This window comes from Sturnira hondurensis, unplaced genomic scaffold (genome assembly GCF_014824575.4).
Source record: "Sturnira hondurensis isolate 20B ecotype Veracruz unplaced genomic scaffold, ASM1482457v3 Scaffold0008480, whole genome shotgun sequence".
Lineage (NCBI taxonomy): Eukaryota > Metazoa > Chordata > Mammalia > Chiroptera > Phyllostomidae > Sturnira > Sturnira hondurensis.
In genome coordinates this window covers 1,171,283-1,388,095 of record NW_028081111.1, presented here as the reverse complement: position 1 = coordinate 1,388,095, position 216,813 = coordinate 1,171,283, and the positions used below count along the sequence as shown (strand labels likewise).

Here is a 216,813-nt window from a genome sequence, read left to right as displayed (position 1 = left end):
GGAAATCAAACCTGCAACCCATTTGTTTGCCGGCCAGTGCTCAGTCCACTGGGCTGCACCAGCTAGGGCTATATTTGTCTTAAATAAGACCAAAAAGACCTTCAAATGTGAATTGGATTAATTTCTCCAAAATTGAATCTTCTACCCCATTTGTGTAAATGATCATTAGTTGTCTTCTGTTATGTGCATTTCATTATTTAACAAACTGTTCATAGAATAACATTCACTATTACCAGTAACTTAGAAGAAATTTTTATTTCAATATCTGTTTCTTTTAAAATGCTACAGAATTCCTTTTAATAATGTTTAAAATAAAATAACTTTTAAGGAATCTATTAATTTCATAATATCACTTTTTCATGAGTAATGAGATGTTTGAAGACAATGAAGTTAAAGTTTAATGAACACCAACTGCACTACATAAGGGTATTGAATTTAAAAGGAATGCTTGGAACCTAGTATGGAACTTATTTTTGCTGAATGAACACACAAACTCAGAGTTTAATTGTTCAAATCTCAGCTCTACTGTTACAGAATGGACTCTTGCCGGGGGAAGAGTTACTATTACTGAAAAGACCCTTCCTTCTCCCAGGGTCCTCCTATATTATGTTCCCCTTGCCAGCCACCAGGGAATTGTGGCTCTCAATGCCAGAAATGGTGAAAAGGAAAGGAACTATTTATTTGAAAGTTATGCAAATTTAGAGTAATTACATAATGTCTTCATTAAACTCTCAAAGTCTCTTAAAATACCCACAAACATACACAGTCCTTCCTTCCCCACTTTGCCGAGTCTGGGGTACTGTATCTCAGGAAAAGAAATAGAAATCTGTGGCTCAGGTAGCTCCCGGTTCTTCCCAGCAATCTGTGCTCAACTGGCAGGCCTCCCTCAATTCCCAGCACCACCAGCTGTGTCACTGCTGTGATCTCCAATTCTTAATCCAAAACCACAAGGCACATTCTCATGGCCCACCAGCAAGAGTTCTTTTCCCCCTTTCCTTCCCTGCAAGGTCTCTTGTGCTTCCTAAGCCATATGACAAAGAGGGCACCCAAAGCTACATAGTTCCCCCAGCTTGGCTGCTGAGCCTGGGTTTAAATCCCAGTGCCAGTCTTCCTCTGTATCCCCATTTCCAACTCCTCCCACAAGTAGCTATACCTGCCAGCATTCCCATATTTTTCCAGCTTTTCTGGGCTGCCATAGTAAGCCTGGGCAGGCATGGCCCCATGGCATGCAGCATGCCACAAGGCATGGCCAGAGCTATTTAACATATCCATGAAACCAGTTAAAAGTTATAGATATGTTAAATGACCATTTCTGAGGTTATTTGCAAAACTGTTGCTATGCAAAACAACTTTCAATGGCCCTGTGCCATGTGTTTTATCCCCCAGTTCAGACTTGTGGGGGTGAGGACATACTATATTTAATATTTCCTGGACACCCTGAGTTCTGGACCCTATTACAAATTCCTCTTTAGGGGGCCCCCTGGCTGCACCCTGTTTCACTACCATTTGTTATGTGACTTAAACAAAGTCCCTTAACCTCTATGAAACCAATTCTATTATCAGGAAACTGGAGTTACATCTTGCAATTCATAGGGCTCTTCTTTGATCAAATAGGGAAGAGACAGCCAATTACAAGCTACATCAACAGTTCTTCCTCAAATGGACACATTTTTCATTTTAGTACTTGCACACCTTTACTTCTTTCCATACTTTTTCTATGAGCCTGACACACAATTTGTGAGTAGATTTGTAAAAAAACCAAAATTCTGTTAAAACCCCAACCCCTTATATAATGTGGAAAAATTTCAGTCTAACTACATCTATGAAATTCTGACTAAATGGCTCATAAAATAATCAGTTATAGAAACATTGATTCTATATTGAATGACCACCATTTATCTGGCACTGCATTTGATTCTTTTAGTAAATCAACCTTCATATCAATTCAGCAAATTAGATTACTCCTATTTTTTAGATGAGATTAAATAATTGTTCAATATAAATAAAACAAAATAAAACCCAGTGATTGTGCTGGGACTCAAAATCTGTTCTAACCAGTAAAAACTACTAAATACTTTGTATTATAAACTTTGACCAGTTTTCTCAAAAGACTGTCTTCATAAAGAAAATAGTTAAAACATAATAAAGCAGTAAAGTGTGTTCTGCTTTGCTAGGTCATAAAAGAAGTAACATTCTTAGATGAAAACTTAAGGTTAAACATTTATTAACTTGGATTTAGCAAAGAATTCTTTTCTTTTTTATTGAATGTATTGGGGTGACTTTGGTTAATAGAGTTATATAGGTTTCAGGTATACAATTCCATAATACATTATTTGTATGTTGCATTTTATGTTCACCACACCAAGTCAAGTCTCTTTCCATCATCATTTATAGCCCCTTTAACTATTCTACCTTCCTCCAACCCCCATTCCTCTGGTGATCATCACACTGTTGTCCATATTTATGAGTTGTTGTTGTTGAGTTTTGCTTAATCCCTCAACTTTTCCTACCAGTTCCCCAAACTTCCTCCCCACTGACATCAGTCAGTCTGTTCTTTGTATCTATTAGTCTGTTTTTATTTTGTTTGCTAGTTTATTTCATCCATTAGATTCCATGTATAAATGTAATCATATGATACATGTCTTCCTCTGCCTGGGTTATTTCACTTAGCAAAATACTTTTCAGGTCTATCCATGCTGTCGCCAAGGGTAAGATTTCCTTCTGTTTTATGGCTGTGGAGTATTATTCAATGGTATAAATTGTACCACAGCCTTTTTTTAAATCCACTCATCAACTGATGGATACTTAGGCTGCTTTCAAATCTTGGTTTTTATAAATAATGCTGCAGTGAACATAAGGTGCATATATCCTCTCAAATAAGTATTTCAGATTACTTTGGATATATTCCCAGAAGTGGAATCACTGGGGTATAAAGCAGTTCAATTTTTAATTGCTTGAAGCAACTTCATAATGCTTTCTTAAGTGCTGCACCAATCTGTATTCCCAACAGTGCACAAAGGATCTCTTTTTTCCATGTCCTTGACAACATTTGCTGTTTGTTGATTTCTTGATGATAACTGTTCTGACAGGTGATATCTCACTGTGGTTTTAATTTGCATTTCTCTTATGATTAGTGATGTCAAGCATCTTTTCATATGTCTATTGGCCATCTGTATGTCCTTTTTGGAAAAGTGTCTATTCAGGTCTTTTACCATTTTTTAATTGTATTGTTTGATTTTTTTGGTGTTGAATTTTATAAGTCCTTTATAAATTATGTATATTAATGCCTTATCAGATGTATCATTGGTGAATATGTCCTCCCATTCAGTGGGTTGTCTTTTTATTTTGTTGATGGTTTCCTTTGCTGTGCAAAACATTTTTTGGGTTTGGTATAGTTTTATTTTTTATTTTTATTTTTTTTATTTTATTTTTTATTTTTATTTTATTTTTTTTTAATATAATTTTTATTTAATTCTTGTTCAAGTACAGGTTTCTGTCTTATATTCCCAACCCTGCCCGCCCCCCACCCCATGCTCCCCGCCTCCCTCCCCTTTCCACCCCCCACCCTTAGTTATTGTCCATGTGTCTTTTATACTTGTTCATGTGAGTCCATTCCCTTTTCCCCTATGATTCTCTCCCCTCTCCCCTCTGGGCCCTGACAGCCTGTTCCATATTTGAGTGTCATTGGTTGTATTTTGCTTGCTTGTTTGGTTTGTTTAGATTCCTGTTAATGGTGAGATCATATGATATTTGTCTTTCACCGCCTGGCTTATTTCGCTCAGCATAATGCTTTCCAGTTCCATCCATGATGTTGCAAAGGGTAGTAGTTCCTTCTTCCTTTCTGCAGCATAGAATTCCATTGTGTAAATGTACCATAGTTTTTTGATCCAGTCATTTACCGATGGGCATCTAGGCTGCTTCCAACTCTTGGCTATCGTAAATTGTGCTGCTATGAACATCGGGGTGCATAGGTTCTTTTGGATTGGTGTTTCAGGGTTCTTAGGATATACTCCCAAGAGTGGAATTGCTGGGTCAAAAGGTACGTTCATTTTTAGTTTTCTTAGAAAATTCCATACTGTTTTCCATAGTGGTTGTACCAGTCTGCAATCCCACCAACAGTGAACTAGAGTCCCCTTTTCCCCACAACCTCTCCAGCACTTGTTGTTTGTTTCTTTGTTTATGATAGCCAATCTGACTGGTGTTAAGTGGTATCTCATTGCGGTTTTAATTTGCATCTCTCTGATAGCTAGTGATATCGAGCATCTTTTCATGTGTCTCTGGATTCTCTGTATGTCCTCCTTGGAGAAATGTCTGTTCAAGTCCTCTGCCCATTTTTTGATTGGGTTGCTTGTCTTCTTTGAGTGGAGCCGAATGAGTTCTTTGTATATTTTGGAGATTAAACCCTTATCTGAGGTATCATTGGCAAATATGTTTTCCCAAGCTGTTGCTTCTCTTTGTATCTTGATACTGTTTTCCTTAGCCATGCAGAAGCTTTTAATTTTGATGAGATCCCATTTGTTTATTCTTTCCTTTATGTTCCTTGCTCTAGGGGACGTATCAGTAAAAATATTGCTGCGTGGAATATCTGAGATTTTCTTGCCAAGGCTCTCCTCTAGGGTTTTAATGGTTTCACGGCTTATATTTAAGTCTTTTATCCACCTTGAATTTATTTTGGTGTATGGTGTAAGTTGGTGCTCAAGTTTCATTTTTTTGCATGTAGCTGTCCAGTTCTCCCAACACCATTTGTTGAAAAGGCTGTCTTTACTCCATTTTATGTTATTGCCCCCTTTGTCGAATATTAATTGACTGTAGAGAGTTGGGTTTATTTCTGGGCTCTCTGTTCTATTCCATTGGTCTATGTGCCTGTTTTTGTGCCAGTACCAGGCTGTTTTGATTACAGTGGCCTTGTAATACAGTTTGATATCAGGTATTGTGATCCCTCCTACTTTGTTCTTCTTTCTCAAAATTGCAGCAGCTATTCGGGGTCTTTTCTGGTTCCATATAAATTTTTGAAGTGTTTGTTCTATGTCTGTGAAATACGCCATTGGTACTTTAATAGGTATTGCATTGAATCTGTAAATTGCTTTGGGTAGTATGGACATTTTGATGATGTTAATTCTTCCAATCCATGAACACGGTATATGTTTCCATTTATTTGTGTCTTCCTTGATTTCTTTCTTCAGTGTTGTGTAGTTTTCTGCATACAGGTCTTTTACCTCCTTGGTTAGGTTTATTCCCAGATATTTTATTTTTCTTTTTGCTATATCGAATGGGATTTTTTTCCTGATTTCTGCTTCTGCTGCTTCATTGTTGGTATACAAAAATGCCTTTGATTTCTGGATATTAACCTTGTATCCCGCTGTTATGCCAAATTCATTTATTAGTTCCAGCAGTTTTTTGGTAGAGGCTATAGGGTTTTCCATGTACACTATCATGTCATCTGCAAACAATGCCAGTTTTGTTTCCTCCTTTCCGATTTGGATGCCTTTTATTTCCTTTTCTTGTCTGATCGCTGCAGCTAGAACTTCTAATACTATATTGAATAGAAGTGGTGAAAGTGGGCAACCTTGTCTTGTACCTGATCTTAGTGGAAAAGCTTTTAGTTTTTGCCCATTGAGTATGATGTTGGCTGTAGGTCTTTCATATATGGCCTTTATTATATTGAGGAATGTTCCCTCTATTCCCACCTTGCTGAGTACCTTTATCATAAATGGGTGTTGTACCTTATCAAAAGCTTTTTCCGCATCTATTGATATGACCATGTGGTTTTTGTCTTTGCTTTTGTTTATTTCGTGTATTACATTTATTGATTTGCGTATATTGAACCATCCTTGCATCCCCGGGATGAATCCCACTTGGTCGTGGTGTATGATCTTTTTGATATATTGTTGGATGCGATTTGCCAATATTTTGTTGAGGATTTTAGCATCTATGTTCATCAGTGATATTGGTCTGTAATTTTCTTTCTTTGTTGTGTCTCTATCTGGCTTTGGGATTAGGGTGATGCTGGCTTCATAGAAAGAGTTGGGGAGTTTTCCCTCCTTTTGGATTTTTTGGAATAGTCTGTGAAGAATAGGGGTTAGCTCTTCCTTAAAAGCTTTGTAGAATTCTCCTGTGAAACCATCTGGCCCAGGGCTTTTGTGTGATGGGAGTTTTTTGATTACTTCTTCAATTTCATTTGCTGTTATTGGCCTGTTCAGGTTTTCTGCTTCTTTTTCATTGAGTTTTGGAAGATTATATTTTTCTAGAAATTTGTCCATTTCACCCAGGTTTTCAAATTTCTTGGCATACAGTTCCGCATAGTAATTTCTTACAATCCTTTCTATTTCTGTGGTATCAGTTGTAATCTCTCCTCTTTCATTTCTGATTGTGTTTATTTGTGTCCTCTCTCTTCTTTTCTTAATGAGCCTACTTAAAGGTTTGTCTATTTTGTTTATCTTTTCAAAAAACCAACTCCTGGATTCATTGATCTTTAGAATTGTGCTTTTAGTCTCTATGTCATTTAATTCTGCTTTGATCTTGGTTATTTCCTTCCTTCTACTTGCTCTGGGCTGTCTTTGTTGTTGTTCCTCGAGTTCTTGCAGGCGTTGGGTTAGGTTGTTTGTTTGAAATGTTTCTATCCTCTTTAGGTGAGCCTGTATCGCTATGAACTTCCCTCTCAGGACTGCCTTCACTGTGTCCCATAAATTTTGGGTTGTGGTGAGTTCATTTTCATTTGTTTCAAGGAGTTTTTTGATTTCCTCCCTAATTTCAATCTTGACCCATTCATTGTTCAATAGCCTACCATTCAGTCTCCATGATTTTGGGTGTTTTGGGTTTTTTCCTGTGGGGTTGGTTTCCAATTTCAGTCCCTTGTGATCAGAGAAGATGCTTGGTATGATTTCTATTTTCCTGAAGTTGTTGAGACTGGTTTTGTGTCCTATCATGTGATCTATCTTTGAAAATGTTCCATGTGCGTTTGAAAAGAAAGTGTATTTAGTTTCTTTGGGATGGATGGCTCTATATATATCAATTAGGTCCATTTCTTCTAGAGTGTCGTTTAATGCTGCTATATCTTTGTTGATATTTTGTTTGGAAGATCTGTCCATTTTTGACAGTGGGGTGTTAAAATCCCCTACTATAATTGTGTTGCTGTCAATATCTTTCTTGAGGTCCTCTAGGATTTTCTTTATATATTTGGGTGCTCCTGTGTTGGGTGCATATATATTTATGATGTTAATGTCTTCTTGGTGGATTCTTCCCTTGAGTATTATGAAGTGACCTTCTGGGTCTCTCTTTATAGCCTTTTTTTTGAAGTCTATTTTGTCTGATATGAGGATTGCTACCCCGGCTTTTTTTTCATGTCCATTTGCTTGGAAAATTTGTTTCCATCCTTTCACTTTCAGTCTGTGGTGGTCTTTTGTCCTCAGGTGAGTCTCTTGTAGGCAGCATATGTGTGGGTCATGCTTTCTTATCCATTCAGCTATTCTATGTCTCTTAATTGGTGCATTTAATCCATTTACGTTTAAAGTTATTATCGAAAGGTACTTATTCATTGCCATTTATGTACCTGTGTTCCTCTCTGTCTCTCTCTTTTCCTTCCTTTCCTTAAAGCAGCCCTTTTAGTAATTCTTGTAGAGCAGGTTTTGTGGAGGCGTATTCTTTTAGACTTCTTTTGTCTTGGAAGCTCTTTATTTGGCCTTCTATCTTGATTGAGAGCCTTGCTGGATAAAGCAGTCTCGGTTGTAGGCCTCTGTTTCTCATTACTTGGAATATTTCCTGCCATTCTTTTCTTGCTTGGAATGTTTCCGTTGAGAAGTCATTAGCCAACCTTATTGGGACCCCCTTGTATGTTACTTCCTTTTTCTCCCTTGCTGCCTTTAGGATTCTCTCTTTGTCCTGGAGTTTTGCCATTTTAATGATGATGTGTCTTGCAGTAGGCCTCTTTGGGTTCCACCTGCCTGGGACTCTCTGCGATTCCTGGATTCGTGTGACTTTCTCTCCCCTCATCTTAGGAAAATTTTCTGTTATTACTCTTTCAAGTAGGTTTTCTATCCCTTGTTCTTCTTCTTCCCCTTCTGGTATTCCTATTATTCGGATATTATTACGTTTCATATTGTCTTGTATTTCTCTTAGACTCTCCTCATTTTTTCTGATTCTCTTTTCCATTACCTCGTCTGTCTGGGAGATTCTTTCCACCTTGTCTTCGAGCTCGCTTATGCGGTCCTCCGCCTCATCAATCCTACTCTTCATACCTTCTACTGTGTTCTTCAATTCAGAAATTGTATTTTTCATTTCCTCTTGGCCTTTGCTGATGGCTTCTATTTCCTTTTTCATGCTGGTATAATTTGTGGAGAGTTCATTGTAGCTCCCCTGTAGTTTCTGGTAGTTCGTTGTAAGCTCTTTGAATTTCCTGATAACCAGTGCTTTGAATTCCACATCTGATAGTTGACTGGCCTCTATTTCATCTAACATTCTTTCTGTGGCTTCCTCCTTTTCTTTCATTTGGGGATTGTTTCTTTGTCTCCCCATTGTTTGTGCTGCTCTTCTCGTTGGCCTCAGCTTCTTAGATTGATCTGTTCTGGTACCCTGAGTTTATGGCGTGAACTCCTGTGGTAGGATACCTGTGGAATTCAGTGGTGCAGTCTCCTGTAGGTATCTTGGTCTTCTCTGCTCTCTCTACTCCTCCGGTTGGTGTCCAGCGAGTCAACCCGTTTGGTCTCACTAACTGCAGCAGCCTGAGGGGCTGTTATTGTGGCTCTTCTCGCGCCTTGGTACACTCAACTCGTCTTGCCAGTACCCCCCAAGATCCAGACTGGCGCCTCTCACCCGCACCCTACTGAGAGCAGATTTTCTCCCAGGCTTCCCAGCCCTGGTCTGACATGAGGGTGCACGCTCCCAGCCTGGCTTTCTTGTTCTCGTAGGCTTGGGTGTGGACCTTTCCCTGTGTTGTGGCTGAATACACAGGGCAACTCACAATTCTCCCAAACCCAACAGCAACAGCCCGACTCCCTGTGTTTCCCTGTCTGCGCCGACTGAGTAGGGGTGAAGCTGGTGACTGGCTCTCTTCCAGGGGCCCAGCCAGCAGCCAGAGACTCCCCGAATTTATTCGCCAGCCAGTGCAGGTCCTGTGCCACAGGGATCACCTGGGCGACTCTCAATTCCCCAAGCCGAGGGTCGGCGCAGACCCCGCCCCACCGGAAAAGCACGGGCGACTGGCAGTTCCCCGAGGCCCCTCGGGACCGGGGAGGTGCGCGCTACCCGCGGTCCAGGAAACCAGGGGCCCGGGGGGCGCGCGCGGCTGTAGGAGTCCGCCAGCGATGGCTCGGGCCACTTGGGAACGGGGGAGGCGTGAGCGACTTGCAGCTGGTCAAGCTGAAGATCAATGTTTGACTCACAGTGTCTCCTAGTCTGCGCCAGCTGAGCAAGGATGCAGACGGTCTGTGCAGCCTCGCCACCGACGAGCAGGGATGGAGCTGATCTGTGCCGGCTGAGTAGGGATGGAGCTCGAAACTGACCCACTTCTGGAGGCCCTGACAGCAGTCCGAGATTCCCCGGGACTGCTCGCAGGCAGGCACGGGCCCCTTGAAGCAGGGAGTGCTCTGGCAACTCTCAGTTCTCCCAAGCCAGCAACCTGACTCCACGGGTTATCGGAGCTTGCTTCCGAATGCTCACTCCTCTCTCTGCCACTACTGGAAGACCGATCTCTTATGGTGTTTTCCAATCTGCGCCCTGCCAGACATGGGTGGTGCCGGTGACCAGTTCTCTCCCAGAGACGGTGTTGCCCACCCTCGGCTCTCAGAGACGGGGCGGCCAGCCCGGGCCCTGGCTTGGCCTGGCAGGGGGCCCTGCCACCGCCTCTGTGTTGCTCCCTCGTACCTTGTTGATTTGTGGTCGTCTCCTCTCCTCAACTTCTGGTCGTTCAGTGTCCGCTACAGTCTCTGGAGTCCTGCTTTCTTATATGCTGAGTCCCAGTTTAGCATCTGCTGTGTTCTTCCGCAGATCAGCCAGGTCCTTCTCCGGCGCGTGGAGAGAAGCGAAATCCTTTGTCCTACTCCGCCGACATCTTGATTCATCAATCTGGGTTTGGTATAGTTTTATTTGTTTATTTTTTCTTGTTTTACTTGCCCTGAGAATATATATCAGAAAAAACATTGTTATGAGAAATGTCCAAGATTTTACTGCCTATGTTTCTTCTAGGATTACTATGGTTTGGAGTCTAACACTTAAGTCTTTAATCCATTTTGAGTTTATTCTTCAATAAAGTATGAAAAGGTGGTCTACTTTCATATTTTTTATCATGTATCTGTCCAATTTCCCAACACTATGTAGTCAGTCTTTACCCCATTGTATGTTCTTGCCTCCTTTGTCAAATATAATTGACTATAATTGCGTGGGTTGTTTCTGGGTTCTCTATTCTGTTCCATTGATCTATATGTCTGTTTTAATGTCAGTACTATGCTGTTTTGATTACTATGGCGTTGTAGTATAGTTTGATATCAGGTGCATGATTCCTCCAACTTTTGTGGTTTCATGTAAATTTCTGTAATATTTATTCCAGTTCTATGTAATACACATTAATATCTTGATAAGAGTTGCATTGAATCTATAGATTGCTTTGGGTAGTGTGGACATTTGAATGATGTTAATTCTTCCTATCCATGAACATGGTATATGCTTCCACTTATTTGTATCTTCTTCAATTTCTTTCTTCAGTGTCTTAAAATTTTCTGAGTATAGGTCTTTTACAACCTTGGTTAAATTTACTCCTAGATATTTTTTTATTGTTGTTGCAACTGTGCATGGGTTTGATTTATATTTTCCCTTTCTAATATTTCTGGTGTATAAAAATACAAATGATTTCTGAATATTTATTTTGCATCCTGCTAATTTACTGAATTCATTTATCACTTCTAGTAGTTTTTTTTGGTGGAATCTTTAGGGCTCTTTATATACAATATCATGTCATCTTGAAATAATGACAGTTTTACTTCTTTCTTTCCAATTTGGATGTCTTTTATTTCTTCTTGTCTGATTGCTGTGATTAGAACTTCCAGTTCTATGTTGAATAAACAGTATGTGATGAAAGTGGACATCCTTTCTCATTCCCCATATTAAGAAAAACATTTGTAGTTTTTGCCCACTGAATATGATTTTGGCTGTGGGTTTGTCATATAGGACCTTTATTACCGTGAGGTATGTTCCCTCTGTTGTCACTTTGCTGAGAGTTGTTTTTTTTTTTAAATCACAACTGGGTGCCAGATTTAATCAAGTGCTTTTTCTGTATCTATTGATATGATCATGTAGTTTTTATTCTTCATTAAGTTCATGTGGTGTATCACATTTATTGATTTGCAGATATTGTACCAACCCTGCATTCCCAGGATAAATTCCACTTGACCATGGTGTACAATCTTTTTAATGTATTGCTAGATCTATTTTGCTAATATTTTGTTAATAGGTTAGCACCTATGTTTATCATGGATATTGGCCTATAATTTTCCTTTTTCATAGAGCCTTTGTCTGGTTTTGGAATTAGGTTAATCCTGGCCTCAGAAATGAATTTGGGAGTATTCCTTCCTCCTAATTGTTTTGGGATAGTCTGAGAAAGAGATGTGTTATTTCTTTTTTGAATGTTAAAGTTGATCTGTGAAGCCATCTGGTCCAGGGCTACTGTCTGTTTGTAATTTTTTGATTACCACTTCAATTTCATTAGTTGTAGTATGTCTATTCAGATTCTCTAATTCTTCCTGATTCAGTATTAGAAGATTGTATGTTTATAGGAATTTATCCACTTGATCCAAATTGTCCAATTAGTTGTCATATGGTTGTTCATAATACTTTTACAATCTTTTGTAGTTCTTTGGATTCAGTTGTTACTTCTCCTCTTTCATTTCTGATTTTATTTATTTGGGTCCTCTCTCTTTTTTTCTTGATCAGTCTGGTTAGAGATGTGTCAGTCTTGTTTATCTTTTCAAAGAACATCTCTTGGTTTCATTGATCTTTTGTTTTCCTTTTTTTAAAGACTCTATTTCATTTATTTCTGCTCTGACATTTATTATTTCCCCACTTCTCCTCACTTTGGGTTTTGTTTGTTGTTCTTTTTTTAGTTCCTTTAAGTGTAAAGTGAGATTGTTTATATGAGATTTTTCTTGTTTCTTGAGGTAGCTTGTAATGCTATGAATTTTCCTTTTAGGACTGCTTTTCCTCTGTCCCACAGATTTTGGGTTGTTGTGTTCTCATTTGTTGTTGTTGTTGTTGCAAAGTACCTTTTGATTTCTTCCTTTATCTCAGGGTTAGCCTATTCATTGTTTAGTAACATGCTATCTAGCCTCTAAGTCTTTGTATGTTTTCAGTTTTTTGTTTGTTTTCTGTGATTCACTTCTAGTTTCAAACCATTATGGTCAGAGAAGTTGACTGATATGATTTCAATCTTCTTAAAATTACTCATACTCGTTTTGTGTCCTAACATGAGGTCACTTGAAAAAAATGTTTATTCAGAGCTTTTTGCCCCAAATGCTGCTTTGGGGCAAAAAGCTCTGAAGATATTAATTAAAATCATCTAATGTCATGTGTCACTTATGTCTGCTATTTCTTCATTGATTTTCTGTTTGGAAGATCTATCTATTGATGTCAACTGGGTTTTTAAATCCCCTACTATGACTGTATTACTGTCAATCTCTCCTTTTATGTCAATCAAGATTTCCTTTACCTATTTAGGTGCTCCTCTTTTGGGTGCATAAATGTTTACGAAGATTATATCCTGTTGTTGAAGTGTTCTCTTTATCATTATGTAGTATCCTTGTCAACTTGATAACCTTTGTTTTAAAGTCTATTTTGGCCAATAAAAGTATAGGTACTCCAGGTTTTTTTCCTTTCCATATTTATGAAATACATTTTTCCATCCCTTTACTTTTAGTCTGTATGTATCTTTTGTTTTGAGGTGGGTTTCTTGCAGACAGCATGTATATATGGCCCTTGTTTCTTATCCATTCATCTACCCTATGTGTTTGGAGCAATTAAGTCACTTACATTTAAAGTGATTATTGATAGGTACATATGTGTTGCCATTTTATTCTTTTAACTATGTTCCCCTTTTTTTTGTATTCTGCTTTTTAAACTAGGCCCTTTAATATTTCTTGTAATACTGGTTTGGTGGTGGCCAACTCCTTAAGCTTTTTCTTGTTTGGAAAGCTCTTTATTTATCCTTCAATTTTAAATGATAGCTTTGCTGGGTAAAATAGTCTTGCTTGTAGGTCCTTGCTTTTCATCACTTTGAATATTTCTTGTCAATCCCTTCTGGCCTGAAGTGTTTCTGTTGAAAAGTCTCCTGATAGTCTTATGGGTGCTCCATTGTTGCTAGCTGTCTTTTTCCTGTTGCTTTAAAAAAAATATTTGTTGATTTGAGAGAAAGGGGGAGAGTGGGAGAGGAACATTGATTTGTTGTTTCATTTATTTATGTATTTATTGATTTATTCCTGTATTCCTGTATGTGACCTGACTGGAGATCAAACCCACCATGTTAGCATATCAAGACAATGCTCTAACCAACTGAACTAACTGACCAGGGCCTCTTGCTGCTTTTAAGATTCCCAATTTGTTGTTAAACTTTGGCATTTTAATTATCATATGTCTTGATGTGGGCTTCTTTGGTTTCATCTTGTTTGGGATTCTCTGCACTTCCTGGACTTGTGTATCATTTTCTTTACCAAGTTAGGGAAGTTTTTGGTCATTATTTTTTCAAATAGGTTCCTGATCCCTTGCTCTCTCTCTTCTTCTTATGATGTAGCCCTATGATGCAGATGCTTATTGTTAATCTTCATGTTGTCCCAATGTCCCTTAAACTATCTTAATTTTTTAAGTTCTTTTTTCTTTCTGCTTCTCTGATTGGGTGTTTTTTTTTCCTACCTTGTCTTTCAAATCACCAATTCAATCATCTGCTTCATCCAACATGTTTATTTTTCCCAGTGTATTTTTCATTTTGGGTATTGCATTCTTCATTTCTGATAGGCTTTATTATTTTTTTTACAGTTTCTGTGTCCTTTTTCATGCTGTTGGGTGTGGTTATAATCACTACTTTGAACTCTGTATCTGATAAATTGCTTGCCTCCATTTCCTTTTGCTCTTTTTTCTGCAGATTTCCCTTGTTCTTTTACTTGGCACATATTTCTTCGCCTCCTCATTTTAGCTCCCTCTTTGTATTACCAGTAGATAGATATTTGTGATTCTATGTATTAGATAGATCTGCTATAAATTCAAGTGTCTGTGGGGTGGCCTCATGTTGTAGGTGTTCTGGGGGGAGGGGTCCAGTGATGCAGTATCCTTGATCAGAGGAGCTGGGTGCTTCAGGAGTGTCCCTTTTGTGATATGTTGTTATTCCTGTTGTAACTGAGTCTTGATTGCTATTGTCCCATTCATCTTCGGGATTGACCCTCAGACTAGCTGTCTGTGAGTCTCGACCCCAAACATGGCATGCATTCTGCTGCATGGGTGCTGACTACAGCAGGATTTGGTTCCTGCTGAGATCTTCCTCTGGATATGGTACTTGTGAAGCTTATTGGATCTTGCTCTGATGTTGTGTGAAGCTGGCCACTGGTTGGTTTGTTTTGGGGTCTTCATGGAGGAATTCTGGTGTAGGTCAATTTCAGAAGCTGCTTTTGACTGTCCTGGGCAACCTGTTTAGAGCTACAAGTGATCCACAGTTTGTGGCTGCCTTTTCTGGGCATGTGTGTGTACAGGAAGAACCAAGCTGCACACCAAGGTTGGCTTTTACCACCACTGGGCTTGGGGGAGGGTCAGCAAAAGTTCCAAGGCACCCTGAGATCTGCCTCTGCCTTCTTCCATCTCCCAGCTGCCTATCAGGCTCAGACACTGAAAGAGTCTCTGGTGGTACTCTCATTGCATTAGGTAGGTCCACAGTGAGTCACCAGGTAGGGGCTTGTTGCTTTCCCATGATGGGGAGGTACTTGTCAGTCTTTAGAGAAGGTGGGGAGTGTGCCCTAAAGCTTCTCAAGTCAGTCTATCCCATATTTTGCCCTGGCCTTGGCATGGTGGAGCCAGTAGCAGTTGAGTGTGTGGGGCTTTCCCAGCCCAGAGAGTAGGGTTGGTGAAACCCTGAGGGTGATTCTAGAAGATCTTCTGTGAGAAGGAAGCATCAGTGAGATTCAATGAAAAATGGGGGATATGGCCCCCACCCTGAAGGCACTCAACTCAGTCACTGATACACCCTGAGTCTGCCAAGACCTCTATATTCTAATCAAGGCAGCTAACTTCTCCACAGGGCATAAGTCCATTGGTTGGGACAAAATGGAGTCCATAGGGTGGGGCTATTGCTTTGCCACAGGCTAATACCACATGGAGGGGAGTTCTCAATCCAATAAAGATGGCATCTGCAGTATGGGAGAAGGACTCAACGCAGGTATCCTGGCAGCTGTCCCTTTAGGTCTCTCCCCAGAACCACCAACTCCAGACTCTACCCATAAAACTATAGCCACTCCATTCTCTCTCCACTGGAGCACAGGGTGAGTGACTGTGAAATTTTGTGCATTGGCTATTTAAGAGAATGCCCATATCTCTAGCATACTCCCGTGTCTCCCTGGCAGGCAGAATTCTCACTGCCTTTTATAACCATATGTTATGTGGGCACTTATTTTTGGCTCTGATGTTCTTGGCTGGGGAGCCACATATTTAAGGGTAACCTCTGCTAGAATCAAAAAATTAGATAATATACGTCAACAAAAATGTGGAGAAATTAGAATCCTCATACAGTACTAGTGGGTATCAAATGGTACATCTACTTTGGAAAGCTTAGGAGCTTCTCAATTAAATATAAACTTACCATTTGACCCAGCTATTCCATTTCTCAATATACAGTCCCAGGTCTATACTGAAGAGAAATTAAAAACCTGCACACAAATGTTTATGGCACTATTTTTCATAATAGGAAAAAATCTAGAAACTACTCAAATGTCTATCAACTGATGAATGGATTAAGAAAATATAATAAAGCCATTTAATAAAATATTATTCTACCATTAAAAAGAATGAAGTATTGACACATGCTACAATATAGATGAACCTTGAGAACATTATGCTCAGTTAAAAAAGCTAAGTCACAACAGACCACATGTTGTATTATTTCATTCACATGGAAAGTCTGTATGTCCATAAATAGAAAATCTACAAAAATAAAAAGTAGATTAGTGGTCACCTAGGACTATGTGGGCAAAGAAGATAGTTAAGGAGTAGGAGGTTTCTTTTTTGGAGTAATAAAGATGTTGTAGTGGCCAAGATGGCTGCATAGGAGGAGGCTGAACTTGCCCCCTTCCACAAACACAGGAGAGAGGAACATGGGTACAAGAGGAACATACACCTACATTTAGAGCAATTTCTCCTGAGACACACATGAAGGCCATTTGAGCAACTTCTGCATGACAAATGACAGGCAGAGACTCCATAGAGAAGGTTGAGGCCTCAAGAGCTTTCCAGTATTGGAGAGTACTTGGCAAAATTGGAGGTATTGGTGAGTACCACTGCTTATGTTCCTTCTCCACTTAAATAGCATGGGTAAGAGCTTTGTGCAGGTGCTCTGGCCAAAGTGCAAGGCCTCTACAGTGTATGCCCAGCCACCTACCCAAGAGCTTACTTTAGCAGAACCAACAAGGCACTGTGGCACACACACTGGGTGGTCCAACCCTGTTAATAATCAGCCCACAGACAGATGAGGCAACAGAACATTGCCAAGCATGTGCAATCATGGCCACACCACCTGAAGCTTGCTTTTGCAGGATGACAGGGCACAGCAGTGTGAAAACACCAGGCTATCCCACTCTCAGCCACGTTACCCTGAACCCATTCTTCTGGCCAGTTACACACAAGGATTTGCATGCAATCCACCCCCAAACCAAATAGCCAATCAAAATCACTGAGCATGGCTCAGAAGACTAAGGAGACTGCACCACTGAATTTCACAGATCTTCTACATTAGAAGTTCACACCATAAACCCAGGGAGTCAGAAGAGATCAATTTAAGATGCAAAGCTAACAAGAAGAGTCTCACAAACAATGGGAAGACAAAGAAACAATCTCCAAATGAAAGGAAAGCAGGAAGCCTCAGAAAGAATCCTAAACAAAATAGAGGCAACTCAACTATCAGATATTGAGTTCAAAGCAATTGTTACCAGGAAGCTCAATGAGCTCACAGAGAATTACCAGAAACTACAGGGAAACTACAGTGAACTCGCTCCAAACTATATCAACATGAAAAAGGAAATAGAAACTATCAACAAGGGCCAAGAGGCCTTTCAATTCTTCATTGAAATGAAGAATTCAATTTCTGAACTAAAGAACACAGTAGAAGGGATCAAAAGCAGGCTTGATGAAGCAGAGGATTGGATCAGCGAGCTGGAGGACAAAGTAGAGAAAAACACCCAGAAAGAGCAAGAAAAGGAAAAGGGACTCAGAAAGAATGAAGAGGGATTAAGGGAAATTCAGGACAACATGAAACGTAATAATATCCATATAATAGGGATACTAGAAGGAGGAGGAGGAGAAGAGCAAGGGATAGAAAACCTATTTGAAAAAGTAATGATGGAAAACTTCCCTAATTCGATGAGAGCAAAAGTCACACAAATCCAGAAAAAAACAGAGTCCCAATCAAGAGGAACCCAAAGAGGCCCACTTCAAGACACATCATCATTAAAATGGCAAAATTCCAAGATAAAGAGAGAATCTTAAAGGCAGCAAGGGAGAAAAAGGAAATAACATACAAGGGAGCCCCAATAAGGTTAGCAGCTGACCTCTCAATGGAAACACTCCAAGCCAGAAGAGAATGGCAAGAAATATTCCTAATAATGAGAACCAGGGGCCTACAACCAAGGCTAATTTACCCAGCAAGGCTCTCAATCAAGATAGAAGGCCAAATAAGGAGCTTCCCAGACAAAATAAGTCTAAAAGAATACACCTCCACCAAACCAACTCTGTAAGACATGCTAAAGGGAGTGCTTTAAGGAAAGAAAGGAAAAGAGAGAGAGGGAGAGGGAGAGGGAGAGGGAGAGAGAGAGAGAGAGAGGAACACAAAAGAGAAGAACACAAGAGAGGTACAAAAATGGCAATGAATAAGGACCTATCAATAATAACCTTAAAAGTAAATGGATTAAATGCTCCAATTAAAAGACATACAATAGCTGGATAAGAAAGCATGACCCACACATATACTGCCTACAAGAGACCCACCTCAGAACAAAAGACCTACACAGACTGAAAGTAAAGGGCTGGAAACAAATTCTCCAAGCAAAAGGACAGGAAAAAAAAAAGCCAGGGTAGCACTACTCATATCAGACAAAATAGACTTCAAAAAAAAAAAGACCTAGAAGGTCACTTCATAATACTCAAGGAAAGAATCTACCAAGAAGACATAAACATTGTAAATATATATGCACCCATCACAGGAGCACCCAAAATGCATAAAGAAAGTCTTGGAGGACTTCAAGAAAGATATTGATAGCAACACAATTATAGTAGGGGATGTTAACACCCCACTGTCAAAAATAGACAGATCTTCCAAACAAAGTATTGACAAAGATATTGTGGCACTGGACAATGCCCTAGATGAAATGGACTTAACTGATATATATAGAGCCTTTCATCGCAAAGAAGCTAAATACACATTCTTTTCAAATGCATGTGGAACATCTTCAAAGATAGATCACATAATAAGACACAAAACAAGCCTCAACAAATTCAAGAAAATTGAAATCATACCAAGCATTTTCTCCAACCACAAGGGACTGAAACTAGAAACCAACCCCAAGGAAAACACCCCAAAACACTCAATGCCATGGAGATTGAATAGCATGCTATTAAACAATGAGTGGGTCAAGAATGAGATTAGGGAAGAAATCAAAAAGTTTCTAAAAACAAACAAAAATGAACTCATGACAACCCAAAACTTGTGGGACACAACAAAAGCAGTCCTGAGAGGGAAGTTCATAGCAATACAGTCCTACCTAAAAGAGATAGAATCATTTCAAACAAACAACCTCACTCTATGCCTATAAGAACTTGAGGAACAACAACAAAGACAGCCCAGAGCAAGTAGAAGGAAGGAAATAACCAAGATCAGAGCGGAATTAAATGACATAGAGACTAAAAGCACCATTCTAAGGATCCATGAATCCAGAAGCTGGTTCTTTTTGTTTTTAAGCATTTTATTTATTTATTTATCTTTAGAGGGGAAGGAGAGGGAGAGAAACATCAATGTATGGTTGCCTTTCATGTGTCCCCTGCTGGGAGTTGGCCTGCAGGGAACTGGCCTGCAACCCAGGCATGTGCCCTGACTGGGAATCAAACCATGATCCCAGAAGCTGGTTCTTTGAAAAGGTAAACAAAATCGACAAGCCTTTAAACAGGCTCATCAAGAAAAGAAGAGAGAGGACCCAAGTAAACACAATCAGAAATGAAAGAGGAGAGATTACAACTGACACCACAGAAATACAAAGGATTATTACTATGAAGAACTGTATGCCAAAAAAATCAAAAACCAAGGTGAAATGGACAACTTTCTAAAAAAATATAATCTTCCAAAACTCAGTGAAGAAGAAGCAGAAAACCTGAACAGGCCAATAACAGCAGACGAAATTGAAGCAGTAATCAAAAAACTCCCATCACACAAAAGCTCTGGACCAGATAGTTTCATAGGAGAATTCTACAAAGCATTTAAGGAAAAGCTAACCCCTATCCTTCACAGAAGGATAACCCCTATCCTATTCCAAAAAATCCAAAATGATGGAAGACTCCCAAACTCTTTTTATGAACCCAGCATCATCCTAATTCCCAAACCAGATAAAGATACAACAAAGAGAGGAAACTTCAGGTCAATATTGCTGATGAACATAGATGCTAAGATCCTCAACAAAATATTGGCAAACTGCATCCAGTAATATATTAAAGAGATTGTACACCATAACCAAGTGCAATTCATCCCAGGTATGCAAGGACGGTACAATATTCACAAATCAATACAGTGATCTGTCACCTGTCATGAGAATTACATTCCAAAGATCCCTGTGATAGATGAAAATCCACGAAGTAGTGGTGTTATATTTATTTTATTATTCATATATATTTAAGGCTTTATAAACCCTTCCCACACTCCTATAAACCTTTCCCACTCTCTTACTAATCTTTCTCACACTCTTATAAACACTTCATATGCTCTGCAAACACTTTCTACACTCTTAAACATATGTAATTTTAACAACATATAAAATTCTATATGGGTACTCACCAGTGAAGTATACTACAACTTGAATGATGAAGATCATGAATTATGTAGCTGTGCAGTACTGATGGTGAGGAAGGTGATGACAATGAGATGAATGTACTGCACAGCCAAGAAGAGCATTAAAGCTCTTCTGAAGGCACCACTACTTCAGGTGGTTCATCAGGTAGTGCAGTATCTTTGCCCTGGGCCATAACTTCTATTTCTGCTAAAGGTGTAGGCATAACTGATCTCTTTGTTCAAGCGATGAACATAGTTATGGGGAGTTGCTGGCACTGCTCTTTATCCACAGCTGCAGAAACACTCTTGAGTTCAAAGTGTCTCTGAAATTTGTCAAACCAGCCCTTGCTGTCACTGAATGGGGTTGGTCTGGTGGGAGAAGCACTCGATGGTCCTACTTCTCTGGTGTCATCCTCATCTTCATCCTTGTCACTGTTGTGAACATCCGTGCTTTCTGCAAAACTATCATAAAGTTTCTTGGCCTTCATCTGGATGGTATTGGTATCCAGTGAGATATTCTTTTTACTGTAGTCATTTATCCACAGAGTCAATGCGACTCCATCCTCACAATGACCTTATTGTGGGAAGTGACCACCCTCTCTGTAGTCTTGTTAAAAGTCATTGTTGCTGTAGACCTAATATTCTTCTCATCTTTCTTTATGTAGTGAACAGTAGATTCGTTGATCCCATAATGGTAGCCTACAGCTATGTAGCTTTTGCCTTCCTTTAATATGTTGAGAAGTTCTACCTTTTCTTTGATGGTAAGCATATTCCTCTTGTGCTTGGGTTCACTGCCAGAAGCCTTAAAAGGTGCAGAACATTTGGGTGGCATCATAGGGCTTAAAATAAATTCAAACTTTAATGGAAATTTCACAAAAACGCAACACCACGGAGCAACACTATGTACACTGATCAGATGTTGATGTGAAGTGGACAAGGAGATGCTGAACATATGGGCACAGTGCAGGAAAGCAAAAAGACTGATGCTACAGTCAGTGAGCCAGTCAGAGCCCAGGATACAGAACACAGTGCTGTGGTTGGTTGCCTTCCATCCATCAGCCAATAGTGTGCTGTATACAATCTCATGTTGGCGAACTTGTGCAAGCAGTAGTGGCATACTGCATTTTCATTGTGTACATTATGGTATTCATCTACTGATGAAATATATACTTTATTTTATTTTGATTTAATATTCTTTTAATATGTTAGACTTAACATTCTTTATATTTTTAAAACATTTTACGCAAAAAAATTAAAACTACACATATTATATAAATATCTATATACTGCAAAATCCTGCAATATAGAAAAAAACTCTGCAATACAGAATTAGATAAATTTTTTTTAAAAAACCCAAGATACAGTGAAGATGCAATAAATGAACCATGATATAGTGAGGGACAACTGTAAATGTAACACATTACATAAACAAAAACAAAGACAAAAATCACATGATCATATCCATAGATGCAGAAAAAGCATTTCATAAGGTATAACACCCATTTATTTTTTTTAATTTAAAAAAATTTTAAAAAATATTTTATTTATTTATCTTTAGAAGGGAAGGGAAAGAGAGAAGGAGAGAAATATCAATGTACGGTTGCCTCTCGTGAGTTCCCTGCTGGGAACTGCACTGCAACCCAGGCGTGTGCCCTGACTAGGAATCGAACTGCGATCGTGTGGTTCGCAGGCTTGTGCTCAACCACTGAGCTACACCAGCCAGGGCTATAACACCCATTTATGATAAAAACACTCAGCAAAGTGGGAATAGAGGGAGCATCCCTCAACACAATAAAGGCCATATATGAGAGACCTACAGCCAACATCATACTCAATGGGCAAAAACTAAAATCGTTCCCACTAAGATCAGGAAAAAGACAAAGTTATCCACTTTCACCACTTCTATTCAGCGTAGTATCAAAATTTTTAGCCACAGCAATTAGACAAGAAAGGGAAATAAAATGCATCCAAATTAGAAAGGAGGAAACAAAACTGTTGCTTGTAGATGACACGGTAGTGTATACAGAAAATTCTATAGACTCTGTCAAAAAAGTCCTAGACCTAATAAGTGAATTTGGCAAAACAGGAGGATACAAAGTCAATATCCAGAAATTGAAGGCATTTTTGTATACCAACAATGAAATACCAGAAACAGAAATCAGGGGAAAAAAATCCCATTTGATATAGCAATAAGAAAAATAAAATACCTAGGAATAAGCCTAACCAAGGAGGTAAGAGACCTGTATGCAGAAAACTACACAACACTGAAGAAAGAACTCAAGGAAGACACAAACAAATGGAAACATATACTGTGTTTATGGATTGGAAGAATTAACATCATCAAAATGTCCATACTACCCAAAGCAATTCACAGATTCAATGCAATACCTATTAAAGTACCAATGGCATATTTCACAGATATAGAACAAACACTTCAAAAATTTATGTGGAAACATAAACAAACCTGAATAGCAGCTGCAATTTTGAGAAAGAAGGACAAAGTAGGAGGGATCACAATACCTGATACCAAATTGTATTACAAGGCCACCGTAATCAAAACAGCCTGGTACTGGCATAAAAACAGGCACATAGACCAATTGAACAGAATAGAGAGCCCAGAAATAAACCCAAGTCTCTATGGTCCATTAATATTTGACAAAGAGGACAGCAACATAAAATGGACTAAAAATAGCCCCCAAAGAAAGGAATATATATATATTTTAAGAGAAGTTAAAAGGTAGTTGGTCCTAACATGTTTGTTATTTCTGAATAAGTACAAAGAGGCCAACTAAGAAAAACAAAGGCAGTTGTAGAAAGTTAATTGAAAAAAATATTAAGAAAGAAATTTTATATATATACAAATGCCAGAACCTAATTATGGGAATGTGCTTACACCCTAACCCAAAAAATACTACTAGCTATATTATTCATATAGAAGCTGAAATGGCTATAAAAACATGACCCTCTATAACTGCTGCTGAGGCACCAGAAATTTACTTATGAAACTCATACTGTCCTCCTGGCCTCTGGAATTTTCAATGGTAATTGTAAAATTACCATTGAAACAGCATTATGTTCTTCAAGTCTTGGCCTCAATTAAAACTTCAAGTTACAACTTCCAATAGTACAGCCAGCAGGAACCAGAATAACAACAGCACCTGAGTGCTTCCAATGGGAAGTAGATGGGCCATAGTGAATAGGTCCCGTCTCGTGGTCAGATTATGAAAACTGAAGAGTTGTATGGTGCACCCTCAAACTACAGATAAATATTACATTGGATGCAAGATGTAGAAAAGTGAGAAAGGGAACAAAACTTGAACCATAGTAGCCTAAAGATTACAAATAATCCAGAGAGATGCAGATTAAAACCACAATGAGACACCACTTCACACTGGTCAGATGGCCATCATAAACAAAGCAACAAGGAACAAATGATGGAGAGGTTGTGGAGAAAAGGGAACTCTGTGCACTGTTGGGATTGCAGAGTGGTACAACCACTATGGAAAACAGTATGGAATTTTCTCAGACAACTAAAAATGGATCTGCCTTTTGACCCAGCAATTTCACTGCTAGAATTATACCCTAAGAGCCCTGAAATACCAGTCAGAAGAACCTATGCACCCCAATGTTCATAGGAGCACAATTTATAATAGCCACGTGCTGGAAGCAACCTAGGTGTCCATCAGTAAATGAATGGATCCAAAAACTATGGTACACCTACACAATGGAATTCTATGCAGCAGAGAGAAAGAAGGAGCCCCTACCCTTTGCAACAGCATGGATGGAAGTGGAGAGCATTATGCTAAGTGAAATAAGCCAAGTAGTGAAAGTAAAATATCATGTGATCTCATCTTTAACAGGAACCTAATCAACAAAACAAACAAGCAAGCAAAGTATAGCCAAAGACACTGAAATTGAGAACAGGCTGACAGTGATCAGAGGGAGAGGGGAGGGGAAAAGGGGGAAAAGGGTGAAGGATTTACAGGTACAATGTCAAAGGACATGTGGAGAACAACAAGGTGGGGTGGAAATAAGGGAGGGAGGTGGGGAAGGCTGGGGTGGTGGAGAGGGTTGGGAGGAAAAGGCAGAAAACTCTACTTGAACAATAATAATAATAAAAAACACTCAGCACACAGTCTACACAGAGGTCACTTGTAAATGAGGCCACTCTGTCAAAATCAGGAGAGACACCTACCTTGTCTAGTTGTTAGTAACAAACACAGAAGGTCAAATAAAATGAGAAAGAAATACAAGGTCTGTCCAGAAAGTATCATAGCCACGTAATATGAAAAATGGAGACATTTATTGAAGAAGATACAAGAAACATTGCACATAGGACAATGATGCCTCAGTCTCCTTCAAAGTAGGCACCTTGGGAATTCACACAATTCTCCCAGTGTCTCTTCCACTATTCAAAACACTCTGCAAAATCTTTTGTTGGAATCATCGTCAGCTGCCACATTGTATTTTCCTGAATCTCACTGATGGTCTGAAATCTCTTTCTTTTCTTTATTTTATTTTAGATAATATCTTATTAATTATGCCATACAGTTGTCCTTTTTTTCTCCCCTTTATCCCCCTCTGCCCAGTAAACCCCTTCCCTCCAGAATTCTGACCCTTCACCCAATTAGTTCATGTCCATGGGTCATACATATAAGTTCTTTGGCTTCTCCATTTCCTACTATTCTAAACCTCCCCCAGTGTATTTTGTACCTACTAATTATGTTTCTTATTCCTGTCATTTCCCCCCATTCTTCCTCCTCCTTCTTCCCACTGCTAGCCCTACATGTGGTCTCCATTTCTGTGACTCTGTTCGGGTTCTAGTTCCTTGCTTAGATTGTTTTTGTCTTTCTTTCTTTTTTTAGGTTCAGTTGTTGGTAGTTGTGAGTTTGTTGTCATTTTATTGTTCATAGTTTTGTTCTTCCTCTTTTTCTTAAGTAAGTCCCTTTGACATTTTATATAATAAGGGCTTGGTGATGATGAACTTAACTTGATTCTATCTGGGAAGCACTTTATCTGCCCTTCCATTCTAAATATAGCTTTGCTGGATAGAGTAATCTTGGATGTAGGTCCTTGCCTTTCATGACTTTGAATACTTCTTTTCAGCCCCTTCATGCCTGTAAGGTTTCTTTTGAGAAATCAGCTGCTAGTCTTATGGGCACTCCTTTGTAGGTAACTGTCTCCTTTTCTCTTGCTGCTTTTAAGATTCTCTTCTAATGTTTAATCTTGACTGATGTAATTATGATGTGCCTTGGTATGTTTCTCCTTGGGTCCAACTTCTTTGGGACTCTCTGAGCTTCCTGGACTTCCTGGAAGTCTATTAGCTTTGCCAGATTGGGGAAGTTCCCCTTCATTATTTGTTCAAATAAGTTTTCAATTTCTTGCTCTTCCTCTTCTCCTTTTGGCACTCTATGATTTGGATGTTGGAATGTTTAAAGATGTCCTGGTGCAACCAAGTGGGGGGGCCCAAATGGGGACTTGTAATGGGGTCCAGAACTCACTGTGCCCAGGAACTATTAGAAAAAAATTATCTATATAGGATGTCCTCACCCCCACAAATCTGAACTGGGGGATGGTACACATGGAGCAGGGCCATTGAGAGCTGTTTGTATAGCAACAGGTTTTCAGATAACCTCTAGAAAAGTCATTTAACATATCTATAACCTTTAACTTTCATAGATCTGTTAAATAGCTGTGGCCATGCTTTGAGCCAGGAGGATAGGAGTGACTTCAACCCATGATGTAACTGGGAGGCAACTCCCCCTGGTTACAGAGCCTGCATAAAAGCTTGGAGATGATTGGCTCCACACCACAGGGCCATACCTGCCCAAACTTACTATGGCAGCCCAATAATGCTGGAAAAATATGAGAATGTTGGCAGCTGTGGCCATATGTGGGAGGAGCTGGAAATGGTGCAGCAGAGGATGGTTGGCGCTGGGATTTTAACACAGGTGTGGCAGCCATGTGTCATCTTTTTGGTACCATGCAACTTGGGCAGAGAAGAACCATGGACCTCTATTTTTTTTTTCTGAGATGTGGTACCTCTGACTGGGCAGAAGGGTAAGGAAGGATTGTGGATTTGTGGGTATTCTAAAGGAATTTGGGATCTCAATAAAGACATTATATCATTATTCTTAAGCTTGTATAATTCCTTAAATAAATAATCCCTTTCCTTTTCACCAATCTATGGCACTGAGAGGTGTCATTCCCTGGTGGTGAGAAAGGCAAACCTAACAGAGGGTAGGGAACCCCTGGAGCACAAGGGTGGGTCCATTTGGCAATAGTATATCATTCCACCTGCCCCTTCCCCCATCTGTTCTGTAACACTCGAGGTTCCTACACCTCTCCTCATTTTTTCAAATTCTTGTTTTTTCATCTTGTTCAGTTTGAATGATTCTTTCTTTCTTCTGCTCCAAACCATTGATTTGAGTCTTGATTTCCTTTCCATCACTGTTGGTTCCCTGTACATTTTCCTTTATTTCACTTTTCATAGCCTTCATTTTTCCTCTAATTGTGTGTGACCATAGTCAACCAATTCTGTGAGCATCCTGATTACCAGTGGTTTGAACTGTGCATCTGATAGGTGGCTATCTCTTTGTCACTTAGTTGTATTTTTTCTGGAGCTTTAATTTATTCTTTCATTCCGGCCATTTTTTTTTGTCTTGGCATGCCTGTTATGTAGTAAGGGGTGGAGCCTTAGGTTTTCACCAGTGTGGGGCAACCCACATAGCTACATTGTGATCCTGGGAGGGGTCCGGGAGGGAACAATGCTACTTGTTCTGCTCTCTGCCAGTTTTCAGTCACTTCCCCCACTACCCACAATCATATTAGGCCCTTCTGGTGGTGATTCCTGGGTAGGTAGGTTTGTGTACATTGTAGGACCTCATGGGTCTCTCCCACAAACTCTCCTATGTGGCTGGTAGTTTCTCCCACTGCTGCCTTAACCTCCACAGGTGTTTTCAGTCAGAGGCTTTGAGACTTTATTTTCTCCATGCTAGAGCCCTGGGTTGGGTGGTCTGTCTTCCTCCCCAGTTCCTCTCAGTTTATCTGCACGCGAACGTGGGACCACCCAGTCCACAAGGCGCTGCCTGGCCTTCTCTGGTACTCTTGCCACTGCCTTGCCACAAGTTCTCTCCACCCAACTGCCTGTCTCTGCTTCTACTACCTGTCTGGATGAATATTTCTTCTTTAACTCCCTGGTTGTCAGACTTCCATACAGTTCAATTTTCTGTCAGTTCCAGTTGTCTTTTGTTTTTAAATTTCTTGTTGTCTTTCTTTTGGTTGTGTGAGGAGTCACAGTGTGTCTACCTACATCTCCATCTTAGCTGGAAGTCCTGGTGACAGGCTTGTTTCTACTAAATAAAATCTTAGTAAATCATTGTCATCATCATCATCATCAACATCATCAAGAGCATATCTTTCAATTGAAGGAAGTAGAGCAAGCAAAGGAGAAATAAGTCATAAGAGCAGAAATAGAGACACCAAAAGGTGAGTGGGAGCCATTGTGTTAAGGAATAAAAAAGGTTACAGCCTCTCCTTTTCTGTAATAAAATCAGAATGTTTATTATGTTTGTAAGTCCCCCTCCTTAAAACACATATTGGAGGCTCTGGCTGGCGTATCTCAGTGGATTGAGCACAGGCCTGCAAACCAGAGGATCGAGGTTCAATTCCCAGTCAGGGCATATGCCTGGGTTGCAGGCCAGTTCCCTGCAGGCCAACTCCCAGCAGGGGACACACAAAAGGCAGCCATACATTGATGTTTCTCTCCTTCCCCTCTAAAGATAAATAAATAAATAAAATCTTAAAAAAATAAAAAAAACACATATTGACATTTTACTTTTAAATTTGGAGTCATTTTAACCCATACAAATGACTGTGCCTCTTACTTGCATGTATTTGACCACCAAATAAAGTTTCATTGAATGCCTACAATGACAAAGGTACTATGGGAAAGAGAAAAATGAGGAAGATGTATTCCCCACTTTCAAGAATCTCAGTCTATTAGGAGAGATAATCTGTGAACATAATTACAATCCACTTTCTATATATAAGCACCATAAGAAAGCTAGAAACAAAATGCTAGGAAAATTTAAAACAGAAAGGGATGACTTTTAACCAGGGTATCAGGTAAACTTTTATGGAGGAATTGGCATTTGAGCTAGACAATGTAGATAGTGAGAGATTTCAAAGGTCAAAGAAAAGAGCAGAGAATTATATTCAGAGAATCAGCTGAGTCAGTGATGAAGGGACCTCTGACAGCAGTGGTTCTGTTTGATTGGCACAGGGTTAAAGGAGGAACAGCAGATAAAGTGCCAGGGTTGAAGGACTTGCCTCTTTGCTCTCTCATCCATTTCTTACTACTCCTTTGTTTTTTGTTCCGTATCATGCTCTTCATGCTGGCTGTATTTCCCAGCTCCTGAGCCAGCTGGCCTTCAGCTAGGTTTGCCCAGAGGCACTGGGAGACTAGAGAAGCCAGGTGGGTTGACATCTCTTTCTCTGCTTCAGTTTCAGCTTAGCAGGAGCTGTTTCCTCCACGGCTCCAGCTCTCACTGGACAGGCTCATGTTGCCTGTAGCATCTGCTGGTGACCCTGGATTCAGGGCTACACTGCTCCTATCTTTGTCCCTTTAGACAAGAGACAGTCTTAGTACAGACTGCAACAACAAAGTACCATGGGCTGGGTAGCTTATAAACAGAAGAAATTTATTTCTCACAGTTCTGGAGACTGAAAGTTCGAGATTAGGGTATCTGCACAGTTGGGTTCCAGTAAGGGCCTTCTTCCGGGTTGCGGACTTTATCTTCTGGCAGCCTCATCACAAGGCAGAAAGAGAGAACTCTGATATCTTCAGTCCCTTACAAGGACACTAATCCCATTGACAAGGGCGTCTTCTTCACGACTTGATTACCTACCAAAGTCCTCACCTCCTAATACTATCACATTTGGGATTTAGGATTCCATGCAAGTTTTAGGGGGGAAACATTCAGTCCATTGTGTAAGGGGCTAGTGATTTTTTTGCCCTTAACAATAACTAGGGTACTTCACCATCCTCACCCTCACCAGCAAAAGAGTCTCTGTATTATATTCTTTGGTATTCTGTGAGTTTAAAATATTTTGAGTAGTTTTTGTTTTCCTGGTTGGACCCTGATTGAATGAAATAATTATTTAGTTGGAAAAAATATCCTCTGTGGTTTTTAAGAACAGGAGGATTGCAGTGGAACCTGCTTTTGAGAATGTCCATCAGTATAGACTTAATGCCAAATCTGAAACCTATTCTGACCCTTCTTGTCTGACTTCTGCATAGCATCTGATATTGCTGATCATAGTTTCCATCCCATTACTCACTCCTTTTGATTTCTGCAATTCCATTCTCTGCTTTTTCTACTTATTCCTTAAAGGTCCTGTCTTTAATCTTCCTTTATTCTTCTCACTCTGGTTTTTTGTGTCCCTAGGCAAATTAATGTATCCATGGCTGTGACATCATTAAATTCAGCTGAATACCAAACCTGTTTCCAGCTCTAATTGTTCTTTTAAGGTTCAGATTTAAATATTTTATCATCTACTGGACATCTCCGGCTGGGTGTGTGTCTCAAACTCAATGTGTCCAAAATCAAACTTGTTCCCTCTTCCCAATCAGCTTTTCCTTCTTTTCCAACCAGTCTTGGTGTCAGTCTATGAGTAGCAAACTCAGTATCTCTATGTTGGAAATATCTTCATTTCCCCACCTCTCTGAATGATAGGTTAACTAAGCATAGATTCAGGGCTGATCATTATATTTCCCTTAGTATTTTGCATTGTCTCATTACCTTTTGGCTTTTTTTTTTAGTTAAGAAGTTTACTATTGTTATTTTTTGAAATTCACCTGTCTTTTCTCTTTGGTAATTTTTAGAAGTTTCTCTTTGGACTTGATGTTTACATTTCTCTAATAGAAGTTTCTTCATATGAATTTTTTTTTGTTTTTGGTTACATATGTGGACCCATTCTTTTTTTCCACTTGAAAAATTACGAGACATGATTTCTTCAAGTACTACTTCTACCCATTCCTCTCTAATCCCTTTTTTCTGGGAGACCTGAAAAACACTGCTAGAACTATAGTTTGAGTTTGAAAAATATATCTGTTGCAAATTTATGTCAGACTGGATATATCATTTCTTATTTTTACTTTTGACAGCATGAGAAATATATAAAGCATCTTGACATTAATTGTGATTTAAACGTGACTTGTTATTGAAATGCCTTTACCATAGTTTTGCATGTAAGTAGTTTATTGCCTTCTAATTTTAGGATGCATTCATTAAAGAACATTATTAAGTCTACAGCAGAAGTTAATTTTCAAAGCTATTCAATGCTTGATAATAAGAGATTAAGTGTAGTCCTTTTGTTCAGAAATTCAGTGTTGGCTCTGAGACAAAAACAAAATTGCAATAAAATTTTAACACTGCCAAGCCATTAAACTGCTGTGTGCACTATTAGTTCAATAGCATGATATATTTTAGTATCTTCCATCAGATACCCTCTAATGAATAACACAATAAGTAACCATAGGCTTTAAACACCTTGCATTTTCACCAGCTTTGTAAATTTGTTTAACAAAGCTGTTTTTCTTCTCTATACACATTTATACCACCATCATATATAATACATCCTAGCATATTCCACTTCAATTTGTAGTGAATTAGTACTTTCTCAACCTCTTTGGACATATTGTCACCCACAGTTCTTCCATACAGACTGTCTTTAGAAGTTAATTCTTTAGGTACTTCAAATTCACTATTTACTTTCTAAAACAACAATAACTGCTGAGCAGTATCAGTAACATTCATTGATTCAACAAGAGTAAAGGAAAACCACATGAAATCATTTAGTTCTATTTTTAATGACTATTGATATTGATCCCAAAGTCTTCAACTCTGTGAGGAACTCTTTCTCACCAAAAGGCTAATTGTTTTAAATACATTTAATTTCTCTGAACACATTTCTTTGGTTGCTGTAATAAAATATGATTTAATTAACTTACCTTGGTAAATAGTTGTCCTTGCTTAGCTAAAAAATAAGCCATTAGGAAACCTACTTTCTAGCCTTATTTTCATTTTTGTGCAAGAATTCTGCTTGATGAGACATTCTATTTTGTGTTCTAATTTTTTCTGACTGTTGTTTTCCTGTGAATTGGAAATATTTCTGTGAGTGCTTAGTCTGGTAATGTCAGCCTGTGTAGAATTCATTTAGCACAGCCAGTGTTATTGCATGATAAACATATTGCTTTGCCATCTAATCTGGTAAAATAATACATACTCTGCTGTGCCTTAAAGGCAGACATTCAAAATAATTTCCTTTTCTTTTCTTATTCTGACATGCTAAGTATGCAGTAGTAATACATAATCTTGTAATCTATCAATGTCTATGGGTTGTGACTGTGTCATTCTGGTTCATAGTATGCTGAACAGGTGCAAAATTATGAGAGTGTCATGTATGGTCTGTGTTGCAACTACTCAACCCTGCCCTTATAAAGTAAAAGTAATGAAATAAATGATGTTTATGTTGCAATAGAACTTGATAGCATGGGTGTGTGAGTTTCATATAATTTTCACATCACAAATTATTTCTATTCTAATTTTGATTCTTTAAAAACAGTTTAAAATATAAAACTAGCCCTGACTGGTGTGGCTCAGTTGTTTGGGTGTTGTCTCATAAAGCAAGAGGCTGCAGGTTTGATTCCCAGGCAGGGCACTTGCCTGGGTTGCAGGTTCAGTTTCCGAATGGGGCAAATACTGTCAGGATGGGTGGGGTAGGACAAAATGGGGGCTGAACTACAACCCGGAAAAGACGGCTGACATCAAACCAGAGAGCCGAAAGGGTGGGCTTTGCCAAAATGGATATCTGCATAGCAACCTGAGCCCATGGAGAACCACCAATGATATATTGCCACTTTGTTCAAAGGGGACCAATCCCCAGCTCCCAAGAAGAGAGCCAACCAAAATAAAACCCTGCCATATTCCCTGCTTGGGCATGACTTCCCTGGCCTCACTCTGCAGACCAGAGAACGTGGCCCGGTACGCAAACCCCAATAAAGCTCTATACTGCCTAACTTTGTGGTTGATTGGCATTTCTTCCTTAGTGGAGCCTAAGAAAACCTTTCAAATACGAGAGACAACTGATTGGTTTGTCTCTCACATGGATGTTTCTCTCCCTCTCTTTCTTCCTCCTTTCCATTCCCTCTCAAAATGAATAAATAAAATCTTAAAAAATAAAATAAATTGTAAAACCATTCTTGATTTGTAGGCCACACTAAAGCAGGTCAGTGGGCTGTAGCTTGTTGATCCTGTACGGTAATTCTAGAACTCTTTTGGATCATGATTCCCTTTAGGGGAAATTGTCTGGTATAAGAGAAAATTAGCCCTGGCAGCTGTGATTCAGTTGGACCATCTTCTTTAAACTGGAAGGTTGCGAGTTTGATTCCTGGTCAGGGCAAATGCCAAGGTTGCTGGACATGCTAGGCCCCTAGCTGGGGTGTGTATGAGAGGCAACCAATTGATGTTTCTATCGCACATTGATGTTTCTCTTCCCCTCTCTCCTTCCCTTCTCTTCTCTGTAAAAGCAATAAGCATGTCCTCAGGTGAAGACAAAAAAGAGAGAATTAGAATGTGTGTGTGTGTGTGTGTGACACATAGAGAGACAGTTAGTTATTGAGCTCCCAGCTCTTGACCTGAGACCTCAGTTACTGTTGTTCTTCCTGTTAATCATGTGAATTAGTTCAGTATCCTTCGTTTGGGAGGTAGAATATGTTGATTTTTGTCTTTTGCAACTGTAAATGTCCCAACAGCACAGCTGAGTTTATCAATTGCCAACATCTTTAGATTGGGTGAAAACATTTCTGTCTCAAATGCTAAGAATGACTATATTTAGTAACCTCACACCTGAGGGCTCCATTATACTAATCTGGTGGCAAAAACTGATTAAAAGATGAAATGAATTAGTGTGTTGTTTCTCTTGGGGACTGACTTTCTTGTTGCACAGACTATGAACTCACAATACGTATTTTTGCAGCATCTGCTGTTTGTGACAATCCTTATAAAGTGATGTAACATTTTAAAACAGGTACTTCTTTTTTCTTCACTAGTGAAAGCAATAGTGAGCATGCCTTAATATGACATTATCTGCATAATATTTCTGTCTCTGAAAATGCAAAAAGCAGGGAGAAAATTATTAGAAAAACTCAAAGAAGCAGTTGCATTTTTAATTTCTGGAGTAAACTCAATAGTGTTTTAAACAGTGGCTGCACCAGGTCACTGTTCCAGGTCACCAGGTATGCATTCCCACCAATAGTGCACTAAAGTTACCTTTACTTCACATCCTCACCAGCACTTGTTGTTTATTGGTGGTAACCATTTTGGCAGGTGTGAGGTGGTGTCTCATTGTCATTTTAACTTGCATCTCTCTGATGATTAGTGATGTTGAACATTTTTTCATGTGTCTATTGGCCATCTGTATATCCTCTTTGGAGAATTAGATTTATTGTCTCCCTGGTGTTGAGCTGTATAAGTTCTTTATATATTTTGGAAATTAAGCCCTAATCAGATGTATCGTTGGCAAATATGTTCTCCCATATAGTGATCCCACTTTTGAGAATATATCCTAAGAATTCCTAAACACTAAAAAATTCAAAAGAATACATGTACCCCTATATTCACAGCAGTGTTATTTACAGTGTTATTTACTGCCAAGATCTGGAAACAGCCCAAGTGCCCATCAGTAGATAAGTAGCTAAAAGAGCTGTGGTACATTTACACAGTGGAATACTATGTGGCAGAGAAAAGAAAGAACCCTTACCTTTCACTACAGCATGGATGGACATGGACAGTATTATGCTAAGTGAAATAAGCCAATCAGTGAAAGACAAATACCATATGATCTCACTTATATGTAGAATCTAATGAACAAAATAAACAAACAAAATAGAAACAGAGGCATGGATACATGGAATAAACTGAAAGCTGTGAGAGGCAAGGTCGGGGACTAGAAGAAAGAAGGTGAGGGATTAGCTAAAGAACATATATGCATGACCCATGGACACCAACAAATGTGTGGTGATGGCCTGAAGGAGAGGAGGAGCGGAGCCTGGGTAGAGATGGGAAAGGGGGAAAAGTGGGGACAACTGTAATAGCATAAACAATAAAAGTAAAGAATAAAAAATTCAAAGAATTAACAAATCCACATGTGAAGGATTTTATTGAAATCAATAATGCTAATTGCTAGTTATCAATGCTCTAAATCCAGCTTTCATCTCAAAGTTTTGAAAAATCACACTTTTTTGCAGTGCATATTTATTGTGGTAGGAATCAGTTATTCTGGGCTATAATTCCAGTAAAGATAACACTAATGACATTAATAAAAACTAGCAAGTATTGAATGTCCATTCTGTGACTGGCACTGTACTGTTTTACATATATGATCACTAATCCTCACAGCACCCATGAAAGACATGTATTATTTGAACCCATTTTATATATCTACACTCAAGGAGGCTAAGCCATATGTCCAGAGTCCCTCAGTTGTGGACTAGAATTGGAATCTGGAATTTTTTGGCTTCAAATACTAAACATTGTGGCCACTCCTCCTTATTTATAGTGTGGCTGCTAGCTGTTCTTTGTAGGGGAATGCAGAGGTCTCTGTGATATGAAATATTAGTCTAAATTACTAAAGAAAGCTTAATGTGTTTTCTTATTTTAACATGCATAAACACATCTCTATTCTGAGAAGAGAAAGACACAAGAGTACGGGGATCAGATAAATCCTTGAATGATACAGGCTGTCACCATTGTTCATGACATTCTATTTTGAGCAATGTGCATAAGTCACAGTAATATGTCCTATCTCTCTTCTTTTGCGAAGAAAGAATGTTGTAGTAAGGATGAAGGAAGGGCCTGATGCTGAACTTCTCATAAAAGTAACCACCATTTAGCCCTGGCTGGTGTGGCTCAGTTGGTTGGAGCATTGTCCAGTAAACAAAAGGCTGCAGGTTTGGTTCCTGGTTAGGGCAGAACCTAAGTTGTGGGTTTGATCTCTGGTCTAGTTGAGTATGGGAGGCAACTGATAGATGTTTCTCGAACCATTGTTTCTCCTTCCCTTCCTTGCTCTCCAAAAGCAATGAGAAAATGATGTGCTCAGGATTAAGAAAATAAAAGTAACCAGCATCTAATTACATACATATATATACTTTTATATTCTATAAAGCTTCCTAAAGGTCATTAAACTATTTAAATTGAACTTCTAAGAAACAGCTCACACAAATTGTGTATGAAATGCTACAGATATAAAATCTACTACACAAGCCTTTAGCTCTTTACGGTAATGACACTGTTTTCATTTTAGCCAATCACAAAGTGAATTACTGTGTCCATTTGATAAAATAATGCAGAATAATTTTCTTCAGGAAATTTCAACAGACACCTTTGAAAAGACTTTACTGAGCATTTTAGTGTTACTTTATTTTTTTTTAAGGAAGAATACATTCAGTGCACCAGGAGAGACTGAAAAACTGAAAAATTAATATTTGTTACATTATTACAAGTTTAGAGACTTCAGCCTTTTATTATTTTATAGCAGGGATTTTCAACTTGTATCCTGCAAGAATTTTAAAAACATGCAATACCTGACTATTTAGTCAACAGTACCGACGACCTCTTTCCCTTAGATTGTCAATTTTTTAAAAATGACAAGAGCCAAGACCTAATAAACAAAACAAACAAACAAGCAAAATATAACCAAAGACACTGAAATAGAGAACAGGTTGACAGTGACCAGAAGGGAGAGGGGAGGGAATTTCAGGGCAGAGGGGGAAGTGTTTGCAGGAACAAGTATAAAGGACACATGGACAATAACAAGGGGGCGTGGAAACAGGAGCGAGGTGGGGAGGACTGGGGAGGTGGACTGGGATGGGGGTGAAATGCAGAAAACTGTACTTGAACAACAATTAAAATATAAAAAAACCCCAAATAGAAAACAACAACAACAACAAAAAGACAATAGCCAACACAACAATAGCCATTTGATGTGAACGAATGAAAACGATACCTATTTTTTTGGTCAAATCAACAAAAACATATTTTTTTGGTGTGCCACAGAATTTTAGTAATTAGTTTATGTGTGTCATGGTTGAAAATCACCACTTTGTACTGAGGATAGAAGGTAGGAGTGATCTTTTCGTGTGTGTGGTAAAATATATACATAAAACATGACGTTTACCATTTTAACCATTTTTAAGTATACAATTCAGTGGTATTAAGTTCCTATTGTTGGACAACTATCACCACCATCCATCTCCAGAACTTTTCATCTTCTTCAATGGCCCTGTACCCATTAAACACTAACTCTCCATTCCCCTCTCCCTCAGCTCCTGGAAATCATCATTCTACTCTCTTGTCTTTACAAATTTGACTACTCTAAATGTAAGTAAAATCATACACTATTTGTTCTTTTGTGTCTGGCTTATTCCACACAGCACAATGTCCTCAAGGTTCATTCATGTTCTAACATGTGTCAGAATTTCCTTCCTTTTTAAAGCTGAATACTCTTCTACTGTGTGTATATACCACACTTTGTTTACCCATTAATCCATAAACACTTGGGTAGTGCTACCTTGTGTTATGTAGAAATTCACCTAGGGACATCTCCTTTGAAGTTTTTTTTTTTTTTTTTTAATTTCCCATCAGCAAACCCAGTATTCAGAACTACCTGCCTTTGAGATATGAAGAAAGGTCTCGGGCTTATATATTGAGCTATTTCATCCCAAGGCTTCACCCTGAACCTGTACATTAAACTAGGCTATGTCAACTGACAGTCATTGGTGCCAAGTCAAAGCCAACAGGAATACTGAATTTGGGGTGGAGCGAAGAAGGAAACTTTATTCAGTGTAAAACGACTCAACTGTGATGCAGCATCACTGTAAAACAGCATGCTTGTGAAGCAGCCCTGACCCCAGGGCCCCTTGTTAGAAAGCTTTTCTCTGCTCTGCTCTTGCCTGTGCTGGTCTGATCTACTTCACTCTGGCAGACATCTTTGGTGGCTCAGCTCAAACTGAGAAAATGCAAAAAAGTGGAAAAAGTGTGCTCCCACAACCAGTCAGTCGGGCAGCTGACTTATATAGACAAGAAGTCTCTGCCCTTGGTCCCCAATTGGTCCATCCTCATGGAGGCTCCAAGTCCTCACAGTTTGATTGGTCTGAAAAGCATTGTTCTGATTGCTCAGAATGGGGAATGCTCTGATTGGTTGGTGAAGAAGTAGCTTTGATTGGATGAGGAAAGCCTCAGAACTACTGGTTGAAATAGGATTCTAGGACCTCCTTTATAAGGGCTGGCTCAGATGGCAGAAACACAGTGCAGGCACACCATTCAGTGCAGGCTTCTCTCTGTAGTGCAATGTGCATGAGAGACACCTGTGTAAAAATGACTGCTAGGTGCTGGTTTTTGTTATTGTTTTTTGATTTGAGCCCAATTGGCCACTGGGAGCCCTTTTTAGTGAATATCTTCTTTCTTAGGGCCCTCACTTACCTATCTTTGAAACCTATCTATTTGTACTAAATCTTCTGTCTTGTGCTCCCTTTCACCCCATGAAAATGCTTGAGTGTTGTCCCATTACATTAAAAAATTCTCCCATCTCAGCCTTGAGTTCTTCACATTATCTAATAGTGGACATTTGTTACCATCACAAGATTTCTGCATTTTCCTTATATTGGTAATTTCAAAGCAATCATCAGGCTGGGTATAAAAGTATGACAGTAAAGTAACTGATTTTTTTCTCTTATGTCTAAGTGTATGTGGTCCTTCAAAATGGTCACTTTCTCAAAATGTCTGTGGAATTATCTTCACATCTATTTTACCCATCTTATTGCTTTACGGTCACAGGATACTTTCATGGTTGATTCCCTTCACCCCTGTTTGGCTTAATTCAGTCATGTCTCAGATTCCCTGGCCACTGTTCCTGATTAGCAGTCCAGACAGTGAAGTGGAAATGGAAGACATGAGGACGTGTACTATTTCACGGAAGTTTTTTTCATGCATCAGTTACTTGCCTGCTTGAAGTACCTTAGTATGTAATGATTGGTTGTGCATCAGAAAATCCAACCAGAGTATAAGTCTGTTTTAACTCCATGCCCCTACATGCACACGGAAAAGCAATTTTCTCGCTGTCATCTCCCCTACCTTCTCACTGCATCACTACATCCAACCCCCATTCCTGCCTATGTATAACATATACACTTATGCAGATTATGCACTGATTAAAGGCACAATATCATAGAAAATATAGGTTTATATATTAACTATATAACAATTTTCTGCTAGATGGAAATAAGGTGTTAAGGAAGGGAAGCCTTTTTCTTTCTACCAAAATGCCATACAAGCCTTAGCAGCAGCTCTGCTTTTGAAGATTCCCTGCATGTGCAAACTTGTGTGCACACACACACACTTACACTTTTCTCTCCTAACTGTTCTTTGTACCTAAAAATACCATTTTATGCTTTTTTCTATAATACTCAACGTAATCACAAGGTCTGAAAGGCATGGTTTAGCAGTGGCTGATACCTAATCCACAATGAACTGATACTTCATTATTGCCTCACAACAGAGTGCTGTGAGCAAAGACCTGAGTCGGCTTTAAGGAACTCGTTATTATCCTCTTCCAGCTCCTAGGTTATTTTAGTCTAAAATAGAGGACTAGTCTTAGGCTGGACAAGGATGCTGCCTATCTGATATGATATAGAGGCTTTTGCTCAAAATTATCTCCACCAGTGGTGATTTTTAGCACTTAAAATTCAGCCTTAAGTGCCTGAACTGGAAGGGAACTTGCAGATGGAACCATGACAACAAGTGTCATAGGTCCCAGCCTGTGGTCCGCCCTTACCCAACCATGCAGGCGTTACCAGTATCACAGTACCTTTCCTCTGTGTCTGGATGCAGAAGCCCTCCCTAACTCAGAGCTTCAGGCAAACACTACATTTATTCTGGAGTTGGCATGCATTTGAAACCTCTTTGCCAACTTTGAATTCTAGTCCAGGAGTCTCATTAAAAAAAAATACCTGGAAGGAGAAATAGCTTTTAGTCCTCATTGATTAATACCTCAAGAAGACTTGTCACCTAGGCATACAACATGGCAGTTTTACTTGATTAATCTTTCTCTCCTATAATCTCTAGATTCAACAAGAGGGCAAACAAACTGCACTACATGGAAATAAACAGGAATTCCAGAGTTGGGGTGAATCTGGGTGGGGTGGGGGTAGAATACAGCATAGAGAGTCAAGGAAAGGGACATGTGTGTGGTGGGGGGAGCCTGCACAGAAGAATGTCCCCAGTGGTGAAGTGGTCAAAGAACTCACATGTATGCACTTGAATTGGACAATTAAGTAAATGGATGATGGATGGTGGGAGTCAGGCTTCTCCCTGTTGGGGTGGGAGGTTACAAACAAGCAAGAAAAGAGGCCAGAATGATCCTAGTGGTAATGGATTAGAGTAGGAGTTATCAGGGTGAATTTATGTTTAGCTTGATAGAGATACAAATTGTTAACTGCAGAAATATTTGTTGATTTGTCCACATACTCAGGTTAGTGTACAGATACATCTTTCTTTGCTCTGTCGGCTGTGAAGGCCTAGAAACCCCACCCAGTAGTACCGGCACATCAAGCACCCAGATCTTGGTTTCTAATTCTGTTCCCCAGTTAAAGGAACCAGAGTTTCTTGGAGAAATAGCTGATTATAGGACTTGGGCAGGAAATATACAAGATAAGCCTAGAGTATCTTACAGTGCCAGGAAAATAGGAAATCCTTTAAAACAACAAACAATGATGTAGGTATATCAAAGAAACACAAGAACCAACTAAAAGAGCTTCCAATGACTCAAGCTAGAAGAATTTTAGCAATACAAGCAAAGCAGTATTTTGTTATAAACAAAAAGTACAAACTTAATATTTGTAAGTTCACACTGAGATAATCAAATTATGAAAACAATAATATGAAGGAAAAGAGACAAATCTCCCTTAATAAAAAATTTCAAATAATCTGCTTATATAATGCATCCTCAAGGAGGCAGAGCCCACCCCTTACATGTGGGCTGTGCAGAGTGACTCTCATCCAAAGAAGACACAATGAAAAGGGGAAAAAAGAGTAACCTGAGCGAGGTGGTCAAGGCCCACATCAACAGTCACAAGTCATGTTGACAGTATGAACCTTTGATATGAAGTGATATAATCTTATGTGAATGTAACATGTCAGAAACAGGAAAAATGGATGCAAAGTAGGGGCCTCTCTGGAGTATCTTCTCAATTTTTCTGCAAATCTAAAACTGTTCTAAAAAATAAAGTCTATTTTTAAAACCACTCATAGAAATGTAACCAAAAATGCAGGTTCAGCCATCTGCCTCAATAAAAGCCAGACTCTTGGGACAGGTGCTGATGCAATAGGACAGAGGTTCATTCAGGTCCTATGATTTGGGAGAATGATGACTCCCATCTGCAAAACTATCTCTCCTTCCTGGTCAAGCCCACAACAGTTCTTATCACGATAGGGAGGAGAGGGTTTCATTTTTTCTATCCAATAATATTTCTAGCTCTTGGTGTGCTCAGGCCCTATTCATTCATCTTTCTAGTTTGTGGTGTACTTTGGTCCTATGTATTTGTCTTTCTAGCTTTTGTCATGTTTAGTGTAAGAATCTCCCCTTGCACCATCTTGGCCAATGAAGGAGACTCTCCAGTGCTCCCCTAATGTCTATGGTAACAATTCTCCCCTTCAAAATGCTGGACCTTTATACTCTTACAAGTTTAAATGGATAGAAGTCTTACCTTCTGTAGTTTCTTCCTGCTGTCAAGGGACAGTCTTACCTATCTCCAGGTCCAGAGATACTTACTGTCCACTAAAAGAAGAAGGGGGTCAAGAATGGAGGGAAGCCTTTACATGAGGGAGGAGAATTGCTGTCTTTGGAAGGCAGCATATGCGGAGTCCAGAGGATGACACTGCTGGATAAGAGAAGCTGGTAGATGGCTTCATATTTCAACAGGCGCTGTTGCAGAAGGGCTTCTAAAGTGAGGCCTATTGTATAGACAAGCAATCAAGTATGCGTGAGAGGTATGCCTGGTAGTGCTGGGGGATGGCAGTGAAATCAGAAACTGATTAGACTAAAGAGCTCCAGGACCTAATCCTGAGTGGGGGCTTGAGCTGGCACAGCCAACAGTGGGATAAGTTTGCTGAGGAAGCCACTGTCTGGGAAATGTGGAAAAGTATTAACAATCCAAGCACTGGCATAAAGTACAGCAACTGTCAAAAATAATAATAAAATTAAAAATAACATTGTCACTTAGCTTTGAGAAGTACTCTCTTTCCAAAAAAGGAATTTTAAATCTCTTTCAAAAGTGCAGGCCTAACTTTCCCTTGCTATCAACAGCAGCAGCAGCAGCAAGATCCAAGTCGTCCTTTGGCAGCACTGACTTTATCCATGTGTGGTAGATGGAAGATTTGATTCCCATGAGCTTTAGGAAGAGTGTGTTGTCAGCAGGACATCATAGGGTTTGGTTCAATGCTGGCTAACTGCTTTTCAGTCCCCTGAGTCTTCCAAGTGTTTATTAAGACTCAGTCTCTTGGCTAGAACGGATGTAAAGGTTCATCATATAGGTAGATGGACTTGCAACAGGCAAACTTGTACAAAGTTTTGTATTTGCCCTAAATTTTGTACATACTGTTTGATTTTTGATTTATGTTCTAAATCTAAAGGTGGCATTCCTAAAACAAAAACTTGGAAGGCTCTCCATAAATTATTTGAAAAGGGCTTAATTTAAGCTCATTTCAGGATGCTACCCTAATACAGAACAAGGAAATAGGGAGTTACTATTCCCATTTCAAATGTGTTTCCTGGAATATTTTCAACAGGGTCTTATTTATTGTGTGGTTCATTTTCTCAGTCTTCCCCATAGATTGAGGTCTTCAAGATGCATATACTTTTTATTGAATCTGTAGTGCCTGTCCTATCTTCTGGGAGATTTCTGAAGTGAATGACAGTAGTCAGTGTAGATATTAACATTCTCTCCCTGGGATAATTCTAAGGCTCTGGTGAGAGCTTCCAGTTCAGCGTTTTGTGCAAAGGTTCCTGCGGAAATGTCCTGGGCTTCTATTACCTTGTCTATGGTGACTACCATGTACCCAGCTTATTGATCATTCTTCATAAACCTGCTCCCATCTGTATACAATTCCCATTCAGTTTCTGTCAGCAGCTGGTCCAGTAGATCGAGTCTGCTGGAATAAATTTTGCTAGTGATTTCTAAGCAATTGTGTTGGAGGTCTGAGCTTCCATCTGAGTCCAGCAGTAGGATGGCTGGGTTTAAGATAGTGGTGGTTTGTAAGATAACATTTAGGTTGTCTAATAAAATGGCCTAATATTTTCTCATGTGCCTTGCCATCAGCCAATACTCTCCTTTCTGTTATAATAGGGTTAGGACCTGGTGCAGTACAAACACCATAGTAGGCGTGAATTTCTTGCTTCCTGTAGGATGTCCTAGGTAGCTGCTATTGCTGGAAGGCATGGTGGCCATTCTTTTGTTGTGTAATCTAGTTTCTTTGAGAGAGAGGCTATAGGTTGAGGGATATTTCCCAGGATCTCAGTTAGTATCCTAAGTCCAATACCTTGCCTTTCATGAATGTATAATTTGGAAAGATTCTGTAAATTGGGCAATCCTAGTGTGGGGTCCAAAAACAGTTTTGCTTTCAAGTTGTCAGATGTCACCTGACAGCTTCTCATTCATACAAGGGGTTCAGAGTATAGTCCTTTCAAAGAACTATACAGTGATTTTGCTATAAGGCCAAGGTTTGGAATCCAAATTCAACAACACCCAGTAATCCCTAAGAATCCACAAAACTGTCTAGTCCTCTGGGATTTTATTGTAGCAATGGCTTGTTTTTTGATCAGCCATCAAGCTCCTAGTGCCCTGTCTCAGCTGAAATCTCAGGTATGTCACCACCTGTTTGCAGATCTGGGCCTTGTGAGGTGGTCCTTTAGATCCTCTTCTTGCCTAATGATTCAGGACTGTGGTGGTGTTGAGAAAGCAAACAGTCTTCATAGGTATTATTAGCTTTTAGTAAGTTGTCTAGATATTGTAGCAAATTCCAATTTCAATTGAATATGCTTTAAATATTTTGCTACTATTTCCCCATATATGGTTGGGGAATTCTTAAATCCTTGTGGCAACACAGTAGAACAATATTGGAGTATGGCTTTAGTTTCTGGGTCCTGCCATTCAAAGGCAAGTAACAGTGAAGCCTGTTTGTCTATTGGGATGCAGAAAAAGGCAACCTTCTGGTCTAGAACTGAAAACCGTCTTGCTATCTCCAGGCATCATGCTCAATAAAGTATATGGGTTGAGCACTGTAGGATGAGTGTCCTGGACAGCATCATTTATGGCCCTAAGGTCCTGTACAAATAGATATTCATCAAAGTGGGGCATTCTGACTGGCAAAGTCAGGGTGTTATAGAGAGACAGTCATGGCTGAAATAATCCTGGTTTTAAGAATTTCTGAAATACTTATCTAATTCACTGTAAAACTTCCTTTTAAAAACGGTTTTGTTTCTTCTGTGGGATCCATGCCCCTTATTTTAGGTTAATTTTTATAGGTCAGTTGTTAACTCAGGGCCATTGAGAGTTACTTTGTCTAGAGAAAGAACTTGGCCAGTGTTTTAGTAATGCTAACAGCTGTGCTTGCTACTAGGGAGATGGGTGTGACTAACTCATCCAGCAGCCAGTAGGCAGTCCTAGGTTACTGCACCCTTATAGCGGTTTGGAGTGTGTTCCCAGTACCAGACCAAGCCTACCAGGATGACTATTGGTGGGTGTAGTTTTTGTGGGAGGAGTCAGAAATGGGGTTACAGTGGAAGATCTGTGCTGGGATTTAAACCCAAGTGCAGTGTAGCCACTGCTCTCTTAACCATAAGCCTTGGGAGTGGAGAAGGGGTACTTGGCCACAAGGTTTGAAATGATGCAGAAGGACCCCCCATCGGCCCACCATGAGGAGACGCCATGTGGTTTTGGGTTGAGAGCAGGAGCCTAGCTGAGCATGGATGAGTGGGAGAAGCCAGAATACAGTTGGGAATCTGCCCAGCTCAGCTATAGACTTTATTTTTCCCCCTGAGAGACAGCAGCTCTGACTGGCCTGGTTTGGCGAGGGGAGGCAGGGCTGTGTGATTATGGGTGTTTTTTTGTTTGTTTCTAAAGGCAGTGGGATTTAATGACAGAATTCCACCATTCTAAATCTGTATAACTTTTGAACAAATAGTTCCTTTCCTTTTCATAAGACTCTGGCATTGGGAGTCATAGTTTTTTGGTGGTGGGCAATAGAACCCAGAGTAGTTCTGTTTCACTGGTTTGTACTAACCCTCAAGGCCTTGCAGAATCTTCTTTTTAACATTATTTATACCTTCTCTTCTCACTCCCTGCTTCTCCTACCAAACAAAGATCCCCACTGTGTCCTGTGGGATCCTTCCCCTTTTCAGGGCCCTGCCTTTGCTACTTCCTGAGGGATACCCCACCCAACGTGTATGAGGAAAAGTCTTACTTGTGCTTTGAAGTTTAAATCAGGTAGCTCCTTCTGGGCAAGGCTTTCCTATCACTGTTTTGATCTGGAAATGGATGCTGGTAAAAAAACAAACAAAAACCCCTGATTTGTAGCAATTGCTCATTTCCATTATATAACTGTTAGATAGACAAAGGTTTCATGGTCTGGGCAATTCTTACTAAATGCTATTCTTGCTGAAACATAGCATAGTACTTTGTAGACTCAGCTGTAAACAGGATAAACTTGAGGAAACCCAAGGGCAAATGCAGCCAACTGCAAAGAAGAAATCCATATACAATTAACTAAATATAAACAATGGCTAAACCTCCCTTGGAGACAGACCTTTGGATGTGAATCCATCTCCTCTACTTGCTGCAACTAAATAAAATTACCTAATGACAACCATGTCTCATTCTTGAATGGAATACTCCAAACTATCAACTCCTTGAGTTGGGGAATATAAATAATCCCATTGGAGTTGCTAACATTCAGCTTGGGTGAACCTATACCAGCTCACCCAGCTGGTACACTCCCTGTAAGCAACGTCTCTGTCATGAATTTCTTAGCTATCCATCTGAGCCTGTCCCATAGCACTCACCACTTTCTACCATGAATCATAGTTATTTCTGTACCTGCCTTTACTCTCCCACAAAAAAGCAACCTCATATAGGAATAAGGCATGGGTTCAAAATGCAGCTCAACACTCACAGCAATGTGGACACTGGCTAAACTCAGAATTTCAGTTTCCTCATTTGTTAAATACAGTGGCAACCCGACATCACAGGGCTGTTACAGAATTAAATAAGATAAAATGTGAAAGCATCCCACATAACAGTTGCTGGCACATGGTAGAAGTTTTCTACCATTTTCTTAGGTTTTCATAATCTAGGAGAGGAGCCATATGACAATTCAGTTTTTAATTACCCCAAGTATTGAGAAGAGTGTCTTGTAACAAGAAATTGCTTGAAATATTCTTGTTCACATATCTGTGGAGAAAATAAAGTAAGTAGCAAGGCCAGGGTTGGGTGGATGAGAGCCCAGAATCTGATGAGCAGGTAAGGTGGGTCGATTGGGAGAGAAGAGGAGACAAGCACCAAGTACAGACTTGCCTAAACTTAGGGTTTCCTCGATGAGCCTGGAGGTTGTCTTTGGCACCTCCTTCCCTTAGGTGTTCTCACAGCCAGTGGGTGCACACTTACTATTGCTTACTTCCCAATTTTGGCTTTGGTTAAACTGGAAATCAGGATCTTGGGCCACCACCAGTTTTCTGGGTGGTAATAATGACAGCAGCAGCATTCTAACTGCAGCTGCTGGGGATGGTATTCCCATATTCTAATCCAGTGGGGCAGGAGAAGTTAGGAATAGTGTGTGGTGGCAGGAAAAAAGCTCAAATAGGAATGATGGGTTTTGAGGAGTTTTGTACAGAAATCACACATATTTCACAATGTCTGGCCTTCTTGAATTGATAGATAACTATCAACTAACTCCCACTTACAACCTAATATTCTCAGAATCTGCTTACAGCTTCAATCTGATATTTTAAATAAAGTTAAAGAAGGGCATTAGATTGTTAAGTTTAGCACACAGGCCTGGTGTTCAGAGGTCAACAACACTGCTGGAGGCTTTCATTTCTTGTCGCTGAAGATCTGCATATCTAATCTGCAGCTCCCCAACACCTTCTGAGGTCTCTCTTGACTTGACAACATGCAGATCTCTGGGTACCTTCTTTTCTCTCTTATGGGACCAGTGTTTCCAGGGATCCGGTGATGGTATTTGCTATCCCTTGACACACCTCTGTGCTTGTAGTAGGCATTCGATGCATGCTTATCGAAAAAATAAATTCAGGTATCACATATGCAACCACTATCCCACCATAATTCACCTCCTTACCTATGTTAAAATCTATACACTCAACAAATTGGAATGAAACATACATGAAATGTTCAGTGTTTTTTCTTTAGGCACAGACAGCATGATTTCATCGTTTCCTCTTCCCGGCTATAATATAATAATAATAATAAGGAATTTCTTATAATAATAAACGATTTTTAAAAGACATTTCAGTCTATCACAGCACAAAAAATGCACAGAGTTTTGATTTTATCAGTGTTTCAGGGATTAATCATTTTTCTCTGCGGCTTCTGTAACTGAAAAAGCCAGCAAAACAGCCCAGAGAACTATTCAACTTTCTGAGGGGCGGCCTTCAAGGAACTTCAAAGGCACGCTAAATTTAGAATTAATATTTCTTTTTCATTGCAAAATCTGACTGCCTACCGCGTACCACCGGGTGGGCTGGATTCAGCTGGCAACTGCGGTATCGCCCTCAGGGTAGGGACGCATCTTTCCCGTATTCCGAGCTACTCGCTCTTCAGGGGAAAACTCTGTTGTACGGCGCACGCGCAGTGCCCGCCCAGCCAACCTCCTCCCAGCTACATTCTTCGAAAACCAAGGTGTCAGCCGCTGCTGTACAGCCCGCTGGGAGAGAAAGAGGAGGGGCAGGACATTGGGAGGGCAAGGGGAGGCGGGGCGGGGGCGGGATAACACATGCGCAGTGGCCCTACCAAGCAGGAAACTCTGCGCGGGGGCGGAGCCTCGCAGAGGGCCGGGGGCGGGGCTCTCCGGGCCGCCGCTGCTGCCGCCACCGAGCATTGTGCAGCAGGAGGTCCCCGCGCCGCAGGGCCTTGGACCGGCGCACTCCTGGGGATGGTGAGCAAGGCGCTGCTGCGCCTCGTGTCTGCCATCAACCGCCGGAGGATGAAGCTGCTGCTGGGCATCGCATTGCTCGCCTACGTCGCCTGTGAGTGACCGCCTGTGGCCGGCTGGGGATCCTCATTCATTCCTGGGCGTCGCGGCCGCGAGGCTGGGGTCGGCGGGCTGTGTGCGGCCCCGGAAGCGGCCCTGCAGCCGGGTGTCCTTTCCCGCCGGGACTTTTGCTTACTATTCCCACCATTTTCCGTGGGCTTTGGATTCTCCCAACTTCCACTTTTACGGCAAAACAGCCGGCTAACTTGGGCGCAGACCCTCGACCGGTTAGGCCCGGCGCAGAGACCTGGCAGCCAGGAGGAGGGGCCCTTGTCCTGGAGCTCAGTGACCACGGGGCCCAGCGTGGCGAAGTTGCCACTGTCCTGGGCAACCCCGTGCCCCGTGGCCTCAGCCCACTGCCCCAAATACCTCCTTCGACGCGTGGAACTGTTGTCCACGTCGCCCCGGGAGCCGGTAAGGGTCCCAGAGGGCAATTCTGGAGAGTGCCGCGTGGGGACAGTCTGGGAACGTCCACCAGCGCGCCGCTGTGCCGTGTTAAGTAGGATAAAAATACTGTTGCTATTGGCATAGACCACGATCCGCTGTTTGCTCCGCAGGAAAATTACTCAGCACTTATAGTAACTGTTGGGGAGCGAGTATTGCCTGCCTCCCCTGGGCAGCAGCGGCTGCCAGGTGTGCGGGCATTCGAGGTTCTCGGGGCGGGGCAGTCTGCTGTCCTGGCCCGCACTGGCCCAGTGGATAGGCGCTTACGTGTGTTGTGGTTCTCGTCACTGTTATCATTCACGGTCGCACCCGAGAAAGGGCAGGTATTGGACTCTGTCTTAGAGGCAGAGGCCATTGTTGTTGTTGTCATTATTATTATTACTTTACATTTAAGATCTATTCTATGGGAGGGCATTTTAATTATTACTATTAATCCTTTACCAGGTACCAAAATTGGACCAGAAATAGACCTCAGTGAGCTCTGTTTGAGTCCTAGCCATCAGACATACACTGAAATGTAACCAGCTGCTTAAGCTGTCAAGTTATTAAGCTCTGATTCCGGAGGTGAGAGGAGACTCCGGAAAGTGACTTAGGTCGAGCATGAGGAAGACGTGTGATTAAGATCCAGCCTGTTTACTGGAGTACAGCTATTCCCAGAGGTGGAGTTGAAGAAGCTCTAGTAGGGCTTCTGGTTGCTAGGCCAGGTTTCATGCTGTGGGAGGATGTTAGATGTGAGTAGTTTTGGAGGGAGGAAGTGTGTGTGGTCAATTTTAAGTAAGAAAGCTGAGACCCAAGGGGGAAGACCACTTAAAGTTGCATAATTATTATTATTGACAATAGTAATAGTACCAAAATTTGCTTAGTCCTTACCGTTTACATGCAGGCATGAGCCTCTTTCATTGTCACATTTGATTATCTCAACTCTCCTAGGAAGTAGATACTAATTATTCCCATTTTAGAGTTGAGGAAATTAAAGCCAAGAGAAATTAGGAAAATTTATAGACTATCTCTCACACAGATGAGAAGCTATGGAGACCCAAGTTTTGAACCTGGAAAGGCTGAGGAGCTGGGACCTAGAGACTAGGTCTGCAGCACGTTTCTGTTGATTGCGGGGGTTTGTAAAGTTAGAGGGGTTTAGAATTAATAAGGTAGGGGATCCAGGAGAGACATGGAAAGGTATTCACCATTCATTCAACCAGGAAATCCTACCACCTCCTTACTGCTGTGCTTGGTGTCAGGGGACACCACAGAGTGCAAAACACTTAGGCTTTGCAGTTATGGAGTCTAGGGCAGTGGGTCTCAAACTCACCTGGAGGGTTTGCAGAAGTCAGGTTGCTGCCTCCTACCTCAAGTTTCTGGTTCAGTAGGTCTAGGGCAGGGGTGTCAAACTCATTTTCATTGGGGGCCACATCAGCCTTGTGATTGCCTTCAAAGGACCAAAATAATTACAGGATTGTATAAATGTAACTACTCCTTAACTGTTAAGGAGTTGAAATTACATTTCTCCCTTTGAAGGCAACCACAACCCCCACCCCGTGAAAATGAGTTTGACACCCCTGGTCTAGAGTATGGCCTGACAGTTTGCATTTCTGATAGCTTTACCCAGGAATATGGTGCTGTGGGGACCCACTTTGAGAAGGACTGGTTTACAAGGCGCGATGGCCATTCATTAGATATCACTGAAATGAGGGTTAACTTATAAACTGATAGAAGGAAAGGATGCATGAGAGTTTATGGTAGAGACTCCTCAGTTAGAGCAACCAGGGACATTTGTGTCCGTGAGGAACTTAGGCTTGAGCTGAGAATTGAAGGATATTTAGGAATTAATAGGGAGGTAGAGGACGGGATGTGTTATAGAAGGAACAGCGTGTGCCAGAAGCCCTGTGGCAGCCAAGAGCAGGGAGTGTTCTCGGACTGCGAAGAAGGGTAGTGTCTTTGGAATGTGAAAATGAAGTATAGCGGGGAGGCTGCCTCGCCAGACAGCAGGCAGGCCTGGGAGAGGGCTGTGCCAGCTTGTGAAATGGGCGGTTTTAGTTTGAGGCAGTAAAGGCTAGGACAGAGGCAGTGTTACTAATGAGAAGGGATGGTACATCTGAGACACTTTGCAGGAAAAATGTTATAGGGTTCCTGCTAGTGTCCAAGGATACTGAAAATGTAAGTTAGCAATGATTTCTATGAATTTTAGTGTCTATTTTCCCTTATTAATAATATTGCCTTCCCCATTATGAGTAGAATCTTACTTGTGTTGACAAAAAACTGTCCATACTCCTGAATTACACACACTGTCACTGTTGGCCAGTTCCCTTTCTAGAAATGCTCTCCCTGTTCCTCTCTCAGGTTCTGGTTTTTCTCACTTGCCCTCTTCTGTCTTTGGCCTCCTCTTCCTCAGTATTTTATGCCTCCTGGGGCCTGGGCTCCCTTCTTACTACCACGTAACTCTTCTGTACCATGCTTAGGGTGTTTAGAATGTGTCTACTTGCATTGCATGTGAGTTCTTTTCCATGCATATGTTTTCTTTTCAATAAAATTACCAATCCTTCAGGACAGGGATTGTCTTACATGTTCTATTAGGTCATTCGAGGAGCTCTGACCTAATTGTTTGATTAGCTGTGATTATTTGAAACTCAGGCCCACCTACCAAGTGGCTTGCTTGACAGAGACTCAGCTCCAGTTACCCTTGGTATTTTTTAACCTGTGCATAGTTATAGTTTAAAAAGTCAAATAGCCTCTGCAAGAGTTGTTAGGCAAAACAGTGTCCCCTGCCACTGTTTTTTCCTCCCCTGAAGTAAGTACTTGATTTCTTCTCGCTGATTATTTTCGTATTTGTCTTTGTGCCATAGAATGATCTGCCTCTTGAATTTTCATTTGTAGTTATTTGTTACCTAGTGCCTTTCTTTTTTGGATGGGATTGTTTATTCTCTTTCCTGTGTACCCATGCTCCTTACCCTTCCCCCATAGGTATTGTGGGATTTTGGGGAGATCAACATTTAGTATTCATGTGTATGACTAAATGCCATTCATAGTGAGCCATGTTGTATATTTTTGCTTTCCTTGGAGCTAATAATTGGCTTTTAAAAATTTTACTTTGCTTTTGAGGTACTGTTACTGACTCAACTCCAAACACTTTGTTGGTTGCCTGTGTCTTCTTGCAGGAGGCGCAGAAGCGTCGGGGCTTCTTCCTGAAGAAAGGCCCCAGCCTTCAGACTGGCTCTGCCCATCACTCATGTTCCGTCTGTCTCCTCATTTACTCTTTCTTATTTCACACAATTGTGCACAGGAGGAGCATTTGGAGACTATGTTCATTAGTATCTTTTCTGTCTTCACATTTAGTTCATAGATTAATAATGTAGAATTCTAGAAAAGGGTTCCCTCAGAATGTCTCAGGTATTGTTTTGTTCCTTTCTGGCTTCTAGTGTTGAGGAGGAGTTTCAGGCCAGTCCCTTTCTGTGTGATTTGCATTTTTTTCTTCGAGATTGCAGGGTGTTTTTGATATAGTATTCACGTTCACCACACATTGCCAGCTCTCTGTGTCCCCCTTCACCTTTCCTCACTCCTGGCATTTGGTGGCCTCATGTAATCACCGTGCCCTGGGGGCGGAGGGGCTGTCCACTTCACTTCTGGGCCCAGAGGCTAGTTGAGAAGGTAGGTTTCTACAGTGTTCCAGATGGCAGTGCTCAGTGGGCGGAGTCCCTTCCCAGCCCAGTCCCTTAGAGTGAAATGACCCCGGAGAATACATGTTTGCTGTTCTAAAGCCTCTGAAGAGTTGGTTGGTGCCGCAGTTCAGCAAAGCCTGTGCTGATAGTGCTGATAACCCGCCTCGTGCTCTGCCTGGGTGTGGGATACTTTTGAGCCTTTGTAATTCAGAAAGTTGAATTCATAAGCTCTAGAAGTTTTCTTGAATTACTTTTTGGTTATTTCCTTCCCTACATTATTTCTTTTTTCTTCCTGGGATATTATTATGCTCATTAGAATTGCCTGGTCTAATCCTTTAATTTCCAATTTTCTCCCCTTTCTAAAGTTTTGCTCTGCTTTTAGGAAATTTCCTTATCTTTGTATTATAACTTTTCCAGTGATTTTGAAAAGTTTGTTTTTGCTATTGCTTTTTACTTTTAAGACTTATTTTTTATTTCTGAATAAAAAAAATATGGTCGTTTCATGGTTGAATTCTCTTCATGTTAGCTTTGTTTGTTCAGTTTTCTTCTCATTGAAGAATTTCTTCCCCCAGGTTGCTTCTCTCCCTTTCTTGTTTGAGACCCTTCTCAGCTTTCTGGTGAACTTGGGGACTTGGGCTGATGGGGAGCCCTGAGCTGTAAGCCATGATACTTTCTGATGGAGCCTCACAATCCCAGTACCATGGGACTGTCCTCTGAGCTGTTGTGACAAGGCCCTTCCCTGCCCCTGGTGAAAAGGGAGGCCTGACTGCCTGCAGTTTGGGAGCCCCCAGTGGGGAGTGGGCAGAAGTACTTTAATTATCATCTCAGTTGGATTTGGGGCTCCCTCCCAGTCTGAGACCCCTATTCTGCCCTTTCCAGAGATGCAACTGTGCAGCCAGAGATGGAACTGCCCATCTTCTGCCAAAGCCGGGAGGGGTGCTGGCAGTCAGAGTGCTGTTTAGATAGATTTGAAAGTCAGGCTTTCTATCTTAGCTACCTGTTACCCCGTGTACAAGTGCACCAGGTGTGATCATTCTCAACCTTTCTAAGGCAGCAATTTTCAGTCTTTTTCATCTCATGGCACATATGAACTAATTATCAAAATTCTGCAGTACACCAAAAAATAATTTTTTTGCCAATCTGACAAAAATAGGTATGTCTTGATTCGTTCACATCAGCAGGCTATCGTTGTGTTGGCTGTTGTCATTTTTTAATTTGATAATCTGAGGGAGAAGAGGTCAGTGCCCTGACTAAATAGTCAGGTATTGCATATTTTAAAAATTCTCGCAGCACACAGTTGAGCATCGCTGTTCTAAGGTATAACTTGGCCTTTCCCGCTGCTGGCCTCTCGTTCTCTTAATTCTTCTGCCGTCAGCGATCCTCTTTTCACCCTCCAGCAATACTTTGGTCCCCTTTTCCCTGTTGATGTAGGTGTGTACCTTAAACAACAAGAACAAAAACGAAGTTTATTTTCTGACATTTTAGTGGAGGTTAGGAGTCATTATCTTTTTATCTTAACATCTTGTGAACTACAGTTGTGACATCTAGCAATACTAATTTAATTTTTAGTGTATCATGGATTTGGTTGTAATGACATTATATTTGTGGTATTCTTCTATACACGTTGGTGTTATTCCACTGACAGAAGAGACATGAAATGAAACCCTGAAAACCATATAGAGGCATGTTATGTGTATTAGTTTTGCATTTAAGATAGCAGACTTCAAACGAACTTCTCTGAGTTGGGACTTTTATTGGAGTAGTTTTGCAGTCTAATCAAGTCCCTCCAAAACTCACTCAGTAAATGTTTACTGCCAGGGAGGAGACACAGCGAGTTAGACCCCATCCCGATGCCAGCAGACTTCAGGGGAAAGATGGGGAAGAACAAGCAAACTGCAGGACTGGCCCAAGTGTAAGACTCAGCTGGGGAAATGCAGGCTCCTCCTCAGACCCGTATGTCAGGACCTGGGATTGTCCCCCCTTCCCTCTCTGGGGGCCGGGGCCTCTGGGGGCAGGGGCAACCTGGAAGTTGTTTTGAACCCTCAATGTTTTGTTTTAAGAATTTCCATACCTATTTTCCACTTCTGTTGAAAGAACTATTCAGCAGACACCCAAGCAGTCCTCTGCCTAGATTTACCACTTCTGTCTTTTTTCCACATTTGTTTTTCTCATTGTTTTATACTCTTTGTTGAAATGTTTGAAAGTTGCAGACATAATAATACTTCACTTTTAAATACTTGAATGTAATCTCCTAAAACTGAAGGCATTCTTCTATATAATCATCACCATTTTCATTCTCTACAAATTAACATAAATATCATCTAATATGCAGTCTATATTCTAATTTCTCCCAGTTGTATTATAAATATCTTTTATGGCCTATCCTGTTTTTGTTTCTAAGGATCCAGTCAAAGTTTGCACATAGCATTTGACTATCTGTCTTGTTTCTCATGGCATTTACCTTTAAAAAAAAGCCTAGGCTCGTTGTGCTGCAAAACAGCCCGCATTATGGTACTGTTTGTTGACTGGCATTACATCAGGGCCTGGAAGGGCCATCACATCCCTGCATTTTAAAGGCGTGTTTCCCCTGTACGCAGGCCCTGGAGGGTGATTCTTGGAGACTTTAGGAACACCTGTAGTTCTCCAGCCTGTGCGTCTAGTGTTTGTGAACAGCCCTTGCCTGGATGAGTTTTTATATTGGGAATTTCATGTGGTGAATTTCTAAATCTGTAAATTCTTCTGTGTTGACTGGTGTTCTGAAAAGAAAAGAATAACTTGCCCTCCCTCTTCTTTCACTCTCTGTATTAGTTTCATGTGGCTGTTGTAACAAAATGCCACAAACTTAGTTTAATGCCACACACCAAGTGGCATTAAAAGGAGAAATCTCTCACAGCTCTGGAGGCCAGACATCTGAAATCAAGGTGATCACAGGGCCATTCCCCCAGGCCATTCCCCCAGGCTCCATTGAGGCTCCCAGTGTTTTGGCTGTGGGTGCATCATTTCAGTCTCTGCCTCTGTGGGTCCCATTGTGTCCTCTTCTTCCATCACATCTCCCCTTCATCCCTTATAAGGACACTTGTCACTGGATATAGGGCCCAGCTTAATAATTTAGGATAGTCGTTTTCAACCAATGTGCCACAAGAATTATTAAAACAGATACCTGACTAGTCAGGGATTCTGATCTCTTTTTCCTTAAATTGTCCAATAAAAAATGACAATAGCTGACATAATAGCTGTATGGTGTGAATGAATCAGAATTATAACTATAGTTTTGTCAGATCTGCAAACAATATATTTTTTTGATGTGCCACAGAATTTCAGCAATTAGTTACACCTGCAGAGACGTTTTTTCCAAGTAAGGTCATAGTCACAGGTCTAGGAATTAGAATTAAGTGGCCACCAGTCAGTTTATACCTCCTTTCTTTTTTAAAAAATCATTTGGGAATCTTAGTCTTTGAGGACTTCTTTTGATCTCCATATGCTTCAGGCTCATCTTGTTTTTTCCATGCCCCCAATCTAGAATCCACCATTTGTCCAAGAAGCTGCACTTCCTCTCCAGTGCACAACGCTGTGTAAGAATCAGGTCTGAGCATTGGTGTGCCCTTTGCTTTATTGAGGGGCCACAGCATCCAGCTCTTTCAGTGACAGAGCCAGGAAATGGAAATACTTTCTCCAATCATGATTTTATGCTGATACCCCCAATTTAAATCTTAACACAACAGCTTTCTTCCTTATCTTTTCTCATCCTATGTTCCTATTTCCTTTTCCTCACAATGAAAATCTTATTTCTAACAGCAATAAAAACCCTACACAAAAAAACTCTACACTACCATACAGACAAAACAGTTTCAGAATTACTGAATCAATAACAATCTGAAGGAAATTTGGTATTTCTTTGTACTTTTTTTTTGTCCTTAGAATATGCCCCACTAAGAATGTGCAATTTAAAGTGTTGTGTTCAAAAGCTGCTTGAAATAATTTTTTTCTATGCCTTATACCAGTTAGGTTCATTTTTTCTGTTTGTGTTCAATTTCAGGATTTGCTTTTTTCTTTCTGATTGTTACAGTGTGTCAGCCATTTATAGGCAGGCCTCATTTTGTTGACTTCTCTTTCTTGTGCTTCATAGATGCTTGGTTTTTTACAAAGTGGAGACAAGACCCTCTGGCATCCGCAAAGATTACAACTCATTTAATTGTGATTCTGATTTTACTCTGGTGGTCTGGAGCCAAACCTGCAATATCTACGAGGTGTCAAAAGTTAAACTATATTAAAGTCAGTCAGACTGTAATCTCTAGTTTCTCGACCCTGTTCCTATTTTTGTTGGTCTGTTTTTTAATCAGTTCTTGGTTTCTTTTAGCAAATATGGGCATTAGTCTGTGTGTATGGTGCATATATAATTTTTTTCCTTTTTACCCCAAAGGTAGCATACTATCTAGACTGTTTTGCCTCTTTTTTTCCTTTCCTTCTCTCGGTATTTCCTGGAAAGCACTCCACATTAGTGTATAGAGATCACCTTTGTTCTGTTCTGCAGCTGCGTAATATTCCTGTGCATGTGTGCACTGCAGTTTATTTGACCAGCCTCCCATGGAAGGCATTTAAGTTCCTGGAAATATTTTGCTGTTACAGATAGTGCTGCCGTGGGAAGCTTGTGCAGGTGCTCCCACCAGCAATGCAGAGCAGCTGTTTCCTCTCTGGTGCTCAGCAGACTGAATTGACAAATGTCAGACTTTTCACCAATCTAAAATGTTGTATCCTTGCTTTAATATGTGTTTCTTTTATTGAATGTCCTTAAGCTTTTTTTCAAACATTGAAGGACTGTTATTTTGTCTTTTTTCTGAGTACTGTTCATGCTTTTGCCCATTTTTTCAATTGAGTTTTTCATCTTCTTTTCCCTTTATTTTAAGAGTGCTTTATATATTGGGGATGTTAACTGCCCTTTGTGAAATAAATTGCAGCTATTTGCTTATGCCTCGTGTGGTATATAGGAAAAATATCTTTGGTCTTTGTCCCTTGTTCCTGGCACAGAATTTTTAAAACTTGGGATGGGAACAGCTTGGTTAGTTCATAAGAGCCCCATTTTGGTCATACCTGAGTTTATGCCAATGAAGTGGCCCCTGGATGGGGCTGATCACCAGAAAGACCAAACTTGTGCTTAAGAGGGTTGGCACTTTCTGCCCCACCCAGGGACCTCTGGAAGAGGATTGGGGTGTGAGGGGGCTGGATACTGAGCCTTATAAACTCTGGAACAATGAGCTTTTGTTGAGCTTCCTGCTTGGTAAATATGTAGAGGTGCTGTGAGGGTGGTGCACCTGGAGAGGGTGTTACTGCCATTAGGGTTCTTGGGTTCCCCAACATAGAGATCAGGGGGAAACCCCTGAGAAATTTTCAGACAGATTTTATGAAGCTTATGCTTGAGCACAAGGGAGGCAGCACAGAGGAAAGGATGTCCCTCTGAACTGACTCAGGGGCTGGCTCTGGTTGGCTGCTTTTATAAGTTGGGGACAAAGTGGGCTTGTATGAAAAGGCAGGCTTTTTGAAAAAGGGCTTTTGGAATTTTCTGTTTCAGGCCTGGGTGACTTCCTTTCCCAGCCCCATTGCCCGGTAACTACCTTGGTGCCTGAGCTGTGGGGGCAAGATGGCCGACAACTCATTACCACTACCCTAGGAAGGTGGGACAGCTGTCACACCCTGATCAACTGCACATGTGGGTCAGTAGTTTGGGCAGGCAGTTGGAAGGGGGCAAAATCAGCTACCTCTGCGATTTTGAGTAGGGATGGGGGGCTGGTGACATTTTTGCTGTCAGCTTATCCTGAGTTCCTTCTGACCTCCTGCTCTTAACTTGGCTTCCCGGTGCTAGTTCCTGTGCTGTCCCAAGGGCATGGGAGCCCCAGTCCCTTCCCCGTATGTTGCCTATGCATCTCTTCCATTTGGTTGTTTCCTGAGTTGTAACCTTTACAACAAAATGGTGTTTTAATGAAACTTTTCCTAGCAAATTGTTGAGCCCAAGGAGGGAGTGATGGAAATTCCTGATGTATAGCTAATTTGTCAGAAGCATAGGAGTCCCTGAGACTCGTGGTTGGAGTCTGAAATGGGGGCAGTCTTGTAGGACTGAGCCCTTAAACTGTAGTGTGATGCTAACTCCAGGCTGTGAGTGTCAGAACTGGATTGAATTGTTGAATACTCGGTGTCTAGAGAGTTGGAGAGATTGGTTGTTGGTGTGGAAAAGCCCATACATTTGGTGTCAGAGGTGTTCGGAGACTGGAAACAGATTTTAGGACTTGGGAGTTTTTATCTTCAACAGGTTCCTGTTTCCCCATGTAGTTTTAAAGAAACTGATCAAAATATTCAATGAGAGAAATAAGACCAGGGACTGTGAAGGAATGGGGGGACTCTCAGGACTGGGAGTTGGTATTCAGAGGACGAATAGGGTTTGGACAATGGAGGTGAAGGCAAAGGTGCCAGCATGACAATAGGCATGGAGGTGACACGGTGCAAGGAGCAGGATTCTTTGGGTCCTTACAGGCAGAACTTCAAGACTGACCTGATGTAAACTTTATTCAGTGAGATGAGTAAACTTTTGCTGAAAATAACTTTGGACAAGTCATCTAACTTTGCTGTTCCATTTTTTCACTTATAAAATAAAAATACTGTGCTCTCATACCTTGCAGGTTGTAATACTTTTTAAAAAACACTATGAGGAATTAAAAGAATTTCTTTAAATAGGTGATAGCTTCAGTTGACAAGCCACCAGGGAAAAAAGATGTTTCCAGGTGTGAGTGTCGTAAAAGTAACCTGCAATGGGGGGACTGTTGTCAGGCAGGAAGGGCAGTAGAAGTGTGTGCTTCTCAGAGGATTGGCCAAGGTCTTTTTTATCTCCCCTTCATTTAGAAGAGCAAGGACTAAATATCAAATTAATTCATCAGTTTCTTTTTTGTTGAAAGATTTTATTCATTTATTTTTAGACAGAGGGGAAGGGGGGGAGAAAGAAAGAGAAACATCAGTGTGTGGCTGCCTCTTGTGCGCCCCCTACTGGGGACCTGACCCGCAACCCAGGCATGTGCCCTGACTGGAAATCGAACTGGTGACCTTCTGGTTCTCAGGCTGACACTCAATCCACTGAGCCACACCAGCCAGGGCAGTTTTTTTTTAACTTCTTGATTTAGCTTTTTATTGCTGTAGCCAAAGTAAATAAGTGGAGTAAAGCAACAACAGAAAATATTAGAATGCCTTCATATAGTCTTTTTTAGAATGAGTCTAAATTTCCTAGAAAGTGAAAAACATTTTATATTTTTAATCCTCACCCAAGGATGTGTTCATTGGTTTTAGAGAGGGAGAGAGAGAGAAAAACTGATTGCTTTGCTCCTGTATGCTCCCAGATTGGGAATCGAACCTGCAACCTAGGTATAGCCTTGACTGGAAATCAAACCCACAACCTTTTAAGAGCGTGGGATGACACTACAATCAACTGAACCACCCAGCCAGGGCGAAAAATTTTTTTAGTGTGGTGAGATTTGGGGATTTTATTCTTAGTATATTTGGACATTTTTATTATATTTTCAGAAAACAAAACATGCAGGTTCTAAATTGGGATTCAGTTGACATGTCAGATGACTCTGATGTGGCTAATGGGGAGACAGTGTGGTGCACCCAGGTGAGCTTGTCTGTCTTGAAGATTCCACAGCCTCAGTACCCCAGATTGAGTGGTTGGAAGGCTCATGCTTCAGGCCCAGCAGTGGCATCCTGTCTAGGCCAGGGTGTTGAGTCTGCAGGGCCCTGTTTTTCCAGGTTGGAGTGTTTTGCACCTGTACCTGCTCCAACACCTGCACATGTCATAGGCACCTGCATACCTGCCTGACTCACAGGCCAGGTCCTACCCTGCTGCTCTCCCTGCAACACCCCTCCCATAGCTGACTACCCAGGCTCCCCCAGAGGCCTCCCAAGGCACCAGTCCCTCCCATTCCCAACCCCCTTACCCTTGCCCACTCACAGTCACCTTTCCCCTTCTCACACTCTCACCTGTTCCTTCTCATACCCCATCTTACCTGTAAACCACACCCCTCTTCCCCTTCTTCCCCCTCCTTCCCACTCCTTCGCACTCACTTCCTTTCCCTTACCTTCTCTTGCTCCCACACCCTCTTTGCAGGAACACCACACCCTCCATTTGATTCCTCTCTTGCTCCCCCACCTGCTCCTATACCTCCCACTCCGATCTCCTCCCCTTTCCCCCTCTTTCCCTCTCCTCCCCTTCTTATGCACACACATCCCACACTCTACCCCCCTTCCCCCTCACTTGTTTCCTCGCTTCCCTCTCTTGTGCATACCCTTTCTGCACTTGCCGTCTCACTCTCATCCTCCACATGCCCTGTGTCCTTGCACTGTCCTGGACTCTGCCATCCTTGATAAAAGCTGTGAATAGAAGGTTGGCATTTTCCAGACCTGACATGTGCAACAGTCAGCCATTGCACATGGTTCTGTCTCTGTGGATGGCCAGGCCACCAGTGCACCCACTGCCCTGGTCACTTATGTGGCATGCCGTGGATGGGTCTCTTGGCCCTAGGTGAGCATACTTTCCATGCCAGTGGGCACTGCAGTTTGGAGATGGCCTTTCTGGATCCCTCCTGTACCACGTTTCCCGCTCGACCTCTTTAAACATGAAATGAAAAGGTGGACTTAAAACATTGTTAAGATTTCTAAGGTTCCCAGTTAAAAATGATAAAATAATTAGAAATAGGAAAAAAATGTGTTCAGTATGAAGAAACTAGAGAGTGAAGTGCAAAGAAGATAAAATCACAATCCTCATAATTGTAGCACATTTAAATGCCTTCCCATACAGAAATAGTGACATCTCTTCATTTAGTGAGAACTTTTCCTTTTGACTGTCAGTCACATTTTATAATTTCTTCCAGATAGGTTTTGTACATTTTTTTGTGAAGTTTATTTCTATGAAGTTTCTTATTTAGCATTCTAAATAAAGATCCAATAGCAAATATATCATGAACAGAATGCTTTTCAACAGCATGCTGCAAAATTAGCCCCAAAGTTGTATTCTGTTTCTAAAACGTTTTTCCTTTGCCTTTTGTATGAATCCTTACATGTGCACATTTTTTCTCATGTTGTTTTTAATCATGATGTTCTACTTTCCAAAGAAAGGTAATATAACTTTACCTTTTATGTCCTATCTTCACATTCTGAGTTTGGTTACACAATGGCTTGCTTCTCTCTCTGTTTAGAAGTTGTGGTGAATAAACTGATAAACAAAACAGGAACAGAGGCGTGGATACAGGGGACTGATTCACAGGTGTCAAAGGCAGGGTGACTGATGGGGATTGGATGAAAGAAGGTGAAGGGATTAGCCAAAGAAGGCATATGAGTACCACAGACGCAGATAACACTATGGGGACTACTGGAGGGAAGGGGGTGGGCAGAGATGGGTGGAGGCAGGCAAAGGGGGGAAATTGGGGGATCTGTAATAATGTCAACAGTAAATTAATTAAAAAACAAAAAAGAATGGAAGTTGTGGTGAGGAGCCTGGATTTACTTTTTCTTCTTAGCTAGGGTTATTTTTTTGTTTTTAAACTTTTTTTCCTGGCTTGCTTTGCCTTAGGCATTCTAAAAATAGGTTCACCTGCCATTGTCGAACTGAGCCCGTGGTATTCATTGAAAAGGGAGTGTTTGCAGCGGAGCTGTGGCTGTCCGCAGCTCCCAGCAAGTTCATTGACTGGGCAGCAGCAAATGTTCGGGTGGCCTGCTCTGTGTTGGGGCTGGAAGCACACTGCCTCTGCCTCCTGCTCCCACCGGTTGTCAGGGTCCTTGTGTCTGTGCACAGGGAGGTCCGAGCTGCGGTGGTTAAGTCCCTGGTTTCATCACCCCTCTGGACAGCAGCCTTCCTGGGTGCTGGGAAGGTCTGGGAATGCATTTGGTTCCTCTTTTTCTTTCATGATTCTGTTCTTCATTTGAAAACTAGAAGATGCATTCATTTATTTGACAGAGTATCACCATATTTTCTTAGATCAAGTCTCTATGTATTTAAGTGAAAAAATACAAAAGAACTTATATAGCAACTTTTTCTACTGTATCAGACTGGCATCTCTTGATATTTGTGAAATTACAGGGGAAGAGGCGGGGAAGGGAGAAAGGGGAGTGCTCCTGTTGTCATTTGTATTTGTCTCTAGTACGATAACCTGAAGACTAAAAGTGCATGTTTGTGTGCTGGATCTCAAGAGTTCGCTGGCATTTTTCTCTCTCTTTGGCTCCAAATTTGATCCTGTTGTTCCGTGTTTCAGATTAAGAGTCTTTTAAAAATGTACTTATTAATACTGTGCATTAGAGTTTGAGAACATCTTTGAGTGGAACCTGTTTACAAATTTACTGGTGTCCTGCAGGGAGGAGATAGGCATGATTTTCTCAGGGGAAGATTTGAGGACAGAATGTCTCTTAATTCCAGCTGCAAGACAGTCTCAGAGTCATTATTTCCATAAGGTAGATCACACGGGTAGCTTGCTTTCCGTAGGATTGTTACCTCTGAGTATGTACCGAGTTGAGTGGAAGAACTTGGAAACCAATGTATTTGGTGGTTAAGGGTAGTTTTTAGTTTGAATAATAAGGTGCAAGGGGTATTGATATTTTATGTCTTTTGGAGGCTTAGTTGTAATTCATAATTTCAACATCCAAGCAGTATGGAAGCATTTGGAAGCTCCCTCTCCTGTCTCTTCCCCCTTCTTGCTTACCCTGTTTGCCTTCCCATGCGTTGCTGGTGGCTGCTAGTCTGTAGGTATGGGTCATCTAGGTACTGTAGTTTCCTTCGCGTAATGGGTTTAGAAAGTATTATATATTTTGGCTCTTTTAAAATATAAGTGGTTTTATACCATTGATTGTTCTGTGATTTGCTTTTTTACTTCATATATGGAGACAGTCTTTGAATGCAGAGATCTACCTCATGTGTCTAACTGGCTGCACGGGACTCGGTGCTAGATGGTTTCCATTCCATGTCCAGTGAGAGGAAGGCTCTGCCTGGCTGAGGGCCTCCAGTGGGAGAGCATTTTTCCTTCGGACTGTTGTTCTTACAGCTTTCTGGAGTAAGAGTGAAACTCCGTAAGGATATAGCTCAGTATTTAGAATTTTAAAGCTTTACCTTTTAAATTTTAAAGATTATCTTGGGTTCCCAAGGTCAGTTGTGGGGAAGTTTTATTACGATTTTCATTTTGTGGCCATTTTTATCTTGCAGAGTAGATAGAGGTAAAGTGGGACAGGGATCCTGCTCTTGGTGTGGAGAGACAGAAGCAGGTGGAGACAGAAGCAGGTGCAGGCTGTGCAGTGATACTGAGGGTCAGACAGGGCATCTGAGGGAGAGCAAGGCCCATGCAGGTGACCGAACGGAGCTAGCTGACTGCGAGAGGTAAGGAGGGGAAGGACCTCTGTGCAAAGGGGAGGGCCAGGGCCAGGGTTTGAAGGTGGAGCATGGGAGATGTACTCAGACATCAGGTAAGGTTCAGTGTTGGGAGGCAGGGAAGACCATGGGGGTAGTGAGTCATGGGAGATGAGGCTGAAGGAGCAGCAGGAAGTGTCCCTGGGGCGTCCTGTGTAGGAGCGTGGGTGGGGGAGCACTGGGATTTTCCTGCATATGGAGTGGTCACTCCCCCTGGGCTTGGTGCCTGGTGCCTGGGAGAGCTGAGGGAGGGAGCACTAGATACCCTTAGGAGGAGAGAAAATTGGCTACCATGATGGTGCCAGGGTTTTGCTGTGTGGAGCACATGGAACATGGAATCCCTGCTCCTAAACGTGCCCAGTTCATCTCATAGGGACCCAGCACTGAGCATATCTCAGCACTGCCATCCATGCTTTCCATTAGAGACGGGACCCTCCATGATCAGCTGGTGTTTATTTCACAATCAGGAAGCACAAATAGAATCTAAGAAGCCCCAAGGCATTCAGTGGGTTGGAAAGGCTGGAGAGGGACGGGTGTGCTCAGAACTGTGCTGCCTGGTTACTGCAGGTGACAGAGGAGTAGAAGCAGGTGGGGTGGTGTTGTGGTAGGGGAGAGGGTACCCTATGGGACTAATATCTATATCTATATCTATATCTATATCTATATCTATATATCTCTCTATATATATCTTCCAGAACTTATGTATGTGTGAGTAAGCAAGCCATAAAATGTTTTAAAATACCAAACACAGTAGTTAGAAATTAGCAAATTTCCTTAAAAAGAAGAAAACCCTGGATCAAAGAGAAATTCAAAGATGAAGTTTCAAATTACATATGTATACACAGACTGTTTAACCTCATCCTTTTACATTTTCTGCCTTTGTTTTATAATGAATATAGTACAGTGGTTCATGCACATATATGTGGGGTACATACACAAGATTTTTTGATAACTTGAGTGGGCCATCAAAATAGTTTAGAGAACTTGGAACTCTTGTTCAAGAAAATGACTAGGACAGCAGCTTCTAGGACAAATCATCAGTGGGGAGTGAGTAATGCCACGTGGAGATGGCAGAAATGGGAGGACAGTGGTGGAGGTGGTTGGGTCATATAGTGGCCAGAGCGTGGACGAGGGGCTGGCCTGGGGACGGAGGACAGGTGCTGAAGGGACACATTGAAGGAAGAATCAAAATGGTCTGCCAGCCTCCAGGGAAGGAAGGGGAGGGCAGCACAGAGAGAAAGGGGAAGTCTACAGTGGTGCCTTACTAGAGGGAGTGTGCAGAGAGGGCTTATTTTGACATTGTTTTAATAAAACATGGCATGTTTTAGGAGGATTGGGGAATGGGAGAACAAAGGTGGGCTGTGTTTGCAGAGCATCTCACTGAGGTGGTAGGTGAATCTGCCTCACCTGTAGCACCTTTGCAAACCCAATGGCTGGGCCCCACCCCTGAGATTTTGCAGGAGCCCTGGTGGGCCTGAGAATCTGCATATGCTGCAGGTTCCCAGGTGCTGTGGCCACCACTGCTCCAGGGCATGCTTTGTGTGGCTGTGGTCAGAACAACCGTCTGTCCTGTCTACCTACTGGGGTCCCTGAGGAAGGGAGGTTTCTCTTACCCAGGCTTTGAAAACAGAGTGTGGGTATTTTTGAGATGATAGCTGAGTGAATAGTTGAGGATTCTTCTGGGCTTTTCCAACTCACTGGTTTTGGGGCTTTGGTAGGTCCAGTGCTCTGCGGGCTGTGGTGCTGACCTCGCTGGACTGCACAGAGCAAAATGGGCATCCTCATGGACCGCAAAACTGTACGTCAGATTTTCTTCCTGCAAGTTGTTAAAATTAAAATAATACGAAAGTACAGAAAGGTTACAGCTCATGTCTTTCAGACTTTCTTCTGTGAATAAGTACACATGTGTGTGTGTTTTAAACATGCACAGTTTTAAAAAGAAAAGATTGATTATATGACATGTATTCTTTTAAGGTTCCTTCTCACTTAATGTTGACATTTTTACATGTAAAGACTTTTTTAAAAGGACTAGTTGTCATCTACAAATTCCACAGTTCCTTGCATTTTTAACCACCTTTTAAAGAGAACATCTTGGGACAGAAAATTTTCCCATGGGAATGTTGGTATGATTTTATTAGGTAAGCCTGTGGGACCGTGTGAGTCACTTCAAAGTTTTGTAGTTGAAGTGTGAGGCCTGCTAGGGGATGGCAGAGCAGGGAGTTGAAAGGACTGCTCTGTTTGCTTCTGGGGCTCATTCATGGGGTCTGGCTTTGGGGAGGGCCCGGAGCAGGGCTGGGATTGTGGGAAGGTGTAAGAAGCTCGTGCCATATTATTGGAGCCTGCTCAGGCACCCCAGGCTCCTGTTTCTCTGGGACGCTTCTCATCGTGCATCACCCTCAGGACAAGCACAGACCTGCCTGGCTCGGCTTCTCAGGTTAGGGGGCAGGCAGGGATCTCCTTCAGTGCCAGCTACTCTTTGGTGGATCATACTGCCTGCCCTTTAGCTCCTCATTCTTGTAATGGGGATTGGAGACCAGAGCTCCCTCCTTCTGTCATTGTCCCTTTCCTATTTGAATATATTGAAACAATAATACCTTCTAATTTGACCTTTTTGATCCACTTAAACAGCTAATAGTGCTTTTCTTATTATTAGAATAATACTTTTCTTGCTATTAAAATAGTGCATATTCTTACCTGCTTTGAAAACCTTTTCAGTTGTACTTCGTAAAAGTTTATCCAGGGGAGTCAAATACTTGCTCTGTTACAGTTCTAGGATTGTCAGTGTTCATTGGAGGTAAGCAAGGGTGCATCTTTCCTAGGGGTGCTGAATGTTTTGTCCAGGTGGAGGCAGGTGGCCTTGGGTGGTTGGGGTGGTAGGATTTCCCCAAGAACTTGACCCATCCTTTTTACTCAGATGGCATAGCTGTGCCTTTGATGGGAGGAGGGTGCACATGCACTTTGTAGGGAACACATCAGGTGGGGAGGAATCTAGCCCTGTATCCTGAGTTGATTTGAGGGATTGCCACCAGAACATCTGACCATCAGTGCATTAAAGGGGTAAGGATGTACCTGACAGTGTTTTGGTTTTGGTTGTCTTGGTGCTTAACCAACTACTTCAAAACTTGGTAATATAAAACAGCAAGCGTTTTATAATGCTTATGGGTTCTTTGGTCAGGAATTTGAAGTGAGGGTGGCTGCTCTCTGTTTTGTGATGTTTAGGACTTCAGTTGGGAAGTCTCAAGACAGATGGGCCTGGAGGATTCACTCTAGGTGGCTTCTTCATGGCAAGTCTGGCGCCTGAGGATGGGCTGGGCTAGGACTGGCTACTGGAGTGCTTGCAGGTCACCTATCCAGCCCCGAGGTGGTCAGACTTCCACAGCAGCCCAGGGTTCCAAGAGCCAGTGTCCTGGCGACAAGGAGGTAGAGGCACCTGCTGTTTTTGATCAGCTCCAAAGGTCACAGAGTGTCACTTCTGCTCTCTCCTATGGTGACAGTCACAAGTCCTCCAGATTCAGGGAGGGTACAGAGACCCCATCTCTTCATGGGAGGTATGTTGAAGAGTTTTCAGACAGGTTCAAAAAGGCATGTAGGGTCTGCCTTTTGTGTAAAAACACAGCAACACTGTACAGTTTGCTGTGAGCATTTGGCAGACAAACTAGTCATAGCTTAAATGAAGCGTTTTGTTTTATTTAACACACTCAGACAATCTGGAGAGGAACAATAAACAGTCACAGCAGAATGAGTGTAGCAACGTCACACTTTAGTGTTACTGGACCTTTTAAGGGGCCCTGTGTTTGTTCAGGGTTTCTATTTTGAACACTTTTCTAAGTGAAAGTGTTCTTGACCTGAGTGAGTGGAAGGTGGGATTTGCTGTTTACTGTCCTGAAATGGGGAGCATCTTCAGTATTTGACATTGGCTTTTGGTTGCTGCCCCCTCCCCAAGGGTTTCATGAGGTTGATGTTGCTTAGTTTGAGTTTGAACACATGTCACACACTGGGAGTCTGAGGGGAGGGGATTAGTTTACGGGACAAACTTGAGAAAAAAAAAAAGAAGGTGCTTTTTTTCTTTGGAGATGGTGATGACTTTGGAGCCCTAGTGAGGTCACACAGGCCTTGAAATTAGGCCACACATTTGCAAATGTTGGCCTGGGTGACTCTCAGCAAGTCACATGATATTCCTCTTGGCTACCGTTTTTGACTGTGAAGTGGAGATAATAACATGGCCTTGTGATTAGGAACAGTGAGGGTGAGAGGACCACGTGGAAAGACTGGCATCCCTGCACTTCCTGGACCTGTGCCTTGGCCTGGGCATGAGATTCCCCCAGGGCTATGGCCTCTGCTCAAGTGGATGCGGTCGTCAGCGTCCTGTGTTAGTGAACCTTCACCATGTCAGCCTCAGTGGTCCCCTCCGTGCACCTCTGGCTAGTGCTGGCTTTCCCAGGCCTCGGTTTCTACTGGCCTGTTAGACATCTTTCACCTCATCACTATAGGATGCCTGGAACCCAGGGCATGCTTTCCCCAGTCCATTATTTCTTCCTCAGCCATGCTCCATCTCTGGTGTTCTTATTTCCTGACATTATCCATGTCACCACCCCACCCTCTCATCTCATCCTGATACACCACCCATCTCCAGGACCTGCCAGTTCTGTACTCTGCATTCTTGATGTCAGCCCAGCTTTTCCCTTGCCCATTTGCCCCTTCTTCCTGTTGTGTTGAAATACAGGTTGCCGCTTATCACACTTGGAACGCTTGCTGGTGTCCATTAACTAGGTGTCTTAGAATTCTACTAAAGGCAAAACAGTGTTATTCATATTTGACTTATTAACAGAATCCCCTGGGAAGATGGTAAGAAAACCTTCTTCACCCAACTCGACCCTGCGGGTTCCTGGTCCTGTCTCTCCTCTCTGTCCCTTCCCCAGGGCCTCTCTCCTGGCCTTGCCCTCCCCCACTCTTTCCTTCCAAGAGCATTTTCTTCAGAGCCCAGTAGATGTCCCTGCCCATCCTCACAGTTTGGACCTGCCTCCTCCTCTCTGCTCCCCAGGACTAGGTTTACTCCCCTGGTGTGTATCATGTATAGGTGGCTGGTGGCTGCATTCCCATCAAGAACAAGGGGATTGCACCCAGTCATTCTGGTATCTCTTTGAGCAGGGAAATACTGACCCTGGCCAAATCCAGCCCACCCTTGAGCTAAAATAATTGTGAAAATCATTGTGACAATTTTTGAATAGTTGAAGAAAAGCCAACCCCTCCCCCCATTTCATAACATGAAATTCGAATTTCAGTGTCCTTGAGTAAGTTGTGGGAGCACAGCCATGTGTTTCCGAATTATCTGGGCATGCTCCACAGTTAAGGGGCTACTTCAGGCATCACACGGCCTGCGAAGCATGAAATATTTACGATCTGTTCTTTTGTAGGAAATGCCCGCTGACTCTCTGCCCTAGAGCAGCAATTCCCAGTCATTTGGGAGAGTCTTTCCTTTTCTTTTCTTTTCTTTTCTTTTCTTTTCTTTTCTTTTCTTTTCTTTTCTTTTCTCTTCTCTTCTCTTCTCTTCTCTTCTCTTCTTTTCTCTTCTTTCATCAAATATTTAATGAGTACATATTACATGCATGTATATCAGTGCCATAGATAATGGCATTGAACAAAACAAAATCTTTGCCTTTGGAGCCCACATTTTGTTGGAGGGGATCAGACAACAAGTACAGACTCACAGATGAATTGATATATAGATATGTTAGCTGGCGATAAGTGCTGTGAAGTAAAAGAAAGTAGATTAAGTGTGGGTAGGGAGGCAGAGAAGGTGATGGACCACGGTGGGTTTATTGTGATGGATTGGTCAAAAGAGCTCTCTGGTTGGGTAACTTTTGCACTGAAACCTGAATGGACTGAGAGAAAGGAGCAGTTAGGAGGCACTTGGTAGAAGGGCAGAGGCCCTGAAGCAGAGACAGGCTTGGCAAATTGGAGAAATTACATGGTACCAGAGTGTCTTGAGCCTAGACTGGAAGAACAGAGGTGGTAACAGGTCAGGGTGTGGCCATTGTTGGTTGGAGTCGCTCAAGAAACCAGACAGATGCAGTGAGCTAAGGAGCAGGGTTTATTAGCGGGGAATAGGAGGAAAAGTGGAGGCAGCCAAGGGAGGTTAAGACTTGCTCAGTTGTTCTTAGGGCACAGTTTTTAAGCACAAAAACCCACGAAGGATAACTAACTGTTTGGGTTGTCAGAGTCTGATTGGCTAGAGCTGGTTGCTGGGTGCTGTTTCTGCTGACCATTGTTCTTGATACATCTAGTCAGGATCAGGTTAAAGCTGCATCTTTTTATTGCGGATAGGCCGACTCCAGACCCCATTCTCAGCTAGGCATCTGTTTGTCCTGGTTAGGGTCAGCAGGCAGTTTCCTAAGGCAGGCGTCTTCCCAGGCTATGGTTTCCCTCAGTACAGTTTTCCCACCTGGTGATTTTCCATTCCTCCTAGGCCTACCTAGGTCTGTCAGCTGTAACTGGTCACCAGATTCTTCTGGGTCGGAGTCACCTGGGACACTGAAAAAATACGGATGCCTTGGCCCCTGATCTGAGATTCTGAGTGAGGAGGTCTGAAGACCACATATGGCCTCTCAGGCTCTGGGAGGCCTGGGTTTTATCATTTGAGACTGGGGAGTGCAGACCCCCACTGCTCCACCCTGAACCCATTCTTGTCATTTTAGCTCCTGAGGGCCTTTCAAAGCTACAGGGCATTGTGTATTGGGAGCCCTTGCTGTAAGACATCACAGGTAGCTTGGCTCCAAGCAGTGACTCAGTAAATAAATGTTTCTATTTTTAAAAAGAGACCTGCACTTACGTTAGTGACTGCCCTCTGTTCCTGCTGTGGGACTGTGTCATTTCTCTCTCTGGCCCGTCGTCCTGAAGGACTGAGTCTCTGTGATTGGGGCAAGTTCCTGAGTGTCCTGCTGGTGGCCAGTGTTCCACCTTTTCCTGCATGTGGGCTCAAGCTGTTTCTTCCCTGTAGGTCCAGGTGAACCCCTGTTGTTTCTTGTCACCGGGGCCTCTCCTCCGTTGGGACCACTCTTTGCTGGCCCACTGCTCTTGGGGTCCTCCCTGTACATCACGTGCACATCACTTACCTGATGCATGAAGTTCTGTGCACAGGATCACACCCCTCTGTGCATCTGTAGGCAGCCTCTGTGCATCCGACTTTATTGGCTGGCTGGCTGGTGGTTGAGTGACAAAGGATTTTAGGAAACTTTGAAAAAAGACAAGTCTCAAGTCCTCCATGGTTTGTGTGGTCAAGCTCTAACATCTTTATACCAAGGCGGTGAGCCCCTGGCATGCTTGCCTGCAGGCATGCCTTATGGACTGTGGTAGTAAATGTGCGCTCATATAGAGAGGCAGGGGAGTGGTTTCCCTAATTCACACTTCTTCCTGTGCTTAGGGTAAAAGTGCGTGTGCTTTCCAGGTGACAGTGGAGATCAGAATGCCCAGTAGAAACGTGCTGAAGCATATTGTAGTCACTTCACTTGTACATATGAGAAATAAAAATGGTTTGTCTGACCTAGTGCTGTAATAACAGTACTTAAAATAGGGCAGTAGGAGTATACTTTCTTTGTTCCCTGTGTTCTAGGAGAACTCAATCTCCATTCTAAAACTAATATGCCTCCTAAAATCCCAAGCTGTTATGGGCTACAAACTGGTGGGTCTTCATCTGTTTGAAGTCATGGTAGTCTTTGGAGGATTTTTGAAGGTTATGGACTAGGGCTTTGCCTGGACTTTCAAGGATCCTCTCCTCGCCCGCCCAGCCCTCCACTGTTGAAACTCATCTGTGAATCCACTGAGACCCATGGACTTCAGTCTGAGAGGAATTGTGTTCTAAAATGATTTGTCTCAAATAGTAGCTGATTAATATTTAAGAAACTAAGACTAACACAGACAAAAGTATTGAGTTAGCCCTTTAATTTTTTCTTTGTTGGAAAAGGACACTCATTTTTTTTTAAATTTATTTAACTTTTGTTCAAGTACAGTTTTCTTTCTTGTATTCCCAGCCCTGCACCCCCCCAGTGCTCCCCACCCCCTCCCATCTCCGCCCCCCGTCTTAGTTATTGTCCATGTGTCTTTCATACTTATTCATGTGAGTCCACCCCCTTTTACTCTGTGCTTCTCTCCCCTCTACCCTCTGGACCCTGTCAGCACGTTCTGTATTTCACTGTCTTTGGTTATATTTTGCTTGCTTGTTTGTTTTGTTGTTTACATTCCTGTTAAAGGTGATATCATATGGTATTTGTCTTTCACTGCCTGGCTTATTTCGCTCAGCATAATGCTTTCCAGCTCCATCCATGATGTTGCAAAGGGTAGGAGCTCCTTCTTCCTTTCTGCAGCATAGAATTCCATTGTGTAAATGTACCATAGTTTTTTGATCCAGTCATCGACCGATGGGCATTTAGGTTGCTTCCAACTCTTGGCTATTGTAAATTGTGCTGCTATGAACATCGGGGTGCATAGGTTCTTTTGGATTGGTGCTTCAGGGTTCTTAGGATATACTCCTAGCAGTGGAATTGCTGGGTCAAAAGGCACGTCCATTTTTAGTTTTCTTAGAAAATTCCATACTGCTTTCCATAGTGGTTGTACCAGTCTGCAATCCCACCAACAGTGGACTAGGGTCCCCTTTTCCCCACAACCTCTCCAGCACTTGTTGTTTGTTTCTTTGTTTATGATAGCCATTCTGACTGGTGTTAAGTGGTATCTCATTGTGGTTTTAATTTGCATCTCTCTGATAGCTAGAGATATTGAGCATCTTTTCATGTGTCTCTGGATCCTCTGTAAGGACACTCATTTTTAATCATACCTTTAAAACAAGTCATTTTCTTGCCCTGCACGAACATTTCTATGTAATAGATTTTCTTGATCTAGGTTTCCCAGCATAGCATGAAGTCTACATACAAACATAATGAGGAATGTAGAACCACTGAGCCTCAGTTTGCATACAGTATATATTTTTAAAGTTTATATTAAAGTTAGAATAGAATAATTCAAATTATCTTGAAAGCTATGTAATCGGATTTGGTTTTAAGCCCTTTGTTGATAATGCTGATCTTTTTTCTTATACTTTTCTTAATATTTAGTGCTTGTATTATACATAATAGATTAAATTTAGTTCAATTTAGTTCCAATATTTATCGAGTGCATCTATTAGCAATTCATTTTGAGACACTGTGAGGTGCATTGCACAATTTTAAAAGCAACATTAATTTTAGATAATGTTTAACCTGCGACATTCCAGGCTAATTTACACAAAACAGGATGTTGGCTCCTACTTGTAGGAAATCATTTGTGTCTCTGCTTTGAAACGAGTGTGCGGTAGTGAGTGTCTTTTCCTGCCTTGTCTGTACTGGGTGCTGAGTCCTTTTACTCACCAAAGCAATGCAGGGAGAGCTTTTGGGAGTTTAAAAGGAAGCCAAAGCACTTGACCTAAAAACATTTTGAAGATTAATTGGTAACAACACTTCTGAAGATGAAAAGTACTAAGCAATGGTTAAAAGGAAGAAAGTGAAAACATTTCTTGACCTCTATTCACCCGATTTTGGTGCCTGGCCCTCATGTGCTTGATGTTGCAAATACGAATAAGGAAACACCTGATCTTGCAGCAAGACCACCATCTATAAACTGCCAATTAAAAAAGAAGCGGCAACATAGAGGGGCTCCAGTGTCCCCTGGAACAGTGACACTCAGGTGACATGTGAGGGCATTTCTGGCCTAGGCAGGAGATCACCTGCAGACAGAGCTAAAGGGTTGGGGGTGGTGAGTGGTTTAGGGAAGGTGGAGAGTCGAGAGGGGGGCTTCCTAGGAGGGGCTGCTGTGGAGGGTTTTGCTTGATGGTGAGGACAAAGGGCTCAGGAAGCTTTGGGGTTAACTGGAAAGAGCAGGTTGCTGGGAGGAGGATACATTTCCGAGCTCCAGGGGCCAACTGAAGAGGGCTGAGCCGCAGAAATAGAATTGGGTGTTGTCTTCTTACAGCCCTTGTTATCTGTTTATAAAGGCTGGTGCAGCAGTGGCTCTGGGCTTCATTCCTGGGGCTTGTCCCAGGGCCCCATTCCACTTACCAAGGGAGAGATGCTTCAGCAGGGCCAGCGGGAGTTGAGGACTTGGGAGACCCTGGTATCTTTACTTCTAGGAAGGAAAAGGTGTCCAGGAGCCGAGGCAGACTTCAATTCCTAAAGTGGTCTAAGTGATGGTAGAAGCATTGAGAAATGTCTCCAAAATAGACAATTTGAATGGACTCAAGTAAAGATTAAAAAGGAAAAACTGAATAACTAAAAATGACAGACTAATTTGAAAAGGTTGTCAGAAGGCACTCACCACCCAGAAGGCACCTTATGGAATGGCGAATTCCTCTTGTGCACCATCCCATAACGTGGAAAGAGAGGGCCTGCTTCCTCATGTAGTTTGATGAGCCAGAATAAGACAATATGTTTATTTGAGATATACACAGTAAAGAAAATCCCCATGGGGTTTGGCCACTCCTGGCTGGTCACCGATCTTGGGGCTTTGTTTTGGTGGTGACATCACCTGCTTGTGAGTCAAGGATTGACAGACCTGTTCACAAGCTGTCTAGGAAGAGACTGAGAACAGGATTTTAGCAAGGGTTTAAAAATCCCTCTCCTTTAAAAAAAGCAACGTAAGGTAAGCACATAAATCGAGGGTCAAAAAAGCAAGTACTCATATCACCATATAAACTCTGTCTTTTGTCACTTTCACATGGTCTAGTTCTGTGTATTTTTTAGTAGCAGAGTCATACTGCATATATTTTTCCCCTCTGGAACTCTTATAGCTACATGCTCATGTTACAACATAGTTTCATAGTCTGATATTTAACGGCTTTCTGATTTCATTGAATGGTCATATCATAATTTAGATAGCAGCTTCCCAATTGTCAGATTTTGGTTTATCCCACTGTCTTTTTTCTTTAATTATAAATGACGTCATGATTTGCAAAGGCAGCTTTCCTGTGGTTATTTATATGGCCTGAGGATAATACTCAAAAGAAAATTACATGGTCCACACATGTAAACAGTCACTGCTTTTTTGATGAATAATAAATATAATACTGATTTATTTTAATTTTTCCCATTTCTTGCTACTTGACACTTTTATGTGGTCATTAATATCTTTTCTGTCATAGTTTCCTACTTTATTTGAAGAAGGATATGATTTTATGGAATTGACATATGGGGGTTTCTTGCTGGACAGGGGGTGTGATTTTGGACACAGTTCTATTCAGTAAACATTAATTCAAGCCCTACTATGTACTGGAGGGTAGCAATGAGAAGATGCTTAGGAGTGGCTCTAACCCCAAGGCTTTCCCAAGTTCACAAAATTGCCAGCTCTGCAATGGGAGGGTGTTTGTTATTTACTTTTTCTTTCCCCAGCACCTAGAAGCACTTAAGGGTACCTGGCCATTTGGGGAAGTTCAGCATTTGGGGAGTTACCTCAAAGGGCCGAGTGGGTACAAACCTTAGGACCACTCATTCATGGTGAAGGTTTCTGTATAATGTAATCTCCTGTTCAGTAACTTGAAGTGTTTGCTCATGGTCCAGTATTATGTTTCCAAAGTCATCCATGGTAAAATTTTGCTGTTGCAGCCCAGTGATTTATGCACACGTACTGAATACCATCTGTAGACGTGATGACCTGCAATCTAGGAGGCAGACCAGCAGACAAGACGCTGCAGTGTAAGGGATAGGTGCTGAGAAGGGATGGATGGGCTTCTGGGGAAGTTCAGCCACAACATCAGGCCATTTTTTTAACTTCTCTGGATTTTGGTTTCGTCAACTTTAAAGTGTTAAGTGACTGGACTGAACCCTCGGATCTCTTTCAGGCACACAGGTCTTGGATCCTTGTGACTGGCTCTTTCTCAAACAATGGTTGGGGACATACTGTTAATCAAAACACATGCAAAGTTGAATGCCACACCTCAAAAGAGATATTCCAAAATTAGAGGGATTTATAGGGTCATTTTCACCTATTTTTTTAGTAAGACGTAATATTTTAGAAGTGTGCGTTTCATTTTCTTCGTGAGCTATAATTTAGTTTTCTTAGTGAATTTTAAAACATTGGTTAAAAATTAAAGTTGTATTCATTGAAATCCTTGAATATCATGAACTTAAATACTGACTTTTTCTTCTTTCCTTACAGCTGTTTGGGGCAACTTCATTAATATGAGGTAATTATTTTTAATAATTGGATATTGTAGTTGGGTTTTATAGACACATTTCAGTTGTTACATATACACCATTGATGTCATGGTTTAATTAAATTCAGTTTTAAAAATGAAACTGAATATTTTGCTGTTCACACATCTGGGCTGTGTCCTGTCTTCTCTGGGTATTTCCGAGGAACACAGCTGGTCCCTGGCCCCACGTGGGTTCAGAGATCACCTGTCTGTCTGGAGGAAATCTCTGGCCTGACTCTGCATTATTTGTGTTGCCTAGTAGGGCAGGAGGGACAGTTAAAAAAGTGAAATCCTTGTGTTAATGTTCATTTAAAAAGTCAAAAAGTTTTAATTTAAAGAAAAATTTGCTCCGCTCTGTTTTTCTTGACAGTATTGTGCAACTAAAAGAATAGCAATCACAATTGTGGTGATTGGATTGAACTTGGAAGTTTCAAGCTGCTGCACGGGGCTGTAAGGGAAAAGGGTTGCGGTTGCCCCCACCAGGCTTTTCAATTTGGGCTGCTTTTTCAAGGCAGGGCCTCCTGGAGCTGATTCCTGCCACCGGGGCCTGTGTGTGTCTCCTGACAAAGGCTTCTGTGTGTGGCTAGGTGGAGTGTTCGGATCCCATTTAAAGGAGCTCTGTTTTTTACTTGGAAAAACTCCATTTATATTAAATCCCCAGGAAAGCCTGGCAGTCAGACTTGTACTCCTGTAGACACACCTCCTGCTTTGAAATCCCATATTGGGTATAACGGGAAAGTGAGATTATTTTAATTTAATAGAAACAACGCTAAGGCAGTTTGGAGCGTATGAGATGGATTTAGGAGATTTCCTCTTCCTGGCAGTCTTTATTTTCCTCTAGTGCACCCCTGTCTGGAAGAAATTGGCACACAGGACTGATGTTTGGGAGGCGAGGGAGGTCTGTAGCCTTTGGTGTGTGTTGTGGAAATTTGTTAAGAAATAACTCTGAGGGTCATAAAGCCTTTCAGTTGATCTCAGTTTTTTAGCTTTCTGCTCAACAGGTCTATTCAGGAGAACGGTGAAATGAAGATTGAAAGGAAGATTGAAGAGGTTAGTCTCTTCCATAGTTTGCTTCTGTTTTTTTCTATATATTATATTTATCTACTTCAGTTCCTTTGCTTGTGCTGGCATCTTTATTTTAGCAGCTTGATGCTGATCTATGATTTTGAGGCCATCTCTCAAACAACAGTCCCTCATTTAATAGGAGACTTACTATGTGTTATGTGTACATGCATCTTTGTGTCAGCCTTTGTCTGTTTAATAAAGGTATGCTCTGTTAAAACAAATTCTACCTTTATGGCAAAATGAGTTTAAACTTCTTTGTGTCTTTTTGGGTGAGCCTTCCTGTAACAGAACAGGGCCAAGGGGTGCATGATATACTATTACCGAAAGTACCCTCACTAGGTTCGCACTGTCTGCTGTCAGAGGAAAGATGTCTCTCAATGCCAGAGATTTATGAAAAGGAAAGGAAATGTTTGTTTAAAGCTATATGGATTTAAAGTAGTGACCTAATGTCTTCATTAAAATGTTAAAGTCTTGTAAGATACCCACAGATACACACAGTCCTTTCTTCTCTCTCTGCCCTTATCTGGGGCACCGTATCTCAGGAAAAGTTGTAGTCCGGATTCAGGTTCCCAGCACCATTAGCTGTGTCACCATCAGGATCTCCAATTAATCCAAAGCCATGTGGTACCTTCTTATGGCCCACCAACAAAAGTCCTTGCACCCTTTGTCTTCCAAGCAAAGTCTCTCCTGCTTCCTAAGCCACATGGCAAGAGGGAGCACCCTAAAGCCATGTGGTCCTCACTCTTGCCAAAGCTTCATGGTGATTTCTCTCAATGGCTGCCAGGTCCAGGTTTAAATCCCCGAAGCAGTCTTCCTCTGCAGCCCCATTTCCGACTCCTCGTACAATCGGCTATATTTGCCAACACTCCCATATCCTTCCAGCTTTACTGGGCTGCCATAGTGAGTCTGGGCAGGTGTGGCCCCGTGGTGTGGAGCCAGTCACACAGGCTCTGTAACCAGGGGAAGTTGCTTCCCAGTTACATCTTGGGTGGAAGTCACTCCCTTCTCCCTGGCTCAAAGCATGGCCACAGCTATTTAACATATCTGTGCAACCAGGTAAAGATTATAGATATGTTAAATGGCCATGCCAGAGGTTAGCTGCAAAGCTGTTGCTGTACAAAACAGCCCTGCATATTTCTGCTCCATGTGTCCCTTCCCCCAACTCACACCTGTTGGGGGGAAGGGGTGAGGACATCCTTTATATCTTTCTAGTATTTCCTATACACCTTGAGTTATGGACTCCATTCCAAATCTCTATTTTGGGCCCCCCCTCTTGGCTGCACCCTTTATCATTCCCAGAATTCCTTAGAGAAAGGGATGTGATTACCTGTACCAGGGTTGGAGGCAAGCACCAGCATCCTGTCACCTGAGCAGATGAAAGGAAAAAGGCCCAACTCAGATGCTAGGACTGAGAACATAAAGAGTGTCTGTAGGCACCGATGGGGAAATCATAGCTATGTCCCTGGAAGCTAGCTCCTCTGGTTGATAAGAGACCTTCTATTTTAAAATAACTACTTAGGTTTTAGTCAAAGAAGTGTAGATATGGATGTACTGTTGTAACATGCCTGGGAGGGGATGGAGAGTTCCTCATTTTGAATTGAAGCCAGCTGCTGGGTTCCTGGGAAAGCCCTTGGGTGTTTGCCCTTGTTGTTCTGTCCACTCTCCCAGTATTAACACATGGAAGGGGACTGACTCAGCCTGTCATTTCTGTGCTGGAGCTGATCCTCTGGAGATGATAGGCAGAAACAAGATGTTAAGTCTTTGTGGGCAGCAAGTAGGGAATTATGATTTCTGAAAAGACACTGGTGGTGTTGAGCGGCCTATTTTTATGAGCCTAAACCAAATTTAATATTATTCATAGTAAGGTAGGAAAGTAAAAAGATTAATTTTTTCAGAGACTTATGCATGTATGGAGTAACAGTTCTAATGTCCAATTTATCATTTCAAATCTAGAATTGTGATGAAATAGTATAACTTAATTTCAAACTGGATTTGAGTTGCAGGAGAATTAAAGTTGGTTTTGCCTTATGTCATGCCTGTCTGGAACATCAGAGTGGGGAAATGTGGTGGAGGGCTGTGTTTTTGCTTTAAAACTGATATTGATTATTTTGTTTTAGATTATTGAACCACTTAGAGAGAAAATAAGAGATTTGGAAAAAAGGTATGTATATGTTGTTTTGTTTTGTATAAATGCTTATATCTTAGTTATTGACCTTAGAAGGTTGATGTCTTATGCAAGTTCATCCTGGTGGAGTAATTGGTTCTGTGAAAGGTGTAAGGCACTGTCAGGACAAGAACTTTCCCATGACAAGGTAAGTTTTTATTATAAAATTAGGGTGCAGTGGTTTTTAAATGTTTTTCTTTTGCCATTAAGAACTATTTCTTTTTGAAATAATTTTTTATTTTTCAATTACAGCTAACATACATTATTGTCTTAGTTTCAGATGTACATCCCAGTGATTAGACATTATATAATTCACTAAGTGGTTCTCCCGAAAAATCTCACACCCATCTGAAACCATACATAGTTATTAGACTATTATTGACTGTATTCCCTGTGCTGACCTTTCCTTTCCCATGACTGACGATTCTGTGACAACCAATTTGTACTTCCTACTCCTGACACCTTTGTCACCCATCTCTCTCCCCAATCCTCATTCCCACCTGACAACCATCAAAATGTTCTCTTACTTAGATTTGTGTTCTGCTTGTTTGTTTATTTTTTGATTCAGTCATTGGTAGATATGTATTTATTGCTATTGTCCATATTTTTTATCTTTTTCCTTCTTAAAGAAGACTCTTCAACATTTCATATAATATGGGTTTGGTGGTGATGAACTCCATTAGCTTTTTGTTGTCTGGGAAGCTCTTTATCTGTACTTCAATTCTAAATGACAGCTTTGCTGGGTAGACTAATCTTGGCTGTGGGTCCTTGCATTTCACACTTTAAATATTTCTTGCCAGTCCCTTCTGGCCTGAAGTGTTTCTGTTGCACAGTTGACTGGAAGTCTTATTGGAGCTCCCTTGTAGGTAACTAACTGCTTTTCTCTTGTTGCTTTTAAGATTGTCTCTTTGTCTTTAACCTTTGGCATTTTAATTAGAATGTGTCTTGTTGTGGGCATCTTTGGGTTCATCTTGTTTGGGACTTTTCTGTGCTTCCTGGACATGTATGCCTATTTCCTTCACCAGGTTAGAGAAGTTTTCTGTCATTATTTTTTCAAATAGGTTTTCTGTTTCTTGCTTCTCTCTTCTTTCATCACCTCCGTGGTGTGAATGCTGGTACTCTTCAAGTTGTCCCAAAGTCTTTTTACACTGTCCTCGTTATTTTAGATTCTTTTTTCTTTTTGCTGTTATGATTGGTTGTTTTTTGGTTTCCTTATATTCCAAATCACTTTTTGATTCCTGGCTTCATCTTCTCTACAATTGATTCCCTATAAATTATTCCTCATTTCAGTTACGGTAGCCTTCATTTCTAACTGCTTTTTAAAAAATGGATTCCATGTCCTTTTTTCTGTTGTTGAAGTTCTCTTTATGTTTATTTACTCTTCCTGTAAGTTTGTTGAGCATCCTTATCACCAGTGTTTTGAACTCTGTATTAGGAGATTGCTTGTCTCCATTTTATTTAGTTATTTTTCTGGAGGTTTGTTCTGTTCTTTCATTTGGGGCATGGTTTTTTGTCTCTCTATTTTGGCAGCCTCCGTGTGTTTGTTTCTATGTATTAGGTAGAGCTGCTATGTCTCCCAGGCTTGGTAGAGTGTCCTTATGTAGTAGGTGTCCTGTAGGGTCCAGTGGTACAGATTCCTGTTAACTTCACCAAGCTGGGTACTGCAGGTGTGCTGCCACCGCCTGCGTCCCACCCCCATGTGGACTGTGTGCATTATTCTCTTGTAGTTGAGCCTAGATTGCTATTGGCTTGTCAGTGGGAAGGATTTAACTCCAGGCTGATCTGCTGCAAGGACTGGCTGGGACCACTGTGAAGGATCAACTGTGCAAGGACCCACTCCACAGAGCAGGACTTACTTCAGCAGGGCTGTGGTGCTTGCTGAGTCTGTCTCTTGAGTGTGTCACTTGTGGAGATAGTTGGGTGGTGCTACTCTGTGGTCTATAGCTGTCCGCTGGGTTTGCTGGCTTGGGGGCCTCCCAAGAGGTGCAGAACAAGATCAGCCACTGATTGTGTTCTGCCTAGGGCCTCCTGGCATGTGTTACAAAGCAATTTTCAGATGGTTGCTACTTGTGCTGAGCTTGGAGGTTCCCAGGTAAGGCCAACCTGTGAACCAAGGCTGGCTGCTGTTAGTGCCAGGCCTGGGGTCACTTAATGAGAGGTACACTGAGGCCAGAGGCTGCTCTTAGAGAGATTTGAAAATCTGAAGCATGATGCAAGACAAGCCATTTGTATAGAAAAGCCACTGGAAACATCTTGGGTGGGCCCGAAAGTGGACTGAGGCAGGGCCTCAGGGAATCACCAGTGTGGGCGTATAGTGTTAGATTGATGGAGTTTCAGATATGGTTGCCGCTTGCCGACTCTGTGGGGAAGGACTCCAAAAAGAAACAGTGGCCTCTGCCAGCATTTGTCAGTGGTAGAAAGCTGCTCCCCAGCTCTCGCCCTTATCCTTATGTTCCACAGTTGACTTTCTCCCCTTGTGTCCTTTGTGCCTTTCAAGCTGCTGCCCCAGCGCTGGCGCTTTCAAGGAGAGTCAGAGTAGCTCTGTGCCAGTGTTGATGTGTCTTCTTCTTTATGTCCCTGGTTGTAGGACTTCGGCCGAATTTCAGGTGGTTCTGAATGATGGTTGTTCTTTAGTTTAGTTATCAAAAACTATTTCTGATGAAAGTAATGGATTCTCTCCAGAGGGGAGAATGACTTATTTATTTACTTATGTTTATTTTTCCAGGGGTCTTCATAAAGCCGGACCAAAGATCCTGTGTTAAAAGTTCTTCCTCTAAAATCCTCTCTCAGTTTTATTTCTGTAAACTGTGATGATCTGAGCGAATGTCTGTGTAAATGTTTTTGTTTTTTCCATTTGAGTAGAATACCCAAGTGGTCAGAACATTAAAAGAAGAGAGGATCTGGGTCTGTTGAAATCTTTCTTTTCTGAACTCCGTGCATTTCTAAATTCCTGGAATTTCTAAGCCTTACCTGTACTTTTTTGCAAAGTGGTCAGATGGTTTCTAACATATAGTGATTAGTCTAAGAGAACGATTTCCAAGATAAAAAAAACAATTTGGAGTTATAAAGTCTAATACCAAATGTGAGTCCTATAAGAAATGATGGTCTTGTGATCTGTCAGGTTGATTATGCTTTTATGACCAAAATGTATCAGGAAATTTCCAGAATTGAGTCTAGGTAAATCAGGTGGGAGGGAAGAATGTGTAACATTGTGGAAACTTTTTTTAAAAAAGATTTTATTTATTTATCTTTAGAGAGGAAGGGAAAGAGAGAAGGAGAGAAATACCAATGTATGGTTGGCCTGTCATGAGTCCCCTAATGGGAACTGGCCTGCAACCCAGGCATGTGCCCTGACTGGGAATTGAACCGCGATTGTATGGTTCACAGGCCTGCGCTCAGTCCACTGAGCTACACCAGCCAGGGTGGAAACTTTTATTTAAATCAGATTGCAAAGAAAATTTCTCCTCACCCTTTGTCTTGGTAGTTCTGTTTCAACTTCCCCTGTCTCTTAAACAATTGAGCTTCAGGTGTTAGAACTTATTTATTTATTTTTTCTGTATTTGGAAAACTTTGGGTGTCTAGAATCAGAGTTGGATCTTTAGAAGTTTACAAAAGAAAAATGATAACATTCATTAAAGTTTATGTAATTTTTTCTTTTCTTGGAGTGAGGGTGGATGGTGTGTATTGGCATTGCACAAACCTTTTATCACGTTCAGAATACAAGGGGAGAAATGGAGAGCAATTTTTTCTTTGATTTTGGTGTTTTTGTTAAATGATTAAAGAGGAATGAGGATGGATACACTTCATCAATCAAAATGTGTTTATTCACTTTCTTTTCCTTAATTGGTAGTTTATGTGTAGTCAGGAAAACTATTAATTTCAACTCTTACTGGAGTAAAAGTTCTTAGTATTTTTAACAGATTCAGTTAGTAACAAAAGATTGTTGTTTGTGCTTTAAATCATTCTTTCCATGATTTGGTGCTGAAATGGTAGTGCTTGTAAAATTCTTGATTAGAGCTAGAATCTCTGCCTTTGATATGATTGGCATAATTTGAGGTTTTTTAAATTGGAGCTTTAAAAAGTAGAACTAATCCATCACAGACTTTATGTTGGTTAAAAAAAAATTGTCCACCAGCAGTCATTTTCTATTGAGAATAATATTTATCTGTGAAAAGTGAATCAATTAGATAACTTCCCTGTAAAATGGCTTAAACGCAAGGTCTCTTGAAATGTGAGAATTATAAAATTCCCTTTGATACTTTCCTGATGTTCTTTGTAAAACTGAGGTAAAATTGGCATATAACATTGTTAGTTTCAGATGTACAACTCAGTCACATTATTTATTTACACTACAAAGTGAGCCTCGTTAACGTCCACGGCTGTATGCAGTGGACGCCCTGCACCCGTTATGCCCACCACCCGATCTCCTTTGCCTGACCAACATCCATCTGTTCTCCATACATTTTATACCGTTTGTTCATTTGTTTTGTTTTTTTGGATTACACATGTAAGTGAAATCACACAGTATGTACCTTTCTCTGTCTGACTTATTTTACTTAGTGTAATTCTCTCAAGGTCCAGTCATGTTGTTGAAGAAGGCAAGGTTTCATTCTTTTCTATGGCTGAGTCGTATTGCATTGTGTATATTGCATGTACCACAACTTCTTTTTATATTTATTCATTCATGGACATTTAGGTTGTTTTCATATCTTGGCTATTGTAAGTAATGATGCAGTGAACATAGGAGTGCATGTATATTTTTTCAAATCAGTGTTTTCCATAGTGGTTGGTCCATTTTATTTTTCCACCAGCAATGCATAAGGATTCCCTTTTTCACATCCTCCTCAACACTTACTTCTTGTCTTTTTGAGAACAGCCATTCTGACAGGCATGAGGTGATATCTCATTGTGGTTTTGATTTTCACTTCCCTGATGACTAGTGACATTAAGCATATTTTCATGTACCTGTTGGCCATCTGTATGTCTTTGGAAAAATGTCTATTAGGAGTCTCTGTACATTTTTAATCGGTCTTTTTGTTAAAGAGTTGTATCCATTGGTTACATATTTTAGATTTAACCCCTTGTCAGATATATGATTTGTATATATCTTCTATATAGTTGGTAACTTTTTCATTTTGTTGATGATTTTCTTTGCTGTGCAGAAGCTTTTTAGTTTGATGAAATTTTATATATTTATTTTTGCTTTTATTGTCATTGCCTTTGGAGTCAGATCCAAGAAATCATCGCCAAGACTAATGTCAGGGAGATTACCACCTATGTGTTCTTCTAGAAGTTTCAAGGTTTCTGTGTGTGGTGTTAGATAGTGGTCCAGTTTCTTTTTTTTTTTCTGGCGTGTTGCCATTTAGTTTTCCCAACACAGTTTATTCAAGAGACTTTCCTTTCCCCATGATATATTTCTTTCTCCTTTGTCTTAAATTCATTGACCATATATATATTCATGGTTTTATTCCTTGCTCTCCATCCTTTTCCATTTATCTGCGAATTTGTTTTTATGCCAATAGCATACTATTTTGATTACCTTTGTAATATAGTTTGATATCAGAGATAATGTGCTTCTAGCTTGGTTCTTGTTTCTCAAGAATGCTTTGGCTACTTGGAATCTTGTGTGGTTCAATAAAAATTTAGGATTGTTTGTCTTACGTATTTCTGTGAAAAATGTCATTGAAATTTTGATAGAGATCACATTGAATTTAGATTGCTTTGGATAAGATGGATATTTTAATACCATTAATTCTTCCAATCCATGAGCATGGACTATCTTTCCATTTGCTTGTATCTGCAACTTCTTTCATTATAGTCTTACAGTTTTCAGTGTACATGTCTTCCAACACTTTGGTTAAATTTATTCATAGGCATTTTTTTTATTCCTTTGATGCGATTGTGACTGGGATTGTTTTCTTAATTTCTCTTTCTCATAGTTTGTTGTTAGTGTATAAAAAAGGTCAGATTTTTTCATATTGAATTTATACCCTGCAGCTTTACTAAATTTCTTTATTAGTTCTAACAGCTTTTTGGTAGTCTTTAGAGTTTTCTATTTATAAAATCATGTCATCTATAAATAGGGACAGTATTCTTTTTCTTTCACAATTTAGGTGCCTTTTATTTCTTTTTCCTGTCTAATTGCTCTATCTAGGATGTCTAATACTATATTGAATAAAACTAGTGACAGTGGGCATCCTTTTCCTGTTCCTTGTCTTAGAGGAAAAGTTTTCAGCTTTTCACCATTGACTATTGTGTTAGCTGTGTGTTTGCCATATAGTATGGCCTTTATTACACTAAAGTAAGTTTCATCTATGCCCACTTGATCAAGAGTTTTTTTTTTTGTAAGTGGATGTTAAATTTTGTCAAATGCTTTATCTGCATTTCTTGATAAGATCATATGATTTTATCTATTATTTTGTTTTTTTAAATATATTTTATTGATTATACCATTACAGTTCTATTCCACCCTTCATTCCCCTCCACCCTGCACACCCCCTCCCCCACCATTCCCCCCTTTAGTTTATGACCACGTGTCTCAAGTTCTTTAGATTCTATATTTCCCCTACTATTCTTGCCCTCCCCCTATCTATTTTTTACCTACTGTCTATGCTATTTTCTGTACCTTTCCCCCCTTCTCCTCCTCCCACTACCCTGTTGCTAACCCTCCCTGTGTTCTTCATTTCTATGGTTCCGCTCCTGATCTAGCTGTCCTCTTGGTTTGCTTTTGTTTTAGGTGTGGTTGTTGATAACTGTGAGTTTGCTGTCCTTTCACTGTTCATATTTTTTGTCTTGTTTTTCTTAGATAAGTCCTTTTAACATTTCATATAATAAGGGCTTGGTGATGATGAACTCCTTGAACTTGACCTTATCTGAGAAGCACTTTATCTGTCCTTCCATTCTAAATGAAAGCTTTGCTGGATAAAGCAATCTTGGCTGTAGGTCATTGGATTTCATGACTTGGAATACTTCTTTCCAGCCCCTTCTTGCCTGTAAGGTCTCTTTTGAGAAATCAGTTTATAGTCTGATGGGCACTCCTTTGTAGGTGACTGTCCCCTTATCTCTTGCTGCTTCTAGGATTCTGTCCTTCATTTTAATCTTGGGTAATGTAATTATGATGTGCCTTGGTGTGTTGCTTCTTGGGTCCAACTTCTTTGGGACTCTCTGAGCTTCCTGGATTTCCTGGAAGTCCATTTCCTTTGCCAGACTGGGGAAGTTCTCCTTTATTATTTGTTCAAATACGTTTTCCACTCGTGGCTGTTTCTTTTCCCCTTCTGGTACCCCTATAATTCAGATGCTGGAATGTTTAAAGATGTCCTGGAGGTTCCTAAGCCTCTCCTCATTTTTTTGAATTCTCATTTCTTCATTCTTTTCTGGTTGAATGTTTCGTTCTTCCTTCTGGTCCTCTCCATTGGTTTGAGTCCCAGTTTCCTTTCCATCACTATTGGTTTCCTGTGCATTTCCCTTCATTTCAATTAGTTTGGCCTTCATATGTTCCTCTAATTTGTGACCATAATCAGCTAGTTCTGTGAGCATCCTGATCACCAGTGTTTTGAACTGTGCATTTGATAGGTTGGCTATTTCTTGGTTGCTTTGAGTTCTTCTTGAGCCGTATTTTGGATTGTTCGTGCCTGTAACGTATGAGGAGTGGAGCCCTAGGTGTTCACCAGGGTGGGGCAACTCAGTCTCTGGTTTGTGATGCAGTATGTGGGGGCGGGGTCAAAGGAAAAAATGGCGGTCCCTGTGCCTCCTCACACCAGGGCCTCATGGTTCCTCTCACTGCTCACTCCTTTGCTGGTTTATCTGCGTGTGCGAATGTGCAACTGTGGTCAGCCTGCCCCGTACCCTCACTGGGTCTGGGGTGCTACCCCAGCTGCCTGTGCGCCTGGGTTGCCTGGGTGGCCTGGATAGGGGGATTCCTTCCTGCCCAACCCCGCTCTGATGCTGGCTCCGCCCCTCTTACCGGTCCTGGTTGAACGGTTCGTTGTTGTCGGACTTCCGTATAGTTCAGTTTTCTGTTCTTTGGCTGTGTCTTTGTTCTCCAAACCTTTGTTGTATTCAAACTTGGTTGTGGGAGAAGGCACAGTGTTTCCACCTACGCCTCCATCTTGGCAGAAGTCCTATTTATTATTTTGTTAATGTGGTGTATCACATTGATTGATTTGTCAATGTTGAGCCATCTCTGCATCCCTGACATGATCATGGTGTATGATTGTTTCAATGTATTGTTAAATTCAGTTTGCCATTATTTTGTTGACAGTTTTTATATCTGTGCTCATCGGGTATATTGACCTATAGTGTTTTTCTTTTCTTGTGGTTTCCTTTTCTGGGTTTGAAAAAAAGGGCAATTTAGGCTTCTGAAAATGAGTTAGAGAGCATTCTTTCCTCCAGATTTTTAGAGTTGAGAAATATGGGTATTAAATCTTTTTTGAATGTTCGAGAGAGTTTACCAGTGAAGCCATCTGTTCCTGGGCATTTTATTTCTTACTAAATTAATTTAGAATTTATTGGGGTGACATGGGTTAATAAAAATATGTAGGTTTCAGGTGTACAATTCTATCGTACATCATCTCTATATTGTATTGTGTGTTCACAACCCCAAATAAAATCTCCCTTCATCACTGTTTGTCTCCCCTATACCCTCTCCACCCTCACCCCTCTTTCCCTCTGGTATTCACCATACTGTTGTGTCTATGAGATTTTTTTTCTTACTTTATTCACCTTTTTCATCCAGCCCCACAAGCCCCCTTCCCACTGAGAGCTGTCAGATTTTATTTATTTTCAGAGAGAGAGAAAGAGAAGGAGAAAGGGGGCGAGAAACGTCAATGTGTGGTTGGTTGCCTCTTGTGCGCCCCTGCACTGGGGACCTGGCCTACAATGCAGGCATGTGCCCTGACTGGGAATCAAACCAGTGACCCTTTGGTTTGCAGGCCCGCAATGAGTCTAGTGTGCTACACCAGCCAGGGCTTATTCTTAATTTTTTATGTAGTCTATCACATTTATTGATTTGCAGATATTTGACGAACCTTGCATCCCCAGAATAAATTCTACCTGATCATGGTATGTGGTCTTCCTAATATATTGCTAGATATGGTTTGGTAATATTTCATTGAGGATTTTACCATCTATGTTCATCATGCATATTTGCCTGTAATTTTCTTTTTTGTATTGTCTATCTGGTTTTGGAATTAGAATAATGCTGGCCTCATAAAATGAGCTGGGGAGTCTTCTCTCCTCTTGAAATTTTTGGAATGGTTTGAGAAGGAAGTGTGTTAGAGATTCTCTGCATGTCTGGTAAAATTCACCTATGTAAATTCATTTGGTTCAAGGCTTGTTTTTGTTGGATTTTATTGATGCTTCAGTTTCACCAGTTGTAATTTGTTTATTCAGATTATCTGGTTCTTCTAGTTTCAGTTTTGGAAGATTGTATGTTTCTAGCAATTTAACCATTACTTCCAAATTGTTCAATTTGTTGGCATATGGTTGTTTGTGGTATTTTCTTGCAATCCTTTGTATTTCTTTGGTGTCAGCTATTACTTTTCTTTCATTTCCGATTTCGTTTATTTGGGTCCTCTTTTTCTTGATGAGTTTAGTTAAAGGTTTGTCAGTGTTGTTTATTTTTCTAAAGAACCAGTTCTTTAATTCATTTTTGCTCTGATCTTAATTATTTCCTTCACTTTGGGCTTTGTTGTTTTTTTAAGATTTGCTTTACATATATTGGTGCTCCTATGTTGGGTGCATAAATGTTTACTGGAATTATATCCAATTGTTAAATTGTTCTTTTTATCATTATCCCCAGTGTCCTTCTTTGTCTCTTACTATAACTTTTCTTTTAATGTCTCTTTTTTCGGATATAGATATTGCTACCCCAGAATTTTTACCTTTCCATTTGCAAGAAGTATTTTTTTTTATCCCTTTTCTTTGAGTCTGTGTGTAGCTTTCATTCTTATGTGGGTGATTTGTAGGCGGCATATGGCAGAGACACTTATTGAAGGAGATAAAAGAAACCTTGCACATAGAGCAATGCTACCTCAGTCCCCTTCACACGAGGCACCTTGGGATCTCACACAGTTCTCTCGATCATTATCAGCTGCTCTGTCATATTTTCCTGAATCTCATCAACAGTGTGAAATCTTTTCCTTTTTAAAGGTGATTTTAGTTTTGGGAAAAGCCAGAAGTTGCAGGGTGCCAAATACAGGCTGTAGAGGGGCTGAGTCACCTGGGTGATTTGATGTTTTGTAAAACAGCTGCATTAGATGTGATGCATGAGCAGGCGCATTGTTGTGATGAAGCTGCCAGTCACCAGTTGCCCATAGCTGTGGCCTTCTGAATCATCCAAATAGTTTCTGCAGAAGAATGTAGAAGCTTAATGCAAAATTTCATGCAGATTTGTTGCTCTATTTGCTCAATCATTTTGAATGTGATGGCCGCGCAGTATACATGCTCAGTCAACAGTGTCTTCTCTCCCCGCTGACTAATACGGTGAAGTCATCATTGTTCAGGGCGTGCACATTCCAGTCCACTCTCCTTGGCTGCCAGGTTATATCGATGTTGCACAAACCATTCTCATTATAGTAACAATATTTGGACTTTTTCCAGACAGACCTTGTATATGTGGGTCCTGTTTTCTTATCCATTCAGCTGTTCTATGTCTTTTGATGGGAGTATTTTAGCCTCTTACATTTGAAGTGATCATTGATAGGTATGTATTTCTTGCCATTTTATTATTTTAACTGTGTTTCTGTTTTGTTTTGTTTTTCTTTTCTTTTTTCCTTTTCCTTCTTGGCCCTTTAACATTTCTTATAATAATACTGGTTTGGTGGTAACAAACTCCTTTAGCTTTTTCTTGTGTGGGAAGCTCTTTATTCCTCCAATTTTAAATTAACGCTTTGCTGGGTATAGTAATCTTGGATGTAGGCCCTTGCTTTTCATCACTTTGAATATTTCATTCCAATCCCTTTTAGCCTGAAATGTTTCTGTTGAGAAATCTACTTTCAATATATGGTAGCTCCCTTGTAGGTAACTGTTTTTCTGTTGTAGCTTTTAATATTCCTTGTCTTTAACCTTTGTCATTTTAATAATAATGTTTCTTGGTGTGGGCTTCTTTGGATTCATCTTGTTTGGGACTGACTGCACTTCCTGGCCTTTGTGTCTTTTTTCTTTACCTGGTTAGGAAAGTAAAGTTTTTGGTCAAAAACTTTAGGTTTCAGAACCTTCACATAGGTTCTGAATCCCTATCTGTTTTCTCTTTTGCTACCCCTCCAGGGGTGTCAAAATCATATTTTCCAAGGGCCACATCAGCCTTGTTGTTGCCTCCAAAGGGCCGAATGTAATTTTAGGACTGTATAAATGTAACGACTCTTTAATGGTTAAGTGACTTTAATGGTTAAGTGAAAACTTGGCGCTGCCACCAGGTAGGAACAAGGTACCAGGCTTGACAAAACAAGGTGGAGGGCCGGATTTGGCCCATGGGCCTTGTGTTTGCCACCTGTGCCCTAAGCTGTGGATTTTATTATGCTTCACTTTGTATCCAAGATTCCTTAAACTATCCATTTTTTTTTCTGTTCTGATTTGGTGGTTTTTTTCTACCTTGTCTTCCAAATTGCTGGTTAAGTTCTCTGCTTTGTTCAGCCTATTCTTTATTCCTTCCAATGTATTCTTCATTTCTGATTGGTCCCTTTTTCATGCTGTTGAAAATCCTTATAACTATTTGTTTGAAATCTGATAAATTGCTTTCATTTCACTTAGCAGTTTTTCTGGAGATTTTTCCTGTTCTTTAATTTGGGGCCAGTTTCCTTGTCTTCCCATTTTGGTTGCCTCTTTATGTTTGTTTCTGTGTATTAGGTAGGTTTTCTATGACTCCTGATCTTTGTGCAGTGGGCTCATGTAGTAGGTGTCCTGTGGGGTCTGGTGGTACAGTCTCCTTTATCACCTGTGCTGGATGCCTCAGCATTGTTCCTTGGGCAGATTATGTGAGCCCTTCTGTTGTGTTTTGAGTCTTGATTGCTAATGGTTTGTTCATGTCTTTGATGAGCCCTCAGGCTGGTTGACTGTGAGACTTGGCCTTGACCATTGCTTGGGAGTTGCTGTGTAGGTGCTAAGCACATAAAATGGAATTTCCAGGGTTTGGTGCTTGCTGAGGTCTTCCTTTGGAAATTCCGCTTGTGAATCTCATTGGATCCAGCTCTGACGTTGTCTGAGGTTGGCCAGTTGGGTGTTTTGGTTCTGGGTCTCTTGGGAGGGACTCTGGCGCAGGCCATGTCAACTGCTACTTGTGACTGGTTCTAAGCAACCTCTCAGAAACTGTGCATGATTCAGTTTGCGGCTGCCTCTGCTGGGCCTGTGTGCACGCTAGAAGGACCAAGCTGCCAAGGCTGGTTTTTATCAGCACCTGGCCCAGGGGCAGGTGAGCAGAAGTCCCAGGGCACCCCGAGTTCCACCTCTGCCTGCTTTTGCCTGTTGGTTACCTGTTAGGCTCAGTCAGTGAAACAGCCTCTGGTAGTATTTGTGTTGCATGAGGTAGGTTCTTACTAAGTTACCAGGTTGGAGCAGATGGTGTGCATCATATTGATGGCTGTTCAGACTTGGTGCCAGTGCTGATTCTGAGGCTACTCAGCAAATATCCCTGAGTGCCAGCTGCTGGGTGCTCACACACCTTTGTGTTGGTGGGGTCGTAGATAGTGCTGAGGATGCCAGCAGAGTTTATCAGGTTCAAACAGACCAAGAATTGGTTGTGTGAAGGGAGGACTGTGCTCTGTGGGACCTGCAAAGGGCAAGTGACCCCTGACCTAGTGCCACACAAATTAGTCTGTCCCAGACTCTGCCTGGAGGAGACAGAACTCAGCAGGGTGCGGCCTTGGGGAGTTGATAGGATGGAGCTAGTGGGTCTCCACTGATGGGGAGGTACTGGTCAGGCTTCCAGTGAAGGTGAGGGAGTGGCTCACATCCCACAGCTACCCAACTCAGTCTGTCCTGGATTTTGCCTGGACCTCAGTGGAACAGATGAATTGTGTGGGTGGGGCCTCTGGAGCCTGAATGTTGGGACTGGAGATCTCCTGTGAGGGAGAAGCTCCCGTCAGGTTCACGAAAATGTAGGGTGAATGGCCCTCATCTGAAAGCCACACAACTCAGTCAGTTACATCCATGAGCCTGCCCAGACAGGCAGGGTACAAGCTTTGTGGGGTGGGGCTACAGATAGCACAAGGGTGGAGCTGTTGCATTCCCCAAGGGCGATTCTCCACTGACAGGAATGCTGCACTTGAGAAAGATAAAGGTCGTTTCTGCAGTGGGGAAGAAGGACTCAAGAGCTGGTATTTTGGGGGCTGTCCCTTCAGTTCACTCCCCAGAGACAAACCCCGATCTTTCCTCATGCAGCTGTGTTGGAGCTGTGTTAGAGCCCAGGGTTAGTGGTTGTCAACAAGAGTTTGTGCGTTGGCCCTTGAAGAGGGTACCCATGTCTCTAGTGGCTTCCTGTCTCTTCCCAACAGACAGAAATCCCACTGCTTTTCACAGCCAGATGTTATGTGTGCACCTCTTTCCTGCTGTGGCGCTCTGAGCTGGGGAGTCTGGCTTTGGGTTGCGACCCCATGTTCTTCCTGGGGAATCCCCAGCAGCTGAGGTAGTCCCTCTGGAGCCTCAGCTTCTGGAGCAGAGCCAGCCCTTCTCAGGACTTCACTCTTGCTGTTTGTCTCAAAGTGGCCTCTTCTGTAAATCCTTTGTTATAAGACATCTCTTCAGTTAGTCTTCAGTTGTTTATTCAGGATCATTGTTCTATAATTTAGTTGTAATTCCGATTTGATGTTCGGAAGGAGGTGAGTGTATCTTCTACCTACTTCACCACCATCTTGGATATCCTCCTGGACTTTTTTTGTTAGGGGTTTTTGATTACTGATTCAGTTTTCTTACTATTAATAAGTCTGTTCAGATTTCCTATTTCTTCATGCTTCAGTTGTGGAAAATATGTTGTTACAAATTTGTTCATTTTTTTCTTTTTTTTCAGTTTTAAAGTTTTTTATATTTTCTAATTTAATTATTATTCAAGTACAGTTTTCTTTTACTCCCATCCCAGCCCACCTCCTCCCAGTGCTCCCCAGCTCCCTCCCATTTCCATCCCCCTTAGTTGTTGTCCATGTGTCCTTTATACTCGCTCCTGTAAATCTGTTCATTTCTTTACAGTTGTCCAGTTTGTTATTGTATACCTTATGATTGTTTTTTGGCATCAGTTGTAACTTTTTGTTTTTGACTTTATTTGAGTCTTTCTCTTTTAGCAAGTCTGGAAAAGGTTTGTAAAATTTTTTGAAAGAACCAGCTTAGTTTCTTTTTAAAAAATATTTTTATTGATTATGCTATTACAGTTTTCCCAATTTTTCCTCCTTTATCCCCCCGCCACCCTGCCTCCCCAAGCCTTCAGCATCCCCCACTTCATTCATGTTCATGGGTTGTACATATAAGTTCTTTGAGTCCTCTGTTTCCTATACCATTTTTATCTCTCCCTATCTATTTTATGTCTACTAATTATGATTCTTCTTCCCTGTACCTTCCCCCCATTCCTTCCTTTCCCCACCCCACTGAAATCCCTCCATGTGATGTCCATTTGTCTGATTCTGCTCCTGTTCTAGTTGTTTGCTTAGTTTTTGTTTTCATTGTTTTTTCTTTCCTTTTAGGTTCATTTGTTGAGAATTGTGAGTTTGTTGCCATTTTATTGTTCATATTTTTGATCTTCTTTTTCTTATATAAGTCTCTTTAACATTTCTTATAAAAGGGCTTGGTGATGATGAACTCCTTTAACTTGACCCTCTCTGGGAAGCACTTTATCTGCCCTTCCATTCTAAATGATAGTTTTGCTGGATAGAGTAATCTTGGATGTAGTTCCTTGCCTTTCATGACTTCAAATACTTCTTTCCAGTCCCTTCTTGCCTAATTTCTTTTGAGAAATCAGCTGATAGCCTTATGGGCACTCCTTTGTAAGTTAACTGTCTCCTTGTCTCTTGCTGCTTTTAAGATTTTTCTCTTTGTCTTTAATCTTGGGTAACTTAATGATCATGTGCCTTGGCATGTTGCTCTTTGGGTACAACTTCTTTTTTTAATTTTTATTTTATTTATGTATTTATTTTCATACTTTTAAAAAAATAACATTTTTTTTAGATTTTATTTATTTATCTTTGGAGGGGAAGGGAAGGAGAGGAGAGAAATATCAATGTATGGTTGCCTCTTGTGCGTCCCCTGCTGGGAACTAGCCTGCAACCCAGGCATGTGCCCTGACTGGGAATCGAACCCTGATCGTGTGGTTTGCAGGCCTGTGCTCAATCCACTGAGCTACACCAGCCAGGACTGGGTCCAACTTCTTTGGGACTCTCTGGGCTTCCTGGACTTCCTGGAAGTCTATTTCCTTTGCCAGATTGGGGAAGTTTTCCTTTGTTATTTGTTCAAATAAGTTTTCCATTTCTTGCTGTTGTTCTTCTCTTTCTGGCTTCCCTATAATTTGGATATTGGGCATTTCAGGTTGTCCCAGAGAATCCTCAGCCTCTTCATTTTTGGGGATTCTTGTTCCTTCATTCTGATCCAGTTGGATCTTTATTTCTTCCTTTTGTTCCATATTGTTGCTTTGAGTCCTGGTTTCCTTCCTGTCACTGTTGGTTCCCTGAATATTTTGTTTTATTCCATTTCGAGTATCTTTCATTCGTTCTTTCATTTTCAACCAGGCTCAATCAGTTCTGTGAGCATTTTGATTACCAGGGCTTTAAATTTTTCATCAGATAGGTTGGCAATCTTCTCATCGCTTAGTTCTCTTTCTGAAGTTTTGCTGCATTCTTTCATTTGGGCCATATTTCTTTGTGGTTGTGAGGGGGCGAGGCCTTAGGTATTCACCAGAACAGGGCAACCCTCTTAGCTGTGCTGCCTGTGGGGGAGGGGCCTGAGAGGGAACAGTGCTCCCCGTCTCTAGAGCACTTTCTAACAGACTCTGGAGTTAGATTGGAAGTATCTCCCACCCACCAGTGGCAACCCCAGCCTTAGCGCACAGACAGCTCTGAGTCTCAGTTTCCCCCTTAAGCCAGTCCCTCTGGAGCAGCTCTGCCCAGCCTGGCAGTCAGCCCCGCCCCTCCGCCACCTCGCCCCAGTTTTTCCTGGTTGGTCTGGTGGTTCGCCTTACTGGTCTGGTTGTTCTGGCTGATATTTTCTTTAATCCCTTGGTTGTCCGAGTTCCATGCAGTTTGATTTTCTGGCACTTTTGGTTGTTTATTGATTTTAGATTGGTTGTTATCCTCCTTTTGGTTATGCAAGGAAGTGAAAGGTTTCTACCTATGCCTCCATCTTGGCCAGAACTCAGAAGCAGCTTAGTTTCATTGATTTTTTTTTTGTTCTTCATTTCCACCCTTATCTTTATTTTCTTTTTTTCAGTAACTTTGCTCTTCTTTTTAAAGTTACATTGTTTATTAGAGACTTTTCTTGTTTCTTTAAGTAGGTCAGTATGAATTGTAAACTTTCTTCTTAGAACTGCTTTTGCTGTATTCCATGGAGTTTTGGTGTGTTATATTTGCGTTGTTTTGTCTCAGGGTGTTTTTTATTCTAGCTTTGCTTTTTGCTGACCGATTGGTTCATCATGTTATTTAATCTGTACATATTTCTGATTATTCCAGTTTTCTTCGTGAAATTGCTTTCCAGTTTAATACCATTGTGACCAAAAAAGATGCTTGATATAATTTCAGTCTTCTTAAGTTTACTGTGACTTGTTTTGTGATGCAACAAGTGATTTATCTTGGTGAATGTTTCATGAGTATTAAGAAGAATGTATTCTGGTGCTTTGGTTAGAACATTCTGTCAATATCTATTAAGTTCATCTGATTTAATATGTCATTTAAGGCACATACTTAATGATTTTCTCTCTAGGTAATGTATTCATTCACTTTAGCAGGATATTAAATTCCTTTTCTATTACTGTATTTGTTTATTTCTTCCTTTAGGTCTGTACTTGGGTGCTTCTGCATTGGGTGGAGGGAGAATGTAAAAATGCCTCTTGCCAGTGCCTTTGTCCCTGAAGGAGTTCCAGTTGTCTCCTGCCCCTCCAGGAGACACTTTTAAGTTAGTAAATGATTACCATTCACATATGACTATAAATGCTCTTTAAACCAGTTTTTGTGCTGGTGAGCCCCCCAAAAGCACTTCAAGAGTGAATCTACTACTGACAGCCCCGTGGTGTAAACCGTAGGTGTAAACCCTGTTGTTTCAAAGCCAGGTGTTTTTTGGCGGGGGCTCATCTCTCCCATGTAGGCTCCAAGGGTTGGGGTGCTATATGTGGGGCACAATCCCTTCTTTTTCAGGGAGAAACTCTGTATTTGTGAGATCTCTCCTGACTGTGTGTAGGTCACTATGCTTGGGGTGGGGTTTTAGCGAGACCAAGTGGTCTGCCTCTACTGCCTGATTGGAGGTGGCCCTTGGTCTTCGTGGTGAGGAGGGCGTGTTCAGCTAGTGTTGGGTCTTTTTCCGAGTGAACTGTCCGCACTGTAGCTGTGGATGCTTTGTGTCTGAGGGAGGACAGAAGTTCAGGCTCTTCTGCGTACTTCCTGAGCTGCCTCTCTGTGCTTTTTAAACCAGGAGGAGAAGCACAGGTATGAATATACTCTTAAAGAATTTACCAGTAACTTATGCTTCTTAAACAGTCAGAGTTACCTTTAAAATAGGTGCAGAGGTTAAAAATGTGCTTCTTGGTTCTGTCTTACTAGTTCTTCTGGTTGGTGAGCAAGTCAGTGACAGATGAGCCTGAGTGAATGTTTTGGTTAGAAAGTCAAGCCCCAAATTGGCTTTGTGGTAGAAATATTTGGAGCTCTGTCTAGTTTTATTTTTGTTGATTGATTGTGTTATAAGAATGATCAAACCATCATCTCAACACTGGCAAGACCAGAATGTTACTGGAAATAATGTTGTCTGTTAATGTGCTCATCACTTTGAGCAAAGTGACCTCCAAGAAATATTTTTGAAAGGTGATGGTTATATTGATTCAGGAGAGAAATGGGGACGGTGCCGTTTTAGAAGTCCACGTAAGTTATTATGTGGGCTTTTTCTCTTCCTTACCACATCTTCATTTCCTAATACTTTGATTACATTCCATTTAAAAATTTTCATCTTCATGTCTTTAAATGTTCTTTGAATAGATAGCAAATAAAGATAATTTAAATTCTGTGAAAAACTTTACTGGCTGTCCCATTAAGTAGTAAGGTTCGAGTCTGAAATGGCATAAAATAATTACTAAATAATTAATTTGGGGTGATAAGGAAAGATTTATTGTTGAATTCCTACTTTATTCCACTGATGGGGTTTGGGACTTTGCTGAGTCTGCAGTGGTGGATGTGGGGCGCTCAGAGAAGACGAGGAGTTGGGGCAGTTGTGAGGGTTGCCCACGAGCCCTGCTGAAGTGTACTTTGCTGTCCTCCACCTGAGTGTTGGGGGAGTATTGGGCATGACAGAAAGTGCCACTTCCCTGAGAAGGCCTCTGACAGGCTCCCTCTCGGCTTGCAGCATGTCTCTGACTACAGGCAGAACTTACCCAGCGCCAGGGCAGGGTAAGCACTTAGTTGGGTTAGGGTGGTCACTGTGAAGTATGTAAGTATCTAATCACTCTGTTGTACAACTGAAACTAATGTAATATTGTATATCAACTGTAAATGAAAACAAAATTAAAAAAGGAAAAAGATGGCCCCTGCCTGGCAGACGGAGCAGGAAGTACTGAGGCGCACAGAACTAACATGGGGGAGGCTGGGATGCTCACCCACTCCTTTAGACTTTCCCACCTGCCTACCTCTGTTTTTGTCGTCTGCCAGAACTTTACCTTTTGGAAATAGAGAACAGGTGACAGGGACCAGAGGGGAGAGGAGAGAGAATTTCAGGGGAAAAGGGGAGGGATTACAGGAACAATTATAAAGGACACATGGACAAAAACTAAGGGGGATGGAAATGGGAGGGAGGTGGGGAGCACTGAGGGGTTGGGCTTGGATGGTAGTAAAAGACAGAAAACTGTACTTGAACAATAATTAAATTTTAAAAAGTCTGGAAGCTCATAAAGGAGCTCATCTGCACTATAAAGGAAAGTGCCTGCTCCGTGCTCCAATTTAATCGTTCTTTCAGGAGATGAGGAACACCTGCTTCAGGGCCTGCTGTCTAGCAACCTGTCATACCCTGTTCATTTCCACAATCAATGAGGAAACACATTCTGATTCCCAGCTGGTGATGTGGCCACATGGAGGGGATGGAGGCAGTGCCCCTGGCCCAGCACCTCTCCAGTTGAAGTATTGACAAGAAAGCCAACTTTTTGGAATTTGTTGAAAGCACTTTAAGAAAGGCCATTTCAAGTCTGCACTTTCAACTCACATTTGATATCTTACATACAATTTATGCTACCCTACTCCTGAAATAACCATGTAGGTTGGGACCCATGGCACCGTTATACCTGGGGCAAGAGGTGTTGAAAGATGAGACACACAGTAGGTTCCAAACAGACTGAAAGAGAAAATGTTGATGGCCAATCATTTTGCCCAGGGGCACAAGGTAGGAAGTGGGTGCTGGATTTGTGAACTTGTCCAAATCAGGAGAATCAACTTTGTTAAGGTCTTCTCTTATTCCCCCAGGGCATGTCTCCTACAGCTGTTTTTCTTTTTACAGGCCCTGGTACAGCATCGTGAGAAAGCCACCACCTCCCTCATTCTGTGTTTAGCTTTGGCATACCCTTAGCTTGATTTGAAACGAGGAGCACGTTAGCTATTTCTTGAATTGAAATTAGCCAGTTTGCTTGGTTCCTGCCACACACGAAGTAGAGAGAGGAGGAACAAACAGTAATAGTTCTAAAATCTGGCATTTGTTTTGATGGTAAGTAGAGAAAATACTCACATGAGATGTTTAACTTTTAAATCTCTTTGTATTATACAGCTTTACTCAGAAATACCCTCCAGTAAAATTTTTATCAGAAAAGGATCGTAAAAGAATTTTGGTAAGTTTGCAAATCTGATTAATATTTGTAGTATTAAGAAACTTGCTTTCTAAGTCAAGGTATAATTCACATACCATAAAATTCACCCTTACAGAGTATACAATTCAGTGGTTATTATATTCACAAAGGTGTGAAACAGCACCATGTTCTAATTCTAGAGTATTTTTGTCAACCCCCAAAGAAACCGACCCTGTCTCCCCCAAGGCCCATGAACAGTCATTTTCCATCTCCCCACCTCCCGGCTATGACTACTTTCTGTCTCTGTGGATTCTTCTGTTTTGGACATTTCATAGAGACAAAATGATATAATATGTGTTCTTTAGTATCTGATTTCTTAGAATAATTTTCCCAAGGTTCATCTATGCTGTAGCATGAATCAGTCCTGCATTCCTTTTTATGACTGAACAGTATTCCACTGTGTGGATGTACCACAGTTATTTATCCATCCATCAATTGATGGCATTGGGGTTTGTACGTTGAAGCTGTTGTGAATAATGGCTCTGTGAATATATATGTACAAGTTTTTGTGTGGATGTGGGTTTTTAGTTCTTTCGGATGTATACTTAAGAGTGGAACTGGTGAGTCATACGGTTACCCAGTGTATCACTCTTTGAGGAAATGTGAAACTTCTAGAGCATTGGTTTTTGAAACCTTTTCTGGCTCACGGACCAAACAGACCACTTTAGTGACTCTATGGGGGGCTTCCTCAGCTAGTGGTCTTACTGTTAAACATCAACACAAATCTACCAATGAAAGAGTTCTGTTGAACTGTTAAAATATGTCCAAAGAGAGTGGTACCTTTGCATTAAAAACAGTAACAGCTTTTTTGAAATATAATTTACATACCATATAATTCACCCTTTAAAGTATATAATTCACTAGTTCTTAGTATATTCACGGATTGTGCATTCATATCAGTATTAGCACATCTTCATAACTGCAAATAGAAACCTCATGCCCATTGGCAGTCACTCTCCATCTTCCCCCAACCCCACTCCCCCCAGTCCAAGCCCTAGGCAACCGCTCATCTGCTTTCTGTCTGTACTGATTTGTCATTTCTGGATATTTCATGTAGGTGGAATATGCAGTATTTGTCCTTTTGTGACTGGCGTCTTTCACTTAGTATGTTCTTAAGATTCATTATGTTGTAACATGTATCAGTACTTCATGTGTTTTTATTACCATATACTGTGGCATTGTATGGTTGTACCACATTTTATTTATCCATTTATCATAACAGGTAGGTAGCTCTACATTTAACCTTTTGAGAAACAGCCAGGCTGTTTGCCAAAGTGATTGTACCCCTTTCATTCCCATCAACAGTGTATGAGGGCCTCACTTTGCTCCTCAACCTTGCCAACACTGTTCTTTTTTCTTTTGGTTTGTTGCCTTCCTAGTAGGAATGATGTGGTATCTTATGGTGTTGATTTGAGTTTCCCTGCTGGCTAATGATGTTGTTGTACTTACTGGCCATTCCTGGTCTTCTGTGGAGAAATGTCTATTCAAATACTTAGCCCAGTTTTTAAATTGGGTTATTCTTCTTTTCCTTATTGAGTTACAAGATTTCTTCATTATAAATATAACTTCCTGGTCCTATGTATAATTGTCAAGTATTTTTTCCCATTTAGTTCTTACGTTTAGGTCTGCGACCCATCGAGTTGATTTTTGTGTGTGGCGTTAGATAAGGCTTTTCCACGCTTTTGCGTGTGGCCGCCTGCTCGTCTAGCACCATTGGCTGAGAGGTCTAATCACGCCCCTCGGAACTGCCTGGGACCCTTGTTGAAAATCAGCTGACCATTAACAGAAATATTTCTAGACTCTCAATTTTATTACATTGATTTCCCTTTACTCTGTGCTAGTACAATACCGTCCTGCTTTTACTATAGCTTTGTAGTAAGATTTGAAATTGGGAAATGTGCATCCTCCAACCTAGTTCTTCTTTTTCAAGATAGTTTTGACTATTCTGGTTTCTTACGATTCCATGTAAATTTTACGATTAGTTTGCTCATTTATCCAAAGAAGCAAGTTGGGATTTTTTTTTTAAAGATTTTATTTATTTATTTTTAGAGGGGAAAGGAAGAGAGAGAGAGAGAAATATCAATGTATGGTTGCCTCTGGTGTGTCCCCTGCCGGGAACTGGCCTGCAACCCAGGCATGTGCCCTGACTGGGAATCAAACCGCGATAGTGTGGTTCGCAGGCCCGCGCTCAATCCACTGAGCTACGCCAGCCAGGGCTTGCAAGTTGGGATTTTGACAGATTGCATTGAATCCATAGATCAGTTTGGGCAGCATTGCCATTTAACAATATTGTCTTCAAATCCTAACATGGGTATCTAATAAATTCCTAATAAATTCCATTTACCTAGGGCTTCATGAGTTTCTTTTAACCTTTTTTTTGTAGTTTTCAGTATGTTTTGCATGTGTTTTGTTAAATTTACCCTGAAGTATTCTTTTTTTTTTTTTTATAAAGATTTTATTTATTTATCTTTAGAGAGGAAGGGAAGGAGGGAAGGAGAGAAACATCAATGTATGGTTGCCTCTCATGAGTTCCCTGCTGGGAACTGGTCTGCAACCCAGACATGTGCCCTGACTGGGAATCGAACCGCGATCGTGTGGTTCGCAGGCCCGCGCTCAATCCACTGAGCTACACCAGCCAGGGCCTGAAGTATTCTTTTTGATGGAAGTGTTTAATTTCATTTTATATTGTGTATTGCAAGTATTTGGAAATACAATTGATTTTTGTATTTTTTTATATTCTGTAACCTTGCTGAACTCATTGGTTAGTGCTAATAGTTCAAAGGGAATTCCATTCTGGTTTTTTATATATCGCTGAGGATATTTGTTGAGGTCTGGGTTACCTTTCAGTGTCGTTTTCCTTACTGCAGTATACTTTTGTTCCCACTGACCTTCTCTGTACTATTGTTGTCAAAAATATAGTTTTATTTTACAGGTCCAATAATGCAATGATATATATTTTATATAATTGGGCTTTTGTTAAGATATAATATTAATAACTTAAACATATGATTTTAACTGTTTTTAAGTGTACAGTCCTGTGGCTTTAAGTGTGTTTATACTGTTGTTCTTACAGCTTGGTCTTTAAATCAATTAAGAGTAGACAGGGGAAAAAAGGCAGTTATATTGCCTTTTATAATTGCTTTATTGATTCCTCTTCCCTTTCCCTCCCTTCTTTTCCCTGTGGATTAAGTTACTGTTTGGGATCATTTGTTTTCAGCCTGAAGAACATCCTTTAGTATTTCTTACATTATGGCAGGTCTGTTTTTTTGTTGACTTATTTTTGTTTGTTTGTGAAAGTTATCTTTGGTTATATATGAGCTTCATGGCTGATAGTTTCTTTCTGTACTTTGAACACGTTATCCCACTGCTTTCTCTTTATCTGTTACACTAAGTCAGCAGGTAATCCCTTTAGGGCACCCTTGTGCGTGAAGAGCCATTTTTCTTGTTCTGCTGCATCAGTGTTCTAGGGCTGCTGTAAGATGTACCACCAACTCATTGGCTTAAAACGAAAGAAGGTCGATCTCTCCCCGTTCTGGGTACTAGAAGTCTGCTACCAGGGTGTAGGTCAGCAGAGCCATGTTCTCTCAGAAGGCTCTAGTGCAGTGATTTTCAACTGGTAGGCACCAAGAATTTTTAAAACATGCAATACCTGACTATTTAGCCAGGGGCACTGACCTCTTTTCCCTTAGATTGTCAAGTGAAAAAACAGCAGCAGCTAACACAATGGCCATCCAGTATGAATGAATCAAAAGTATAATTTTTTGTCAGATTGGCAAAAATATATTTTTTGATGTGCCACAGGATTTTAGTAATTAGTTCATGTGTGCCATGGAATGGTTGAAAATTGCAGCTCTAGGGGAAAATCTTCTCTTAGCTTCTGGTGTTGCCAGTGATTCTTGAGTCCCTTGGCTTGTGGAGACTGTCCTCATTCCTGTGTGTGCTGCTGTCATCACACAGTATTCTCTCTGTGTGTCTCAGTGTTCACCCTCCTCCTATATGACCTTATCTTAATGACGTCTACAGTGGCCCCATTTCCAAATAAAGTCACATTCTGAGGTTTCAAGAAGGGCATGCATTTTGCAGGACAGTATTCAACCCAATAAAACTGCTTTTAAAATTTTATTGTTGTGTGTGGTTTTTAGCAGTTTTAGTATGATGTGTGCATCTCTTTGTTTTTTTTTTTATCCTGTTTGGAGTATTTTGAGCTTCTTGAATGTATTTCATCAGTTTCGGGCAGTATTCTGCCATTATTTCTTTGAATATTTTTTCTTTTTCTCTCTCTCCTTTTCTGGTACTTCCATTACATGCATGCGGGTATGCTTGTTGGTGTCCTGTATTTTTCTGAGCCCCATCCTTAGTTTCCTTTTTTTCCTGTGTTCTTTGGATTGCACAAGCCCTTTTGATTTATCTTCAAGTTCACTGAATCTTTTAATCTGCAGTAAATGTTGAATCCTTCTGGTGAATTTTTTTTGTTGTTGTTATTGTACTTGTCAACTCCAGAGTTTCCATTTGTTTCTATTTTATAATTTCTCTCTTTTTAGTTTCAAGTTACCTTTTTTAAGCATGGTTCCCCCCAATTTTTTGAGCATATTTGTGATGGTTGTTTCGAAGAACTTTGTTAACTTCAGCATCTAGGCTCTTGCACAGGCAGTTTTTGTTGCCTGCATGTTTTTTGTGTGTACAGGTCACATTCCTGTTTCTTTACGTATCTCATAATTTTTGTAAAAAAGTGAAAATTTTAGAGGGGACCTTGTTAAAAAGCAGTTATCTTCTAGAGGGCAGGCCCCTTGTTGTACAGGCTTCCCCAACAAGGTGCGCAATCTAGGAACCCATGTGTACCAGTGTAGCAGCTGGTGTTGTGAGAGGCTGCATTCAGCTTCAGTAAATTCTTTTTTGAAAAGCCTTTCAATGCATTTGGCCATTTCACGATGGATGATTTATGAGTGGGCCTGCCCACACTGTGCTGAGCGTTCAGCGGGTTTTCACCAAAAATGGCATGAGCTCCATGCTCCACCCTCCCTAGTCACCCCATCTCACCACGAGTGACTTTTTTTTCTCTGGATGAAAACATTCCTGATCGGGAAACTTTCTTCCAGTTTCTGGAAGAGGTGAAACAAAGAATGGCAGAAGCACTAAAGGCATCAAAATCAACAAGTTCAAAAACTACTGAGCAGTGGAAAAAAGGTCTCAGTAGGTATATTGTGTCAAATGGGAGGTACTGTATTTTGCTGTGTATAAAGAGCTCCCGTGTGTTCTGCGCACCCACATTTTTGGCCCAAACTTTCAGGGAAAAAAAGCTTTTGTTTTTAGAGAGGGGAAGGGAGAGAGAAAGAGGGAGAGAAACATCAATATGTGGTTGCCTCTCACTGGGGATCAGGCCTGTAAACCAGGCCTGTGCCCTGAACTGGTGACCCTTTGATTTGCAGGCTGGCACTCAATCTACTGAGCCAGACCGGCCAGGGTAGAGTTACATTTTTAATGCATAAGCATAAAAAAAAGAATTAGCCCTGGCTGGTGTGGCTCAGTGGTTGAGTGCCTGCCTGTGAATCAAAGTGTTGCCAGTTCGATTCCCAGTCAGGGCACAGGCCTGGGTTGTAGGCCGGGTCCCCAGTATTGGGTGTGTGAGATGCAACCATAGATAGATGTTTCTCTCCTTCTCTCCCCCCCTCCCTTCCCCTCTCTAATAAATAAATAAATAAATAAATAAATAAAGTAAAAAGCATTTATGTAGATAAAGAATTTGTACTACCCAATGTATAATGCTCATCCTTATTTTTCTGTCAAAAATTTGGGCAAAGAACTATACATTGTACATGGCAAAATATGGTACTTTGAAGGTGACTTAAGTTTAAACATGTACGAATTAATACACGATTTTTTATAAATAATTTCAAGTTTTGGGGGGCTCCCTCTTGTATGCTGTAGCAAGTCTGGATACTGTTCTCCTCTAAGAGTCTAGTGTTAGGGTGGTTGGTGACACAGGCCGTGAAAGAATTCACGAAGAGAAGAAAATGTAGAGAATAAAGTTTTTAGTCACTTTCCAAGAAAGGAGAGGGGCATGGTGGGGAGAGAAACACCATTACTGTGGGTGGGGGCTTTGAGATTTTATGGGATTATAATTGGATTAAAAAGGGGTGGGAGGTTACTCTGTGTGGCCCTTGAGCTGTTGGGGTCATTGTCACACAAGGCTGCATATTCTCCTGTTATCTTCCACCTGTGGCTGTAGAGAGTGGTTAGTTCTGTTCTTGCTTTCCAGTAATCTCCAGTCCTGGGGTCTTAAGTTCAGAAGAGTAAAATGTCAGTCATGTTTAACAAGGTCATGGGCCTGCTAGGCAAATGGTGCCACAATAGCAATGGGGCTGACTTTATCCTTTCAACTAGTTTTATTTTTGTTTGGTTATGTATTTGTTTAGAGACCTGACTATGAAGTGACATCTGTGTTGCCTGCGATGGGAAGCTCTGTTGGTTGCTCTTTAGAGGCCCCAGACTTGGACGTGGACACACTTAGCTGGGATAGAAACCGGAAAAGCGGCATTTGTGCTGCCTGTCCCATACCAAACCCAATAAACAGAGGCAGGGATTGCATCTTTAGGGGCACTTGATTCAGATGGCTGGGAATTTGAGAAGACTATGGGTTTGTACCCTCAAGGGTTGTCTTAAATTCCAATTTAAACCGACCCTTTTTATAAGGAGAAGAAAAGTGTAGGTAAGGAGTTTGGAATTCAGGGAAAAAGTTAATCAGATAAAAAGCTGCAGCGTTCTTTCATCTATGTCCTGGGCAGAGGTCTTTATCTGTGTCTAGGATGGACATCTCACCCTGGAGCACAGTGGCTCAGATACCATCTTGATTGCTTGCAGTCCTGAGGCACAGAGTTGGAACTGCTTGTGGTCTCCTGGAGTCAGGGTAGGTCCTACCTTCAGTTCCTGAAACAGTAGGTTTTTACATACTGAGCTTATTAGCTACTACCTGAAACTAAAAATTTTTCCACATTTGAGTCCCCCATCAGGATGGCAGTAGTTTTAGCAGGGCTCTTACTGGTCAGCTCTTTTCCCGATTTCTCCGTTAAGCTGTCTGCCTTGTGTGGTATCACACTAACTGTTAGGCTCCAGTAATTGCCAGTTGAGTGAACTATTCTTTCATCAATGCTTTGGGTTATCAATTGCTCCTCAGTCTGATCCATTAAATTCTGGCCCCTTTGCAGAGGTTGATTTTGAGGCCAGTCTTTGAGGTTTGTTCTGACCCCAGGTGGGCTCTTAGGTGTCTCTTTCCTTGGGTCTCCCTGCTGAGCTTGCTGGCCTATGGTTTAGCTTGTTCTCAAAGAGCTACCAGCCTTCTTTATTGCTTACCACCTAAATCTGTTGTTTTTGAGAAGACCCTTATCCTTGAACTTCTCTACACTGTCTTTCGAATAAAACTGATTATGAGGGCAGAGCTTTGGAGCTAGCTCTCTGTCTTGGCCGCCTCTGCCCTTGGGGAAGTGTCTGAGCAGCTGCTCAGGAGCTGTGGGGAGGGCGTGACTCTGCCACACTGCTTCCCACGCGGTGGGGAGCTGGGGAGGGGCAGAAGCCCCTGTCTTCTGGCCTTGCCTATCTTAACTTAGAATTCCCACCCTGTGAGCAAGCTGGGACAAGAATGACTACAGTCTCTTTAGTCATAGCCTGAGTGCCCGAGGTAGAGCTCCTCTCCTAAGAGTAGGACCTGGGTGGAGGAAGGGAGCTTTTAACTCCCCGCCCGCTTGGCAGGAATTGAGCCTCTTCGCCTCACAGCTGGAGGGGATGAGAAGTGCTGGTAGGCTGCCCTTCCAGGTGAGATCCCATCTTTTAACTGGGGAGGCCCATTTTGGCTGCACCCACCATTCTCTCCTACTGTGAGCTGTGAGGGTGAGGGGAGAAGGGGAGTGAGCCATGGTGTATCACAGATTCTACTGAATTTTAATAGATTTTCTCACGTAAATGTTTGTTTATTTATTTATTGTGTACCCTTACGAAAATTTCTAGAGACTTTAAATGGTTGTTTTTTTAAAATTCATTTTCACCAATTATGGTTTTGCTGGAGAACAGGTCTGCAGAGCACCTCACACCCTCCCATTCTGGAAATTTTTTTTTATCTGTGACCTTGGTACAGAAATGGTTAGTACAAAAAGTTAGTTTTTTAGGCAACATCTAGGTTGTAGGTGTATGTACCCCAAACATCAAAGGAACACTGTTGAACAATATTAAATCTGTTTCCCTCGCCTAATTCCCCTTTGCATCTAGAAGTTATAGATCTCTTGCCTTTTTAGATAGTTTATATAAATCTTACCCTGAGTATAAAGTCTGTTCTACTTGTACATCCACCAACACATCAAAAATGTGTATGCATTTAAATATGAATTGAGGAGTATACCAGTGTCTTCAGCAGCAGAGTACAGTTAATTTTTCTAATCTTTCTGTGTCAGTGTGATGCTCTACATTGATTTATGAACTCTGCACAGGCTTACACGGATTATTATTTCCATGTGGGATGTTCTGCTTGATGCCGAGTATTATTGAGTTTATTTCACTTTGTCATAACCATGACAAATGGACGTAGTGTGTTTCATTCCTTTGCCATCTCATAGGTTAAGCCGCATTTCAGAATCATTTTGGTGTCAGAGTCTGGCAACTGTTGTTAAAACTTAAAAGGCCTTTTCATTTATTGCTGAGGCCTTAGAACAAAGAAGAGGTTTGTGAAAAGACATTCTTTTGCAGATTTAGTGAGCATGAGTTTGAATGCTGACCTTGAACTAGACCATTTAGCTGCTTGTTAATTCCCACAAGATCAAGAACTGTCAGCACAATTGAGATAAACTCATAAACTGTACGGCCATGCAAAGCTGTGTGAGGTCCAGGTGTGTCCAACCTTTTGGAGTCTCTGGGCTACATATTAAATACACTTCGACATGTAATCACAAACAAAAAAAATCTCATAATGTTTTAAGTAAATTTACAGTTTTTCGTTGGGTTGCTTTCCTAGCCATCCTGAGCTGAACGAGGCCCGTGGGCCGCAGGTTGGACACCCCTGAATCCATTTCAGTGTAAGAGATCCTAGGTCTTTTCTTCTTATTGTGTTTCTGCTGTACACTCTCTGTTATTCAGAGTGTGCCCAAGTGGTAAGCATCTGCCAGTTCTGTTTCTATTTGAAATGCTTGCCTAATGAGTTGAAATTTATTCGGAAAACCATTTTATAACCATCCAGATATGTTACATAAATCTTTTAGTATTTTAGATAGAAAGGCAGTGTTCAAGAGAAGCAGTTCAAGTTCATTTTAAGTAAGATTTTTTTGGTAAAGATTTTATTTATTTATTTATCTTTAGAGGGGAAGGAGAGGGGGAGAGAAACATCAATGTATGGTTGCCTTTTGTGCATCCCCTGCTGGGAGTTGGCCTGCAGGGAACCCGCCTGCAACCCAGGCATGTGCCCTGACTGGGAATCAAACCGCGATCCTCTGGTTCGCAGGCCTGCGCTCAATCCACTGAGCTACACCAGCCAGGGCTCATTTTAAGTAAGATTTAAGGTGCTTCCTGCAATTTTATGTTCCTCCTAAAAGTAAGGAAGGATTGGAAGTGATAGTATGTATTATAGTTTAATGCACTGCACTTCTGCTGGCTCTGAGCCACGTTGTCCTTTTAGAAGCTGAGGTCAAGTTCATGTGCCACAGAACATTTTATTTTAGTAAATAGTTGCATATAGATATAGTTACATTAGAAGAGTTAAATTTCCTTTAAAAGGGTATAACTTTTCTTATTTCAAAACTATGGAAAACATGGGAAAATACAATCAAATAAAGGTAAAGTAAAATGAAATCTCACCCCACGAATTAAGCCTTAGTGGTAAACCAATTTGAAATTCATTTATTTTTCCAGAAAGTTCTTTTTTCAAATCATTGTTCAGTTATACAGATAAACAGTAAGAGTGGTAAAGTTAAAACACAAACTGGACAAAGCTATAGGTAGGTGGAAGAATATGGAATTAAGACTGTGCATTTAGCCCTGGCCAGTAGCTTAGTTGGTTAGAGAGTCATCTCAATGCATTAAGGTGGCAGGTACGATCCCAGGTCAGACAGGGCACATACGTGAATCAACCAGTGAATTCACAATAAGTGGAACAACAAATTGATGTTTCTCTCTCTCATCTCTTTCTCTCTCGGGGTGGGGGGGGCGGGCGGAACTGTGGGCTTATATATCATTAACAGTGACCTGGGAACCTTGGTCAAAACCTCAGTTCCTCTGAGTGTCATCTGTAAAGGAAGGGGACTTATAAAATGGTGCTGTCAGTGAAGAGTGAGTGTAGCTGGTTGAAAGCTGTTGAGTATCAGGACTTTTCCTCTGTTCACATTCTAATCCATATTTTTGTTTGCCCAGAGCAACAATCATCTAGTTGTGGTTGACAAACAGTTCTTAAGGCAGGCATTACCCCTCCAGCTCCCCGCAATGTACCATTTTATCTGTGGTAGTTCGGCTAACTCACCCATGGCAAATGCTGGAGTTATGTGTTAGATTTTATCTGAACAGAGGACTTCATGTCAAATTAAATGCTTTTAAAACTGTAGACCTAGGTGTTTATGTACTATTTTAGGTAAAAAGAATTTTTTTCCTACTGTATATTCTTTTTTTTTTTTTTTTTTTGGAAGAGGAGCATGAGGTGAATGCAAATTTTGATGGAGGAGAAGGAAGCAGAGTGGAGAACAGAACAAAATAGGAGATTTGCACATCACATGTCTCTTTCCTGAGTTTGTTCTTTTTATTCCCACCTCCCAGAAATGAAATATGCTTTGTCTAACCCACCTCAGTTACAGCACTTAATTTCAATAAAGTCTTTTTATTAGTTATTGCTGAGCTCCTGCTCCTCACAGGCCCCTCGGAGCTTCATTGTTTCACTGCCTGCATTCCTGATCAGACATTTACTGACAGTGGAACTTAATCATTGAGGCCTTACGTCTGCAAACAGCATCTGTTGCTTATTAATTTGTTCTTAGCAACAAAGTTTTTCATGAGGTTCTTAAGTTTATATTCAGTATCACATTTTTTTTGGTGGTTCATTAGATCTCTACATTTTGCTAATAGTTGTTTTTTTTAAGTACTTCTAAAACTCCGTAGGAGTTGAACCATGTGATGGTCAGCATCCCTTTTATTATAAAACAAGAACCTTTTTGTCTTTTTTAAAATCAAGATGTATTTGACATAAAACATTGTATAAATTTAAGGTATATTGTAAGTTGATATTGACTTGATACATTTATATTGTGTTATGGTTGCCCATTGTAGCATTAGCTGACACCTCTATGTTGTCACATATTACCATTTTTTCTAGTGTTGGGAACAATGAATATTTTGTCTCTTAGCAAGTTTAATGTTTGCATTACAGTTCTGTTGTCTATAATCACAGGACTATATTTGGTCTCCAGGACTTAATCTAGTGGTTGCAAGTTTGTACCCTTGAAGAGCATCTCCCATCTCCCTATTCTTCTGCCCCTGGTAACCACCATTGTACTCTTTGTTTTTACACTTAAATTCCACACATAAGTGACATCATACAGTATTTGCTTTCTTTGTCAGACACACTTATCCCAATGCCCTCAAGGGGCATCCATGTTGTCCCAGTGTCAGGATTTCCTTTCTTTTCAGAGCTAAATAATGTTCCATTGTATATACATCATGCCACATCTTCTTTATGCACTCATCCACTGATGGACACTTAGGTCTGTATCTTGCCTATTGTGGGTGATGCCTCAATAATAACCTTTTAAGAATGTAAAGCACAGATGGGTGTGGCTTACTTGGTTGGAGTGTTGTCCTGTACACCAGAAAGTCACAGATTTGATTCCTGGTCAGGACACATACCTAGGTTGTGTGTTCCATCTGTGGTTGGGGCATGTACGGGAAACAATCGATCAATGTTTCTCTCTCTCTCTCCCCCTATCTCCTCCTCCCTTCCTCTCTCTCTAAAAATCAGTGAACATGTCCTCAGGTTAGAATTTAAAAAATAAAAAATAAACATTTTTAAAAGAATGTAAAATTTTCTGTCAAAGAAGATATTTTGAAACTTGTAACTATGATTTTTCTGTCTTACTTACTGGTGGTAATTTCAGTTTTTAGACTATTTGGAAGCTGACAGATGGTATAATTTCTTGGCTCTGGGGTAAGCAGTAAAGATGCTGCTTTAAAGCTTTTGCCATCTTCCTTCCTTCCCCTGTACATAAGTAAGTTTTAAGTTGTGGCTGCACCAGAAATATGTCTTCTTGAAGTTGTTGTCAACATGTTCTCTTGTGCTTTCGCTGGGGATGTTTTACACACTGTTCTGATGCAGATAACTGGAGGAGCAGGGTTCGTGGGGTCCCACCTCACTGACAAACTCATGATGGATGGCCACGAGGTGACTGTGGTGGACAACTTCTTCACGGGCAGAAAGAGAAACGTGGAGCATTGGATTGGCCACGAGAACTTCGAGCTCATTAACCATGATGTGGTGGAGCCCCTCTACATCGAAGGTGAGTGACGCCATGCACTGTTACCATTCAGAGCCCAGCAGGTATGGGATCACCCAGGCAGCCAGCCCCTGAGGGTAAACTGCCTGACTTGGCCACATCCAGTTTCTGTGTGTTTTATTCTTGAAATAGTCTACCCGAGTGCAAGGCACTAATCTAGTTTCTGTGATAAAAAACAGTTATGACAGTGCAGGAGTCTGACTTCACTGTTACGTGCCCTGCCCCCCTGTTTTGAACCTCAAGGTTTGTTGAAGTAAGGCTTGTGTAGTACACATCTGTTCCTGTTGCCTAACAAGTCTGATGCCGCCCCACCCATGTGAAATTGCTTCTAGCTTCTTGTCAGAAAGCGGCTGATGTAGAATGCTGAAATTCTACATAATGAAATTCTGTATATAGAAGAGTTTAAAGCCCTCTGGTAACTTTGACATTTAAAGGAATTATGGTTTGGGAGCTGCACTGGATTGGATGGTGACCCTGGAGAAGATACAGCCACACTTTAACCCCTAGAACCTCTTAACGTGACCGTATGTGAGAAAAGGGTCTTTGCAGATATAATGCAGTTGAGGCTTATCTCGAGATGAGGTCAACCTAGATTGCCTGGGCAGGCTCTAATTCTAACGGCAAGTGTCTGTGAGAGAGAGGGTGGAGGAGAAGTACATATGTGGGGAGAAGAGGAGGAGGCCACATGCAGACTGAGGCAGAAATTGGAGTTACGTGGCTCCGTATTGCTGCCCTGGCGCCTTTGGAGAACGTGTTGTCTGGCCAACACCTTGTTTTCAGGCTTTGGTTTCTAGGACTGTGGGAGAATAAATGTCTGTCACTCTGTTTCACCTAGTTTGTGGTGCTTCAGGGAACTGATACAGGGGCCACAAGGAGACTTTTTTGAGACTGTCTAAGGCATACTGATAAGAAAGAACTACTACCACAGGTACTTGACTAGGAGGCTTCTTAGGGTCACACAGACTTAATGTTCTTTCTCCTTTAGATCTGACCATGTCCTTGAGAAGCAAATGGTATTGTCCCACTTATATATACAGGGCTGGGCAAAAGTAGGTTAATGATAATATAGAATACAATAATAAATAAATAAATAAATAACACAAGCGTAACCTCTGTGTATTGCATACTCGCAGTTGCAAACCTATTTTTGCCTTTCCCTGTATGTGAAAAATGAATGGAGTTGTGGGCTGCCTCAAGTTACAGGGTAGGTAAGGGGCTGCGCCAGAATCCAGCTTTGGGTTGTTGACGCCAAAACTTGGAAATGCCTGCTCCTCCTCCTGCTTTTTCCATATTATGAAATCCTGAACATTTTCCCATGTCAATAAAATGTATCTTGAAGAGTCATTGTAATTGGTCAGCAGTGTTATTATATGGATATGCCATAGTTTACTTACTCATATCTTCATTTAAATTTCTCCAGTATTTTATTATAAACACCTTTGTTTGAATTTTATTTTCTCAATAAAAGCCCAAATATGAATTATGCCGAATAATAATATGTCTCCTTTATCACTTGGTGGTGTTTATTTCACTAATATATTAGTAATATTGAACATTATCTTAAAGAATACTAACAAAAATGTTTTGCTAATTTGATAGGAAGCCCATGGCTCGATGTAGATTTCTTTGGTTATTAAAAAGGTTAGATTTTCTTACATGTTATTAAAAAGGTTAGACTTTCTTACATATTAATTCACAAAAGAAATTAAATAATCTCTTTTACATTTTTTAAAAAATTGTTTTTAGTATGAGTGCTTCATAATAGGGATGGTAATCATTTGACATATATTTAGCATTTCTTTTTGCAACCTGACTTTTTGACTTTTAATTTCATCGAAATTTAATTAAAATATAGTCTCATCTGTTCATTTCCTCTTTGCCATTTTTTCTTTTTGTTTTATGCTGTAAGTGTCCCAAAATTAGATAAGTATTCAGCCATGGTGGGCTTTTTCTTGTTTGTTTGTTTGTTTTGCTTGTTTTTGCTTCATTTTTAAACAGTTAATTATTTAATCTACCTGTGATTTATTTTGGGGTCATGCTATAGTTTTATTAAGTGAAACAGATGCTGTAGATAATAGACAAGCTGTCTCACTTTCTACTTGGACTTCATCATGGGGTGGCTTTGTTGAGGTTTAACTGAGGTAAAGTGCGTGGCAGTGCTCTTGTGGGCACAGTTCTTAGGGTGTGCCTCCACCACACGCCCTCCTGGTTACTCCTCCATTTGATCAAAGGCAAATCTAGATACTGCTATGAAAGACTTTGCTGACAAATTAAAGCTATGAATCAACTGACTTTAAAATATGGTGATTACCCTGGATTATCTGGATGGGCCCCACATAATCACAGGAGTGTTTAAAAGCTGCAGAAAATGGTGGAAGAGCCAGTGAGAGATTGGGTGAAAGAGCTGCAAGAGAGCAGTCAGGAAGATTCCCAGTGGGAGAAGGACTTGACCCACCGCTGCTGCCTTTGCAGGGGCTGTGAGCCAGGTCATGCAAGCAGCCTCTAGAAGCTCCCAGCCAGCCAGCATACGAGACCTTGTGCTGCAGCCTTGAACTGAATTTTGCCAATGATCTGAATTATCCTCTGATGACAGGAGCACAGTCCTGCTAACACCTTAATTTCAGTCCATGAGTGTCAGGGCAGAGACCCAGCTGAGCCACCCCATACTAGGACTTCTGACCTGAGGTTATAAGTAGATGTTTTTTAAGCCTCTAAATTGGTAGGGCAGCAATAGGGCAACTACCACAGGAGGTTTATCACAGTGGCTGGCCCACAGTAAGTGCTCCCCTAGTAATAGCTCTTTTTATTACTCTTTTCCCTTTTCCATATGGCAGTAAGTATTTGTTGAATGAAAGTATTGATTACATAATTGCAGTACTACTGAGAAACCAGAACTTAGCAAAAATGGTATGTTGGCAACCAGCTTACCTGTTTTGACTATGAGCTTTGACACCAGAGCTACTCTAGTTATTTCTGCTGCTGTAGAAAGACTCTGCAGGGGACACACACACACAGAGACTGAATGGAGACACACAATAAATGATTGACACTTTTTGTCCTTTGCTCACAGTAGTAAGTTTCCTTAGGTAGCACTGTAAGACATTTCTCAACCTTCATTTTCTCGGCCTCAGCATTGGCTTCTTTCATGCTCTTGACAATCCCTGCATCCTGTTCTCATCTTCCCATCTCTTCACTCTTTCTGGCCCAACAGTGCCACTGAGTCTGAACTTATGTGAAGAAGTGCATCATTTGATCCTCCAAAAGTACTTTGTGCTTTTCAAAGGTAATAATCCCTTCCTTCACCACTTACATCAAACGTGGGAAGACTTTAACCAGATGGACCTAATTTCACGGGCCCTGTCTCTCTCCTCAGCGTTTCATGGTCACACAAAGGATAACATCATTTAGGGCTCCTTGACTGAGGAGTCGTTGTCTTATATGGATAGTGCCTGTCATGTTTCACGTACACGTCAGTTTAGTTGTTCTTCTTACTGACTTTTACAGCCTGTGGTCATTCTAAGTGGGACTGCCATTTGGTATTATAGTACGAAGTTCATTCTTTTAGCAGCAGTGAACAAGTTTATGTGTTCTGTAATGTGATAAATTATTTTCTTCCTCTGCGTGGTAAGAGTACATAGTCCATAAGCCAAAGTCTAAAACATAGCTCTCTTTTTAGTTGCCTTTTTTTTAAATCCTAGAATGCATAAATAAGTAGAAATTTGAGACTTTTTTATTTTTATTTTTTAAATTATTTTGTTATATTTATTTATCTTTTTAGAGGGGAAGGGAAGGAGAGAGGAAAGAAACATCAATGTATGGTTGCTTCTCCTGCATCCCCTGCAGGGAACTGGCCCCTGCCAGAAACTGGCACAACCCAGGCATGTGCCCTGACTGGGAATCAAACTGCGATCGTCTGGTTCGAAGGCCCACGCTCAATCCACTGAGCTACACCAGCCAGGGCTAGTTCCTTTTTTTAATAGAACTTTAGTTGATCTGATATTTATACCATAGCCGAAATGTGCTTCAGTTTGGTAAGTATTTCGTGTAACATACTTTTGTTTATTTGTTTTGCTGGGGCTGGCAAGTTGTTTGGTTTTTATTTAGGTAACAATGGTGTCACTTAATTCGGCAGCATCGTGCAGAACTTCACTGAATTTTCCTCGGCACAGATTCCTCCTCTCATTGTTTTCAAAGTAGCCATTATGTGTCAAAAGCAAAGACATTAGCATTTTTATTTCAATTTCACATTTACAATAGGAAATTCACTATTCTCTGGTCTAAGAATGTGGTGGTAGAATTGGAAAAGAACAGTGCAGGTGAAGCGTGCTAAGGCTCAGGATTGAGACAGGGTACGCCCATCTCGGGACTGAGAATTCAGGAACTGCCATGCAGTAATAAATTGCAGAATTATGAAAATGCAAAGAGAGACAAGAGGTGCTGGTGTCATAGGGGTTACGATAGAGGCCTACTATTGTGTTGGTTAGACTGTAGAGAATGCGAATGATTGCTTTAGAAGGAATTGTAAGTACTCATGGAAATAACTTAATCTGATAATATATTGCTTTGAAATGGATTTTATTTACTTTTAATTTATTTTCATTGTATTGTTTCATTACTGTTTATTCTTTTTATACCACCCCCACCTCCTGCATTCACCAGTCTGTTGTCCAAGTCTATGAATCCTTTTCCCTTTTTGCTCAATCCCTCCTAATCCCCTTTCCTCCCCCCACCCCATAGCTGTCAGCCTGCTCTCCATCTATGAGTCTGTCTCTATTTTCCTTGTTAGTTCAGTTTGTTCCTTAGATTCCATATAAGAGTGAAATCATATGATATGTATTTGTCTTAGATTTGTATTTGTTCCTTAGATTCCACATAAGAGTGAAATTATACGATATGTATTTGTCTTTCTCTGACTGGCTTATTTCACTTAGCATAATGTTCTCCAGGTCCATTCCTACTGTCACAAAGGGTAGAATTGTCTTCCTTTTTATGACCGAGTAGTAGTCCATTGTGTAAATGTCCCATAGTTATTTTTTTTATTTTATTTATTTGTCTTAGAGGGGAAGGGAAGGAGAGAGAGAGAGAAATATCAATATGTGGTTGCCTCTCATTCGTCCCCTGCCAGGAACCGGGAACTGGGAACTGGCCTGCAACCCAGGCATGTGCCCTGACTGGGAATCGAACTGCGATCGTGTGGTTTGCAGGCCTGTGCTCAATCCATTGAGCTACACCAGCCAGGGCACCACAGTTATTTTATTCACTACTCTACTGGTGAACACTTGGGCTGCTTCCATATCTTGGTGATTGTAAATAATGGTGCAATGAAGATAGGGTTGCTTATGTTCTTTCGAATTAGTGCTTTTGGTTTCTTCTGAAATATTTATTCCCCAAAATGGGACTTATGGGTCAAAAGGTAGACCCATTTTTAATTTTTTAAAAATGATTTTATTTATTTATTTTTAGAGAGAGGAAGAGAGAGAGAGAGAGGGAGAGAAACATCAATGTGTGGTTGCCTCTTGAGCACCCCCTACAGGGACCTGGCCCACAACCCAGGCATGTGCCCTGACTGGGAATTGAACTGGTGATCCTTTGGTTTGCAGGTCAGTGTTCAATCCACTGAGCCACACCAGCCACAGCCATTTTTAATATTTTGAGGTATCTCCATATTGCTTTCCACAGTGGCTGCACCAATCTGCATTCCCACCAACACTGCAAAAAGGGTTCCCCTTTCTCCATATCCTCCCAGCACTTGTTTGTTGATTAGTTGATGATAGCCACTCTCACAGATGTGAGTTGGTATCTCATTGTGGTTTTGCTCTGCATTTCAGTGATAATTAGTGACATCAAGCATCTTTTCATATGCCTATTGTCCATTTGTCAGTCCTCTTTGGAAGAGTGTCTATTCAGGCCCTTTGCCCATTTTTTCATTGGACTGGTTGTTTTAGTGTTGAGTTTTGTAATTTGTTTATAAGTTTTGCATATTAACCCCTTATCAGATGTAGCAGCAAATATGTTTTCCCATTCTGTGGGTTGTCTTTTTATTTTGTTGATGGTTTCCTTTGCTGTGTAAAAACTTTTTAGCTTGATGTCTCATTTGTTTATTTTTTCTTTTGTTTCCCTTGCCCGAGGAGATGTATCTGATAAAATATTGCTATAAGAAATGACTGAGGTTTGACTGCCTATGTTTCCTTTAGCATTTTTAGGATTTGAGGTCTAACATTTAAGTCTTTAATCCATTTTAAATTTATTCTTGTGTGTGGAGTAAGAAGGTGGTTTAGTTTCACTTTTGCAGGTATCTGTCCAGATTTTGCCAACACCATTTATTGAGTAAACTGTCTTTAGGCTGCTGTATGTGATTGCTGCTGTTGTTGAATATTAGTTGACTCTAAATGTGAATTTATTTCTGCGCTCTCTATTCAGTTCCATTGATTTATGTGTCTTTTTACTCTAGTACCATGTGCTGTTTAGATTACTATGGCCTTGTAGTATAGTTTGATATCAGGTAGATTGATTTTCTCCAACTTTATCCTTATTTCTAAGGATCACTGTTGCTGTGGGGGGCTGATGTCACTAATTATCACATATTTTTGAAACATTTGCTCTGGTTTTGTGAAAAACACTGGAATCTTGATAGGAATTGTGTTGAATGTATAGATTGCTTTGGGTAGCATGGACATTTTAATGATGTTAATTCTTTCTATCTATGAACACGATATGTGCTTCCACTTTGTGTCTCCTTCAGTTTCTTTTTTCAGTGTCTTAGAATTTTCTAAGTACAGGTCTTTTACCTCCTTGGTTAAATATATTGCTTTTAAAACTGGATTTAACCAGTCAAAGTGTGCCAGTTTCAGATGTTGAATCTACCTTGTAACATATTTAGCTCTGGAAAAAGTCAAGTTAATTGTCCCTTCAAGATGTCTATTCAGGACACAGGAAATTTTCTGGGAAGCCAGGGTCAAGGGTACCAGGGTGTGTTTGGGTTTTGTATGGGAAATGCCCGGCCATTGAGGTGATGAAAATGGGACTTCATTATTGAATTAGCTCCTTGTTCTAGCTGGGGGACTGGAGGGCCATCTCAGCCACCAGGTGCTTTGTAGAGAAGCAGAGAGCCCCATATGCTTGGAGACTAGGAAGGGGGGAAGCACAGGACATGGGTTAGTGACCATGGGGGGCTTCTCTAGTGAATTGATAACTAGAGAGGGGAGACTACAGTACCTGCAGTCCCCATTCAGCAGAAGGCCCCACGCAGTAGATAAAATATAAGAGAGGAAGGACTCAACAGTGGGTGTAAGGATTTCAGGTCTTGGGCCTGGCCTGCAAGGAACTTGGAAAGCGTCACTTGTATCCTCACAAGAGAAAAGCTGAACAGCCCTGGCCAGTGTGATGTAGTTGGTTGGAGTGTTGTCCCATAAACCAAAAGGCTGTGGGTTCGATTCCCAGTCAGGGCACCACATGCCTTGGTTGGGGGGTTTGGTCTCTGGTTGGAGTGCATACAAGAGGCAGCCAATTGATATATCTCTCTCACATCGATGTTTCTCTCCCTCCTTTCCAGTCTCTTTAAGATTAATAAGCTTGTCTTTGAGTGAGGATTTTTTTAAAAAAGCTGAACAAACTGAATTTCGACAACTCTTCTTTGCTCAATTAGAGAATTGAGGGCCCAGCACAAATTGCCACTTGAAAACTAGAGACACAGGTGAACACAGAGGGCCACAATTTATGGGTGTAGAAGCAGCTGCTTGAGCCTTATAGGAGCACTTTTTATAGAGAACCGACTACCATATTTTGCCAGGTAGAATGTGATCCCATATATAATATGCACCAATATTTTCGGCCCACACTTATAGGAAAAAGCTTTCATTTTAACTTTTTAATTGAATTATTTATATTCAGATACTTGTTTTTTGTATACTGTATAGGAATTTTAGCATTTATTTTTGAACATATTATGATACAAGAATTATTGTGTAACAAATAATTATAAAACACAAGAACAGATATAGGGTATGTCAGGTACTACCTGTGTAATGCATATATAAGGGTATAATGTGCATCCTTATTTTTCCCTCAAAAATGTAGGCAAAAAACTGTGCATCACACATAGCACAATATGGTAATTGCTGGAAACTGAGTGTGGACAAGCTTGAGAATTAAAATTTCCAGAATCTCAGTTTTGAGGGATGGGTGGCACACTTTTGTGATTGTCACCTCCAGGAGCCCCTTTAGGCTCTCACTAAAGATCAGAGAAAAGTCCTGGGTGGTGTGGCTCAGTGGATTGAGTGCCAGCCTGAGAATCAGAGGGTCACCTGTTTGATTCCTAGTTGGGGCACATGTGTGGGTTGCGGACTGAGTCCCTAGTATGGGGCATGTGAGAGGCAACCACACATTGATGTTTCTCTCCCTCTCTACTTCCCTCCCTTCCTCTCTGTCTAAAAATAAATAAATAAAATATTTTTTAAAAGATCTAAGAAAAATCTCTTCATGTTTCCAGTGGGGGATGGGAAGTAAACATTTAAAAATACACCGGTGCATTGTCTTCTCCCTAACAAAGGCCTGCTCTTAAGGGAACGTGTGCTACCAGAACGGACGTCGGGGAAGGGAGTGCTCTGCTCAGGCACACTGAAAGACCAAGACCTTATGGTAGTACCACAGATGCTTCCTCTCCTTCCTCACATTTACCACCATGTTATAGTAAGACTCAGGCCTTGTTTAAGCAGTTTCTAGGGAAACCCAGAGACAACAGGGGTGGCGAAAACAAGAGTACTAGAGGAAATTTTAGCCTCTGACACTTAGAGCTGGAGCAGGCAGTGAATATAGATAGTTTATCTCCTGGGCAGATATGCAGGTCTTTTTAAAAAATATATATTTTATTGACTATGCTATTACAGTTGTCCCATTTCCCTCCCTTCATTTCCCTCCACCCTGCACACCCTCTCCCACCCACATTCCCCCTCTTTAGTTCATGTTCATGTGTCTTAAATTCTTTAGTTTTTATATTTCCCATTCTATTCTTGCCCTCCCCCTGTCTATTTTTTGCCTGCCATCCATGCTACTTATTCTCTGTACCTTTTTCCCCCTACTCTCTTCCCACTCCCCTGTTGCTAACCCTCCATGTGATCTTCATTTCTATGGTTCCTCTCCTGATCTAGCTGTCCTCTTAGTTTGCTTTTGTTTTACGTGTGCTTGTTAATAACTGTGAATTTGTTGTTCTTTCACTGTTCATATTTTCTCTTCTTTTTCTTAGATAAGTCCCTTTAGTATTTCATATAATAAGGGCTTGGTAATGATGAACTCCTTCAACTTGACCTTATCCAAGAAGCACTTTATCTGCCCTTCCATTTTAAATGAAAGCTTTGCTGGATAGAGCAGTCTTGGCTATAGGTCCTTGTCTTTCATGACTTGGAATACTTCTTTCCAGCCCCTTTTTGCCTGTAAGGTCTCTTTTGAGAAATCAGCTGACAGTCTGATGGGCACTCCTTTGTAGGTAACTGTCCCCTTATCTCTTGCTGCTTCTAGGATTCTGTCCTTCATTTTAATCTTGGCTAATGTAATTATGATGTGCCTTGGTGTGTTCCTTCTTGGGACACACCAAGAAGGAACACAACTTCTTTGGCACTCTCTGAGCTTCCTGGATTTCCTGGACATCTATTTCCTTTGCCAGACTGGGGAAGTTCTCCTTTATTATTTGTTCAGATAAGGTTTCCACTCGTGGCTGTTCCTCTTCCCCTTCTGGTACCCCTCTAATTTGGATGTTGGAGCGTTTAAAGATGTCCTGGAGGTTCCTAAGCCTCTCCTCATTTTTTTTGAATTCTTCTTTCTTCATTCTTTTCTGGTTGAATGTTTCTTTCTTCCTTCTGGTCCACTCCATTGATTTGAGTCCCAGTTTTCTTTTCATCACTATTCGTTTCCTGTGTATTTTCCTTAGTGTAGCCTTCATTTGTTAATCTAATTTGTGACCCAAATCAATTCTATGAGCATCCTGATCACCAGTGTTTTGAACTGTGCATTCGATATGTTGGTTATCTCTTGGTCGCTTAGAAGTATTGGCCTGGGGCTTTGATCTGTTCTTCTGTTTGAGCTATAATTTTTTGGTCAGGTCATGTCTGTTACATATGAGGGGCAGAGCTTTAGGTGTTCACTGGGGCAGGGCAACCCAAGTCGCTGGGTTGTGACGCTGTATGTGGGTGCAGGGTTTAAGAGGGAACAATGGCGCTTTGCTCCACTCTGTGTTGCACCTCAGTCCCTTCTGCTGCTTCCCCCAAGCAAACTGGGCCTTTCTGGTACTGATTACTGTGTGGATGGGCTTGTGTGCATTCTAGAACCCTGTGGGTCTCTCCAACAAACTCTCCTGTGAGGCTGGAGGTCTCTCCCTGGGCCTCAACCCACACAGGTATTTTCAATCAGTGTTTAGAGGCTTTATTTCCCAGCGCTAGGGCCGTAGGTTGTGGGATCTGTTTTGCTCCCCAGTTATTTGCGCACGATTGTGGGGCTGCTGCCCGGTCAGCCAGCCACCTTGTACATGGTGTCTCGCTTCTCAATCACTGTCAGTCGCCGCCTCGCTGGTTCTGCCCGTTGGCACTCCACACTTGGGGTCTGCCAGCCGCTGCCTGGGCGCCCAGGGTGCTTTGTGTGCCTGGTGTCACTGTTTCCTGTGCCTTGACTCCTCTCTGCTCAGCTGCCTGACTCTGCCCCGCCTACCGGTCTGAATGAATGTGTCTATTTTAGTTTCTTGGTTGTCAGACTTCCATACAGTTCAATTTTCTGTCAGTTCTGGTTGTTATTTTGTTTCTAAATTGTTGTTGTCCTTATTTTGGTTGTTCAAGGAGGCATAGTGTGTCTACCTATGCCTCCATCTTGGCTAGAAGTCCCAGATATGCAGGTCTTTAATGTGAGATTTTGTTTATCTGTTTCTCTTACTCTGTCATTTCTGCCTTTCAGTGAAAAGTAACAAGGCATGCTGTCCTGATTACTGTGGCTCAGTGGGCTGAGTGTTGTACTGCAAACTGAAAGGTTGCCAGTTCAATTCCCAGTCAGGAGGTGAGTCTGGGTTGCAGGCTAGGTCCCTGGTCGGTGGTGTGTGAGAGGCAACCACTTAATGCTTCTCTCAAGCATGGATGTTTCTCTCCCTCACTTTTTCCCTCCATTCCCCTCTCTAAAAATAAACAAATAAAATCCTCAGAAAACAATTACAAGGTGTGGTAAAAGGCAGAGAACACAGTCTAAAGAGACAAAGCAAACATCAGAACCAGAACAAATATGACAGAAATTTGGGAGTTACCAGACCACAAATTTAAAATAACTATGATAAACATTCCAAGCACTGTAATGGAAAAAATGAACTATGTACAAGAATAAATGGGTAATGAAAACAGAAAGATGGAAACTAAGAAAGAATTAAAATGAAATGCCCGAAATAAAAGCTGTTGTAACAGAAATGAAGAGTGCTTTTGATGGGTTCATTAGTACATTGGACAAAGCAGAAAAAAATGGTTAGCAAATACTTTCCAAATGAAAAAGAGTAAAGAAGAATAAAAAACCAGAGCAGAATATTTAAAAAAACTGTGGGACAACTACAAAAGGTGCAGTATATGCATTATGAGAATCCGGGAAGGAGAGAAAAAGAAGGGATAGACTAGATATATGAAGTAATAATGGCTGAGAGTTCTCTGAAATTAATGACAAGCATCAAACCTCAGATCAGGTGTTCCCAGAGAACGCTAAGCAGGATAAATATCCACCAAATCTGCACGTGGCCACACCATATTCAAAGTAGAAAATTAAAGATAAAGTCTTGAAAGAAGCTGGGGGAGGGGGAGCACACTACCCAGCAAAGAGCAAGGATAGATATTATACCAGACTTCTCTTCAGAGACCACACAAACAAGAAGAATGTAGAAGGAAATATTTAAAGAGTTGGAAGAAAAACTCTCCCAATCTAGCAATTATTATCTGTTTAGTGAAATTATTATTCAAAAGTGAAGGAGAAATAAAGACTTGCTCAGACAAAAGTTGAGGGAATTTTTCCCTCGTTGGCCTGCCTTGTAAGAAGTATTAAAAGTAGTTCTTTATAGAGTAGTAAAATGACCAGGTCAGAAACTTAAATCTACATAAAGAAAGGAAGAATGTCATGAAGGAATAAATGATGGTAAATGTTAAACAAAAACCTTGGAAGCTAAAAGTTGTCCTGAAAGAAAGGGTCTGTTGAGCTATGTGCTAGCCAGAGAAGGACAAGGTCCTGGGGTGTGCAGCCTGACCCCCCACAGTGGGGCTAGATGGGGAAGGCATATCTACCATCCATATCCATCCTTAACACCAAGATGTTAAGCTGCTTTAAAACTTACTGTTTTTGCTTACAAATATATTAGTTGTGCATAAAGGGAGCAGGAGAATGTGAATTGGAGAAAGTCCTGGGGTAGGTGAATTGTGTGTAAAGAAGCATTTCCTGATTCTGGGTTGGTTATAGGCAGCAGTCCAACACGTTCAAGTGTAAGCAAGACATGGTGGCATCTGGTGGTTGGCCAGTCTCTCTCAGTAATCTCGGAAATGGCCACCTGGAAGTTGATTCAAAGTTTGAACATATATTCAGGAATGTAAACAGTCTGTTGTTGGTTTTACTGCAACCCCCCTTCCTGCCCATCCCCAATTATTAAATGATTAACCCTCCTTGTCTCTTCCGTCCACCTTCCTGGCTTGCTATAATTTAATTTAGGACATCTTATTTCTCTTACGTTACAAAATAAAGATGTTTATTTTTCTTATTCGTAGTTGATCTAACAGATAACAATTTCCTCAAAGTAATAATAGCCACATTATATTGGATGATCACTGCTTATGGATAAATAAAATGAGTTTCAGCAGTGCTGTAAGACGCCACAGGAGGGATTAGGACTCCAGTCATATGAGGTAGCCGCTGCCTGTGAAGCAGCACAGTGTGATTTGAAAGTGGGAGTAAATTAGTTGAATTGCAAATTGTAGGACAACTACTAAAATTTTTTAAGTATAATTAATATGCTAAAAGAAGAGAATGGAATTATATACAAAGCTCAATTAAAATGAGAGAATGGCAGAAAAAGAGTGGAAGACAAAGAACAAGGGACATAAACAAAATAGTTACAAATATGGTAGATATTAATCCAAGTATATTTATAGTCACTTTGAATATGAGTGGTTTAAATACACCAATTAAAAAAGAGACTTTTCATAGTGTTTTAAAAAACTAAGACCCTTATTTGACCCTTGAATACCATGAGTTTGAACTACAGGGGTCTTCTTATACATGGATATTTTTTGGTAGGTATTATAAGTGTATTTCCTCTTATGATTTTCTTTTCTTTTTAAAAAGATTTTATTGATTTATTTTTAGAAAGAAGGGAAAGGAGAGAGAAAGAGAGGAAGAGAAGCATCGATCAGTTGCCTCTAACACATCTTCAACTGGGGACCTGGCCCACAGGTCAATTGAACCAGCTACTTTCTGGTTCTCAAGCCAGTGTTCAATACATGGAGCCACACCAGCCAGGGCCAATTTTCTTAATAACATTTTTTCCTCTAGCTAACTTTGTTGTAAGAATATAGTATGTAATGTGTTTTTTAAATCATTTAAAAATTTTTCAGTTACAGTTGATTTGACATGCAATATTATATTAGTTTTGGGGTATATACCAGTGATTAGACATTATGTAAGTGATTCTCCCAGTAAATCTTTGTACCCATCTGACACCATGCATAGTTAGAATATCGTTGACTATATTCTCTATGCTATATTGACTATAATCCCTATTCTGTTACTACCAATTTGTACTTCTTCACCTTTTTCACCCAGTCCCTCCCATCTGGCAACCATGAAAATGTTGTTTATATCTGTGTGTCTGTTCTTGTTTATTTTGTTTTTTAGATTAAATTGTTGATAGATATGTATTTATTGCCATTTTATTATTCATATTTTGCTACTGCTGCTTTTTCTTCTTCCTGTTCCTCCTCCCCCTCCTTTTGTCTCTCTTCTCTCTTCTTCTTCACCCTTTAACATTTCATGTAATACTGGTTTGGTGGTGATGAACTCATTTAGCCTTTTCTTGTCTGGGAAGCTCTTTATATGTCTTTTGATTCTAAATGATAACTCTGCTGGGTAGAGTAATCTTGGTTATAGGTTCCTGACTTTCATCACTCGGAATGTTTTCTGTCAGTCCCTTTTGGTCTGCAAAGTTTCTGTTGAGAAGCAGCTGGTAGTCTTATGGGAGCTCTCTTGCAGGTAACTAACTGCTTTTCTCTCGTTGCTTTTAAGATTGTCAATTTTTCTTTAACCTTGGGTGTTTTAATTATGAAGTGTCTTGGTGTGAGCCTCTTTGGGTTCATCTTGCTTGGGACTCTGTGCTTCCTGGACTTAAACTATTTCTATCACCAGATTAGGGAAGTTTCTGTAATTTTTTTAAAATAGGATTTTAATTTTCTGCTTCTCTCCCTTCTCTTCCCAGCCCCTCCTTGATGTCATTGTTGGTATTCTTGGCTCCTTACACTATGCTCATTATTTTGGATTCTTACTTCTTTTTGCTGTTATGGTTGGGTGTTTTTGCTTCCTTTATTCCAAGTTGTTGCTTTGATTCTCAGCTTCATGTACTCTACTGTTGATTCCCTGTTAATTGCAGTTAGTGTATCCTTTATTTCTGACTGGTTCTTTTTTATGGGTTCTGTGTCTTTTTTTATACTGTTGAAAGGTTTTAAGTTTATCTACTCCTCCTGTAAGTTCATTGAGCACCCTTATTACCAGCGTTTTGAACTCTGCATCTAGGAGATTACTTGTCATCATATTGCTTAGTAGTTATTTTTCTGGAGTTTTGTTCTGTTCTTTCATTTGGGACATGGTTTTCTGTCTCCTCATTTTGACAGCTTCCCTGTGGTTATTTCTATGTGTTAGGTAGAGCTGCTATGTCTCCCAGGCTTGGTTGGTAGAGTAGCCTAATGTGGTAGGTGTCCTGCAGGGTCCAGTGGCACAGCCTCCTTTTCACCCAAGCTGAGACTCAAGGTGTGCTCTCCTCACCTCCATCTCCACCCTGTGGGCTGCATGTGTACACCCCCCTGTTGTAGTTGAGCTTTGATTGCTGTTGATATGTCACTGGGAGATATTTATTCCTTGGCTGATTGGCTGCGAGGACTGACGTGACCAGGGGCCCACCTCACAGAACAGGACTTACTTCAGTGGGGCTTTGGTGCCCACTGAATCTGTTTCTTGTGGAGGTGGTTGGGTGGTGCTTCAACATGAAGCTGTCCACTGTGTGTGCCAGCCCTATGACCTCCCAGAATGTGTAGCCCAAGGTCATGCACTATCTGTGTTCTGCCCAAGACACCCAGCATGAGCTATAAATTGATCTGTGATGGTGATACTTGTGCTGGGCTTGGAGGTGCCCAGAAGAGGCCAAGCTACTAAGCAAGACTGGCTGCTGCTAGTGCTGTGCCTGGGGCCACTTAGCAAGCAGTATAGGGCACGCCGAGTCCAGATACTGCTTGCTAGAGAGATTTTGGGAAAATCTGAAACATGAGCTGAGACAGGTTATTGGTGTGGAAAAGCCACTGGAAACAGCTTGGGTGGACCTCTAAGTTGGGTATGTCAGTTGCTGGGGTGAAGTTTCAGGGAATCTCCAGGGCCATGTATACAGTGTGAGTCAGTTGAACAGACTTGTGTATTGTGCCTTCCTTCTGGCTCTGTGAGAGAAAGACTCAGAAAAGAAACAATGGCTTCTGTCAGCACTTTAGTCTGGGAAAAAACTACCTCTCTAGCTTTCGCCCTGGTGCAGTACACTTCAGTTCCTCCCCATGTGTCCTTGGTGCCTATCAAGCTGCAGTCCCAGTACTGGAGCTCAGGGGAAATGAGTCTGAATAAGTCCGTGGGCCCTTTAAGAAGAATGCTTGGACTCCAGAAGCCCTCCCTCTTACTTAGCCACAATCTCTGCTGTTTTTTTCTGCTAGAAGTTATGGGGACTTCTCTTCCTGGTACTGTAACCCTGGGCTGGGGGTCTCATGTGGTACTGGAACTCTGTGATCCTCAGAAGGGACCTCTGCAGCCAAGATATCCCTCCTGATTTTTATCTTCCACATGTTGGTATGGGACCAGTGTGCTCTGTGTCTCCACCTCTCCTACTAGTTTCCATGTGGCTTCTTTATGTCCTTCTTTGTTGTAGGACTTCCATTCAGCTAGATTTCAGGCAGTTCTGAATCATGGTTGTTCTGTAGTTTAGTTGTATTTTTGATGTGGTTATTGGAGAAGGCTAGTATTGCCTTTACCTTTGCCACTGTCTCCACTGGAAGCTCCCCCAAAGCCTTTTCAAATTGCCTATAATGTGTTAATTGACTGTTTGTGTTATCAGTAAGGCTTCTGGGTAATAATAGTAGGCTATTAGTACATAAGTTTTGGGGGGTTGTCAGTATTTACCTATGGATTTTCATCTGTATGGAGGTTTCATGTCCCTAACCCCACATTGTTCAGGGGTCAACTTTTATATGTTTTTTAAATAAGAAATCACACTTTATATATATAGTTTACAGATACATAAAAAGTAGAGGGGAGAGAAGGCTATATTGGCTTGGCCAAAAAGTTCATTTGTTTTTTTTTTCTGTAAGATGACTCTAGTACTGCTTAGTTGTCTTGAACTTCATTCAGAAAAATTTTGTTAGATTGTACTGTGACAACTGTCATATTAGTGTGCATTAAAAAAAACTATTCAAAATTGGTGAATTTGCATAGCAATTTTAATATTGAAGATGGAAGAAAATATGCAACATTTTCAGCATATTATGCTTTATTATTTCAAGAAAGATAATGCAACTGAATTGCAAAAAAAAGATTTATTCAGTGTATGGAGAAGGTGCTGTGACTCATTGAACGTGTCAGAAGTGGTTTGTGAAGTTTCGTGCTGGAGATTTCTTGCTGGATAATGCTGTGCTGTTGGATAGACCCGTTGAAGTTGATAGTGATCAAATTGAGACATTAATTGAGAACAGTCAGTGTTTTACCATGCAGGAGATAACCAACACATTCAGAATACCCAAATCAATAAAGTTAATAGTGAAAATGAAAAATGTATCTTTTGCTTTATGGAAAAACTAAACAGTCTTGTTGGCCAACCCAATACTATGCTAATACTAATCAAAATAACGTTGGAGTAGCTATTTTAATTTCAGGCTTCAGAGTAAGGAATATTAGCAGGGATAAAAAATGACATTGCATAACAAAACAGTGTCAGCTCTCCAAGATGTCCTGAATGTGTGTACACTTAATAGTTATTACAGTGCATATATGAATTCACTTATAGTTGGGGAGTTTACCCCTCCTGCCTCTGTCAGTAAGGAACAGGTCCAGCAGGCAGGAAATCAGTTAACATATAATTGAACTCAACACTACCATTAATCAGCTGGATATAATTGACATCTGTAGATTACTTTAACGATAGCAGAAAACACATTTCTTCTCAAGCTTTCATGGAAAATTCACCAAGAGTGACCACATTCTGGGACATAAAATATACCTAAGCAAACTCAAAAAAAAATTATATTACTGTTTATGCTATTACAGTTGTCCCAGTTTTCCCCCATTTGCACCTTCCACCCAGCACCCCCACTACCGCAGACAATCCTCACACCCTTGTTTGTGTCTGTAGGTAATGCAGTAAGTTACTTGGCTGCTTAGTATTCGGTACTTTACTTCCCTATGGCTATTCTGTAATTATCAACTTGTACTTCTTAATCCCCTCACCTCTTCAGCCATTGCCCCACACCCACTTGGAAACCATTGAAATGCTCTCCGTATCCATGATTTTGTCTCTGTTGTTCTTGTTTGCTTAGTTTTTTTCAAATAAATTGTTGATAAGTGTGTATTTATTGCCATTTGTTATTCATAGTTTTGATCTTTTTCTTAAATACCGGCAAGTTCCTTTAACATTTCATATAATAAGGGTTTGGTTGCTGGGGTCCAGCCTTGGCAGGTCTCAGGGTCCCTGAAGGATGGACAGCGCAGGTGAAGAATGAAGAGTAGACATCTGATTGGATGCTGGAGAACAGCCAGCCTCTGTGGGTCTGACTGAACTCTCAGTTTGATTTAGGTTTTATTTTTATGGAAATTGTTACATAACATTAAAGGAACAGGTATATGGCATAATCAGTTAAGCAGAAAAAACTAATACAGAGCTAACCAGGAAAAGTACAAGAATTTCCATAGTTTCAGTTATGTTAAACAAAGGTGGTTTTGACCAGGAGAGCCATTAATCAGACAATTAGAAATAGCTGTATGTACAGAGTTTAAATGTCTTATTGTTTATTAAAGTTCTAAGAATTTGACATGGGGCAAAAGGGTACGCTAGACTGAGCAGAGGTTATAGGAAATTCATTATAAGGCCTTTGTGATGTCTAACTTAGCTATCTTTCTGTCTAAAATGTTTCTTTATGTACTACGGACTCTAGCTCCTTGGTAATTGTTTCTACGTGCTTAGTCTGCCTGTCTAATTCTGATTGATACATATTCCTGTCCAAGGTAGAGGAGGGGCTGTTACTCCATCCTCTTTTAGATATTCAGGGGCTACTTCATTAGGGGGACTTTGTTCTCTGGCCAAGAAATTATTTTGTACAACTTCATTGGAATTACGTGGATCGTTGGGCCTGAAATGCAGGTGTCTAAAAATCCAACCACCTATTAATCGCAAAAACAAACATGCATGGAGAGATAGACAGGAAGTCCAGCCACAGTTGCCTCTTCTGTGCAGATGCATCTCATTCGTCCCGACTGTGTCAAGGGACGGCTGCTGGTTGGCTCCCGACATTTGGTTATGATGGAGTCCTTTAGATTTTTCTTGGGTAAGTGCTTTATCTGCCCTTCCATTCTAAATGATAGCTTTGCTGGGTAGAGTAACCTTGGCTGTAGGTCCCAGCTTTTCACAACTTTGAACATTTCTTGCCAGTCTCTTCTAGCCTGCAAAGTTTCTTTTGAGAAATCAGCTGACAAGTCTTATGGGGACTCCCCAGTAGGTAACTAACTGCTTTTCTCTTGCTTCTTTTAAGGTTCTGTTTTTGTTTTTAACCTTTGGCATTTTAATCATAATGAGTCTTGGTGTGGGCCCCTTTGGGTTCATCTTGTTTGGGACTCTATGCTTCCTAGACTTGTGTGTCTATGTCCTTCACCAAATTAGGGATGTTTCCTTCTATTATTTTTTCAAATAGATTTCCAATTTCTTGTTCTTTCTTTTCTTCTTCTGGCACCCATATGATGTGAATTTTGGTATACTTAAATTATCCCAGAGGTTTCTTATACTGTCTTCATTTTGGGGGGATTCTTTTTTCTTGTTCTGATTGGTTGTTTTTTGCTTCCTTATGTTCCAAATCATTGATTTGCTCCTTGGCTTCATTCAGTCTTGGTGATTTTCTGTTAATTGTTGTTTATTTCATTAGTGTATCCTTCATTTCTGACTGGATTTTTTTATGCTGTTGACGGCCTTACTAAGTTTTTTGAGCACCCTTATAACCACTGTGTTGAACTCTGCATCTGATGGATTGCTTATCCCTATTTTGTTTAGTTCGTTTTCAGGAGTTTTGATACGTTCTTCATTTGGGTCATGTTTTTTGTCTCCTCATTTGGTAGGCTCGCTGTGTTTGTTTCTGTGTATTAGGTAGAGCTGCTATGACTCCCCTGTCTTGATAGTGTGGCCTAATGCAATGAGTGTCCTGTAGGGTCCAGTGGTGCAGCCTCCCCTCTACCCTAAGCTGGATATTCAAGGTGTACTCTCTGTGTGGGCTGAGTACACTTTTCCTCTTGTGGTTGAGCTTTGATGCTGTTGGCAGTTCAGTGGGGTGGAATTACCCAGGCCAGTCAGCTGCAAGGGCTGGCCTTAATCACTGAGACCAACCTCCACCCTCTGTGGAGGATTAGCTGTACAGGGCCCACTCTACAGAGCAGGACTTACCTCAGCAGGATGTGGACCTCAGCAGGGATGTCCACCCCTTAAGTGTGTCGCTTGAGGAGGTAGTTGGGTGGTGGTGCTCTGACATGGTCTGTAGCTGTCCACTGTATGTGCAGGCTCTGGGGTTTCCTGGCTGGTGCCAGGCAAGGTCAGTGCAGGGACAATGGAGTCAGTCAGGCTCCCTCACCCAGATGTAGGGCAAACATAACTGAGCAGTGTTCATATAACCTTGAGTAGGGGCCTGCATGTGCAGAGTGAAGCTCTGTTACATAACTAGGTCTGTATTGGCACCTTGCTGGCTTTGTGTGCACTTACTGTGTAAGGGAGTCAGGACTTCCCATGGCACGACTCCTGGCTCGTGGCACATGTGGATCACCCTATCCCAGAATAAAGGCACGTCAGACATCCCAATGGCTCTGGGTATATTTTTCCGTCTGCCAGAATTCCATGTGAACCTGCCCGGCCTTGAACACTTGCAGGACAGTCACTGTCTGTGTTCTCTCTGGGGCCATTTGGCATAAGCTGTAAAGTGATCTGCAGGTGGCTGCTACTCGTACTAGATTTGGAGGTGCCCACAAGGCCTGGCTGTGAACCCAGACCATCTGCTGCTAGTGCTGGGCCTGGGGCCACAGAGCAAGAGGTAAGGGGGCTGGGGACTCACTCAGGCCAGCTGTTGCTTATTTGAGAGGATTTAGGAGGGTCTGAAGCATTAGCCAAGACAAGCCAGCCACTGTTAACAGCTTGGGTGGGCTTGTAAATTAGGTGGGGCAGAGACTCAGGGAATCATTAGGGTGGGGCACACAGTGTGAGCCAGCTTTATGGAGTCTCCGTGTGGCACCTGCCTGCTGGGTCTGTGGCTTTGTGTGGGGAGGGTTCGCCCAAAGTTTTTCCTGGGAGAAAGCTGTCCCCCAGCTCCCACCCCGATGCCAGACACTTCAGGTCCTCCTCACATCTCACTGGTGCCTTTCAGGAGCTACCCCTGTAATAGAGCTCAGAGGGAGTGAGTCTGAGTAAGTCTGTGTGGGCCCTTTAAGAGGAATTGCTTGGGAATCCAGCAGTTTGCTCCATCAATGCAATCCCCACTGGTTTTTACAGCCAGAAGGTATGGGGACTTATCTTCCTGGCATTGAAACCCTGGGCTGGGGTGCCTTACTCTGAGATATCCCTCCTGTTTTTTATCTACCATATATGGGTGTAGGACCAGCCTGTTCTGCATCTCTGACTCTCTACCTCTCCTCTAGGAGTTTTGATGGATGTGGTTTCTTTAATATTGTAGTTATGGACTTCCATTCAACTCAATTTCTGGCAGTTCTGAGTGATGATTGTTTTATAATTTAGTTGTAATTTTGATGTGGTTGTGAAAGGAGGTGAACTGTGTTTACCTACATTTCCATCTTGACCAGAACTCACCTTGACAAACTTTTAAGTGTGGTAATAGAATAGAAAGAATGCTGAATAGAAATTATATAAGTTATGCTTTCAGACCATAGTGGAATAGAAACCAATAACAAATACCTTGGATAGGAGGATAAAGTATAAATGTCTATTTTATTTTTATATGTTTCCAAATTATCTTTAACATGTATGTATTACTTTCATCATTAGAAAAGTCTTTTAAACAGAAAAAATTTGGATTTTCCAATTATCATTGGAAATCCAAAAAATGTTTGGAGATTAAACAGCCTAACACATGGGTCAAAGAAGGTATCTCAAGAGAATTTTTAAATAATTTGAACTAAATGGCCCTGATTGGTGGGGCTCGGTTGGTTGGGCATCATCCTCCAAAGTGAAATGTTGCTGGTTTTATTCTCAGTCAGGACACATGCGTGGTTTGCAGGTTTGGTCGCTGGCTGGGGCATTTACGAGAGGCAACCAATAGATGTTTCTCTCTCACATTGATATTTCTCTCCCTCTCTTCCCCCTTTCTAAAAGTAAATAAATAAAAAATATTTTGAACCAAATATTAAAATCTTAAATAAATTGTTAAGTATTAAAGATATTAATATTAATATCTTTAAAATATTTTGAACTAAATGAAATAATTAGTTTTCTTATTTATGTATTTGACATTGAGATGGAAGAGAATCTTAATTTTTTCTCTCTGTTTAAAAGACTTTTCTAATGATGAAAGTAATACATACATGTTAAAGATACTTTGGAAACATATAAAAATAAAATAGAAATTTAAACTTAATCCTCCTATCCAAAAATATTTTATTCATGTTAAAATCCAATAATTTCTCTAAATGTGATTATCTAAAAATTAAAAGTGTGCTTAATGGCAAATATATGGCTCAAAATTTTTTAAAGATTAGAAAGATATACTACTGAAAATATTCTTCCTCTTGCCTCTTTCTCCGATCTTTCTAGTTCTCAACTCTCCTCAGGAAACTGCTATTAAATTTTTGTGTGTGTGTTTATATGCAGTTCCTTTATTCTCATTGTAGAGAAAATAGCAGATTCTTTATTACTCTGCATCTTTTTTTGTATACTGGCTATTATGCATAGGAAGCTACTTCATTTTTTGGCAGCTGGTTAGTATTCTATTATGTGTCTATATCAGATCTCTTTACAAAGAGACATCCCCCTCAACTATTTTATTAGCATTTCCCCATCTTATGTGTATAGTATAGTTTCATTTTTCCTGTGTTGTTGGACATTTAGGTTTTTGCTATATGGGACCATCATAAACTGAAAGCCCAGTGTATACATCTAAGTTACTGTCATTACCATAGGAAACATGTCCAGGCTCCGGATGCATATAGTCTCACTTCCCTACAGAAGTGTCTCAGTTTACTTGTCCAGCATCTGCATCTTGAGACCAGCATTTTTATAGAGGACAGAGGAAGGAAGAAGTGCCCGTTGTGTGGTGGGGAGCTAGCTCTTAGAACTTGCAGTGCCTGTGTAGAAGAGGTCAAGGAAAATGGAGACGGACACGACAGGAGCTGACAACACTTACTGTGTTCCAGCACCATTCTACTCACTATGTATGATTACAAATTTATTCTTTCAACCCTCATGTGTGGTAGGACATTATCCTCCTTTTATGGGTGGGGAAACCAGCTTAGCACTCTGTAACCTACCTTTACCCAGCCAAGGAAGTCCTGTGAAAGGCCAAGAGGCGTGGACACTAAGAGAGACAATAGGAGAGGTTGGGCTGGTCATGCCCAGCCACCCAGAAGTCAAAGAAAGGTGGGATGAAATGGTGTTTGCCGAGCACATTGACTCCATGTTTATGCAGACATTTAAGGAGAGCACTCTGTTTAGAATGCTGTTAAATTATAGTTTAGGAATTTCTTTCTCACTTTCAGTTAATGTTGCAACTACAAACATGAAATGCAGAGGCTGCAGTTCTCAGACATCCTCTGTTGAACTTGAAGCCATGGGGAGTTCCTGCAGTGCAGCTCAGGCACCATGGATGCTTTCTGGCCATGATGTTATCATGGTGAGCCCCTCAGCACTTGGGGGAGATTCAGGGGAGGGGAGGGTAGCTGCTGGCCTGCAGGAGATGGGCAAGTGGTAATTTTCCATCCTAGGGCTGAGCCAGGCCTCTGCATGTGCAGTCTTCCTTTTGCATTGAGTCAATATTATTTGATATGAAATTAAGGTGAAATCCCACTCTTACTTTCTTGTGCTGAGAGGAATTTGGTCTTTACACTTTGCAAAGGTCTGAATCTTTTAAAACCTTGTTTTCCATAAATACTGGTGTTAGAGGATGTGGGTTAGGCCAGGTGTTCTGTTGCCGAGTGACGTTTTGTAGTTTTTATGTCTAGCCTCTGACTCGGACTATAGAAAATAGAAATGTGTAGCAAGAGTCTGTTTGATGGGATTTTACCATATTCTAAAATATGCACATTCACAGAATGAACTGACCCTGTGTTTTATTTTTTCCCAAAACTTCTTTTTTAGGGTAGAGATCCTCAATTGGTACCTTCTCAGTTCAGCAGAGTGTGGCTCAGGTTCAGGGAGAAGGTTTATGCAGCCTGCACTAAGAACTTGGGTTAAAGAAAAAAACATCAAAGGCAGATGTAAACATTTAGTGGGTTTTTGTATGCATTTTCCCTTTAGTAGGAGATAACTTCTTTATGGACTCTGAACAATAATTTTGAGTTATCTAAAGAGTTCGAGTTTAACAGTTTTTCCCCCTTGGCATTTATGTATCATTTATGTGGATTTCAGGGACAGTGAAATTCATAATGAAAGTCTATAGGAGATGCACTGCAGTCAGGCAGGTTGGGTATTCTGGATGCATGGCAGGGCCAGGTGCACCTCAGCTCTCCTGCCCCTCATCCAGCCTCCTCCCAACATGACAGTACCATGCCTGCACTGCTGTTGCCAGGAATGCTGCTTTGAACTTAATTTAGGGAAATAGTGGAAAAAAAGAAAACACATTTGCTTTACTGTTGAATGGTTATTAATTTGAGCTCTTCTGGCTCATTTCTTAAGGCTCCTATTTTTTTAGCTGTGATTACAGCACATGACTTTTGCAAATGTGACAGGCAGGGGTGAGGGGGTCACTTTGCATTCAGCACCTAGAGGCACAAGTCCAGCAGCTGAGTGAGCCCACCTTTCTTCTTTTTTCTTCCTCTCTCCACCCCCTACTTAGATTTCGAATGCCATACTCATTTTCGGTATACTTTGAAGTAAGCAGTGGACATGTTTGAGGGCTTTTTTTCCTGGGCATTGTGGGTTTTTGCTGCTCTGTTATTAATATTACTTACTGTTTTCATAGCATCTCTTATTGTGGATTATTTATGCTTGTTCTACAGTTTCTCCCTGACTTTCTTCTTCATAATTCCTTTCCAGATTAATCAGTCAACAGATACTGGTATCAGGGCCTATTTAGGCCAGGGACTAGAGTTAACACTGTTAATGTTACGTGCAGAACACATACTCATAGGAAAGAAGGGTTGTTGAAAACACTGATTTTCATAGGGTTTTCAGGTTCCTAAATAGGATGCTTTGGTGTTGCTGTTATAAACATCCCAAAGTAGTTTATAGGGTATACTTTAGCCTTTTCAGGTTGAGTGAATGGGAGCGGCAGTTGGGCTAAATTGTCCAGTGGTGAAAAAAACCAACAAACCAGATGCTTAGCCTATTGGGTGAAAAAAAAAACAATTTATGGCTCCTCTCTTCACTCAGCTTATTTCACACTGGTCCCAAGCAGGCCAGGCTAAAGCACCATGTAGCAGCATTTGTTCTCAGGGTCAGATTTCCAGCGCACCTAGACATTCTGCCATGTTAGGTCTGCCCAGGAATCTGCACTCATATGTGCTTCTGGGTAGTGGCAGGGCTGCTCTCCCTGCAGAGAGCAAGCTGGGTGGTGATTGTAAGGAAGAAAAGGACTTGCTTCTCCTGCTCCATGGGCTTTTATCATCTAGTGAAAAAGATTTGTGCGAAAGCACCTGACAAAGCATACTGAAATAATATTAAGTAGCTCACAGGCCGCCCGCAGTGAAGGTGACTTTCTGGGTACCAGGAAGGCCTCCCACACTAAGTGATGTCTGAATTGAGGCAGAAGAGAGCCTGAGATAGGGTACAGGTTATAAACGTTCAGTGTCTGTGTTTGATTCGGGCAGTTGGACTCTCCAGGCACCCTTTTTTCTTGTAGTCTTTAATGCAGCTTCTTTCATTGCATATGTTGTCACCTCAAGGGTAAAATTAGTGCAGAATAGTTGGTGCTATAAGATCACAGCCAAGGCCCTGGCTGGCGTAGCTCAGTGGATTGAACATGGGCCTGCGAACCAGACGATTGCGGTTCGATTCCCAGTCAGGGCACATGCTTGGGTTGCAGGCCAGTTTCTGGCAGGGGCCAGTTCCCTGCAGGGGATGCACGAGAAGCAACCATACAATGATGTTTCCTTCCTCTCTCCTTCCCTTCCCCTCTAAAGATAAATAAAAAAAATATTTTTAAAAAAGATCACAGCCTATACACTTTGATTTACACTGGCTTTGGAGAGCATTTGGAGGCCCCACCTTCTAGCAGAAATGCCAAAGCTTGGTCGCCAAAGCTTGGTCAATCAGGTGGGAAGCCAGCTCAGATACAGTTATGTGTGCTTGAGTGTGCTGTCTGGTGTTGCTCTCAGCTCTGAAGATCTGTCCAGGTTTTTTCTGTTTGGAATCTGGTACAGTCGTGTAGAGCAGCAGCAGGTATGGTGAGAGAGGAAATGTGATGGTCGTCTCCTTACACCAGCAGACCTTCAGCTTTTAAAGAAGCAGGTGTATTGCCCTGACTGATGTGGCTCAGTTGGATGGGTACCATCCTGCCAAGAGGAATGGCACTGGTTCAGTTCCCCGTCAGGGCACAGGCCTGGGTTGTGGGTTTGGTCCCTGGTTGGGCCCGTTCGAGAGGCAACTGCTCGATGTTTCTCTCATCAATATTTCTTTTCCTCTCTTTCTTCCTCCCTTCCCCTCTCTAAAAACAAATAAATAAATCCTTTTAAAAAAAGCAGGTGTATGAGAACTGATCCTTGCCCTTATGATCATATTTGTAAGCTAGAAAAGATAAAACAACCTAACAGTGATGGGATTTTGTGAGAACAATCTTGTCAGCTTGCTGTTTTCATAATAAATTTTTTTAAAGATTTTATTTATTTATTTATTTATCTTTAGAGGGGAAGGAGAGAGGGAGAGAAACATCAATATATGGTTTCCTTTTGTGCGCCCCCTGCTGGGAGTTGGCCTGCAGGGAACTGGACTATAACCCAGTGCCCCGACTAGGAATCGAACCGTGATCCTCTAGTTCGCAGGCCCGCGCTCAATCCACTGAGCTACACCAGCCAGGGCTTCATAATAAAATTTTTGTTTGCTTTTGATTTTTAGCTATTTATCAATTCAGAAAAAGGGTGGTAGTTAGCAGTCACAGGAGTTTCCTCTTACTTAGATCCCTTCAGTTAATTTGTGTATTGACAGACTATAAACAATTTTAAAAGGCTTTGTGTATTTTTAGTGTTTTTGAATAAAAATTATTCTTTCAGTACCAGGAGTTCTAATTTTAAGCTAACCCAATCATTTTCAAATGAGGCTTTTAAGCATACATGTATATAGATAGATACCCAGGGTCTCTCTATCTGGAGTGTCTTTGTCAGGGTGCCAGGGGCCCAGGTATTCGACGGTTTCACCTGGCAACTGATATAGAGCAAGGACTGATGGAGAATCTTGAATGATTTGCAGTGGTTCAGGAGCCTAATTTTGATCCCTTATATTCCCAGGGAGGAGAAAGGGAGGAGAACAAGCACGTAAACTAAACCATTCATTTTGACTTCAGCTTCTGTAATAAAGGTTTTATCCATTTCCACTAATACTTGTTTTTCATCTGCTTTTGCCACTCTTAAGTATCTTTTCTTTTTACCATCCTAACCATTTTTTCTTTTAATTCTCACTCAAGAATATGTTTTTATTAATTTTAGAGAGAGAGAGAGGAAGAGAGGGGAGAGAGAGACATCGATTGGTTGCCTCCTGTTTGCACCCTGACCAGGGATCAAACTGGCAACCTAGGTATGCGCCCTGACAGGGAATGGAACCCACAACCTTCTGGTGTACGGGATGGCACTCCAACCAACTGAGCCACCCAGCCAAGGCGTACCATTACCATTCTGTTGTTTGACTCTATGAACTTGTCTGCGTGGCACCCCATCGTATAAGTGGATTCCTACAGTGTTTGTGTATTTGTGACTGGCTTATTTCACTTAATGTGTTCAAAGTTTATCCATGTTGTAGCATGGAATAGGATTTTCTTTTCTTCTTTTTTTAAAGATTTATTTATTAATTTAAGAAAGGGGAAGGGAGGAGAAAGAGAAGAAGAGAAACATTAATATTGCCTCTGGAGCACCCACACTAGGGACGTGGTCTGCAACCTAGATACGCGTCCTGACTGGCAATCGAACCAGTGACCCCTTGGTTTGCAGGCCAGCACTCGAACCACTGAGCCACACCAGCCAGAGCAGGATTTTCTTTTTAATGCTGAATGATGTTCCATTCTATGTATATTCCATCTTTGTTTATCCATTCATCTGTTGATGGACATGGGTTGCTTCTTGGCTATTTTGAATAGTACTGCTCTGAACACGAGTGCAAATGTGTCTTCAAGACTGTGCTTTCAATTCTCTTTGTTTATCCAGAAGTAGACTTTCTGATCAAACGTTAATTCTGTTTTTAATATTTTGAGCAACTAAAACATTTTACATTCCCACTGACAGTGCACGAAGTTTCCAATTTCTCCATATCTTCTCCAACACTTGTTATTTTATGTTTTTTTAAATAGTAGCCTAAGGAGTATGAAGTGGCGATACCTCCTTGTGATTTGGATTTGCACTTCTCTGATGATTAGTGACATGGAGCATCTTCTCATAAGCTTTTTGGCCATTTGTATGTCATCTTGGGAGAAATGTTTATTGAGGTGCTTTGCCATTTTTTAACTGGGTTTATTTTGTCCTGTGATAGTGGCATAAAAACTTTAAGTTTGGTGTTGTCCCGCTTGTCTATGTTTGCTTTCGTTTCCTTTGTTTTTAGTATCATATCCAAGAAATCTTTGTCAAGTGCAGTGTCAAGGTTAGCTTTCCTGTGTGTTTTCCTCTAAGAGTTTTATTGTTTTAGATCTTATATTTATATCTTTAATCTATTTTGAATTAATTTTTGTTTATGGTGTGTAGCAGGATAAGGGTGCAGCTTTATTCTTTGGCTTGCAGGTATTCAGTTTTCCCTGCACCACTTGTTAATCCTCTTTCCTTTCTCTGTTGAGTGACTTGGTGCCCTTGTTGAGGATCATTTGACCGTACACAAAAAGATTTATTTCCGAGTTCTCTATTTTGTTGGTTTATATGTCTGTCTGTATGCGAGCACCACACTGTTTTGATTTCTGTTGCTTTGTAATTTGTTTTGAAATCAGGAAGTATGAGTCCTGCAACTCTGTACTTTTTAAAATAGGATTGTTTTGATTGTTCAGGTTTCTTTGAGATTTAATATGAATTTTAGGATGAAATTTTTTTCTGTTTCTGAAGAAAATGTTAGGATCTGGATAAGGATGGTTGTTTTGTAGTATTATTTTTTAAACAGGGAAACCTTTTTAAAAAACATCTCAGGAGTTTTTTGGAATAGTCTTGGCAAACAGTGAAGCCTCATCAATATCCAGAATATGGGATCCATAATCTTTCACATGTTATTCCTTGTCTTCCTTGATACACAGTCCTGGTATAGGGAAAAAAAATAACACAGTTACTGAATTACATGAGTGTGCAATACCTAGAATTCCTTTCCACAGATACTGTCTCTGTGGAACCATCCAGTGTCCCCTGTCCCCTGGTTTGGTGGCTCATGGGCACGCAGTCTCTCAGACAGCCTCAGGCTTGAAAGACTGAGCTCACAGCCTGGAATAAATAGCGCACTTGGATGCGGAGCCACCACTTCTGCCCCTTGTCTGAGGAGGAGATTGTCATCCCGTTCCCACTCTGGGACGGGGGCGGGGCATGTCAGGAAACAGTCCTAGGTCCTTGAAGATACACTACAGTGATCCCCATGTTTTCCTGGAGACTACAGGAGATTTTCAGGGGCACAGATGGTGTGTGGGTGTAAGTGGGGAGCTTGGGCATTTTTTGGTGGGGAGGGTTATTTTCTGAGAAAGTTATAGTAGAAAATTCATCATGGGGGCTATTTTTCAAGTTTGCTTGTTTTGATGTTACCTTGAGGGAGAGCCCTGGTCCCTGGTTGGGAAGTGCGTGGGAGGCCAGGAGGAGCCACGGGGGGTGGGGGGGTGGGGGGGGTCATGGAGGAAACCCTGTAGGTGCCCTTGCATGGGGGCTGAAGCTGTGTTCAAGGGAAGATTCCCTGTGGCATTTCAGGACCCTCATTCCTTGGCTCTCTTGTGATGGCGCTCATGTTTTCTGTGACCTCAGTAGCCAAAGTGGAATGGCATGGCACGGACTGTCAACCTGGAGGGGTGGCTTTCCTCCTGTGTGCTTGCTCATCACTGGCCCTTCACAGGGAGACGCGGTGCTCAAGGGCCTCTCTGCTGTGTCCCAGGTGTTATCTGACCCTGGAGAGTGAGGGTTGTGGGTTAAAGTGATGCCTGTGTTCGAGGGAAGGTGTGTGGAATTGTTTTGCCATTCGTCTCTTTAAAAGTAACCCTACTCTATCATTTTGGGGTCTGGTTTTATGTGTACTGGGCGCATAAAAGCAAACTGAAAGGCTGTTTTCTCCCATGCTGTTGTGCCTTTGCTTTTATGTCATATTTGTGTATGTGACTGGCAGTAGATTTCTAATTAAAGTGATGTGTACTTTAGAGCAGCGATTTTCAACTGGTGTGCCACAAGAATTTTTAAAACACAGAATACTTGACTGTTCAGTCAGGGGCACCGACCTCTTTTCCCTTAGGTTGTCAAATAAAAAAAATGAAAGCAGCTAATACAACAACAGCTCTCTGGTATACATAAATCAAAATTGATTGACAAAAAATATAACATTTTTTTTGGTGTGGCACAGAATTTTAGTCATTAGTTTGTGCCGTGAGATGAAAGAAGTCGGCAGTTGTTGCTTTAGATGTTCACTCTTGATTCTGTGTCTGAAAAACCAGTTTTCCTTCTGTTCTGACCACTTTGTCTGGGGCTGGGCCTCTCAGAAAACAATCAACCTGGTTATCAGGTGGATGGACTCTCATTAGAGGAGAATAATTGGCCTGGTACATATTTTGTTTTAGATAATTAGACTTTCTATTTTTTGTTTAAAGTTCTTCTAATGGCAAATGGAAATTATGTTCTACAAAGAATGCTAAAATAACAAATTTTGGTGCACGATACACTAACACCTTTACTACACAATCTGAACTGAGGCATTCAGAATTATTTTGGTGTTTTTCTTGGAAATAACATACTTCTGTTATGTCTCCTTCAGTTGACCAAATATATCATCTGGCCTCCCCAGCCTCCCCTCCAAATTACATGTACAACCCCATCAAGACGCTAAAGACCAATACCATCGGGACACTAAATATGCTGGGTAAGTTGCCCTTTCTTTATTCTGTTGCTGTTGTTGGGAATACTGTAGACGTCTCCAGGCGGAGGCCCTTGGCTGTGCTGTGGGAGTTTGATCCTGGTTTTTAAACCCCTCCCTCAACCCCACTGTGCCAGTGTGACTTTGTTTGCCATCAAAATTGGTCCCGGGGTAGATGGTCATTGTCATAACCAGTCTGTGTTGCCCAGTTCATTCCCCTGGGATGACCACCTGTGCTTCCAATGGACAATCCAGCCTCCTCCCACTTCCCCCTCTGACACATGGAGCCCATGGCTCCTTGCTAGAGAGGGGTGATGAAGGCTCTGATCTGAGATGGGGTGGAGAGGACTGCACACACACTCACATACCACGGACGCACACCACACTCAGACACAGCTGCACACGCACACCACACACAGACACATACACTATACACACACTGCACTCAGAGACACATACGCCACAGACACATGCACCACATGTAAAGACACACACCATGCACACATATAGATGGGCGTTTCAGGAACGCTCCTGAAATGACTTGCAGGAAAACTGTCCTGTGGGGTTGTTAAAACCTGTAGTACTTGGCTCCAGACAGAACTGCTGGATTCACCTTAGACGTGCAAGATGAGAGTGAGCGCCATTAAAGGCGGCCATGTGTGTGTTCCCAAATGCAATGCTGTGGACAACATGCACATACTAATGTTTGAACTTAGAGGCGTGCTCAAGCTTGTCACAGGTTCCAAATACACTAGGGGTTTCGATTAGTTACAAAGTGGGAGAAAGGAACCACTTTTTAAAATGTCAAGTAAAGATGGATTTAATTATAGTAACACTTAAAACAGGTTCTACAAATGGATTTGGGAACGATAGCACTGAATTTTAATTTGACTGAAGCACTAGACAAGGGTCTGAAAAGGCACCTGGAGGTTGGTTTTCAAGTCTCTTAAACTCAACATTTCAGGGAATCAAGCTCTGCATGAATGTTTCTGCATGAAACTTTGTCATAGTCTCGAATGGGTATTTGTCTTTGTGTTGTGACTCCTACCCTGGTCACCAGACAGAAGAGATTGCTCTCACCCCTGCTTTTGCTTAGAAATATGGTGTGTGACAGGCTGCTCCCCATTCATGCCACTACGAGTTTCTCCCCCTCCTTCATGCCAACCCCTCCTTCATGCCAGACCTAGATACAGTAGAGGAAGAGCCACTAAGCACATGGCATTTAAAAAGATACCATTTATTCTACTGGTTTAGGAGATGCAATTAGTGTGCCCAAGGCACTGTGCAGTCACTGTGGAGGGGGATTCAGCTGAGGACTGCACTCAGGCTCCTCTGCTGGGGAACTGGGTGTCTCTGGGGAGACAGTATGTGGGCACAGGCATCAGTGCAGTGCTGTTGGAGTTCAGGGTACAAGTGGCTCTTGGGCTAGGGTTGAACCCTGAGTGAGGTTGGACCTGGAGGTCTTGAAGAAATGGCAAAGGGTCTTTCAGAAATAACATGGAGGAGGCTGATGAGGTACAATTACTAGGCAGGAAAGAGACCCAAAGGGACTGTTTTCTGTACTCAGAGGAGCTGTTGCTAGTCGTTTTGCACTGGAGAGAAGATGCCCTGAGTGTCACCTGGCTCCTTCCTGGTGGGCACTTCTCTCTCTCTGCTTTTACTGCCTCCGTGTTCCTGAGCTTGGCTTCTTCATGATGCAGCCTCTTTGTCCAGTCTCTGCAGAGACACCTGGGCACTGCAGCAGCACAGGTGTGCTGCCCTGGCTTCTACCTCTGGTGAAGGGAGATGTTCTCTGTCTTCAGTGCATCCGTGTTGGTGTCCTGGTTGTGATCCTGAACTATAGTTTTACAGGTTTGTTCCATTGGGGGAACTAGATAAAGGGTGCATGGGCACTCTCTGTGTTCTTTCTACTTCATTTGAATGTACATTTCAAATAAAAATTTTAATTGAAAAGACCTTGGAACCCTTCCCTCGAAGCTGCTACCATTGGGTCTGTGCAGTGATATGGCACAGCGAGCCACCCGCAGACTCCGTGAGGTGGGCTGGAGCAGAGGAGATAGGCCTGCGGGGTTGGAGGGCCTATGAGTAAGTCCCACGTGATACTACATTCTTTCTACCATTTTCTTCCTTGCCCACACGGTGTCATTTTCACAGGTTATCTCCAAATCCTTACCTTTCAGCCACTCTCTCCCTTGTTCTCAGTGTGCGTTTTCCTGGCGCCCCCGGTGCTCCTACTTACTCATACCCCTGCCTCCTCACTCCAGAACCCTTCTGTCTTGCCCAGCCTCCCCAGAAGTGGCTGTAGGGTATGTGTGCTCACCTACCTTCTCCCCGCTTGCAGCAGTTCACGGGCTGTGTGCCGCGCCAGGTGCTGTGGAGATCAGCCAGGGGGCCTTCGGAGTCTGTGTGTGCACAGGGCTCTGTGGTGGAGTGCATTTGGGAAGTGCTGGGTTAAGTGAGGGGCAGTGGAGTTCTTTTTTTTGTTTGTTTTTTTTAAATATATTTTATTGATTATACCATTACAGTTGTTCTATTCCCCCCCTTCAATCCCCTCCACCCACACCCTCCCTCCCCCACCATTCTCCCCCCCTTAGTTTATAACCACGTGTCTCAAGTTCTTTGGATTCTATATTTCCCCCACTATTCTCGCCCTCCCCCCTATCTATTTTCTGCCTACCATCTATGCTATTTTCTGTGCCTTCTCCCCTCTTCTCCCCCTCCCCCCCGTTTCTAACCCTCCCTGTGTTCTTCATTTCTATGGTTCCACTCCTGATCTAGCTGTCTTCTTAGTTTGCTTTTGTTTTAGGTGTGCTTGTTAATAACTGTGTGTTTGCTGTCCTTTCACTGTTCATCTTTTTCATCTTCTTTTTCTTAGATAAGTCCCTTTAGCATTTCATATAATAAGGGCTTGGTGATGATGAACTCCTTGAACTTGACCTTATCTGAGAAGCACTTTATCTGTCCTTCCATTCTAAATGAAAGTTTTGCTGGATAAAGCAATCTTGGCTGTAGGTCTTTGGATTTCATGACTTGGAATACTTCTTTCCAGCCCCTTCTTGCCTGTAAGGTCTCTTTTGAGAAATCCGCTGACAGTCTGATGGGTACTCCTTTGTAGGTGACTGTCCCCTTATCCCTTGCTGCTTCTAGGATTCTCTCCTTCATTTTGGTCTTGGCTAATGTAATTATGATGTGCCTTGGTGTGTTCCTTCTTGGGTCCAACTTCTTTGGGACTCTCTGAGCTTCCTGGATTTCCTGGAAGTCTATTTCCTTTGCCAGACTGGGGAAGTTCTCCTTTATTATTTGTTCAAATACGTTTTCCACTCGTGGCTGTTTCTTTCCCCCTTCTGGTACCCCTATAATTCGGATGTTGGAACGTTTAAAGATGTCCTGGAGGTTCCTAAGCCTCTCCTCATTTTTTTGAATTCTCATTTCTTCATTCCTTTCTGGTGGGATGTTTTGTTCTTCCTTCTGGTCCATTCCATTGATTTGAGTCCCCGTTTCCTTTCCATCACTATTGGTTTCCTGTGCATCTCCCTTCATTTCAATCAGTCCAGCCCTCACACGTTCCTCTAATTTGTAACTTTGTTCCTCTAATTTGTGACTATAATCAACCAGTTCTGTGAGCATCCTGATAAATAGTGTCCTGAATTGTGCTTCTGAGAGGCTGGCAATTTCTCGGTCGCTTAGAGTTATTGGCTCTGGGACTTTGAGTTCTTCTTGTGCCATCTTTCAGGTTGTTCGTGCCTGTTCCATAGCAGGATCAGAGCCCTAAAGTGTTCACTAGAACAGGGCAACTCAGTCACTGGGTTGTGACGTTGTAGGTGGGGGCGGTGTCAAAGAGGGACAATGGCTCTCACTGGTCTTGCAGGGCAACTAAGTCGCTGGGTTGTGATGCTGTATGTGGGTGCGGGGTCAAAGAGGGACTATGGCGTCCTGTCCGCCGCCTGCCGCCACGGCCCTCACCGGTGCCGCAGTTGCTGCCGTCACCGGGCCCACGCGTTTCGTCCCACTGCACGCGAGTGTGCCACCACTGTCAGCCCTTGCCCCCTGGGGCCTGCGTGGTCTGTCTCACTGTGCGTGAATATGTGCCCGTGGTCTGCCCCGCACCCCAACTGGTTCCCGTCTGCCTGCGCGCCTGGGTCGGGGGCCCTGTCCTGCCCGACCCTGCTTGCTGCTGGCTCCGCCCCTCTTACCGTCCCCGTTGAACGGTTAGATGTAGTCGGCCTTCCGTATAATTCAATTTTCTGTCGTTTGGTTGTGTCTTTGTTTCTCCAAATCTTTGTTGTATTCAAACTTGATTGTGGGAGAAGGCACAGTGTTTCCACCTATGCCTCCATCTTGGCGGAAGTCCCTCGAGTTCTTTTGTATAGGGCTTCTCAGAGCCTTTGATGACTTCCTAAACATTGGGACTTGACTTTCCACACTTACGTGGCCACCGTAGATAGTGATGTTCTGGTCCATTCTACATGTGAGGGGCGAATGCAGGGAAGTGTTCAGAGCAGGGTGGCAGAATGTGGTGAGTTGCTTTGGAGAAGGTGCTATTTAAGCTAAACCTGGGAGAAGGTGGGAGGACAGGGCTGGAGGTGCCCGGACTTGGAGACTGGCTCTGGCACGGTCAGAAGATGCCAGGAGTGTGTCGAGGAAGTGGCAGGTAGACCATTTTGCGGGGGATAGCAGAAGTTAGGGTGCGCAGGGTGTTGCTTTGTGCCAGCCACAGTGAGGCTTACTTCATAGAATACTGGGTGATACGTTGGGGCAAAGGAATCTTTGTGAAACTCCTCAAATCACACCTTATCAAACAGATTCTGCACTTGGCCCTGTTTACAATTATAAATATCTTACTACTGTGCTTCTGAGCGTTCATCTGTGTTTTACTGTGTTTTTTGTTTGTTTTTATTTCCAAAACAGATGCAATGAGTGGATACCTGAAAATGCATGGTTGATCAGATACCATTAATACTAAAAAATTGCTGAAATTGGCTACAAAAATGTGTGTGTGTATTTTTTCCTCTTTTCCTCGACGTTGACAGTTTCTGTTACCATTCCTGCTTTCTGTAGGGCTGGCAAAGCGAGTTGGTGCTCGTCTGCTCCTGGCTTCCACCTCGGAGGTATATGGAGGTAAGTGAGTGGGGCTCCCCTGGACAGTTTGCATCCTGTCTTAGGTGAGGAGGGAATCAAAACCGAGTCCAGAATTTTATTTCTGAAAAGGCCCAGCCTGCTTTTTTATCCTGGGGCGCAGCAGCAAAGGGCTGCCCGTCTCACCATCGTGGTCAGTAGGCTCCTGCCTCGCTGCGGAAACATCCCCTGGGAGGACTCGCCGTTCACGATTCCACGGGTGTGTTTTAGCCACTCTGCTCAGAAAGTGCCCCAGAAATCACATTCATTAAGGATTCTTCGCCAGTTTAGCTGCTGCGCGTTATTCTTCAATGTAAACAGTGCGTGTCCCGAGCTGACCCACCAGGAGCTCTCAGGGTTGACCTTGAAGCTTCCTTGGTGAGGGGATTTGTGCTGATGCCTCACTGTTGCACAGCCATTTCTGGAAGAATCTGCCTTGTATGGTAGTGCCAGAAAACTCAAGGGCCTGTTCTGCCAACCTGCAGCACTCCAACACCCTCCATAGGGAGTGGGGTGAGGGCTGCCCTGTTCAATTCACGTGGATTTCCACTTGGCCTCCGACAGACAGGGTGCAGGCTGTTGGAGCACTGCCTGGAGGGTGCGGCGGGTGCGGCGGGAGCCAGACTCTGCTGTGCTGGAGCTTACTGACCCCACACACTGTAAGGGACAGTAGCCAGGGGGAGCGTGAGGGCAGCATGGGAAGAGGTGCATTTTTATTAAAGGAAACTGAGTGAAAAAAGTCTAAAAAATGGAACTTTTACTACTTATAGTTATGTTTTTATAATTCCTATGTTTAGGTAGAGCACCATCTACTTCTTTGAAACCCTAGTCAATTAGAAGGGTAGAAATGTCCACATTCCTCTACCTTGTTCGCCCTGTTGCTTTAGGAACAGGTAGTTGAGTGGACACTGGGATTCTCCCCTTCCTGTTCTTTCCACATCGGGGCTCTGTGGAGGATCACAGGTTCCCCGCTTGGCATTGGGTGGTTCCTCTTTGCTTCCTCTGTTGGGCTTCATGTGTCACAAGAGTAGTGTTGACAAGGTCTGATGGGCTGTACCTTTTAAAATGCCTAAGATACACAGGTGTTCATGTTCTCTGACCAGTAGAACACAGCAACTTCTCTTCCACATCCACACTTTCTCCTCTGACCCAGTTTATTATCTGCATGTTTGGCAATAGTTTGTGTTCTTTGGGTCTTAAATAATTTCAGGGCCTAACTTGGGATTCTCTTGGTGCTCTGTTCTGGCGTTTCATAACCACTGTAAACTGGCGTTTTGTGGAGTGCGTGCTTGGTCTATCAGCCAAGCAAAATGCTGAGCCTGGGAGCCTGATTAGAAAGCAGCTGTGGCTCTAGCTTTTTACTGCTGTAATTTCAAAGTGATTTTGTGAGGGCTGTGTCCTGAACCTCAGGTGCCCTGAATATTTCATCCCAGGCAGTGCCTGTCAGCAGGTGCATGGGTGTGCCCAGCCTTCTTTTTCTCATCATTTTCCAAATTTATGATCATCTCTTTTGGAGTCTCCTTATCCAATCCTTGTGAAAAATCCCAGGAAAGGTCTGATGTCAATCATCTGTGTGAACTGACATCACTGGTTTTCTTCTCTCCAGGAGGATTCGCCTTACCTCTCCTTTCACCGTGCAGTAAGCATGTGCATCCTCTTAGGGCAGTTTTGAGCCGCAGCAGCAGATAGAAAGGTCTGCATCTGCACTGTGCTCCTGCCGCCCTCAGGAAGAGGTGCTGTATGGCCGACAGCTGAGGCACCTGTCTGCTCACATTCCCTCCCTGTGCGGGTCCTGTTGTGCCCACAAGTTGAAGCCAAACTTCTTTGTTTTTTTAATTCTTTTTATTTAATTCTTGTTCAAGTACAGTTCTCTGTCTTATATTCCCAGCCCTGCTTTCCCCCCACCCCCATAGTGCTCCCCACCTCCCTCCCATTTCCACCCGGAAACCAAACTTCTGCTGCAAGATACGTGAGAAGTTAATGTATAACCTGGTTCCTGTACCTTGTCCAGATGTCTTGGCAGAGATTTACACATTTTTTTACCATGGTTGCATAAAATTCCTGGTGTAAATTAATAAATTATTAATTCACATTCCAAAAATACACCGTGTAAAGAATTTGTAACTGGGTTTTCTTAAGTAGTCATTCCCCTGGTACATCTTAAAATGTGATTGAGTTACACACCAGAAAAACAGGAATTGGGAAATAGAAAGCTTGTGCTACGGAACAGTCGTTTGCCGCCAGATGGTCCCACTGACCTTGGACCTGGTGTGTCTTTGGGGTTCTCAGAGTTGTTCTGGTGATGGCATATGTGAGAGTCACTTTCCACAGAGATGTTCTCAAATATTTTTCAATAAATACATGCTTTGTTTTTATTACATGTTTTATAAATGTAAAATTAACCCATATATCTCTTCACATAGATTATATTTAACTTTAATTATGGTTTGTATAATAATTTAAAAGTTAAGGGCAGTTTATGGGAGAGAGGGAAGACTTAACTTTGAGAGCCTTTAGTTTTTTTATTGTTTTCCCATAAAATACGATATTAATCTGAGAGGTAAGAGCAGTGTATCCCACCAGACTGTGGAACTTTGCAGTTCTTTAGGTACAGATCTTTTCATGTGTAAAGTTTGTCTTGGTCTTCTCACAGCACCCTTTTGTATCATAAATATTGTGTTCATCATGCACTTGAACTTGAAACAAAGGAAAGATGAAAACACAGTCTCATTCCTCCCCCTCACAGATCCTGAAGTCCACCCTCAGAGTGAGGATTACTGGGGCCATGTGAATCCAATAGGCCCCCGAGCCTGTTATGATGAAGGCAAACGAGTTGCAGAGACCATGTGCTACGCCTACATGAAGCAGGTATCAGTCCAAGTGCATGAGCCTGTGCCATACAGTGTGTCAGTTTTGCTGAATGTAAAACGTAAAGGAATGAAAGCCATGATTAACTGCCAGGCCGGTGCTGGGGAAGGAAGCCCAGACTCCCACTGTCTTACATTAATGGTGTCCGTGACAGCTTTCTTCATATGTCTCCTTTTTTTTAGATTTTGTTTATTTATTTTTAGAGAGGGGGGAGGGAGAGAAGAAGAGAGGGAGAGAAACATCCATGTGTGGTTGCCTCTCGAGTGCCCCCTACAGGGACCTGGCCCACAACCCAGGCATGTGCCCTGACTGGGAATTGAACTGGCAACCCTTTGGTTCACAGGACAGCCCTCAATCCACTGAGCCACTCCAACCAGGGTCATGTGTCTCCCTGCTTAAAAAATGATTTCCAGGGAACAAATCTTAGGTACAGCATACTATTGCACAGCCAGGAACAGTACGCTGCTTTATTGTCTAATTGCCCACCAGCAGTTTAAGTGCCTTTTGTTTTCCTGAATCTTCCAAATTGGTGGACTTTTGTTTTAAACTTCCAGTTATGTAATAGGTATAAAAGTGAATTTATTATTGCTTTTATTTGAACCTCCTTAGGAATTACTATTTACTATTCTTTCCTGCTTTCCCAGTCACTCCTGGCTTTACAAGTGACTTTTCCCGTGGGTGGTTTTGTGCCACAGGTTTGCTCACTCATGTGCTGTAACAGAAGAGCCCACAGACTGAGAGGTGGAGTCTCTGGGTCCCTACCCTGGCTCTGCTCCCTCCTTGTCCTCAGCGATGTGACCTGACCTCCTTGGTCCCTCAGTTCTTGTCTTTGACAGGGCTTCAATGCACTGTCCTGTCTGCCTCAGGTCCGCATGGGAGCAGATGACACATACAGACAGGGCCCTCGGAGGGCCGGGTAAGAGCCTGGCTGGTCTGTCCATTTCATGGTGACTGTCCTGTTGTGCTTGGACCAGTGCTCTGGGCTCTCGTGGACATGCCCTTTATTAGAGGGAGGGACACATGGACAAGACAGACTACTGACAGATGTGTGGTGGGCTGTGCTCTTGGGACTTAAAGAGGAATGGGCATTGCCGTTGCTGCTTGGGCAGTGAGGGTCATCAGCAAGGAGCTGCAGCATGATCTTGTCTCCTCACAGCTCTGCATGTGCAGCCTTTCAGGAAGGTACTTCTTAGGAGTGACACGGTTTGTGCTGTCTGCAGACTAATGGGGAGAAATGCCTAGAAAGGAGGATGAATCGGGTGGGATACTCTGTCTTTGACATGTTCTTACTTAATTATTTAATGGCAAAATTACTATTTTTATACATAATGACACATCCGCTTTTATACATAAATCATTGTTTTATTTCTCCCATATGGTATATAGATATGTTTTACTCTGAATAAACCTAGTATATAAGGATTGAGAATATGAACTAGCTAGAGGTAGGAATAATGTTTTATAGTTTTTTTCTAAGGGATTGTCTTCTGAGTTTCTCTTAATGAAATATGCTAATGTATTCAAAATAGGGTTTTATTTCCAAGAGAAAAAACCTGTGGCACATTTCAGAGACCTGAACATAAGGAGAAGCTTCCTTTAGTTTTCTTTCAGGCGATGAAGTGAGATGGGAATGGGGGTCAAAGGTCATTGTATCTTTCACAAATACTTTGAACTTGTCAGAGAGGAATTAAATTGTGGCTTCTGCGAGCACTTGCATGTGGTGGTTTTGTGTATGTGGGGACTTCTCTGGTGTGCTGTGGCCGGTGCTTGGTGTGTGTTTGAGCTCACAGCCTGGCAGCAGTCTGACACTGCAGATCTGTGGCCCACCCACCAGGCAGGCTGTGCAAACAGGCCACCATTCATAAAACTGCAGACTGGCCAAGCAGGCCCAGAACACTGATACGTCAGCTAGTCCAGTGGCCTTAAAGGTATGGCATTATTTCATTTTCTGGCATTGAAATACTTAATAAAATAGTTGGTATGTACCTTATATTTTAGTTTTTAAAAAATAACTCAGCAAGCAGTTAAAACAAGTCTCATGTTCTGTGGGTAGGATTCACACCCTGGGGGTCAAGACCTCTGTGGCCAGGACCTGCCCACCTCTGATGCTGGCTTGCCGGGCACCGGCGTTCCATGTCTACTTGCCCTCCTAGAAATTGGCAGAGTGGTACTTGTGCCCTCCTGGTCTCAGAGTGAGTGTAGCCTGCTGTGTAGCCAACACGCAGGCCCAATGGTTACGATACACCCGTTGGGGGAGATTGCTAGGCAGATGGATGCCCTCACCTTGTCTGGCCTTCTCCCTCTGCTACCATCGAGAGGGAATTAGAACATTTTAGCACCTCAAGAGCCTTGCTCAGCAAGGTGAGTTCTGTGTTCTCTTGTAGCCTCGCTTTCATCGCCAGGTGGGGAGCAAATCCCATCAAGAAATATTTTTGCGAGGCCTCATGGGAAATGCATGGTTCTGTCTCAGGGCCGCGTGGCTCTGTTGCTTTAGGCAGGTGCATGTGACTCTCAGGGCACGAGGAAGACTGAGGAAGTGTCACAGAGTAGGGCCTGCCCGGCCTGGGAGCACTCCCTGGTAGTTCTCCGCCTCAGCCCTCTGGGTAAATAAGCCCTGGTGCCTCTTTCAGGACAGGCTGTCTACGCAGTGGAACTCCCAGTCAGCACCCACTCTCCCTGGGCACTGCTTCTCTGTTCTACCCCCTGCACCTCCCATCAGTGAATCAATGAGGACAGTCATACTGAAGCTTTCAGTGGCTCAAGACAGTGCTGTCCAAGGAATGGCCGCATTTTAAGAGAACTTCAGAGGCAGAGACATTTAATTCCTGCTGGTAACATTTCTGTCCTTGGGGAGGGAGGAAGCCCTGTCCCATCATTGTACTGCCTCTCAGACCCCTCACCCCTCCTGGCTGTGATGAGTGAGGAAAAGAGGCATTCTGGGGCCAGCTTACCTGTCAGGTTTTTTTATTAACGAGTCAAATCACTGTTTCCAAAGCTAGATCATTAACGTGATCCCAAAATGAACCTAATAGAAAAACTTTACACAGGGTTACTGTTATGCAAGATTTAGTGTAATCAGGGGCTAAGGTCAAAGTTTATGAGGTTTATATCTATCACTTGGAGATAAACAGGAATGGTCACTGATTCCTGTAATGGAGGCAGATGGATATTATTGTCCCTGTTCCAAAGATTGGGGTCTTAAATCTGGGAAAACTCAAGTGACTTACCCAGGAATATGCAGCTAATGAGTGACAGGTTCTCGAAGACGGCCCTCCAGGCATGCAGCCTCCCATCCCCCATGCTTCCCCAGTGCCTGTCATGTGTATTCCATGTCCTGCTTCCCTGTGTGTGCTTGAAATGCCTGCCCATGTGGCATTTTGAGCATCCTTCTTCTCTTAAGTTTCCATTGCTTGGGTGCCAGTGTGACTCACACTTGAAAGGAGTTATGCTGGTCCTTGACAAGAACCTCTTGGTGCTTGCAGATGTAACTGAATGAGCCATGGTTCCCCACCTGGGACTAAACCACAAACACAAAGTGAAACCCAGCCCTGCTTAAGAATGACTCAGCTGTCCTGCCATGTGTGTGCAGAGGCCTTGCGCCTTGCCAGGGTGGGAAGAGATGCCCTGTGTGGTGGGCAGCCTAGGACTCTGTACCTGGCAGATGGTGTTGAATGGGAGTCAGCAGTTTGTGTTGCTCACTGGTCCTTCAGAGGAGGGTCTCCCTCAAAATAGGTATGGTGACCTGGCGGGTACTCCCTGGGTTTGTGTCCTGGTTTGCAGGCTTTGGGCAACTGGCCCTTTCCTCTAAGATACGGTGTTCACAGGACCACTGCCATGGGCAGTATGTGGGTAGTGGCTGACTGTCCACCATCCAGCACAGGGCCACTGTAGAATCCCAGGGGCCAAGAGTCAGGTGGCTGATGGACCGTGTGTGCTGAATTGTTGTTACCTTTGTGTCCTGATGTTATGTAGGAAGAGCCAGTGCATGAGAGAGCACGGTTCTCGATTGAGGGAGCCTTGTATTGATTTGATTGGGAGGGTAAGTCTTAATATGGAGCTAGTCTTGTTGGTATAAACTGCGCTTGAGATGCAGAGTTCTCAGCACAGCATTGTGGCTGTCTCTCTGCGGCTGTACCTGTCTCAAGGCATTGCGCTGTGTCTCCTAAGGTGGCGATCCAAATGGGAAATCAAAACAAGCCAGCTGGTTTATGGGCTGGCCAGGTGGCGTCCGCAGAGCTCATCTTCTAGTGAGGCCATGTTTCGACTGTGGTTCCTGAGGAAAGGGAGGGTCAGGAGGGCAAAGCCTTGGCTTTGCTGCAACCCTCACAAGCCCATTGGTCTTCCTTCTGCCAGCAGGTGGATTTGACTGAAAATGTGCTAAGGTTTTTTTAGACTCTTCCTAGAATAAAGCTATATTTATCTACTTCCGACTCTTTCTTCATCTTAAGAATTAAAAACAAGTGGATACTTCAGAATTATTTTTTATTGAGATCAACATCTCTGTCCTTCCCTCCCTCCTTCCTTCCTTCCCTCACTTAAAAATATTCTGTTAAGTAGAGAAAAGGGCTAATTGCAAATTCCTGGACCGAGTATGACAGCTCATATCTTAATCCTAAGAATCTGAAAAATCACATGAAACTATTGTTGTGTATTGCTGGGAGGAGTTAGCAAAAACATAGTGCTTTGTTTTCTGACTTTGTGCCCATTCGGTTATGCCCAGCCACTCCCTCTTTCAGCACATACAGAAACAGCACACCAGGGACACAGGTGAGGCTGCTGGTGGGCAGAGGTGGCCAACTGGGTGGCTCCTGCCTCCTTGAGGCCTAATGTGGGCCCTTGGTACACTGCTGATCGCTTTTAACTCACTGTACTGGGGGCAGAATTCTGTGCATGAGCCCAGTTAGCTAAGGGTCCATTTGGTTCCCAGCTTGTGCCAGATTGCCAGATATGAGGTGGTAAAATAAGAGAAGAGGAGGGAGGGGAAGAGCAAGAGAGAGAAAAACTGTTTCAAGTAGTAGTGACAACAACAAAAGTTAATGTATATCACCACTGAGCTTGTGCCAAGGGTGATAGAGGTGTGATTTTTATAACATTGTCCTCTCCCAATTTTACTGTGACAGAGAGGGTTAAGTGGCAGGCTGGTTAAGTGGTAGAGCTGGGTGGCACATGAGCCCAGGTTCTCATGCCTGCTTCAGATGCCCAGAAATACATGTCAGTAGCCTGATGGGCCCAACAGATTAGAAGCACATGTGCTGGGAAAGTCCACTAATTCAGAGTTTGTGATAAAACATTTCACTTTTGGCCTTGGCCAGCGTGCCTCAGTTGGTTGAAGCATCGTCCCATACACCAAAAGGTTGCGGTTTCTGTCCTCAGTCAAGACCCATGTGAGAGGCAACCAATCAGTGTTTCTCTTCCTCTCTCTTCCTCCCTTTCCCTCTCAAGTCAATGAACATGTCCTGGGGTGAGGATTAAAAAAAATTAAATTTTGTATCGATGAAAAAGCAGCCTGTGAAATTATTAATTAAACAAGATAGTTTAAAGAAGTCTTTTAGGGTTTAAAAAATATTTTCGTGATTAGATACTTAAAAATAAGCATTTCCTGATTGCAAAAGTAATACATGTTTATTGTAATAAAAATAGAAACCTTTAAAACAATACACAGAAGAAAACGAAGGTCTATAATCCCTCTGAATGGAGAGAATGTTTTACACTGTGCTGGTGGGCATCTTCCCAGGCCATTCAGCTAGCAGCCGGTATTGGGTGCCAGATTGTCTTAGTTTGTGCTGGGGCCGTAGGCAGAGTGTAGCTCTTTAAGAATGTTTATGTGTTCCTTCTTCCCAAGATAAAGTGCTCCTTTTTCTGTAAATAAGCTAGTAAATACTCACATTTAAATCTCTATTAGTGATACATTTGCAAAAAATATGTGAAAAAAGTGATAAAGGAACGGACACAGCGTGATCCCATTTGAAAAAAATGGATACTCACTGGGAAAAAATGTCTGTAAACATGTCAGTGTTGCACAGGTTCTCCTCCAGAGTGTCGTACTGGTGACCTTTTGGTAGTGAGAGGTAGGACATGGCGACTTTCTTTGGTGTAACTCGGTAGTCTTCAGGTTTGTTTACAAGAAAGTGCATTTCACATGATGGGAACGAAACGGCTATTTTCATTTTAGAATGAAAAGCAGGACGTTTTCTGACATGTTTTAAGTGCAGGGCACTGGAAGTACTAAAGCATACATGTAGACTGCAGAATGAGACACATCTCACTTCCTCTGCTCCTGTTCTAGGAAGGGGTAGAAGTGCGAGTGGCAAGAATCTTCAACACATTTGGGCCGCGCATGCACATGAATGACGGCCGGGTCGTCAGCAACTTCATCCTGCAGGCCCTCCAGGGGGAGCCGCTCACAGTAAGTGCCCGCCTCAGTGGGCCAAAAAAAAGAAAAAGATAACATAAAGGTAAACTCAGGAACCACCAACATGTGATTAAGCGCATGCTGATTCAGGGAGTCACATTGCTGAAGCTGCCACTTGGTGTTCTTTGTGTCCCAACCACCCTTAGGTGACTGGGAGGGGAGGCGCATGTGTGGAATCCAGGGAGGAATGACTGGCGTAACTTGGGTCACCCTGCTTATAGAGCCCATAACATGAGCTGCAGGTTAGGTCCGTGCTACACAGGCCTCAGGGCCTGTCTGCCTGGGCCAGACCTTTCCCAAAGACCTTTCCCAAAGTTTTCTTGCCCCCCTGGGCTGTAGCCAGCAGCGTATCTATACTCAGTGTCCCTTGGGTGGTTGAGAAATGGAGGTGTGTCTGGGTCAGTTTCAGGAGTTTTCTTGGTGGTGCTGAGAAGTACTCCTTCTGCCAGTGGCTGTCCACCTGGGAGGCTTCTGGAGCCTAGTAGGCACCCTGTGCTCTGATATAGGAGACCGTTGTGTGTGATGTGGGCCCAGCTCCCACTCAGAGATGCACAGGACCCATGCCCATGGATAGGTTCTCTTTGGGGAATCAGGCCTGCATTGTACCTAGGCTGCTTTGATACTTGCTTTTGCTAAAACTCCTTCACCCTGAATTGAGGTAGAAAGTGCTTACCATAACTTCCTAAAGTCTGTGCTAAACCTCCCCAGTAAGGAGTGTAACTGGATCAACTACTTTTCCCTTTCCATTTGCAAATATCTTTCTTCAATGATGTAATTAGCGGCATCCTTTCCTTTGTTTTCTGTAAAAGGTAACCACCTAAAGTGAACCTGTGCATAGTAAATGAGGACCATCATGTAATGTGCCCAGAAAAGAAAGAAAGGCTGGTCATGGCAAGGGCCAAGGTTTTTTCTCCTCTTGAGAGAAAAGCCATGCTATCCCTTTTCCTCCACAGGACTCGGTAGTCCATGTGAATTTCTCGTGCCTCATCCACGATGTGGTGGACCCCATGAGCCAGGGTCCGCATCACTCTGGGGTCAGTGGTGTGAGTGTGTGGTGAGGATTAGGTCCCACTACTCAGTGCTCTCAGACACACCCTGTGGAGTCAGTGTGTGCTGCTTGTTCCACACATGTCCCCACTGTCCCCTTTCGCCTCTCTTGTGGAAGATCACCCTCAGCCTACTCTGCCAGGGCATCTGCAGATTAATTCCATTGGTTTTCTTCAGTTTTACTGAATCCTTAGTTATCACCTCTCTTCCCACATCTCTTTCCTCCTGCCTTTCCTGTTCCTCTTCCTGCCTCCCCTTCTCTGTTCTTTACCCTGTTGCTTTCTGTGAGAGCTCAGTGCTTGGTGGGTCTTCAGACTAGAGAAGCATCTTGGTTCTCCAAAAATTCTGCAGGATAGTTTGCTTGTCCCCTGAATGTATTCCAGGGGAAAGTGTAGTTATGTAGACATATGAGTCTGTCCAGCTGCCTCTCAATAGGGAGAATCAGTTACTGTTTCTGTTCTTTGACCTTTATCGATTCACTCATTTAGTGTTCACAACAACTCTGGGGTGCAGGCAAGTTACTTTTCCTGTTATCCAGATGGGGACAGAAGCACAGAGGTCGGGTAAACAGTCCAAGCCTCTGTGGCCGGATGGCAGCAACTGCGTTTGAGCCCAGAGACTCTGCTCTTAACCAGCATTCTCCGTGGTGTTCAACTCTTCTTAGATGTGTTTGCTGTGCCACTAGCAATTTAGAACAACAAGCTTTGACAGTTTAGAACCAGGGCATGATACACTTCCAGGTGAGTTTTGCTTTACGTGTTATAGGAGAGAGGTGGACTCGGACCGCACGCCGAGGTGCAGATGCCGCAGCCTGCTGCCCTGCCTCCACGCTCAGTGAGCACTGGCTCCACCACTGCCTTGGTGCCTGAGGACAGGCAGTGGTCACACTCAGTCCTCTCTCCCTCACTCACACCACACATCACTGGATCCACCAGCACACCCTCGTGGACTTGTGCTAGGTAGATCCAGGTGCCTTTTCAGTCATTCTCCCTCTGCCCCGGTCAATGCCTCTGTGTACTCCCATTTTACTGCTGTGGCCTCTTAACTCTCTCATTCTTCGGTGAAGTGCTCTCAGCCTAGCAGCCAGAGGGAGCCTTGAAAGAGAGGTCAGAAACTCCAAATGACTTTTCATCTCCCCTTCCCTGCCCACTCAGCCTCACCCGCGCTCTGCTCTGCAGCCTGAGTCTTTGCTCCTGCCTCCTGGGAGTGCTGTTCCTCCAGGCCATCTCCCCTTTCAGCTGTCATCTCATTTGGGCAGCCTTCTGGATCGTTGTATATATAGTGGCACCCGCCTGTCACTGTGCTTCTCCTAACCATGCTTGTCATTGTACTTACTCACCAACAGAAATGCTCATTTTCCAGCCCTCAGTCCCTTCTTTGAAACCAGGAACTTTAGTTCAGAGATGTCCGTGTCTCTGCTCCTGGAAGAGCACCTGGCAGACAGGTGGCTTGGGATAGCGTGTTCAATGGATGATTGGGGTTCTGGTGGCTGATTTTCTCTGTGGTAAGCACAGGCGGCTCAGTGACTTGTTCTGGAAGCTAGTGGTCGTGTGTTTCTACCAGGTGTAGCTTGTCCTCATTCCCTGTTCCCTTCTGCCTGCTGCTGGGTCCCGAGTTGCTTGTGCACTGGGCCCTTCGGTCCAGCTAGTCAGTTGAGAATTTCTCACCTTCAGGGGCACTCCTGGTGCCTGTTTAGCCACTGCCCTCAGTACCTCTCCTCACATCATGAGATCAAAGCTCCTTGTTTGCAGTGTAAAAACTGTTTAAAGCTACTGAGAAAGAACTTACTGATTTATTGTCTCCTGGGCAGCAGCCAGGGCCCAAGTGTCAGGCGGGAGAGCAAGTCTGCGGCATGCGCCAGGAGTGCGCCCTTTGTGGCAGAGGTAATAACTCGTGTGTTGTCTTTATGCCATGCAAGCTTCCGGGCCATTGACAGAGCAGAAGGGTGGCTGGTGCCATCCAGGACTGCAGTGAGTCCAAAATAAGCTGGGTTTGGTCTTTTCTAGACACTTTCAGTGGCAGGAAGCCCCAGCGATGCCTTTCAGATGTTTGTTTCCTGTCACACAGAACTGTTTCCCTTCAGTGATTTGATGCAGTCCTAGATTTTCATCCTTTTCTGTTCAGTTGAGGTGCCATCTCTTGCTTTTGTCACAGGCTTCTATGGAGAGGTCAGTCTGCAGCCCATCTTTGGGAACACTTTGTCTATTAAGCGAGAACAAGGAGGTGTGTCCGTCCTCATTCCATTTCTCGTATTTCCAGCAAGTCATTTCTAAGTCTAAAGACTTCTTCATGGGTAGTGGGGAACACCTTAGTATCTTGTTTTCTTTTTCCCAAGCTGGGTTAATGTGATAACTTAACTTTTCAGCTTTTTTTCCTGAAGCTCCTTGTTGTCTTATCCGTAGGCAGATTTTATTCTTTGGGCATGTATTGGACACCTGTAAGGGTAATTTGGGAGTACACATAGGCATACCTCGGAGTATGCCTTTATTAAGTGTGCAATAAATAGTAATGTGTCTAAAAAAACAATGTACAGACCTTCATGAAAAAATACTTTACTGCTAAAAAATGCTAGCAATCATCTGGGCCTTCAGCAAAATCCTAATCTTTTTGCTGGTGGAGGGTCTTGCCCCAGTGGTGATGGCTGCTGACCGATGAGGGTGGTGTTCGCTGAAGGTTGTGATGGCTGTGGCAGTTCTTAAAACTAAGACAACGATGAAATTTGCCATGTCCCTTGGCTCTTCCTTCCATGAATGACTGCTTGTAGCACGTGATGTTGCTGGGCAGTTCTTCGGCCCACAGTGGAGCTTCTCTCAGCATCGGAGCCCTTTCTCTCACATCCTGCTGCTGTTTTATTGGCTCAGTTTATATAATATTCTAAATCCTTTGCTGTCATTTCAACAAACTTCAGTGTCTTCACCAGGAGTAGATTCCATCTCAAGAAACCATCCATGGTTTCTCATCTATGAGAAGCAACCCCTCATTTATTAACATTTTGCCATGAGACTGCAGCAGTGTGGTGACATCTTCAGGCTCCACTCTAATTCTGGTTCTCTTGTTCTTTCTACCACATCTGCAGTTACTTCCTCCACTGACATCTTGAACCTTTCAAAGTCATAGAAAAAATTCTCTGATCCACGAGGGTTGGAATCAGCTTCTTCCATGCTCCTGTTGATGATATTTTGACTTCTTCCCATGAGTCACAAATGCTCTTAATAGCATCTAGAATGGTGAATCCTTTCCAGAGATTCTCGATTTACTTTGTCAGGATTTATCAGAAGAATCACTATCTAGGGCAGCTGTAGCCTTATGAAATGTATTTCTTAAACAATAAAACTTGAAAGAAAGTCAAAATTACTCCTTGATCCATGGGCTGCAGAACGGAGGTTGTGTTAGCAGGTATGAAAGCAACAGCCTCATTGTTTATCTCCATCTGAGCTCTTGGGTGACCAGGTGCATTGTCAGTGAGCAATGGCATTTTGAAAGGAATCTTTTTCTGAGCAGTAGGTCTCAACAGTGGGCTTAACATATTCAGTAAATCATGTTGTAAAACAGCACTGATAATATCATTCAGACTTTGTTGTTCCATTTATACATCACAGGCAGAGTAGATGTAGCACCATTTTTAGGGGCTGTAGGATTTTCAGAATGGTGAATGAGCTTCAACTAAAGTCACCACCTGCATTAGCTCCTAACAAGAGAGTCAGCCTGTCCTTTGAGGCTTTGAAGCCAGACATTGACTCCTCTTTAGCTACAAAAGTCCTAGATGGCATCTTCTTTCAATATGAGGGGGGACCCCCAAAAACTTGGAAATTATTTATGAAAAATTGTGTATTTATTTTCACATGGTTAAACTTCAGTCACCTTCAAAGTACTCTCCATTTGATGCTGTACACCTATTGAGATGTTCTTTTTTCCATTGCTCAAAACAGGGTTTGAATTTGTGGATTTTGATGCCTTTAGTGTTTCTGCTGTTTTTTTGTTTCACCTCTTCCCACAATGGCAAAATATTTCCCTTTGAGGGATTTTTCCATCCATGGAAACAAAAACAAGTCACCCAGAGAAAGATTGAGTGATTAGGGAGGGTGGAACATGGGGGTCATGCAGTTTTTGGTCAAAAACTGCTGAACACTCAGCTCAGTGTGGGCAGGTGTGCTTGTAAATGAACACTCAGTGTAGTGTGGGCAGGTGTGCTTGTAAATCACCCATCATGAAATGGACAAGCACTTTGAAAGGGTCTTCAAAACAATTGTCTGAAGCCGAAGGCAGCCAGTCTCTCACAATAACATTAGCTGAACACTGATGCAAATGGGTTCCTAGAACACTTTGCCTAGTGGGAGTGGTCTGTGCTACAAGGGGCCGCTCTCCAGAAGATAATTCTGGCTGTTTGTTTACACAAACAGTCTGTTTAGTGTAAACACCTTCGTTAATCATCTTCTGGAGAACTTGCTGCAGCTTTTGCATCTGCACTTGATGTTTCACCTTGCTCTTTTATGTCACAGAGATGGCTTCTTTCCTTAAAGTTCATGAATCAACCTCTGCTAGCTCCATACTTTAATTCACTTTATCAATTAAGTGTACAGTCTTATATGGGTGCAGTTCATGGTGCCTCAAAGCACTGATAATATTAATAATCAAAGGTCTTTGATCGCTGACCACCATAACAAACCTAATAATGAAGAAAAGTTTAAAATACTGCAAGAATTACCAAGATGTAACACAGAAACACAAGGTAACAAATGCTGTTGGAAAAATGGTGGCTGATATAGGGTTGCTACAGACCTTCAATTTGTGTAAAAACAAAACAAAACAAAACAATCCCCCCACCCACAGTATATCTAGGAAGGACAATAAAACAAAGTATGCCTGTCTATATATTGCTGAGTTTCACAGGTCCTATACGGAAGCTGTATTCTAAGTTGAATCATATAGAAGCCCAGAAAATACTGTGTTCCAGTTCAGAAAGTTTAGAGAATGGATCGTGTGGTTCAGCTGGATCTGGCTTATTAAGTTTATTAAGCTTACATGTTTTTTAAAAGAGATTTTAGTTCATAATTCAGTTAAAACACAGACCCCTTCAGAGTAGAGTTTGATTCTGCCGTGCCTCCTGGCTGTCTTTACTCAGCTTGCCAGTGAGAAAATAGTTTTACTGAGGTGAATTTTCCCAGGACAGCCCCGATATGGCAGATTTAGGGTTTGAATCTGGGTCTATGTCATTTTGTTGTACTTCTTATTTTTTTAATTCAACTATTGGGGTGACATTGGTTCTCAAAACATAGGTTTCCAGTGTGCAGCTCAGTAAAACATCATCCGCACACTGCAGACAAATGGAGCACGAGGCCCCTTTCTCCCATCACTTCTGCCTTCTACCCAGAATCTCTGGGTGGTTCTCAACCTTAGCTAACGTTAGGATGACCCAGTGAACTAGTTGTAAAAATACCAGGATGCTGGCCTCGTGGCAGAGGTTCTGTGGCGTGGTCTTATGGAGTGCCTAGCTGTCCTGATGGGCAGCCCAGTGGAGGACCAGGAGAAATGTACTGAGCCTGGTTGGACCCTGTCCCAGAACCTAATGCCTGACACATCCTAGGACTGATGAAAGCAGACTTCTTCTGACACTGTCTTTTGAGGGAAAACTTTATACGTGTAACACACACACACACACACACACACACACACACACGTGTGTTTCTGCCACCTTCTCGCCCTTGGAAACAACTTTGAAGCACACAACTAGAGGCCTCACTGTTGGTTTCCTCCTAGGTGTATGGATCCGGGTCACAGACCAGGGCTTTCCAGTATGTCAGGTAAGCCAGCCGGCCTTCGCGCTGGGTCCAGCAAGGCTGGTGCAGACGGAACGGGCCGTGTCTGTTTACACAGTGATTGTCTTTACAACTCTAACAGCATGACTTGGTGCCAAGTTCGTTGTAATTTTAAGATGGGAAAGGTCTTTCAGTTTTCTATTTAAAGTTAAAAGTTTACCAGAATGTGCTAATCTAATCCTTGACTGCCACCTAGTGTTTTGTAGGTAAACTTGCCTGGCTTGAGGTAATGATTTCAGTTCAGGCCAACTTCACATTTGGCCTTAATCATACAGTAGATACAACAAACCTGCAGATCCTGAAACCTAACCCATTTCACACATGGCTTTCTGGGGTGGGCCAGATTGTCCCCATTATGGCCAAGATAAGATAGTGTCCTGCTGTTGTTGAATTTTGTGCCGAGACTAAATGTCTCACATGGTAATTTTCTTTGTCTTCTTGGTATCCTAGTTTTTTGTTGGCAAGTTCACTTGGTGACTAATTTTAAAATGCAGTTTGGGTTCTGAGAGAAGAGTTACCATATAAACAATTACATAGACCCACATAATTTTCCATGGGTCTCACAGTTACTGAGAATTCTGTGTAAGTTTGTAGTATCTGAAATTGTAAAATCCGTTTCTGTATACTTTCACTTTTCAGCACCAATAGCTGGAACGCCTACCAGCCAGGAAATGCTATTTCTGGCCCCTTGAGGCAGCCCCCGAGCCCCACCTCAGCCAGAGTGATCACACAGACTTTTGTCTGATTATATGAAGGTCCATGGTAGAGGTCTTTTTCAGAAATGGAACTGCTGGGGTGGGTGAGGCGGTAGTACGGGAAAGGACTTAAAAACAATAAGTATAGATTTTTCCTGAAAGTGTTGTTTGTGAATTTTCACTTTTAGTCCAAGTTAGAGCTGTGATTAAACATAGGTAACCAACCGTCAGTGTTCCTGCTCCTCCCCCAACCCCCACTGCTCATTAATATCTGGTGCAGCTGGACAAAAAGCCTTGGGAGTGCATAGTGGGCCTGCTTTTTTGCCCAAGTATACTAAGAAGGGATTTAACCAGGAAATGGCAGCTGCCCCTCCTTTGGGAGTATTTTCATTTCAAAACACCCAGGCACCATGTGGTCAGAGGAAAGGCTCACGGCACAGTTCTGTGTGGAGACCATATAAACTGGACTTGCATTGGGTGCCGTCTTTTTATAATAATATTCTCTCCCCCTGCCCTCCTTCAAAACCCCCTCCCCATCTGTGCGCTTTCTTGAGGGGTCTTGCAGTCTCCAATTATGCTGAACTTCCTGAAGTGCCCTCATTGGTGTTCCCCACACTTCTCTAGCTATAATACCCTGTGAAAAATTAGTGAGGCCAGGTAAAGGGGAAGTCGGAACCCATTCTTAGTATTCTCATTATTTCAGAGCCATCAGATACAAAACTCATTGAAAAGAGCTGCAGATACTTTTGTTTTTTGTTAGTGGTTAAAGTATTTTAAGAATTCCTAGTTATTCAAGATTCAGCTAAAAGAACTTATCAAAGTTTTGCTACTTTTGATAAACTGTTTTTTAGAAACTGAGAATCTTTTTACTCCACAATTAAAAATGCACAATATCTGAATCTGTAGTTACGGTACCAAAGCACGTGTTTCTAAAATTTATGATTGCCTTAAAGCAGCATGTACGGTTCCTGAGGTCTAGGTCATGAGCATTGGCATCCTGACATGACTGTGTTTGATGCTTCATCGTCAGGTTACGTCCTCATCCACATAACAAAGGCATGCTATTTTTTTTTAAGTCACTTTGTCAAAATGACACTTTTAAAGAGCTTCAGGTTAAATGAGTGTGATCTATGCAATTTTGACCTTAAAAGTTGCCAGTTTATTCCATAAAAGACACATGACCTGCCTTCTCTAATCCCGCATTGAGTTTAATTGCATAACAGTTAGTCATTTCCAGCTTAGTATGGACCCCATTCCCCCAGTTTCAGTGTTAAAGAGGATTGTGGACTATCGAGTGGCAGCTTTTAATGTCTTTTTACAAATGCACAGAGGTGTGTGCCATAAGAGAATGTGCTGTGATGTAATTTCTGCGACAATGATGAAGTGACTTTCTGTCAGTTTCTAGAAACGGGAAATCATCCAAAGTCAGCTGTGTGTGCAGTTGTGCTTGGTTTGTTAGAACAGAGTAGACTTAAGGCATATTCATACCAAATACCCATTTGTTGTAAACAAAATCCCAGAAAACAGTTTGTTTTCTAAATACCACTCCCCCAGCCAAAATTGTTTTTCGATGAAAAGGAAAGCAAAAACTGAGGTTTTCTTTTGGGAGTTTACCATAGTAACCTGCTCCTTCCTGGTAACGACTGAGGAGGACGAGGGAGAGGTTTCCAAACAGACTTCCTTTGGATCATGAAACCGAACTTGAAAAGTCTCCTAAGAACTAGAGCTGATGAAAATAGCCTTAGAGAAAGTACTTGTGTATAGCAGTGAGGTGTCATTTTTACGAAGTAACTTTTTTTTAACAGAGCCACACTATAAAGCTTCTGAAAATAAGAAACAATCCTTGGTAAGCGAAAATTTGCTTACTTATCTTCACCTTCATGGCCCAGTCAGTCACGATTCATTTGAAACATCCAGATACTTCTAACCGTTTCATATGAGATGTGTTGGGCACGGGCTGCTGAACTGAAGATTGAGGGAGTTGGGAGAGTGTTCTGGTTTATTCCAGTGCTTAGTGTTGTTGGCTTTATCTGTGCTTTGCCCGAGTGGGACTTTCATAACCGGAGTTCATTTGTTTCCGTGGATCTTAGTTTTTGAAACCATCTGCTTTTGTATGGGCCAACTACCTGGATTCCTGTGTCACATGGACTTTCATCAGAACTTTGTGTCAGCTCCATTCTTTTTGGGTGTGTGCCTATTTTATTTTTGTTTTGTAATTGTTAAAGGATCCCAGACATTTACAAAAGTAGAGCACTCAGCCCCATCACTCGGCCGTCATTCTGTTCAGCCACCTACAGCCCACCCACTGAAAGCAAATTCCACAGGCCCCATCATTTCATCCATAAGTACTTCAGCATTCTCAAGTCCCTCTTATTTGCAGGATTTTATTTTGACATCCAGTTTTCCATTTGGGTTTTGGTTTTCTTCCGGGAGGTGGCTTGTGTCTGATATTCAGCGCCCACATGCTGGGCAGAAGGTGTCTGAGCTGGCCTTCCCTTCTCTCCTAGTGACCTGGTGAATGGCCTGGTGGCTCTGATGAACAGCAACGTCAGCAGCCCTGTCAACCTGGTGAGTACATGGTCTCCTCCCACCATCCCAAAATAGGTCACAGGCTCGCTCATTAATTGTGAAACCATGAAAAACATCAGGTTTTGCTTTATTTGCTTAGTACACTTAGGGCATGCATGTTTGTTGCTTGCTGAGTACCAGAGAGAAAAAATACAAAATAGAACAAAGAAAGAGATTATAAAGAAGAAAAATGTCTGCAAGGCATGGATGAATAATGTAATAAACACTAAACCAACTCTGTTCACCTAAAAATTTGTAAAGCATTTTAGTAGCAGTAGAAGGACCTTTTTTTGTTTGCATCCTCTTTGTCATCATTTAACGAACAGATCATCTGTAGGAGACATGATTAAATGAGACTAGAGAAGATGGAGGTGGTTAAGACAGTTTCCCAGTTACCTCTGTAATTCAGCCGTGCAGACCACCTTCGTGCTCATACATCACTCCCTGCAGTTCCAGAATCTCCGTGTTGGAAGGGCTGTAAGGTCATTTTGTCTGGCCTTTTCCCCATCTAGTACCGGTGAACTCACTTCCCCGAGAGAAGTCACTCTGTCTTTGGCCAGTACTGGCCAACAGAAAGCTTTTTCTTCTATTTATGACTAAAACCTCATTCTCTGTACACCCATCTGCTGGCTGGCCTTCTCTGTATGCAGGGCCATTCGGAGCTGGTCTGGTGCCTGTGCAGTTTAAAGCTTTCTAAGGACTTAAGGGTTTGGTCAGACCACCCCGGCTCCCTGAGTCTTCTCCTCTCCAGCTCTTTCAGCCCGAGTTCATGTCATGCTGGAACCCTCTTACCCTTTTGGTCACTGTCTCTTTTTTCCCCCATCTTGTTTAAAATGTGAGGTGTCTAGTGTAGGCTGTCCAGCATCCAGATGTTCTGCTTCTATTGATGGCAACTGACATAAGAGCCCCATAGTCCCCTAGAGAGGAGCCACATGAGCAGTGCCTCACCTTGACAACGTCATCTTCGCAAAGTCTGTTTCAGGTGCCTCTTCCAAACTGCTTCTTCTTACAGTGTTTTCAAACAGGTATGGCCATTCCTGCTTATTTCCTGGAAACCACTTCACTCAAAAGCCTTTCCTTGTACTTTACTCTTTAGCCGGCAATCTTAAGCACGTTCCCTAGCACTCATATTTCACTGAGTTGGAGTGGGTTCTTACCGAATTGGAAAGGATGGGCCCTGGAGCAGTCACTCCCTTGTGGAAATGTTGACCAACTCATGGGTACGGTGGCTGCAAGCACCCAGCCCGGGTTTCTGTGATGCTCTTTTGAAGAAACATGCAGTTAAAAAGAGAGTGAGAGGTGTGTTGTGAGCCTTCGTGCATTTCGAGTATTTACCGCCCTGACACTTTGTGGAAGACACGCCACCCTTACTTTGTATTTTCTCTACCAGCCCTTTAGATTGTGTGCCCTCGGTCATCTCTTTTCTTTAGATACCATGTTCCTTCTTTCCTCTGTTTGGGGGCTTTTGTACAGGGACATTTGGAAACTCACATCTCTTACAGAAACACATTTTCCTTAAAGTCTGAAGACTGTCCTGCCAGCCCTCCTGATAAAGACGGGGCTGCTTTATTCCAGACGCTTGTCACTCTGCTATACTAATCAGCCCTTACTTTGTGCTCATAATAGGCCCAGGGTCCCTCCCTGCCTCTTACCTTCCAGCTGCAGACTATACTAGGAAACTGGGAATGAAGAGGATTTAGAATATGTAACTGCCAGACTTTATGGGGGTCTCTTATGATGGGGAACCAGAGAAGAAGTTTGGGAAGAGAAGAGGGCAATAGTTGCTGCAGCGGGTGATGGAAGGAAGAAAATGAGGTAACGGTTTTCCTTAAAGCCCCCCAGAGTCAGCTTACTCTGTAAACTACATCGAGTCTTCCCCCTGCCCCACCCCCCCAGCTTGCCCAGAGCCCTCATCTGTGAGTGCGTTTTATTTCCATCACGGCTTTTATGTGCAAGTTTGCAAGGCCTTTATTACTTAAGTTGTTCACACAGCACACCCAGACAGAAATTGTCTTAGGAAAGCTGATCTTGCAAGATCAAACTTTAGTGTGGAGTGGCACTACGGTTATATATGGAAGTTGTCTGTCATGGTAACTCTGCCACAGAATGTGCGTTCACGTTAGGTACTCTTGACCTTGCCAAAAGGTACTCTTGTACCAGATGTTCATCTAGAGGACAGAGGTGAAGTTCAGCACTCTGCCATGTTGAGTAGCCATCATCTGGAATAATTAAATGCCCAGTGAAACATGAGGCAGGGGCCTGCAGACTTCGGGAGGTGCCAGAGTTGGCCATGACACTTTGGAAGACGTGCATGTGTGGGGGTCAGGGGGCGGTGTCTGTTTTTGCAGTTACACTTATAACCAGAACTTGTTTCTTCCTTAGGGCAACCCAGAAGAACACACAATCCTAGAATTTGCTCAGTTAATTAAAAACCTTGTTGGTAAGTAGGACAAATGCCTTCCAGACTGAAACTGCCTGCACTTACCCTGCCACTTAAAACACTTGGACTGTAAAATATGTAATTAATACAAGCCAGTTGAATTGGATAAAAGGCAGAACTCTATCAGGAGCACTTTCTTGTTTTCTGATTCTTTAATTAAGAAGTGGAAAGAAAGACCAAGGAGGCTGGGGAAGGAGATGTGTTTTTTCACCTGTGTAATTGCAGTTCTCTGTGGAGTGAAAAGTATAGCTTTGTTTCCAGTGCTTGAGACCTGATGGTGGTCGATCATCCTGCACAGGTGACGGCTGTTTGATTTCCAGACACTGGCAGGCTGAATGTAGAACCTCATTGCAGGGGGGAGCCACACCAGCTGCGTTTCTGACAGGACCTGTTTGCGGTGTCATGCTCTGTGGTCAGCCCTGTGGCCAGCCTGCCATGAAGTTTGGGGGCAGTGTAGACACCGAGTGGCCCAGTCAAGGGTCTGCTCTTCAGCCGTAGGAGTTTGTGAATTTTCAACGAGCTCTCAGGTAGCAGACATGCCCTGGGTGTCCCCGCTCTCTCGTCATCAGACTGGAGCTCTGGGAAATCTGGTTCTTGCAGGGTGTCTGTTTCCCAGGGTTGACTGAGAAATTTGAGTCCAGACAAACCCAGATTGGACTGTAGTTGAGGGTTAAGCTGGGGACGAACGTGATGTAGTATGTTCTGAAGTGGCTGTCACACCCTGTACTTAGCTGGGTGGATTCTTCAGGGTTGTCCTTTCTGGCATTGAGCTGTCACTTACCAGCATTGTTCTGATTCACTCTGGATGCTGGATGGGTGAGGAGATGATCCTACTTAGACATAAAATGCAGCATCTTGTGGCTCCAGCAGCCTCCATTCAGATCCATTTCGCCAGCCATTCCATTGAGAATCTGTTTGTCCCTGTCGCTGTGAGTGAAGGGCGTGCTCAGATAACAGGAATGTGGCACTGAGGCCACTCTCCAGAGTGAGGCCTGGGGACGGGCATCATCCAGACACATGTTAGAAATGCCGGGTCGCACACCGCACCCTTGTTTCCTGGATTAGAATTTGCATTTTGACAAGACCCTCGGGTGACCCATCTGCATGCTGAAGTTTGAGAAGTGCTGGCCTAAAACCTGAGTGGGCTGCAATGTAACTGCCATGCCTCTGTGAATAGCAGTGTGACATACCACCCAAAACTTCGGTGGCCGAAAGCATCGATTCTGTGGCAGGGCTGGCTTTCACTGAGGGCCCCTCTGAGGGCCTGGCCGATAGGACGGTGGGACTTCATTGTTCTGGCTGGCAGGGTCCGGGACCAGCCAGCACCTGAACAAGCCGGGCTCTTTGTCCTTCTGCATGCTGTCTCTCCAGCAAGGGGCATCTTGTGTGTTGGCTCAGAGTTTGCTGCTGTAGACTCCTAAATGGCCAGGTCTTTGTTAGGTGTCAGCCCAGAACTGGCCCGTGGTCATTCCTCCTGAACTCTACTGGTTAAGTGAGTTAAAGACCAGCCTGATTCCAGGCAAGGGCCCCATCCAGGGCATGACCACCAGGTGTTCAGTCAGGGCAGCATCATCATAGACAACTGCACACTGCATTTAACCACACGCTACATTTGCCATTTTGGACTTGTGCTCGATGGCACACCTGCTGTGTTAGCTGATGGTGGGTGGTGCCCCTTGAAGCCAGCAGTGCAGGTCTGGCCTTGGAGTTTCACTCGGGCCTGTAAAGGCAGAATAACCTGCCCCTCACCAAGCTCGAGTATGGACAGAATTACAGTCCCTCGGGCAGCTGAATGACTCTAGGATGGGTGTGTCACCCAACCTGTACCCTGGTCACTGCAGAGATGGGATTTTACTTTGATGTATCTAGTGAAACATCACATCCCTCATGGTTTGTGATGCTCTCTTGTCTTTTCTTTCTTTCTTTTTTTTTTTTTGTTTAAACAACTCAGGTAGTGGAAGTGAAATTCAGTTTCTCTCTGAAGCCCAGGATGACCCACAGAAAAGAAAACCAGACATCAAAAAAGCGAAGTTGATGCTAGGGTGGGAGCCTGTGGTAAGTGTGGGGGAGTTGTCGCCTTGGGGAGAAAGGTCTTCCCTGTCCCGCATCTGTGTCCTCACAGGCACTGACCATTGTTGGGTAGCCCCTTGTGGAGTGAGGTGGGCCTAAGCGTCTGAGCAGACCAGAGGTAGGTCTTTATTCAGGCCACTGGCTTGAAGAAAAGCCACATGGCTTTCATATTGTGTGTCTCATTCTCTATTCCTGGGAAATGGCTTGGGCCTACTGAGGTCTTTCCTTTCGTGAAATCTCTCTCTCTCTCACACACACACACAAAAACAGCTTCATCTGTGAAAGCAACGTTGAGGGTGATGGCTCCATGCACTGTGAGCTTTGTGTAGCCCTGCTTGGCCTGCCTGTCTCTGCATGGCCCAGGATGTCTTTGCACATGCAGGGTTGGGTGAGGTTGCTGTGGACCAGGGCAAGCAAGTCCCACCGGTTCCCACACAAGTGGAACACCAGGTGGGAAGTGTGAGGCGGAAGGTGAGAAAAAGTCTGTACCTCCTTAGTCTAAGGTGAACAGTTGCACTTGGACCAAGACTCATGTGGCCTGCAAGAAGCTGCAGAGTTCTCCCTCAGTCTAAAGTGTCCATCCTCTTGGGCTGTGTGTCCCCAAGGCTGCACATAGCTGTTGCATTTTTGCCCTGCAGGTCTCATTTCAGAGGCCATGTCCTTAGAGAGGCCTTCCTGGGAGACCACATCTCCAGGACCAGCCTCATTCCTTTACCGGCTCTCATGTCTCTGCCATTGGCTGTGCTTCTCTGCTTCCCTTTCCTTCTCTGTGTTCCCCCCACCACCCACCTGTGGGCTATGATAGAATTTGCACTTGTTGAGGACAGAGACATGTGAGGTCATGTACAGCAGTAGCCCAAGCAGGTCCTGCAGAGCCTAGCACACAGCACAAAACCTGCAAGAAGTAGTTTGGATCTCTGGGGATTTAGAGCTCATTTTATGTCAGAATGGAGTATAATTTGTCAAATTTCCCTGGATGTCCCAAAGGATGCTTGGGAAAGATGACTGGCTTCTCCCAGTCAGCCCTGTTGCCCTTGTGACCCACGGGCTGTGCTGTGACCTCAAGTTGGCATGTCTTCCTGGGAAGTCTGGGACAATCCGTTGTTTCATTTAATAGCTACCTCCTTCCCCACTCTCACTTTCTCTTTAAACAGGTCCCATTGGAAGAAGGTTTAAACAAAGCAATTCACTACTTCCGGAAAGAGCTTGAATACCAGGCAAATAATCAATACATCCCCAAACCAAAGCCTGCAAGAATTAAAAAAGGACGGACGCGCCACAACTGAAAACCTCATTCTTGGGACCAAGACTCCCTGTTTCACACTGATGGGATATATTTTTTCTTCTTTTTTATTTTTCTTAAAGAGAGACTTAAACAGGTGTCATGAAGAACAAACTGGAATTTTATTCTGAAGCTTGCTTTAAAAGAAGTGGATGTGCCTAAAAATTCCCTCAAAAACCTGCAAATTTTGCCTTGCACTTTTTACTGTATTTTGTCACATATGATGTGCATTTTTGCCCTGATTTTTGAGGGAAAATAAGGATGTGCGTTATACATGGGTATAATGATCCAGAGTGTAATGCGCACAAAAACCTAGGCGTGCATTATACACGGGAGTGCATTATACCCAGCAAAATACAGTAAATCTGTCTTTTTATGTAAAATAGCATAGCTGCATCTGTGTATTTTCAAGTTTTTTATCTTGTTGTGAGAGCATATGTTGTGACTGTCGTTGACAGTTTTATTTACTGGTTTCTTTGTGAAGCTGAAAAGGAACATTAAATGGGGTGAAAATGCCGATTTTATTTATAAAAGTGGTACCTATAAATGAGACGTTTTACTATGCATAAAGAAAAAAATAACAGTATTGTCAGGTGGGTGGTGCACCGGCATTTATTCTTGAGGTGGATGAAAGAATTTTGCTTGAGAGCTTTATGTTTCTTTTAATTCAGAATTTTTAAGGTCCAGTTTTTAGTTGCAGACTTGACTTTGAAGTATTTCTGTTGGTTAAAACGATCAAGGATATTTGAAATCACTACTGTGTTGTGCTGCATATTTGGGGGGGTGGGACAAAGTTAAGGTATTCTTGGTTACAGTGGTTAAATATGCTATTTTAATAAAATATTGAAACTTTCAGTTTTAAAGGCTGGTTGGCTTTCTGCTTTCAGAAAAGTATTGGAGAATTTAATTTTTAAAATTCTGAAAACACCCATTTTGGTATGATATGTAATATGACGAGTGGACATTGAAAACATTTATATGCTTCTTGGCTGACTCTTGAATGTACTGTGGAGAGATCTTCAGCTCTCGCCCAGGGGTGCAGTCATTGGGTGTCCTTTTGTGATAACACAGACCAGATGGAGAAAAAGAAGTGCCTGTGAACCGGAATCATTGAGAGAAAACTTTGAGGGCTTTCACTTTCATTAAGAATTCTCTCAAGGTTCAGGGTTTAGATTATTGTATTCCTTTTTATAACAACAGGAAGAAGAATGCAGTGAATTAAAGCAACACATTCGGTCGGCTCTGCATGATATGGACAAAACCTGAACTGGCACTAAGAAAATAAAAGCATCAAGCATTTGGCCAGAATATTTGTTTCCATGACTAACCAGGATTTTGCTTATTCTTCAAAATCACCTTGGAATATACAGGGTCCAGCAGAGGGCCTGCTTGAGGGTGGTTGGTAGGGTAATAGTATGGGTGTAATGGTTTATAGTTTTAATTTCAACATTTCACCTAAAATGTCATATGGTGTGCTTAAGTATATTATTATTTTTTATTTTAATTGTTGTACAAGTACAGTTTTCTTCCTTTTACCCCCATCCCAGCCCACCACCCCAGCCCTCCCCACCTCCCTGCCATTGCTTCCCTGCCCCTTGTTTTTGTCCATGTGTCCTTTATACTTGTTCCTGCAAACCCTTCCCCTTTCCCCTGAAATTCCCTCCCCTCTGGTCACTGTCAGCCTGTTCTCAATTTCAGTGTCTTTGGTTATATTTTGCTTGTTTGTTTGTTTTGTTGATTAGGTTGCTGTTAAAGGTGAGATCATACGGTGTTTCTTTCACCACCTGGCTTATTTCATTTAGCATAGTGCTCTCCCATTCCATCCTTGCTGTCGAAAAGGGTAGGAGCTCCTTTCTTTCTGCTGCATAGATAAGTATGTTATTGTTATGTTGCAGAATTACGTGCTTATGATTTTGTAATAAAAAGGGGGCATTATTTGTGCCAGATCCCTCTGTGTGTGTGTGGGGGGGGGGGGGGGTTGAGATGTTTCCTCAATCAGAATCTGTGGGGCCAGCCTAAGGAAGTTGTGATTTTATCTGCCATGCTCAATTCCTAGCAAGATTCTGGAACCAGAATTTGGTGCCAGATTGGATGTGGTGTGAGAGGAAAATGAGAGAACTCAAGGATGGTTGCTCATTTTTGGTTGTCATTATTTTGGCTGGAACTAAGTGATACACTTTTTACTGAGCCCCGATGAACAGAACTTACAAGCTTGTTTGGAAACTACTAATGGTGACTGAACATTGAAGACAGAGCATAGACGGGGAGGGAGGTGTGTGGAGGTAAGGCTGTGTGGTGCAGTTTGGGAGTACCCCAGAACTCCAGGGTCCAGAATTCTTCTACCTTATTACTTGCTAATGCTGGAATGCTGCTGTGGGTTTCATTCTTCTGACATTTTTTTTCATGGTTTTTGTAAAATTTAGGGAACAAGGATGAACGGGAAGAGGGCTTATGGGTAATTATTCATGCTGAGGAAATGGGTACTACATCCAGGGAAATAATGGAAACTTCAAGTTAGATGTGTGAATGTGCTGGAGAGACTGGATTTCATCTACACCCTTGTGGATATTGAGCCCAGTCCATGGACCCCACATAGATGCCTGCATCATTGTGGCTACTCTGAGTCCTGGTTGAGTCTTCCTTTACTGGTCCTGGCCCTGGATGAGCTGCCTCTGGTTGGTAGTTTTTAGTTATCTGAGAGCTTGACTTAGTTCTTAACCTACAAGTTGTGTTGAGTTAAATGCTGGTCTGCCCAGTAGAGTGAGTTGCAATTTGATCTCATAAGAGAACCAGGGAAATCTGGGAAGCCCTCAGTGATTTCCTGGGGCAGAGGAGCTGTGAGTTTTAAGGTTTCACTTTGTATATTACCTGGACTTTCACTTTGTGCTTTACCTGGTTTCACTTTGTACTTTACCTGGACTTTCTCACTGGTTGATTGTTACCTTTGGTAGAGAATTGAAAAACGGCCTTGTCCTGAGACTGCTACTGCAGTGTCCAGGGGGCGGGGATGGACATTGTTTCAGAGACCCCAATAGGACTTCGTTGTTCTCATTATTGAGATTAAACCACCTGTTTTTTCCATATTAAAAATTCTTATCTGTGTCCTGTTTGTACCTTAGCCACATTGGGGAACAAGTATCAGTTTTATTTACAGCTGTGCTGTGGGAAGGAAAAGAGTGGAGGATTTTATTATCAACAATCTTAATTTTTATTTACCCCTTAGGTAAGACAGTAGGGGAGCTGACATTATTTCCCTTTCCCCAGCAGGTTAGACCAGTTAACTAGTTCCTCCTGAGGGCAGGCCTTGTTATGCAGAACAAAGTGCTCTGATTTAGTTCAGAATAGTTTCTTTTTCCCTCCGGATGCTAGAGGAATGAGGCACGAGGCATGAGATTTTTCTCTGTTCTTCGCTATGAGAACTCAGTTGAACTCCTGGAGGTTGTGGGGTTTCCCTATGACTGGCTCCCCTGGATTTTTAAACTCAGACTTGTCCACACTAAGCCTTCAGCAGTTTGTCAATTATAGTTGAGATTTTCCTACCGTGGTGCTGGGTCATGTGGAGGTTGCTAATCCTGTAAGTTGTGATTCTGTGTGTTTGCCTGTCAGTGTCCCAGTCTGAGGGACAGCAGTGTGTCTTTGACTTCACTTTCTCTAGTGTATCTAAGTTACTGGTTTTTTCAGTTTGTTCAGCTTTTTAACATATAGGATGGAACAATGACTTCCCAAGATACTAACATGTCAGTTAATGAGTTTGTTCAAGAACTTGAATATTTTTGAAATCTTAATATTTTGTAACACTTTGAATTTTGTATTTCTGTATTTTTTATGCATTTAATTTGAAGTGAAACTAGTGTGAAGGAATAAAGACCCAGCATGCAGAAGTCAAAATAGTTGACTTTACCATTTACCAATCATGAGAGGTTGGTTTTAAAGAAACTAAAATAAAGAAAAATGCAAGAAAAATACATGTTTCCAAGAAGATGAAGCAGATATATTTTCTCCACTAAGTACAATGTCAAATTCTGGACATTAAATATAAAACAAATGTAAGGAGTCTCCGAAAGTCTGTAGAAAAAGGCAGACAAACTAGAGGCCTAAGGACCCAAAGCAGAATAATACGATGGTATTGTAAGCTGACTCGTGTCCCACCCAGAACTTACATGTTGAACTCCTAATCCCTAGAACCTCAGAATATAGTCATAATTGGAGGCAGAGTCTTTAATAAAAGAGTTTATTAAGTGACAAGAAGAAATAAAAGGCATCCAAATTGGAAAGGAAGAAGTAAAACTGTCATTTGCAGATGATGTAATACTGAATGTAGAGAACTCTGAAGATTCCACCAAAAAACTACTAGAACTGATAAATTCAGTAAAGTAACAGGATACAAAATTAATATCCAAAACTTGGTTGCATTTTTATACACCAATAATGAACTATCAGAAAGGAAACCAAGAAAATAATCCCATTTAGAATTGCATCCAAAAATAAAATAAATGAAAATACCTAGGAATAAATTTAATCAAGGAGATAAAATACCTATACTCAGAAAAGTATAAAGCACTGAAGAAAGAAATTAAGATACAAATAAGTGGAAGCATATACTGTGCTGATGGATAGGAAAAATTAATATTGTTAAAATGTCCACACTACCCAAAGCAATCAATAGATTCAAAACAATTCCTATCAAAATACCAGAGACATATTATACAGAACTAGAACAAATAGTCCAAAAATGTATATGGTGCCACTAGAGGCCCCAGATAGCCACAATAACCTTGAGAAAGAAGAACAAAGTTGGAGGAATCCTGCTGCCTGATATCAAACTATACCATAAGGCCACAGCAATCAAAACAGCAGGGTAGTGTCATAAAAACACATGGATCAATGGAACAGTATACAGATCCCAGAATTAAACCCACACTTTCATGATCAATTAATATTTGACCAAGGAGGCAAAAAATACAATGGGGTAAAGATACTACTATTCAATAAATAGTGTCGGAAAATTGGGCAGATACAGGGAAAAAAATGAAACTAGACCACCTTCTTACACCATACTCAAGAATAAAACTCCTGGAAGAAAACAGCAAAATTCTCATAGTGATATTTTTTTCTGATTTGTCTTCTCAGGCAAGGAAGACACAAGAAGAAGTAAACAGATGTGAGTACATCAAAGTAAAAAGTGTTTGCACAGCAAAAGAAACAATCAACAAAATGAAAAGATGACCCACAGAATGAGAGAACATATTTGCCAATTATATATCTGATTAGGCATTAATATCCAAAATGTATAAAGAACTCATACAACTCAATATCAAAAGAAAAAATTTAAATGGGCAAAGGACTTAATAGTCATTTCTCTAAAGAGGACATACATTTGGCCAATAGACATTAAAAGATGCTCAACATCACTAATCAGGAATACAAATTAAAACCACAATGAGATAGCACTTAACATCTGTTAGAATGGCTGTCATCAATGAAAGTGTTGGAGAGAATGTGGGGAAAAGGAAACCCTCACACACTGTTGGTGGGAGAGCAGAGTGGTGCAACCACTGGAAAGCAGTATGGAATTACCTGAAAAAGTGAAAAATGGAACTGACTTATGACCCCAGAATTCCACTTCTGGATATATATCGAAAGAGAATAGGCACTGCTGTGTCCATCACAGCATTATTTACAAAAGCCAAGCTGTGGAAGCAGCCAAGTGCCCAGCATGGATGGACCTAGAGGGTATTATGCTAAGTGAAATCAGTCAGAGACAAATGCCATGTGATTTCATTTACATGTGGAATTTAGAGAATAATACAAATTAAATAAACAGACATAGATACAGAGAACAGACTGATGGTGACAGAGGGGAGGGTTTTAGAGGGCTTGGTGAAAAAGGTGAAGGAATTAATAAGTGCAGATTGGTAGTTACAGAATAGTCATGGGGATATAAAGTACAGCATGGCGGATATAGTCAATAATACTCTAATAACTACATGGTTTCAGTTTGGTACTACAAATATGAGGAGGAACACTTTGTAAAAAGTATATGGTTGCTTAACCACTAGGTTATATACTTGAAAGTAATACAAAATAATATTGAAAAATAATATTGAATGTGAACTGCAATTGAGAATATTGAAAAAGTAGCCCTGACCTGTGTTGCTCAGTTGGGCATTGTTCCACATAGTGAAAGGCTGCTGGTTCAATTCTTGATTAGGGCACATACCTGGGTTGTGGATTCAGTCCCCCGGGGGGCACATATGAGAGGCAACTGATCCATGTTTCTCTAGATCCTAATTCAACCTGACTTATAAGGCGTTATTAAAAGAAGTAAATGGCAACATACCTGCGCATGTGCAGAGGGAAGACCATGTGAGGGCACAGCAAAAAGGCAGCCTTCTTCAAGCCAAGGAGAGAGGCCTCACAGACCACTACCTTGATCTTGGACTTGTAGCCTCTGGAACTATGAGAAAATACATTACTGTTATTTAATCCACTTGGTCTCCAGTTTTTCTTATGGCAGCTCTAGCAAACAAGAAAATTCCCTGTTTCTTGGGAGAGGGGCAGTTGCCTCAGATACCTCAGACTTGGAGCTGGTGAATCCAGCAACCCAGAAATTTCACTGTGCGTAGAAAAAATTGAATAAGCACTTGAACATACCAAGAATGGAGAAAGAAGGTAAAATGGAAAGCTTGTAAGCTGCAACAGCCTACAATGGCTTTACTCCAGTCAAATATGTGAAAAATCTGCAGCCTCACCCCCATTTCCACCAGCAAAGAGCAAATGAAATGAGTCCTGGCCATCACAAGATGCTTCCACATCCTCGTCATGCCCTTCCTGTGGTAGTATCAGAGAAGGCCAGCGGGAACCAGGGACCAGAAGGCTTGAGCTGGGACTTGTATCTCTGATGGGTGATAATGATTCCATCTCCTTGGTGTTAGAAAAGCCCCCATGGGGATTTGAGTACTCTTAGTGATCCTAAGTAGCAGGGCAACCCCAGTGGAGGCCACTTGGACAGCAGTGGTGAGGTCTCCCTTTCCCCTCCATCCTGGATGTTACTGTGTGCTCTGTGAGGAGCCTGGTCTTCCACCCCGTCTGGCAGTACCAAGGCAGTGCCCCACTCTCACTCACTGGAGTGGTGTCGGAGGAGGCTGTTACAATGTGACGTTTAAATAAGACCCAGAGTTTTACAGTAGAACACTCAAAACACCAGGTTTCAATTAAAAAAAAATTACTCATCATACCAAGAACTAAGATCTCAAACTGAACAAGAAAAGACAACAAACGCCAGTACTGAGATGACAGAATTATCTGACAAATATTTTAAACCAGACATAAAAATACTTAAGTGAGCAATTTTAAACATGCTTAATATATGAAAAATAGAAAATCTCAGCAAAGAGGAAATATAAAGACGTAAATAAAACTTAGAAATAAAAAAATAACCAAAATAAAAAGCTCTGTGGGTGAATTTAACAGTGGAAAGGACAAAGGAAAGATTCTGCGAACTTCAAGATGAAACAATAGAAATTACCCAGTTAAATCAGAGAGAACATAGTCTGAAAAAAGAAAATGAAAGATGGAGATACGTAGGATTATAGCCAAAAAAAATTTTTTTTGGAGTCCCAGATGAGGAGAGAGTTGGTGGAGCTGAAAAAAATATTCCAAGAAAAAGGACTGACAATTTCCAAAATTTAGCAAAATAACAACAGATTCAGAAAGCTGGGTAAACACCAAATTAGGTAAACCAAAAGAAATCCATACCAAGGCACAGAATAGTCAAACTGAAAGCTAAAGCCAAAGGGGGGGGGGAATCTCAGAAAAGCAAGAAGGAAATGAAATATTTCCTTTAGAGCAAAACAAATAGAATGGCAGTGAGTTTCTTATAGGAAATAATGAAGGCCAGAACTCAGTGCCACATTTTTTCAAGTGCTAAAAAAACCTCAATCCAGAATTCCATATCCAGTAAAAATATCCTTCAGAAATGGGGAAGAAATCAAGACATTTTCATATGAAGGAAAATGATGAGAATTTTCACCAGCAACCTACTCTAAAAGAATGAGTAAAGTAAAACTCTGAATGAAAAGAAATTATTAAAGATGTAAACTTGGGATGTCAGGAAGGAAGAAAAACAGGTAAAGAGTAAAACTATGGGTAAATGTAATAGTACTTAATTTCTTAAGTTTTCTAAATTATATTTGATGGTTGAGGCAAACATAATTGTGATTTTCAGTGTATATAAAGGAAATATTAGGGGGATCAAATAAAAACCCAGAATTATCTTCTGGACAGTGGGGTACTTGTAGTACAGGCTTCCTCCACAAGGTGAGTGTTCTAGGAACCCATCTGTATCAGTGTGCCAGCTGGCATTGTGAGAGGCTGCATTCAGCTTCAGTGAATTTTTTTTTGAAGACTGAATGTGTTTGCCCATTTCATGATGGGTGATTTACAAGCACACCTGCCCACACTGCACTGAGTGTTCAGCAGTGCATGTTTTGAACAAAAAAATGTGTGAGTCCTGTGCCCTACCCTTCTTAATTCACCCAATCTTGCCGCAGGCAACTTTTGTTTCCCCAGATGAAAAAAGTCCTTAAAGGGAAATGTTTTGCCTATGTGGAAAAGGTGAAACAAAAAACGGCAGAAGCACTAAAAGGCATCAAAATTGATGAGTTCAAAAACTGTTCTGAGCAGTGGAAAAAAACATCTTGATAGGTGTATTGCATCAAATGGAGAATACTTTGAAGGTGACTGAAGTTTAAACATGTAAAAATAAGTACACAATTTTTTACAAATAAATTCCACTTTGGGGCAGTCCCCCTTCATATAATAAGACAACTATATTATAAATGTTAGAGGATAAGTAGAATTTTTATACTTTTATCACAACTCGTAAGAGTTGACATAAGTAGATTTGACATATATGTATACATAATGTAAGTCCTACAACAACCACTAAAATAGCTAGACAAATTGATACACTCAAATGCACACATAGAATTGTTTTACAAAATGTTTAAGCCCCAGGAAGTCAGGAAAAACATGAAAGAGAAATGAAACAAGCCAAAAACAAAAAGTAAAATGGCAGATTTAAGCATTTATATAATAATTACATTAAATATAAATGGTCTAATGACACCACTTAAATAGATTGGCAGAATAGTTATTTTAATGGCCCAACCATATGATGTCTACAAAGCTTTTAAAGTATCAGTAAAATTCACAACCTTCTAAGACAAAAACAAGACATGCCCAACATTTAGAGTGAAACAAGTAAACACAGAAATAAAAAGAATTATAATGGAATGCTAGGTACAACTTCGTACATAAATTTGACAACTTACATGAAGCAGACAAATTCCTGGAAAAGTATAAACTACCATAACTTACCCAATATGAAATCTATAACTTGAAATAGCCTATAAGAATTAGAATTCATAATTTAAAACTCTCTAAAAAAGAAACCTTCATACCTGTTAAGATTCACTGGAGAAGTCTATGAAAACACATTAATTCTACACACTGTCTTCCAGATACTAGAAAGAGGAACATTTCCTAACTTATTCTATGAAGCCATTATTAGTCTGATATTAAAAACCAGACAAAGACAATACAAAAAAATTACAGACCAATATGCCACATGAATGTAGATGTAAACATTTTAAATAAAATGTTAGCAAATTGAATTCAGCAATATATAAAAAGAACTATAGTTGACTCTTGAACAATATGAGAGTTAGGGGGATTGACCTCCCATGCAGTTAAAAATTGACATACAGGATTTTGGGTCAAGATGGAGGTGTAGGTAGACATACTTCACCTCCTTTCACAACCATGAAAAGGATCACAGCTAACCTCAAAAAAAAAAATCCAGAACTGCCAGAAAATTGAACTGTATAAAAGTCCAACAACCAAAGATTTAAAGAAGCCATATTCGCCTAGAAGGGTAAGAGGGGCGGAGATGGGGAGCGTGGATGGAGGGGATGTGTATGGCGGCAGCGAGGAGTTCAGCGGAATGATGGTCCCACATCAACGTGTGGTGAATACAGTTGGGAGAGATACCTTGGGAGCAAGTGATTTCAGCCCCAGTCCAGACCACTCAACCCAGGATTCCAGTGCCAGGAAAATAGTCTCATAACTTCTGGCTGTAAAAAACCAGTGGAGATTGGGGGAGCAGAAGAAACTGCTATTCTCTCAGGAAAGGCCTTTTAAAGGGCCCCATGGTCCTAGGACCAATGCAAACCCACCCACACAGGGAACCACCACCAGGGCAGCAGCTAGAGGGATGCCAGTTGCATTCAGGAAGGGAGGGAAATAGGGCAAGTGCCAAGCAAGCCTCAGCAGCATTGTCCCCTCTTTCACCCCTCCCCCGCATACAAAGCCACAAAGCAGTGAAACCAGTTGTCCTGCCCTAGCAAATACCTAAGGCCCTGCCTCATATAACTTAACAGGTGCGCTAAGACAGGGAGTCAAAGCAGCTCTACCTAATACACAGAAATGACAGGGAGGCTACCAAATTGAGAAGACAAAGAAATATGGCCCAAATGAAAGAACAGAAGAAAACCCCAGAAAAATAACAAAGTGAAATGGAGATAGCCAGTCTATAAGATGTAGAGTTCAAACCACTGGTGTTAAAGATGCTTAGAGAACTCATTGAGTACAGCAAAACTAAAAGGAAGAAATGAAGATTACACTAAGTGAAAGAAAAATCCACAGGGAACCAACAGTGAAAGGAAGGAAGCCAGGGTTCAAATCAACGATTTAGAGCATAAGGAAGATATAATCAATCAACCAGAACAGAAAGAAGAAACAAGAACTTAAGAAAAAAAAAGAGGACAGTATAAGCAGCCTCTGGGATAGCTCCAAAAGTGCCAACATCCAAATCATAGGGATGCCAGAAGGAGAAGAGAAAGAACAAGAAATTGAAATCCTACTTTAAAAAAAACCTGAAAGGAAACACTTCCCTAATTTGGTGAAGTAACTAGACATACAAGTCCAGGAAGCACAGAGAGTCCCAAACAAATTTGATCCAAAGAGGATCACACCAAGACACATTATAATCAAAATGCCAAAGGTTAAAGAGAAAGAGAGAATCTTAAACAGCAAGAGAAAAACCAGAGCATTACCTACAAAGAAGTCCCCATAAAACTGTTGGCCGATTTCTCAAAAGAAACTTTGTAGGCAAGAAGGGACTGGCAAGAAGTATTCAAAGTGACGCAAAGCAAGAACCTACAACCAAGATTACTCTCTCCATCAAGCCCTGGCTGGTGTAGCTCAGTGGATTGAGCGTGGGCCTGTGAACCACACTCTCTCCATCAAAACTATCATTTAGAATGGAAGGAAGGGCAGAGAAAGTGCTTCCCAGACAAGGTAAAACTAAAGGAGTTCATCATCACCAAGCCCTTATTATTTGTTAAAGGGACTTATTTAAGAAAAAGATAAAAACTATGAACATTAAAATGACAACAGACTCACAGCTATCAACAAATGAATCTAAAAAAACAAAGACAAAAGCTACGCAAACAACTAGAACAGGAACAGAATAATAGATATGGAGATCATTTGGAGGTTTATTAGTGGGGAAGGGGAAGAGGGAGAGTGGGGGTAAAGTTACAGGGATTAAGAAGCAAAATTATAGGCATAAAATAGGGGATGTTAAGAAGTGCAGGAAATGGAGAAGCAAAAGTACCTACAGACACAACCCATGGAAGTGAACTAAGGTGGGGGGTTTGCTGGAGGGAAGGAGAGTAACAGGGAAAGGGGAAAAATGGGTGCAACTGTAATAGCATAATCCATAAAATATACTTAAAAATTCATGTATAGCTTTTGACTCCCCCAAAACTTAACCTGTTTATGCCCTATTATTATCCAGAGCCTGACTCATGAGTTGATTAACATATATGTTGCCTGTTATATGTACTATATACTATATTTTTACACCAATGTAAGTTAGAGAAAATAAAATGTTACTAAGAACATCATAAGGAAGAAAAATACATTTACAGCACTGTACATATTTATTTTAAAAAATCCATATACAAGTGAACCTGTGCAGTTCAAACCTTTGTTGTTCAAAGGTCAACTGTATATACCATGACCATGTGGAGTTTATTCCAGGGATCTGTATCCCTGTATTCAAGTACTGAACCAGCTGTTATAATGAAAATCTTGATTAGTATAATATGCCAATAATGAAAAAAATAATCTCATGATCTGGGGATGTGAAGTACAGCATAGGAAATAAAGTCAATAATGTAGTAATAATTATGTATGGTGCCAATTGGGTACTGGAAATATGGGGGGGAAACACTTTGTAAGTATATGATTATCTAATCACTGTGTTGTACACCTGATTTTTTTAAAAAGAAGACAAAAAATCTCATGGTTATATCAAGTGATACTGAAAAGTGAAATCGTGTTAAATATTTCAGCTATATCATGATCTGTCCTGTGCTATCTTTCTGACAAAATTTGATTTTGAAAGATTATTTTTAAATAGGAAAATTTAATAGGCATTGGAAAAGATTAAATGGGAATAAATCATAATTGCTAAAAGTGGAATTTTATTAATTACTCATGAAATAAAAGCTTGTTATTGAAGATAGTAAGGTATGGGTGCCACGTCCGATGCTAACCAGGTTGGCTGACACAGTCATGGCCTGGGGATGCCACGTCCAATGCTAACCAGGTCGGCTGACACAGTCACGGCTTGGGGATGCCGAGTCCAGTGCTAACCAGGTCGGCTGACACAGTCACGGCTTGGGGACAAAGGCTTCACAGAAGCATTATCTAGCCATGTCGGTTGACACAGTCACGACTTGGAGATGACGGCTTCACAGAAGCGTTTTCCAGCAGGACGGACGTGGCATTAGTGGATATATGGTGTTGCTTTTATTCTTACTGTTTCTTAGTATTCTAACCTTTACACTTCTGATAATTTGGAATCTCCTAGAATTAATGACCACTCTCAGAGAAAAAACAACAGTTGGCTCAAGTCCTAAGCAATATCACCCTGGCTGAATTAAGGCATCGTACTTTACTTATTTGTTCCTGTGAAAACCACCCAAGAAAGAACAGTTCAGGGAAAAATATGTTTTCCCACAGAACTGCCTCATAGAATAGCAAAAACCCCTTTAGAAAATAGCCCCTGATTGTTAAAGAGTTGTTAGAGTAACAGCCCCTCCTTTACCTTGAATAGGAATATATATCAGTTAGAATTAGACAGGCATAAAAACAGAAGAAGCTGGTTAGCTATTACAAACTAAGCACTTAGAAACAACTACCAGGGAGTCAGAGTCCTCAGTATACAAAAAACATTTTAGACAGCAAGATAGATAGCTAAAAGATATTACAAAGGCTTATAGTGTATTTCCTAACCTCTGCTCGGTCTAGCGTACCTGTTGCCAATGACAATTTCTGAGAACTTTAATAAACAATAAGACATTTAAACTGTATACATAGAACTATTTCAAATTGTCTGATTAATGGTTTTCCTGGTCAAAATAACTTTTGTTTAACATAACTGAAACTATGGGAACTTTCATACTTTTCCTGGTTACCTTTGTATTGATTTTTTCTGCTTAACTGATCATGCTGTACACCTGTAAATGTTAATCTATGCCAAAAATGAAAATATAAAAAATCAGCTTGCAATAAACGGAACAGTGCTTCACCTGCCTTTGAGCTGTGTAGTTGCCTGTTACCCAGCACCGACGCCTACTCTCACCTGAGGACCCTTAGATGAGCTGCGGCTGGACCGCGGCATATGGGTAAAGGTATTAGTATCTGGTTTTCCAAGTTTAAAATGCAATAGTGAGGTTGCAGTGACATAATATAGGGATGTGAGGAGAAAATGATGATAATGATGTTTCTTTATTATTTCCCAGAACAGCTTTGTGGCAGCTGGTCAACTGGTAAAGTCATGGATGGATTGATGCAGATCTTGGCCAGCAGGATCCATGTGTTGTGGTTGCTGTGAACAAATTTACAGGGACTACAGAAGTCCTGTGGAGAAAAAGGGATGGCATGGCCACTCTCCGAGAGAGAGAGGGCCCAACCCCCATCCGGACAGGCTTTTATTGTTTTTCTAGGTACATTACATTGAGGATGGTCCTCATTTACTATGCACAGGTTCACATTAGGTGGTTACCTTTTACAGACAACAAAGGAGAAGGTGTTGCTAATTACCTCAGAGAAGAAGGATATTTGCAAATGTAAAGGGAAAAGTGGTTGGACTGGTTATACTCCATACTTGGGAGGTTTAGCAAAGACTTTAGGAAGTTACAGTAAGCACTTTCTGTCCCAATTCAGGGTGAGGGAGTTTTAGCAAAAGCAAGTCTCATAGTGGCCTAAGTATAATGCAGGCCTGATTCCCCACAGGAAAACCTCTCCATGGGTATGGTCCTGTGTGCCAGCTCACTCCCCACTGGTTTTCCATGTGGGTGATGAGCAAAACATGCCACACAAAACAGTTCCCTACAATGGATGATTACTCAAACTCTTCATTCCTAGCTCCACAAATCAAAAGGCAGGAGGTAAATTTCACCTGTTGTCAGCACTGTAAGGGCCTGCTTAGCCGTGTTCCTATAAATTTTCAGGCTTTTTCAATAATGGATGCTTACCATGTTCCCTTTCACATTTCCTGATTTTCTCTCATGCAATTTGTTTCTCAGCAAAAAGAGAAAAGGAATTGGAAATCAGAAAAGAATAGGATGAGAGCATTCCATAACAACAACAACAAAACGAGCTCTGGATGACATCAAATGTACACCCCACACATCTGTAATAGAGACTCCTCTGCCCTTTTCTCATAACCACTGCATCTACCTCTTACACAGGCTGCTTCTGGGTTTCTGTATTAACCTCGGTCGTGACAGCAGTGGCATCATATGGTGTTTTTCTCTGCCCTCTCCCCAGGCTGTCTTACATTAGAAGTGTTAGTTATTTACAAGCAATGTAATGCTGAGGGAAAGACACGGCTATTGAGAAGCCCCAGTTCCCTGTTCCTCCCTGATTGCCGCAGCCTGGAGGGGGAAACGGAGATCGCTAAACTTCTAGGAAAGGGTTGGCCTTGTTGTAAGCAGGACTTACTTAATCATTAATTTCCTGGTGTGTAGCCTGAGCAGGGTGAATTCCTTTTGTCTCCAGTATCTTGTCTTGCCTGCTATCCTTATGTACATGCACTGTTAGTTTTATCGTAGAGACAAGTTCAGTCAGTTTTAGATCCAGTGCTAGATCTCTTCTCCAAGGCTCAGCAAGGATGGAGAAGGGCATTGCTGTTGTACATGAAAATCACCGTTGGGTATCCCATGATCTCAATCTTTAACACACTTTAATCTTCAAAAAACAATCTTGACAAATGTTCACTCACTCTGCTGGAGGCACTTAGCTTTGTGAAGCAGCCCATTCCACTTTTAGAATTTTGAGCTAAAGTTGACGGCACTGAGAAGTCACTCACGGGTTCTGGTTGTGCCCTTCGGGCTTTCCAAGAACAAGACAAAGGCTTCTTCTCTTGACAGCCCTGTCAGTGTTTGAAAATGAGCAGTCAGGTCACCCCAGGCATCTAGAGCATGGAAAACGCCAGCATGGGTTTCCTTACATGATGAGCCCGCCACCCTCCCGATCCCATGGTACCCAGTCAATGAGTCTTAATCTTAACTAAAAACAGTATCTGGGCTCATGCCATCCTCTCATTTCCCATCTTTAGCTCTTGGTCAGTATCCTTATACAATGGAATTTTTATCCTTTGTTGAAAAATTAGCTTTATATGACAATGGTTGGTTTGTAAAATTCTGAGGGGTAATTCTGCTGCACAGAGGAAAACAGTGTTTCTTGATTTAAAAAGGGACACTTAGACAGTCGGGTGGTATGATTTGGAAAGCACTTGGCCAACCCCCTCTGGTCAAGCTTGACTAAGCTTTGCACCTGAGCTGGCCTCAAGTTCTCACCCTAGGTTACCGTAGGCTCCTACTCATATGGGATCTTGCTGCTATTTTCACGCTGAACACAGGCCCAGGAAACTAGGTTCACCCATGAGGCATGCTTTGGAGGGAGGAGGTGGTCCCTGCCATGGTGGGTGTGGAGGGCATGAATAAGCTCTCAGAGGGTAGGGCTTGTCCTGGGGCAGAGGGAGAGATAATGTGGTGTGGGAAGGAAACCCAATTCAGAGGTATAATCCTGTTCTATTCCTAACTCACTTTATATCCCAGGAAGTGTCTGCCATCCACTCCCTTAGGTCATTTTCCTTGCCTAGATCAGTTTTGCCTTCCTGAGTACAGTCAGGCTCCACTCAGCACACATTAAAGAACACTTACTCTGGCTGGTTCTATGTTAGGCTCTGAGGGTTCAATGGTGAGCAAAGACACAAAATTGTGATTTCCCATCCTGGAAGTTAGTCTAGCAGAAAGAAAGATGTTTGCCACATAATCACCCATGTGGTCATTTTCTGTGGGAAGGTGCAATACCACAGTGCTATATCAGAGCCCATGAAAGGAAGCTGACTTAGAAATGTTGGAAGAAGTAGCAACACTGAGCACTGGAGGAAAGTCTGAGAATTCACCCACAAACAGGAGAGAGAACCTTCCAGAAGGAGGGAGTAGAATGCTATGCTGATGGGATTGAACAGCGGAAGTAAATAAAGCACAGAACAAAGGGGAGTGAGGGTGAAAGGAAGTGAAGAGATAGGGGCCAGACTCATGAGACTCCGCACTTTTAACCTCAGAATAATGGGAAACTTTCACTGGATGTATTACAGAAACTGGACTAGAAATCCCTTTAAGTAGAGATTTCCATGAATAGGAGAAATGCTGAATTTTTTTAGTAACCCCTAACTCAAATTTAACCTCATCTTCAATTGTAAGTGTAGGCCAAAAATTGCAATAGTTTTAGCTCTTACCTTGGACTTTGTCACAAAATACACCTGTCACCAGATCTTGTTAGTTATAGCATGAAGAAGCACATTTGTCACTATATCACAAATTAGTCTTCTAAAATGTTGATAACTTTTTATTGTAATTGGTTTTATTTGTAATCCTGTGTATTTTATGTTTTTAAAAGAGATTCCTACATACCAAGAAGGTGGAGAATTTCTGATTTGACAAATGAGCAAGTAGTGGTTCTGTTTTTATTAAAATGGGAGATCGGATAAGTAAACTGAGTAAATCTCCCAATGGGAGCACATGCTGAATATGAATTTTTAAAATAGGCTGTCTTTTTAGATGTATTCCTTACATAATACAAAAGTAAGAAATCTGCAGAATCCCAAAGTGAAGGGACAGCTGAGTATTGCCCAAAGATGTCAGTAGAATCCTGCAGAATGTATGCTTCTCTCCAAAGGTGCCCCACACTTGGGACAGGAGATAAAGGGTGGGGCAGACTGTCCTGGAATACAGACAGAGCCCCCCCCAAGGCTCTACCTTGATGAAGAGGCCAATGACAAACCCCATCACACTGAAGCAGCAATGAACACGCTCTCCATAAAACTTTCATTTGCGTGGGAGGGTGTGGAGAGGGCATCCATGAGAATTTACCTAGAAATGACCCTTACTAAATGTATTTTGAAGGATGTAATACAAACTGAAGGGAAATAACTTCAGGTGCATGATGAAAATAGTGAACCCAAATAGATATATGATAATCTAAGTAAACCAGTTACTACATATCAAACAGATAATTTGTGGGGAAAATACAGCAGGCTAGATTTAAAATCCCAAGTTGTAATAACTTATAAATTGGGAGAGGAAATTGGAGAATAGAGTATAGCAAGGTTCTTGTATTGTTTAAGAGAAGACTATGGCCATTGATTACCTGTAACTTCTTAAATATGTATTAAATGAGTAAATACTAGTAGAATAGATCTAGTAAATAGAATAAGTAAAGAAGAACAAAATAGCTCTGAGGGCAAGAGACGGGAAAGGTAAAGGTAAAATAGGACAACTCCAAGGTTCAAAATGTGATGTTAGAAGTAAAACCAAGTCACTAATCACACTAAGTATAAGTGGACTAAATTCTCTCATTAAGGCCTTGATAGTTATACTATATTTTAAAAACACACAAAACAAATATCAGCTCTGTACTCTACAAAAGTCATAGCTAAAGAACACAGAAAATAGCCCTGGCTGGCATAGCTCAGTGGATTGAGCGCGGGCCTGCGAACCAGACGATCGCGGTTCAATTCCCAGTCAGGGCACATGTTTGGGTTGCCAGCCGGTTCCTTGCAGGCTAACTACCAGCAGGGGACGCACAAAAGGCAACCATACATTGATGTTTCTCTCCCTCTCTCCTTCCCCTCTAAAGATAAATAAATAAATAAAATCTTAAAAAAAAAAAAGAACACAGAAAATAAAGGTCCAGTTATGGAAAAGATACACCAGGCATGTAGTAATAAAAAGAAGGCATGGATAGTCACACTACTATCAGGAGAATTCAGGCAGAAACCATTATTAGAAATAAGGGAATTTTCTGCATAATGATAAATGATTTCATTCATCAGAAAGACATTGATTCTAAATTTATGTCTACTGCACGAATTTGCCTATAGCATCATATGCAGCCAGACTGACAAGATTAATAGAAAAGCTTATCAAGTCCATCATAATATATTTTAACATGCTCACTAGTAGATCACACACTAATCAGTAGATCAAATTAATCCTCCTGCCGAACGGAAGAATATAGAAAACATGAGAAGTTTAAGTATGGAACTTGAGGTGTTGTCTGGAAGGACACATTCCCTTCAACCACACATGGAATACCAGCCAAGGCCGACACACACTTGGACATAAAGCTGGCTGACCTCACTACTACGCTCAAAGGACTGGGATAGGACTGATCATATTTTTTAACCACATTGTAAGTAACTGAGAAAATGCAGCCACTAAGATAATTAGAAAAATTCATTCACTTGGAAATTTATTAACACACAGTCAACACATGGGTTAAGAAAGACATTATAATTAAAATTAGAAAATTTCATCATGTAACTTTTCACATCCAACTCATGGAATACAATGTTTGGAAGGAAACTTAGAGTATGAAATGCTTACCTCTAAAAAAATTGGGAAGGCTCAAAGTAGAGCTAAGGTCAAATATAAATCAAAGAGCCATAGGTGCAGAGCAAGGAAATTTAAAAAAAAAAACAGAAGTTCATAAAATAGAGAAACACATAAGAGATCGACAAAGCAAAAATTGCGTGTTTGAAAAGATAAGATTCATTTTTAAAGGCACAGATACAATGAAATGAAAAAAAAATTACCACAGATGCTACAGAGAAAAACACAGGATATTAAGAACAATTCTCAACACACTTTGAAACATTGATATAATGGATGATGATGTAGAAAAATAGACCTTTGCAAAACAGATCAAGGAGAAAGACAAAATTAGAATAATCCTTTAACTATAAAAGAAATGCAATCAACAGCCAGACGTTTGAATGGCTGTATCTGAATGCTGCTGAACATTGGGAAACAGATGATTCCATTCATACACAGAGAATGGGAAAGAAAACACTTGTGAATATGGGTGCAAAAATGCTAACCCAATACTACCCGACCAGATCAATGAAAAAATCGTGATCAAGTTAGGTGTATTCCAGGCATTCAACTGATTAATATTAGAGTTTTATTAACAAAATGTACCACATTAATTACAGATTAAAAAGAAAAAGTTATATTATTTCAATAAAGATTATGAAATTCAATATCCATATATGACATTAAAAATGTCTTCATGTATATATAAAAAAGAAAGTTCATTGACTTGTTAAGAGGCATCTACGAAAGATATCCAACAAGCATAGTTTATGGTGAGACAGGGGACCCACCCCCTTTAAGATTAGTAATGAAGCAAAGATGTGCACTCCATCATGCTCTCTCCCCTCCTTTTTAACATTGTGTAGAGGTGAGAGTCAGCCCGGTGGTTGTCAAGAAGAAACAGAATTTTTAAGGGTGGGAATGTTAAATGGTGCAGCTGCTGTGGAAAATGTGTAGTGGTTCCTTAAAAAAATAATTACTGTGTGATCCCATAATTCCACTTCTTGGCATTACCCAAAAGAGTTGAAAGGTAGGACACAAAGAGATGGCTGTACATCACTATTATAACAGCTTTATTCACAATAGTTAGAAGGTGAAAGCAACCCAAGTGTCCGTCAACAGATGAGTGGATAACCAGGTGGGGTCTATACATGTAATGGAATATTATTCAGCCTTAAAAAGCCAGAAAATCCTGTTCCATGCTACGAAATGGATGAACCTTGAAGACTTTATGTTAAGCAAAACAAACCAGTCACAAAGGAATTAATACTGTATTATTCCACTTACATGAGATACCTAGAATAGTCTCATTCATAAAGATAGAAAGTAGAATGGGGGATTCCAGGGGCTTGGGCAGGAAGGGGAGTTAGTATTTTTTTAATTTACTTTATTGATTATGCTATTACAGTTGTCCCATTTCCCCCCCTTCATTCCCCTCCACCCTGCACACCCTCTCCCACCCACATTCCCCACCTTTAGTTCATGTCCATGTGTCATAAATTCCTTAGCTTCTACATTTTCCGTACTATTCTTGCCCTCCCCCTTTTCTGCCTACCATCTATGCTACTTACTCTCTGAACCTTTTCTCTCCTCTCGTCTCCTCCCACTCCCGTTGCTAGCCCTCCATGTGATGGGAGTTAGTATTAATGGGATGGGACAGAGTTTCACTTTGGGAAGACGGAATCATTCTGAAAACAGATGATGGTGATGGTGCACAAAACATGAATCTACTTAGTGCTACTGAACGTTACACTGAAAAATGGTTAAAATGGCATATTTCACCATACATTTTAAAAAGTTTTAGGGATTCTAAAAGAAGAAACAAAGTCACTACTACGCAGATGTTGTTATTGTCCATAAACACTGCTCTCTTGAAGCCAGCACTTCCTACTAAGCCCAGGCTCTTTTGTTACCTGAGGTTTCTGAATGGGGATGCTTCAGAGACTATATGTGAAATTATGTATCATTTTTCTGAAAGAGAATACACAAACTTCTATTATGCCAGTAGTTTTCAACTTGTGTGCTGCAAGAATCTTTAAAACATGCAATACTTGACTATTTAGTCAGAGACACTGACCTCTTTTCCCTTAGGTTGTCAAATAAAAAATGACTATAGCCAACAAGCAATACAACATTAGTTGTCTGGTGTGAATGAATCAAAATTTTTGGTGTGCTGCATCATTTTAGTAACTGGTTAACATGTGCCAGGAGAGGAAAAAGCTTGAAATTGTTGCATTAGACTGTCAGAGGGGTCTGGGACCCACAAAACCATAAGAGCCATTCTGAGTGGACCCTCCTATACTGTTCATCTCACAGCCCCAAGCCCTCACCCCAGCAGCTCTGCAGGAATGCACAGGCTATGACCAGACTACCTATCAGTAATGCACTTGGCCTATATTTTCCCCCCATCTCATTCCCCCCTTCCTCATCCCCTCTCTTCCCACTCCAATACCACTTTTTCTTTCATTCACTCAGGTAATTTAAATATGATGTGAAGTATATTCTTATATCTTCATTGAGTTCACCAGACAAGGTTTAATTTTTTTTAAGACATGCAAGGCTCTGTAATCAACCAAACTTCAGGAGTTTTCCTATTACTCTTCACTTTGTTACCAGTAGACTGTCTGGAGTGCTGGGGAAGCTCCCCCATTGGCCAAGATGGTGGTGAGGGGACATTCTTACACTGAGCTTGTGGAAAGCTAGAAATGACAATGCATAGGGAATGAGCTCCTAAAAAGCTAGCAAGATAATTGGATAGGTAAAAAACCCCTCCCCCGCTGGTACCAGATTGGGTGTTGGACCGAGGGAAGGGAGGCACATGCACTATAGAAGTGGAAATGGCACAGAGGGAGGTACTAGACCAGAGAGGCCTGTGAGTCCAGGTTGGGGAAAGAAGGGATCTGTTGGGAGGTTGACCCACCCTAAGTATGCGAAAGTTTGGGAAGTTGATTGGCCATTTTGAGTAAGCACCTGGTCTGTCCATATCCAAGCTAATATAATGCCAGGGGAACAAAGCTCTCCTGGTTGCTCATGACTTGTATTGGCACAATGCACCTGCCCACTCTCTCCACATGGCCTTAGCAGCCATGTGGCCCATGGTCTCCAGGGTGGAGTCTTTCTGTCTTGCTTACCTGGTGATGCACTTGCTGGTGCATTCACATGCTCTGTCCTGGGACTATGCAGCCTTGCAGCCCTAGCAGCTGCATGGTCCATGGTTGTGAGGGCTCTACACGCAAGCTCCATGAGAGACCCTGAAACGAACAGCATCCAAGAACAACCTGAACTACCTGGATGGGGATTATGACCACTTAGCAACTGTCTGCAAGCTCCAAAGGACAGCACTTTAAATTGGAGCAGGAACTCTGGACACTGGCTTTTGTCTCGGTCTTGCTGAGGAGATTGGCTTTGAGACAGGGGCCTGCCATTCTCCCAGGTTGCACAGCACCTGAATAAAACTTCTTTCCCCCCTTTTGCACCAGCATCTTCCTCATGAGTGTGGCTTTTGTGGCAACAGACAGCTGAACCTCTGGGGTTTTTTCATTCACTTACAATTTCTTGGATGATAACATTAAACAGGTCCAGCTCTATCTAGCTCAGGGATTGGAACTCAGAAAGCCTAGATTTGTAACCAAGAACAATGTTCAACTAAAAATTCTTGCTGGTTTTATACCTTGCATTTAGTGTGGACTAAATTTTAACAAAAGGAGACCCGTGCTGAGTCCCAGGGTCTGCTTGGGGGGTGGTGAGGATTCTTGGGTTACACTTGGGATGATAACAGAGAGGGACCTCTCAGATGGTACTTCAACTTTAGAGACATCTAGGTACTGAAAACTGTTGACAGCTTAATTTTCATCCAAATCCATTCTGAGACTTTTATTTTTAATAAAGTGCTTTTATTTCCACTTTTAAAGAAATGCACTATTAGGTACTTGCATAAAATATCAAAAAGCATTTATAATTGTTGTTTTGACTCTTCCTTTCTGGTCATGGAAGGTGGGTCAAAAAGAACTGCTGAAACAAAGCATGACAGAAATGCACTTGTGCCAGGCACCATGAAGAGGAAAGAGGTCTGCTGCTGGTTTCTTGTACACCTGAGGCAATGGTTAGTAGTCATCGTAATTGACACTGGCTCCATGCCGAAAGCTGTCTGGGCTCCGGGGACCAATGGCAGCATCTTCATCATAGTGCCTGTGGTGGTAATCATAGTAGTCATGTCCGTTCCGATCTCTGTTTAGCCAATAGGTGACATCATCTTCAAATTTCTGGAGAAGAGAGAAAAACCACAGAGAGAGGGTTTAAGGACACACCCCTGACCACATCTTACCTCTGGCTTTCTTGGTGGTGGTTTTTCTTCAATGATTAACACCTCTCCCTAAGAATGAGTCCTTCTTATAGAATTCCTGTGTTCAGAGGTCATTCCAGCTAGCTACAGAAGGCTGATAACACATTTTTCCCAAAGGACTGCACATCCATACCCATGAAAACTTCTATCATATGAAAGCTTCTAAATGTATCCCACATGTCAACAGTTTTCCCTTTGGTAAATAAAATGGACATCTGCCTCATACAGTAACAACTTAGCTTGACCCCTGGCACTATACACGTCTTTCTGTGGCAGACACTGTCTTATCTTCCTGTCCCATTCTGGTGCCAGGCCCATTCCAGTGCACATAGTAGATACTTAATAAATGTTGGCTGAATTAAATTAGTCATGGTACTGTGGCTGCACAGTACAGCCACAGGGCAGGTTATTTTGGGTACTCCTGATGGTGACTCTTTTATACCTGTGGGGTTGCTTAGAGCATGCACAGGTGCCTTATTCATTCCACAGGCACTGATTCAATGGACACAGCATGTCAGGCTGCAAGCTAGACTCTGGAGGGCCACCCAACACAAGTGAGACTTTCTATACCTTCAGGAGGCCTACAGTAACTAAGAGACACATATGAAAACAGACAGTTGCAGTTAACAAAAATAAAAGGGAAGAAGGACTGTAAATGAGTGAGAGATGAAGAATGACATTCAGGTTTACAGTACGGGAAACAGGTCTTTGCTATTAATCCATTTTTAAAGGAGAAACTAGGTTTTTGTTGGTGGTGAAGGTGCAAAATGAATTTGGATTAAAATCCCACCTGTCGATGCTCAGAACTTGGTGAGAGATTTAGTGTAAGGGCAAAAAGCAAAGCAGACAAAGATAGCCTGGGGAGGATGGAGTGTGTTTAGAAGTTTGGGCTTGGGACCAGTTTTTCTCAGAGTGTGGCCAGTGTACCACTACTTCCAAGTCTCAGGGATGCTATAAAATGCAGATTCTTAGGCACCACCGCACACCCCCTGGATAGAATTTTATGGTGGTGAGGTCTCAGGAATCTATTCTTGTTTTTCTAAGACTGCCAGTGAAAACTGATAATCGAGAACTCCTTGAGGCTGGAAGCCTGGCCTCACCCACAGTGGAGTCTCAGTGGCCATCCGCTCTAGGTAAGCAGTGGGCTGACAGTGCCAGGCTGATGAGCAGGACTCAATGTCTGTCTCCGTTTACTTAGCCTGGGGCACCTTCAGAGCCCTCCCCAGCCTCTGCCTTGGAAAGGAAGACAGTGGCCTGCCTCCCAATAATGCAATTTTTCCCATAGAGAAATAACTCTTGGTCTTTGATTTTTCTCATTTTAGAATAATCTTGTTTGAAGTTTGGCTTGAAATATATTTTTTCACTAAAATTTTAAAATGTTTTATGACTACAGAAAAAAATGCAGGCTCATATTTTAAAATCTGTATGTAGGAGAGGGACAAAGAAAAAAGAAAATCATAATTTTATTGCCAAAGATAGCCACTATTGACATTAAGATGGATTTCATTCTAGAGTTGTCTGTGCATATCTAGTTATTACAATCTTCCTTGATACTCCTTTATTCTGGTTTTGTTATCAGACATTATTTTAGCCATTTTCCCATGTTGAACCCTTTTTAAAAAAGATTTTATGTATTTATTTTTAGAGGGGAAGGGAAGGAGAGAGGGAGAGAAATATCAATGTATGGTTGCCTCTTGTGCGACCCCTGCTGGGAACTGGCCTGCAACCCAGGCATGTGCCCTGGCTGGTAATCAAACCGCGATACTCTGGTTCCCAGGCCTGCGCTCAATCCACTGAGCCACACCAGCCAGGGCTAAACCCTTTTTAACATTCATTTTTTGTTGTTGTTGACACTATTACAGATGTCCCCCATTTTCCTCCCTTTGCCCACCTCCACCCAGCCCCTAACCCCCTTCCCTGGCCTTCACTACATTGTTGTCTGGGTCTATGAGTTCTTTGGCTAACCTTTTCAACTTCATTCATACAGCCCTCCCACCCCCACCCCTGTGAGATCTATCAGTCTGTTCCATGTCCATGCCTCTGTTTTTATTTTATTCATCAGTTATTTTGTTCATTAGATTCCACATATAAGTGAGATCATATGGCATTTATCTTTCTCTGACTGGTTCATTTCACTTAGCATAATAATCTCTAGGTCCATCCATGCTTTGCAAAGGGTAAGAGTTCTATCTTTTTTACAGCTGCCTAGTATTTCATTATGTAAATGTACCACAGCTTTTTTATCTATTCATCTACTGATGGACACATGGGCTGTTTCTAGACTTTGGCTATTGTATATAATGCTGCTCTGAATGTAGGAGTGCATTTATTCTTTCTGATTGTTGTTTCGGGATTCTTAGGGTGTATTCCCAGAAGTAGGATTGCTGGGTCAAAAGGCAGTTCCATTATTAATTTTTTGAGTAAACTCCATACTATTTTACACAGTGACTACACCAATCTGTATTCACACCAAGAGTGTACAAGGGTTCCCTTTTCTCAACAGCCTTGCCGGCACTTGTTGTTTGTGGATTTATTGATGGTAGCCATTCTGGCAGGTGTGAGGAAATACCTCATTGAAGTTTTAATTTGCATCTCTCTGATGATTAGTGACTCACACCTTTATGATAAATTAATATTTGGCAAAGAAAGGAAGAGCATACAATGGAGTAAAAAGAGTCTCTTCAATAAATGGTGTTGGGAAAATTGGACAGGTCCATGCAAATAAATGAAACTAAACCACCAACTTACACCATATACAACAATAAACTCAAAATGGACAAAATACTTAACTGCAAGCCTTGAAACCATAGAAATCCTAGAAGAAAACATAGGCAGTAAGATCTCAAACATCTCACATAGCAATATTTTTGCTAATATATCTCCTAGGGCAAGGGAAACAAAGGAAAAAATAAACAAATGGGACTACATCAAACTAAAAAGCTTTTGCACAGTGAAAGAAACCACAAATAAAATGAAAAAGGAACCCACTGTATGGGAGAACATATTTGCCAATGATACATATGATAAGATTTAATTTACAAAATATATAAAGAACTCATACAACTCAATACCAAGAAGACAAACAATCTAATTTAAAAATGGGCAAAGGACCTGAATAGACATTTATCCAAAGAGGACATACAGAGGGCTCATAGACATATGAAAAAATGCCCATGTTGAACTCTTAATACCTATTTTCATAAACTGCACATACTGATAATCAAAGAAATGCAAAGTTCTAAAAGATGATAGAGCATTTTCATGTATCAAATCAGTAAACATTTTTAAGTTTTCAGTGAAAATACCAGATGCTGCTGGGGATGTGAGAAAACGGTGTGCTCACACGTGACTTACAAGAATGTGCAATTTGGCACTGCTTAACGACCCCGAAATATAATTCTACCTCTGCCCCAGCAACTCTGCAGGGCAGAGTGCATGGTAAGTGAGCAACAAACTACACAAAGATGCAAATAATAGCACTTGCCTTTTGGGTTGTTGTGAATGTTAAGTAAGTTAATTCATATAAGACCTACAGTCACTCCTGGTGCAGAGTTTGACTATAAGTTTTTAGCTATTTGCACAACAAAAAATTATATTTGAATTGCAAAACACTAATCTGGGGAACAACTGATATGTCCAATGACTGGGAATGAGGAGGATGTTACCACAGGGCTGCAGGCCTGCCTTTCATGCAGCCATTTAAACTGGTCTCTTCAGGTCCCCAGCCCATTTTATAACTGCATTGCTTATTGTTCTTGAGTTGTAAGAGTTCTTGACATATTTTGGATATCAGCTCCTTATCAGAGTTATTGTTCGCAAATATCTTTCCATTTGGTTGGTTGCCTTTTTGTTTGGTTGATTTCCTTTGCTGTGCAAAAGTTTCTTAGTTTGATGTAGTCCCATTCATTTATGTTTGTTTTTGTTTCCCAATAAATTTAATCTTAAAAATAATGTCTCTGAAGAGTTTAATTGTTTTGACCTATTGCAGTTATTTGTATACGCCCTTGATTCACAATATGAGTCACGGGCCCATTTGGAAAAACACTTCCTCTGCCCTCTCTGGAGACGCCGCCCTCCTTCCGCTCCCTGGCTGGGGAGGTGGGCTCCATGCTCTCCACTCTAAGCCCCACACACTGTGCTCCTCCTGACCCCCATGCAGCCCTGTCAGTCACTCTGCCAAATTCTGTGCAGCAGAGTCCCTCACCCTGGTCCCCCAGTTGGGAGGCTGCGACTACAAAAAAGTTACAAAAAACTTTCCCCTGTAATTTGGTGAATATGTCCACTCACATTACCTGGATACATGAACTGAACCATCTTCTGCAAAGGCATTGATAAATTATCCCCTAAACATCTGCAAAGACCCATTTCTCATTAAACGTCAGTTTTCATCTCTTTCCACTGTCTTCATGGGTTTTTGCACTGACCTTGTTGTTTCTGACATTTTTTGATGTAAAGCTGAAAATGTTTGGCGGAGGTTGTGAGTTATTTTAAGAATAGCCATGCAAAACTGTTAAAATTGTTCCTAAAAAAGTCAGATTTTCAATGAATCTAAGTTGCAGCCAATTTGGGCAGCGACCTCTCTAGAATTCTGTTTCCCAAACACGTTGGAAGGGATTCCCTTTCGGACCCATGTGATGGACAATTCCAGCTGCTGTCCTTATACTGATGGTCATGTGGCCCAAAGCCTGGATGGTTCTTGGTATTCAGTGGGGGCTTGCACTTTTGGAGAAAATAACGAAGCCTAATTTTTTGTGCCCTGTTTTGCCAAGCTATACCCCTGTCTCCCCGCCCACCCCCACCATCACACATACATTGTCCTGCAGGAAGCCAGTCCCAGCAGGAGAGAACACCCACCGCCTCGTCGAAGCCCATGTAGAGGAACTGCTGGTACCACTGCTGGACCTCGGGGCGCGTCCGGTCCCACAGCTGCCGTCTCTGGCGTTTCAGGCTGCCTAAGAAGTCTTTGGCTCCACTCTCATCAACAGCTACATCAGTTTTCTTTGGAGCAGGTGCTGAAATGAATAATTCCCACCCCCAAATTCCTTTTCTTTCCTTGTTGAGGTGAATCACTATTATACATCCCACCCAGTGCCACATGGGCTGTATGACTTTGACTCAGCTTCATTTGTACATGGGGTCCTTGTTTGTAGGCTCTCCTGTTACAGCTATGTAAAAGGGCACGGGCTGACCTTCAACTTGTCAGGCCTAGGATAGAAATGAAATTCAGCTCATCATCTCCAGCCACTCACCATGCTCAGACCCTAGGCCTCATGCAGGGGTGGGTGGCTTACAACCCCGGCTTTGTATTCAACAAATGACAGGCTGTCTAGTGCCACCCCGGTGCATAAGCAGTGTACATGCAAACAAGAGAGCACTGTGCTTGCTTAGGAAACTAAGGGAGTAAGAAGGACTGGAACGATGAGCCCTGAGGGGATGGGACCAGGCCTAGCCTCCCAGTGTGGCAAGTGCTCAGGGCAGATCCCTAGGACACACAGTGCTGCCTTGGGCCACCATCTGGGGGCCTCACAGATCACCGGTGAGTAGACTGAGTCTGGAAGTGTCCTGATGCTTGCTTTAACGTGCTTCTTCTGATGTCTCCCTCTGTGGTCTCAACTATTTGAAAGGTAGCACCTTGGCAGGATGTACCCAGGGAAGGCAGTTTGGCCACTGAGCCTGCCTCTGCTGTCTGGCTCTGAGCCTGCCCCTCATCTGTAAAACTGGACTGATTTTCTCTGTCTCTGCATTGTTCTGAAGGCTGTACAGGGTAATGGAAGTGCCCTATGTGTTCAGTGCCATGGGGATAAACATGAAGGGGTTTGTTGTTTACTCTTGGCTTATCTGTCTACTTTCCTCAGGGTCTACTGCACTCTTTGGCACATAGTAAGTATTCCATATGTATTTCTTGGCTCGACCTGAATAAAAGTTGAGGCTGTTCACCCAGGACTTATGATTATCCTGGTGGTTTCCTCACCAGCTCCACCTTTGTCAGTCTGGCCCTGTAAGACCTTCTGTCACCAGATTGTCCCCTGGGAAGATGGCTGGTGGCCCAGCATGGGTAGGAAGCACTCCAAGGAGCCTCAGAGACTGCAGAGGGACCAGGGCCTCATGAGCAGCTGAAAATGCTGGGAAAGATGCCCCAGGAGCCCCATGGCCCCGAGAGGGCCTGTCTGTGCTCAGCACCTGGCTCTCTGAGGGGCGACTGGGAAGCGTGTGAGTAAGAGCTTGAGACCTTGTCAGGGGCCGAGTTGAACCTACTAGAGTTCCTGCTAACTCAGAGAGACAAGTAGAAGTGACTAAATGCCCACATTAGAAATGTGATCACACAATTTCTAAGGGGACAGTTAACTTCTCAATTTTACAGGTAAAGATGAAAATTCCAAGAGGGGAAGTGGCCTTCACAAGACCATACCACTAGTCTGATGATAGTGGGTCCCGCTCACAGTGTGTGGCTCCCAGACTGTCTCATTTCTGTGACACTTTCCTGCTGTCTACCACATTTATCTTAGGAGTATTTTCCATAGCAGGTCTTAGTAACACAACGTTTTTCTGTTTAACCCTCCCCACTGTAGCTAACTGGATAAGGACTACCATACAATACAAGACATGCACACCCACCAACTGAGCTTTTCTGGGCTCCACAGGATATGCTCTAGGTTTAGACGCGTGATTCAATTAACACGGCAGCTCTACTTCTTTTATTCCTGCGGCCACAGTGACCAATTTCAGAAAACCAGCCTTCACACATTCACTGGCAATAATATTTATCTAATAAAATGTCACAGCACACACCCACAGAATAAGCCCTCTGTATCTGCCAGCCTTTAGGGACTAAATATGTGACGGCCACCGGGGAACACGACTGCAGTGAGCACATGCGACACTGCCATCTCACTTTAACCCTGTGAGGCATGCAATGGCCACCCATTCAGGGTGTGTTTACCTTCCCGTTTCTGAAGCATCAGCTTGAGTTTATTTCCACTTATGGCACCTAAAGGAATGAAAATAAAAGTCAGGTCTAGAGTTGAAATGTACTCTTTTAATTTCTCAGATGCAAAAATCAGTTGGAAAAAATCACTGTGTGCCTCCATCTTGATTTGGCAACTTGATAGTATTATAGTGTTTAAGGCTTGTGCAACCCGTTATTCAGAAAAAGCAGTACAGGCTGCCCATGACTCACACTGGTGACAATCACCATGGCTGACCACGAGCATTCTGATATGAGCTAGTCCCTGGGAAAAGCAACATGTTCTTTCAGACCTCTGTCTTATTATGAGGGCCAGCCAACTGTCATATGTACCTTCCTGCAGACTTTATCTTTTTGTGGTATAGTGGGGTGGACGTACCCCCCTCACCCAGTTCATGACCACCTGAAACCTCTGAATATGAACTTATTGGAGATAGGGTGTTTGCAGACACATGTAGTTAAAGCTCTTGAGGTGCTATCACACTGAACTTGGGTGGGCTCTAAATCCAGTCACTAATGTCCTCATAAGAAGAGGAAAGGACAGAGAAGGTAGTTGTCAGAAGACAAAGGCAGGCAGAAATGGGAGTTATGTGGACACAAGCCAAGGAACATACTGTAGTTCTCCAAAATTCAGCCCAGTTTGTAGCTTGTTCTGACCATCTTGTAATCAGGTATACCTTGCCTTATTTGCTATTTTTTAGAGATTTTTAAAGTATATTTTATTGATTATGCTGTTATAGTTTTCCCATTTTTTTCCCTTTGCCCCTGTCTGCCTGGCACCCTCTTCTCTCCAGCAATCCCCCCTTAGTTCATGTCCATGGGTCATGCATGTAAGTTCTTTGACTTCTCTATTTCCTACACTATTCTTAACATCCCCTGTCTATTTTGTGCCTCCCAATTATGCTTCTTAATCCCTGCACCATTTCTCCCTTTCTCCCCGTCACTGCTCCCAGCTGGTAAGCCTCCAAATTATCCCCATAACTATGATTTTGTTCCTGTTCTGGTAGTTTGCTTATTTTGTTTTGGGGTTGGTTTTCTTTTTAGATTCAGCTGTTGATAGTTGTGAGTTTGTTGTCATTTTAATGTTCATAGTTTTGATTTTCTTTTTCTTAAGTAAGTCCCTTTAACATTTCATGTAATAATGACTTGGTGATGATGAACTCCCTTGGCTTTACCTTGTCTGGGAAGCACTTTATCTGCCCTTCCATTCTAAATGATAGTTTTGCTGGTTAGAGCAATCTTGGTTGTAGGTCCTTGCTTTTCATCACTTTGAATACTTCTTGCTTGCAAAGTTTATTTTGAGAAATCAGCTGACAGTCTTATGGGAACTCCTTTGTAGGTAACTCTCTGCTTTTCTCTTGCTGCTTTTAAGATTCTCTCTTTATCTTGAACTCTTGACATTTTAATTATGATGTATCTTGGCATGGTCCTGTTTGGATCCAACTTGATTGGGACTCTCTGTGCTTCCTGGATTTGCATATCTATTTCTTTCACCAAATTAGGGAAGTTTTCTTTCATTTCTTTCAAATATATTTCCAATTTCTTGCTCTTTCTCTTCTTCTTCTGGCATCCTTTTGATGTGAATGTTGAACATCTTGACGTTGTCCCAGAGGCTGATTATACTACCCTCATTTTCTTTTTTCTTCTTGTTTTGATTGGTTGTTTTTTGCTTTCTTATGTTCCAAATCATTGACTTGATTCTCAGCTTCATCCACTCTACTGTTGTTTGCCTACAAATTGTTCTTTATTTCATTTAGTGAATTCTTCATTTCTGATTGGGTCTTTTTTATGTTGCTGTGGTCCTCAGTAAGTTCCTTGAGGGCTCTTATAACTAGTGTTTTGAACTCTGCATCTTACAGATTGCTTAGATCCATTTTGTTTAGCTCTTCTTCTGGAGTTTTGATCTGTTATTTCATTTGGGCCATGTTTCTTTGCTTCCTTGTTTTGGCAGCTTCCCTGTGTTTGTTTCTGTGAATTAGGTAGAGCTGCTTTGACTCCGTATTTTGGTAGCATGGCCTAATGTAGTAGGTGTCCTGCAGGGAACAGTGGCACAGCCTGGATATTCAAGGTGCACCCTTTGTGTGGGCTGAGTATATCTTCCTCTTGTAGTTGAGGCTTAGCTGCTGTTGGCAGATCAATGGGAAGAATTTATCTGGGCCAGTCAGCTGCAGGGACTGGCTGTGACCATGGACCACTAAACTCTGCTGCCGTCAGAGGTTGAGGGAGGATCAGCTGCGCAGGGGTAGGATGGTGGTGCTGTGAAGTGGTCTATAGGTGTCCACTGGGTATGTTGGCTCTGAGGTTTCCTGGGTGGTGCAGGCAAAGGTCAGCCCCCATCTGTTTGTTGCCTGGGGCACCCTGCCTGAGCTATAAAGCAATCTGGGATGGCTGCTACTTGTGCTGGGATTGGAGATTCCCAGGCAAAGCCAAGCTGTGAAGCTAATCTGGCTGCTGCTAGCGCCAGGTCTGGGAGTCACTAAGGACAGCTATTGCTTGTTTGACAGGATTTAGGAACTTGTGAAGCATAAACCAAGACTAGCCATTCATATGGAAAAGCAGCTTGGGTGGCCTGTAATTTGGGTGGGGTAGAGTCCCTGGGGATCTACAAGGGTGGTTCAAACCTGTTAGCCAGGTTGATGGATTCTCAAATATGGTGTCAACCTGCCAACTCTGTGGCTCTGTGGGGGAGGGCTCAGAAAAGGGACAATGGCCTCTGCTCGCACCCATGCTGGACATGTCAGCCTCTCCCAGTATGCCTCCAGTGCCCTCCAAGCTGCCCCTCCAGTGCTGTAGTTCAGAGGGAGTGAGCCTGGGTAGGTGAGTCTGTGTGTGGGTTCTTTAAGAGGAACTGCATGAGACCCCAGAAGTTTCTTTCACCGACTCAATCCCTACTGGTTTTTGCAGCCAGAAGTTGTGGGGACTTATCTTCCTGCCACTGGAACCCTATGCTTGGGGGCCTGTTATGGGGCTGGGCCTGCTTGCTCCTGAGATGTTCCTCCCAAATTTTTATCCACCACATGTGGGTAAGAGACCAGCCCATTCCCTGTCTGTGTCCCTCCTACCAGTCTTGATGGATGTGGTTTCTTTTATTCCATAGTTGTCAGACTTCTAATCAACTTGATTTCTGATGGTTCTGTGTGATGGTTGTGCTATATTTTAGTTGTAATTTTAATGTGGTTATGCTAAGAAGCAGGCCATGTCTGTCTAGGCCACCATTTGACCAGAAGCCTCACTATTATTTTTGTTCACTTCTAAAACTGTTTCTATTCAGCCCAATCATTTCAGTGGAAAATAACACGTCTAGCCTGACAGAATACCCTGCTCCATGTGTGATCTGGTTTGAGGATCATCAACACCTTTGATCCTTAATTGCCACATACAAGTATAAGGCTTGTCAAAGCCCCTGGGAAAAAGCTGAGCCTTGTAAGTACTGAGGCAAGTGCCTTTGGGGCTAAGGAGCTAGTCTGGCCTCAGATGGACAGGCACTGAGACGGTGGTGCCTACTTTCTTGAGCAGGTACTTAACCTTCCTCTTTCCATGGACAGGCCCCAAACCCATGTTTCTATCTGAAAAGGCACAGTTTTCTGGGAAAAGAAGCCATAGCTTTTTCCAGACTCTCAAAAGTGTCTGGGATCTAAATAAGATTATAATAGCCTCTGCTTAAACAATTTACTAGGTAGTTGAGGGGGAAAAATTTACATTTGTAGGGAAAGGTCACAAATTGGATGCCCACAGCTGAATTTTTTCTACAGATGTATTTTATCGGCATGCCAGTGCTTACAAAATTTGAATTTGAACACCTCTGGGCCCATGTCACTCAGCACACCCCATGGTCCATAAACAGCCAGTTCTAATTAGCCCTCTGTGAGCATATGAATTTGAGTGATACCCAACTGCCTTTAGAGTAGGTATTCCAGCTGGGGAGCCCAGTTTGGGAAGACTCTTTAGAGACCCCACTGAAGGTACGCAGTGTGGGTGGTGGTACTCTCATGCCTTCTGTAGGAAGGCTGGGTGTCTGCTGGTCAGTGGGCTCAGAGATTAGCGCAGTGTGTGGCAGCCTATGGAAGAACTTAGTGGTTTTCATTGTGTATGAGCTCAACAGTCTGCAATGGTGTGATTTAAAGCAACTGTGGCCCTGGCCAGGTATCTCAGTTGGTTAGAGCATTGTCCCGATACACTGAGTTTGTGAACTCAATCCTGTTCAGGGCACAAACAAGAACTAAACAACGAATGCATAAATAAGTGAAACAACAAATCACTCAATCTCTTGCTCTCTCTCTTTCTGTCTCTAAAATCAATTGAAACAAAAAATTGCAATTTTAGGCTGCATTAATAGCAGGATAGCATCTTGCAGAAAGGAAGTAATTGTCCTGTCTCTGTTTTGTCACTACTCTGATCAGACCACCCCTCTACTATTTGGTCAATTCACAACATCTGACTTTCAGAAGGTCACAGAATAATCAGAGCTTTGGTCAGAGGAGAGAGTCCAGAGAGAACAAGGGCACAAATATGTGTTATATGAGAAAACAGTAAAAGAATTTCGTTGTTTAACCTAGAGAAAGAAAACTTCTGGGAGAAAAGCTATGGCTCCAAGGGGCCACAGGGCTATAGATTAGGACGTGAAGTAAGGTTTCCAACACCTGGGCAGCCATGCAAAACTGGCACAGGTTGCACCGAGAGGTTTCACATCAAAAGTTGCTGAGGCTTCTGAGCATAAATAAGCAGAAATGAGCACCTGATGAGGCTACTGTAGACAGGATTATTTAGAGGGCATGGCTCTACTCCTAAAGGCCATACTTCCCTTCCAAGAGTCAATGAAGAAATCAATGAAAACATTTCCCAAAGCAGACAGGGATGTTCCTTGGCACTAATATTAGCATTCATTACTATCTTAATATTCGTTGATCTCCAACAACTTACTCAGAGTAAGTCCCTCCATCTGAAATGTGATCTGATGTTGAAATAGACATTTGGTTTAAGCATTTGCGATGAGGCTGCAATTTCTTGCAGCAAATGTGTCAGCATTGCTCCAGATTCGAAACCTCACCAATTCTAAGCAACACAACTGAAAAGCATGGATCAACCCTAAATTGTGGATTGTCACTGTTGCCACTGTACCAATCACCACACACCGAACTATGTGGACCAAAAAGGGGCCCATACTAAGCCTGACAAGCTTGGTAAGTATGGTGTCCTTACAAATTCAGAGACTGAAAGTAACCACATATTATGGTCTGAAATTAAAACTTTCTAACTAAAAGTGAGTTGTGGCGGGTGGTCATGTCCTAGGCAGGTATCTTCCCTGACAAAGGTCCATCTTTACCTGAGCTGAGCCTGCTGTTGTCTTTTTGTATCTATGACAACATGCCTTTGGAATGTCAGGGCCATTTCCTTCTTTCCAGACCCTCACTGCACCAGAGCAGAGACAACACAACCTCTCAGTGTTATTTTATCGCCTTAACGGTTAACTACCCTAGATCTAAAAATGTAAAGGGACAATGTGTCCATTTATTTGGTTTACTTTTTATACAATCCCAGATATTTCCCAGCTTTGCTTTTTCCCCCGCTTCCCAAATCTATCACCAGAGGATTTCATGTAACCCTCTTACAACTCCTCTTTCGATTGTGTTGTATAAAATAAGTTGCAAAACTACCACTCTTGGTAGCATTTTCTCAATCTGTAGAGATTTTGCTCCATGCCAATTGTCATCAGTTTGGCTTAAATAAACTCATATAAATTGTCTACACATTTGGACATTTTTTATGTTGGCAACTATAAATATTAACACATATGATTGAACACCGTACTAAATTTGTTTGAAGAAAAAAATAACAAGTAAATAACTGTGATTTTTTTCCTGTAGTATAGATTTTTTTTGTTTTTAACTCCAACACTACCAGTTACTATTTCTACACTGGACAATAGGCACTTTTGAATTTATCAAATCTGCTTACCTGGTATAGATCTCCTGGTGGGTTCAGAATTGCAAGATGTCCCTTTGATCGATTTATTAATTGATTAAGAAGGGCAATGATTTTTTCCCATTAAATGTTTTTGGATGTCATAAAGAGCCACCTTTGGGACTCTACACTCTAGATGTAATAATATTCATTTTAAGTCATTAAGAACTTTCACATTACAGCTCGGTGATGATACTATACTATTTAATTGACTCCTTTCACTATGTTTTTGGTATGAGTGAAATAAAGTACAAGCCCTGAGAAGAAATAACTTACAGCCAATGCTCACTCTCTTTTTTGGAATGTGCTTCTTAAAATGGAAGGAACAAAGGGTATGAGATAGATAAATCCTGCCCTGGGAAATTACTGATCAGCCTCCCCTGTGGTCTGTCATTTAGAACTGCAGTAACCCTCCCAACCTGAACAGGTCCCCTGCTGTTCAAGGACCCCAGCTCCAACCTCAGGGCTCCTCCCTCCACTGCACCAGGAGCTTGGATTTCTATACCTGCTTTGAATAAGTAAAATACACAGACTGAGCAACCAAAGGAGTCTTCTTTTCCACCACACAGTGCCCAGCTACTTTGCAGTGGGAAAAACACCAGCTTCATTTCACCAGCAAGTGACTTCACGCCTTCCAGCTCCTGCTCTCTTAGCAGTGGGTCTGGGTCATAGTACTTGCCTCTCTCAGTTGTGAGCCTCAGAGGCACTCATGAATGCCTGGGGCCACTGGTGAACCACGCGGGACCACACAGGAAGGTACTGTAATCCACACAAAACATGCTATTTCAGATTGCCTTTCTTAAGACGGGGTCTGTGGACTCCCAGACTTCAGATTGTCTGCACACTCACCAAATTGCTTCATTTTGGGCGTGTGTGTGCGTGTGTGCACATCATTACAGAGACCATTTCTTTGGGAATTTTCAACCTATTCACTGAGGGCTCCATGAAGTACAGAAGGTGAAGCATTTCTCGTTTCAGAGCAATTTCCCTATATGGGATGTGAGGCCTGCTCATAGCTTTGCTACCTGGACTTCACCCAGCTGGGAAGGGCCTGGAAGGGAATCTCCGGGATGATGTATTTTTGGATCTCCTAAGGCTGGGGTCGGAGAATGGGGGCTGGGAAGAGGGATGTGTGCCCCACCGAATTCAAGCTCCTGTTACCCCTTCCCGCGTTACTTAGTCCTGAAACACTTCTTGCTCCTCTTTCGGACCTCCCGCCCTCATTTCCAAGGTTGTCAAACATATCTGAGACCCTGCCCTTGATCCTGGTACTCTGTTAGCTTGCCCAAGCGCATAACTTGCTACTCCTGCGATAGCAAAACCGCTACCACCCTTAATCCTTGACAGGACTCAAAATGGGTCCCTACGTCCCCACTCCAGCACCGATCTGCCTCCCCTGCTCCCTGACATTTCCCCGCTTACTTGGACCCAGGCACAGCACCAGGAACAGCGCCAGAGTGGTCAAGGCCAGGACGGTGGACCGCGTGGAGGAGGAGATGGCCATGGCTGCAGCCATCAGGCAGGAGGGGAGCGTGCACCACTAGCCGCTGCGCAGGAGGACTGGCGCGCTGGAGAGAGGGGCGCAGGCGGGTGGGTGTTGCCTGCGTCCCTGCCTGGGCGGGGCCGGCGGGGCGGGCGCTGTGCCATGGTCTGCGGGCCAAGTGGCCCCACTGAGCGCTTCTGAGACCCGCTCTCTGGCCACGGACGCTTGCGATGCATGCGCCACTGAAGACCACTGGGGCGCTGGGGCCAGTGAGGACCAGCGGGGGACCAGCGGCGTTTCAGTGGGGTTCCAGCTGCCCAGGGATGGGCTGACACCGTCCGGGAGGGAAAGGCTGATACCCCAGGAAAGGGTAGGAGGTGGAATGCTGACCCCAGCTAGCCCAGGTCTCCCCCTTTGCCATCATACCCCTCTCGTCCTAGCCCGGTGCGATGTCTGCTCATGGTGTTCTTGTCACTAATACTTCGCTGCCTTCCCATCGTGCATTGGCCTATAAAGAGGCCTCCGGAATTTCCTTAATTCCCTAAGCAGCACTTAAAGATGCTTTTGGCAGTCCTGTGCTTTGGTATATTTTGAAAGACTCCACAGTCTGGGTTTAGCTGCCAACCAAGAAAACATTTCATCCCAAAGTACTGGAATAGAAAGCCTTTCAGAAACCAGGAACTGAGGGGGCTCTGTAGGTGGTCGCAGAACAAAAGTGTCCCACTGTGTGTTCTGAAATGAGGCCCAGTGCCAGGACTGACCAGATATGGAGGATTCGGAGGATGGAAAGGAAAACTGAGACAAACTTGTCCCAGCTGACCTTGAGCTAGTCACCTGATTAGTCTCTCTAGGCCTTGTCTACAGAATGGCCAGTGGTGTTGAAATTACCTTTAGGGGCCCTCCACCTGCTATGAACTGCTGTGATTACCTCTTTCCTTTACCTTCCAGGGGTGCTTACTGCCTCACCACGCAATCAGCTCTCTGTTTAACGCAGTTGGATTTCACCAGCAGGCAGCAGAAGGATTGGGTTAATATTGAGCAAGAAAAGATGGTAGGTGGCTGGGCAGCGAGTGTGAGGTAAGGCTAAGAGAATCGCAAGGACTCAGACTGCACAGATTTCTAGAGAGAAGCAGAAAGATGACTTCACACATCAGATGACTGTAGGGAAAGTAAGGAGCCCTTGGGGAAACGCTGGAGCAGGGAGCAGGATTTAAAAAAAATAACTAAGCTAAAAATGGCAATATTTGTACTTTTTCCCAAGGACAAGAAATTCATTACTAGGAAGAAAAAGCAAGTAGAAAGCTGAAGTTCTGTTTGGATCGGTTTGGAACGTACATTAAAGGTATTGATTCTAATTTACTACTTGTCTGGTGGAGCTCATCCACCTTTGCTTCAAATCTTCAACAGAATTTGCTTCTAATATGACATTTGAATCCTTATCTCTTAACTAGGATGGGATCAGAACCGAGTTCGTGGAGCCAGAGGACAGTAGCCACCTCGCTGCCCAGTTTCCTTTGTCTACCTTTTAGAAGCAGGCCCTCATCTTACCCCGTCTACCCACTTTCTCCCATGAACACTTGAAATGCAGTGGCAATTTTATTTTTTGTTAATTCGAAGAGTCCAGGGGAAGAAAATGTGTGCTTTAATTAGCTCATACAGTGAGTTGCAAGATTTAAAAACAAAGTAAATATTGAATCTTAATTTTAATGTGCCTATATATATATAAAATACCTTGATTAGTGTTCTGTTATAGAATTGGTAAGACAAATCAAAGAGCCTACAGAAAATTATTTGAAAATAATTGCCAATAGGGTGAGAAGAACATTTTCTGAAGACTAGCCTGGATTCTTCTCCCCAAGAAGGGGCTGGAGGTGGACTCACCCTCCTGCCAGCTCCCAACTCAAGCTGATCCTGGGGCACCAGGGGGTGGGGGGTGGTGTCTTTCACAGAAAGGGTGGTGCCCAGGAGACATGGCCTGAACAGTATTCTGATGGTGAGTCTTTATTTTGAAGCTAACTAAGTCTGTGCTTTCTAACCAAGAAGATAAAAATGATCGTCATGTGATATAGAGACCCATCTGGCAACCACACAGTACTCCAATGTTTACTCGCAAAACAGGAAATTCTATAGTTCCTGGATAAATGGAACATCGCTCATCTAAACAATGACTGAATTCTCCATATCTGCCAATGAGGGACATGGCCTCTTTGCATAAAATTTTTATTGAAATATAATACAGAAAAATGTGGAGATCAGATATATGGCATAATGATCATGAAACAACATCATCCACATTCTAGCAGTCCCTGTCCCCTGCCAGGCCCTCCCCCAGCATGTGACACTGTGACAAATAGTGTAGCTAGCACAGTCCTGTTTTAAAAACATTTTATTAATATTTTATTTTCATTTCCTTAATAAATCCTCATAAAATAAAGATTATGGTTGCTAGTAGGAAGACAGTAACTAATAAGAAGAATGTGTGAAAAGCTGTGAGATTTACAGCTGGGTCAGTCCATCAGTCTGGTTCAGTGAAATCCTGCATTCATGTCTGTTTCTCCAAAAGCTCGCTGGACTCCTCTGCCTGGACCTAGACAGCATTGCAGAGTGAAGTGTCTTCACCCCAGTGTTGTTGTCTGCTTTACACATCGTTGGTGACATTTTATCATCACTAATAAAATGGCACAGAGAAGCGCTCATCTACCTGTCTCATTTGTCCTCCAGCCGTTTGTGTTCATGACAGGCCTGGATTTACTTGGATCCTGCTCAGTGGGGATTTTCCTGCCCCTCTCCCACACAAACGTGGAGGAGGAGGGCTGCAAGCGGAAGACAACTTTGGCCAGGCCCCAGTGGCCATTACTGTCACTTCTCTCAGTACGAGGGCGTGATGTAAGTCCCCAGGTTTTAGTAAGCCAGGGCTGCCATGTGGCAGGGAGCCACTCGCCCTGGCTTTGCAGGGGGCTGCTAAACTTGGTGCTCTCGCTGGAGACACAGTCCGTTTTCCACACTGAAGTTCCTTCCATTTGTTTACTTGTTCAACAGTATTTGCTTATGAAAGTTTAACTACGCATGATGCACTGTGACAAGCCCTTTTCTTGCTATTTTATTACATTTGCCAAGTGCATGGCTCTTCTTTCTTCCTTTGCTAATGCTGGTCCCTTTCTTTATTCCAGTGTTTCTCAAACTTCATCTGTAACTCACACGTCCTCTCTAGGCCTCGTTCTGTAAGGTGAGATCAGAGATCACATGTACAGATCTTCATATGCAGTAAGCACCCAATAAATGTCAGGAGTGGTTATCTTCGACAACACCCCCTCTGACCTCTCCGCTCAAAGTGTCTGGCATCTGCTTGCCCCTCCCACTCTTCACCCTGCAGCCTAGGCCAGGTGAGCAGGAACCCTCATTTTGGATAGATCCCAAAATGAGGATAGATCATATGATAGATGATAGATTATATGATAAATGATAGATCATATCATTTTGGATAGATCATATGATAATGATCCATCTCATTATCATATGTCATTAACTCATCATGCATTATCACTTCACTATCATTCATGATCAGATTCACCTTCTCGAACACAGCCATGGCATGGTATCCCCTACCGTTCTCTCTTACTTCCTAGTCCACAGGAAATGCAGTGCTAAAAGAATATGCTAAGTGACATCACCCAGTGAGGGGTGAGGGTGCCATGAGCCTGATGGGGGAAGTTCCACAGGACAAACAGCACAGGAAAGAGGGTCTAATGCAGAATTGCCACTGATCCCAAGAGGCCTCAGAGCCAAACCAATGAAATGCAGTGTGGGACCCAGCTTGACTCTGAATCGAACAGAGAATAAGAAGACAGTAGGAAAAATTTGGTCATGGAATGGACTTCCTATTAAGATGGTTGGTTGTTTTTTTCTGGTATAAAAATGGTTGTACAGTCACTTTGTTAAGCTCTTATCTGTTACAACTGCATACTAGAATAGTTATGGGAAAAGGAAATGATGTATGGGATTTGGCTTAAAATATATCTGGATAAAACTAGCAGATATTGATAATTCTTCTGCTATGGAACTACATATACGTTCCCTGAGACTCAGTTGTGATGGGTCATTATCCTGTTCTCTGTGTATATTTGTAGATTTCCATAGTTAAATGTTAAAAAATAGATACAGAATCCTAGTGGCACCCATTGACTATAGAATCTATAATATACACATGACCTTCAGATTCTCTGTTTAGCCTTAAAATACATACAACAGTTGTTTTTTCCTTACACTTTCTGTAGGTTCCCCAATTTCACCACAACTCAATTCTGGCACATTTTCTTGGCGCCTTCGCAGCTTTAGGACTTTGCACACGAAACTCCTCCAGCATGTGGCTGGGCCCTCACCGCTGTTAGTGAACCCCCTATGTCCTGCTTACCTACCAATGCAGGGCTCAGCTGGGTGGGGCTGCTGCCTCCCACAGTTCTGATGGCACTCACTCAGTAGACTCAGCTGGGAGGGGCCGCACCGGGCAGTCCCAGAGAGCTCTGCTTATGTGTCTGACACCTCAGTGGGGTTAATCGGAAAGTCTAGGCTCAGCTGAGATTATCCACTGAAGTGTTTGCATGTGGCCTCTCAGCAAGAGGTCTCAGGGTGTTTTCCTACAGGGAGGCTCAGGGCTCCCACAGGGAGTATTCAGAGATCAGCTGCTCCAAATGACAAGAGGAAGCTGACAGTATTTTAAGGTCCTGGCCTCGAAATGCTCACAAATCAATGCATTTTTTTATCCTCACCCAAGGACACTTTTTCATTATTATTATTATTTTTTTCGAGAGAGGAAGGGAGAAAGACAGAAAAATCAATGTGAGAGAGAAGCGTTGATTTGTTGCCTTCCATATGTGCCCAGACCAGAAATCATATGTGTCTGGACCGGGGACTGAACTTGCAACCTAGCTATGTGCTGACTGGGAATTGAACCCACAACCCTTTGGTTACAGGGCAGTGCTCCATCAACTGAGCTACACCAGCCAGGACACAAATCAATGTATTTTATTGATTGAAGCAGTCACAGAACTCACTGGCATTCATAAGGAGGCACAAAAATCCCATTTCCAATGGGAGAATGTCAAAGAATTTGTGTCTGTCTTTAATCCACTATACCTGTCCACCTTTCACGGCTGAGCTCAGACGCTACCTCCTCCAAGTGGCACTTTCTGTTTCACCCTTTGGGCTAGAAGTGTACTTTCTTTTCAATTCCTCGCACCATTATGTTTCCCTGAATGTTCCCCATTCTACCTTGGATTTCTCTATGTACCCTATTTCTCTCTTCTCCATTAGATTTTAAGCTTTGAGCTCCTCAATTTGTTTATTTTTTAAAATTTTCCATAGAACGGAAGACTCAAATATTTGATGAATGAGTAAGTGTGAGTCATCTAAAAGTGAGTCTATAGCCACACAGATCTTGTATAAATGAGGTCATTTTGAATGTCTGTTTTTTATTTTAAGTTTGATGTTAGAAAAGTATACGTTACACACAACAATTGGCTCATAGAAACAGCCCAGTAACAAAGAAGGTAATTTGAGTGAACCTTGCCGAATGCCAGCTGTAGCACCTCTCTGCACCTAAGGGTTGACAATCACAGGGTTAATTTTTATGCTCAGTGGTCGGTCCTCAAAATTCTGTTCCTGTTTATTAAGCGAATTTCCATGTTGGAATTTTAATAGCTTTTGCCATTTCAAATAACTAACTGAAGCCAAAGACAGGGAAAGCAGGAAAGTTTCCTTTTAGTTTAAAAAAATACTGAGGAGCACAAAGTCCTTATTATGTGTAGTTCACTGAAAGGCTCTGTGAGCAGGGCTCCCGAAGATGTGGGCCCTCGGCCATGTGTCCAGAACTCCACAGGCAGATGTGAGCCCTTGGTGAAGGTGAGTATAAAACCCCAGCCTGTGGTTTTACCCCCAGTCTGGAGGTAGCAAAAAAGTCTCCAGTAAGTGGTCTTCATATCCAAGGGACCTCTGGTGGGAAGAGAAGATTTTATCAGAACAGATTAACAGGTAGAATGAGGCCTGTTTCCAATCTTTTCATACCTTGAATTTATAGCATTTTAACTGAAAGGATCCTGACAGTTGAGGAGATCACAAAGGCATAGAGCAGACTGCCTCTGGTGAAGGGCAGCGCACCTGCCACGCCAGCCCCCATGCACACATCCCTTTGCCCTGCAGGTAGAGGAGCGAGGTGGGTTCTTAATGTAAAACTCTGAGTTGCAGCTCAACCACCTGGACACAAAATATGGGTTTTAAGGCTGGAGTTCATAGGTCTAGAGGTGGCGAATGCCAGTCTTAGGACACCTAGACCAAAGCCAGAGGCCTGCTCCAGGTGGGGGCCTGCAATGCACCAGGTCCCGCTGTTGTGACCCTGGGATGACCAAGCTGCCACCCACACTGAGGGACAGGCAGAAGCCACAGGAGCAGTAGGCACCACCAGCACACCAGTGTTTTCTTGCTTGCTGAATGACTCGAGAGTCCTGTCAGCTTTCGAATCCTGTCAGATATGTTGAATCCCAAAGTGGTGAGACAAAGATCTTGGTCATTGCTTCTGCACATCACAAAAGGTTGTCAACAGAGCCCTACTCAGCCCAATTCAAGGCCAAAGAATTGGAGCTTCACTGTTTAGTACACAAAACACCCACACAGTCCAGACCTCCCCAGTATGGTTGTCATCATTTCCTTTGTGTGCGT

At 42.0% G+C, this 216,813-nt stretch overlaps 2 protein-coding genes across 4 annotated transcripts; one reads left to right on the top strand and one right to left on the bottom strand.

Annotated features, from left to right (window-relative positions):
* The first annotated feature begins 47,447 nt into the window (after positions 1-47,447).
* On the top strand, positions 47,448-173,193 carry UXS1 (UDP-glucuronate decarboxylase 1). Of its 3 annotated transcripts, none has more exons than XM_037054990.1 (15): positions 47,448-47,635; positions 75,337-75,364; positions 76,375-76,423; positions 78,556-78,599; positions 98,520-98,580; positions 110,927-111,107; positions 141,919-142,023; positions 147,076-147,135; positions 149,879-150,000; positions 156,287-156,406; positions 163,217-163,260; positions 166,478-166,538; positions 168,921-168,978; positions 170,930-171,033; positions 172,203-173,193. In XM_037054990.1, the coding sequence occupies exons 1-15, from the start codon at positions 47,542-47,544 to the stop codon at positions 172,332-172,334; spliced, it is 1,263 nt and encodes a 420-aa protein (XP_036910885.1). In that variant the 5' UTR covers positions 47,448-47,541; the 3' UTR covers positions 172,335-173,193. The 3 variants fall into 3 exon arrangements, with proteins under 3 accessions (XP_036910885.1, XP_036910882.1, XP_036910886.1); XM_037054987.1 differs by having other exon boundaries at positions 76,360-76,423; XM_037054991.1 differs by lacking the exons at positions 47,448-47,635; positions 75,337-75,364; positions 76,375-76,423; ... (1 more) ...; positions 98,520-98,580; positions 110,927-111,107 and adding an exon at positions 131,557-131,674.
* Positions 173,194-195,228: 22,035 nt separating this feature from the next.
* ECRG4 (ECRG4 augurin precursor) lies at positions 195,229-210,192 on the bottom strand. Its single transcript, XM_037054986.1, has 4 exons — positions 210,042-210,192; positions 202,635-202,682; positions 200,549-200,706; positions 195,229-195,614 (listed from the first exon to the last, which is right to left on the bottom strand). Exons 1-4 carry the CDS (start codon positions 210,133-210,135, stop codon positions 195,456-195,458), a joined length of 459 nt encoding a protein of 152 aa, XP_036910881.1. The 5' UTR covers positions 210,136-210,192; the 3' UTR covers positions 195,229-195,455.
* Between the last annotated feature and the right edge of the window lie 6,621 nt (positions 210,193-216,813).

Coding starts and splice junctions, on each gene's coding strand:
- UXS1 (XM_037054987.1), top strand. CDS start 47,542: ATGGTGAGCAAGGCGCTGCTGCGCCTCGTGTCTGCCATCAACCGCCGG. Junction 166,539..168,920: donor TCAGCAGCCCTGTCAACCTG/GTGAGTACATGG, acceptor TTTCTTCCTTAG/GGCAACCCAGAAGAACACAC. Junction 168,979..170,929: donor GTTAATTAAAAACCTTGTTG/GTAAGTAGGACA, acceptor TAAACAACTCAG/GTAGTGGAAGTGAAATTCAG.
- ECRG4 (XM_037054986.1), bottom strand. CDS start 210,135: ATGGCTGCAGCCATGGCCATCTCCTCCTCCACGCGGTCCACCGTCCTG. Junction 202,683..210,041: donor GGTGCTGTGCCTGGGTCCAA/GTAAGCGGGGAA, acceptor TCATTCCTTTAG/GTGCCATAAGTGGAAATAAA. Junction 195,615..200,548: donor ACATGGGCTTCGACGAGGCG/GTGGGTGTTCTC, acceptor TCTCTTCTCCAG/AAATTTGAAGATGATGTCAC.